The sequence below is a fragment of the Cydia splendana genome, chromosome Z, assembly GCF_910591565.1.
Source record: "Cydia splendana chromosome Z, ilCydSple1.2, whole genome shotgun sequence".
Lineage (NCBI taxonomy): Eukaryota > Metazoa > Arthropoda > Insecta > Lepidoptera > Tortricidae > Cydia > Cydia splendana.
The window spans coordinates 10,027,467-10,315,824 of NC_085987.1; the positions used below are offsets into that span (position 1 = coordinate 10,027,467).

General features: G+C 37.5%; 16 protein-coding genes and 2 long non-coding RNA genes across 32 annotated transcripts; 11 read left to right on the forward strand and 7 right to left on the reverse strand.

Moving 5' to 3' along the window:
* Positions 1-15,491: 15,491 nt before the first annotated feature.
* Positions 15,492-19,738, forward strand: LOC134804330 (uncharacterized). The gene is made up of 2 exons (XM_063777339.1): positions 15,492-16,825; positions 19,403-19,738. The coding sequence occupies exons 1-2, from the start codon at positions 15,517-15,519 to the stop codon at positions 19,687-19,689; spliced, it is 1,596 nt and encodes a 531-aa protein (XP_063633409.1). The 5' UTR covers positions 15,492-15,516; the 3' UTR covers positions 19,690-19,738.
* Positions 19,739-26,721: 6,983 nt separating this feature from the next.
* LOC134804202 (glucose dehydrogenase [FAD, quinone]-like) lies at positions 26,722-37,272 on the forward strand. The gene is made up of 6 exons (XM_063777158.1): positions 26,722-27,647; positions 29,139-29,355; positions 31,661-31,862; positions 34,540-34,751; positions 35,954-36,103; positions 37,023-37,272. Exons 1-6 carry the CDS (start codon positions 26,770-26,772, stop codon positions 37,230-37,232), a joined length of 1,869 nt encoding a protein of 622 aa, XP_063633228.1. The 5' UTR covers positions 26,722-26,769; the 3' UTR covers positions 37,233-37,272.
* Positions 37,273-37,543: 271 nt separating this feature from the next.
* On the reverse strand, positions 37,544-39,301 carry LOC134805324 (large ribosomal subunit protein mL51). The gene is made up of 4 exons (XM_063778644.1): positions 39,145-39,301; positions 38,883-39,002; positions 37,876-38,023; positions 37,544-37,754 (listed from the first exon to the last, which is right to left on the reverse strand). Exons 1-4 carry the CDS (start codon positions 39,204-39,206, stop codon positions 37,611-37,613), a joined length of 474 nt encoding a protein of 157 aa, XP_063634714.1. The 5' UTR covers positions 39,207-39,301; the 3' UTR covers positions 37,544-37,610.
* A 782-nt stretch (positions 39,302-40,083) lies between these two features.
* On the forward strand, positions 40,084-42,646 carry LOC134805141 (zinc finger protein 664-like). Of its 3 annotated transcripts, XM_063778443.1 has the most exons (3): positions 40,084-40,155; positions 41,347-42,185; positions 42,312-42,646. In XM_063778443.1, exons 2-3 carry the CDS (start codon positions 41,352-41,354, stop codon positions 42,501-42,503), a joined length of 1,026 nt encoding a protein of 341 aa, XP_063634513.1. In that variant the 5' UTR covers positions 40,084-40,155; positions 41,347-41,351; the 3' UTR covers positions 42,504-42,646. The 3 variants fall into 3 exon arrangements, with proteins under 3 accessions (XP_063634513.1, XP_063634511.1, XP_063634512.1); XM_063778441.1 differs by having other exon boundaries at positions 41,347-42,646; XM_063778442.1 differs by lacking the exon at positions 40,084-40,155 and adding an exon at positions 41,162-41,181 and having other exon boundaries at positions 41,347-42,646.
* A 7,425-nt stretch (positions 42,647-50,071) lies between these two features.
* On the reverse strand, positions 50,072-53,454 carry LOC134805313 (surfeit locus protein 6 homolog). The gene is made up of 4 exons (XM_063778631.1): positions 53,247-53,454; positions 51,800-52,165; positions 50,927-51,138; positions 50,072-50,276 (listed from the first exon to the last, which is right to left on the reverse strand). The coding sequence occupies exons 1-4, from the start codon at positions 53,359-53,361 to the stop codon at positions 50,106-50,108; spliced, it is 864 nt and encodes a 287-aa protein (XP_063634701.1). The 5' UTR covers positions 53,362-53,454; the 3' UTR covers positions 50,072-50,105.
* Positions 53,455-64,722: 11,268 nt separating this feature from the next.
* On the forward strand, positions 64,723-66,366 carry LOC134804226 (zinc finger protein 271-like). The gene is made up of 3 exons (XM_063777194.1): positions 64,723-65,199; positions 65,800-65,876; positions 66,036-66,366. The coding sequence occupies exons 1-3, from the start codon at positions 64,819-64,821 to the stop codon at positions 66,349-66,351; spliced, it is 774 nt and encodes a 257-aa protein (XP_063633264.1). The 5' UTR covers positions 64,723-64,818; the 3' UTR covers positions 66,352-66,366.
* Positions 66,367-67,158: 792 nt separating this feature from the next.
* Positions 67,159-91,570, reverse strand: LOC134804231 (high affinity copper uptake protein 1). Of its 3 annotated transcripts, none has more exons than XM_063777199.1 (7): positions 91,360-91,570; positions 90,272-90,358; positions 89,840-89,938; positions 78,956-79,068; positions 78,747-78,869; positions 70,270-70,299; positions 67,159-68,658 (listed from the first exon to the last, which is right to left on the reverse strand). In XM_063777199.1, exons 2-7 carry the CDS (start codon positions 90,347-90,349, stop codon positions 68,457-68,459), a joined length of 645 nt encoding a protein of 214 aa, XP_063633269.1. In that variant the 5' UTR covers positions 90,350-90,358; positions 91,360-91,570; the 3' UTR covers positions 67,159-68,456. The 3 variants fall into 3 exon arrangements, with proteins under 3 accessions (XP_063633269.1, XP_063633270.1, XP_063633271.1); XM_063777200.1 differs by lacking the exon at positions 91,360-91,570 and adding an exon at positions 91,000-91,166; XM_063777201.1 differs by lacking the exon at positions 90,272-90,358 and having other exon boundaries at positions 91,360-91,569.
* Positions 91,571-93,039: 1,469 nt separating this feature from the next.
* On the forward strand, positions 93,040-136,635 carry LOC134804188 (bromodomain-containing protein 3-like). 8 transcript variants are annotated; one of them, XM_063777122.1, is made up of 22 exons: positions 93,040-93,511; positions 105,461-105,582; positions 106,659-106,715; positions 106,803-106,955; positions 107,058-107,114; positions 107,241-107,411; positions 107,491-107,685; positions 107,771-108,040; positions 109,011-109,109; positions 110,201-110,350; positions 113,086-113,265; positions 113,350-113,597; positions 113,822-114,156; positions 114,278-114,514; positions 115,715-115,885; positions 117,625-117,747; positions 119,033-119,164; positions 127,614-127,675; positions 129,046-130,125; positions 130,371-130,513; positions 133,899-134,085; positions 134,598-136,635. In XM_063777122.1, the coding sequence occupies exons 4-22, from the start codon at positions 106,911-106,913 to the stop codon at positions 134,661-134,663; spliced, it is 3,951 nt and encodes a 1,316-aa protein (XP_063633192.1). In that variant the 5' UTR covers positions 93,040-93,511; positions 105,461-105,582; positions 106,659-106,715; positions 106,803-106,910; the 3' UTR covers positions 134,664-136,635. The 8 variants fall into 8 exon arrangements, with proteins under 8 accessions (XP_063633192.1, XP_063633198.1, XP_063633196.1 ...); XM_063777128.1 differs by lacking the exon at positions 106,803-106,955 and having other exon boundaries at positions 107,054-107,114; XM_063777126.1 differs by lacking the exon at positions 105,461-105,582 and having other exon boundaries at positions 107,054-107,114.
* Positions 136,636-156,436: 19,801 nt separating this feature from the next.
* On the reverse strand, positions 156,437-167,888 carry LOC134804195 (uncharacterized). Of its 2 annotated transcripts, none has more exons than XM_063777140.1 (11): positions 167,558-167,888; positions 163,835-164,047; positions 162,561-162,854; positions 161,632-161,777; positions 160,968-161,063; positions 160,133-160,215; positions 159,852-160,047; positions 159,595-159,762; positions 159,413-159,534; positions 158,424-159,333; positions 156,437-157,714 (listed from the first exon to the last, which is right to left on the reverse strand). In XM_063777140.1, exons 1-11 carry the CDS (start codon positions 167,571-167,573, stop codon positions 157,343-157,345), a joined length of 2,616 nt encoding a protein of 871 aa, XP_063633210.1. In that variant the 5' UTR covers positions 167,574-167,888; the 3' UTR covers positions 156,437-157,342. The 2 variants fall into 2 exon arrangements, with proteins under 2 accessions (XP_063633210.1, XP_063633211.1); XM_063777141.1 differs by having other exon boundaries at positions 159,413-159,522; positions 167,558-167,882.
* LOC134804224 (1-acyl-sn-glycerol-3-phosphate acyltransferase alpha) lies at positions 167,264-208,193 on the forward strand. 2 transcript variants are annotated; one of them, XM_063777192.1, is made up of 8 exons: positions 167,264-167,392; positions 194,391-194,500; positions 198,218-198,306; positions 199,438-199,574; positions 199,885-200,063; positions 205,540-205,705; positions 206,031-206,218; positions 208,049-208,193. In XM_063777192.1, the coding sequence occupies exons 2-7, from the start codon at positions 194,411-194,413 to the stop codon at positions 206,192-206,194; spliced, it is 825 nt and encodes a 274-aa protein (XP_063633262.1). In that variant the 5' UTR covers positions 167,264-167,392; positions 194,391-194,410; the 3' UTR covers positions 206,195-206,218; positions 208,049-208,193. The 2 variants fall into 2 exon arrangements, with proteins under 2 accessions (XP_063633262.1, XP_063633261.1); XM_063777191.1 differs by lacking the exon at positions 167,264-167,392 and adding an exon at positions 175,866-175,990.
* On the forward strand, positions 168,457-172,743 carry LOC134804324 (leucine-rich repeat-containing protein 57-like). The gene has a single exon (XM_063777333.1). The coding sequence runs from the start codon at positions 168,636-168,638 to the stop codon at positions 169,350-169,352; it is 717 nt and encodes a 238-aa protein (XP_063633403.1). The 5' UTR covers positions 168,457-168,635; the 3' UTR covers positions 169,353-172,743.
* Positions 208,194-211,838: 3,645 nt separating the features above from the next.
* LOC134805228 (uncharacterized protein K02A2.6-like) lies at positions 211,839-212,360 on the forward strand. The gene has a single exon (XM_063778535.1). It carries the CDS (start codon positions 211,839-211,841, stop codon positions 212,358-212,360), a length of 522 nt encoding a protein of 173 aa, XP_063634605.1.
* A 5,374-nt stretch (positions 212,361-217,734) lies between these two features.
* On the reverse strand, positions 217,735-224,810 carry LOC134805249 (1-acyl-sn-glycerol-3-phosphate acyltransferase beta-like). The gene is made up of 5 exons (XM_063778562.1): positions 224,464-224,810; positions 223,129-223,262; positions 221,491-221,672; positions 220,391-220,559; positions 217,735-218,105 (listed from the first exon to the last, which is right to left on the reverse strand). The coding sequence occupies exons 1-5, from the start codon at positions 224,652-224,654 to the stop codon at positions 217,933-217,935; spliced, it is 849 nt and encodes a 282-aa protein (XP_063634632.1). The 5' UTR covers positions 224,655-224,810; the 3' UTR covers positions 217,735-217,932.
* A 10,298-nt stretch (positions 224,811-235,108) lies between these two features.
* On the reverse strand, positions 235,109-248,397 carry LOC134805231 (putative 1-acyl-sn-glycerol-3-phosphate acyltransferase acl-1). The gene is given in 7 exon segments (XM_063778538.1): positions 235,109-235,388; positions 238,925-239,002; positions 239,253-239,429; positions 240,539-240,581; positions 240,584-240,723; positions 247,941-248,074; positions 248,390-248,397. Coding segments are annotated over 7 exon segments (609 nt in total). The 3' UTR covers positions 235,109-235,359.
* A 602-nt stretch (positions 248,398-248,999) lies between these two features.
* Positions 249,000-251,522, forward strand: LOC134805232 (uncharacterized). Its single transcript, XM_063778539.1, has 3 exons — positions 249,000-250,047; positions 250,224-250,872; positions 251,156-251,522. Exons 1-3 carry the CDS (start codon positions 249,000-249,002, stop codon positions 251,520-251,522), a joined length of 2,064 nt encoding a protein of 687 aa, XP_063634609.1.
* Positions 251,523-254,212: 2,690 nt separating this feature from the next.
* Positions 254,213-257,722, reverse strand: LOC134805201 (uncharacterized). 2 transcript variants are annotated; one of them, XR_010146252.1, is made up of 3 exons: positions 257,338-257,722; positions 254,646-254,938; positions 254,213-254,383 (listed from the first exon to the last, which is right to left on the reverse strand). It is a non-coding gene; the product is annotated as an uncharacterized LOC134805201 (long non-coding RNA). The 2 variants fall into 2 exon arrangements; XR_010146251.1 differs by lacking the exon at positions 257,338-257,722 and adding an exon at positions 255,539-255,751.
* A 4,158-nt stretch (positions 257,723-261,880) lies between these two features.
* On the forward strand, positions 261,881-266,548 carry LOC134805332 (1-acyl-sn-glycerol-3-phosphate acyltransferase alpha-like). The gene is made up of 5 exons (XM_063778661.1): positions 261,881-262,253; positions 263,858-263,991; positions 264,640-264,821; positions 265,359-265,527; positions 266,117-266,548. Exons 1-5 carry the CDS (start codon positions 262,063-262,065, stop codon positions 266,287-266,289), a joined length of 849 nt encoding a protein of 282 aa, XP_063634731.1. The 5' UTR covers positions 261,881-262,062; the 3' UTR covers positions 266,290-266,548.
* A 2,707-nt stretch (positions 266,549-269,255) lies between these two features.
* LOC134804589 (uncharacterized) lies at positions 269,256-270,548 on the forward strand. Its single transcript, XR_010146149.1, has 2 exons — positions 269,256-269,619; positions 270,160-270,548. It is a non-coding gene; the product is annotated as an uncharacterized LOC134804589 (long non-coding RNA).
* Positions 270,549-288,358: the final 17,810 nt, after the last annotated feature.

Below are 288,358 nucleotides of genomic sequence, written 5' to 3' on the forward strand. Positions count from 1 at the left end.
TTGCTCGCTTTAGTGCGGCTTCATATTTCATATCACATTCCGATACTAAGTACCATCGTCCTAAGTACAACGACATAGGACTACCAACTTTTTCGACCTGAGTTTGTGTTGGTTGTAATACTAGTATATATGTCTATTTTTAGTGAAATCTCATTTTCCCTGGTTAGAACTAGTTTTCCGTAAAGCCTCGGTGAAAACGCGTTTTTATGTATTCAACCGGACCGGGATAAATGCATCACTTGGGTTAAATGCGACTATTAAAGATATCTTCTAAACGGAACATTTTTAAACTATTGCAACCCTCTATGTTCGAAGTATGGTCTCCGAACTTATAATGTAGACGGCTATAATAGGTATATTATGTTGCGTTTGAAGATATCCGAAATAGACGCATTTACACCAAGTGACGCATTTATCCCGGTTGACTTACGACTGTACGTTTCCAGTGCATTCGGATTATTCAGAACTAAACCCACAATCAATATAATATTATTAATATAACTTCAAAGCTATAAATAAATTATAAGAAATGAAATCCAAATTTTCATACATATTACCAAAAACATCTGTTCCCGAAATAAACCACCGGTTCATTGCTATTGCTAACGAGTCTCTAAATACTAAACCTAAAATATAATAAATTATCTTTATCTGTCAGTAACGAAATACTATAATTCATTTTAGTCCCTAAATATCCTTAGTTCTTATTTACGTTTTATACTAACTTCTGCCCCCGACTTCGTCCGCGTAGAATGATGATGAACATGACCCAGTTGGACGGGTGCAATTTGGTTTGACTTTTAAAGCGCGCGAGGACAAATGAAACTTACTATAAGTCGATATCGGTAAAAATACCGACGAAACGACGAAAGAAGTTCCGTTACGTAATTTTAATTATTGTCAGAATGACTAACATTCTTAATTAATATTAGTTACTTCATGGATAAGTCACATTTGTTATTATGATTTAGAAATTGCTTGCTATCGATATCGAGAACACTAGAGTCGTAACCAGAGCCCGGAATTCTCGTAGCATTTTTGAGCTTATTTTAATTTCTATTTATAATTTCCTAAAAGTTGGTATCCAAAGGTTATCGCGAAGACATCGCTCATTCGCGATAAGACTGCATGTTGTTTACTTCTACTCGTAATCATATTTTTTTTACATATTGTATTCTGTATTTATCGATATAATAGGTATGTATAATCGGAAGTCGATAAACGAGAAGTCCCTATGACAGCTCAAAAATGCTACGAGAATTCCGGGCTCTCGTAACACTTGAATTAATCACTTGCACTAGTACGTTTTTGCCCCCGAATCATCGGGCTATCATGGTCCTTCCTCACGACTCAAACTAACTTCATATTCAATATCTTCTAAATCGGTTCCCAATCCCAAGTGTCAGCGTATTAATCACAAAGTGCAAGATTCCCATACAAATAGCGATAGCAAACTATTTGGCAACGAGAATCCTCACAAACACTCGACAACAAGTACGCGAGTAGGTATAATTAAATAAATTACTTTATAGTAAATATAATATACCCATATACTAGAAATTTAGCAACCTCACTTGCTACTTCGTCCGCGAGAGTGTAATAAATCATGCCTAACTCTTCTTTTAGTTCAGCTTCAGTTCAGTTGGACAAGTCTCTTATTGCTTTAGCTTTTCCAGATTTTTCAGCGACATTATAATTAAAATTTCTATTTTATTTTCTGCCTACTAAATACGAACTACTTTTTAAATAATAGGTACATGCTTAGTATTTCGAGATACCTAATATCTAATAAATTCAAGAAAAACTTCATTAAATATATTTTCAAAGACGATTTTGTAGACATCAATTTAAAGCAAGAACGATCGGTTGTGTTCCTATTCGCTTACTAAACACACAAAATTAGGGACAGAGTTTTATTTTAATAAAATAAGCACACAATATTATACTTAACCTCAAGCTGTTAGAGTCTGAACTAAAACAGCCGAACAAAATATGCATTAATTTGTAGGTATAAGTACACTAGTTTCATACTGAAAAATCTTAGAGGTACAGTATTTTAATTCATTTATACAAAAAAAAAAAACAACTTTCGTATTCGCTAGATCCTGGACTGACAGTTAAACATTCCCGGTAGACGAGCGTATTCTTTAAGAATTGTAGGAATAAGTAAGTGCAGAAGGAATCGAGTTGCATGGACGTTTTGCCACTGAATTAGCCAGGTACTCACTACCGAGTCACCGAACGCGAGGTACATGGATTATAAATTCCATATTTCATTAATGTACATAGTACAACGTACTCCGATACCCGCCGAAATTAGAATGGAAACGTATGTTACGCCATGAGGGTAAATTCAGCAAGCCGCTGATTGCCTGCCTTATTTATGTATTCGTGAGTGTATGGTTAATAAATAGGTACATGAGAAGATACCGAGGGCACGCCGCACAAGTTTAGTTCAGGTATGGAATTTACAAATTCACCATGCACATCCATTACGTACTTACGTAATCTAATTTAAAAATGTGTTTTATAATTTACATAGGAGGTAGGTACTTACTACAATTTTTTTTTTATCAGATTTTTTCGATAAAGTAAGTTTTTATCTAGTAAGTACACATACAATTATGATCTTCCAGGTTCCAGGTTATTCCTTTAATATTTCTAGTCCAGTAATGCCTATTTTTTTTTCCTAGCTTAACCCAAAACCGTTCAACGCTGACAGTTGATAAAAAAAGAAAACGATTTCCACGGCCATATTTTACATGTACGTCAGACCAAGCCTCCATCAATACTTACCATACTTACAATTACCATACTTACTTAACTAATAATAATAAACTGAACTCGTACACAGTGAACAATGTGAGCATTCGTATTCGTATAAGTATAGCTACGGTGTGCTGTGGTGTGACACCATAATATTTACACGTATTGATTTTGCATGGCTGCACCTCTAATGGTGGTAAACACGTTTATACACCTTTCTATGTAACTTTACCTGAATGGAGCAAAGTAACAAGTAAAAGTTTTAAAACTCTATACTCGCTACGCTACGGTTTAATTAAAACCAAAATATTATTTTGCTAATCCGCGAAAAGATAACGTGCTAGTCAATCAGTGCTAACCCGTTATGCTTACTTGCGTATTTTTACATGCAATTAATATTCCCACCCTCCCACCGCAAAAATAAATACGCAAATAAATATAACAAACCACCACCAAAAGAATAAACCTCGACACGTGTTTCGCCTCTCTACGAGGCATCCTCAGGAGTTGTTGACGGTCTGACGCCCGGCAACGGAATGACCTGTCTAGAATGGTCGGCCATATTTATACCTTGACCACTCCCCCTACCGTGCAAGTGTGAGTGAGATGGAAAAATTCGTAATAACGGCGATGACGCAACATTCAATTGTTCGTTAAGAATCATGCCCCTATTGTTGTACCTAATTATTTCCAGTTGTTCCAGAACACCCAAACGCAATCCCTTTTCGCAAACATGTAAAATATCAAAAGAATGATTCTCAGATAAAGTGTGACCTGTATCTAATAAGTGCTTTGCAAAATTGGACTTCTCTGGATGGTTATGTCTATATGACGCAACATGCTCTTTATACCTAGTAGTGAAACTACGGCCCGTTTGCCCCACATACACTTTATTGCAATCGTCACAGGTAAGCTTATAAACTCCAGACTTTTTCCCATTCTCGATCTTATCTTTGCCATTACAAAGCTTTGAGTGCAAAGTATTATTTGTCTTAAAGGCCACAGGAATGTCGTTAGACTTCAAAATTTTGTAAATTGCATCAGACAACTTGCCAACATAAGTTATGCTCGCTTTATATTTTTTAATCGGTTCAGAGGATCGTGCCGCATACAACATAGTGTTGACCATACTATTCCGCTTTTTCCTGATGATACCATCCACAACAGACTTATCGTAACCATTCGAAACTGCTAAGTGATAAATATTATTTAATTCAATCTGATAGTGTTCATCAGAAACAGGCACAGTCAACATTCTATGCACATAACAATGAAAAGCAGCCAACTTATGCTGCCACGGATGCGTGGAAGAAGCCGGGATAACTGTATCGGTATGTGTAGGCTTACGGTAAATTTTGAACTGATGCCTGTTGTTTACTTTAGTGATTGTTAAATCTAGAAAATTCAATGAGTTGTCTTGCTCTAGTTCCTTTTTAAACTTAATTTTTGGATGCTTACCATTAATTTCAGCAATAAATGCATCCAGCAGGCCCATACTACCCGTCCAACAAATAATCAAATCATCCACGTATCTAAAATAGTATAATATATTATTGTTGCCCACAATATGCTGGTTCTCAAAATGGTCCATAAAAATATCAGCCATTAAAGGACTTAGTGGTGAACCCATAGCCAAACCATCACTTTGCAAATAATACTGTCCCCCAAATCTGAAATAATTTTGTTTCATACAAATCGCTGTTAGATCTATCAATTCATCTACTTCCCCTGGATGTAAACGTTGCCTTTCAAAAAGACCCTTAATAATCTCCAAAGTCTCTCCATATGGCACATTTGTAAACAAACTGTCTACATCCAATGAAAGAAGAACAGCATTATCTGGTATGTTAATGTCCTGGATCTTTTCTATTAACTGCAAGCTATTTTTCAAGCAATATTTCGGCTGGAACTGGGACTTGTCTCTTATAATGGAATTCAACCTTTTTGCCAGATTATAAGTTGGCGCACCCAAATATGAGACCACTGGACGAACTGGGATATTATCCTTATGAATTTTGGGAAGTCCATAAAGAATAGGAGCTCGTGGATTCATAGGCACAACCATACTCTTCTGATGTTCGGTTTCAAAAACAAACGAAGAATTCTTAACTGCTTGTCTAAGATCTTTCTGGAACCCTGGAGTTGGGTCTCTTTGCAATCTCGAAAATCCGTCACCTTGAATAAGGTCTAGTACTTTCTGATTATACTGTCCCTTCTCCATAATCACAATGCAGTTGCCTTTATCTGCCTTTGAAACCACCAAATCACTGTCTTGCACTTTCTGTTGTATAGATCTTAGCAGCAAAACATCAGAATCAACACACGCACTCTGTGCTGGACTAGTACTCTTGATAACATTAGCCACCATGGTCTTTGTATCTACATCACCACGGCCCCGCACTATTGCAACCTCAGAATCCACTGCCAAATTTTCTAATGTTCTATGAGTAATTTTTGTCTGGAAATTATACTTCAAACCTTTATCTAAAAGCCCAATTTCATTTTCTGAGAACTCCACATTAGTTAAATTCTTGACTCGAGGATGGAAAACATGGTGAGTTGTTACTTGCACATCCCTTCTCCTTAAAAATGAACCAGAACTCGACTCTGTTAACCTATGCAATTTGTTAAGCTGGGTAGTATACATCTGGTGTGCAAGTTCAGAAGCAAAGTATCTCGCCTTCTGGTCCAGAATATCGAATTCGAGATTATGCAACTTAAATGAAAGTTCTGAATATAACACCTTAAGATGCAATTTCAAATTATCCCTTACTGAAAACCAGTGGCGAGATTCTTCGTTCAACCATATTTTCTGAGCCCTATTAATAGCTAATTTAGCAGCCCTGGAAGTACTACTACAGCGGAAATGGATGTAATTAGGAACAACATTCAAACGCTTGCACTGTTGGTTAAACCAAACATACTGGACAGCTGCACGATGTTGTTTGGTTAGTTTGACATAAAGTCGTGCCTGTTCGGCCACGCAAGCCGTTTTCAAATAGTGAATAGAATCAGGCGTTACTTTGCGGAAATCCATACTAATTAAAACCAAAATATTATTTTGCTAATCCGCGAAAAGATAACGTGCTAGTCAATCAGTGCTAACCCGTTATGCTTACTTGCGTATTTTTACATGCAATTAATATTCCCACCCTCCCACCGCAAAAATAAATACGCAAATAAATATAACAAACCACCACCAAAAGAATAAACCTCGACACGTGTTTCGCCTCTCTACGAGGCATCCTCAGGAGTTGTTGACGGTCTGACGCCCGGCAACGGAATGACCTGTCTAGAATGGTCGGCCATATTTATACCTTGACCACTCCCCCTACCGTGCAAGTGTGAGTGAGATGGAAAAATTCGTAATAACGGCGATGACGCAACATTCAATTGTTCGTTAAGAATCATGCCCCTATTGTTGTACCTAATTATTTCCAGTTGTTCCAGAACACCCAAACGCAATCCCTTTTCGCAAACATGTAAAATATCAAAAGAATGATTCTCAGATAAAGTGTGACCTGTATCTAATAAGTGCTTTGCAAAATTGGACTTCTCTGGATGGTTATGTCTATATGACGCAACATGCTCTTTATACCTAGTAGTGAAACTACGGCCCGTTTGCCCCACATACACTTTATTGCAATCGTCACAGGTAAGCTTATAAACTCCAGACTTTTTCCCATTCTCGATCTTATCTTTGCCATTACAAAGCTTTGAGTGCAAAGTATTATTTGTCTTAAAGGCCACAGGAATGTCGTTAGACTTCAAAATTTTGTAAATTGCATCAGACAACTTGCCAACATAAGTTATGCTCGCTTTATATTTTTTAATCGGTTCAGAGGATCGTGCCGCATACAACATAGTGTTGACCATACTATTCCGCTTTTTCCTGATGATACCATCCACAACAGACTTATCGTAACCATTCGAAACTGCTAAGTGATAAATATTATTTAATTCAATCTGATAGTGTTCATCAGAAAGAGGCACAGTCAACATTCTATGCACATAACAATGAAAAGCAGCCAACTTATGCTGCCACGGATGCGTGGAAGAAGCCGGGATAACTGTATCGGTATGTGTAGGCTTACGGTAAATTTTGAACTGATGCCTGTTGTTTACTTTAGTGATTGTTAAATCTAGAAAATTCAATGAGTTGTCTTGCTCTAGTTCCTTTTTAAACTTAATTTTTGGATGCTTACCATTAATTTCAGCAATAAATGCATCCAGCAGGCCCATACTACCCGTCCAACAAATAATCAAATCATCCACGTATCTAAAATAGTATAATATATTATTGTTGCCCACAATATGCTGGTTCTCAAAATGGTCCATAAAAATATCAGCCATTAAAGGACTTAGTGGTGAACCCATAGCCAAACCATCACTTTGCAAATAATACTGTCCCCCAAATCTGAAATAATTTTGTTTCATACAAATCGCTGTTAGATCTATCAATTCATCTACTTCCCCTGGATGTAAACGTTGCCTTTCAAAAAGACCCTTAATAATCTCCAAAGTCTCTCCATATGGCACATTTGTAAACAAACTGTCTACATCCAATGAAAGAAGAACAGCATTATCTGGTATGTTAATGTCCTGGATCTTTTCTATTAACTGCAAGCTATTTTTCAAGCAATATTTCGGCTGGAACTGGGACTTGTCTCTTATAATGGAATTCAACCTTTTTGCCAGATTATAAGTTGGCGCACCCAAATATGAGACCACTGGACGAACTGGGATATTATCCTTATGAATTTTGGGAAGTCCATAAAGAATAGGAGCTCGTGGATTCATAGGCACAACCATACTCTTCTGATGTTCGGTTTCAAAAACAAACGAAGAATTCTTAACTGCTTGTCTAAGATCTTTCTGGAACCCTGGAGTTGGGTCTCTTTGCAATCTCGAAAATCCGTCACCTTGAATAAGGTCTAGTACTTTCTGATTATACTGTCCCTTCTCCATAATCACAATGCAGTTGCCTTTATCTGCCTTTGAAACCACCAAATCACTGTCTTGCACTTTCTGTTGTATAGATCTTAGCAGCAAAACATCAGAATCAACACACGCACTCTGTGCTGGACTAGTACTCTTGATAACATTAGCCACCATGGTCTTTGTATCTACATCACCACGGCCCCGCACTATTGCAACCTCAGAATCCACTGCCAAATTTTCTAATGTTCTATGAGTAATTTTTGTCTGGAAATTATACTTCAAACCTTTATCTAAAAGCCCAATTTCATTTTCTGAGAACTCCACATTAGTTAAATTCTTGACTCGAGGATGGAAAACATGGTGAGTTGTTACTTGCACATCCCTTCTCCTTAAAAATGAACCAGAACTCGACTCTGTTAACCTATGCAATTTGTTAAGCTGGGTAGTATACATCTGGTGTGCAAGTTCAGAAGCAAAGTATCTCGCCTTCTGGTCCAGAATATCGAATTCGAGATTATGCAACTTAAATGAAAGTTCTGAATATAACACCTTAAGATGCAATTTCAAATTATCCCTTACTGAAAACCAGTGGCGAGATTCTTCGTTCAACCATATTTTCTGAGCCCTATTAATAGCTAATTTAGCAGCCCTGGAAGTACTACTACAGCGGAAATGGATGTAATTAGGAACAACATTCAAACGCTTGCACTGTTGGTTAAACCAAACATTCTGGACAGCTGCACGATGTTGTTTGGTTAGTTTGACATAAAGTCGTGCCTGTTCGGCCACGCAAGCCGTTTTCAAATAGTGAATAGAATCAGGCGTTACTTTGCGGAAATCCATACTAATTAAAACCAAAATATTATTTTGCTAATCCGCGAAAAGATAACGTGCTAGTCAATCAGTGCTAACCCGTTATGCTTACTTGCGTATTTTTACATGCAATTAATATTCCCACCCTCCCACCGCAAAAATAAATACGCAAATAAATATAACAAACCACCACCAAAAGAATAAACCTCGACACGTGTTTCGCCTCTCTACGAGGCATCCTCAGGAGTTGTTGACGGTCTGACGCCCGGCAACGGAATGACCTGTCTAGAATGGTCGGCCATATTTATACCTTGACCACTCCCCCTACCGTGCAAGTGTGAGTGAGATGGAAAAATTCGTAATAACGGCGATGACGCAACATTCAATTGTTCGTTAAGAATCATGCCCCTATTGTTGTACCTAATTATTTCCAGTTGTTCCAGAACACCCAAACGCAATCCCTTTTCGCAAACATGTAAAATATCAAAAGAATGATTCTCAGATAAAGTGTGACCTGTATCTAATAAGTGCTTTGCAAAATTGGACTTCTCTGGATGGTTATGTCTATATGACGCAACATGCTCTTTATACCTAGTAGTGAAACTACGGCCCGTTTGCCCCACATACACTTTATTGCAATCGTCACAGGTAAGCTTATAAACTCCAGACTTTTTCCCATTCTCGATCTTATCTTTGCCATTACAAAGCTTTGAGTGCAAAGTATTATTTGTCTTAAAGGCCACAGGAATGTCGTTAGACTTCAAAATTTTGTAAATTGCATCAGACAACTTGCCAACATAAGTTATGCTCGCTTTATATTTTTTAATCGGTTCAGAGGATCGTGCCGCATACAACATAGTGTTGACCATACTATTCCGCTTTTTCCTGATGATACCATCCACAACAGACTTATCGTAACCATTCGAAACTGCTAAGTGATAAATATTATTTAATTCAATCTGATAGTGTTCATCAGAAAGAGGCACAGTCAACATTCTATGCACATAACAATGAAAAGCAGCCAACTTATGCTGCCACGGATGCGTGGAAGAAGCCGGGATAACTGTATCGGTATGTGTAGGCTTACGGTAAATTTTGAACTGATGCCTGTTGTTTACTTTAGTGATTGTTAAATCTAGAAAATTCAATGAGTTGTCTTGCTCTAGTTCCTTTTTAAACTTAATTTTTGGATGCTTACCATTAATTTCAGCAATAAATGCATCCAGCAGGCCCATACTACCCGTCCAACAAATAATCAAATCATCCACGTATCTAAAATAGTATAATATATTATTGTTGCCCACAATATGCTGGTTCTCAAAATGGTCCATAAAAATATCAGCCATTAAAGGACTTAGTGGTGAACCCATAGCCAAACCATCACTTTGCAAATAATACTGTCCCCCAAATCTGAAATAATTTTGTTTCATACAAATCGCTGTTAGATCTATCAATTCATCTACTTCCCCTGGATGTAAACGTTGCCTTTCAAAAAGACCCTTAATAATCTCCAAAGTCTCTCCATATGGCACATTTGTAAACAAACTGTCTACATCCAATGAAAGAAGAACAGCATTATCTGGTATGTTAATGTCCTGGATCTTTTCTATTAACTGCAAGCTATTTTTCAAGCAATATTTCGGCTGGAACTGGGACTTGTCTCTTATAATGGAATTCAACCTTTTTGCCAGATTATAAGTTGGCGCACCCAAATATGAGACCACTGGACGAACTGGGATATTATCCTTATGAATTTTGGGAAGTCCATAAAGAATAGGAGCTCGTGGATTCATAGGCACAACCATACTCTTCTGATGTTCGGTTTCAAAAACAAACGAAGAATTCTTAACTGCTTGTCTAAGATCTTTCTGGAACCCTGGAGTTGGGTCTCTTTGCAATCTCGAAAATCCGTCACCTTGAATAAGGTCTAGTACTTTCTGATTATACTGTCCCTTCTCCATAATCACAATGCAGTTGCCTTTATCTGCCTTTGAAACCACCAAATCACTGTCTTGCACTTTCTGTTGTATAGATCTTAGCAGCAAAACATCAGAATCAACACACGCACTCTGTGCTGGACTAGTACTCTTGATAACATTAGCCACCATGGTCTTTGTATCTACATCACCACGGCCCCGCACTATTGCAACCTCAGAATCCACTGCCAAATTTTCTAATGTTCTATGAGTAATTTTTGTCTGGAAATTATACTTCAAACCTTTATCTAAAAGCCCAATTTCATTTTCTGAGAACTCCACATTAGTTAAATTCTTGACTCGAGGATGGAAAACATGGTGAGTTGTTACTTGCACATCCCTTCTCCTTAAAAATGAACCAGAACTCGACTCTGTTAACCTATGCAATTTGTTAAGCTGGGTAGTATACATCTGGTGTGCAAGTTCAGAAGCAAAGTATCTCGCCTTCTGGTCCAGAATATCGAATTCGAGATTATGCAACTTAAATGAAAGTTCTGAATATAACACCTTAAGATGCAATTTCAAATTATCCCTTACTGAAAACCAGTGGCGAGATTCTTCGTTCAACCATATTTTCTGAGCCCTATTAATAGCTAATTTAGCAGCCCTGGAAGTACTACTACAGCGGAAATGGATGTAATTAGGAACAACATTCAAACGCTTGCACTGTTGGTTAAACCAAACATTCTGGACAGCTGCACGATGTTGTTTGGTTAGTTTGACATAAAGTCGTGCCTGTTCGGCCACGCAAGCCGTTTTCAAATAGTGAATAGAATCAGGCGTTACTTTGCGGAAATCCATACTAATTAAAACCAAAATATTATTTTGCTAATCCGCGAAAAGATAACGTGCTAGTCAATCAGTGCTAACCCGTTATACTTACTTGCGTATTTTTACATGCAATTAATATTCCCACCCTCCCACCGCAAAAATAAATACGCAAATAAATATAACAAACCACCACCAAAAGAATAAACCTCGACACGTGTTTCGCCTCTCTACGAGGCATCCTCAGGAGTTGTTGACGGTCTGACGCCCGGCAACGGAATGACCTGTCTAGAATGGTCGGCCATATTTATACCTTGACCACTCCCCCTACCGTGCAAGTGTGAGTGAGATGGAAAAATTCGTAATAACGGCGATGACGCAACATTCAATTGTTCGTTAAGAATCATGCCCCTATTGTTGTACCTAATTATTTCCAGTTGTTCCAGAACACCCAAACGCAATCCCTTTTCGCAAACATGTAAAATATCAAAAGAATGATTCTCAGATAAAGTGTGACCTGTATCTAATAAGTGCTTTGCAAAATTGGACTTCTCTGGATGGTTATGTCTATATGACGCAACATGCTCTTTATACCTAGTAGTGAAACTACGGCCCGTTTGCCCCACATACACTTTATTGCAATCGTCACAGGTAAGCTTATAAACTCCAGACTTTTTCCCATTCTCGATCTTATCTTTGCCATTACAAAGCTTTGAGTGCAAAGTATTATTTGTCTTAAAGGCCACAGGAATGTCGTTAGACTTCAAAATTTTGTAAATTGCATCAGACAACTTGCCAACATAAGTTATGCTCGCTTTATATTTTTTAATCGGTTCAGAGGATCGTGCCGCATACAACATAGTGTTGACCATACTATTCCGCTTTTTCCTGATGATACCATCCACAACAGACTTATCGTAACCATTCGAAACTGCTAAGTGATAAATATTATTTAATTCAATCTGATAGTGTTCATCAGAAAGAGGCACAGTCAACATTCTATGCACATAACAAAGAAAAGCAGCCAACTTATGCTGCCACGGATGCGTGGAAGAAGCCGGGATAACTGTATCGGTATGTGTAGGCTTACGGTAAATTTTGAACTGATGCCTGTTGTTTACTTTAGTGATTGTTAAATCTAGAAAATTCAATGAGTTGTCTTGCTCTAGTTCCTTTTTAAACTTAATTTTTGGATGCTTACCATTAATTTCAGCAATAAATGCATCCAGCAGGCCCATACTACCCGTCCAACAAATAATCAAATCATCCACGTATCTAAAATAGTATAATATATTATTGTTGCCCACAATATGCTGGTTCTCAAAATGGTCCATAAAAATATCAGCCATTAAAGGACTTAGTGGTGAACCCATAGCCAAACCATCACTTTGCAAATAATACTGTCCCCCAAATCTGAAATAATTTTGTTTCATACAAATCGCTGTTAGATCTATCAATTCATCTACTTCCCCTGGATGTAAACGTTGCCTTTCAAAAAGACCCTTAATAATCTCCAAAGTCTCTCCATATGGCACATTTGTAAACAAACTGTCTACATCCAATGAAAGAAGAACAGCATTATCTGGTATGTTAATGTCCTGGATCTTTTCTATTAACTGCAAGCTATTTTTCAAGCAATATTTCGGCTGGAACTGGGACTTGTCTCTTATAATGGAATTCAACCTTTTTGCCAGATTATAAGTTGGCGCACCCAAATATGAGACCACTGGACGAACTGGGATATTATCCTTATGAATTTTGGGAAGTCCATAAAGAATAGGAGCTCGTGGATTCATAGGCACAACCATACTCTTCTGATGTTCGGTTTCAAAAACAAACGAAGAATTCTTAACTGCTTGTCTAAGATCTTTCTGGAACCCTGGAGTTGGGTCTCTTTGCAATCTCGAAAATCCGTCACCTTGAATAAGGTCTAGTACTTTCTGATTATACTGTCCCTTCTCCATAATCACAATGCAGTTGCCTTTATCTGCCTTTGAAACCACCAAATCACTGTCTTGCACTTTCTGTTGTATAGATCTTAGCAGCAAAACATCAGAATCAACACACGCACTCTGTGCTGGACTAGTACTCTTGATAACATTAGCCACCATGGTCTTTGTATCTACATCACCACGGCCCCGCACTATTGCAACCTCAGAATCCACTGCCAAATTTTCTAATGTTCTATGAGTAATTTTTGTCTGGAAATTATACTTCAAACCTTTATCTAAAAGCCCAATTTCATTTTCTGAGAACTCCACATTAGTTAAATTCTTGACTCGAGGATGGAAAACATGGTGAGTTGTTACTTGCACATCCCTTCTCCTTAAAAATGAACCAGAACTCGACTCGGGTTTCTTTTGGTGGTGGTTTGTTATATTTATTTGCGTATTTATTTTTGCGGTGGGAGGGTGGGAATATTAATTGCATGTAAAAATACGCAAGTAAGCATAACGGGTTAGCACTGATTGACTAGCACGTTATCTTTTCGCGGATTAGCAAAATAATATTTTGGTTTTAATTAGTATGGATTTCCGCAAAGTAACGCCTGATTCTATTCACTACGCTACGGTTTGTTTTTATGAATTGGTTAAAAATGCAGCCGCGTCATTGAAGCGACGCGATTGTCACCTCAATAATCATAAATCATAATCTTTCGTTCGATGCTGCGGTAAAAGATACAAGTACGTAATATCAAGTAATAGGTATGTAGAATAAAAACACATACCGTAAAATGGGGTCAGTAGATGCAAAACTGACATTCAAACCTTGATAACATTTTATTTTTACATGTGCAAACTGAATGGTGTATATAATAAGTGTTCCGGACGTTTGTATTTTAAGTTTTTATTTTATTTTGGGTAGTTCCATTTCATAACTTTGACGATAAACAGGAAATCCCACCTCACCCCGTAGTCCCTCGTATTTGGGGTGAGTTGGGTTTTCATACAAAGGTGATTTTGGAAGATTCTTGGATCGATTTTTTTTTATTATGAGTATTACTATAGCTCCATTTTAAATTGGAATACATTATTTTTGTAGCAGTAGCCTTAAAATTCCATCTCACCCCCCTTTCATCCCTTCTCTCCCCATTCATAACCCATCGCTCCCCGCGAACCCTACTCACCCCATTTTACGGTACACATACTTTGCTAACTAATATCATAAATTCATAACCCATTATTTGGATTTTAGGTACTTACTTAGTTAAAAAGTATGTTGCTATACTTCTCTATCTCGATTTTAGCGACGAGGATGAAGAGTCAATGTCAAACTATGCGTGTAGGTACTATTAGTATGTATATCCTAAATACGCTATATGAACGTACATTTTTTTCATTAAAGTACATACACATACGTACATGGCAGGTCGGGTGTAAATTCTAGTTGACGTTGTAATGTTATTTGGTACGTACCTACATACCAAAGTATTGTACATGTAACCAGTAGGTATCTCCGGTCCTGCTCACGTAACTACTATTAAGCACAAGAACAAAGGACCGTGCCATAGGCCGACGTAATATCAGTTCGCCCTGCTCGCGAGACTTGCGAAGCCGAAAGCACGTGATATATGATAATGATGGCACGTCGCTATCTGATTTGCGCTAGGTATATGTATGTATAAAGAGGTGTTTGAAGTTAATGCCGCCCCTGCTCGTGTTTCAATGCAATTTAATGTACCTTTTGTGACTGGGCTGTATTTATAACTTAATTGAGAATATTGGAGCACTTTATTAAACATATCGTGAATGTACACCAGCACACCAGCAGCCCAAAAACATGTCTTTTTTATTAATTTTGTATCAAGCAGAAACGTCTGCGAACGATGCTATTAAGATTAGAAACAAATTAGAAGTGGAAAAATTCAATGTCTTGGGTGGGACTTCAACCCACGACCACCGGATCGCTAGCCCGGTGCCCTTCCGTCTGAGCTACCGAGACCTTGCCCAATACAGCGAATATTTCCACCATATATGAACCTTAGGGAGGCCGTAGCTGTGGGTAGATCTGATATTTGTAATATACGCATGTGGGTAAGAGTAAATAAAGTACGAGTCAGTCTCAGCCCGAACTTGGTGTTTGATTTACATCTTTAACATGGCGCAGTCGAAATAAAAGAACCTAAATAGAAAAGTGTTTAAAGTAATTGTGTTTTACGGTTTACGTAGTTAACTTTACGTATACGTGCTGTAGAAGATAGGTACGATTTGGTGACAATTTGTGAAAATACATACTTGTGTGAACTTTCATTATGGACTCGATTTTGCCACCGCCGCCGCCATTTTCGTTCGTCAATAGTTTAGAAAATGTTACTACGGGAAATTTGTCAAAAGAGTGGGAAAAATGGAAGAACGCATTTCTCATTTATTATGAAGCGTGTGAGCTGACGAAGAAAGACAAGAAAGTGCAATTAAGCATCCTTTTACATGTCATCGGCGAGCAGTGCCGAGAAGTGTACGAGCAATTTGATAAATCAACAATAACGACATCAACGGAATTATTGGCTAAGTTTGACTCATTTTTCCTGCCTAAAAAGAATCTAACTATTGAACGGCACAGATTTTTTACTCGCGATCAAAAGGAAGGCGAGTCTATCGAACAATACTCGTTCGAGTTAAAAAAATTGGCAAGTTCGTGTGAATTTAAAGACCTAATGGAGACTTTAATTCGGGACAGACTTATTTGTGGAATAAAGGACCAAGCGATTCGAGAAAGACTACTACGGGAACCAGATTTAACTTTGAAAAAATCATTAGATATTTGTAATGTTGCGCAAATTTCGAAGGTACAAGCCGGAGCCATAAAAAAAGAATCTGTGGAGCATCACGCCTATGCGGTACAACGAGATTATTTTGGGCATCACGGAGTAGTGCAGGAAACGGCTTGTGAAGACAATAGTGATATTAGTGATGTAAATCGGGTAATGTGGGTATCTCGGCGAGGAGCGTCCGCGCATCGAGGAGCAACGCGCGCGTGGCCCCGCGGTAGCAGGCAGCTATCGCGTCCTCGTGCGCCCCCCGCTCACCCGCCCGCGCCCGCGCCAGTGCAGCGCTGGGGTCCACCGATGCAACGAAATCAGCTGACGCACAAACATGGTCGTGGTAGTGAGCGTAGTGCATGGTGTTCAATGTGTGGGTATGAACATGGGAACTCTAGATGTCCTGCTGCAGGAAAGAGGTGTTTGAACTGCAACAGATTTGATCACTTTTCCCGGATGTGCACAGTTTACGAGATTCAAGCGGATGACTCAACCGATCAGGTACGAGTAATATATTATCTTTCTGATTCTCAAAATGATTGGTCTGTCGATTTGACGATTAATGATAGTAAGTTGAAGTTTAAATTGGACACTGGGGCCGACGTGAACATCATCCCGCGTACCTGTTTGCGAGATTTAGGCATAGCTGAGCGAGAGTTAGGAATGTCTTTAGTCCGATTAAAGGGTTATTCTGGTACGGGCATAAAAATTGTAGGTCAGTGTCATTTAAAGGTGCAGCATAAAGATCGTAGCTATATTGTAGATTTTATAATAGCCGATGTAGATTCGCCACCTGTTTTAGGTCGTGACTCTTGTCGCGAGTTAAATTTAGTAAAATTAGTATTGGAGGTGAAAGGTGATGAGAAAAGTAATTTAAATCATAGTATTTTTACGGAGTACAGAGACGTTTTTGAGGGGGTAGGTTGCATGCCAGGCCATTATAAAATTGAGCTCAACGAAAACGTCAGGCCAGTGGTGCATGCACCTAGGAAGCTTCCAGTGGCCTTGAAAGATTCGGTAAAGTGTAAATTAGACGAAATGATTAAAGACGGAATTATTGCAAAGGTTGAGGGCCCGACAGACTGGGTCAACAGCATGACAGTCGCTAGAAAGGCCAACGGGGACATTAGGATTTGTTTGGATCCACGTGATTTAAATTTAGCAATCAAGCGCGAGCATTTTAAACTGCCTACTTTGGACGAAATTACAGCTAACCTAGGTGGATCCAAGTATTTTAGTACTTTGGATGCCAAACAGGGTTTCTGGCAACTAAAATTACATGCTGATAGTACAGACCTTTGTACATTTAATACTAGTTTCGGTAGGTATAAATTCTTGCGTCTTCCTTTCGGAATTTCATCTGCATCGGAGGTGTTCCATAAAAAAATGTATGAGCACTTCGACGACATTCCAGGTGTATGTTTATTTGTTGACGATTTACTTATTTACGGCAGCACTAAGGAGGAACACGACCGTAGATTGAAAATGGTATTGGACAGATGCAGAGAAATAAATTTAAAACTGAATTTAAATAAATGTAAAATTGGATTATCGGAAATTAAATATTTAGGTCACAAGATCACTCCTCACGGCATTTACCCTGACGATGCGCACACGTCCGCGATAAGGAATATGCCACGTCCATTGAACGTAAAGGACTTAGAACGTTTTCTAGGTATGATTAATTATGTTGGTAATTTTATACCTAATTTATCAGATAGGAATCATGTTTTGAGACAACTTCTTAAGAAAGAAGTGGAATGGCACTGGAATGATGAGCATGAAAGGTCATTCAATAGTCTTAAAGAATGCTTGACAAGTGTTCCTATATTACAATATTACAGTTTGGACACCCCCGTCGTGATATCAGTAGATGCTTGTAAAAACGGTCTAGGATGTTGCCTTATGCAAAATAATCTACCCGTGTGTTACGCGTCACGTGCTATGACTAAAGCTGAGCAATCATATGCTCAAATTGAAAAAGAGCTTTTGGCTTGCGTGTACGCATGCGAAAAGTTTTATACGTACATATACGGTCGAAGCGATATTACAATAGAAACTGACCACAAACCACTTGTCAGTATTATTAGCAAGCCAATAGCATCGGCTCCGGCACGTCTACAGAGAATGCTATTGCGTTTACAACCGTATACCTTTGAATTAATTTACAAGCCGGGTAAATATTTGTTTATAGCCGATACGCTGTCGCGCGCTGTTGAACCGTCCAGTGCGCCGATAATAGAACCGCGTGATTACCTAGATGCCCGAGCGCAAGTTTGTGCTGTGGCAGTTAGTAACCCGCTTGTAGACACACATTTTATGCATATTCAGAAGTTAACACAAGAGGATACGGAATTACAATTGTTGGCAAAGTATATAAAAAATGGGTGGCCAAATAACAAACAAGAAGTATGTAATGAAGTTAGGCCCTACTGGGGATATCGGGATGAATTAACTGAGGCTTACGGTATGCTATGGAAGGGTGATAGAATAATTATTCCCTCCGGCATGCGTAGTGAATTGTTAAGGCGGGTGCACATTGGTCACCTTGGCCTCGAAAAATGTAAATTGAGAATTCGTGAAATAATGTTTTGGCCAAATATAAATTCACAGTTAGAAGACTTAATCAATACTTGCCAACCCTGTTTACTATTTAAAAATGAAAATAGAAAGGAGACACTTATTTCGCATGAGGTTCCTAGCAGAGCATGGTCCAAAATAGGTGCCGATATTTTTCACTGGAATGATAAAAAGTATCTTATAGTCGTCGACTACTACAGCAAGTATGTAGAAGTTGTAGAATTAAAGTCTTTGATATCTGACAATGTAATCCAGCATATGAAAATGATTTTCAGCCGCCAAGGTATCCCAGATATAGTTATGTCTGATAATGGCCCTGAATTCAGTTCCCAAAACTTCAAGTTATTTGCTCAATCATGGAAATTCCAGCATGTCACTTCTTCGCCCCATTACGCCCAGTCAAATGGCCAAGTGGAGCGAACTATACAAACGGTTAAGAAGATTTTCAAGAAAACGCAGGTTGAGGGTACCGAGTTTAGGTTAGCTTTGCTGGAATACTTGAATACCCCTATAAGTAGTACACTCGCTTCTCCTTCCGAATTGCTTAATAGCCGCAAATTGAGAAGTATAGTTCCTTGCCCACCGAAACTTCTTAAACCAAAAATTCCAAAGCATGTTAGATCCGAGCTTCAACTACGGCAAAGTAAGCAAAAGGACTATTATGATAAAGGTGCTCGCGATTTAACTCCTTTTGTACCAGGTCAGAAAGTAAAAGTTAGGGTTAATAAAAAGTGGGTCAACGGTATTGTTCAATCGATTCGTGGAATACGATCGTATGCAATACAAATAATAGGAGGAGGCATTTTAATAAGAAACCGACGTCACCTAATATGCGATTCTGATAATCGTTCGGATTCCGAATCTGAAAGCCCTGTGTGCCTCCTGCCTTATGACGACTTAGACATTCCAACTGATAACGCCGCGATGACGTCACCCTCGAATGCTTCACTTATGCAGCGGTCGGACAACTGCACTGCAAGCGATTCTCGCCCGGCCCCAGCGTCTAATGATAATAATGCAAACAATAATCTGTATATTACTCGTTCCGGCAGGACGGTCATTCCACCTGATCGATGGGGCTACTAAACGTGCTGAGTGATGACACATCAAGTCGTGGTAAAACGAAATGTATTAATATTTATAACATTATATATTTATAAACAAAAACACCTGTATAAAAATGTCACTAAGATGTATAATGTGCAATGCCTATGTTTTTTTTTTTTTCTCACGTTCAAAAATGTTACCCGTAACCCGTAAATGGAAATATCTGTTATCATAATAAATCCATGATAAATTGTCATTCGTAGGTACCTATTAATAACAGGTAATTATTATAAATTGTATGTATACAAGTGTTTAAATTAATAGTATTAAAATATGATAATGCATGTTAATTTATAAATTATGGTGTAATTAAATGAAAATAAAACATAAGGTACCTAATACCTATAAATAAAACAGGATGTTAATTACATTGCAGTAATAAGTAGGTACTTAAATGTAAATTGTAGGTGTAAATTGTTAAATATATAAAAAACAAATAAAAGTATTTTTTGTATAGGAATTTATTCCAAATGCAGTTATTCTATAAGCTTCTACAGGTTTAAATCAACATTAATCATTATATTGTTTAAAATACATTGAATATAATTCCACTTTTGATTATAAAAAATAGTAATAATTCGATGTTTTCAGTTAGGTATGTATTTTTTTTTTTTTACATTCATATCTTTCTTTATTGTTTGTAAAGAATAGATGTTGAAAATGCATGTGCAAGGTGTAAAAATAACTAATAATGGCTAATTTATTGTACTTTGTCAACCTATATTTTTTATTACTTTTTTTTTTGTTTCTTTAGAAAAGGATAATGTAGTAGCTTAATTTAATTGTAAACAATTACTGTAAAAAGGAGGTTGTGGGTAGATCTGATATTTGTAATATACGCATGTGGGTAAGAGTAAATAAAGTACGAGTCAGTCTCAGCCCGAACTTGGTGTTTGATTTACATCTTTAACAGTAGCGACATCTACCGTAACAGTGCTAACGGGACAACATAAACCTAATTCTACCATTTTGTAATAACAAAATATATAAATTTCCGTAGTTTTTTTAAAGGCGCTCTAGATAGCGCTTCACTATAGACAGTGGTAATTGACAACAAGTAGTGTACGACATTGGTTTGATTAGGACGATTACGCCAACAGATTTCATAACTTGCTTATTTTGGAAAACATTTACACATACAATACAAAGTCATTTTTATAGATACAGATAACCGCATCATTGTTCTCGTAAAAATCCAGCACTTTTTATGAATCGATGTTAATTGATTAATGATTTTACGAAATTAAGCCTCAATTGCAAAATATTTATCAAACTGTAAAATCTGATTTTGGGTATACAAGTATGGTTGACTGGTAGACTTCGCTATTTTTTACGCGATTTGGATTTTTTTTTAAAGTAGGTATGCAGTCTTGTTTTTGACACACCCCAGTTCTGATAATGGGATCCATGAGGAATTGAGGGGATTCAAATCTGATAGGCATACATAATGTAGTATTTTTTGTATTTTCATCATCATCGCTTTGCTTCAAAAAAGTACCACTTAATACAACTTTGAGAACAAATCAAATTATTTTATCAGGGGCATGGCCATATAATAATAATAATAATTCAGCCTATATACGTCCCATGGCCATAATACAAACGTAATTACGTTCTCATTGTAAAACGACTAGCTATGAGATATAGATTCCTCTGAAACTTTGTATTTGTACAATATGATAAGGTATATCTTATGCCTGTAAGTTTAGGTATGTAGCTTCAGATACCGTAACTATATCATTTAAAAAAATACAGCGAATTTAAGTTTTTCATACAAAACTTGTTTTTACTCTAGGTAGGTATTTCGTTTGTTTTATAAGCTGGAGCTACTCGTACAACTATAAACTTATTACTGGCATAGATATACCTTATGTAATTGTATGTACAAAGTTTCATTACAATCCAACACGAAGTTTTAAAATAAGAACGAAACTCCGTTTGTGTGGGAAGGTGAACTGGATACATTTCTTTAAACGTGCACCACACTTTAGCGAAGTGGTTTCTGAATAAATGCTTATGAATGACATGGCGAAACTCTAAAAGGTTGATTATGGACCCTAAATACACGGCGATTATTTTACGATTTACACGTAGCTTTTGTACTTCTGTCTTTAGCTGAATCGAATGGTTGTCCTTTCTGCTAATGCACAAAATTGACATTCCTAACGCTCACATTACCACTCTCGTCATTAAGACCAATATAAGTAAGCCATCGTGGTTTGTAACTTATAACTAGAGTTTTGTACATATACTGGTTAATCTCAGGCGAGAGTTCTGTCAGCTATGAAAATAAGAGCCCAGGCCTCGCCTCGGTAGCTGGGTCACAACAACGTGTTAATTGTTCGTATACATGCCACACCATTTACGAGGTGACGCATGCAGCATAAACATTGTATCGGCAAACATGTAGGGTACACGTGGACAATAGTTTCAATAGGTAGGTGCCAATCGAATCTAAATTATATTGCGGTTGACATAAAAGTATTTAGCAATACCAGTAATATAGATCTACCACTTATCTTAGGCGTTGGGTAAAGAAGTTGCGCGGTCAAGCCTTCAATCTCTTCAAACTCTGTAGTTTCTGAGTTAAGTCAATTTACGCGTATCTTCGTAATTAACTTCAAAATGATTTATCTTAAGATTGTAATAAATGGAATACTCACGACGAGCTCCTTCATTCGAAGATATTACACGATTCCACTACTTATGCTTTTTTTTTAATTTACCTATATGGAATACTCACGACGAGCTCCTTCATTCGAAGATATTACACGATTCCACTACTTATGCTTTTTTTTTAATTTACCGCCCTAAAGTGGTCCCATGTTAAAAAAGATTAAATAAACGCAAATTACACATTTTAATGAGAGACAAATGCCATAAAAACTTTACATGGAAAATAGACTCTCATGCGCGTTAAAACTTACAATTTGCTTACAACTATTATAATCTTCCAGATATTGCGAAAGAATAGGTATCCCACAATGAGGTAGCTACTCAAATAAGAGTACCTACACCGAACGTTCTTGACGTAGGAGTAAATCAATATACTACGGTCTACATATACAAGGGAATCAAACCCCTCGGGGCTCTCAAAGATTAGGTCGTTACAGAAACGACACATGCAAATATGTTCAGCTAATTGACCTCTCATCTGTTCCACGGGAAAATTTAATATGTTACACAGACACTCGTACTCATTTAAGTTCACAAATATAACAAATACCATGTTTGAAAAATAACTAAAATCGGCTCACATGATTTTCGGAATAAAAACTCATTGTCTCAGACTTAACCCTACACTCCTTCCTTACTCCGTACAGCCATGTGCACCTTCTATATTAGACACAAACCAAATGGATGAGACGCTCGGATTGGGATCGCGGATATCTGATGCAAATATGTTCAGCTAATTGACCTCTCATCTGTTCCACGGGAAAATTTAATATGTTACACAGACACTCGTACTCATTTAAGTTCACAAATATAACAAATACCATGTTTGAAAAATAACTAAAATCGGCTCACATGATTTTCGGAATAAAAACTCATTGTCTCAGACTTACCCTACACTCCTTCCTTACTCCCTACAGCCATGTGCACCTTCTATATTAGACACAAACCAAATGGATGAGACGCTCGGATTGGGATCGCGGATATCTGATGCAAATATGTTCAGCTAATTGACCTCTCATCTGTTCCACGGGAAAATTTAATATGTTACACAGACACTCGTACTCATTTAAGTTCACAAATATAACAAATACCATGTTTGAAAAATAACTAAAATCGGCTGTCATGATTTTCGGAATAAAAACTCATTGTCTCAGACTTAACCCTACACTCCTTCCTTACTCCCTACAGCCATGTGCACCTGCTATATTAGACACAAACCAAATGGATGAGACGCTCGGATTGGGATCGCGGATATCATGTTTTTTTAATTTTAATTAGTTGTACGTTAAAAAAAAGAAATAAGTAATCACTAAATTCCCTCAAAAATAAATTTGCGCATTTTTAGGAGCAATATTCATATCTTTTGGCTTTTGTTTATAAATTGTAACAAATTTTTAAAGTGCGTTTTAGACCTATGTTCGTTTTTTATCTATCGAACGAATGTCTTAAAAATCAGCAGTCGAATCAGTGAAATCTCTAGAGCAAATCCTTAATATTGCTAATTATTTTTTTAGCAACCGTATTGTTATATAAAAGAGTGATACGATTTTTCAAAAACTCCGCTCTCTGAACCTACGGCACCTTAAAATACCACCCAGCATTTTGTATAGGCATTCACTTTTAAACACGTATCATTAGATGTAGTGGTTTACGAACTTATAAATCCTGTTAACGTATAACCACCCTAAGTTTCAACAGGATTCGGGGTAGTAATGGATTCCAAAATAAACAAGCAATGCAAACAGATGCGCGAAACGTTCCTAACAGTGAGAACCATTTCGTAACATTGCGACTCCGACTCTACAATGGCGCGCTTTGTCCGACACCCAGACCTTGATTGATATCAATTTAATCTCATTTTTAACAAAATGTTGCAATTGAAGTTCAAGCAAAGTCAAGCCCATTTAATATGAGGGTCAAAATGAAATTTTGGGGAGTAACAAATTATGCATTTATACTGAATGAAAGCCTATTATTTTTCAATTAAGAGTGAAGAATACTACGTACTCGTCCATACAAAAAATGTTTTTCCACCTCTAAATATTTTCTATTCTGCATGATTTTTTAGTACGTTATTGACACAATGATATTTTTTCCTTATTTTTTCAAGATTTGCAATAATATATGTATTTTTTAAGCGAAACCTATAAACCTAGAATAGGTTGGTACAATTATTATGCTGAAGCGATCGACATCAAAATCAAAGTGATTTGTTAAGATGTTAGTGGAAACCGTTTTCTCCAGAAATGGAAATTTCATCAAAAAATAAATAAGATCGCAAAGTTATTTTTCCCTCTTAATCTTTTTAATACCGTTTTCCATTAGTTTAATTCAAATCCGTTGTTAAAGCACTTATTACCCGTTAAAGTGAGGGACGATGAAATAGCCATTTTATTAGCGTCGACTGCTTCTTCCGGCACCGGCGTCGAAAAACGCTGACCATAAACCTATTAGGTAAGTAACCTTTAATTTTAGGGGAAAAAGGAAAAAATATTGGAGCCCAGTTGAAGCACAACTTTTAACTTTTTCATTTTGTCGATAGGTTTAATTCTGAAAACCATATGTTTAAAAGTATACTCAACAGCTTTTTTAAAGTAGGTATATTTTAGCTAGTGTTTTCAAATAAAGATAATTTAATCATATAAACCTAAATATAAGATCAAACTAATAGGTAAGTATTATTAAATTCCAGTACGGCTACCACCAGTTTTGACATTGACATATTAGCTCGCGTCTACGTAAATTACTTTCTATACGTCTCATATACGTCATGCATAGAAAGTAAGAAAGTAACTAAGTTACTTAGACGTGAGTGAATATGTCAATGTCCAAACTGGTGGTAGTTGTACCTTCGTTGGGCTGCAATACCCAGAAGGTTTGGGACACTTAAAAGTCAAATTTAGGAGCAGAGAAGGAGAGTACCTAAAAATGCGACTAAAATCTGGGCAAGTGCGAGTCGGACTCGCGCACGAAGGGTTCCGTACCTTAATGCAAAATAAAGCAAAAAAAAAAACGGTCACCCATCCAAGTACTGACCCCGCCCGACGTTGCTTAACTTCGGTCAAAAATCACGTTTGTTGTATGGGGGCCCCACTTAAATCTTTATTTTATTCTGTTTTTAGTATTTGTTGTTATAGCGGCAACAGAAATACATCATCTGTGAAAATTTCAACTGTCTAGCTATCACGGTTCGTGAGATACAGCCTGGTGACAGACGGACGGACAGACGGACGGACGGACGGACAGCGGAGTCTTAGTAATAGGGTCCCGTTTTACCCTTTGGGTACGGAACCCTAAAAATTACCGCGTACCTAGTTTAATTTAAGCAAGTAAGCAAGTTTACTACGTACCAAGCTTAAGGGCAACTTATCGCAGCTAATGACGAGACATGGTTCCCTGATTAGTATCGAGCAAGCGCGTTAAATGTTATTTATATTCTCAGTACATATAGAGACAAGAAGCCAGCGGAATCGAGAAACAGCGACCTTGAAATACCGAGATTACAATGCCTTTTGTGTCTGCCTATAAATGTAGTCATCAATACGATTATCTCGGTTATGTCTTTTAGATAATAAGGTCTTTGTTATATTTCAGAGCTACGTCTTCCCGCAGGTTCGCTTGTACTAATAAAAATATCTGAACCACTACCACCAGTTTTGACATTGACAGATACGCTCGCGTCTAAGTAACTTACTTTCTATGCATCTCGCTCGTACTCGCATATTAGTGCAAGCGAGATGTATAGAAAGTAATTTACGTAGACGCGAGCGTATCTGTCAATGTCAAAACTGGTGGTAGCCGTACTGAACACGCACTCTAGCCTCTAACGCCTTAACAATAGAGGCGTATTCAGATATTTGTGAGCAGTTAAGTATCATTCAGTAGAAAATATAACTAAGCTATTGTAACATAAAATCGAGACAAGAGCAAAATAAAACAGGTGGTACCTTCGCGTTACTCATGGTCTTATTTATTTTTATACCTAGTTGATTGTTTATCATTTTAGACATAGGTTGTTGACATAGATTGCTCGAAGGTATACAAAGGCAAAAGGATAAGAAAAAGAAGGATGAAGATCAGAAAACGGAGGATTTAGAACAGTCATGAAGAAAATGTCTATAGTCTGTGCGGAAAGAGAAGAGTCGTGGAATGTATTGGGCCCCATACATTCCACGACTCTTCTCTTTTCGCACAGACTCTACCTATATTACCTATGCTGATTACAATTGAGATTAATTGATTGAAATTAGAAATTATTGAAAACATAATGCCTAGGGGTCTTTGAATGCCTACGTGGGCTACGTCATATTTTATAATTCCCAATGTTGGTTTTGTTTCAGGACTAGACAAAGAAATGAGATTTAAAAAAGCTTCATACCCAAAATGCGACGAATACTATTTTTCTATTCCATTGTCATAATTAACGCAACGGATATATCGAAAGTGTTTGATTTCTGGACCGATATTTTTAGGCCATTACCCCGTAATCCGAGAGAGGGGTTTCCGCCAGATTATACCCCTCATGACCAAGAAGAGTTCGATTTCATAATTGTTGGAGCCGGCTCGGCGGGGTGCGTCCTAGCAAACAGATTGACCGAAGTAAAAACGTGGAAGGTTTTGTTACTAGAAGCCGGAGGTAACGAAAATTTTTTCTCAGACATCCCTATATTTGCATCGTTCCTATCTTTGACTCCGATGAATTGGGGCTACAACTCTGAGCCTCAAAGAAAAGCTTGCAAAGATCTCCGAGGAAAAGTTTGTTTCTTACCCCGAGGAAAAGTGCTCGGTGGCAGCAGCGTATTAAACTTTCTAATCTATCAACGAGGCCATCCGGATGACTACAATGACTGGGCGCGAATGGGCAATACTGGCTGGAGCTATTACGAACTGCTGCCTTATTTTAAAAAGTCGGAAAATGTTAGAATTCCCGAACTAATGAATTCTTCGTATCACGGCATGGGAGGATATATGGATATTGACTATGCCCCGTATCGGTCTCCCCTTGAGAGTATTTTTAGAAGAGCTGGGGAAGAACTCGGTTATGAATGGAACGATCCAAATGGAGAAAATGTTATAGGGTTCTCTAAGCCCCAAGCCACGATGAGGAAAGGCCGTAGATGCAGCACTTCCAAAGCCTTTCTGGAACCTGTCCGCTTTCGACCGAACTTAAAGGTGTCAAAGTATTCCACAGCAACAAAACTGCTGGTCGATCCTAAAACTAAGATCACTTATGGTGTAGAGTTCTTAAAACGTAACATCAGGTATGTAATTCACTTTTGTTTTCCATACTGGCTAGGTAGGTAGGTAGTTAGTTAGTAATCAAAGATAGAATGAACGAGATATTATTTTAATTGAACTAGTTATCTACATATTAGTACTTAATTTAAGAATAAGCAAGCAGCAAACTGGAAATCGTTTTAATACCTTCATTTGGTCCTAAATTCGTGTAAACCGAGTTTGCGCAATCCCAGGAGGTGTGCATAAATTTTGGGAGCCTTGTGAGATACATTTTTCCTGGGATTGCCAGACCACTCGATGTAGAAGGAACCCACAATCAATTACAATGGCACTACCAGCCAAGTTTTGTGGATCAGACACCGGTGAAAAGGAGTTTCAAATTTTTAACATGATTATACCAAATTTCAACAATTAGGTACAAAATGGCGGGCATATTTTACAAACTTTGACCATGAATTCATATTAAGGTACCTTTCGAATCCTCAGATATCAATTTTCATCATGATTAGAGCAAATTTTCCATCGGACGTAGGTACTTACCGTCTTCGAGCTACAAGCAAAAAAAAAATAAAAAAGAGCAAAAATGTATACACACCGGGGTTGCTCAAACTCGAATCACACCCATTTAGGAGGACCAAATGAAGGTATTAAAACGATTTCCAGCTTGATGAGAATTAAATCTTCCAAATAATGTACCTAATTTGAATAGACTATACTATATCGACACATGAATTCATTGTTTTTATTTAAGTCTATTGCTTTTATTTACTTATGTTTTTAAAAGTGTAAAGTTGTAAACCAATAAACGATCTTCCTACCCATAAAAGTAAACTGTGGATTACCTACCTACGATATGCTTATAATAATGCCTGTAATAATAACTTAATAAGTTTAATAACCAAAAACATAACTTCTTAGGGAAATAATACCGCCAAATAAAAGCAAGCAGGCGGCTTAGCACGGTCGCGTTTTTATCCCTTGTCACCATGCCTGTCACGTTCTAACAAGTATGTAAGTGCGAAAGGGACGCGCATAGTGATAGTCGATAAAAATGGAACCGTGCTGAGCCCGCAGAACGCAGTAAAAGTAAGTAAAGTCATAGATAATATCAGCATATCTTGCGCATGCGCAAGATCCTACTACCCTTTTATATTTATTCTCATAAAAGACAAATAAGTGAAATAAGTCACTTAGACGGGAACAGAGGTATAAAGTAAAAGTAATCCTATTTACGGTTAGCTTATAAATTCGCTCGAGAGGTAGGTACACGCTGACGCAACAATTTTTTTTAAGTTGGGTAGTGGTTTAAAATGTATTGCATAATTATATATTAATAAAGTTAATTTATAAAGATGTGCACCTGCATACGTAAATATTTTCTAATTGTCTTTTAGTATAACCGAAGGAGCATCTTCATAACCATTCTTAAGATATAAATGGAAATGGTCTCGTAACCACTTACTTTTATTGCGTTCGGGTGTATCGTAAAAAATCTTTATTAATTTCCTTTTAAGGTATCGAGTAAGAGCGCGGCACGAAGTAATATTGGCCGCGGGCACTATCGGCTCCGCGCAGCTTCTTATGGTGTCGGGCATCGGTCCACAGCAGCATCTTTTAGAAACAGGAATCACGCCCATAGTGGACCTCCCAGTAGGATACAATCTCCAGGACCACGTCACATTCTCGGGAAACGCATTCATTGTGAATGATTCTCGACTTTGTGTTAACGATGTAAGACCTTTTTTGTGTAGTTTTTACAATTTTAGGGAGAGCCACGGAGAAGCAATTAAGTATAAATTATAATAGTACCTACTTAATAGAAACTAAGATTTTTTACTCACACTGAAAACCTAAACTTGGTCATCACGGTGTCAGTCCGTCTATTAAAAGCAAAGTTTACATATATTTAATTTCACTTCTTAAGGGCTTGTGCACAAATCACGCGAGATTCAATAGGGGGTGGGGGGGTCACGAAGAAAATCACGATAGATCACGTTGGGGGAGGGGGGGTATAAGGAAACCTCACGTGTATTTTTCTACAGTGAACGAAACTAAGAAAATAAAAACCTACCACATGAGTAGATACTTTTTCTCGGTTTCGTTAAACATAAATCTTCAAAATAGCGAGTCTATTTATAGAAAATAGAAAAATAAACAAGATTTTCTATTAATATACAATACTATTTATCTTAAAATGAGGTCGAATGAAAAATTTTCTAAAATATACACGTGAGGGTGTGTGGGGGAGGGGGGTAGACAAAAACCTCACCAAATATCACTAAGGGGGAGGGGGGGTCATAAAGTAGCCGAAAACACCTCGCGTGATTTGTGCACAACCCCTAAGGTTTTACTCAAATGTTGGTAATCAACCCATTAGCGCCTACGCCTACTTTTGGGAACCCACCATTTTACTAATGACGTCAACTTGCGCACACATTTACAGTGTAATATAGACCTTCATGCGTTCCAGTAAGGTTTACGATGGCGCGTTATACTTATCTAATAGGCGCGGCGTTCAAAGAGTTAAAATTATCTAATACTAGCTTTTGCCCGCGACTTCGTCTGCGTGGAATTAGTGACAGCAGCTAAAGTAGGTATAGCGCCTGGATAATGCTAATAGCATTCATTCAATTCGCGCATTGCTTACTTCAATTATTAGGCAATTCATTAACTCTTTCAATTCCACCCCCCTTTGCACTCTCTTCAGGGATGATTTCCGAAATAAAAACTATCCTATGTCCTTTCCCGGAACTCACACAGACACACTTTCGCCTTTATAATATTAGTATGGATTTAGCCTTACAACTTTCCTACGGCGCGATTCGGGAAATGAATTAGAGATTCACTAGATATGAAATAGTAAAGATATGTGACGTTACACGGCAAAATGTACCGTAAGGCGCCGCAATAATATTATTGCGGCGCTATGCGACGTAAGCGCCAGCCGCCATAAGGTACCTTCTGCCGTGGAACGTCACATATCTTTACTATTTCATATCTAGTGAATCTCTAATTCATTTCCCGAATCGCGCCGCTACACTGAAAAAATACTGGAGAGTAGATTACTTTCTGTGAATAAGGGTCGGGTGTACCTACGTGTCCCGATCTTTTCATTAGGGCCATAGCCTTAGTACCTACATGTTTACCCAACATGATTAAATTAGTGTAATGCAATATAAATGTATATCTACTTTAAAAAGATGTTAAACAATTATGTACCTATCTGTTGCCCTTGAACTGAAACACTGTGGAAGAGACACGGGACTCTAAAAATTAAAACTAAAAACCTTCCAAAATATGGTTCATGAAAATCATGAAAAACCTATTGGTATTATTTTGTTTGCTATAATAAGGCCAATTTTTACGTACAGTCAACTGTAAAAATATGGGTGTAACAACTTACTCAAAAATATGTCCCATAGTTCTTAATTCACTGACATAAGAGTTATGGGACATATTTTTGAGATGATTTGTACACCCATATTTTTACAGTTGACTGTACTAAAATTCTGATATTAGCCGTACGAACAATGATCTAATCTGCAGTCGAGACGGTCGAACATACAGCACACGAACACCACAGACGGACATACTATGGACCCTAAGGATACCTCAGGGTGATTGGCGCTTCATAACTATGCTCTATTAAGCAGCGCTTCACGACGTACGTTGCAGTTCTAAGATCCTTCAAAACAGTTCGACAATAAAATAAAAGCTATATTTTTCGACGGCCTTCTTTATAGTCAAGTCGGTAGTGACCCGACCTACGAAGCAGGACGTCCCGGGTTCGAATCCCAGGATTCGATCAGCAGAGCATTTATTTGTGTATTTATCGCAAATATTTGTTTCTGAGCTATGGATGTTTTCTATGTGTAGAGTAAAAGTAGGTATTTAGGTAGGTATAATTATATTTTATACTTATATATCGTCGTCTAGTACCCACAACACAAATCTTATTGAGCTTACTGTGGGACTAAGTCGATCTGTAAAGTTATCCTATAATATTGATTTACCTATTATATTGTACCCCTATTAGCTCACAGCAGCGTCGCCACTGTCAGCAATGGCGTATCTAGCGGGTACGGGGCCTCTAACGCTCCCAGGCGGAGCGGCGGGTTTGGCATTCACCCGGACCAGATTCTCGGAGGACCACGCCGCGACCCGTCCCGACATCGAAGTAGTCATGGGTGCCGGCTCGCTCGCTGGCGATATGCTGGGGGTCTTACGAGGATTGCTTGGTATGAATTTTTTTTTAATGGCGTTATTCAAAAACGCTTGAAAAGTCTTAGAAGCCCTTCGTTTGTCCTTTTCTGTCATTTTGACATTTGTGTTTATTAGAAAGGGACAAAAATCAACAAAATTTTGCTAAGTTTTATGAATAAGGGGGTGATGGTGATTCTTTACAACTTACAAATTACTAGGATTGTTACATTTGTTATGTTATTATACGTACTTACTTTCATACATGTATACATAGTAATTAAAACATATTCCCGTTAAAAAGAGAGATGGGTAAAATAAGTTTTACTGAATGATGGACGATCAGCGGCCAAGCCATCGGCCAGTTAGGCAAACGCATGGACATATATATTACTTCGTAAGGACGCGACATACGGGCACTACGAAACGGGCACTACGAAAGGGGCCAGTTTATGGGTGGGAAAATCGCATTTATAACACCAGCGCGCTCCGTCGCGAGCCGCGCGGCGCAATGTGAAGTTGTCGCGTAATGCATTTTACAATTCAAAAAAATGTCTAGGTGTGTTGTGAAAGGGTGTAAAAACTGTTACAGAAAAATCTAATACATTGATGAAAATTCAGCCGAACGAGACGGCCCGAAAGGGAGAATTCTGCTACCACATTAATTATGAAGAGTGTCTATTTTGTGGGTTATGACGTGCTGGTGAACTAACTTAAGAATTTTCCCTTTAATAATAATATTTTTATGAATGTTGTAATTCAGAAAATATAAAGCGTCTTTGGTTGTTGAATATTTTGAACGTGCTTAATTAAAAAATATAATGTATTTATTTTAACATATTTTATATATTTTAACTCCCACTTATTGCTACTTAATATTATATCCACGTTAATAAACTGGCACGGCGTAATTTGTAATTATGACATTTATATTAATAAAAAGGCGCATGCCTTGTTTAGCTGTCGCAACAATAGCAACATTAATTCAATTGTCACTTCGTCGTTGCCCTAAAGAAAAGGAAGGGACACCGCTCTCCCTCGAGGTATTTTGTTCGGCGTGACGCGAGAGTGCAGTCTACTTTAACATATGTCTCCGACTTGGCTGGTAGTACGCATACTATACAAGAGATGGCGCCTGTGTTGCTTAACGAGAATGTTCAGTCGGATTTGTATGAACGTGCTTATCCCTAGTTGATATCGTTGAGCAAACGACAAATAGCAGTGGGTAAGATCAGCGCTGAATCAAGGCGAGTGACGTTATAAAAGAAAGGCTCTTACTCAGCAATTGATGGATGGGCTGCATAAATAGGACAGATACTAGGTATAGGTACCTACATACTTCTCCAAAATATGGATGCCCGTTTGCCACATCAACAGAATTTGTTGATTCAAAAAAGTGAGTAGGTAATGGGGTTCATGGGTTTTCATTTACGGTACAGTGTTTCAATGTATCTACGGTGTCAGGGCTCATGTTATATATCTTATTACCTTCAATATCTGGGAGACCGACCTTTGCTCGGAAAACATATAAAAACACAAAATTGCGCGTTTTCCCAGAGATAAAACCTACCTAGATCGATTTTTTCGGCCCCGAAAACCCCCATATACCAAATTTCATCGAAATCGTTAGAGCCGTTTCCGAGATCCCCAAAATACATATGTAAATAAATATACAAGAATTGCTCGTTTAAAGGTATAAGATATCATATTACAGGTCGGATTTTTTTAAATGGAGCACTGAGGGCAGCTACATTTTTTCCATAATCGCTAAGTAAATGTCAATAATCGTTAATACAAAAGTTAGGGAAAATCCCCTATATGGACCATTTTGGCATAGCAGCACGGGATATGGTAGCTGCCCTCGGTGCCCCATTAAAAAAAAGGAAGCTGTAGATGGTAGTAACAGAAATGTTACCTTAATCAAACAGATAACTTTTACAACGTAGACAAGCTTGCTACATATGAAAAGCTTACAATGTGTACCTACTTGTTTTATTTAGAATAATATATGTACAACTTTACTAATTAATATCTTTCCCGTCAGTCCCCCGTTTTACGTTTTTCCAATAAGCTTGGGTACCTACAATTTGCATTCTAGCGCCATCTACCGAGCGCTCGCTTAAATAGTGGTGGGTAGTTTCGCTGCAAAGCTATAACCACCATATAAAGCGAAGGAAGCAATATCGTTCGTGAGGTCCTACCGCAAACAAACCACGTTCGACGTGTTGCCTCCCTGTCACATTTACGTACGAATCTATAAGTGCAACAGAGAGGCAACACGTCGAATGTGGTTCGCGGTAGACCTCCGTCGTCCGGTAGGGTTCCGTTCCGTACCCAAAGGGTAAAAACGGGACCTAATTACTAAGACTCCGCTGTCCGTCTGTCCGTCCGTATGTCCGTCTGTCCGTCTGTCCGTGTGTCCGTCCGCCTGTCTGTCACCAAGATGTATCTCAGGAACCGTGATAACTAGGCAGTTGAAATATTCACAGATCATGTATTTCTGTTGCCGCTATAACAACAAATACTAAAAACAGAATAAATAAATATTTAAGTGGGGCTCCCATACAACAAACGTGATTTTTTTGCCGCTTTTTGCGTAATGGTACGGAACCCTTCGTGCGCGAGTCCGACTCGCACTTAGCCGGTTTTTATTTTAATAATAGTCCAATCAACTTTAACTTTTAAACATGCCTATAGCAAAGGTTTTTTAAACAGGAGTTACCGACGAGTGGTTCTGGAAGACGTACGGAAGCATGCCCGTACAGGCGCGACTGCGCTCATTTGCCATGAACCCCGTCCTGATCCGGCCGCGCAGCGTGGGCCGCCTGACGCTGCGCAGCGCCCGCTTCGCCGACCCGCCGCGCATACATCCTAACTATTTCCACCACCCCGACGACATGAACGCGCTGCGCGAAGGCGTGCGATTGGTGAGCTTTTTACTCGTTGGTATTAAATTCGCGAGTTGATTTTAGGTAGGAGGCACCTATACCTACGCTTTGCTCATTATGTCATATTGGATTAGATCAGGAATCAATAGAGTATAATCGCATTTTTTATGTAAATATTTTACAGTAGATAATATAAACATATTAATCATGAAAACTGATTCTAATTTCTAATACCATAAGAAATAAAACGAGACGTTTTATCTTAGATTTCTGTACGCAGTACACCACAGGGTCCAGCGAAAAATAAATAAAAAGGTATTATCAAATTACTTACTTACATACCTGGTTACGTCGTCGGTTCAATGTTCTAGTTTTTTTGCGCAATTGTGAACTAACTCGAGCTAACAATACCTACATCATCTTTATATCTATGAGAGTTGGTATCTCGGTATTGTAATTCACAGACACATACATAACAACAACTTTCTGAAACACTTTTAAATTCCACTATACCACACTTCCCATATAATGTTATAAATATTATTAACAATTATAAAATTACTAAGAGCAAAATGTCCTGATTTTCAAGTTGAACTGAAAAAAACAACTGCTCGCTCATGACATTGGCTGCTGCTCCTATATCTATGGGGTACTTCGTATCCTATTCGTACGTAAAGCCCCCATTCGCACGAGAGCTTTTAAAACGGGCGTTAAAAAAGCGCTTGAATCTGTCCGCACTCTAAATTCGATTTAACGACCAAGGCTTAAAGACGAAAATCCAACAACGCTTGATAAAAAGCGCGACCGCTGTCGTGTGAATACTGTGAATAAATACACATGTATCCATTTGTGACATTCAAACGCTTTTTTAACGCGCGTTGTAAATTCGCCCGTGGGAATGGGGGCAAAGTCTTTGCTGCTAGATTTCCTATAGAAAAACGGCAATAAACAATTATACCTATAGTCTGTCAAACCACTTTGTCAGTAGAAAAAGGCGCGAAATTTTCCACGGGACGATAACCCTTCTCGCCTACATTTTTTAAAGCCGCTTTTTTCTACTGACGGAAATGGCTCGTTGCTCATATAGAGATCTTTGAATGCTTATGAAGCTGAAGCCCCCTAAAACACAGTCGGCAACGAGGCTTCTGACTACTGCGGCCTTGGTATTTTCCAACCGTGTATCATTTTCATTCATTCATTCATTCATTGGGTGGTTGGTAACAAAATTCTTTTTTTTACAGGTACAGAACATAATAAACACAAAAGCCTTCCAGCGGTACGGCACGAGATTACACGACACACCGTTCCCGGGCTGCGAGAATATTATTTTCGACTCCGACGACTACTGGGAATGCGCTATCATGCAAACCTCCATCACTTTAGACCACCAGGTACCCTTCCTTTATTCACAATATTGACATGAAATTAATATGTAGGTACATCATATTATCAATACCTATCATAAAAAGCTTTGAGTTATGAAGAGGTCAAAGTGGTTCTAAATGGTTCATGTAATGCGCAAAAAAAAACAACGGGTTGCACTCCGGGAGTGCCGGCAGATGTGAAAACTCAATGACATTGTAACAGTTTTTCGATCAGTGGCCTATTTTATAAAGCTACAAGTTACAATTTACAAGCGGAAGTCTCTTTCTAACCCTATGTGTTAGAACGAGACGTCCGCTTGTAAATTGTAACTTGTAGCTATATAAAATAGGCCCCTGGTCACGTGTCCGTCTTACGAAGCGTCTTACGTCTTACGCTGTCGCGAGTTTAACATTTTTTCCTCATCACAAAAAGTGCACAGCGCCGCTAAAGAAGTTTTCACTTCAAAAATCTTCAATTTGCCTGTCTAAGAAAATGCGCGACCAAATACGGAATGATGCAAAGTGTCAAAAGAAGGTGGGTATTTGTTAAAAACTCTCAATAAATAAATAAAAATTAAAAAAAACGTCACCGATAATCGCTTGCGATTTTCTATACATTGCGGCATTTAATCGATAGATAGAATGCGTTGCTCCTACTTAGCCGGCAATAATCTAAAATCGCATGCCATTATTGCCATTTGTGGCGAGGTCTGTAGAAGCCTTTAACCTTTTCGACGCTGTGTCAAACACAAAAGCTGTCATTCAGACGCCACGTCAGCACGTCACCCAAGTGTCAAAACTGAAATTGAACTTTATGCATATTCACGTAGATCTATGTTGCTCTGTGGTCTGTGACCGATTAATCTGTCTTTGGCGTTGAACCTGCGGTGCGGATATATCGGTCATTGGCGTCCAAAAGGTTAATAACTCTTACGAATTTTTGCAGGTCGGGACCTGCAAGATGGCTCCGAGTGGTGACCCTACAGGCGTGGTGTCCCCGCGGCTCCGCGTGCGCGGCGTGTCGGGCCTGCGCGTGGCCGACGCGTCCATCATGCCGCGCATCCCCGCGGCGCACACCCACGCCCCCGTCGTCATGATCGCCGAGAAGGCGGCTGATATGATCAAAGAAGATTGGGCATATGTACCCATATATTAACGATGCCAAATATTAGTCACTAGTTAGGTTCTAAAAATAAATATATCTAAGTAAATATCTTATTGTTTCAATTAAACACATCTTTGGACAGTATACGTGCGGCGCACGCTTGCGCTCGTCACCACCACATATAATAAATACATTATACCAGCAACTGCAATATATAACATTTGCCTCATTTAAGCAAGCAGATATGTAAGTGCAAGGAGCATCAATGCTTTTGTTGGTAAAGAATTGTACAAAACTAAAAGAATGATTACACTACCTTCCTATTTGAAAGACCATTTTAAGCAAAACATTAAAAAAGAAAACAAGATCACATACTACATTTATTACAAAACATATATACCCACAGTTATTAGCATAATTTAGATTATTCTAATCTGGGGAATTCCCAGTCTTTGTTTTTCTGTTAAGTTTTCTATACAAGAATGACAGGCGCTTTTCTAGGTCTTTCCATTTCGTTGGACGCATTGCTGGTTTGGCGGTCTTAGCAAACATTTTCCTCTTCCTAAGAATGACCTGAAAACAATATAATTAGCTAATTTAAACTTGTAGCTAGGAAAGTAACATGATAAGCTAGTTTTGCCAGAATAAGCAACCTGAAAGGTTAAATAATATAATATAAATATTACAGACTTACATGGTATTCTTGATGAGCTTGGAAGCCTCTGATCCATGCGGGGAGTGTATACAAGGTCTTCACTGGATGAAGGTCACCTTTTCCCAGTATATCTATGTAGTCATTTTGTCCAAATAGGGCTCTGCGCTCAGTCCAAGCATTTTTAGGTCTGTAAAATAAGACAAAGTATTTCTTGCATAAAATACAGCAACACTGTGTATCTCCTAATGTGACAACACTGTGCAGCTACTGGACAGTGTTGCCACATTAATGAATCGGCTTCCTACCCTCATTTTCGTGGATAAAAATTAAAGTGTCAGATTACTGGTTCCCTGTTGGTCCCTGGTGCCACTATGTTATGTATGTGACAGAGATTCCACTTCATCTGTAGTTTCAAAGTAAATGCCTAAATTATCTATAAAATTGGGAACAGTCATAAGCAAACTATTTGATACTGCCCGCACTGGTGTGTAATGTGTGTGTAATAAAGTTTATTTGTAACTTCTTTTGACATAAATAAATTGAAAAAAGAGAGTAAAGATTGTCATTTTGTATGGGCTTGATTTATTATGATATACATGAAAACAATTGGGGAATATGTGATTACTTTATAATTAGAACAAGATAGTAGGGTTGGATTTTTATTAAGGTGTCTGAATAGTATTTAAGAGCTCTTTCTAAAATTTAGATGTATTAAAAAAATCTAAGTATAATGGCATTTCTACCAGTACAGAACTTTTATCAATGAGGTGGTCTATGTCTTTAGTTGCTTGTAAATTGCATCTAACCATATCCATTTTCTTGTGATAGTATAGAATATACATTTAACAGCATCAAAAATAAATGGACAATTAACTGTGCACCATCAATGTGTACTAAAGTTAAAAAAAAATAATGCCATGATTATGTGGATGGCATTTTTTCTATAGAAAAACTATATGACTATTACTTTTGAAAGAAATCATGCCATGTAATAGCCTCAATTAAACAAGAGATCATTTTTAAAACAATTAAATTAAATAGTTTACCTGTATTCAGGTATGGGCAGGGGTCTTCCATTGGATCTAGGCAAGAGTCCACCAGACCAAAGTTTTTCTTCGTATCCATACCGTCTCACGAGCCGAGTCTTGTCAGCATGATACCTTGTTCTGAAATGAAAAAAAAAATACAGTTATGATTGCCATGATTATAAGATACAATATAGCAAAAAATATTTTTGTAAGTACTAAAAATATTCGATAGGTAGTCCGCATATTGTAGATAATATTGCAGATGTAGTAATAATCTAACCTTATCACGTTTATTGTAGGTCTCCAGAATGATTTCAATATTGTTGAGCCTATCCACTCCATCTGGGTATCACTAAACTAGCGTCGCTAGCTTGTGTGGTATCAAGGTGTTCGAAAAAATCTAATCTTTACATACAACTTTTGGAAAAATTGGTAACGAAACGAAGGCAAAGCGGGCTGGCAGGGCTGGCTCTGGCTGTTCATTTGACAGTATATTTTGACACAAATCAAAATGAGAAGTTGACACATGACAGCATTTAAGGCTATATCACACTGATGTATACACGAACTACTGCTGTAATGTAACAGACGGACGTACAGTACCTCAACCTTAGTACGGTACAGGGCATGTTCGATTGAGTGCAAGGTGGTTTGCTGTACGTTCGTTAAGGACGAAGCTATGAATGAAAGCGAGAAAGATTTAAGCTGACCGGACCAAGGATGCGTACGCCCGTCTGTTATTAGCTCTATTCAAAACATGAATCTAGTATATAACTGGATCTGACATGAAAGGTGGGGGGGAAATGACCGAACAGGATAGTCTTAAGGCCGTAACACACTATCGCACCGCACCAAGGTCATTGTGCGACGCACCCATAAGTAAGAGCGAGAGAGCGATATCTCTTATCGGTGGGTCGCACAATGACCTTGGAGCGGTGCGATAGTGTGTTACGGGCTTTATGTATCTTTCAGTACGAGTTGCAGCGAAAGAGCTATTATTGTTTGTCCTTGTCACAGTCTCAATTTTTATTTGTTCCCCACCGTAAATTTAGTATGGATTATGATGGGCAACAAATAAATTCGACCAATCATAGTGTCGCATTGCGTATGTTTTGCCCCTTACGGAGGCACGCGTATACCACTTCTATAGGATCCTACCTTCTATGATTCAAAACGAACCAAACCTTATCCACAGACAAGATAAACTTCAATCAAAACTCTTACAACCAAACAAAATGGCCGATGTTCATTGAAATAACTTGTTGAAATTTTAAAAGAATTCGCCGTAAACGTATGTATTTCAAAGTTATTACTTAAACACTTTTCATGACCCTTTTGCTATTTATTACAATATATGAATAATAATAAAATTGCCCATGCGAAACCGATTCTAATAAGAATGTCTATCCACAATATAAACTTGCAAGTTTCTTGTTTGTTTGTTCACTAATCCCATTATTACGATGTATAGTTTATTTATAACTGGCAAAATGAAATCTCCTAGACTTTACAAACCAACCCATACAATATAGCATGAATTAAAAAGGCACGGTAAATAAGTTAGGCGCGTAATTGCGTTGTTTACAGACATGGAGACAACATTGAACCTATTCAGATTTCCGGAAGTCCAGATATTTCGGATGTGTCTCATTCTTCTATGGCTTGTGAACCAACAGTTATAGCTAGGAAAAGCGTTGATTCTGTAACTCAATAAGCTGCGTAATTGTGCACTTTTTCGATTCATAGTCGATTACGCAAGGGTGATAAAATTTCCTTGGGCGTGTGCATTGTTTATGTTTCTATCTGTACTGATACTAGGTTTATTTACATACTTTATTAATGCTTAACAATATAACATTCGACAATGCTTAGTTTGTTAAAGAAATGATATGTAAACAATAACATGTTTGTTATTTTAATCTTTGTTTTAAAAGTTATTTTGTTAAAAACAAAATGGCGCGCAATAGACGCTCTCTTTTCCTCGTTTTGTTGTCTCATGCTATAGATAAGGAATGATTTGAATACAAACATTGTAATGTTCTATTGACAAAGTATCATTATTTACATACATATTTTTTCGACTTTTTGCCCTTACTTTTAACTTAAATATTCATAATGAAAGTTTAATAGTAAATTTGCTTGAAATATTGAGGTCAAGGTTTTGTACGGCACAATAGTGTGTACTATTATTTAAATAAAAACATATTTTTGCATCGCACGTCATGATCTTGTACTCAATTTCAATTTATTTATTATTTGTTTTGTAACACAACGCAACACAAACATGCAACAAAACTAATATTTTAATGAAATCTTTGTAACCAAAACGGATTTAATTTATTACAGAAGATTTTTGTCAAGTATCGTAGGAGGTTACAATCCTCAAATTTGATCCACTTATTTATTGCAATAAAGTAGAAATAGTAGATTTATGGATAAACTAAATAAATAGATGTTAAAACTGTTTATTTCTTGATTTCAGTGAAAATGTCTAAAAGGGAACAAAGTGATAGAAGTGAGAGGAAATTGGACTCGAGTGATTATGAAAATCTTATATCACAGCACAGTATATTTGAGCGGACTAAACACCAAGAGTTGCCCAGTTTTCCTGGGTTTTCTAATGCAGAAACTCAAACAAAGCCTGGTGATGTAAAAGGTCAAGGAGTACAGTCAGCTTTAGGCCCATGGCACTATAATCCATGGTGGATGTTGGCAAGCACTTCAAGAACCACTCCATCACATGATGATTTTTCAGAAAATAGTGACCAGGCTAAGGTTAAGCAGGAACCCAGAGGAGCACCATCCCCCGAACGTGATCCTTTAGGGGGTGACCTAGACCACTACAGAAGCACTGTGACACCACCTGTAGGATTAGACTCATTCTGTGATGATTGCTCAGATCCATTTTGTGATTCCAGTGCTGCAATCTGTCGGAAGCTGTTTCATTGTCCACATTGCAGAAAGAGCTACCCTACTATTCTCGAATTTAACACACATCTAACGGGTGTGCATCCTGCACAAAAGCCATTTAGATGCCAAATCTGCTTGGAACCCTTTCACAAGAAATCACATCTAAGAAGACATTTAGATGCTAATCACACTCGCAAAGATGTAAACAAGTGTTCAGTATGTTCAAAGTACATCAAAGATAAGAGTAACCTACGTAAACATATGCAAGTCCATACTGGCAGAGTACCTCAGAAGCAGTTCAAATGCGATCTTTGCAATAACAAACGCTATATGTCATTAGACAGACTCAACAACCATAAAGTTGTTTGCACTGGAGAGAAAGTGCTGAAATATTGCGATATGTGCCCAAAGGTATTTGACAACTCCAGGTCATTAAATAGCCACAAGAAAGTCCATGCCCGAGAACTCAAGTGTGACAACTGTGGAGAACAGCTTCGATCTTTGGAACAATTTACAAACCACAAGATGATTTGTCAGGGATCATCAGAAGCAGGGATCGGTGGAGGACTGAGCGGTGCGCCAAGCTCTGCCAGCTCATCAGGCAACCGCTGCTGCACACAGCCTGGCCTGTGTGAGCATGATAAGCCTGCGTACCTCAACATCCCCGGCTATGCAGCTGGCAGAGTGCTTGATGCAACACTCTCATCATTAAAATCTGAATTGAACTGATTAAGCAGCCTACACACATGTCCATAAAAAGGGTATAACTAATTTCATTTTTTACATGATTACCAAATAGTTGAAATGATGACAGCAAAAAATAATTTTCATGATTGAGAATTACACAAGACTGATGCAAATATCCCGCCTCACGACTTGCTTTATTATTACCATTTAAAGTTTAGAATTTAGTTAGTAGTTTAGTACAGTTAGATTAAGCGGTATAGCTGCATGATCATGTTCTTATGTATGAAATACTGATAAAATATTGAAGTGGAGGAGATGAGATGACTCCTCTTGCTAGCATATTATCAGTTCACATATATTAGAATGTGTTCAAATTGTTATCAGGCTATAATTTTATATCTTAAAATTAGTACACCAATAAGAAAATTGTTCCACGAGAAAGCTTTATTGATAGGGAATCAAACATTCAATATTCACATACTTATGTGAAACAACAAATATATTTTTTATTTGACTTTAACAATGCCTCGACTGATTTAGAGTTAAATTAATGTGCAGTATTAAGTTAATCACTTTTTTATTTTTCTATTTTAAAGATTAACTTTATTATTTGATAACCTTTAGATAATAAGTTTTTGAAATATAGTGGTCTGTGGATGCTTTAGGTCATTTAGGTTAACCTATAAATGTTTTGTAAAACTTGTTTAGGGCTCCATAAGTCGAGTATGAACGCACGCAAACATGCGGCACTAGCTATGGTGTAGCAGTCGTAAACAATTTACGCTTTTGTGTGCAATTAATATTTGATATATGCAATATAATATCTCAAGTACTAAGAATTTCGGATAATTCAATTGACCAAATGTTACAAACGATTGCCTCTAAATGTGTGTTATGGCCCTACATATATACTCCAATCCAAAGACAAAAATAGAAACATTTAAGTTTCAACTATAATACTACTACTGTATTTCTAATTTGAATATTTTCTATTTGAGTATTTACTTTTAAACTTATTTTTGTTTCACAAAAAAATTAGATAAGAAACTGTATAGTGCAATGAACCCTTGGCTAAGCCTTAAGCATATAATGGTTATAAAAATATATATTAATATGTTCTTATTCCAAAATATTAATTTATTTTTAATTGTTACACACTTAATTATTAGTTGCTATGTATACTATACATGTGTCTACATATATAAGTATGTAGTTGGTATGTTCTCTAAATCAGACATTGGCTACTGCTAAGTGCAGTTGGTGTAGATAGCTGCATTTGGCTCTATACGGAACATGTACAACCGTACAGTAAGCGTCATATAGTAGGTAGAATCCAAGGTATTCAAATAGTTCGGTACACCATATAATTTGTATGGTGTACCGAACTATTTAAATACTTTGGATGCTACCTACTATATGATGCTGACTGTACACGCTGCTTGGGCATTTTGTATGTTCATTCAAATATTCATTGTATCAGTTGATACATAAAAATCGTTTTTCTCTATTTTGCGTTGAGCATTAATATTAATACATTTATTAAGTTTGGCTACACTTTATTTTCATATGTATTAAATAATACGAATAAAACTATACTTAATGTACAGCCAGCCTCATATATACATATAGTGTATCTACATTTATATGGTTGAAGAATCTAAACCTTACCTCTTGTTTTTTACGTTCTTGACATCTGTTATTTAAACCTTTCGAATGGGACTGGTATTGACGGCAGATACTTTTTTATTTGGTACTATTTTTGTTACTATATTAGGCCAATCATTAAAACCAAAAATAGCTTTGGAGCAAATTTGGGTTACACGCATTTAGAACCGAATGAAGGTATTAAAACGACTTCCAGCTTGGTGGGAATTAATTCTTCGAAATAATCTAATTTGATTGGCCTATATACATTATGTGTCGAAAATTAGTTGGATTTGCGTTTAAAACTCAACTAATGTCCATTGTAATGTGTACTAAGAATAAAATAGAGTAAACTGGCAGCAGCAGCAGTGACAGCAGCGAATAAATGGTTGTTCAGTTCCTCCCGGGTCACTCTGCAACATTTAATAAAAAAAATATTATGTACGTATTGAGAAAACGAGAAATTAAACAACTTCAAATGAACATACATATTTTTTGTAGTTGTTTTTTCTCGTTTACCTTATGCATAGTAAATGCTGGTCTACCTAAACATAAGTTGTATTAATATTTGATTTTCTTAAGTAGTTTACTGTTTTTCTACACAAATGATGATCATTTTGATAATCTATTTTTATTTGTGACCAAAAATATTACAAGGCTCTTTGTTCGCTGAAAGAGTGAAACAACCAAAATTCTATTAAAAAATACAATAAACTAGTAAAGTTATTGCTATATTTTAATTGCCTGTTGATGTCCGGCTTAAGCCATAAAAGTAACTTATTGTGTCGTAATGTCATCAACATCATAGCCTTAGGTAGGTACCTACAGGCGGGCGTTATAAACGTCTGTAACCTGTAAGAAAGAGGAACCAAGTCTCTCCAACAAATGGGGTTGGAAAGAGACTTCCGGTCGAGGCCTTTTCAAGACGGCCCACGTATTACGAGGCTAAACAATATTTAGTAGGGCTTGGTAAACAAGTAAATCGAGAGTCCCAGTCTTGCTAATTTTTTATAAATATTAATCGAATTTTGATTGTTGACCTTTTAAATAAAAATCTATATTGAGGCTTTTTATAAATATTCGTTTTGTTATCTACTATTTACAATTGTTTAAATTCATATTTAGCTTCCGATGTAATTATGTAGTAATTTAAGTTACAGTTAAGTACCATGTTTCGGTTCTGCCAATAGTTATTTTGGTCTTCTATTTGATAACATAGACTATTAATCTAGAGTTAAAATTATCCCACCATCACTACCTAAATGGTTATGATCAGTTAGTAATACAAAGAAAATGCTAATAATATGTATTATTGTGTATTAAGTGTGTAGCTAATTTGAGTAGTATCTACATGCTTGTTTCTTTCCTTTAATTTTGTAATTGATGAGTGGTTTTTGCAGTTTTTTTTTAATATGGACTCATTGTCACTATAGTATGTCTGTAATACAGTTACAAGAAAATATGGCTACATTACGGTATCGAGAACTATACTCCGATTACTCAAGAGTCAATTATACATATGGTTGGTATAACCATCTATTTTCATAGATTTTAGACCGGTAATGTATCACCATAAACCCTAGACAAAACAAACTCAAAGTATGCAAAACATCAACGGTGTTCCGGAAGGACGTAAAAAGTACAAACGAAGTTACGCCCTCATTTTAAAAAGACCGGAGGGCCTACCGAGAACCACATTTGACGGGTTGCCTCCCTGTCACACTTACGTACGAATTTACAAGTGCGAGAGAGAGGCAACACGTCGAACGTGGTTCGCGGTAGGCCCTCAGCTTAAATTACATGCATGAACATTTACGTAACATAATATCTTGTCTGGTAGGTACAGTCAGCAGCAGAAGTTGCTGAGCGGGCGAGGTGTTCAAAATTATCTTGACACGCTCTTATTCTCTTAACAATAAATTCGCGTCAAGATCATTTTGAACACCGGGCCCGCTTAGCAACTTCTGCTGCTGACTACTAGTTTTTGTTGCTGAAAATTGTTTTACAAAGAATATAAGAGTGAGCAGGAGTTCTGTATGTAAAACATCTACTAGCTCTAATTTTTTGTACAGTCACCATCAAATATATCGGAGCGTCCAAGGTGCTCACAAATATCTGAACACGCTTCTATTGTCGAAGGCGATAGAGTGCGTTTTCAGATATTTTAGCGCACCTCGGCCGCTCCGACATATCTAATTACGACTGTATTACAATTTTAGAGTCTGTTCGGAAAGAGAAGAGTCGTGAAATGTATTGGGCCCCATACATTCCACGACTCTTCTCTTTCCGCACAGACTCTAGCAACGACAACTAGTACCATGCATAAAGTGTCATTCTATGGAACTTGCTAACTATGTAAACAAAAGTCACTAGTAAATTCATCATTCAGAGACAATTTGGCGGTTTCTTTACGTAGTTAGCAAGTTATATAGAATCACACTTTAGATACCTTAGGTAGGGTCATTGCATCAGTTTACCGTCCAGTGCCTGTTTCCGTCCACTTGGCGTAGTTGCTACAAAGAATTGCGTATCATTTGAATATACAGGTATATATTAAAATTATACGCATTTCTTGAATATATGGGCATATATTCAAATTATACGCAATTCTGTAGCAACTACGCCAAGTGGACGGAAATAGGCACTGGACGGTAAACTGACGCAATGTCCCTTTATGTTAATTGAATGTTCATGCTAGTTCAAACAACTGTCGTTTTAAAGCTAGAGCGGAACTTCGATTGTAGTGCGGCGGATAGGTTCGTGTTACTCTTAACCCAACAAGCATTTATTTCATACAGAGAAATTGAGGTTGTTAGAAATAATTTATACAGGTAAAATGTGTTAACCCCCACAGCCAGCAAATATTTGATTAAATGAAATTTAGATCGACCTATCTTGTTAGCCCACTGAAAAGTTCGAAAAAAATATCCAAAATTAAATAAGTATTCCAACTGCGTTAGCGTGCTGCTTGTTCTCTCTTTATTACATCCCAGGTCTTCCATTTTGTGTACAAAATCCTAAATGCGCAACCTTATCATTTATTACTTACTTTTTTAGTAACCACTAAACTCCACTAAGTAATTGCTTTTCAATAAACTTATTTTTATATAGCCCATATTATTGAGACGACAGCGATTCCTGTATGTAAAGAAACTGCCCACTTATAATTTGCACCCAGTGCGCACTTGTATCGGTCTCTTTTTCATCGCGTTGATCGCTTCTTATTTTAAGGTTAATCTTGATATAAAAATAATATACAGGACAGAAATGGCTATCAATAAAAAAACCGGCCAACTGCGAGTCGAACTCGCAAACGAAGGGTTCCGTACCATTATCTATAAAAACGGTCACCCATCCAAGTACTGACCCCGCCCGACGTTGCTTAACTTCGGTCAAAAATCACGTTTGTTGTATGGGAGCCCCACTTAAATCTTTATTTTATTCTGTTTTTAGTATTTATTGTTATAGCGGCAATAGAAATACATCATCTGTGAAAATTTCAACTGTCTAGCTATCACGGTTCGTGAGATACAGCCTGGTGACAGACAGACGGACGGACAGCGGAGACTTAGTAATAGGGCCCCGTTTTACCCTTTGGGTACGGAACCCTAAAAACCGAATTCACGTTTGTATTACTGCTGAATCAACCGGTTAGACATCAACCATAAGAAAACTCAATCAATGTGTTGTATCGGTAGTTATTAGATTGGTGTGGATTTTATTTTAGAGGTAGGATTAAGAAAAAATGTGTTCATATGATTTTAGTATATCATAGAATATTTTTAGTAATGTAATTTTATTTCCACCAGATTTTTTCGAGAGGCGGAAGGTAATTTTGCGGTCAGTTATGTATAGTGTTGTAAATTCTCGAAGTAAATAGTTTTTTTTTTATATTCGACACTATTATCCTATTGGTTGCTTTTAAATTGCTGTGCCGTTGACGGTAAACTAAAATTGACTGCATTAACCTTTTCGACTCCGTGTCAACACACAAAAGCAGTCACTCGGACGTCACGTCACCGAAGTGTCAAAACTGAAATTGAACTTTATGCATATGCACGTAGGTCTATGTTGCTCTGTGGTCTGTGACCGATTAATCGGTCTTTGGCGTTGAACCTGCGGTGCGTATATATCGGTCATTGGCGTCCAAAAGGTTAAACGTGGCATGGCCGTGGACATCCATGATAAAGTGTAAAAGCAACCATTAGGAAAGAACAGGTGACTCTAAAAAGTCTAAAATAATAACAAATCTTCTTAAGCGAGTGGGTTTTATGGTTTTCTTAGAAAACTATATACAGTACTTATTTGGACGGAGGGAGACTTCGTAGAGACTGAGCGGGTCGTTGCTAAAAGTGCTGTCGAACTCGAGCCTGTTACAACACTATTTGTAGATATATATATCTAATATAGCAAATAGCGCATTAGGTATCTCATGGCATTTCCTGTCTACTGGAGTGCTTCGCCATATTATTTACCTACCTACTTTTAGCATTCATGTACCACCGACTAAAACAATCTGTAAGCTTTCTACTCAGCGTCAGCGCTGCTAGGGAGTATATTATTTTGCTTGGCCGTGAGACCTTCATCCGCCCCTCGTGTGAATGGTGCAGACTTCCAATAGGTACATTCTGCTACGCTACGATAAATGATAAGATTTCTAACAACATCAGAGTAATTCCATGTGCATATTTTGAATGTTATAGTACCCCCCCGCTTTATTATTGGTTTTTATCAATAATCTTTACATTTACATAATGTTCTACACACATAATATTCTTTTAATGGTCAGCTAGAATTAAGCTTACGCACTATTATATATTGGTCTAATACAATAACATACGAGAATATATTACGTATACCTTTCACCAATAAACGAAGTTTCCTTACTGTTTCATTGCGTATTATTTTGACAGTATTTCTGCCTACCTCTCCTAAAGCATTGAGTAATATAAGTAAAGAAAGAGTGGTAACTCCATACATCAGTTTTCTTACCAAAACGCGCGTTATTTCGTAGTCGTCATCTAACGTTAAGTAGTGGAACTATCAGTACCGCTACTTGACACCAGATGGCACAAAGTGTCGCTACTGACGAAAGATGTACTGCTAAAACAATTTACAACTAATATTAGAAGCAGAAGGAGTTGAAAATAGAGTTTCGAGTAATCCGGTTATAATTTTAGCTGTAAAATGTTGAGCATTAGTTTTTGTTCGCCGCGACATATACCGTCGACTAGCAGTACTGATATATTCCGCTACTTGACGCTAGATGTCGACTACGAAATAACGCGCGTTTTGGTAAGAAAACTGATGTATGGAGTTACCAGTCTTTCATTACTTACATTACTCTATGCCTAAAGTGCAATAAAAAACCGGGCAAGTGCGAGTCGGACTCGCGCACGAAGGGTTCCTTACCATAATGAAAAAAAAAACGCAAAAAAAAAATAAAAAAAAAACGGTCACCCATCTAAGTACTGACCACGCCCGACGTTGCTTAACTTTGGTCAAAAATCACGTTTGTTGTATGAGAGCCTCATTTAAATCTTTATTTTATTCTGTTTTTAGTATTTGTTGTTATAGCGGCAACATAAATACATCATCTGTGAAAATTTCAACTGTCTAGCTATCACGGTTCGTGAGATACAGCCTGGTGACCGACGGACGGACGGACAGCGAAGTCTTAGTAATAGGGTCCCGTTTTATCTTTTGGGTACGGAACCCTAAAAACTATATTCAAGGTTTGGGCATCTAGCTCTTCGTTTATGCAAGAGTGAAACACCCATAGCCACGTATTGCCAAAACAAGGTTTTTTCAACTCCGTTAATTTTAAGGGTACATTCCTGAGCGTAAACTAGGGTGACTCGGTGGGCAAAGTTATGTTAAAGGGCAAAGATTTATACTTTTACGGTATGTATTGTTATTTATGACACTTGCCATTCTTTGCGTAGGGCTATCGAAAAAAAAAAATGTTTTATCAAACCTAGTATTTACTTATAGTTATTCTTATATTACAACACGCCCTCTCTTAACGGCCTGTTTAATCTTTTTAGACTTCTTTTCTTTCTTTTTCTTAGTAATGTTCTCGGTCCGTTTAGCTTGTCTAGCGTCTTTAGTCTCTTTAACATTTTGAATCCTGTTGTCCCATTGCTTTTTACTGTGCTTCTTCTTTTGCTCCTGTAATAATTGCATATATTTGATTAGAATGATTAGATTTCAGAAGGCCTATTCAAATTTCAAAAATCTTAATTTAATCTGTTATTGAAACTCTTGATCGAGGATATAGGTACATATAACCTAGACAGTACTGTTGTAGGCATGTAAAGTGCTACTTTACCGTACTAGTGCGGTAATTATTTACCACTTTAGTAATTTGCACTTTACATGCCTATATTGAAAATGTCATAAAGGGTCATAAATGTCATGTCATAATGTACTGTAAAACGTTGTACGATACACATTCGCACAAGTATCGCGTTAATTCGCAACTCGGTAACGATTTCTCACTCGCAACGACTCCATTCGGTTGTGTTTTAATTTATCGCCACACGTTGCGAATTTTCTACTATACGTACTTGAATCGTAATGTCAAAATGAGATGCAATCATCTATTTCGACTTGCCTTTTGGTCACACTTTTTTAATGTATTGACCAAACATACAAAAAAACAGACAATTTGAGAACCTCCATGTTCTCAAAGTCTGTTAAAAATGGTGCCTCATATTGCTGTGGAATGATGATGATGACTCTACACAGTTTTTAGAAAGAAATGATGGTTTCATCTATGACTCTAAAATCTAAATGAATTTGTGTAAGAGATGACTTACTCTTTTTTGAATTGATTTCTTTAGCAGATTGGGGTCATCCTTAATTTTTTGGCCTTCAGCTTTTTGCAACATATTTTTCCATGCCATTTTTTCTTTCAATTCCTTCACTTTAGACTTTTCTTCACTTTCTTCTAGTTGTCTGAACTTTTCTTCTTGTTGCTTGAGATTTTCTAAGATTTTCTTAGGATTTTTCTCACCCTTATTTACCCTGTCTGAAAATAATATAGAACATAAATGATTAATATGATTTATATAGCTGATATTTGGTACAAAAATGGAAAACAAGCAAAATATATGAACATGAATAAAGAAGAATTGTATTACACTGATTTAAACTTTCACGATTATGTCGATTATTAACACATTCGACACCGCGTACCCGACTCTCGGGCACTCGTAAACTTTACTCAGATGCCGGACAACCCGCCCAGCGGGTTGTTTTGTACGCAGATATAGACGACCGGTTTCTGGGGTAGTGCGCCGTTTTTTGCCCGGTTGCGAAAGTGTTAAACATTATCAAACTGCAAAAGAATTGTATTGTCCGGCTAAAGGCTAAATAATAACTGTAGGAGGCATTTTCATCTCCATCATTCACAATTTGAGACTATCATTGATTCATGTTGAAATAGTTTGTAGTGGTGTTCAACCACTGAAAAGCCAGACCAGTCGGACTATATATGTATAGGGTTTTTCCATATAAAAGAAATATAGCAACATGACCCAGTCATATCTAATGCAGGCTGTGATAAAACCATGTAAAAACTGCTTATTTCGAAATTCACAGATTAGTTATCTAAGCAGAAATAAAGTTGTGCTCTCAGAGCAAAGTTATTTATTTATTGTCATCACATCCAAATAAATCTAACAACAAACCTTTATGTCCAGTGTTTGCAAAATCAAACTTGGAAAAGACCAGTTTTCCTTCATTGTTAAATATAGGTTTTGGTGCAACAGCAGTTTCCATTTTGTGTTCTTTCTTCGGTAATATAGGTTTGTCTACAGATGGCTTTACTTTAGTTTTATTTATCCTGTCTCTCTTCTTGATTTTTTTATTCAATTTGCTTGCAAGACTTTTCTTGGCCAGTTTGGTTTTCAAGTGGAAGTTGTTTTGTGACTTGATTTTCTCAAGCCTCTCTTCTAACTCTGCAATAGTAGTCACCCGTTTTGGCAGCTTCTTCTCCTCTTGGTTAGCATCACCATTGGTTATTTCAATGTCATCAACATCATCATCAAACTCATCTGAAAAATATAAGAGTAGAATAAATTAAAGTCAAGTCAGCAGTATATTTATGTAGTTAGAAAACAAATAGCATTACAAAAAATAATCAAATTGCGTTCCAAGCAGGTCCATAATAAACTTAACAAGTAAGGTAATTCAATAGCATGTTATTTTTTAATAGGGTGAGCAATGCCAATAATGCACATTTAAATATGGATTTTTTTTTTTTTCAGTTACCAAGATAGGATAGAATAAACATATTATATCACATTAATTATTTGAAACAGCCCAACAGTGTTTGTGGTAATCTGTTAAAACTGTTTAATGTGTAGGTTCAGCATAAGAAGTAACAGTATCGGCTTTACTTCCAAAATAAACTATTGTAATCAATCCTTAGTAACAATAATCGCATAGCAGAAGGTTTAATTAAAGTTTTATTCCTTGATGATAAGTATAGCATTCCTGATGCTAAACAGAATTACAATGTGCAATTATTACTAAAAACATTTAAAATTCAAAACCCTAAGAGAATAACTTTAAGTTTATGGAAAGTAATTTGCTTAAAAAATGTCTATACTTATTTAACACGACAAAATGATACAGCATCAATTATTGCATCCAGCCTTGTTGTGGTAAGTCCTTAACTGAACTAACACTAGTAGATAGGTAGTAGGCAATCATAATTTTCCATTATTATTCATATGAAATACTGTAATCAAGCTGTGAAAACGGATAACAATTAGGTACCAATGGATAGAGTATAATTAACTACAACAATTACTTGGCTTTCTTTGATTGGTTAGTGTACAGTCAACTGTAAAAATATTGGTGTAGACAACTTACTCAAAAATATGTCCCATAGTTCTTAAATCACTGACATAAGAGTTATGGGACATATTTTTGAGTATGATTTGTACACCCATATTTTTACAGTTGACTGTACAATGTATTAGTGTTTAATGTTATCAAATTAAATATTTCTGAAGTGCAGTTATAGCATAGCAACGGAATTTAAAGTCAAATTTACAAAATACATACATAGTCATAAATATAATTCATTTCGCAATACAGTTGCTATAATATAACGTTGTCTTTACTTACCTTTTGTTTGCTGCGGTATGGACAAAACTGAAAATATATTTTGTAGGAATATAAATTCCTTATTCAATTCCACTTTCAGCTGCTTAGACTTAATAGGCTTCTTTTGGATGGACATCGTTATATTTCTGTAAGTATTATGTCAAGTTATTATTTGAACTAACTTTGAAACCACAAGTTATTTCTAAATACACACAAAGAATACAGTAATTATATTCTACCTCTTTCAGTAGTACATTCAGCACAATAAAATTAGGTTTATAACAATTTTAATGTTATTTAAATAGTACCACGCGCGAATCCCACTAACCAACAAATGTATCCAAAAACGTGAGCATGGGCATCGGACAAGTGACAGTGACAATACTGACATGACAATACTTAAGGGCCTACCACAAAAACCGAAAATTTGTTATCTGCCTCTTTTTTCTTATCGCTCTTGGCTATTCGAGTGACAGAGAGGAAAATATAGAATTTCTTTTATCGTTTTTCGCGGTAGGGCCTCAGACTTAATAGTGATAACACACTGTCGCACCGCACCGCGACCTTGGTGCGTCGTACCCATAAGTGAGAGCGAAAAAGAGATATCTGTTTCTCGCTCTCACTTATGCGGTGCGATAGTGTGTTACCACTATAAGGCCAGTCCAGAAGGGATGATATCGACTAATTTGATCAGAAAAGGAATTGGCGTCAATTTTCAATATAATCACTAATTTTAGAATTATGGTAAAATTTGAGCGGTCTCAATGAAAAAAATGCCCCCAAACGCGAATCTTCTGGGTGCGTGCGGCGCACCAAGGTTGTAGTGCGGTACGGTCGTCTGTTGTGGCTTTAAAGCCAATCGATTGACGCCATTTTTTTCTGATCAAATCATAGAGGTACAATAATTTGTGTAAGTGTGTAAGCTGCATAGCACCGTTTGACAGCTGTCATTTTCAAATTATGACAGTGGACGGCAATGTAGCCAGTCGATGAAATAACAAAAATGCGGAAGCAGTGCTTTAAAAAGACACCGATTTTTTAAGATTTTCATGGAAAAAGGTGCATTATACTTAGTGTCCGACCGAAGGTTCGGTTTCGGTTTCGGTTTCGGCCAGTTTCGGCCAAAAAATCATGTTTCGGCTGTAGTTTCGGTTTCGGCCAAAAAACGGCCGAAACTTTCGGCTGGGCCGAAACTTACGAAATAGTACTTCGTACGATGAAACTATGAAACTAAACTATGTGACAAAGACCAAAAGTTGGGGAATAAGTAGGACAACAATATTAATATGTACCTACATAGGTATACTGATTCGTGTATAGGTACCTACAGAAATTAATTGGTTCATTATAAAACACAATTCCACTAATGAGGGCGCCACTAGACGGTTGACGCAGTATTAAGAGGCTGTTAATACTTATAACGCGCACACTGTCTAATTGTATCGGAGTAAATGAGATAGTACTGTCGCATGTTACTGGGCCTGGGCAAAGGAATAATAAGAAAACTCATCATCTTCCTCGCGTAATCCCGGAATTTTTGCCACGGGTCAAGGGAGCCTGGGGTCCAATTGACAACTAATCCCAAGAATTGGCGTAGGCACTAGTTTTTACGAAAGTGACTGCCATCATACTGACCTTCGAACCCAGAGAGGAAACTAGGACTTATCGGGACTAGTCCGGCTTCCTCACGATGTTTTTCCTTCACCGAAAAGCAAATAGTAAATATCAAATGATATTTCGTATATAAGTTCCGAAAAACTCATTGCTCATACGAGCCGGGGTATGTACCTGCGATAGGGTTGCCAGATGGTCGGGATTTGGCGGGATTTTCCCGTTTTTTACCATGTGTTCCCGATTCCCGACAAAGTGTAAACAGTCCCGAAAAACAGCTTCACGTTTTGAAACAATAATTTCAAGCTCCGAACTGTCGTCGAGCGAGCGAGCTGACGTAGTGCCAATAATGTAAAATATCGTTGTTTTTAATACAATTACTTTAATTTGAATGTTTTTTTTTTCCCGACTTATGTCCCAAAATCCCGAAAAATTTCTATTGTTTCCCGATAATAGCGCCTTTCGATCTGGCAACCCTAACCTGCGACCTTCGGATTGAAAGTTGCACGCTCTTATCGCTACGCCACCAGCGCTCAAGGAAATATCTCGCTTTTTGATACAATGGACATTGGCTGGAGTCTGTGCTCAACTACTTATCCTGAAGCCTGAAGCACGGCTTTGACTTCGCATGAAAGTTGGCCTCACTGGGGCACTTCGGACGTGTAGGTGCAGGTGAAAATCGGTACCCGGCCTTGCGATATTGTCAACAAAAAATTCGCGCTCGCTGCGCTCGCGTTTTTGGTTTACCCTGTATCTACATGTTGGCTGGACTGGTGAATGAATAGAGTTAGACCAAGAAAATTCTGCAATTATTTTGATAGAACACGCAGTGCAACTAGTGCAAATGTTATTTATACGTCATAATTTCATAAAGTTTTGACGTTTAAAATAACACTTGCACTGCGTGTGTTACCAAAATCGTTGCAGAATTATCTTGGTCTAACTCTAGTAATTTTCTTAAGAAACTTTCTAAAAAAACTGCTTAAGTAACATCAATTTCAAGGACATTGGGTGTTGACAGCCCCATAATATGTGTGAAAAAGCGGGATTATGATATTTTTTCAACGATTTTAACAAGTCTACAAAAGGTTCGGTTTCGGATTCAGTTTCGGCCGAAACTAGAGCCAAAGCCGAACATTCGGTTTCGGTTTCGGCAAAAAAACATGTTTCGGTCGGACACTAATTATACTACATCACGCCCTCCACCTACCTCTAAAAAAGCGGAACTACATTAATTTAAATTGAATCTTAAAGGATTCCATTGCAAAAATTCGTTGAAAAACACGGAAATATGGGACACTTGGCAACACTGGCGCACGTGTGCGGCAGTCTGTAAGCTAGGATCGCACCGTTTTGACGGTTCGGTGCGATAGTGTGGAAGCCCACGCCAGTACGAGCTATTCCTAGAACTGCACCAAGGTCGCGGTCCGGTGCGATAGTCTGTTACTACTTTTATATGCTCTGAAGAGTATATCAGCCGGTTAAGGCTCCGGCAGACATAGGCGTTTTGCGAGCGTGGCGTGAGCGGGGCGCGATGAAAGCGGCGCGCGCGACGCTGGCGGGCCGCTCGCGTCCCGCCCGCATCGCGCTCTGCGGACGCCGGCGGAACGCGCGCGTCGCGCCAACATCACGCTCGCGGCCCGCCAGCACCGCGCTCACAACCCGCCCACACCGATCTTTCTAAAGCCCCCTCCACACTCGTACGCGACGCAGACAGCGAAATCGACTCCACACTCGCGTTCGCGGCTTCGCCCGCGATTCACGCACATAGTCTGGAGTGGGCATAATAGACAGTTTAGACTCTCGGGCGAGCCACGAGACGAGCCGCGAGCCGCGCCACGAGACGCGAGTGTGAACGGTAGGCTCGTGACTCGTCTCGCGGCTCGGCTCGCGCTCGCCTGGCTCGCGTGGAGGAGCGGTTTTTTGGCCACGAGCAAAGAATATAATACTCACTAAGGCCCCATTCGCACGACAGCTTAAAAAGCGTTGCGTTAAAACCCGACGTTGGCGCTTTTTTACCGTTTCCAATATTTGTGTTCATATGAACGCTTAAAAATCACTTGTGAGTCGTAATGCCACGTACGCATCTCAGCAAAGCCATACTTTATTTGCTATTACGACGTATTATTTGAATATAGCTTGAATATTTCAGGAATTTGTAAGCATAAGTTGACATTTTTAAGGTGAAACTAATAATAATCTTGACGATTGACACCAAAAATTGACACTTGACAGCCAACTGACAGCAGCGCCGGCGCTTTTTTAACGCTTGTGAGAACAGATACACGGAGTTCCGTATGCTCTATTCAATTTGACGCCAACGCTCAACGCCGAAAATCGAACAGTGCTCGATAAAAAAGCGCCGCGCTTAAAAACCGCCTTCGTGTGAATACATACATGGTTATCCATTGGTGTCATTCAAACGCTTTTTTAACGCGCGTTGAAAAAGCTGCCGTGCGAACGGGGCCTAAGGCCCCATTCGCACGACAGCTTAAAAAGCGTTGCGTTAAAACCCGACGTTGGCGCTTTTTTACCGTTTCCAATATTTGTGTTCATATGAACGCTTAAAAATCACTTGTGAGTCGTACTGCCACGTACGCATCTCAGAAAAGCCATACTTTTTTGCTATTACTACTAATATAGCTTGAATATTTCAGGAATTTGTAAGCATAAGTTGACATTTTTAAGGTGAAACTAATAATAATCTTGACGATTGACACCAAAAATTGACACTTGACAGCCAACTGACAGCAGCGCCGGCGCTTTTTCAACGCTTGTGAGAACAGATACACGGATTTCCGTATGGTCTACTCAGTTTGACGCCAACGCTCAACGCCGAAAATCGAACAGTGCTCGATAAAAAAGCGCCGCGCTTAAAAACCGCCTTCGTGTGAATACATACATGGTTATCCATTTGTGTCATTCAAACGCTTTTTTAACGCGCGTTGAAAAAGCTGCCGTGCGAACGGGGCCTAACGAGTCAAAGGGGCTCGCGCGGGACGCGCGCTTGCGTTCACACTCGCGTTCGACTTGTCATTCGATTATAAACCTTATGCAGTGCCGTTAGTGTTTAAAATATATTAGATCGACGAGCTTACGGGCCATGAGACGAGCCTCGAGCCGAGCCACGCGGCGAGAGTGTAATCATTAGCTCGACGGGCTCATGCCCTCAAGGCCACTCGAGGCGAGCCAAGAGACGCGCCGCGAGACGAGCCGCGAGCCGAGAGTCTAAACCGGTTATAAAGAAGCAATTATTGCCACAAATAGTTTTTTTAATCTAATCTAACACCTTCTGTACGTAGTTTACTGCATTACTGCAGGAAATATCAAACAGGTCATTTTATAGAAGAAAAAAAACATTTCTAACCGCCTTCAAAAAAAAAGGTTCTCAGTTTGACCCGTATGTATGTATTTCGCGATTATCTCGCGTTTGGCTGAACCGATTTTGATGCGGTTTCCAGAAAAGTGTTTGTTACATTCTGGAGAAGGTTTTAGTATACATAAATCTGAGCTGATGCTGAACCCTGGCTGTACCTAGTGGAAGTCAGGTTTGGTGCAACATAGGCCCACGCTATTTTGGTCACCCGTCACATCTTGATAAGCACTTGGGAGAGCAGTACCCAAGACCAAGATAGAGCTGATGCTGAAACCTGGCTGTACCTAGTGGAACTCAGGTTTGGTGCAACATTGGCCCACGCTATTTTGGTCATCCGTCACATCTTGATGAGCACTTGGGAGAGCAGTACCCAAGATAGAGCTGATGCTGAACCCTGGCTGTACCTAGTGGAACTCAGGTTTGGTGCAACATAGGCCCACGCTATTTTGGTCATCCGTCACATCTTGATGAGCACTTGGGAAAGCAGTACCCAAGATAGAGCTGATGCTGAACCCTGGCTGTACCTAGTGGAACTCAGGTTTGGTGCAACATAGGCTCACGCTATTTTAGACATCCGTTACATCTTGATGAGCACTTGGGAGAGCAGTACCCAAGATAGAGCTGATGCTGAACCCTGGCTGTACCTAGTGGAACTCAGGTTTGGTGCAACATAGGCCCACGCTATTTTGGTCATCCGTCACATCTTGATGAGCACTTGGGAAAGCAGTACCCAAGATAGAGCCGATGCTGAACCCTGGCTGTACCTAGTGGAACTAAGGTTTCGTGCAACATAGGCCCTCGCTATTTTGGTCATCCGTCACATCTTGATGAGCACTTTAGGAGAGCAGTACCCAAGATAGAGCTGATGCTGAACCTTGGCTGTACCTAGTGGAACTAAGGTTTGGTGCAACATAGCCCCACGCTATTTTGGCCATCCGTTACATCTTGATGACCACCTAGTGCAGCGGTCGGCAACCTTTTAGCAGCCAAGGGCCACATGGCAGTTAACGAAATCTAATCTTTATCAGACATTGTCATTTGTCAATATTACATACGAAATAGCCAGGGAGGCTCGCGGGCCGCTGGTTGCCGACCGCTGACCTAGTGGAACTCTGCAACAGGCACACGACGACAAGTCAGTTAACCAAAAAAAAGTGTGCCTATGTTGCACCAAACCTGAGTTCCACAAGGTACAGCCAGGGTTCAGCATCAGCTCTATCTTGGCTACTGCTCTCCCAAGCGCTCATCAAGATATGACGGATGATCAAAATAGCGTGGGCCTATGTTGCACCAAACCTGAGTTCCACTAGGTACAGCCAGGGTTCAGTATCAGCTCTATCTTGGGTACTGCTCTCCCAAGTGCTCATCAAGATGTGACGGATGACCAAAATAGCGTGGGCCTATGTTGCACCAAACCTGAGTTCCACTAGCTACAGCCAGGGTTCAGCATCAGCTCTATCTTGGGTACTGCTCTCCCAAGTGCTCATCAAGATGTGACGGATGACCAAAATAGCGTGGGCCTATGTTGCACCTAACCTGAGTTCCACTGGGTACAGCCAGGGTTCAGCATCAGCTCTATCTTGGGTACTGCTTTCCCAAGTGCTCATCAAGATGTGACGGATGACCAAAATAGCGTGGGCCTATGTTGCACCAAACCTGAGTTCCACTAGGTACAGCCAGGCTTCAGCATCAGCTCTATCTTGGGTACTGCTCTCCCAAGTGCTCATCAAGATGTGACGGATGACCAAAATAGCGTGGGCCTATGTTGCACCAAACCTGAGTTCCACTAGGTACAGCCAGGGTTCAGCATCAACTCAGATTTATGTATACTAAAACCTTCTCCAAAATGTAACAAACACTTTTCTGAAAACCTAATAATAAAAAACACATTGATAATAAAAGAAAAATAGAACTTTATGGTAATTTACTGACGGCACATCACTAGTTTCTTTACATTTCACGACTCTTCTCTTTTCGCACAGTTGGCCTACCACCATGAACACCGAGGTTCGCAAATTGCGGGCATCTTTCTCTTTTACTCCTATAAAGGAGTAATTACAGAGACAGAGAAAGATGCTCGTCAAACGATGCAAACTTCGGTGTCTATGCTCCAGTGACAAGCGCCTAGTTAAAAACTATAGCAAACGGGCGTAGCGGTCCCACGCGACCCTGTGGGAGTGGCGGATTTGCCCTAAGGCCGAGTAGGCCCGGGCCTAGGGCGGCCAGATATTTTAAGCGGCAGTCTATATGATGGGTGCTGAGAAAGGGGCGGCTAGTGCTTGCTATGAAGGGCCTGGGACCTAACGCGGCAAAGACTGTAAAAAGTTCTCAGGACAGTGGGGGTGTCCTGAGAGCCTACCCCGAGCCGCTTTCGACGTGTTGCCTCTTTTGTAGCACTTTCGTACGTAAGTGTGACAGAGGGGCGACACGTCGAACGCGGTTCGCGGTAGACCCTCTGGTTCTGTCAGCATATCTGTCTCTCTATCTCTCTCACTCATACCTGTATTCTTGACAGACGTTACGGCGGACCACCTTCCTGAGGATCGACCATGTTCGTGGTCCAGCATCTACGCCTATAGAGTCTGTGCGGAAAGAGAAGAGTCGTGGGATTTGAGGGCGCGCCAGTGCTATTTTATGGTTTTTGCTATGCTGACAACACTGGTCACGTGATTATAGTACGACACTAAAGGTCATGATACTTGAATCCCTTTTGTTCCGGTTTTTTACCACGGCTTACTAAACGGACCCTGGTGGTGGTGTCGGCTCGTCAACTCAACCCTCTGATTTAGCGCAGGCACTAGTTTTCTTTTTAAAACACACTCTTGTTTTTATGTCTCAGATACTAAAAAGTGACAGTGCGATTGACAAAACTGCTAAAACTAGTTAAGAATCTGCCCAATACAACTGTAATTTTAGTACCAAACAAGATAGAGTCTCATTTATGTACTGCCTAATCTGTGCAGTCCAACTGCTATTTTAATACAAAACCGGGTAGATCGGGTAGAAATTGGGTAATAGAACTGTAATTTTACTATCTGGGATATATTTCGCCCATTGTAAACTTGACTTGTAATGTATGTGTACATTATTGATAATAAATATGAATATGAATAAAAATAGTGCATAAGTAGGTAGGCCTTATTGGGATATGTCCGGTTCTCTTATCTCACGATATTTTACTTCGCCGAAAAGTCACTGCTAAATATGAAATATAATTTCGTAACTAACAGAACCTAGTAAACGAACTTACAAATAAAGAAATATTTTATAAGAAAAAGTTTTATTCTTTGTAATCGAAGTCTGAATTAAAATATTCGATGTCAGTTATGTTTGAGCTAGCTTCAGAACAACCAGGGACACTCATAGAACTATCTTCATCTGAACTGGATGTGCTTGAATCCGGCACGTAGATTACGAATTCTTGCATATCACCTACTTAACGGTGTTTTATCGTAGGTAGGTAGGTAGGATTACACAACCCTGAAAAAAAATACATATAAATATGCATAAAATGGCAAGTATCAAGACAATTTGTCAGTTATGACCTGCATATTTATGAAAATTAATATATTTTGAATGAATATACTTACTGATTATGTACTGGAGACAAGTTACTTAGGGGGCTTATTAAATAGGTAATTATTTAATATTAAATACAACATCAATACCCGTGAATAGCGGAAACACGTTCCGCGACTTTTTGTAAGTCGATAGTCGGCTTTTAGCCGTTTTCTTCCCGGTGACTAAACCGAACAATGTTAAATATAATTTTCCTTGTGGTTTAATGTACGGTTTTATCGTGTTTTGAAAATATTTTATACGTAAAACTTGCGGTTTTTGTTAATAAAATATACAATGACAGAAGTTTGTTTACTTTTTACAAGACAGGTGTCAAAGGTTTGATTGCCATATAAAATTTAAAATGTTAGTTCCCGTTTCTGCCACGACTCTTCTCTTTTCGCACAGACTTCTAGCCCGCTGTCTACGAAAATCGACTCCACACTCGCGTTCGCGGCTTCGCCCGCGATTCACGCGCATAGTCTGGAGGGGGCTTTAAGGTAGCTAACACACTACCGCACCGCACCAAGGTCATTGTGGAACGCACCCATAAGTAAGAGGGAGAAAGCGATATCTCTTATGGGTGCGTCCCACAATGACCTTGGTGCGGTGCGATAGTGTGTTAAAGCGTTAATAACAGTTTTGATAGCCGGCTTAGACTCTCGGCTCGCGGCTCGTCTCGCGGCGCGTCTCGTGGCTCGCCTCGAGTGGCCTTGAGCGCATGAGCCCGTTGAGCTAATGATCCCCTGCTACACGGCAGCCGACAAGCCTACTAACCGTCTGACCTTGGTCTGTCCTTGGTGTGTGGGTCCGTCTGAGTTGTCTGGCTAGACGGTGGCAAACCACAGTGTGTTCAGAACTCGCGGACGGACAACACGTATTGCAAGCGCACAAAATGGCCCCTAACCTTTCAGAAAGTTGGCGTGGCATTAGTACCTACTCAGTGGCGTATGGCCCTAAGGGCGGCGTATGCCACCCCTGGCGGATTGCATTTTGTTTTTCTTCCTTCACTTCTGGGGCGGCAAAACTTATTGGCCGGGGCGCCAAATTTCATATTAACCTACCTACTCATACTAGTGCAATGACAAAAAAATAAGTTTTTGGCAAAAAAATCATATTTGGTACAAGCTTTTATCGCTGACTGTACTTTTCTTTCCAGAGGCATCTAATACTCGTCGAGACAATTCTAAAAACCCCAAACACAATTAGGTCGCGTTGTTCTATCACAGGGTTCCTATGGCCACCTCCTGTCTCCGTCATCAGATCAGCTCTATGGTACCATAATAATGCATTGTCACCCGACTTATATATGTATGCAAATTTTCAGCTCCATCGGAAACTAGAAAGTGGGTCTAATTTAACTTGCAAGATTTGACCCGTAAAAACATGTTTACATACTTACATTAGGTATATTGCAAGTTAATAAAAAATTTGTAAAAAAAGAAAAGGGTATATGAATGAAACGCTGGCTCAAAAAACGGCATTTGTTGAGTCATTTCAACTTAATGAATTCGCTGGACTACGCTACGGGGACATACATAACTTTCTGAGAATGAAGAGGAAAGTATTTGATGAATTATTAGAAATGCTACTGAGTACCCATGGCATGGCTATTAAAGTGGTAACACACTATCGCACCGCACCAAGGTCATTGTGAAACGCACCGATAAGTAAGAGGGAGAAAGAGATATCGCTGTCTCCCTCTTACTTATGGGTGCGTCCCACAATGACCTTGGTGCGGTGCGATAGTGTGTTAGCTACTTTAACCACACGAGCGCACACGGCGCGTCCTTCAAGCGAAATGGCCTAGTGCGGTCGGCGTCGGGCGGCTACACGGTTCCGAACCGACCGCTCAGACCGCGGTCGCTGGCGCTCGCTCGCATGCCAAGGGCGTCCGGAGATCAAACGAAATTTTGTTGGTAACAACTGTCTACACGGTCCGGGACAGTAGGGCTACCGCCAATACCGAAAATCGTCAATTGCGGGCATTTTTCTCTGTCACTCTAATTACGCCTTCATTGGAGTAAAAGAGTAAGATCGCCGCAATTTGCGAATTTCGGTTTTCGCGGTAGCCCCTCAGACCAAGGCCACGCGGTTTGGGGGCTTGTCGGCTGCCGTGTAGCAGGGGCTTTACACTCTCGCCTCGAGGCTCGGCTCGAGGCTCGTCTCATGGCGCGTAAGCTCGTCGAGCTAATATATTTTAAACACACACGGCACGGCATAAAGTTTATAATCGAATGACAAATCGAACGCGAGTGTGAACGCAAGCGCGCGTCCCGCGCGAGCCCCTTTGACTCGTGCCCAAAAAACCGCTCCTCCACGCGAGCCAGAGGGGCTACCGCGAAAACCGAAATTCGCAAATTGCGGGGATCTTACTCTTTTACTCCAATGAAGGCGTAATTAGAGTGACAGAGAAAAATGCCCGCAATTGACGATTTTCGGTATTGGCGATAGCCCTACAGGTGAGCGCGAGCCGAGCCGCGAGACGAGTCACGAGCCTACCGTTCACACTCGCGTCTCGTGGCGCGGCTCGCGGCTCGTCTCGTGGCTCGCGCGAGAGTCTAAACCGAGTATTAGAACAACTAAATTAAGTACCTAAGGTCGTGTGAAGCGTTGTACAGAAGAGAAATAAAAACTATATCCATCCCTTTTTAGGCCATAATACTAGTACAGCGAAAAGACAGTATGATTCTTTATAACTGATATACTCCGAGGATATAACTATGCATGAATAAGAAAAGATCCTGGGCAAACTATATATTCAATGTTATCCTAATATCCCACATACATATGACTTATGGTCACCCTAATTAGAAAGAGATGCAACGGCCCACCTTGACTTCTCATGTGGACACACTTTTTGGCTAATGTACACTATCCGGTTTACTCTCTAGGTCCGTGATGTAAACACATTAACACAATGTTCTCATATTTATTCCTTCATTCAAGCCGCACAAAAATGTTATTGATGCAATATCTTTCTTGCGTTTACGTTTACATAGGAGCATCACTAGTTATATAAAGTAGCAATAGAACACAAGTCTCAAAATGGAAGAAAGTAATCCTTTGGAACCGACTCCAGTTACTCTATCGAAGAAGGGTCTTCGAAGTAATGCAAGGGGTAGGCCGACATCGGACAAAACTATAAAGTTTACTCCACAGCCGAAATCTATAATATCGCGGTTATTGAGACGAGTAAGGAAACAGAATTGTGATAAAATTATCAAAAGAAACCACTCTGGCATTCACGTTTCTAAGATTAACTTAAGTACGGAAGATGTTGTTAATTCTAAAACGGAGACAGTCCTGGAAGAACCCCAGTTATCAAACACTTATCAGAGTATTCAAGGATCTTACGCTGTTGATGGGGATGATAATCGTGATAATTATAAGAATAGTTTAAATGCTGGAGAACAAAACGATGTTCAGGTAACTGATATGTTTCCTACATAGATATGTATTTTTTACTGTAGCCTTTTACAGTCAGCTCAGGGTAAGATTGGCAGTTGTGGAAATGCAACATGTTGTTCAATATGTGCAACAAATAATCAATGTGGCCGGCTGGTGGAAGGTGCACCCTTAATCTTTTGGACGCCAATGACCGATATATCCGCACCGCAGGTTCAACGCCAAAGACTGATTAATCGGTGACAGACCACAGAGCAACATAGACGTATGTGCATATGCATAAAGTTCAATTTCAATTTTGACACTTCGGTGACGTGGCATCCGGGTGACTGCTTTTGTGTTTGACACAGCATCGAAAAGGTTAAGATAAATATGATTGAAAAATATAAATCTAGGAGTTTTATCTCTGTGAAAATAAAATGCCCTTGTTTACTGGTGATTAAACCATTTTCAAATTATATTGTTGAGCAGCTGGGATTACTTTCGATGGAGTGGGGAGAGTAGTCAGGCGTCTACATGCTTGTTGCTGGTGAAAATGAGACTCATCACTCACGAGTAGTTAGAATTAGTGGATATAATGTATTATTTGTATGGAAAATCATTCATTTGTATTGTTTACAGAATAATACAACACTTTGGGATAAGAAGTGTGAAGAACCAACACCACTTGACATCACTTGTTATGTATGCTCACATAGGTAAGTTTATGCAATACAATTTCTTGTTAATATAATACATAACTCAATAAAGCTGTCAATAAAAATTGACCTAAGTAGATAATTTATTTATACTCAGTATTTTTGAGAACATTGTCGTCCTTTGTATGCTGTTTTTAAGACATATTTTTTTTATTTCAGAAGCAGCGGCCAACAAGCACACAGAAAGCATTTAAGCATTCACAGAAATCAGCCCTACACCTGCAACTTTCCCGATTGCAAGTACACCTGCAAGTTGTCCTGTAATCTCATCAAGCACAAAAGGATACACACATCAGAAAAACCATTTCTTTGTGATCAGTGCACATTCAGATCAAACTTTGCCAATTCACTGAAAGTGCACAGAAGAATTCACACATCAGAAAGACCATATGGCTGCCAGCTCTGTAGTTACCGGTGCAACAGTAGTTCTAATCTCAAGAAGCACTGTCGTCACAGACATCGCAACATTTCTTAGGAGAAATTTTTTTTTCAACTAACTGTTGTATGCAAAGTGAAATCATAATATCATGAAGATGATCAATAATAATAAGACACAATCACTAATTGTAAAAGAAACTACAGTAGAATCCGCATATAATGAGATCGAAGGGAAGTGACAAACACGTCATACTAAGCGGATGTCATATAAAGCATAGTTGATTAACTTCTTATTTTTGATAATTTTTGCAAATTAGTCTCAAATTCCTTTATGTGAGAGATGAGTTTTATTAGGTTGTACCAATTATCAACTTGTCACTGAGAATCAAAACTAAAACAACTTATATGCCACGAACCCACCAAACATCCTCGCAGGGAAAGACGTGGGGACGGGACATCATTTCACGAAAATAAGATTTATAGGTCATAGTAAGCGGTTTGTCACTATAAGCGAAGTCATCTTATCTGACTGTGTCACAAAGAATTTTATATGAAAACCAAACTTCGCACAGTAATTAGGTCATAGTAAGCAGTTGGTCAGTATAAGCGGAGTCATAATAAACAGATTCCACTGTAGATTAAGCTGGAGTGGAAGTTCCTAGTCTTGATATTGATAATTATTTCTTAAATTCTAAACACTCAAAGCATTGTAATGGTAAGCAAACATGTATAATATGTCATCCTACTCATCCTGTAGTTCTGTATGGAATTCTAGCCTATTATGTGCTCAGCACTACAGTAGGATATAAAGATAATAATAATTGTTATATGTAATATCTACCACTGTATTGCATAGGTATATATAAAATACAATTATTTTATTCCCTGAAAAATAAAAGACAAGTTTTTCCAGATCAAAGCATTTATATTGATATCATTATTCTAAATATACAATATTCTATAAAGGTATAACTGGTACTAAAATAAACATCAAAATCGTCGCCCAAAAAGTACTTAAACAACATGTGTCCTCTTAAAACGTGAATTATTTTACACACGATATTTATATATTTATTTGAACTACGCAACAAAAAAGCGAGGATATTATTTAACATATTTTAATACTATTTTGTATTGTAGTAGTCACAGGCTTGATGTGCTGTAGGTACCTGGGGGTGCTTTACCGGTGAACAAGTCAAGGCGCAGCGGCAAATTTCCAATAAACAAATTACATTAGCATGAAATTTAACGCTGTGCCTCGCGTCTCCTTGCCGGTGCTAAATCACCATAACCACTGGAGTAAAAACCGCGTTCTAAAACCATGCTGTGAACACTACTGCCGCACGCGCAGCCAGAGAAGCGTAAGCCGCGCGTTTGAAGTAATGTATTTCACAGTACGGAAAATATCTCTCTGTTTCTTTTCTATACTCCGGTGTCATTACACAGAATGACACAAAAGACGTATGCAAAATGATCATCTCCAATTCAGCTAATGACGAACAATATAATGCTTTATCCCGGGCGTCTAAAGTACGTAATTTACAAATACTTGCAAGGAATTTTGGTGGCGCGTCATTGAGTACGAGATGCAAAAAAATGTTGCAAATAAATGATTTTTACACTAGGTGTTTTATTTGGTAAATATAATAATTACTAAAATTGTATCGCATAAATACAGTTTTCTTACCGCCAAAATAAATACCTTAAATTAATGCATAGTGTAAATACTAAGTAACTAGCAAATAAATAACTTTTACGTATCTCTACTCTACGTGTTCTTGTGCATATAACATATCACACCATCACCAATTTAAATACCTTGGTATTTAACTTGGTATTTTCTCTTAGCTAAGGAATTTATTTTGACAATAAGAGGAATGTAATTCAAGGAATAATTTTACAGAATAGCTTAGCCATATCTATTCTGTAATAACAACGACATTAAATAATGATTCATCCCTAAACACGTATTGAGTGTCAACATAATTAGGCCAAGCTAAATTTTTCAAGTCGCTTTAAAAAATAACACATTAAATTTTAACTTATAAATTACACTTTAGGTACAATAGGTATGTATAATCTAAACAGCGGCCGTTTATGCTTAAAAATAAACAATGCTTTATATTGTTCGTCCATAGCCAATCCGGATCTCATTCAGTATAACGTGTTTTGCGTCACCCGACCTCGTTATTTGAGTTTGTGTCAGTGACAGTGTTCGGTGAAGTCTACGACGACGGACTCGCGCCAGCCGAAGAGGAAGTACCCCGTGGCCGAGCCTAGCACGACGGCCACGCATAGCCACGTGTTGTACGTCATGAACACGAGCATGAGCATGTAGCTGATGAACACCTGGAGACCGTGGAGCACGGTTTGGTAGGCGTGCGCGCCGCTTAGCATCGTCGGTCTGTAAACAAAACAACAACTCTTATCAGGCCACTTAATTGTGTTGCAATTTTACGGATAATTGTAGCCGCACTTTTATAGTATGTCATCAAAACTCGCGTTCTACACCTATAACTAAGTGAGAGCGGGACGCATTGCAGGTTGCAGGATATACCATAAAAGTGCAATCATACTGTCTGTACAGGACCGTTAATAACAGTTTTAAACTCGATCAGTCTAGTAGTTTTGGAGCAAATTGGCTGTGACAGATGAGACACACGAGTGATCCTTTAAGCTATAAGGGTTCCATTTTGTATGTAGGTAGGTACTCTCATTTGAAACGAGCACTAGCAAAACTAACTTAAACTGTATCGGGTAATTCCGAAAATCTGCCATTATTCCATTACATTAGAGTCCATTTTCTAAATTACACGAATAGAACATAAGTCTACTAACTAACTTTATAAGAAAAAATAATATATTTTAAGTATTACTCTGTATTCGACGCTCAACTTCTGCTCACGAATCTACACTAAGCAGGTACATGCAATTAAAACTATAACATTAGGCCTGTTCGCTTGTCGGCATATCAATCTAACAAAAATAACGGGCTCAGAGGAGTCAGAGATAATATCTCAGTTGTATAGCCTGCAGGCGAGCGATCGATCACTGCTTTTGATTTGGTACGACAGACTGACCCAACTCCACCTACTATACACGGGATTAACGTACTTATTAACTACACTTTCACATATAATATATGCTAGAATGGTGGAAAAAATATGTGCCATGGGACATTTTTAATTACCTATATAATTGTTCCTACGTCCAGCACGTTAGGTCAGCAGATTAAAACTTGTCATTTTATCTTCATGTCAGTTAGGTATTTACTAAACTATATAATGTGGGTGAATATACCCAATACTATAGTTTTTTTAGCATTAGAAAAAAGGTAAACAATCTTGACGTATTTTTATTTAAAAACAGTTTTGAAAAATATAAGTCACGGCAAATATGTAACACTTATGAATCATCACAAGTAATCGTTACTGATTTTAAAAAGCTTTTTTTACTTAAAAAAACATGTCTAATAAAAACGAACTTTAGTGTCGAAAAGACTTAAGCCGATTTGGTCGATTTTAATCTATTTCTTTTATTTTAAGGATCTAGGGATTCTAGGGTACAGTCACCTGCAATAATATGTTAATCTCCGAAGGCCGCAAAAATATGTGACACGCTCTTATTTCGTTACAAATAAGATCGTGTCAGATATTTTTGCGGCCTTCGTTGTGTTACATATTATTGCAGGTGACTGTACTTAGCATAATAAACTGCCGCTTGTTTTAACAAATAATTGCGAACCAATTGATTAAATTGTGATATTTTAAGGTTAATGATATTCTAACCTGATAAGGGTCAAGTCTATCCAACGTCAGTTTACTCTAGCCAGCTAATTAAAAATGTACGTACAGTCAACAGCAAAGGTTTTCCAACCTTCAAAATGATCTACAGACGCTCTTATTCTCACAATATTAAAGTTTTGTTCAGATAATTTTGAAAACTTCGCCCGCATAGCTACATCTGCTGCTAACTGTACGTAGCTATGAATGACTTAATAAATAAGGTTACTTACACATTCCTTTCCAGAGCATGCGGCACCGGCCTTAAAAGAAAGAAAAAAGTGTTATATAACATTGATTTTTTACTACCAATAGGCATATTTCCGAGCTGTTTGGTTATGAAAGTGGGAAATTACATCGTCAAGAATCAAAGTTTACATTCACATACAAGACAAAAGAGATTATATAAAGTAAACAGTGGACGTGAAACGAATCACGTTTGCAAAGAACAGTCGATATCGGATATCTACTAAAATGAATTATGTGACCAATCGTGGGCATGTCATGAATATTTCATAATAAATTACGAAATTAATGAAAACCCTTCTTTAAAAGAGATTGTAATAGTTTTGTTTTGTTCTTTTCTTTGTTTTAATTTATCGTCCGGGAGATCGGGATGTGGACGGAAAAAATGTGGATGAAGAGCGATCGCTAAGACCCTAAAGCCCCCTCCTCACTCGTGCGCGAATCGCGGGCGAAGCCGCGAACGCGAGTGTGGCGTCGATTTTCGCAGACACGCGCATAGTCTGGAGGGGGCTTAAGATGCTGTTGGTCATCTGCGACTCAAAGAGGATAAAGGCCTGTGCGCGTTGTAATATACAGATCCCAATGAGAGACGGCACACCGCTTGCGTGAAGTGTGCGGCTCCAACATTTTAGCGCACGCGCACGTGCACGTCGCGCACACGCAGTCGGTGTGCTCTGGCCTCAAGGCCGAGATAATGATCGCACTTGTCTACCTGACAGAATGATAGTGACAGCATCAGTCTCTTTCAAGCACGCGATGTTAAAATGTGACTTTCACTTTATCATGTCGTGTGTGTCCCCTTCCGTCATACGCCCTCTGTGACCAAAGGTCCTACCGAGAAAATAGAAAATCGAAATTTAGTTATCTGCCTCTCTATCGCTCGAATTTTCAAGAGTGATAGAGAGGCAAAACGAAATTTCAATTTTCCCGTAGGCCCTCGGTATCGATAATTTAATTTCGCGCGATTATACGTCAATGTTTAGGATTTACCACAGCGGTCGGCAACCTTTTTTTGCGTAGTTTTAGTAGCGTAGTTAACGATGAGTAAGTTGACGCGGGCCGCACTTTGTTAATATTTATGACTTTATCAGACATTGTCGTTTCTCAATATTACATAGCCAGAGTAGGGTTGCCAACTTTTTTTTGGTGGAATATAGTATTTTCCAGAATAAGGCATCAAAAATATAGTACATTTCAAAAAAATATAGTACTTTTAGATAAAATACTAAACATGAGTGTAATATACGTTTAATCGGAAATATAGTATTTTAGCGTACTATATATTTTTCCAAAAGTATATAGTACAGAGAGCCAAAATATAGTACAATACTATATAATATAGTACGGTTGGCAACCCTAAGCCAGAGAGGCTCGCAGGCCGCAAGTGACAGTTTCACGAGCCGCATGCGGCCCGCGGGCCGCAGGTTGCCGACCGCCGATTTACCATATAAGTATGAACTGCCGACAGAAGGATCCGTTTAAAATTGTTTTGCTATGGTCTAACGGTCCAGTCATGGGCGCATGTAATTTAACTGCCATTTGAGATCGATAGGTAGGTATGCCAATTGCGCTGGGTCGAGGTAATGAGTTACAAGTAGGTATATGAAGTACCATATAATTAACTTACCTAATTAAAATTAAACACACATTTAAGTAGGTAACACTGATGAAGTCATGACGTCATGAGTGAATAACTGGCAATTTTTTTTAAACCTCTGGGACTCTTGATCGTTGGAAAAAGTAGGTACCTACTTAGGGGCTGTCCATAAATTACGTCATCGATTTTTGGCGATTTTTGACCCCCCCCCCCCTATAATCATCCAAAAATCATGCTTCAAATGACCCCTTTTCCTCCTACTTCATGCTACCGTCATCCGATGTCCAGACCCCCCCCCCCCTAATTTGAAATGACGTAATTTATGAATAGCCCCTTACCTATATTAAATGGTACTCTTGGATTCGTTAAAATTTTATGTCACTTCGACATTAATAGGCAAGAAGACGAAGGGTTATTTACACCCTCACATTTTTATGTCGAGTCACCATAACTTCAATACTACTAAGTTAATTTTGACGAATAATTAACCAACCTCCAAAAAGGAAGAGGATACGAGTACGAAAACCAAGTCGGTTATTTTCATTTGTGAAACGCTTTAGAATCTTTAGATCAACTTGAATGGTCCATAATTCCTACTAATAATATAAATGCGATATCAACTCTGTAATGTCTGTCTGTTACCTCTTCACGCTTAGCCACTGGACCGATTTGGATGAAATTTTGTATGGGGACAAGTTTGAGGCCCAACGAAGGAAATAGGATAGTTTTTAACAATCATCATCGCCATCATAATCATCATTCCACGCAGACGGAGTCGCGAGCAGAAGCTAGTAATTTATAAGTACATGTGCAATTTTAGATCAAAGCTCTATACATTACATACAATGACAAATTGACATACAATGTGACCATACCTTGCATATGTCAACAATATTGATTACTTATTGTTAATTAAAACCGATGTGCAGGATCGATATAACTCAGTATTTTTTGTATAGCATAGAATTGTTTTATGTATTTAAGGACCTGTAATTAGTCGTAAGTTAATTGATTCCATTGTGTTACGATAATTACCATGTAATTTTATTTAATAATATCCAGAAAGGAAAAGGGGGACTACTTTTGTATATAGTTATCTACGTTCGTTCACTTTCCTCTTAAAAGGCGTTGTTTACGAATGGCTGCTAACTGGATATCAGCAAGATAAGATATCAATTAGTTGGATATATGTAATTAATAGGTATATCAGGTAAATGTTGGGTACGTTAAACTCTGATATACAGATGCAATTGATTCACAGGAGTTAGCGCCGAATGATCGACAGATTAATTAACCTTTTCGCCACGCTGTCATCATTGTCATCAACGCCATGTAAAAAATCGCACGCAGACAACCCGAATAACATATCAAGACGTGGCGTGTGGGACACGAAATGTATTGACTTTATATCAAGTCAATGGCAGCGAATGGCTCCTCTACACGATGACCCATCATAGTGGCCCACTATGATGGGCCAACGTGTAGTGAGGGTAGTGGTGTAGGATGGCTTACGGTGCGGCGAATAGCGATGGGATGGCCGCTGTGTCGGTTTTTCGTCCGCACATCAAAGGTAGTGGGCCAGCGATGGCGGTACGCATCTACACGTGGCCCAATCCACAGTGCGTGCTCGAACGCGGTCGAGAGTGGACGTTTGTGCTCAGTATCAATTTACGATTTTTTTTATTAAAACTGAATCAGTAATTGTATGTTGAAGGCCCAATATTGTTAAAAAGAAAAAAAACCTATAGCTGGCTGGAACAGGTATGTGAGCGAGGGTCATAGGACAGCCCGTTTAAAGTTTCAGGTTTGGTTGTTGTACTCTAAACCGTAAGTAGGAAAAGTGTTTGAGGAAGTGCGTGAGAGTAAAAGAATCTTTAGATCTCGCTTAAACTTGTGTCAAAAGAATGAAGAACAAATTAAGTTGGATATTATATGCGAGCACCACTCTAAGCGAGATAAGAGTTTATGGAAGTCCACTAACAGACTCAATCCCAAACCGGGCCTTCCAGTGAGCTTCGGGGGTATCAGTGACGGTTAAATATCAGAATACCGAAAATCGATTTACCTAATGTTGAATCACCTATGCTCTTTTCACCTATTTAAAAAAATACATAATGATCAATTAACCTAAGCTTATAACACCTAATGAACGAATTACCTAATGCACGTTTCATCTAAAATTGGTTTACCTAAGCTCAGAATACCTATGATCGATTTACCTAAACTTGAAACACCTAATGCTCGAAATACCTAAAACCGATTTACCTAATACACAAAATACCTACAGCTAATATACGAAACACCTAATGTTGATATATCTAATGCACGAATTACCTAAAGCTGATATGCCTATTGCACGAAACGTCTAAGGCTGATATACCTAATGCACAAATAACCTAAAGTCGGTATAGCTAATGATCGAATTAGCTAAAGTTAATATACCTAATGGACGAAATGCCTAAATTCGATACACCTAATGAACGAAATACCTGAAGTCTATGTACTTAATCAACGAGATACCTAAAATCAAAATTAAAAATATAATTATTGTTTAGTAGAATATTATTGGGACATACAATATTTGGTATAAGTACATTTTTTAGCCAAATCATTCAATTGACTTACCTACTATTTTTTATTATAATATAAAGTCTAGTCATTTGACAGAGTCGAGATTAACTGAGATTTGACAGAGTGTTAGGTTAACTGCGACCAAACAGTGCCAAAACCGACTTTCATTTCATCGTCATGATGTTAACTTATAAAAATAAAGATTTTTATGTTTTGTATTAGACTTACAAAATCATTCTACTACCTAAAAGGTAGCGTTTTAAAAAGTGTATTTTTAAGTTGTTATCCAAACAAACAGTTTCTACTGTAAAGTTGAGTAATCATACGATTTATTGGCTTAGTTTGCCACTTAATCATTCGGCAAAATGATATGAATTTTGTGCTAAGTATATCGACTTTAGGTATTCCGTGCATTAGGTAATTCGTTCAGCAGGTATATCAACTTTACGTATTTCGTTCGATAGGTTTAACGGTTTTAGGTATTTCGTCCATTAGGTAAATCAACTTTAGGTACATCGTTCATTAGGTATATCAGCTTTAGGTGTATCGTCCATTAGGTATATCAGTCATAGGTGCTTCGTGCATTAGGTATAATTTAGGTGAAACGTGCATTCGGTATGTCGGCTTTAGGTGAAGCGTGCATTAGGTAAAACGTGCATTATGTATATCGTGCATTAGGTGTTTCGTCCATTAGGCTATTTGAGCGTAGGTATTATAAACTTAAGTCAGTCAATGTTTAGGTAAAATGATCGCTAGGTAATTTAAAAATAGGTGAATCAAGCATAGGTGATTCTACATTAGGTTAATCAGTTTTCGGTATTCTGATATATAACCCTGCCGCGATACTGTAGTGCATCAGGGATGTTTACCGAGGCGCGGGTTGAGTGTTTATATTATACGCGAGTATGCGCAAGCGATGTACATCCCTGGTGCGCCGGACCCGCGCCAGTACCAACAGTATTCTTCAAAAATGATCTCGGAACGTGTAGATGTAGACTGTGTGTATCTCAACCACGGCTGTGCTATACATATACACCTAAACCAAAATGTAAAATACGTACACTGATACCTGATAACTTGTGAGGCGAACTACCTAGAATAGCGCAGAAATTGAAATTGATCGAAGTGACATTTTATCAATATTTTGACATTTTTTATTAATTAACATTATTAACTTTAATTTGTAATTTAATGCCCTAATATTTATTTTCATTTAATCAAGTCGTTATTATTATATTATATTTTGATTTAATTTCATTTCTTTTTAATTTCTATTAATTAATTTATCTCTGATTATAACATTTGTAACAAAATGACATTGTATAGTATATAGAGCAAAATACTAACAATATTTTATAAGTCATAGTCGTAAGTAGGTACTAACAAAAATGATCTGTTGGTCCTTAAATAAATGATAGATATATTATAGTATATGTATATAGTATATTTGTATAGGTAATTAATATGTTATTCGTAATTTATTGATTGTTTTTGCTGTTGTAATTGTAGCACCGCTCACAATCTCTCTGCTTAGGCTTAAGGTTGACTGGTAGAGAATGCCTTATGGCATTAAGTCCGCCTTTTGTACTATAAGGTTTTTCTTTTGTGCAATAAAGATTAAATAAATAAATGAAAAAAAAATACGAGTATGTGGCCTCATTATGGAAGCAATGAAGGAATAGGAAATTTATGCAGACAGTACATTTACAATTTAAATGAATAAATATAACAATACATACCAACAGTTACATAAATGGATATTAGATACATATATCTAACTATACATAGCAAGTACCTACATTACACAATTTGCACAGCCATGTTGGTAAGCTAGTAACAAAATTAAATAAAAATTATAATATGCTCTAAAATAATTTAAGCAAATTAAGGTAACATGAGATTAAAAAAGAAATTTAATAAATTCTTTAAAAAAAATCTAACATTAAATTTTTTTCGGGAAGTAGGTATCATCTAAAGCTCCTGCAGCTTCTACGCCATTTTTTTTAAATTACTTGAAGTAAATATTGGTACGTGGCGTATAGATAAATTGCTGCAACGGCTAATGTTTCCACGTCCATCTTGGAAACCGGATAGATCACAACTGAATGTTGCCATCGTGGCGTTGTGTTTCGACCATCGCATGGCCACCTCGCTGGCCCAGCGCTGGCGCAGCGCTGGGACATCGTGCAGAGGAGCCAGAAATTATAAATTATAATTAATAATCACGGAATCGAAAAGGTAAACGCTTGCGGTGATTCTGATTACCTACTGTCCCTAGTCCCTACTGAGTGCTCAATACGCAGAAGGCAGTCTTTGATTCCGGTTGTTGTCTAAATGTCTACTGCTACAACAGATATACCTAAACCCAAAACGGCTGTCGACCTTAAGGGGCTTACAGATTACCAGTTCGCCGGACGACACCAGCCTGGCAGTTGTTCGGAACTGTCACCTTTTGCGATTAACTGACAGGCTGATATCGTCGCGCGTCTACCGTCCAGAAGCACTTATTAGGGGAATTGTGTTTATCAAAACTATGTGACAATAACCAAAAACTGGGGAATCTGTAGGACTACAATATGAATATACTGATATATACAGAAATTAATTGGTTTATTAGAAAATACAATTCCCCTAATGAGGGCGCCACTGGACGGTCGACGCAGTCTTAAGACTAGGTAACCGAGTCGAGCCCGGAATACGTTATCTTTCTTACCATATCACCCATTTAAATAAATTAACAGCCACTTCGATAGCTGCAGTAGGAATTACTTCAATAGACTATGTAATTAGTAATTGCAGACAGCAACAGATATCTAATGAATACCTAGAACTTTTTCTAGCAATAACGAGGGATCGACAAAATGAAATATCGACATAATGGCAGGTAAGCTCGTCTCTATAGAAAATACTAAGTAAAACTGATAAAGATGACAGTTCCGCGAAATACAGGACACGTAGCCTATCTTCTTTAATCGATTAGCCATTTTTATGAGTATAGGTATATACCTATAGTCATAAAAATGGCTAATCGATTAAAGAAGATGGGCATATGCCCATTTGCATTTGAAATGTATTTATTTGACAGAATATGGTACATTTGATGTGATCTTAAATTAGAATTAATGCAAGTTCTACCATATTCTACCGTGAATTCGGTGTACAAATATTTTTACTTATATCTATTTCTTACATCTATATCTTTGGTTTACACAATATATTAAAATATAACTATAGGTACAATCAAATTTGAGTTATATTCTTGTAACATTTTGGTGAGTTAAAGCTCATATAATTTTCTTTTATAAGTATGTATCTTTTACTTGCTTTGCTTATCGATAACAGGGTTATCGATGTTTCATTTTGTCAATCCCTCGTATTTTCTATAAAATCTTTTAGGTATATAATGACTAATTGTTACTAAAGCCTATGCAAATACAGCGACACAGTATATTGACTCCACGATATAAACCGGTTTATGATTATTTAAGAAAGTTAAAGGCAATTTATACGAAACGGAATTGGATATGCCGCGTGACAGCGATAATTAAAAACCGGCCAAGTGCGAGTTGGACTCGCGCACGAAGGGTTCCGTACCTTTATGCAAAAACGACAAAGTTTTTAGTATTTTGTTGTTATAGCGGCAACAAAAATACCTCGTCTGTGAAAATTTCAACTGTCTAGCTATCACGATTCATGAGTTAGAGCCTGGTGACAGACAGACAGACGGACGGATAGCGGAGTCTTAGTAATAGGGTCCCGTTTTTACCCTTTGGGTACGGAACCCTAAAAATGAGTTAGCTTTAAAGCAGCGGTCGGCATCCAGCGGCCTCTCACTTGCGGCCCGCGAGCCTCCCTGGCTATTTTGTATGTAATATTGACAAATGACAATGTCTGATTAAAGTCATAAATATTAACAAGTGCGGCCCGCGTCCACTTCTTTAACTGCTATGTGGCCCTTGGCTGCTAAAAGGTTGCCGACCGCTGCTTTAAAGGAATAAAACAAAAATGTTACTAATTGTGGCTCGTAGTTTTATGAATATGGAGTATTTATACTATTTATTACGGCTTTATAACATCAGGCCTGGGGACCCATTGTACAGTCAGATATGATACTGAATACATCGATACGGTATACAGACAAATCGATAGTCGAATCGATATTTCCAGATGTGTCTGAAAATACTGACCACGGCAGATTTCGAACAAAGTGTAAAGTCACGCGAGTAGCAGCGAGATAAGGAAGGTAGACGTAGTAGTAGTTACGAAAGTACGGATAACATAATGTCTATACTCAACTGTATAACTTGAGGATCATCAGGGCTGCATATGTTTTGGACACCCTTGTCAGGTGGCGCCACCGCGCAGTACTGTAGACCCGCATACGTTTTCCACAGCAGGTGTTTTCTGTAATATTTAAGCCTGAAACAAAACAAGTTCATTATGCAACCACCAAGCATGATAAGATAATTTCAATTGAAGTTAATTATAAAATTTATATAAATTACCCTTCGTATAGCAAAGCCATTATAAATATTGCTATGAATGAGCCAATGAACGGTCCGACCTCTTTTACGTCCCACCAAGAGAAGAGGATTGTCTCCACATATCCGCCATGGAACTAGAAAAGAAATGTTTACGTTCGTACGTTGGTAAAGTCAGAGTCGAAGTGTTGCAAGACTTGCAAGAACGTCAAGTTCACACGGTCGATTCCCTTCAAGACTTCAGGGCACTATAAGGCATTAGAGCTGTGACCTGGCGTGTACAGTCACCTGCAATAATATGTTACACAATGAAGGCCGCAAAAATATCTGACACCATCTTATTTGTAGAGCCATAAGAGCGTGTCACATATTTTTGCGGCTTTCGAAGAGGAACATATTATTGCAGGTGACTGTACTACTTGCAACTGTTAACGCCTGATTTCATCCATAGCCATTCCTTGGAAACAGGTCAGGTATTCTGAAGTTATGTTATGAAATACAGGAGAGCCTCGCTAATCCGGTGTTCGCTATAATCCAGACGTTTTCGGCGCGGGCGCACTGCCTTAACAAGGGCAGACTTTGACTTACACGAAACTAAGAGCGCCTTCGAAATGAAGAGCGAAAATGTCAAGCAGAAGAGTATATAAACTGATTAACATATGTACTGTTAAGTAAATTATTTCATTAGTTTCAATAAAGTTATATGTTAGTATTAATACATACATAAAGCATTCATTTATTTACTTACTAATGTTTTTTATACCATAAAAATGATAATCCGAAAACCTCTTTAATCCGGATAACAGCCGGTTTTTTGCCCGCCCGGATTAGCGAAGTCCTATTATTGTACTAGTGGATCTTATGGGTTTGCAACAAGGTTGACAAATCGCTGCCCCAATATTACAGGGTTCTATATATCGTCGTTGCGTTTACCAAATCTTATATGTGCGAGATCTTAATCAAATGAATTAACACCTTATAGTTAGGGAGGCGAATAGGGGAATTTTCGGCAATACTCGAGCGTGGCAGTTTAAGATATGAGAGATACCTTAGACCTAATAGAACAACCTTGTAAAGTATTTAGCTCTATATGTAGTGACGCGCGCCTAGGATAGACGATCAGATTAGTAAAAAAAAATGGATAGTCTGAAATACTCGAGCGCCTCAGATTAAGATATTGGGGGTTGATTTTAGTGTTCAAAGACTAAATTTAACTAATCTGACGATAAGTCCTTGACGCCGCCGAGTTATAGGGTCGCGAACTTGTAAAAAAAAAACGTTAATCCGGCATTCTCGAGCGCGATTTTTTTATTTTTTATTTTGAAGAATATAATCTAAAACTTACTAAAAATACAAAATCTGCCGGTTTCCGCATGACCGGAAGTGTGGAGGAGCCATTTCGTCTTCCTAAGAACGCGTTGCGGCATATAAGTCGCGAACGATACATTTTACAAAAAAAAAGTTTAAATAAACAACAAAGGTAATTTTATTGTCATTCTTAAATTCCCCGTTTTATCAAGGAGAAAGAAAGGAAAAAAAAGAAACCAAAAAACCTTTTTCGGTCAGATTAAGAGAACCCACCAACATTTTTGTCAGATTAAAAAAATATGCTTTCAGGATACCGAGATAAACCTCCCCTATGAAAATCTGACGCGCTCGAGTATTTCAAAAAAACTTTTTTTTTTTGCATTTTCAAAAATTCATCGTAACTTATCGTCACGCCGAAATCGTCAGTTTTTTTAAAGGAAGCTTCCTTGGGGCCTACTTAACACCCCTTCCGAAAATCTGACGCGCTCGAGTAAATTTTTTTTTTTTGCATTTTTGACTACTTTATATGCCTACCCCCACCACGCAAACCGGCAGATTAGTATACCGTTGTTATCAGAGGCACTCGGGGCATACGTAGTATGAATATCTGACGCGCTCGAGAATGCCCAAGTAACTGTTTTTTTTAACATTTTTGAAAAACCGTACACGCCAAACCCACCGCTATAATGGTTTTTGCCATACGAGCTTTTCTTTTCGAAATTATTTTATCTTTCGATTTTGATAGGTCTCGACGGCGCCGTTGAATTACGCCATTTAGCTACCTCGCCTCCCTAACTATTATGTATTTTGTTGCTAGGTAACTATTTGTCAATCAAAAATCGAACACATATCAGCTTTGAAAAGCGCAACGACGATATGTTACATTTTCAAGGTAGTTGAAAATCGACTTAATGTCACTATGACAATGTTCAAATTTCAGTTCGATAAAAGTGAAACATAGAAAGAACCCTGTAATATTGGGGCAGCGACATTGTGAGTTAACATTGCGGACGATGGTATTCCGATAATACCAACACCACAAGCATTAGGTAATGCATGTTAGTCTTATTCAAGCGTAAGAGGAAAGGTGACGAAGTCATGTGACCGTTTCTCTATACAAACGTAATCCCTATTTTCCTCTCTAGAAAGAAAATATTTTTACGCAATTTTTATGTATATAAACACAGGCACAGGGGCACAGCTTTGCCCCATCGTTATTTTTATTTTTTAATTATAACAAGAGTTGGAGGCTTTAAAAATGTGTACTGAATTAGTTTTTCGCTCCTAGCTTTTATAATAATCAAATAATCTAAAAAAGAAAACGAAGGAGCAGAGGCTATGGTTAATAATAATATACAAAAAAATACATATATATATACAATAAATTGTATAATAATACTGTCCATAATATCAATATCTAGGGAGGAAAATGGGGACTACTTTTGTATGGAGAAGCAGTCGTGGTCGTCCACTACCGTCTTACAGCAGGGTAGGATCGAAAAATATAGAGAGGGCAAGTTTTTGCTCAGTTACGACAGAGCCCAGAATTTTGTAGCCTATTTGTCGGCAACAATCACGAGTCATTGTTCCGAGTTACTAACTGTTTACCTTTGGTAGTACATTGTTTAGTAACTATTCGGTAAATAGGTCATTGTTTAGCGTAAAGAATGAGTTCTCAATGGACAAATGGTAATGAGGTTTCCCTCAAAGCATTAGACTTACAGTCAACTACAAGGTGACATAACTTATACTTATATCACTACACAACTCTGAGCTTGAAGGAACTATGAATATACAAAACAATATTTCATAGAAAAAATTTAGTAACATTCACAGTTTATTTTAATCTATATATATAAACGTGAAAGACCTGACTGACTGACTTAAATCAACGCACAGCCCAAACCGCTGGGACTAGAAAGTCCAAATTTGGCAACTAGATTCTTTATAAGGTCTAGGGGTCCACAAAGAAAGGATTCTTCAAAATTCATCCCCTAAAGGAGTGAAATGGGGGTCCAAAGTTTGTATGGGGAAACAAGATTAGTTAGACTATTTTATTCCAAATTTCACAAGATTATTCCTAAAGATAAATGAGTACACACCTGTTTCAGGTTTTTTGAAAATTGAACCCCTAAGAGGGGGAAAAGTCACCAATAGGGTTGATATCTCAAAATATCAGTATGGGTATCGTTTTCATAGTATTTTGTGACGCTAATAACAAAACCGGCCAAGTGCGAGTCGGACTCGCGTTCCAAGGGTTCCGTATATTACACAATTTTTAACAATCAGTGCCGGATTAAGATATGTTGATGCCCTAAGGATTTCTAGGTGCCCCCTCTCCCTCGGGTCATCAAGATTACATTGATTTTTTGGTAAATTGAGAGAAGTTCATTGCCGCGTTACAGCTGAGAATGGAAATCAGTCACATCATTTTATCACGAAAATTGACAGTGCCGCAGCAGTAATGTTGCAACAGAGTACCTAATGCTGTTGCAGTCGCCACCCGAATGTCACCTTTATCATAGCTTAGAAAGTAATAGAAACGCGAGAGAAGCGAGCGCGGAAATTTTTCGATATAAAAACGCAATATGCTAGACAGTTGTAAATTTTTACTTTTAGTATGGAAATCAGTCACATCATTTTATCACGGAAGTTGACAGTACTGCAGCAGTAACGGTGCAACAGAGTAATGTTGCTGCAGTCGCCATCCGAATGTCACCTTTATCATACCTTATAAAGTTATTGAAAACGCGAGCGAAGCGAGCGCGAAAATTTTTCGATATACAAACGCAATTTTACTTTTAGTCCTAACCAGGCGCGAATCCAGGATTTCATACAGAGAAGGGATGGGACAGTTTTCTATCAGCCTAGCTTCGCATAGGGCTCGATATTCCTTAGGCTTCGATATTCGAGGTTGTTTTCATGCATAAAATAAGCAAGAAAGTAGAGCTTGGAATTGAATTGGCGAAGTGTGAGAAAGGCAGTAGGCCTAGCTGCGAAAGAGAAAAGCTTGGATTTGGATCTACGCCCAAGTGTAATTAAGGCAGAAGGCCTCGCATAAGACCTAACGCCGAACCGCAAAAGAGTGGGTTGAAATCGAATCTATGCATGTAATCACGACTCTTCTACTGCTACCGATTGTTTCCCAAAGAATTACGCGCCATTATTTTTGCAAATTAGCTTTTGGACAGCTAAAAAAAAGCGTGTGGTAAAAACGATGTGTCTGTCCCTAATTTTAAAATTTGTTCACCTTTTTCAACCTGGCATTTTGGTGCCCCTCCTGAACGTGCGCGAAGCACGTGCTTGTTTTGCTTATTGGTTACAAAGTCTTTATTAATTCAACCATTAAAGTCGACGAGTACAAAAAACTTTAAGCTAGCTCTCAATTTAACATTTTTTTTTTTTTAAATTTTTAATTTGACCTTACAATTACTCGTAAGTAGGTAAGACCGTTAAATATTTAAAATGATTATCTTATCAGAAAATTATCACCAATTACTCTAAGAAAACTACTACTCTAACTAATCCGGCACTGTTAACAATGTATTTTTTATGTGAAACGTGAATGAAATCTCTTTAAAACATCCGTAGGGGTCGGATTAAAAACTGTAATTAAGTCCGACTCACGCTTGACTGTACATTTCTAATAGGTTTTCCTGTCATCTATAGGTATAGACCTATTTTATGTATTTTTTTCAAAATTTTAGACCTAGTAGTTTCGGAGATAAGGGGGGGGGAATGGTCATTTTTTGCCTATTTTCTTCAATAACTTCTAAACTGTTGATTCGAAAATTATAAAAAAAAAAATATTTGAAATCCTTACAATAAGCTCTTTCATTTGATATGTAACATGATATAGTTTGAAAAAAATTTTTTTTCATTTTTTCATTTACCCCCCAAAAGTGGCCCCCATGTTTAAAATTCATTTGTTTACGTTACATGTCCGTATTCGGGTCACAAACTTACATATGTGTACCAAATTTCAACTTGATTGGTTCAGTAGTTCCGGAGAAAATCGGCTGTGACAGACGGACAGACAGACAGACAGACAGACAGACAGACAGACAGACAGACAGACGCACGAGTGATCCTATAAGGGTTCCGTTTTTTCCTTTTGAGGTACGGAACCCTAAAAATTGCATCAAAATTAAAATTAACGTAGCCGAAGTGAACAATCATCCCCCTGGTGGGTGGTGCAATGGGGTTGAAATTTCAAAATATCAATATGGGTATTATTTCCATGGTTTTGTGGGACGCTATTTACAAAAATGGGATCAAAATTAAAATATAACGTAGCCGACGTGTACTATGGCCCCTGGTGGGGAATGCTAATTACGAAGATATATAAATGCAAGTGTCCTGACTGACTGATTCATCAACGCAGAGCCGAAACTACAAAAGATAGAAAGTTGAAATTTGCACACTAGATTACATTTATAAAGTGTGTGTGTGTGTAGTGTGTGTAGAGATAAGAAGCAATTTTGAGAAATTCAACCCCTAAGGGGGTTAAAAAGCGGATGAAAGTTTGTATGGGGTTCAAGTTTTATTTTAAGCTAGGAATTTAAAACTTCGGAAAAAGATATATTATTAAAATACAAGAAAACTAATTTCAGCGTTTTAGAAAATTCATCCCCCATGTGGTGAAAAAGGGGTTGAAAGTTTGTATGGATACAAAAAATTTTTCGAACGCGGGAGTCGTGGGACTTGAATCTTTGTATTTGGGGATATTATTAAAAGACAGGAAAAATGATTTCAGCGTTTTGTAAAATTCATCCCCTAACAGGGTTAAAAAGCGGTTGAAAGTTTGAATCCATTACAAATGCTTTGAAACTTCTTAGAAAGGCATAATAGCTGATTACAAAAAAAACGATTGCAACGTTTTTGGAAATTCAACCCCTAAGGGAGTTAAAAAGGGGATGAAAGTTCGTCTTGGGGTGCAAATTTAATGTTAGGCTAGGAACTTGAAACTTTGCAAAAAGGTATTAAATTAAAAGGCAAGAAAAATAATTTCAGCGTTTTTGAAAATTCATCCTCTGAGGTGGTGAAAAAGGGGTTGAAAGTTTGTATGGATATCAAATTTTTATTCCAACGCGGGACTTGAATCTTTGTATTTGGGTATATTATTAAAAGATAGGAATAATGATTTCAGCGTTTTGTAAAATTCATCCCCTAACAGGGTTAAAAAGTGGTTGAAAGTTTGAATCCATTACAAATGCTTTGAAACTTCTTAGAAAGGCGTAATAGTTGATTAGGGGCTGTCCATAAATTACGTCATCGATTTTTGACCCCCCCCCCCTATAATCATCCAAAAATCATGCTTCAAATGACCCCATTTCCTCCTACTTCATGCTACCGTCATCCGATGTCCAGACCCCCCCCCCCCCCTAATTTGAAATGACGTAATTTATGAATAGCCCCTTACAAAAAAAAAGTAATTGCAACGTTTTTGGAAATTCTGCCCCTAAGGGTGTTAAAAGAGGGATGAAAGTTCGTCTTGGGGTACAAAATTTATTTTAAGCTAGGAACTTGAAACTTTGCAAAAAGGTATTAAATTACAAGAAAACTAATTTCAGCGTTTTTGAAAATTTATTCCCTAACGTGGTGCAAAACGAGTTGAAAGTTTGTATAAATATCAAACAATTTTTTTTCAAGCTTTCAAGCTAGGAACTTCAAACTTGGTAAAAGGGCATTAACATTATATTAAAAATTTGTATTATAAAGTTTGCATCTATGAAAATTATAGGTACTCAAGATGTAAAATGTTCAAGATAAGAGTCCACGCTAGATATGAGCGCCGATAGGCATTTAGCCGGCGGCGGCGCGCCGGTCAAAATCGGTCGGCGGCGGCGGCGAATCGGCGGCGTGGCCTTGAAACACGTTTGATTAATGAAAAAAGAAATCAAAACAAAATTTTACCGAAAATACATGTTTTTTCTGTAAGAAAGTTATAAAATAAGTGCATTTTTCAATTTCAAGCAAAATTTATTGAATAAAGGTACGATTTTTAGGGTTCCGTACCCAAAGGGTAAAACGGGACCCTATTACTAAGACTCCGCGGTCCGTCCGTCCGTCCGTCTGTCACCAGGCTGTATCTCACGAACCTAGACAGTTGAAATTTTCACAGATGATGTATTTCTGTTGCCGCTATAACAACAAATACTAAAAAGTACGGAACCCTCGGTGGGCGAGTCCGACTCACACTTGTCCGGTTTTTTTAATATAGTATAAACGATAGCGCGCATCATCAGAGGCGGTCTTAATCTTGGCGAGGCCCTGGCCGGAAGATCTTTCCGTGGCCCTTATCTTTTGTACTAAGTAAAAAGTAGCGGATTGACTGTATCATGGAAACGTCTGGTCGACAGTCCAAAGAGCCGAAGTGAGGAAAATCAAACTCCGTCATGAACCAATATCGACCCAACAAACCGATTAATGTCAAAAAGGCCGAGCTCCACCTAACACCGAAGACCTGATTCCGACGCCTTCCCATGAGAGGCTAGATGCTGAGTTCCAGGTAAGCTTACAGCTTAGAATCGAACTCCAAGTGTGAGCTTGGCTGAAGGCCGAATGCGCGGAGCGCCGACTACGGCGCGCTTCTTTGCGAGGCCGAAGGACAAGCTGCAAGAGAGCAAAGCTGGAATTGAACTATTGGTCCAGTGTAAGCAAGTCCGAAGGCCGATAAAGACCGAGGCCATAGTGTTAAAGACCTGGAGCTTTCCTGCAGGTGCATTTGTACGAGGCCAAAGGCTGTGCTGCAGTGGAGCTAAGATCGGAGAAGAACCAATGACCAAGCATTTTAAAAGCGAGGCCTAAAGTTAGGCTCCAAACAGGGTCGAAAACTTGGAGGTTCAGATAGCGGCTTACTTCTATGCGAGCGATGCGAGGCCAAAGATTGGGCTGCGAGGGAGCAACGCTTGAAATTTGAACAATGGCCAAGCTTGAATGAGACCCGATTCCGTTTCCGATGCCTTCCGTGCGAAGCCAACGGCCACCTTTGGGCGTGAAAACACTTAATATCTGAAATTAACCCCCTTTTACACCTTTTTAAGACATTCAACCATGTTTGCAATGGTTAAATTAGCGGTGAATGACGGATGAGCTAGCCAGCTGGCAAAATTAGTCATTTCGTTGCCCTAACACTAGTAGCGCGGTTACCAAACAGAAAAGTTTGAATTTACCATCGATATCTTTGAATTATATGGACCTAAAATACCTTTTAATGTCTATAAGCTATTCAGACTGGCCCCGTTAAAGATCTAAACTAGATAAAATATATATTATCTGATTCTGAAAATAGTAGTATCTAACAAGGTCACGCCGATGCCACGCCGATAGCGCAGCGTCGGCGGCGGCGGCGCGAAAATTTTGTCGGCGGCGGCGGCGCGCCGGCGCGGCGCTCATATCTAGTCCACGCGGACGAACGCGCGGGCAACAGCTAGTCTTATATGTATGTAATTGTTGTATAATACATTTAATTTAGTCAGAAGCAACCTTGAGTATTGCTCTCAAGCATGGATACCTTATTACGAGGTGCATAAGCATCAAATTGAGATGGTACAAAGATGCTCTTTAACACATTTAGGATTTTGCTCTTCAAAAGGCTTACATCATAATTATAAAAACCGGCCAAGTGCGAGTCGGACTCGCGTTCCAAGGGTTCCGTATATTACACAATTTTTAACAATCAGTGCCGGATTAAGATATGTTGATGCCCTAAGGATTTCTAGGTGCCCCCTCTCCCTCGGGTCATCAAGATTACATTGATTTTTTGGTAAATTGAGAGAAGTTCATTGCCGCGTTACAGCTGAGAATGGAAATCAGTCACATCATTTTATCACGAAAATTGACAGTGCCGCAGCAGTAATGTTGCAACAGAGTACCTAATGCTGTTGCAGTCGCCACCCGAATGTCACCTTTATCATAGCTTAGAAAGTAATAGAAACGCGAGAGAAGCGAGCGCGGAAATTTTTCGATATAAAAACGCAATATGCTAGACAGTTGTAAATTTTTACTTTTAGTATGGAAATCAGTCACATCATTTTATCACGGAAGTTGACAGTACTGCAGCAGTAACGGTGCAACAGAGTAATGTTGCTGCAGTCGCCATCCGAATGTCACCTTTATCATACCTTATAAAGTTATTGAAAACGCGAGCGAAGCGAGCGCGAAAATTTTTCGATATACAAACGCAATTTTACTTTTAGTCCTAACCAGGCGCGAATCCAGGATTTCATACAGAGAAGGGATGGGACAGTTTTCTATCAGCCTAGCTTCGCATAGGGCTCGATATTCCTTAGGCTTCGATATTCGAGGTTGTTTTCATGCATAAAATAAGCAAGAAAGTAGAGCTTGGAATTGAATTGGCGAAGTGTGAGAAAGGCAGTAGGCCTAGCTGCGAAAGAGAAAAGCTTGGATTTGGATCTACGCCCAAGTGTAATTAAGGCAGAAGGCCTCGCATAAGACCTAACGCCGAACCGCAAAAGAGTGGGTTGAAATCGAATCTATGCATGTAATCACGACTCTTCTACTGCTACCGATTGTTTCCCAAAGAATTACGCGCCATTATTTTTGCAAATTAGCTTTTGGACAGCTAAAAAAAAGCGTGTGGTAAAAACGATGTGTCTGTCCCTAATTTTAAAATTTGTTCACCTTTTTCAACCTGGCATTTTGGTGCCCCTCCTGAACGTGCGCGAAGCACGTGCTTGTTTTGCTTATTGGTTACAAAGTCTTTATTAATTCAACCATTAAAGTCGACGAGTACAAAAAACTTTAAGCTAGCTCTCAATTTAACATTTTTTTTTTTTTAAATTTTTAATTTGACCTTACAATTACTCGTAAGTAGGTAAGACCGTTAAATATTTAAAATGATTATCTTATCAGAAAATTATCACCAATTACTCTAAGAAAACTACTACTCTAACTAATCCGGCACTGTTAACAATGTATTTTTTATGTGAAACGTGAATGAAATCTCTTTAAAACATCCGTAGGGGTCGGATTAAAAACTGTAATTAAGTCCGACTCACGCTTGACTGTACATTTCTAATAGGTTTTCCTGTCATCTATAGGTATAGACCTATTTTATGTATTTTTTTCAAAATTTTAGACCTAGTAGTTTCGGAGATAAGGGGGGGGGAATGGTCATTTTTTGCCTATTTTCTTCAATAACTTCTAAACTGTTGATTCGAAAATTATAAAAAAAAAAATATTTGAAATCCTTACAATAAGCTCTTTCATTTGATATGTAACATGATATAGTTTGAAAAAAAATTTTTTTCATTTTTTCATTTACCCCCCAAAAGTGGCCCCCATGTTTAAAATTCATTTGTTTACGTTACATGTCCGTATTCGGGTCACAAACTTACATATGTGTACCAAATTTCAACTTGATTGGTTCAGTAGTTCCGGAGAAAATCGGCTGTGACAGACGGACAGACAGACAGACAGACAGACAGACAGACAGACAGACAGACAGACGCACGAGTGATCCTATAAGGGTTCCGTTTTTTCCTTTTGAGGTACGGAACCCTAAAAACGACTGAAATTCTTCCGATTTATTTCACTAAGTAACAGGAGAAAAGTACTAGATTTGGTGATACTTACAGTCATAGCCATCATTGAGCCATGGGAAGCATGATCATGACTTTTATTATCTCCGCTGCCTTGTCTTAAGGTTGAATTTATACCTTCATTCATTATTGTCTGTAATTAAGAAAAAACTTGGTATCATTAAATAAACATGGTAAGAATTATTTTTACGAACACTCAGAATCATGATTATCGATTAGCATCTATCCAACGTAAATCTTTGCCATTTTATTGAAACTACAAAAAGTATTCACCATATTACGCTGGCTGGACAATCAGGATCAGGATCCTTAGTTTGAGTATATGTATAAGTCATCTCAATTGTATGTAATTATAAGTTATTTATTTTTATTATTAAAGACTTGTTAGATTATTTACATTATGTGTGGTCTGGTCAATTTAGCAGAAACTATATATTTAGGATGAATATAAGCTTTATCCACTCACATAATCTGCTTGATTCATGTCATGGTGTTCCATGTGCTCATGACCCGAGTGATGGTGCTCGTGCTGGCTGTGAGCCATGGTAAAGGTCTGAAATACGGTCTCATGAAAACTAGATGCGATATTTAATGTCTGCAAAACATATGAGCTGAACCATTGCACACATAACAGCTCAATTGTTATTACAAACATAGAAGTTTGATAACTTCATTGCTTCAAAACTGTTATTAAATAAAATGAAGAGTTTATAAATCAAACTGTATTGTTGAAATTTTTGAATAGGTCTATATCTTTTTTGCATGGCTTAGTCATGCAAAACAGATAAACATTAATTAGTTATTTGATATTTATTACCCATGCATTAATAAAGGGTTATTTAATATTGACACCTGTAACATCCAGATTAAGAATTTTACTACCACTAAGTAACACTGCAAAGTATAAGCTCTGTGTAATATTTATAGTGCAATAATGCTTTTGACAGATTGATACAAATTCTAATTTACATATGTAGGTATATTATTTAATTTATTTCACAACTGGAATACTATAACCTCTACTATTTGTAAATAATTGATTTAATAATATTTTGTTCTCAGTTCACACCAATAGCAGGTTAGCATTGATAACAATTTCAAAGTACAATTATACTATCCTATTCAAAACTTTATCAAATAAACTATTGTTAGCCAAATTGAGTTATTTATATACAACATATAAATTATACTTACTCTAATTTGTAGTAAATAAACAGCACAATAAAACAAAAATTAATTCATGAAACTGTAACTAAAAGTCTATTGAAATGTAAGGCACATGAAAGCAAACGACCGGCGAGCGCAATGGTAATACGCGAACTACATGAGTACTTTCACTTACATGATCTAACTAACCAGTCAAGTACCTCTTACTATAGAGCTGTTGTCTGGTATGCATTACACAATTGCAGTAGGTAGTACATTCAAGTACGAACACTAAACCAACACGTCCCTAATGATTATTGTATAAATTATTATTATGGTCTAATTATATAGTCAATTAGCCCTAATAATGATGAATCCTGAGCATTATAACACAACTTATAAACTTACCTTATAAAATGTTAGGAGGACGTGAACGACCAAATAAAATTAATAATTGGCAGAATGTTAGACTCTGCAGACATAAAATGTTATCAGTATAGTTATAGTATAGTAAATATAAATTTATATAATCGCATCGAGGCCACTGTTTTAACTTAACACAGTCGATCTTTCGTTCCCGATTCCTTTCACCACTAAAGCATTCATAATTCGTCGGGTGGCGTTGACGTTTAACATGGATGACAGTTGACAGAAGGCATAATAATGGGCTCTACAGATTTTTCGTACCCTACTTATAGTCTGTTAAGCCATTTCTGACAATAGAAAAAAGCATTTAAAAATGTAGGCACGAAAGGGTATCGTCCAAAGAATATAATACTCACTAGGTATCGTCCTTAGAGCATTTAGTAACTGGAGACGCCTTGGCTGTCATTTTCTGTACAAAACAGTCTGCTGATTTTTGCGGGAGAGGGGCCCGTCAAATGTGACTAGAGTCAGTCCATGAAAAGTCTGCAGCGGATTTGATAGCCCACGCAGTGCACGTGTTATTTTAAACGTCAAACTTCTATGAAATTATGACACTTGTATTGCGTGGGCTATCAAATCCGCTGCAGACTTTTGTTGGTCTATCTATATTTGTACATGATTCCCTATTAATTAGTATCAAATATAGAGCAAATCGCGGCGCGACGCCGCGAACGCGAGTGTGAGCGAGGGGGCTAAGCTCTGATAGGCGATTTACATTCGCGGCTCGTAGCTCGGTTCGCGGCGCGACTCGTGGCTCGCCTCGAGCGCGTAAGCGCGTCGAGCTAATGATTACACTCGCGTCTCGTGGCTCGGCTCGCGGCTCGACTCGTGGCTCGCACGAGAATATATAGATGGTCAAGCAAATCTTGTCAGTAGAAAAAGGCGCGAAATTCAAATTTTCTATGAGACGATATCCCTTCGCGCCTACATTTTTCAAATTTGCCGCCTTTTTCTACTGACAAGATCTGCTTGACCAAGTATAAATCACCTATTAAATAAAAGGCCGCTCGCCGAGCTTAAAAGTGGTAACACACTGTCGCACCGCACCGAGGTCATTGTGCGACGCACCCATAAGTAAGAGCGAGAAAGCGATATGCGGTGCGGTAGTGTGTTAAGGCTATTAAAGTGTAATAGGCGTTTACATTCGCGGCTCGTGGCTCGGCTCGTGGCTAGTCTCGTGTCTCGTATAGCCTCCTCCACACTCGTGCGCGAATCGTGGCTTCGCCCGCGAATCACGCGCATAGTCTGGAGGGGGCTTATAGCCATAACACACTATCGCACCGCACCAAGGTCATTGTGCGACGCACCGATAAGTAAGAGCGAGAAAGAGATATCGCTTTCTCCCTCTTACTTATGGGTGCGTCCCACAATGACCTTGGTGCGGTGCGGTAGTGTGTTGCGGCCATTAGGATGGTATTCCACCTTCCAATATTTGATCAAATTTGTATTTGCATCTCACATTTTACTTAATAAGAGAGTGAGGCGTAATGCACAATTGATTAAATATTGGACAGGTGGATTCCAGGTGGAACGCATTTTTTTACCTCAAAGTGGAAATTCAAACTCCACCGATCAATAAACTTGGAATGTTGCCCACGCTATAGAACCTGTGTAATAGACTATAGAGTTAAGCGTATGTTTATGGTAAACTATTGTCTGTGGTTTCAGTCTCCGTCGGAGTCTTCGCGTTTAAACTGTCCTACTAGTCTTGTGTGAAATAAATCTCACAATAGCTATGATAGCATTTGTCATCAGTACATGAAATAATGAAATACATGCGTTTTTCCCATATTTCTATGACGATTTTACAATATTTTCTTTTCCAGAGCTAATTATGTGCCATATGAAGTTTATGACTAAAGACGCTCGTCACTCTTGTTTGGCCGCCATGTCTGATATTCCTCTGAAGCTTAGCTTATTGAGTTCGTGTGTTGTGCTATATCTTGTTGGGAATAAAAGACAGTGAATTTCGTTGTGATTAAGCAGCAGATATATAGGAATATCGTAAAACTATATACTCGGAATGTGTGTGGAGTGTGTCTGGAATTAGAGCAAATCGATATAATTTGCTTTTGCAGAAGTCTTCAACATCGTATTTTTAGTTCATCCGCCATATTGGCGTTAATATCTCTTCGTAAGTCTTTTTTGATAATTTTTTAGCTTTATTCCTAGAATAGAATTGTAATATTATGCTAAATCTGTTTACCTATTGTTGGGACTTTCTCACACATAAATGTAGAGTGCATGGTGCAGGTATTAAGCATTATTTCGTCATTTTATCCATGGCCTCTTTCGAGGAAATTTCACCCGTTTTTACACAAGCTTGAAGAAATTTGTGGGGCATCATAACAGACTCTTTCTAGTTGCCGTTTAACGTTATTTAATTTGAGAATGTTAAGCTTTATTTAATTGTTGTTAAATGCTGATAGAATGTTAAACGATTATTAGTACTTACATTCTTTCCATTTCTACTAATTTGCTCTATTCTCGAACAAATTACCAATCTTAAAGCTCGAATTTGGTTAATTACGTTATAATTTTGTGAACTGTGTAATAAGTTTTTAGGGTTCCGTACCTCAAAAGGAAAAAACGGAACCCTTATAGGATCACTCGTGCGTCTGTCTGTCTGTCTGTCTGTCTGTCTGTCTGTCTGTCTGTCTGTCCGTCTGTCACAGCCGATTTTCTCCGGAACTACTGAACCAATCAAGTTGAAATTTGGTACACATATGTAAGTTTGTGACCCGAATACGGACATGTAACGTAAACAAATGAATTTTAAACATGGGGGCCACTTTTGGGGGGTAAATGAAAAAATGAAAAAAATTTTTTTTCAAACTATATCATGTTACATATCAAATGAAAGAGCTTATTGTAAGGATTTCAAATATTTTTTTTTTTATAATTTTCGAATCAACAGTTTAGAAGTTATTGAAGAAAATAGGCAAAAAATGACCATTCCCCCCCCCTTATCTCCGAAACTACTAGGTCTAAAATTTTGAAAAAAATACATAAAATAGGTCTATACCTATAGATGACAGGAAAACCTATTAGAAATGTACAGTCAAGCGTGAGTCGGACTTAATTACAGTTTTTAATCCGACCCCTACGGATGTTTTAAAGAGATTTCATTCACGTTTCACATAAAAAATACATTGTTAACAGTGCCGGATTAGTTAGAGTAGTAGTTTTCTTAGAGTAATTGGTGATAATTTTCTGATAAGATAATCATTTTAAATATTTAACGGTCTTACCTACTTACGAGTAATTGTAAGGTCAAATTAAAAATTTTAAAAAAAAAAAATGTTAAATTGAGAGCTAGCTTAAAGTTTTTTGTACTCGTCGACTTTAATGGTTGAATTAATAAAGACTTTGTAACCAATAAGCAAAACAAGCACGTGCTTCGCGCACGTTCAGGAGGGGCACCAAAATGCCAGGTTGAAAAAGGTGAACAAATTTTAAAATTAGGGACAGACACATCGTTTTTACCACACGCTTTTTTTTAGCTGTCCAAAAGCTAATTTGCAAAAATAATGGCGCGTAATTCTTTGGGAAACAATCGGTAGCAGTAGAAGAGTCGTGATTACATGCATAGATTCGATTTCAACCCACTCTTTTGCGGTTCGGCGTTAGGTCTTATGCGAGGCCTTCTGCCTTAATTACACTTGGGCGTAGATCCAAATCCAAGCTTTTCTCTTTCGCAGCTAGGCCTACTGCCTTTCTCACACTTCGCCAATTCAATTCCAAGCTCTACTTTCTTGCTTATTTTATGCATGAAAACAACCTCGAATATCGAAGCCTAAGGAATATCGAGCCCTATGCGAAGCTAGGCTGATAGAAAACTGTCCCATCCCTTCTCTGTATGAAATCCTGGATTCGCGCCTGGTTAGGACTAAAAGTAAAATTGCGTTTGTATATCGAAAAATTTTCGCGCTCGCTTCGCTCGCGTTTTCAATAACTTTATAAGGTATGATAAAGGTGACATTCGGATGGCGACTGCAGCAACATTACTCTGTTGCACCGTTACTGCTGCAGTACTGTCAACTTCCGTGATAAAATGATGTGACTGATTTCCATACTAAAAGTAAAAATTTACAACTGTCTAGCATATTGCGTTTTTATATCGAAAAATTTCCGCGCTCGCTTCTCTCGCGTTTCTATTACTTTCTAAGCTATGATAAAGGTGACATTCGGGTGGCGACTGCAACAGCATTAGGTACTCTGTTGCAACATTACTGCTGCGGCACTGTCAATTTTCGTGATAAAATGATGTGACTGATTTCCATTCTCAGCTGTAACGCGGCAATGAACTTCTCTCAATTTACCAAAAAATCAATGTAATCTTGATGACCCGAGGGAGAGGGGGCACCTAGAAATCCTTAGGGCATCAACATATCTTAATCCGGCACTGATTGTTAAAAATTGTGTAATATACGGAACCCTTGGAACGCGAGTCCGACTCGCACTTGGCCGGTTTTTTTCCGTTATGTTTTCTCTCCAATCAATTTGGTTCAGCCATTTAAAAAGTGGGGCTGAAGAATGTTCTAGATCCTCTCTCTATGCATTTATTCTTGTTTCAAGTCATATTACGCGTTTGCTTTGCTAAATATCTCAGTTACTGAAGTTATGACACAAAACTCTTTGTGGTCATTTTATTCTAACTTGGGACACTGCTTTCCCCCAAGCCAAGCCTATGGTCTATTCTGATCTTGTCAGTATGAAAATAGCTTAGAAGGATATTACTACATCGCTTTAATGTTAGGTTAGGTTAGGATGTGTGGTGTGGATTTTGTAGCATAACTTAGTAGTAGCATGGCTTATTTTGCATGATGTGTGATAGTCAAGATACTAAAATTTTCACACATGCCATGTCGCAAAAATAACCACTTAAATATCTCTTCAGTGTTGATACAACTCCTGTTGGCGGGAGATTTTGTAATATACTTTGCGGGTTTGTTTTTTGAATCACTATGAAAATGGCGGTAAAATATTGGATAATTAGAATGAAGACTGTAATTATTAAAATGCTTTAACATAACAATCACTTAATTTTTATATGCTAATAAGGAGACCACTTGGTCAAAGGAAATAAATTCTAAAAGACATTTTTCTAAACTATATTTTTAAAAAACTTCCCAACAAGTACATCTTTGAAATGAAAACAGACAAGATCATAAATTCTTCTATTGTTTACTTGTAACAGACAACTTAAGGATATTTCAGATATTACTGGCCAATGACATTCAGGTTAATAGATGTTGAAGCCCCATTTAGATGGTACTAGAACTTGTATGTAATTTTGGTATTACATTGTGGTATTTGGTTGAATGACTTATTGTACTCTGTAGTTAGCAATGTATCGAATATTGCATGCAAGTTCTTGAACCATTTAAAAGGGGCATGCACTTTTTAGGATTTTTAGGATAGTGTGATTTAACCCCATTCTCCTAGTAAAAGCCCTACACTAGCAAAGTATGAGATTAGATAAACTTATAACACACAAAATCTGCAATTTACTTATCGGAAGTTAAGTAAAGTGTTTGGTTTTCATCATAAACCTCCAAAATTACTGGTCCTTTGAATTCGAACAACTGCCAAAGAAACATTATTGGATTTAGAAGTGTGTTGTGAATGAAGATCATAAAATAATATTTTCAAAGATCGATATGATAATTTTGTAGGAGATTTGGAGCTAAAACCTGACTATGGTAAAGGATATAGTATGTGGGTTGCGTTTCACCTTTTGTCTGGTAAAGGGTTAAGACAGTAATTAATTAAGCAAGCTCTTGGTACCATTCGACATCATGCTACAATTAAATTAGTCTTATTGTATTAATCAATCAATCACATATTTATATTATGCTCTATGAGTATCTAGGAGCTCTCAATAATTAATGTAACCTTTAAATAATTGTAATACTCAATTGTTCCCTAACTCTTTTTTTTAAAGTTATGTCAATATTAGAAGATGCATGTCAATTTTGAAATATACTTTACTAGTTCAAATGTAATAGTATAATATTAGGTACACTCTGTTAAAAACAATTGACTAATAATTTCATCAAAACTAATAGGCTTCTTTCCTGTAGAAGATTAAAACTATATCACCTCATTCATGAAATTAAATTTGCGAAAATACACCAAAAAACAAAACAGCCAACGTGTCGAACCACGTTATAATACTTTAGGTATTCCGTGCATTAGGTATATCGACATTAACTTTACATATTTCTTTCGATAGGTTGAACGGTTTTAGGTATTTCGTCCGTTAGGTAAATAAACTTTAGGAACATCGTTCATTAGGTATATCAGCTTTAGGTGTATCGTCCATTAGGTATATCAGCCATAGGTGCTTCGTGCATTAGGTCTAATAGCTTTAGGTGAAACGTGCATTCGGTATGTCGGCTTTAGGTGAAGCGTGCATTAGGTAAAACGTGCATTATGTATATCGTGCATTAGGTGTTTCGTCCATTAGGTTATTTGAGCGTAGGTATTATAAACTTAAGTCAGGCTATGTTTAGGTAAAATGATCGATAGGTAATTTAAAAATAGGTGAATCAAGCATAGGTGATTCTACATTAGCTAAAACAGTTTTCGGTATTCTGATATGTAACCCGTATAATAGAGGGTTACATAAAGTACATATACAAAAAAACATACGCCCAGGGCGTAATATCACGCCACTAACCGTCTTTTTAATAAGACCAGAAGTTTAAAAAAATCTCAATAAGGGCTCAAGCGATCATGTTTCAACCTATTTTATGTTCTTTCAATAATTTACAATCTGCAAAAACGTACATTATAGACTTATAGAGGAAGTAGATGTGTTATGATGTCACAGGTCAGGTTTCGCATACTAACTTCATAACTAATTATTTAGCTTTTTCATACAGTGTCGATTTGACTGTTTAGGTTAGGACAATCTTAATTCTAAGCCTAACTCTTGTTTTTATATCACAGATACTATAATGACAGTTTGATTACGTACTATATGTTGTATTTTTAGCATAACAAAAGACTACAAGATCTTTGTGTCTTTTTATTATTGAAAAACACTTAAAAAATATAGTAACTATTACTTATGAATCCAAAATAATGTAAAACAACATATAATTATTGCCATGACTTATTTTTCAAAAGAGTTTTTCAATAAAGAGACATCAAAATCTAAAAAATTTTATAACCTACGTCCAATCAGGCAATCAGTGATTTTAATACAAAACTAGACAGATGCAATTGAACTGTCATTTCAGTATTTGGGATAAACAATTGGTGGTTACATACTCTATGCTGTTACCACCAATATATAACTGGTAACAAGTGGAAATAAAACATTTTGGTACTAGGTACATAAATGAATTATGACAGGTCATTCACTTGTATGATACTGCTTACTTGCATACCTACAAAAGTAAAAAAAATTGACTAGTTTATGAGAGTTATATGAGTCTACCAGTTTCACTTGTCATTAAACACAGTAGCACTTTTTACAAGCTTTTATTTAGTTTCACCTGACCGTTGTCTGTCTGTCTGTCTGTCTGTCTCTGTGTAATCAAATCTTGCAAGTTAAATTTGATCCACTTCCCGGTTTCCGATTGAGCTGAAATTTTGCATACTTACGTAAGTCGGGTGACAATGCAATATTATGGTGTCATCGAGCTGATCTGATGATGGAGACCGGAGGTGGCCATAGGAACTCTGTGATAAAACTACGAAACCTAATTGTGTTTGGGGTTTTTAGAATTGTCTCGATGAGTATTAGTTGCCTCTGGAAAAAAAAGTACAGTCGGCGATAAAAGCTTGTACCAAAAATGAAATTTTTGCCAAAAACTTATTACACTTTAACAGAAAAACGTTTAAGAATGCTACTACTTAGGGCATACTGAAAATTACTGGACTGGCCACTTAGAAAAAATAAGTCTTCTCATATATCAGAATCCAAAAACTTTCAGTATGGCCCACGTATAAACACACATGGGAATCTGACAAATATGGTGGAAACATAACCCTTTGCCATTTAGTGTAGTAAATGAAGCAAGTTGTTGTATGGAGACCCATGCATTAATTTCTCAGTCTATGAAATTTAGCTTGGTTATTGTATAGTATGAGCCGAGACTACCATTATAAATATCCAAAAAAAAAAACACTCCTAAGTTAGGTAAAAACACAAATCTGATTATATATTGAACCGAGTAATTCCTCAGTCCAAATTTTTTTTACAAAATAAGTTATTTGTATCAGTATGTGATACTAGAAAAAAATCTAAAAGTTTTGTCAAACATGAGAATATTTTTTTATGATACTCCCTTTTTTTGACGCTCATTTTCATCGGAAAATTGCTCTGTCATTTTTTTCTTCTTATATGATCTTAGAATATAATTTGGCGCAATGGGTAAAAAAATCCAAAAAATATGCGTATCGAAATGTATGTATTATAGAACTATTAAAAACTGAGAGTGGAAAATTTTTAGATTTTCATTTTGTAGGTATAAAACGGCAATAAAATGGCATTCCAGTGAAAAAATTAGACTGAGCAATTTTCCGGTCCAAGAGACGCCAAAAAATTTTATTTTATTAATACTGGTATTTTTGCTGGGATATTTTTTTGATATTTCATATATTGTTGCAATACGTTACATGAATATGTCTGGTGAAGAAAGTTTGAACGGAGCATTTTTCCGTAAAAAGATATTAACGATTTAAGACTTTAGGTATTTACTTTAATTCTATTATTATTATTCTTTGGAAATTTATACAATACTTTTTATTTATTGATAATTTATCATACTGTAAAGTTTTTTCTGGCTGAGGAATTACTGCGGGGTCCACTACCTTTATTTACTACACTAATTGCAGTCTGTGCTTGTAAGTGAAAAAGTGGAAACATCTCTTTGTAGTTGACTGTTCATAATAATAACTTAATTACATTAACTGTAAGGTAAGGTAAACGTACTGCTGCTCTACACGGTCCCAGTACATGTCATCTTGAAACTTAAGTAATTGCCAATAGAGGTGACAGCTAGGTGTCATCTATTGGGCATTAGCATGTCGAGCACTAGTAAGTAAGTAAATACACTTTATTGCACCATAAAGAAAAAATACAATAACGGATTTACAGTGTAAATAAAGGTAGCAACAGGCGGTCTTATCGCTGTAAGCGATCTCTTCCAGACAACCTTGGGGTAGCAGGATATAAAGAATAGAAAACTTACCCTTACTTAACTTACTTACTTACTAGTATTACCTTACAAAATAAAACTTACCACTCAACATAATATATTTTCCAATATGATCCCTTACAGAATAAAAAAAAAATCACTTGGCCCTAATAACAAACTGAAGAACTACCTATACACCGTGTTTTTTTTAACTCCGTTTATTTCAAGGGTGCATTCCTGAGCTTAAACTAAGTCACTTAAAAAATATTTTTTTGAAAATTAGTCATGCCATTTAGTTTCCTTAAATGTACCTACTTAAATACCCCGTAGTTAGATTTAGACCAAGAAAAATCTGCAACAATTTTGATATCACATGCAGTGCAAGTTTTATTTGAAATGGCAAATTTCTATAAATTATGACGTATAAATAACACTTGCACTGCCTGTGCTATTGAAATCGTTACAGACTTGTCTTGGTCTAACTACTCTAAGTTGAAATAAAAAATCGGGCATGTGCGAGTCGGACTCGCGCACGAAGGGTTCCGTACCATATAAAAAAAAAACAAAAAAAAAGCAAAAAAAAAACGGTCACCCATCCAAGTACTGACCACTCCCGACGTTGCTTAACTTTGGTCAAAAATCACGTTTGTTGTATGGGAGCCCCATTTAAATCTTTATTTTATTCTGTTTTTAGTATTTGTTGTTATAGCGGCAACAGAAATACATCATCTGTGAAAATTTCAACTGTCTAGCTATCACGGTTCGTGAGATACAGCCTGGTGACAGACGGACGGACGGACGGACGGACGGACAGCGAAGTCTTAGTAATAGGGTCCCGTTTTACCCTTTGGGTACGGAACCCTAAAAAACACGGTGTATTATAATCAGTCCCATATATGGTCAATACGTGTAAGTGTGGCTGCGGGGTAAATGTGCCACAGCCACACAACTGTATTGACCTTACTTGTATACATATTATTAGACGAACCCCTTTAATTATCATGGCGCCGAGAATTCACAATTCTCGTCTCACTTACTGTTACTTTCCGATTCGCCGGATTCTTGTTTCGTCGGATTCCTCTTTCGACGGATTTTCTTTACATTCCGTCACACAGGCGCGTTTTCCGGGCGGGGCGTGAGCGTGGCGTGAGCGTTTTATATGTAATGTGTTGGCATTCTGAAACATGTATTTAGACACTTAATATACCTCCCTGCTTTCGTATCCAGATTCATAAAATATAAATGAGAAGGCATAAGTAGATGCTTTGCAAATAAAAGTAACTTAAAATCGTAAGTATAAGATCGTTAACTCAAACGTCATTAGTCGTTACTGTGTAATTCTGATACCTACGAGGCGACAATGCAATGTTATGATAGCTTTGATTACTTCGTATCATATGCGGTAATCACACTTATGCGGGTCCGCACGCCGCTTCGGTGTGTAAGCGAGTCAGCGCTATGTACGTATAATAGCGGTTTCCCGCTCTCACACCGAAACGACGTGAGGATGTACATCCAATGTGAAGACCGCCATAGAGACCGAAAATTAAAATTACCATAATAAATAAAACAACTCTACCTTATTGTTTTGGCCTTATGCCTCTTGTTAGAATCGTCTAGATGAGTAGGTTGATGATGATGATTGTCTCAAAAATATAGACACTAAAGAGCAAATGTCCCGTGTATATATTTTACTGACAGATAGCAATGTCTATAGGTACAGCAAAATTGTGGTAGTTTGATCTTCTAAAAAAAATTCGATGGCAAATTAAGTTGGACAGTTGCTTTCTATTTTCTAACTCCTCTACGTCAGGGGTTCCCAAACTGTACGCCGCGGCGCCCTGGTGCGCCGTATACAGTAAAGAGGTGCGCCGTGAGGCAATCCTCACCATGTTACCTATCTAATTCGAAAACCCTAACTAGATTAGGGCGCCGAGATTTTAAACTTGCAAGTGCGCCGCGGACTAATAAAGATTGGGAACCCCTGCTCTAGGTAGTAACTGACGTCTATGTTGTTGGCGCCACTGTCGCAACGGAACTGTCGATAAGGTGCATTATTGATTGACCTCACCCCCACCGGTGTTTTATCAACTATAGTCGGCGTAAGTTAACAAGTAAATTTTGACTTTTATGTATTGACCCTTATATTTACGAAGTTAGAAGCCTACCGTTTAACTGATTCGGTGCGGATGGGATGACAGGCATTTCATCAATGTTTTTAACGTGTGGCGTATGACACGAGAGGAGTGTCATGAAATAATTGTTCGCCGCCACAGCCAAATGTTTTCGAAAATGGAAGACGCAACGAATCGGTTAACTCAGCGGTCGGCAACCAGCGGCCCGCGAGCCTCCCTGGCTATTTTGTATGTAATATTGACAAATGACAATGTCTGATAAAGTCATAAATATTAACAAAGTGCGGCCCGCGTCCACTTCGTTAACTGCTATGTGGCCCTTGGCTGCTAAAAGGTTGCCGACCGCTGGGTTAACTGATAGCCTTAGTGTCATATTATTATAACGGTCAAAATTTACTTTTTGCCTTCCTCCGACTATACCTATAGTTCGTTTTTTTTTAGCATTAGAAAGAACTCCACAGAAGCAAGCGTGCAGTTTTTATAAGGCTCTTTAATTGTTAATAATTATTGAATTATCTAATGTAGCATGGTCAATACTCAATACACATAATTTACTTCAAATTATTACCGCTAAAAGTGCCGGATTTGGAACCACAAGCTTACTTCTGCGAAGTTCTTTCTAATGCTAAAAAAACGAACTATAGTATGCACTTCAAAAGTCAAAAATGACGCGGACATGTGTAATGCGTTGAGATTATGACGTCATGACTGCTCATGGCGAAGATATCTAAAAACCGGGCAAGTGCGAGCCGGACTCGCGCACGAAGGGTTCCGTACCATAATGCAAAAAAAAAACGGCCAAGTGCGAGTCGGACTCGCAAACGAAGGGTTCCGTACCATTATCTTTAAAAACGGTCACCCATCCAAGTACTGACCCCGCCCGACGTTGCTTAACTTCGGTCAAAAATCACGTTTGTTGTATGGGAGCCCCACTTAAATCTTTATTTTATTCTGTTTTTAGTATTTGTTGTTATAGCGGCAACATAATACATCATCTGTGAAAATTTCAACTGTCTAGCTATCACGGTTCGTGAGATACAGCCTGGTGACAGACAGACGGACGGACGGACGGACAGCGGAGTCTTAGTAATAGGGTCCCGTTTAACCCTTTGGGTACGGAACCCTAAAAACAAAGAGGCAGATAGGGCAGTTTTGTGAATAACGCTTATTTGTAGGCTTAAAGACTCGAGCCCTCAAGACTCGTAAGTCTTGAAGACTCGACTATATTTGGGAATTGTATTTATTTATTTTACGTGTATGGATGTAAGAAAATCGTCTTTGCCGCATTTGAGGCGTTAAGCCTCGAGAGTCTTAAGGGTTCGAGTCTTTAAGCCTTGAAATGAGCGGAATTCACAACACTAAAATGGGTGATGGCACGTTTTATGAAATCTTTACGATGTTAACCTATCTGTAGGGTTACTTGTGTTTATTCCACGCACTTATATCTTTTAGGGGCAGGAACAGTTTCGCGGCTAAATTGAACAGTTGGAATCACAGCACAGCTTAATTTTATGATAGGGACTGGTCTTATGAGTCGGATTTATGAATTTGATGTCAATACATTTGTATGGGCCATTTTCTTTATTTTTTGGTTGCACACTTATCTAGTCTGCTTTACTATTATGTTATATTAATAATCATGTTAAGATTCATCACTTCTGGTTAAATTCGCTCGTAGTTCAGTCTATATGAATGAAGTATGGCTTCACATTTTCATATGACCTTTAAAAAATGTTTAGATTAGAAGTTTCCTACAGCATGGTGGTGAGTTCAACCAATGGATTACTCATACTTTCGATCTCTTTGTCTTGCATGAAAGGGCTGGTAGTTAAAACTTAGGTAAAGCCCCTTTTGCATCTGTTTGTGTACAGTTAATTAATAGAAAAGTAATAGGTAATTGACTTGACAGTGATAACTATTTATGTTTAATCTTCTTGAAATTGCAATTTTAAATTAACAGGATTATTAGAACTAAACTTCTTAGCTAAGTGAAAATTTTACATTTCCTATATAAATATTCAACACATTATTATTGGTTGTCAATAAATGTATTTTTCTAATTGTGTCTTCAGGTCACTAACATATTATTGACAACACACAAGACCATACGTACAAGGTCATAACATAAATAGTGCGGATCCGTTTAAGGTTAATTGCATATTTGGTATCGTGTTCTGATTATGAAAAAGTATAAAAAATAATTTTTACTCGAAAATTTTTTGGTCTTTGTATTGAAGATTGGCAGACTTGGACGAATTATCCATAAAAAAAAAGCTTTCTCGCTTCAATTTTTTTTTCTTTTTACCTATACTTAATCAGAACTCGATACCGAATATGCCCCTAAACGGATCCCCACTATTTTTGTTACATCCTGTATTATTTAACATTTGGGGTATTACAATACACCACTTACTTAAGATTGTCATTTAGTAAATGAAGAATGAAGAGTCAGGTTAAGTCCAGGAACACTGGTTACTCAACTTGTTCTAATTAAAGTGGAAAGTTTTTTATTAGCTCGTATTAGTATTTCCTTTTGATTAGCTTTGAGGTAAATTTCACTTGATCTCTCACTCTCGTTTCTTTCTTAAGACTACTTTGTCTGACACTAGTTAAAATTTATTCATTCAAAAATGAAAATAGTTTATTGGGTATTTAAATACATACTTAAGTATTTAAAAATATTCTTTCTATCTGGAAAATATCCAGATAGTTGAGAGCTCTAACGTGAATACACTAAATGAAATCAACAGCATTTGAAGAACTGCTTTACTTAAGTTTTAAGTTTTTTAATAGGTAATGTCTAAGCCATGAACAAGAAAAGAAATCACTCTGATCACTAAGATGTCAAGAAAATGGAGTATAAAATATGGAAAAGACATTTTCAGATTGAGCTGACACCATTTAAATATAATACTGTTAAGTATCTTCTCTTATTGGCCTCCTATATATGAGACACTTGGTAGTGTTTTAGACCATGGTAGTACTACTAGGAAATGGGGCTAGCAAAAGTGCCAGTACAACTCTTATAGCTGTAACACACTACCGCACCGCACCGCGACTTGGTGCGGTGCGGTAGTGTGTTACGGCTTTTATAACAAACAATAATACTTTTACAGCTTTTGCTAGTAAGTAATAAGAAATAGTTTGAAGATGTTTATAGTTACATAAAAGAAATTAGTGTCTGAGATTTCCGAACCAAATTATGAATTTAACCTTTAATATAATACACATAAAACGTTTCGTAAAATAACCGGTAATAACTCTAATTTATGAACATATGCATGCAATATCCTGCCAATATCATCTAAAATGTAATGTCCCACCATGTATGCATTTTGATGATTTAAAATATGTATGTTAATTAATAACTATAATAAACTAGTTATGGCTGAATTAAAACAATTATGCTTATGCATATTTTTGTATTAACTCATTCCCTGATCGCCATACAAGCAAAATTTGACTTAGAAGTTAAATATTTGATACATGGATTCCAAGGTTTTTCAGTAATGGACCTTTTTTGGGTATCTTGTCATGTTCAGGTACAATGTTTGAGGAAATGAGTTGAACTGGCCTTAGTTAACCCTTATACCATTAGACATTCTTCTCTAGTCATTCGATTTCGAACCGTAATTCTTATTTTAGAGACGCGTTTTTGTTTTATAAGTATGATAGCAAGTACGATGTCGCTATGGACTTAAGGGTTAAGTGGTCTAAGAATTTGATCACAAGGCTTGTTAACCCTTTCAATAGTTTCAATGCCAAGGAAGCTTAAGTTGCCGAGTGTTAAGAATTATAATAGTTGTCATGTAATGCTGTTAATGTAACCATGTACTCAAGTGATAAGTAGTTAATTTTTACTAGCATTTAGAAAACCAGTGAAAGGGTTAATAAATTGTAAAGACAACATCTTTAAAAATCATTGTTTTATTTAAATCATACCTTTTCCATAAATCGCAAAATATTAATTTTTAACTGTTTATTGTTACAGATTTGGAGAAATCTTAGTCTTGGAGGAACATCAGCAGGCACTACTCTTTTGTGCCAGGTACGAGTAATATTGATTTGTTTACTTGTAAAAGAAGACTACTTTCAAATTGTAATATTACATGTTGTATTAATGGTTTGTTTTCAGGTATGATTTAATTTTATTGATTAATGGGATGACCTGCCTCCTGGTGCTGTAGCACCACATTTAATTTATTTTGATAGAATGGTTTTACGTTACTGGAGGAAATAGCTAATGCCTCTAAGTCAGAGATTGGAGGAGCCTCTAGTTGCAATTGAGGTGAGAGTTTTTGTTGTTGGTGCATATAAATTAATTCAACCATATTATAACATGTAAACTCTTAATATAAAGATTTACAGCAATTGTAATTTTGGCAGGTAGATAGCAGATTCCAGCACAATGCAGCAGGCTGTAGATCCACTAGCGACGACGAGCACTGTAAGAAAAATCTTTAATATGCTTACACTTTTTTGATATATGAAGAATATATTATAAATAGTTTGATGATATGAATAAAAGTATTAAATGTACAGACAATGTGATAACTTGGTAACATTGTTACAGCCGACTGCGGAACCAATCAATGGCGCTCCGCCTGACGAGCCTGCGCGCAGGCAGGGACGGATAACTAACCAACTACAATTCCTGCAGAAAAATGTTATGAAGGCAGTATGGAAACATCAATTTGCCTGGCCTTTTCATCAGCCGGTGGATGCCAAGGAATTAAATCTGCCAGTAAGCCCGCGAGATTTCCATATTCGACATGATTTTGTAATGTTAACAAGAAAAAATATTTAACATCCTCCATTTTCAGGATTACCACAAAATCATAAAGAAGCCTATGGACTTGGGCACCATCAAAAAGCGGCTCGAGTCAAATTATTACTATTCTGCTCAAGAATGCATCCAAGACTTCAATACCATGTTCACCAACTGCTATGTCTACAACAAACCTGGCGAGGATGTGGTGGTCATGGCGCAAACTCTAGAGAAACTTTTTCTGAATCGAGTAAGCTGTAATACTAAATCGATGTTAATTGATAGGATAGATATTCGCCATAGACGACGTGTTAACGACTATTATTGTTATACAGATAGCTCAAATGGATAAAGAGGAAAAGGAAATAGAAGTACCTTCGAAAGGTGGGAAAGGCGGCGTGAAGAAGCGAACGACCGGTGGGAGCACCGGCGTCAGTGCGAGCGCGAGCAGCGGCGGCGGGGCGCGCGGGGCCGCCGTGAAGACCATGCCGGCGCCGCCGCACCCCGCGCTCGTGGGCTCCACCAACACCACCACCACGCCCGCGCTCACGCTCGCCACGCCCTCCGTCACGCCGCCCGCCACGCACACCGGTCTCCCGCAACAGGTGCGTGCGTCTCTATAGCGATACACCAATATTGTACTTATAGTCTCTTGATTTTACTCTGATATTGACTACATCTTTAATTAATTCTGACGATTAGGGCTGATTTAGACGGCACGCGAACTCGCATGCGATTTTAGTTACATTGCGGACTGTTGGTTACGTCCAATTCAACCGACCGATCAAAACCCGCAATGTAATGAAACTCGCATGCGACTTCTCGCATCGTCTAAATGAGTCCTTAGTGAGATTCTATCTGTTTATATCATTTACTTTGTCCGTTTTTGGACATATGCCTCCTCCAATTCGCCCAAATCCGCCCAAGACTTGTCTTGGAACCGGTTGTGGCCCGCGTGTCACCTTAAGTCGTTCATCTTTCTGGTAGGCGACCCCTGCCCCTGTGATCTTCCCTGGGTCTCCACTCTAAGGTTTTTCTGGTCCATCTTTCGGCATCCATACGTGCGACATACACTGCCCGTCTCCGTTTTCTGTGTTCTATGGTTGTTACTAAATCTGCCACCTTCGTCTTCCGTCTAATCCACTCGTTCCGCTTACGGTCCAGTAGCGTAATGCCAAGCTCTCTCCATGGCTCTTTGAGCAAATCTTAGTTTTTCAACGGACTTATTCGTTGTGTAAGTGAGAGTGTGGCGGTTTCGGTGGGGGCAGCGGCGGCAGTGCGAGTACTGCGAGTGGCGGTGGTTGATTAGTGAGATTACGGAGTGGTTTTTTAGTAAGAAGGCAGTTTAATTTTGACTAAATCTAGTTATAGTATATTCGTTTTATTTTACAATAGAAATCACTCATAAGCAGCCGATGCTGTACCGTAATAACCGCAATATCGTCTCACCAATTGTCTAAATACCTATAAAAGAAGACTTCCATTTGCTATCTAAATATTGCTCTTACATACCTTGGCAAGGCATATCCCTGAAACATAAACAAGTTGTTTAATAATGACAACTCTTCCGTTCAGGTGGCCACTCAACAGTCAAGTTTCCACGTAGCGCAGGCTGCTGCCACGCCCGTCTCGACTATATCGTCGGTTGCCCTCTCGCAGACTCAACCGGCTAAGGTATGTATATTGTGTTATATTATATTTTAAATTAAATTCATTCTATTTTAAAATAAAGGGGCACTAGACATCACATTTTGTAGCAATTTCGGTCCAGCGTACTTGAATTTCAGCTGGAATTGGATGTACAGATACTTATAGCGCAACAATGCTGCACCGAAATTGCTACAAATATTACGATATCTGATTGTGTAGGGCAGCGGTCGGCAACAAGCGGCCCGCGGGCCGCATGCGGCCCGCGATCCTCTCACTTGCGGCCCGCGAGCCCCCCTGGCTATTTTGTATGAAATATTGTCAAACAACAATGTCTGATAAAGTCACACATATCAACAAAAGTGCGGCCCGCGTCAACTTCCTTAACAACTATGTGGCCCTTGGTTGCTAAAAGGTTGTAGGGTATTTGACTGTATATTTTAAATTAAAATCATTCTATTTTAAAATAAAGGGTCACTAGACATCGTACATTTTGTAGCAATTTCGATCCAGCGTACTTGAATTTCAGCTGGAATTGGATGTACAGATACTTATAGCGCAACAATGCTGCACCGAAATTGCTACAAATATTACGATATCTGATTGTGTAGGGTATTTGACTGTATATTTTAAATTAAAATCATTCTATTTTAAAATAAAGGGTCACTAGACTTCGTACATTTTGTAGCAATTTCGGTCCAGCGTACATGAATTTCAGCTGGAATTGGATGTACAGATACTTATAGCGCAACAATGCTGCACCGAAATTGCTACAAATATTACGATATCTGATTGTGTAGAGACTGTAGAGTATTTGACTGTATGTACAAAAAAATATTTTACACCATGCATGAAATAAAGCAGCAGAAGATTAATAAAAAAACTTAGATGCAGTTATTTTTAGACACAATTTTAGAGACGTCACATGCTAGTGTCTCATATAGATTTAATAGTAGCAAAGTCGTTTTGACAGTTCGAATGAATAAACTGATGATTAGTAGTCAAATACCCTATAGTAAAACAACCGTGTGAAATTCAGTCACGAATAGAAATACTGTCGAAAAATTTATGTTGCTAAAATTTATTTTATTTACATAAATATAAACTGACTTCATCAGGTTAAAAAAGGCGTTAAGAGAAAGGCTGACACCACTACACCTATGGGCAGTTCCTTTGAAGGAGGATACACTACTCCAACCATAGATCAGCAAAGTGGTGCTAAACCTGCCAAAATATCCACCAGAAGAGAGAGTGGACGCCAGAAAAAGGTACATGTTTATTAAAAACCCGTAGTTTGGCAGAGTAATGTGGCTTTTAAATGAATGAGTCATGCATGTAGACATTTGTTTATAACAACAGTGGAGCTAGCACAACTGACCGCGCGACTCCTTGTCAGGTGAGACGTACTACCAGCCTGTACTATTTTGCGTAGTACGAGAGAGCGGTGGTGACGTGCGACACGGCAGTCAGTTGTACTAGCACCGCATATTAAATTTGTTAATTTGACGTTTCCAAATCTCGTCTATTTCTAAATGATATATACGTATATTATTTCTTGTTTATACTTGACAGTCCCGCATAATTATCCTAAGGTGGCTTCGTGAGATATAGACGAGAAATGGATTACTCTGCAAAAACGGAAGTCAATTGTGATAGTCATTGTATGTAGCTTATTTAAGGATCATGCATGAGATTTATTTATATTTACAACCTAGACGTACTACTGCTGTGCGATGTGGAATTGAATAACCTGTGTAAAGATTGTTTTGTATGCTATTATTTTCATACTTACAAAATATTACTTGAACTACATTTGACTTTGACATTGCTAAGCGAAATGAATTTGCATATTTTTTACATGTATTTTATACATTGTGAAATGCAGTTTAAATCACTGTTAATTCGGATAACACCTAATTAAATGGTAAAAAAAATATTTTTTCATTGTGATATCAGATCAAAATGTAATGAGCTGCCATGCGGTTAATTTGAACCCTATATTTTGATTTAAGGTATACAATAAAATGTGCTATGCTAATTTTAGTAAAACTGCGAATTTATTTTATTTATATACCAATTAAAACAAATCCAAAGTCTAGATTATATTACATGAGAAACTAAATATATAAATTTACCTGTAATATGCATAAATTTGCATTTTATTTACCATAAATCTGAACCTACGAAAATGTACGCGTTCTAGTTTCTTGCGATGCATTATTAATTTTACTCAAATCGGTTTATTGGCAAACTAGATGCTTAAAATATTATACTAAAATAAATATATTATTGGGTCGCATTGATGTATACGCGTAGTTTCTCGCTTGGCGTTAATTGGTGTGGCACCTTCACAATACTTAGCGGTTTATAGGCATCCTATGCAGAAGCGAACTACATATAGCACGCAGCCGTATTTGTCCGCCCGCACAAAGTTCTGCGCTACGCTTAGACTTTAACCTGACCTAAATCGTCACTGCATGGAATTAACACGTCGCAGAACTTGCAGACTATCGTTTACTTGTTATTGGTTAACAATTGCGCTATTAATAGTCGGATGCTGTATATGTAATTAGATCTATGAATACATACGCTTAGTGTGTTTATAATTACGAGAGACCAAAATGACTTACAAGAGGCCATAATTGGCCAAGCATTCTTCTGTTATACAATATTGTTGTTTCGCGGGCATATGCCTAAATTTAAGGGAGTAAGCACTGTAAGCTGTGGACAAGCTTCTACCCACAACTTCGTCTGTGTGCGATGATAATTATTGATAAAAACTATCCTATGTCCTTCCTCGGGCCTCAAACTATCTCCATACCAAATTTCATGTAAATCGGTTCAGCGGTTTAACAAAGAGGGTAACAGACAGAATTACTTTCGCATTTACAATATTAGTAGGGATTATACGCACAATAAGCGGTCTTTGCTAGTGATCCAAAGGACTCGAGCCTTTTAGCTCTTTTTTTAGGGCTCGCCTCATTTCTTGACGCCTAAAAGGCTAAAAGCCTATTTAGCTCTTTAGCCCCCGAGCCTAGTTCTATTTAAGATCCTAGACTCTTGGGGCTAATAACCGTATTAAGGCTTGGGGCTAAAGAGCTAAATAGGCTTTTTTTAGGGGCTACGTTTTTACGTTAAATTTTGTCGATGAGCGTTGATTACCATAGTTCGTTTGTTTTTAGCATTAGAAAGAACTTGAGAAGGTAAGCGATCTTGACATGTCTTTTAATTGAAAAACGCTTTTTAAAAATCAATAACTATTATTTATGAAAGCAGAAGAATATAAATGATCGTATTAGATTCATAATTGTTACATATTTGCCGTGACTTATTTTTAAAATGTGTTTTTCAATTAAAAGACACATCAAGATTGTTTACCTTATTTCTAATGCTAAAAAAAATGAACTATAGGGTAAAGCTAGCACTCCTGCAATCTAAATCACATTTCAAGGTAATAGTTGTAACAACAACTAAATAACTGCGTTGCAATGCGCGGAGTTCATATTTTGCCTAAGTCTAAAAAAAGACTACAATAAAATATACTTTAAGGCACTATTTGTAAACTCGGCATATAACTCAGATATTGATAGGTATTTTAACCAGTCACTTAATTCAGCCTCTGAAAATCATAAACACACTATTATTGGGTCTCTGAGTTGATACTACTGCACTTCAATGCACTGCGTATACCTCATTAAATACTTATACTTAAAGCATGGTTTTACGTATATTAGTAATTTAATTTTCTCAAACATGCGTAGAAATATTGTCATCACCTCGTCATAAGCATAATAGGCTGCGAAACATTGGTGTTTTAAGTTATTATCGGTTTTAGGTTGTATATCCACGCATTTTATGAGAAAGTCCCAGATAGGAACTACCGGCCTTGTGAATATAATTTTTTTATGACACTCTGCTGGCAATTCCCTGTTTCCCGGTGTTTGTAGTAATTACACTATTTGAGTAGAATATTCCCCGTGTTAACAAAGTTGGTTTTGCGCAGGCTGGCAGGACAGGCGAAGACTCATTCAAGATGGGCGCGCTATCGCCCGGCGTCGGCGGGCCGGGCGCCTCGCACCACGCCGCTCTGACCCCGCAACTCGCAAAGGGCAAGGAAAAACTATCTGATGCTCTCAAAAGTTGCAATGAAATTTTAAAAGAGCTCTTCTCTAAAAAGCATTCGGTAAGTTTCTGATTATGATTATACCTGCATGTTCTTCGCCTCCGTAAAGCACAGCCTCGACTAAATGGGAACATTTGTTTACAGGGCTATGCCTGGCCATTTTACAAACCTGTGGATGCCGAATTACTTGGACTCCATGACTATTTTGATATAATTAAGAAGCCTATGGATCTCGGGACCGTGAAACAGAAGATGGACAACAGAGCGTATAAAACTGCTGCAGAATTTGCAGCTGACGTCCGTTTAATATTCACAAATTGCTACAAGTACAACCCCCCAGACCACGATGTTGTGGCGATGGCAAGAAAACTACAAGATGTCTTTGAAATGAGGTAAGCGTCTGCCAAACTATGTTTCTGGAGAGATACTTGTTTGCAAGATCCTATCCATATAGGTGACCCACTCGTGTAAGAAAATAAAAGCATCAGAATATGTGATGTTGCGTTGGCAGTTTAACACTTGACATTATTGTGTTTTTATAGTTGTCAAGCAGTCTTTTGCCTACAAAGTCTTTGTTTGTATCGATCACAAGATAAACCTAGAACTTTTTTTACAGATATGCTAAAATTCCTGATGAGCCCATACATGTTGGAGTTCCTCACATGGATAAAGGAAGCTCTGCATCCAGTTCAGAGTCGGGTTCGGAATCAGACTCCGATTCAGATGACTCTGAAGAAGAAAGAAATAATAAAGTAAAGCTCCTAGAGAAAGAGTTGCTCGCATTGCAGGAGAAAATGAGAAAGTTAGTGGAAGAGTCCAATACCAAGAAAAAAGCGAAAAAGAAGGTTAAAGATAAATCATCAAAGAAGCAAATGGTCAACAGTGCAATGCCGAAGGCGAATGCAGTGGCGGGCTATGGCGCCAAGGCTAACAATATTGCAGAGAATATAGGTAAAACATTGTTTGACTATGCTTGTGTGAATACAAAATTATATTTCTTGGAACACTTTAAAACGCTAAGTAACAATATGTCATCCGTAGTTGCCCTAGAATACAGTGTATAGGAAAGCAGTTGGTGTAACAGGTACAGGGAGCGCACGCGGCAAAGGCGGTAGCAAGCGCGGAGGCGGCGGCGGCGGCAAGGGCGGCTCTCGGGCGTCCGCGCCGGGCAAGAAGAAGAACTCTGCGCCCAGCACGGCGCCCGCGGCGCACGCGCCGCCGCACGCCGACACCGACGACGAGGACGTCGCCAAGCCCATGTCCTACGATGAGAAGCGGCAGCTGTCGCTCGATATCAACAAGCTGCCCGGTAAGACGTCCGTCCTCTATACGATTACAGCTATTTGTACACATTTTTAGGGTTTCGTACAGTCACATAGAAACCCTTATAGTTTCGCCATGTCTCTCTGTCTGTCTGTCTGTCCGAGGCTTTGCTCCGTGAACGTTAGTGCTAGAAAGCAGGGATGTTGCGAATATCCGCATCCGCGGAACTTCCGCATTATTTTCAACATCCGCATCCGCATAAAATCGATGCGGAGCTTATGCGGATGCGGATGTGGAACAATTCGGTACAGGAACGTCTTAGCGGCGGCTAGGTAATTTCGTCAATACCTATAACGAAATCGTCTAGATCCAGAAAAGCCGGCCAAGTTACTGTTTATTAAATATAACAAACCTATATTCTTGCTCAAATATTAAACGTTTCGTTTTTTTTAAATAAAAATTACTAAAAATGTAATATTTGACGTTTTTTAAGTACCTAATCTTGACATTCGCATCCGCGGATGCGAGCCTTTAAATATCCGCACCAGCGAATGTTAATAGATCTGCATCCGCAATATCCCTGCTAGAAAGCTGCAATTTGGCATGGATACATAAATCATATATTGCGACAGAACGGTAAAATAAAAAGTATAAAAAATAATTTTTTTAGGGTACTTCCCATACAAACAGTTTTTTTTTTTTTTTTGTCCCAATAGTGTGGGGTATCATTGGATAGGTTATTCAAAACGAATATGGGTCTTCTAAAACTATTTTTTGAGTTAATATTTTCGGAAATATGCGCTCCGAAAGAAAAAAAATATGTCTACCCCCCTTTAACTTTTGAACCACGGGTCCAAAAAATATGAAAAAAAAAATACCTGAAACGAGAGCTTAATAAAAACTTTCAATGAAAACTATAGCGAACATGATCGGTTTAGTCGCTGTGAGTTATTGCAAAAAATCTTCTTTTTTAGTAAAAAAACGTAAGTACAAAGCGCTGCAAAGTTACTCTCTTATGATACTTACTAAATGCCCCGTTTGGCCTATTTTGACAGAATGGTAACTATGAAACCCTACACTGAGCATTTCCCGACATGCTCTTGGCCGATTATTTTTGTTGGGTTATTTTAATGGTACTGCTCTTTGTTTACGCCACATCACACCGTTTTTAAAAGCTCCCGAAACAAAAGTACATACTATTAATTACTGTATGAACATTATTGATATAGGTATTACGTTTTCACAGGCGATAAACTGGGCAAGGTGGTGCACATAATACAGAGCCGGGAACCGTCGTTACGTGACTCTAACCCAGACGAGATCGAGATAGATTTCGAGACCCTCAAGCCATCTACCCTCCGAGAGCTCGAAAATTATGTAGCCTCTTGTCTTCGAAAAAAGACACGTAAGCCGCATTGTGAGTCAAGCCGACATTGTTTACCTATGTCAATTAATATACCTTATACCATTCCATGTCGTATTACTGTTGTTGTATTTCAGTGTTTTCTGTCTAAATGTTGTTTTTATTTTTCAACTTCTACATTTTTATCTAGTTGTTTCTATAGGAAAATAATGTTGGTGTGACATTTTTTTATTTAATTCTTTTCATTTAGTTGTAGTTCATAGTTGATTAATTTTTAATTACTGATTGCTAACCACGTTTTTAGCGTTTCTTAGTAACTTTATTTAACATCTCTTGCTAATAAAATAGTATTTTATGATTACAACTGGTCCAAATGGCAATATAATTTAAAAAATAACATACATAGTATAAACGTGTTTTATTTTGTGTAACAGTACAGTTTTTATTAGCAATGGATCTTACCGCATGATATAGTAATTACATTTGTTTATTAACTTAATAATTCCTCTAAACTTTTTAACATTCTATCTATTCTCACAATAGGAGGTTGCACTCACTTGTCCTGCGCTTGGAAGATGCATATCTGTCATACAGTCACAGAATGCAAAAATGTGTCACGCCTGCTCCCGAAACTTAAGAACATAAGTCGTGGTTTTGATTTGTGGCGGTAGAAACCGGTCTCCACTTAGTTTTGGTCTATGACAATAAATTTGGCGTTAAATTACATCTTTATCCTTAACATTCGGGAACAGAATAGACAAATTAGAATACACATTTATTTACGACATTGCCCATCGAGATACTGAGTACTCCCGTGCTTCCGCACTTGCGAGACTAATGTTATGACAAGGTACAGTCGACTTCAAAGATATGTTTACACTTCTGCACCTTACTTCTTTATAATAAGGCGAAAAATGTAAACATATCTTTGACGTCGACTGTACACAGCACAGTCAGCATCAATTAGATAAAGACGGTCAAAGTGGCCAAATATAACGGATCACACCTTGTTACTAAAGTCTATTTTTTCTTTCCATAGACTAAAATGACATTTCATGTGTTGCTAGTTTTTTACGTCTTATAAATAGTGATGTGCTACAACCGGTACTAACCGAAAATAAACTATTGGGAGGTACTTATATTTGTTGATGATGAAGTGTCTGTAACACAATGACTGGATAATCCGTGACGTGCTAAAAGGGGACACTAGGTGAGGTATTAAAAGGATGAAATAGTGTAGGTAAAAATGCCATCATTTTGAAGTATTTAGAAATTTTGTATCTAGGTCTATACACAATATTTCTAATATTTTAAAGCGATTTGGCGTTGCGTCAGGTCGGCGATAAGTCAATGTCATTTTTTTAATGTTTGATTAGATTAGTAGTGAGTAGATTTTATTTATTGTTTATTTCCTATCATGTAGCGAGTAGCATTTATTGTTTATTTTGAATCTAAAATTAATTTAATATTTATCGGTTATTCACAACCCGAAATCAAAGATCAGCACTGTTTGTTTTAAGCTGGTCACATTATTTCTACGTTTGACATTTGTGGTTGTCATTTTAGTCTACGGAAAGAAAAAATAGACTTTACAGAAATCAGGAAGTATTCCGATATAATTGGCCACTTTGGCCGTCACTATATGTGTGATGCTGAGTGTACAGCTCCACATAACATCATTATAGTTATCTTCATGCAATTTAAAATGTTAGATTCCTGGTACCAAGTAAATAGTAACTATAGTAAGGCGTTCATATAACTATGAAGATAAAATAAAGAACATCTTTTTTCAGATCGTAAAGTCTCCGGTAAATCTAAAGATGAACAAATGGCGGAAAAGAAACAAGAGTTAGAAAAACGACTGCAAGATGTGTCTGGACAATTAGGAACAACTAAGAAGCAACAAGTGAAAAAAGGTAGGAGTTCTAATTAGCTATAGAAAACATTTTTTGCTGGTTGATTATTATTAATAATCAACTTTTAAAAAACGCACACCACACAGAACATATTTCGTCCTTTTTGTCTTAAATATCCATTTAAGGTTTACTACTTATCGGTTTGCACCCAAAATAAAATATCTGACAACATAAGCAGCCCTGCCAACACTGCTAGTACTGGATTGTCAGTGTCACCACTTTAGCTTTACAATAAGATGAGTGTAAGCTTTAGAAACAATAGTTATTTGTACAACAAGAGATCAAAGTTTGATATTTCTTCGAGTGCTTATTTTGAGTCCCGTGCGAGCGAAAGATTCTATAATAAATTGACGAGCGTAGCGAGTGAATCTAATTTAGAATCTTGAGCGTAGTAGGGACTCAAAAGCGCACGAGATGTAAATAACTTTAATCTCGTGTAGTACACAACATTTTTCACCTGGGCAGTGAGAACATACCTATTAGACAACTTGAAGAATGTAATCCTTCTTCATTCATCACTTAATACCTGCACTCATGTTTTCTTAAGATATATAAACAATTAAGTTTAATTACCGCAATCGAACACAAAAACAAAACGTAATAATACATTTCAGTAATATAATTATGGAAATAACGAACATCAACTGACACTTCAATCGACAACTCTTTTTTTGTAAAAAAAAAACTTTGTAAGATACGGTCCGAATTGCGGATACGTACTATTTGTCAACAATTGTAGAAATTCTTAAAAGTAAAATAGTTAATTTTGCGTGATAATCTGTGTATTTTTTGAGTTCATTATTTTAATTGTACAATAACATACCTAAAATATAGTATTTTATCAGTTTTTATCAAATCATAAACATTATTTTTATTAATTAATTATTAAGAATTCATACTCGTACGTGGCTTGGAACGATGCGGTCTGAAGTTTTCGGGGGTCTATTATAAACCCTCAATATACCGTTGAATGTTGTTTCAACTTTTTTTTGTCTGTTACTTTTTGCTAACAGTCTGAAAGGGACAGAGATAATAGAACCCATGTATTTCGAACTTGTATTAGACCCCGCATGTTGAAATGACATTTGACTATAAATGTCACTTGAATGTCATTTTGTCTCACTCAGTGAGCAAAATCGCATTTTGCTCACTGTTTTTAAGAAGCAAAGTACCCTTGTTCAAGCTGCTGAATACATATTACTAAACATACTGGATTTGTATCGAATTTGTCCCAAATTGTTATGTCTACGGTGTTAATGTGTACATTTGTCTGGTTCGCATTCAGAAGGCTCAAAGGAAGCACTAGCTGGCGGCGGCGGCGGCGGCGGTATGTCCTCCTCGTCCAGTTCGTCCGACTCGTCCAACTCGTCGTCCAGCACCGACACCAGCTCCTCCGACACCAGCGACAGCGAAGCAGGTTAGATTTCGTGGCGGCGCCGCGCCCACACTTCCCCGTTGACCCGGTATACCAGTTCTAGAGGTAGTCGCTCCGACTTACTAACTCATCAAACAGTATACGAAACGTTCGTGGAGGATCTCGTCAAATTGCGCAAGTTATATGGTTAATACATGTGCTTGCAGGGTGTAGTATTTACATACTTTCAACTTTTTATTTATAATCATGGCGACATCATCTTGGCCCTTAAATCTCATGTTCATCCGATATCACAAAATTATTTTATTTATTTTAAAAATTAAGTCATGTTATAATTTTGTTTTGACTAATAACGCTAATTTTGTTTATGGAACTGGGATGTATTGGGTCAAAGGAATAACCGCAGTGCACGGCGTCGATTATAAAACTAAACGCATGCGACACGCGCCGAATGAAGCAGTCGCCGCGCCCCTCTGCGCTTGGTGGCGATGGCGATGGCGTCGGCACTAGCAACACAGCTGCACAGTACGTTTACGTACGACGCACGTGGTCTTCGGCGCGTGTCACATCGTTGCGGCATTCGATTAATTATTAATTCACTGTCCGACTTCGACGTTCACGACGGTCGTCGTCTATGATAAAACTCATAAGATTTTATCAATGCAATAGAGTGGTACTATTTCGTACCGCATGATGTAAATTACAGTTTTATTGTTAGATTGTAATGATACTTGCATTTAATTAAGAAAAATATTTCAATACGTAAGGATTCTTCGTAATGCTCGACATCTTTAATGCCTAACATTAAATTTTGTTTACACAACATTTCTGTGACATGGTTTTTACCTATGCCAGTATTCTGTAGTGCGAACGACTGTTGTAGTCTATCCAAAATAGATTTTTTAAATGAGAGATGTGGCAGTTATTATCCAATATGTTTTCTAGTCTCTGTATTGATGTCAGTGACAGAATGAATGCCATGGAGACAACTGTGTCGCCCATAGTCTGAATGAGATACATTACACGCTTGTCATTCATTATATTCAAATATAATATATAATATAAACATATAAGGACTAGTATAAAATGGCGCGCACCGGTCGCCCCGCGGCGCGGCACCGATATCTGATATCGTATAGTATGAGACGGGTGCCGTATATCGTCTGCCAGGAGGTCGTGCACGTGCTGCCAGATGTACTAGTCTTTAGGGCGCTTTATTATTTCACTCTTTAAGAAAGGCCTTTACATTTTATAAGTTTTATTTATTTAAGATTTCACAGTAAGATTATCTCGTAATTTATTATGGTCTACCTTTTTGTGGCAATCGTTATTTTTTTTACCCGATTGACGAAGAAAGGAGGGTATGTTTTTTATCAAATAGTGTTTGTGTGTGGTTCAGTTGAAAGATTAATTATGCGTCCATTTAGTTGAATGACTGATTTGAATGAATGAGGTCAATTTGTCTGATTCTGCGTCTGATGTTGAATTTTCATAATGGCTTGCAACTGACTTTTGGGATGCATGCCATTTGGTTGGAATGTGTGAATGAATTTACTCAAACCCTAATGGAGTATGTGCGGCCAAAATAAATTTGAACAAATGATATTCATACTTACTGCAAGGCGAGGCGAATAAGTCATATCGCCAGTGTTGAATATACGAGTGATGTGGTTAGGTCTATGGCAATATTTGTCGTGGATCCATGGATCGATTGCCCTTTAATAAATCTGTCGTAAATTTGTGGGAAAAGAGTGAGTGTGAGTACTGAAAGTGTCGTAAATAACTTTGTTTACTGTGATAACGTAGAGGGGATACCACCTAAAGTTTTGATTCAATGTGAATAATCAATCCGAAGTCTGCCCTGTAAAAGAACAAAACAGTTGTTATGAGGAGGAGAAGCCAGCTTTGGTGTTCGCTCGTACCTTGTCACGTGCCGGTAAGAAACGATTTTTCTTTGGTTGGCTTTCATAAACCAATAGGAAATACCTTTTCACATTAATATTTTTAACTATGTCATGTCCTCAAATGCGGCGTTCTTTCATTTGCATCCTTAAAATATCGATCTCTCGTTATTATAAATTCTTATTGGAAACTTCAGATCTCATGGTACTAATTGCTTTCGAGTGTGAAATTTAAATGAATAGCGACGCGCTCTATCTTAGGAGGGATACTTAAGCAATAATAGTCGTTGGAGGGAATAGTGATCTAGTTGATAGCGCGCGGGTACCTCCACACACGCGCGAGCGCGAGCCCGCGAGCGAAGAGGAGCGACCCGGCGCGGCGCGCGGCGCGGCGGCCCCGCAGCTACGTAGCCAATGCAAACAATTGTGTAAGGACGGATACCAAGCAGCTAGCAAGCAAACAGACAAACAGTACAAACACACCCTGCCATCACTTGCCTTGCCTTGCCCTGCCTTGTTGAATTTATATGTTTATGGACGACGAGGATCCAACTTTGTGACATGTTCTAGTTAAAAATTTTATCACTGAAAAGGTATGTTTTATTGGTTTAGTGCTTGATACATACATTTGATGCTTGCTCTCTTATACATTCTGAATTGGCGAGTGAGCTTCGTTGACTATCTTCAAAGTAGAACGACTAGCACCGAAAGCTGGCCTCTTTCCTTCACAAATTGTTTGCATACATGTTAACTATTGGATATCATAGATTTAGCCGTATGATTATTTATGTATTGATTACATGTCGACTATAATAAAATGTTACAAACAGACTTGATAAAATAAATAAAATATGTATATTTCTTCAGACGGCTGGACTCCTGAACTCTAAATATGCATTGTTGTGAATAAAACAGACTTAAGTTGGTTATTTATTGTAATTTCTATAACTTTGATACAGCGACGAAGCATACAACTTTAATACAGATTATTTTAGTATGATTTGGAACTAGTTTAATTTTGTAGTTGTGATTACAGTATAATATATGTGTAGTAGAGTTTTTGAAAATACAGTCGATAACTTACGAAACATACTATTTATAGGTACCTATAGCATAATGTTAATGTTAATGATTCTGAGTTACTTTAAATTTGTCTTTTAGATTGTCAAGCAGTATTCGAAATAACACTGGAACTATGTAATTATGAATTATTTGTGTTGTAACAGAAAGATTGTTTATATATACCTATATGGCCTAAAAGTTGATAATTTTAAATTATTATAGAAAAAATAGAAACATCACGAAACAAGAAACAGAGCAATTATTCTGCTGGTGATTGTATTTATGTGTGTTAACACTGTTGTTTCACATCTGCTAGGGGTCGAAGGAACCAAGGCGGCCGGCCGCGTAGGATCGAGGCGCGGGCGCACGTTTTCATGGGACACCAAAATGATATGACGTAAATTGGATGAGTGGTTTGCGCACATTTCTGGACATTATCACTGCCAAACTAGTCCAATTTAGGTAGCTAATTATTTAGACGTTGAATCATGTGTGCTTGTACACTACTGTGTATTGTATTGATCTGGTTCTCTCGCATCGCGCGCGCCTTGGTTACTTGCCCCGCTTTTGTATTTTTATATCAAACTAGTTAAATTGTTCGACTGTATTGGATTTAAGCTATCAATTTTTATTAAGCAATCGCTTATCGAAACACGGCAGATTCTTTTACATTCCCGATGAGTTTTAAAATGTAAAATCTGTAAATGCTTTGTGCATTTTTGTAAGAATTTTTAGGGGCAAGTACAATTTGCTGATTGCTTTGAGATCCTACTGTAAGTTAGATGATAGTGATATTTTTCTTTTAAAGTTCCTTCTTTGCCGAATCGGCAGTGGGAGGGCCTGAACAAATTTTAGCGCATTGTATGGTTTAGTATTTGCCATTAAATTATGATGACTTGATGACTGTAAAGTGTGCTACATTTATAAATGTTGACGGCAATGAGTGCTGCAATAGGTTCTCGAGTCGAGAGGGCCAGGATTGTTTTAAGACAGTGATATGGTTTTCAGTAAGTGGTACAATTAGTTACTTGAACGCAACATGTAGATGTAACATTGATGTAGAAACTCGGCAGTGTGCTTACTGGACCACTGTGTTAAATTTTATATAAGGTTTTTATTTATCCATCGAAATGACCCTAAAATTCACTAGACACTAAGAATGAGTGGAAAAAACATTGTATATATTTCAATATATATAACTAAAATATAAGTAAATCTTTTAAGTAATTTATGATGCATTTTATTTTTATAATCCTGAGATCTGAAGTTAAACCAATCAGTAATAAAACATTTTGAAGCATGTCGATTATACAACGACGTTTACTCGGGTATTTTATTAAATTGGTACATAACGTCGCGAGGACATGACGTGACGGTACGGTAGGTACAAGTCAAAGGAAGGCCCGTTCATACAGGTAATGCCGAGCTAACATGCGCACCAACGAACTGGCCCACTTCTTAGTGCCCGTTAAACCCGTCTTTACGAAGTATATAATATATATGTCAATCGTATATGTAACAAGTTTCCAGGCAGGGGGGGTCAGTTATCTCTGCAGCTTACAATACATATCTACTCTACGGATTGTTTATTTAGACTCCGTTGACTTACAATAAATAATGTTAATTTCTCAAAAATACATTGTTTTAATGTGACAGTGAAAATTTTGCATAACGTTCGGTCTGAGACAATATTAATTTCTCCATTCACTTTCATGTTTTTCAATTAATAATTTATATAATCGACGGATATCATTATCTTTGTAAATATCATTGTAGGTAATGTGACTAATGTATTACCGATTGTACGTTAATTGCCTCGAACTTTTTGGACTGTTTTACGCGTTTACAATACAGTAGGCCAAGCACATGATTGGCGCGACAGTATCTCGCCGCGAGATAGACTACCCGTCTTTTTCTAAATGTATAAATCTCGCGGCGAGATAAATCATGTGCTAGCCCGGCAGTACTTATTAAGATGTATCCGGGTAGTTCCCAATACGTATGAATGCCGGGCAATTCCCGAAATCGACTCTAATTATGAAATGTTTGGTGATCTTCGGCATTACCCGACATCGTCAAGTATTTACCAGAATACATGGTACTATAAATACACTACACCTAGTGAAAAGACAAAGTACATACAAAACGGCTCGAACATGTAAAATGTATGTTAAGTTGTTGACTCATAGGCAACAATGTGGTTAGACACTACACAAAATCGTCGAAAAATTATACTACTAAAAACTATAGGTACTGCGTTATACTTACACATGCAGATGTAGACACAAGTAACGTAGATTTTTTTTAAGAAAGTAACATCAGAAGGCGATCTACAGCTGGCTTCTTTACTCCTACTCGTAAACGTGGAATACCTTATTTTTAAGATTTTAAACTTCAAGGTTTACTAACCATACATTACATACCTACAGTGGGGAAAAATCAAACACTATAAGAGATGACTAAAGGACCATGCGTCAAAATAGTCCAAAAACCCTACAGAGCTGAGAAATATCTTATTTAAAAAATATTTTTACAAATTTTATTCTTACACATGCAGATGTAGACACAAGTAACGTAGATTTTTTTTAAGAAAGTAACATCAGAAGGCGATCTACAGCTGGCTTCTTTACTCCTACTCGTAAACGTGGAATACCTTATTTTTAAGATTTTAAACTTCAAGGTTTACTAACCATACATTACATACCTACAGTGGGGAAAAATCAAACACTATAAGAGATGACTAAAGGACCATGCGTCAAAATAGTCCAAAAACCCTACAGAGCTGAGAAATATCTTATTTAAAAAATTTTTTTACAAATGTTATTTTATTATAATATATGATGGACACCAAGTTGAATACCATTGCAGAACTGAAATATTTAGGTGAAAGTAATGTAATCCTCAAGGCTGCTGTTCCATCCGCTTGGCGAGCGCAGCGTATGGGATGACCGCTTGGACTAACCGATATGGTCGCGTTTCCCGATTATAGGTAAGGTCACTGTGGGCAAGACCGGCATACTTTTTTTTTTCACTTTGGAGTGATTTAGTTCCGTTAATTATCACCTATGTTACCGCTGGTAATCGCATACGATGAAGAATTTAATAATTAATAGTTTAGCTTTAGCAAAGACATATATATGTAACTTCGTATAAGATGAATAAAGTCTAAGGAAAAAACGTGCCTCGGAAATCAAGAAAAAGTCATTCTCGGATAGATGGCGCACGCACCTTTAGCCTATGCTCGGCTAGATGGCGTGACGACACCGTTTCATATTTAACAATTTTAACACATAGATATCAGTGAATGAACTAGGGTCAAAATGATATAAAAATAATAAAATCATTTATCCATATATATACATTTTTTTGATAATTATATACGTTTTCATTTTGAGTTTTAGTCGTGTGTCGATAGATGGCAGTAAATTTACCGTGACTACAAAATTTACTATGACAGGACCCCTCTACACTATCTATTCTCTTTGGCTTTAGTGACATATCATTTCAAACACAAATTAAGCAAAAACAATAGTATTTTTTAAAATTCGGCGAGTAGACGGACTTCCCGTGCAGTTTAAGGGAAGTCCGTCTAGTTATGATATCAGCCAATCTATGGGTGTGTATATGTTCGTAGTCGAATTCCTAAAAAGAGCGAATCAAGACAATGAAAAGTGTACTTTAAACTTGTTAATATACGGTTCAGATTCGAAATAAACACTATTTTTCTAATACAAAGGCAAGTCTATATTACGAAAATGAGGCGGTAAACCTTTTTTGGCAAATAATTACACGAAATTATTTTTTTGATTTCCGAAATAAAAGATCAATAGTAATTTTAAAATGACTTTTAATCGTTTCTTTCAATTTACTGAGATCTAAATTTAATAAAGTAACATCATGCGCAAAGTCAGGAGGATTTGTTGATACCTTATCAAATCGTTATAATATTAAAGTCGCAAAAACAGTTGGTAATCTCTGATTTAACGAAAGTCGCCATATGACGGACTTGCCTTGTACCTACATAATAGACGGACTTTCCAACTTAGTCAAATTTTAATGTGATAAATGGTGGAACGTATATTTACAAAACTAAGCCAATTTCTGATATTTTAAACATAATAAAAACAGCCGGTTCTTATGCTACCTACGTAGTTACTTTCTGATACACAATCCTTTCAAAAACTATTTTTAATAAAAAAGTTTCGAACGGCTGTCGCACTATGACTTCGAGTTCAAAACACGAAATTACTTATTTAATGTTTAGACGGATTGCTCTGATGTTGGTTGTCACAGCGCCATCTGTTTTACAGTGACGGAACTAGCGCGAACAACTGGTTAATCGACTGGACTCCAAAGCGGCATACGCCTTCAAATTCAAAAGTTATAACGTGTTGACGGACTTGCCCACAGTGACCTTACTCTGTTCTTAGATCTCCGGTTCATACTACGCTGGACAGTGATGCGCGAAACTCGATCCGCCCACACTAGCGCTATATTTTATTTTACTCTGCCTGCTTATCATTTGCGGGTGAAAGCTTAATACCCACCCACTTTCTTTCGCCTAATTAGTAATTCTAATATTTTTACAACAAAGTGTAACAACAAGTTACAACCACCTAATAATCAGGCGGAGCATAATTATTGAATATCTTGCCAAAGCGCGGGCGGATCGAGACATCCAGCGTAACATGAGCGAGCCGACTATAAACTGAGTATAATATCGGAAACCGCGCCTATACTGGGTCCTTCAAGTGGTCTGTACATAAAAATACCTATTTAATGACCTAACTCTCAACTCCGTTGGTTTTAGGGCGTTTTCACATTGTCCGATCCGATATCGGATGTAGGATCCTACATCCCCGTAGTCAGGCCTGGGGGCGCGCCCGGGCGCCGTCTAGATATCTATAAACATTATGCCTACGTACATACGCACACAAACAAATATTATCGGTCCGACAGCTGACGGGGGGCTCCGACATGGCTAAATTTATCGGAAGCGCCTTTCGGATGTCGGAAGGCGCGTATGACAAAAACAGCTGCAGGAGAGTGCCATTGGCATTAAGTCCGCCTTTTTTGCGTTATTTGTCGTTTTTTATTAATAATGATTTATTAAATGCATATATAAATACAGGGAAACACAAAAGTATTTCTTACATTTTACTTCCTTCCGACAGGCGACATCCGATATCGGATCGGACAATGTGATAACGCGCTCTTATGGTTCAGGTTCCATACAAAGTTGCCCATACCATTGCTAAGCCTACAGAACCCGGCTATGCGTTGGATTAGAGTAAGTATTAGTAGATATAGGTGAGCTTGTTGGGGCGTGGTAACCATCTAAACAGGCTATCAAGAATTTACGTTTCTGCCTTTAGATAAACAAAATGGATGATCATGTTCATAAATCATGAGAAACCTGTTTGTACTATAGGGTCTGTTTGTCAGCTTAGCGATGTCATAGATTAGTAGTACATAATATGTTGCTGAACATGTGTTGATTAGGTCGAATTGCTTGCCATACATTTCAGGTGCCGGCACAAAACTGCCCAAGAAGAAGACGAAGAAGCAACCTCATCCTGCGCTACCTGCGGTGAGTATCATTTTCATCTAAGAGCTAACCTTATAATCGAATTGATCGATACGTCCGCACTGAGCTAAATAACGGCCCACAAACGCTAAATGTAAGAAAAACATCAATGAGTATGCGCCAGCATACAATGCCATAGAGCATGTACAGTATACAACGCCAGCATGCTGCACCAGCATACAATTACTGGGGATCGAACCAGGGACCCTCCCTACTTCAAAGCAAATGTTTGCAAACTTCGCCATGATAGCCCTTAGCTAAGCAGACGAAATTTGACTAGTTATTCACAAGTAAAAACTAAATACCGCCTAAACCAGCGATACATATTTTCTGCATTTTTTTTTTTCATTCATTCCGTATACATACATGTCTCAAAAAGAAAAATCTTATGCTAGTGCATGTCATAAAAAATATTTGTTTAATTTTGAAGTTCAGATGTCAATAGAGTTCAATGTTATAACTGCCATATATTATGATTTCGTATGAACTAGAGTTAAATAAGTAGAAACTTTGGAAACTTCAAATATCTCGAGCGCTGCAAAAGTTTTTATTTAGCGGCCACACCTTTGTTTACATTAATTCCATGAAAATCAGAACCAGACCTAAACTATGCTCCGATGCGGTGCGTTTGCAATGCTAACAACTCCTCTGACGCTGGAGGCTGCATATAGAGTTAGGTACATTCTATACATATGTTGCTATAGCTATCCTCTACAATCACGCTGTACAGTCGCCAACAGATATATCGAAGCGGCGAGGTGGTCAAAAATATCACCCATTCTAACGCCTTGACAATAGAGGCGTGTTCAGATATTTGTGATCTCCTTGGCCGTTCCGATATATCTGATGGCGGGGCAACTGGAGATCGAGGGGCATCAAATTCAAGAACCAACTATTGAGGTGAGACATTGCGGAGATTGTATCATGTTGCCAGATCTGCGCGTCGGCGGATTACTAATAGATTCATATTGAATTGACTATAGCTACTTGGCCAATACTTTGCATTGCACTAATAGTACCTGACCACTTTGCTTGTTCCTACGTCTCCGCTCTGTGTCAGAAGTAGTTGGTATAAACTGGTGGTAGTGACTGTGTTGTAGAACTCTTTATTCTTCCTTAAAATAAAATTCAAAGAGATCTTAAATCGTCTGATCGTAATACCCAATAAGGAATAAATTATGTAACTACATGTTTATTGAGTTTCTTGTGACAGAAACTCTGCAATGAATCTTGGTGTTTGTCAGCAGTAATATCGCAACTATCCTTTTTGTTCTTGGCTTGACAAACACCAAGGTCACTGTTAGATGTCAGTTTCGCTACTTGTTATATAAAATCATAGTATACTTTGTTATAGTCAGCTTGGAAATCCGCAGAAAATCGTTCCACCAGTGCCGACGGCCGGTAGTTGTTTGCCCGGGGCGGCGGCAGGCGCGGGCGCGGGCGACCCCGAGGTCAAGCCCCTCGTGGAAGTGAAGCCTCCCGCGGAGGTGAAGCTGGCCCCCGTCGCGGATGCCAAGGAACCGCCCGTGGCACCCAGCGCGCGCGCCGTCCCGCCCGCCGCCGCGCCGCCCGCCGCCCCTGACTCCTCTCACTCCTCCCACTCGTCACATGCGCCACAGTCGTCGCACACGTCGCACTCATCGCACCCGTCACACGCGGCGCCCGCGCGCGATAATGTCGACCCGAAACCGCCCGTCAAAGCCGAGCCCCGCAACGGACTCGACAAAGCAGACTCCTCGCACTACATTGATCCAATAGAGCGCACCCTCGCCAATCTCGAGCGCACCCTCAAGGCCGAAGTTCCCATGGACGTCAGCGTCAGCGCTTCCGAAACATCCATGCGTCTCGAGAACTTCGCCATGCCCAAACCGCAGATGTTGGGCGATTCGACGCACCAAAATTTAATGGCGCACCTCGGTGGACTTGCCGAAATGCCCCACGTTCCCGACCAGATCAAGTCGGAAATGTATCCACCGCACAACGGATTCATCGATAAGTGCATGCAACAAGAGCGCGAGATGGTCCGGGGCGACGTGAACACGGGCATGGGCGGGATGACGGGGCTGCCGCCGGTGCCGTCCATCTTCGACCCAGCGCCGGCCGCACCGCTGTCGGTGATCGCGCAAGCGCACCACGCGGCGCCCGGCGCGCCACTCGCCGCGCCCGTCAAGATGGACGATGTCAAGCCGCTGCTCACGCCCAAACCCATCGAGGATCTCATCGGGGTCCCGCCCATGATCCCTAATAACATGGATAGAAACAAATATGAAATGGATAAGAAAATGGAGGAATCTAAAAACAACTTTGCTCAAGCTTTTAAGTTAAAACAGGAGCAAAACCTGAAGAATGCGAGTTCGTGGTCTTCCTTGGCCCAAGCTGGAAGCCCGCAGAGCGTTCCTAATGTGAGCTCTAACAACCAAATAAAGCAGAAGCCCGTTATGGATACTTTTCAAGTAAGTGTTGGCTTATGTAGCGTAAGGTCACGTCGGCACTTAGGCGTCTTGTGCGGTAAGCCTAACAGTATCAAACAATCAAGAATCTTAGGATTCCTGTCATAATGCGACTAGTTTTTGAGGTGCCGAACAAGCCAAGTGGTGCCGAACAAGCCGAGTGCTGTCGAGGCCTAAAAATCTTGGAATGTTAATAGTCTGATCTGAGTTAATATAAAAATCCACATAATTGGTTTTTTCATTGATAGGAATTCAAGAAGCAAGCCAGGGAGAAAATTAATCGGCAGAGAGCTCTGATTGAGCAGCAGGAGCTCCGGAGAAAGGAGCAGGCGGAGCGAGAGAGACAGCGCCAGGAAACGGAACGGAGACATCCCGATGACGACAAGATGAGGTAACCTGGCAATATCCAAAACTCACCAGCAGTTTCTATCTTTATTTTTTAATAAACAATAACCCCCTTATTCAGATACGCGCTACAATTCTAACCGGTCACGGATATACCAAATTCTATCTAAAACGTTTTCACAAAATTGACAATGACGCGTGTCCCTGTGACGACGTCACACAACAAACAATTGATCACCTTATTAAAACTTGCCCAAGGTTCCTTTACGCAAGAACGATCCACGATACCATATGCACCAAGTACAACATAGACCCACTGAATATAAACAAACTTACGGAATAAGAAGAAGCCCTCAACTCTTTTTTAAGGTATACTAAATACATCATAGATAATTTAAAATCATTTAATAAATAATACAAACTTAAAGGCAATCGGCCGCCCGTACTCCTAGCGAGGACCGATTGACCCTCACCAAAAAGCATTACAAAAAAAAAAGCCTCATTTAGCTAATAATAGTTTGTCTGTCATTTTGACTTATGTATTTGTAAGAGAGGGATAAAGCATAATTTAACTAAATCAGGCCCGTAAAGTTCTATGAATAAGGGCGTAAGACAATAGTTATTTGTTTTACAAGGGGGCAAAGTTGTTGTTTAACCGTTCCCGCTAATATTGATACCCGAGCATGCGAAAGATTCCAAAGTTAATCTAGAGCGTTGCGAGGGTTTCAAGGCACGAAAGTTAAACAAATTTTACCACCGAGTGAAATAAAAAATTTCACCATACCAATGAGAGGAAAATACTAACCGTAAAATATCAAACAAAATCAATTCCAAATGAACGTTATTAAATATTTATCATTCAAAATCGTAATTTAAAAGTCAATTCTACTAGCCAAAATAAGGAAACAACTCATCATTTGCATCAGATTACTTTGCCTCACATGTGGATAAAATGGATCTTTCTTATCTGTTTTTAAACAATCAAGAGATCTTTTACCAGCTGGTGTGGTGATAAGTCATTTTTAGTGCTCCATACATAACTTTGTTACGGAGCTCCTATCCATCGGTCTTGAAAATGGCTAAATGATTTTTTTAATTTGAGACCATTTCAAGCCACGATAATAATTTAATTTTGGACAAAGTCGTGTAAGATGAATAAAGTCTAAGGAAAAAACGTGCCTCAGAAATCAAGAAAAAGTCATTCTCGGATAGATGGCGCACACACCTTTGGCCTATGCTCGGCTAGATGGCGTGACGACACCGTTTCATATTTAACAATTTTTACACATAGATATCAGTGAATGAACATAGGTCAAAATGATATAAAAATAATAAAATCAAGTATCCATATATATACATTTTTTTGATAATTTTATACGTTTTCATTTTGGGGTTTTAGTCGTGTGTCGATAGATGGCAGTAAATTTACTGTGACTACAAAATTTACTATGACAGGACCCCTCTATACTATCTATTCTCTTTGATTTTGGATAAAGGCTAAAAGATAGATATATATTTAGTTCTTTGCTACCTTAGATGGTAGGATCCTATAGATGTGCTATACGCGTGAGTCCATGAGGGACAGAACATAATAGGGTATTTGACTGTATTTAAAATAATAGTTATTTGTTTTACAAGGGGGCAAAGTTGTTGTTTAACCGCTCGTGCTAATATTGATACCCGAGCAAGCGAAAGATTCCAAAATTGAACCACGAGCGTAGCGAGTGGTTCAAAAAATGGAATCTTGAGCGTTGCGAGGGTTTCAAAGCACGAGGGTTAAACAAAATTTGCCCCCGAGTGAAACACAAAATTTTTCACCACACCAACCCGAAGCAATTTTTAAATGAAAATATCAAACAAAATCAAACCAAATCAAATTCAAATGAATGTTATTAAATATTTATCATCCAAAATCATCATTTAAAAGTCAATTCTACCATTCTACCAGCAAACATAAGAAAACAACTCAAAATTTGCATTTGATTACTTTGCCTCACATGTGAATTACTGATAGCAAAGTGCAACTTTGCTATCCGTTTTTGAAGTGCAAAGTAAGCCTTTCCGAGCTGGTGTGGTGAAAATTATTTTTCACCTCAGCAGCTCGAACAGGGGTACTTTGCTTCTTAAAAACAGTGAGCAAAATGCGATTTTGCTCACTAAGTCATTTTGTCTCACTCAGTGAGCAAAATCGCATTTTGCTCACTGAGTAAGACAAAATTAGTGAGCAAAATCGCACTTTGCTCACTGAGTGAGACAAAATGTCATTCAAGTGACCTTTATAGTCAAATGTCATTTCAACATGCGGGGTCTAATACAAGTTCGATATACTTGGGTTCTATTATCTCTGTCCCTCTAGGTATGTTCTCACTGCTTAGGGTGAAAAATTTTGTGTACTACACGAGATCAAAGTTATTTACATCTCGTGCGCTTTTGAATCCCTTACTACGCTCAAGATTCTAAAATAGATTCACTCGCTACGCTCGTGAATCTATTATAGAATCTTTCGCTTGCACGGGACTCAAAATAAGCACTCGAAGAAATATCAAACTTTGATCTCTTGTTGTACAAATAACTATTACACAATGCATGATATAAAGCACCAGAAGATGAATAGAGAAACGTAGACAGCAGTTATTTTTAGACACAATTTCTATTTTAAACCCCGTATAAAACTATAAAGAGTAGGTAATTTGATTGTGACGTCACATGCTAGTGTTTCATATAAATTCCATTCCAAATTCCTTCCATTAGCTTATAGATGGTCAAGCAAATCTTGTCAGTAGAAAAAGGCGCGAAATTCAAATTTTCTATGAGACGATATACCTTCCCGCCTACATTTTTTAAAATTTGCCGCCTTTTTCTACTGACAAGATCTGCTTGACCAACTTTAGTTCTTTGCTACCTTAGATGGTAGGATCCTGTAGACGTGCTATACGTGTGCGTCCGTGAGGGACAGAACATAATAGGGTATTTGACTGTATTTAAAATAAATTATTTTACACAATGCATGATATAAAGCACCAGAAGATGAATAGAGAAACGTAGACGGCAGTTACTTTTAGACACAATTTCTATTTTAAACCCCGTATAAAACTATAAAGAGTAGGTAATTTGATTGTGACGTCACATGCTAGTGTTTCATATAAATTCCATTCCAAATTCCTTCCATCTCAAAATGCAGCGTTTCGGCAAAAAAGCTCCATAATCAGTAAGACTAAGTAGCAAAATCGTTTTGACAGTTCGAAAAAAGAAACTGATTTGACTAGTAGTCAAATACCCTATACGCAATGCGGCAAAATAATTACTCATACATTTACAACATATCAAAAAGATTTTACTTTTAGATATGGTACAACGTTTTCTTGTTCATTCTATCCATTTAACCTAAGAATGTTATGTCCTAAGTTTAATTAAGTAATAAATGTCTTCAGGGCACTTGGCGGAGTCCGCAAAACAGAGACGGGTGACGTGGCGTCGCCGAGCGTGTCGCCGGTGGCGCGCGCGTCGCCGCCCGCCGCGGCTGCCGGCGGCGCCGCAGCCTCCGCGGGCGATAAGCCCGCCGCCTCCGAGCGCGAGCGCCTCCGCCAGCGCGAACAAGAGAGACGTCGTCGGGAAGCGGTCAGTATACTCATGACATGACTCCTACACCACAGCCTGTCGCAAAACTCGTCATACTGACACAGCCGGTTGTCATTCCTTTAGATATTCAGTTCCTGGGAAGCATTTTTATTTAAGTTTTATAATAAACTAGTTTTAATTACTAGGTAGTTCATTGTACATATATTTAATTTAATTGTTATTGTATACTTATTATAACTAAACTATCTTCTTGTTAAGTACTTACTAAATCGTTTACTCACCATTTGTTGGTTTAGATTTAGAAATTAATTTACATAATGGCAGTTATTTGTGTTATTTCTTCAATATCAGAATATTACTTTATTCTGATAAATAAATAATATTAAAAATTTGGTGGCAGGCTAAAATAATATCACAAACAAGATAACTTTCCTAAAAAGTTCAGTCAATTCATGTTTGGCAGGTTTTTTTCACACTTGATATTTACAAAGGATATGATATATTTTATTTACTTGTATTACCAGAAAATGTAACAATTTTTGTTGTTCCAGATGGCTGGTCAAATTGACATGAACATGCAGAGCGACCTAATGGCTGCATTTGAAGAATCTTTGTAATAATAGTTAGTTGGCCCTAGTTCTACAAAGCAAAATCGTTACGTATACAGTCGACGTCAAAGATATATTTACACATTTGCACCTTGCTCCTTTGTAATAAGGCGAAAAATGAAAACATATATTTGACGTCGACTATACACAACGTTAATGTACTAACCGCTACCGTACGACCCTTAAACGATTCTTCTTGCTGTTGTGGTTGCTGACATTTTGATCGCTATACATAACTTTGTAAATATAATTAATTACGTATAGGGACGCAAAATCAATTGCCAACCCCTGTCAGTCAATTCAATGTTCGATGCTGACAATATTACCCGTACTTGTAAAACGATTTTGATTTATAGAATCGTACCGTCGAGTGCGCCCGTACTGACAATTTTTAATCATAATCAGTGTGTGCGGTGAAATGTGACTCCAAGTGAAATAGTGATTTGTGCGTGGAACCATTGACTAACATGTGTATAAGAGCTGTGAATAGGATACTTATATTAAATTAAACTGTTGTACCATCAATTTAGATTTCGTGTTCGCGAGTTAAGGGCCTCTCTTAGGAGGTTGCATTTTAAAATTATGTGTAATATATAAGTTAATTGTAAGTTCTTAAAATTAACTCTCTTTACATTTATAAGCCAATTGTTACGGGGTTCGGGTTAAGGGTTGAAATGAAAAGCAGTTGTCTTCCTGGAAGTCTGTTTATGAAGATGTGTGATGTGCGCGATACAGATGTATCTCCACCACATTTGCTGAGGCAGTGTGAGGAGCAGCTCGCTATCCGTCCACTCCACTGCGCAGCTCGGACCACTAGTCACTTTCTCTAGTCACTTCCTTTTCATCGTCTGTCCTTCATTCTTAGGACCACAACACCTACCCTACCTAAAGTAATCAATGCTTGCCGCTTACATACCTTATATTATATGATGATTGATGAGATAAATATGTATAGGAATAAAAGGAAATATTTATTTGTATATAATATGTATATAAAACCTGCTGTTGCCGCCCGGTCATAGATTGACGTAATCAAATTAACAGTGGTAATGGGTATTTTTATTTCTTTATTTTAACAAATACTGTGACGATAGAAAATGTGTATCATACATAAATCCTAAATGCCAGAATCGAATTGACGAGTAGCCACGGAACGGACCAAATTAGAGGTATAAGCGGCATAGTTTTAGCGAAGTAATTTAGTGTGATAAAGTGACTAGTAGTGCTAGGCTGGGATAAGACCGTGTTATCCGAGAATGAACCTTGTGGCCTACAGTGTACACAATCTTGAAAAGTCGGGATACCCAAAAACGGTTCTTCATTTCAAACCAGAACCGGAGGTTCGGGACACTTCCATAATTAAAGATTTGTAGTTGATACTAATATAGTAGTATTTCAGTGAAATCAAAGTAATGATGTAAGCAGTCAATGGAACTATGCAATGTGTTATCTTGTACGTGTTTATTTATTGCATGTGTTGACATGTTGGTGTAAGTATTGTGCCGCTAACTGCATGATGTGGTTACCGCTTCAATGAAATACCTAAACTTAAATCAATTTATTGCTTTCAATCAACATGTAATGAATAAAATTAGTTTATTTTGTGTATTTATTAGTAAATTACATTTTCTGTTACATATTCGGTATTCAATAAAATATTTCTTAGTGTTGGTAGATTTTTATCAGTCTGTCATTGTTTGAAATCAGATCAAATGTCATACATTTGATTTGTGAAATATATTTATTTTACATTGAGAATTGCCTTTTTATGTTTGTAGATAGACTCTACATTAGACTTTTTGTACTAAGTAATATCCTAAATAAATATTCTACGTACCTACTCATAAATAAATAAGGTATCAGGAGTAAACATGATAATAAATACCAACCCAAAACGCATTGTATATTGATAAGCAATTTAGTTTGTCGTTTACTCATATCAATTGTAGATATGAACTAAAATATACATTCCATATTGTAACTTGTTGTTTAAATTGTCACCTCCGTGGTGCAGCTCTGATCATCGGCTGGTATGGGAATACCTAGCACGTTGGGGAACACGTGACTGAGGATTCCAATCAATCCTGGTATGATCCTAATGGGCAAACTCTACACCACACGAGTAAAGCTAATACGATGTAATTTCTGTTTCGGGTCTTCAGGTCCAATCTTGCTTTATTTCTTCCTACTCTAGCAACTAGGGCAAGTTATAAATTATTTTTTTAATATATAGGCACATATTCAAATTATACGCAATTCTGTAGCAACTACGCCAAGTGGACGGAAACGGGCACTGGACGGTAAACTGACGCAATGACCCTACACCTAAACCATCCATTGGCCTAGGGTTTTATAAGGTGTTAGTGATAATCGGTTTTTTGCATGAACAGACCATTTCAATTCAACTGGTCGCGCAGGTGCGGCACATATAGGTACTCTGTCAAGCCATTTCCGTCAGTAGAAAAGAGCAGCATATTTTTAAAATGTAAGCGCGAACGGCTATTATCGTCCCATAGAAAACTTGAATTTCGCGCCTTTTTCTACTGAGAAATTTCTTGACCGGCTATATTAAAGCTATAACAGACTACCGCACTGTGACCTTGGTGCGGTGCGGTAGTCTGTTACGGCTATTATACTGAAATACACCCAACCTGTCAGTAGAAAAAGGCACGAAATTAAAATTTTCTACTACAAAAAAAAAGTGAAAGACGTAATAGGCGGCAAATGGAATGGAGATACATGAACCTTTTATTATATCAAGACCGTGCACTGAAGATTTTTGACAAACCATATTGGACCTGTATTTAGCTACTGGTAGCCCCCATTCCCACGAGCGCTTTTACAACGCGCGTTAATAAAGCGTTTGAATGACACAAATGGATACATGTGTATTTATTCACACGCCTTGGTCGTTAAATCGAATTTAGGATGAGCATAGTTTTCTTTGTTCTTATTTACTGACAAATTTGTTTGACCAACTATAGTTATAAACCTGTTTAATACAACGAGATAGGTAACCAGCGAGAGGATAGTCGAACGGAGTGTGCCCTTTTCCATGCCACCCGCAATTTACATTCGACCTTGGAGCGGTTCTAGGAATCAGGCTGACGCAACTAGGAACAAAAAAACCGGGCAAGTGCGAGTCGGACTCGCGCACGAAAGGTTCCGTACCATAATGCAAAAAAAAAAAAAAAAAAAAAAAAAAAAAAAAAACGGTCACCCATCCAAGTACTGACCACTCCCGACGTTGCTTAACTTTGGTCAAAAATCACGTTTGTTGTATGGGAGCCCCATTTAAATCTTTATTTTATTCTGTTTTTAGTATTTGTTGTTATAGCGGCAACAGAAATACATCATCTGTGAAAATTTCAACTGTCTAGCTATCACGGTTCGTGAGATACAGCCTGGTGACAGACGGACGGACGGACGGACGGACGGACGGACGGACAGCGAAGTCTTAGTAATAGGGTCCCGTTTTACCCTTTGGGTACGGAACCCTAAAAAGGTTTTGTATGGACTATAGTGACCTAGCTATAGCCAAAAAAACAAAATAAAACGTCAGTGCTATTTATCTGTCATGTCAACTGTCAGCCACATTGCTTTGTTGCTTGTCATGGCGGTTCGTAGGTTGTACCACAGAATAATTAATAGTACTACCGTACAGAAAGGAAACTTCCTACAAAAACGAAGTTTGACAGCGGTTCAGGGTCGAATCATGATGGCCCTTTCTAATATATGGCACTATCCCTTTCGGCTATTTAGGGTTGTCAAAAATCAAGTGAATATCTTATCTGTGGTCGTGCACGCAAAAGGAAGTCAAGTGGTGCCAACCCTAATAATTGCTCGGAGCAATGCTGGGCTGTAACCGCGAAAATCGAAGTTCGCAAATTGCGGGCATTTTTCTCTGTCACTCTTAGAGATGGGTCGCGGGTATTTACCCAATTTACCCACCCAGGTAAATACCCGGTAAATACCCATCTACCCGGTATTTACCCGTATCTACCCAAATGGACGGGTAGATTCATTTCTTGTTGCACATGTCGATTTGTGTTAAAGTGGAGATATAAACCGAGTTAATGGCTGTAATTATTGTGTGTCATTTAAAATGAAATCGTTAAGTTGCAGTTGCAGTTGTAACTAATTAAGTTTTAGTACAGTTTTGATAAATATTAAAAAAAGGCTATCATAAGAGTATTTTTTTTTAGACTTGAGTAAATTATCGTACTTATATGTTGTTAATACACATTCCAACTTCGGTCAGCGGGGGGTGTGGTTGGGGGGAGGGGGGCAAAAGTGAACTTTTTCATACTTCTTGGAATTTGTCATTAATATCGAAAAGTATTGTATGTACAAACTAAAGTAGACATAATTTTCTACAAAAAAGGTTATATACATTTTTGTCCTAAAACTAACTGTGTTTGACTTATAAGCTTCACAAATTGGGATATTGCACAATTTTTTTTTATTATCATTCATAAGTATTCTTTATTTTCATCTTTCTAATGTATATTAAAAGCATTTTAAAACATTTCCGGAAGCCAGGGAATGATTTTACACAATTTTCATAATTGGACTGATATGTTAAAATCGAACTTCACCTCATAGCAACCTTTTCGTAATTAGTTTGAACATACATTTTATGTAACATTATAAAAAAATACTTAAATTAATCTTATTTATACTCACATACCATTAAACACATCAAATTTAGAAGAAAAACGAAAATACCCGCGTATTTACCCGCGGGTAGGTAAATATCGGGTATTTACCGGGTAAATACCCGCTCTCGGGTATTTACCCGGGTAGTTACCCATCTCTAGTCACTCTTATTACGCCTTCATTGGAGTAAAAGAGAAAGATCCCCGCAATTTGCGAATATCGGTTTTCGCGGTAGCCCCTCTGAGCCGAGCGGAGCCGAGTTTGACCGAAGTCAGGAGTTTCGCACCCCTGGTTGTACTAACGTATTTCTTGCAATTTCTTTTTTAAAAGCCTTCGTTATTTTCCAAAACAGTCAAACGTGATAAGAACATACAGTGAGTCTATAGATTTTGTTTAAATGCCACCGAAAACTAAGTTGTTTTAGTGCGAAATATGTGGAAATTGATACACTCGCGAAAATCGCAAAAAAGGAATTTTATGGCGAAATTTCCATTAGATGAAGACCGGTAAGTCTATCCGGTAGTCGGGTAGTCGATACTTTTAGCCTTATTTTGGTGTAGCAGGCTATAAACACATCGAAAATTAGATATTTCATATCCACTTTCATTGTGAACTAGAGATGTACTACAAGTATCGATACAAAGTATCGATATCGACTGCAGCCTAATTTTTAGGGTTCCGTACCCAAAGGGTAAAACGGGACCCTATAACTAAGACTTCGTTGTCCGTCCGTCCGTCCGTCCGTCTGTCACCAGGCTGTATCTCACGAACCGTGATAGCTAGACAGTTGAAATTTTCACAGATGATGTATTTCTGTTGCCGCTATAACAACAAATACTAAAAACAGAATAAAATAAAGAAGAAATGGGGCTCCCATACAACAAACGTGATTTTTGACCAAAGTTAAGCAACGTCGGGAGTGGTCAGTATTTGGATGGGTGACCGTTTTTTTTTTGCTTTTTTTTTGTTTTTTTTTTTTTTTTTGCATTATGGTACGGAACCCTTCGTGCGCGAGTCCGACTCGCACTTGCCCGGTTTTTTTATTAATGTAAATAGTAAATAAAATAAAATGAGTGAATTTCCTGTTAACTTGCATACAACATGACTATAATTATTTCTCCGAATATTTTTAGTGGAAAATTATCTATCCTCTGTGTATTAATGGAATGGACATTATATTGTATATTTTTGGAATCTAGTAACAGGGGATATTACTGCAATATTCTGCCGCCAGAGTGCAGCACTACCGACTCTAGAAAATTCATAGACTAAGGCACCGTACCCATGGCAGCTTTTTCAACGCGCGTTAAAAAAGCGGTTGAATCTGTCCACACTCTAAATTTGATTTAAAGACCAAGGCTTAAAGTCGAAAATCCAACAACGCTTGATAAAAAGCGCCACCGCTGTCGTGTGAATAAATACACATGTATCCATTTGTGTCAGTCAAGCGCTTTTTTAACGCGCGTTGAAAAAGCTCCCGTGCGAATGTGGGCTAACTTATACATACTCTGCCTTAACACATTCACTGCCCCCAACGCACATGTGCGTTCACCGTCATACAAGTTTGTTCCTAGGCCACGCCCCCTGGCAGTGAATGCGTTATACTGTTTTTTGACAACTTTTCACAGACTATAAATTATGACATTGATGCATCAAGGCGGTTTGTTAACAAGGGCCTACCGGTAAACGCGAAAATCGAAATTTAGTTATCTGCCTCTTTATCGCTCGAATATGCAAGAGTGATAGAGAGGTTAGATAACGAAATTTCGATTTTCTTGTTTCCCGGTAGACCCCCAGATTGTGACAGATAGTGGTAGTGGCGCTACCTACGCAGAGTTTTGCGTAATAGGTATTCCCTATTATTTAAGATTTTAACCTAAAATATAAGAAAATGTATGTGTGTCTGTTTTAATTATTAAATGTTTTCAGATGCAGGCAGTGGGTCAAATAAGTTGTAAAGGAAGACTTAATTTTATTATTCAAGAATATAATATATAAAAAAAAAAAAACATTTAATCAGGTGAACACACATTTTCCTCTGTTACCTGCGGACCGTCGAACCGTCGGTCGGGATGTATTTTAAATTAATTATATTAAATTATTAAAAAAAATCATTTTCCATATTTTTATTTTAACAAATAAAAGTCGTGTTCACATTTAAGTCCAACCATGTATTAGTCCCACAATGACCTTGGTGCGGTGCGATAGTGTGTTAGCTACTAAAGGTAGGATCGTATAGAAGTGATATACGCGTGCCTCCGTGAGGGACAAAACATACGCAAATGCGACACTGTGATTGGTCGAATTTATTTGTTGCCCACCATTATCCATACTAAAACTAGTGGCTCTGTGAGCTGTAGACCTCGCGAGCAGAGCTTGAAATAACATGGTGCTAAGAGCTTTAAATACACCGTGTTTTTTTTGATTTCCGTTAATTTCAAGGGTGCATTCCTGAGCTTAAATCAAGTAACTTTCTCAAAGACACCGATGTTCTAATTAAGTCCATTTCGGAGATAATCCATAATTTATTTTTTTACTATAAGGCCTCTACAAGCGTGTACACTTGCCTTAGGGCCGGCTTACATATTGATTAGTGTTTAGAATGAGTTCATACATTTGCTACTAAACTTAAGTACAATCTCGGTCGATTGATGTACGAAATGACATTGATATGTCACAGATTTCAATTGTTTGGTTGAGTTAAATGTAATGCCCGTGTTACAACAACGCTATATGCTACATTTAATTACTTTTTAAACAAAAAAAAAACAAAAAAGAAAACAAAAAAAAAATTTTTTTTTGAAAATTAACTATGCCATTTAGTTCTTTTAAACGTACTTAACTATACCCCGAAGTTAACGGAATTCAATAAAAACACGGTGTATAGTAAATTAAAGAAAAACAATACGAAATTTATGTGTAAAAAAATACAAAAAGTTATAATATCCCAGCATACAATTACTGGGGATCGAACCCAGACCCTCTGCGCAAACAGAAAAAGCGAACGTTTACAAACTGAGCCAAATAGTTCTTAGGTGGGTTGACGAAATTTAGCTACTCCTTCTCAAATTAAAATTAGTTAAAATTAAATATCTAAATACCGCCTAAACCAGCGATAATTTTTTTCTGCATTTTTTGCTATTAACTCTGTAAACATGTTTCAAAAAGAAAAAAGTCTTATGATATCGATACGACTATTTGTTTAGGCGCCAGGTATCACGACTCCGCCATTTTTAAAAATTTCCAAAAACCGGATTGACAAAAAAATTTTATTTAGTCATAAAATTCGGTCACAAAATTTCACGAGAATCGGTTAAGAATTGCGACCTGTAGAGGAGAACATCCGGACATACGAAAGCAAAATGCCCGAGTCAAAACGTAGACCTTCGCTTCGCTTCGGTCAAAAATGGTGGGGAACAAAAAATATGTGAGACTGTGATAATAGCGCTTTCTCAAAGAATAATAGCGCTTTCTCTGCTACTCCTACTGAAAGATACGTAAAGGCCCCAGTACACAGTGGTGAAGGATGGGCCATGCCACGGCCTGGCCATTGTGTACAGGGGGCTATGGTATGCAATGGCGGACGACTGCCGTCAGTTGTGGTGAGCAATCGGGGAGTTGTCGGTTTTTTGGCACACTTCAAAGGAATCGTGGCGTACCGTGGCCTGTGGTGTTCACACAGTCGCCATTGTTTGTTTAGTTTCTTGAATTTTTGACCGCTTGATTAAATGTTAATAGCCCAAAATGTCATTATTGTGGAGCAATGAAGAGACTTATCAGTTTATTATAGATTTATATCAATTAGAGCCTGCAATTTTTTTTTTTATTTTTTTTTTTTGATGCATCATTGTGTGAACACCTACGTGATATAGGCCTACTGTTGTGCATTGCGAAGCATGGCTTCTCATGGACCATCCTTGACCACTGTGTACTGGAGCCTTAAGACTATCCCGTTCTGTCAGTTATGCCCACCACTTATGCCCAATCAATCCAGTTTAATACTAGATTCATGGATGCAGCTTACACACTAGGGAAATTGGTGCGGAGCGCACCAGTATTATTATTCCACTGTCATAGTTTGAAAATGACAGCTGTAAAACGGTGCGATGCAGCTTACACACTAGGGAAATTGGTGCGGAGCGCACCAGTATTATTATTACTTGTCAGTTGGTGCGACGTGCATGCCCATCGCACCACTATAGCCAACACACTACCGCACCGCACCAAGGTCATTGTGGGACGCACCCATAAGTAAAGCCCACTGACTTAATATTAAGCCCCCCATTCACACTCCTACCTTGTAGTCCGCCTCGTAGTCCGCCTCGTTGGGTAGGATTGTGTATGGGGGTTGCGGACTACAAGCCGTCCTACCGTTTAGCCGTTTGTAGGACGGCTCGTAGTCCGCAATCCCCATACACAATCCTACCCAACGAGGCGGACTACAAGGTAGGAGTGTGAATGGGGGGCTTTAGAAATAGACACACAGAGCGGAACAAACATGTCAACAAAATGTGGGTCAGAATGACATTAGCGGCAAATTTGCATTGATGATGAAAACGCTTACGTAAATTTTGAGTCAAGATAAATGTTTTGTACGGAAAAGAACTTACTGTCGTAAGCATTAAGTGTCAAATTTGTAAACATTAGTACCAACACTGTTAAAACTTTAAGTCCGATGGCACTAAACGTAACGTCACCATTGTATTTACGTCATGATTGTCAAACGAGAATAATGAACGAATGGAGTCCCTTTGATACATTTTAATAGGTATTACTGTACAGAAAAACCAAAGTAATAAATGAAACAAATTTAATTTGATCGGGAGTTCAAATAAAATTAATTCATGGTAACAACCCGTGTAAGTTATCATAAAACAAATTTATTTTTAATAAGTAAGTATACGTCTTTAAATACTATTTTCCTTGAAATAAATTCAACTTATTAAATAACTGTGTATTTTAGATCTACATAATACTCTTCGCACTTTCGTTCTTTGCAATATAGTGCACGGGGACATTTAGGTCGCTACTGGTACTGATTGGTTACGGTCTTTATCAAAAAAATCCTGTGGTTGTCACTGTGTTCAGACAGGTTTAGCATTTACAGTTAGTCGATGGAAGCCCTTATTGGTCGTGTGTATGTCGGAAACAGGGAAATGGGCCGAATTGACAAGTGCCGTTTTGCCTTATTTAAAACTGCATCACCCCTATCTCTTGCTATAATAGCAGTCCATGCACTGTGCACGTCGCATAAGTTTTCTTGGAAATCTTGAATTTAAACATAATATCCGTACACGGCGGGAAGAAGTTGATAACTCAAGATATTCTAGTGAAGAATAATGAACTTAAAATTAAATTACATAAGGTTCAAATTTCTTCAATTTTTCCCCGCGACATATCAACTTCTTCCCGCCGTGTACGGATATTATATCTTACGAATTCCATAAAAATAAAAAAGTTATGACCTCACATCGACTTATTAGATTTTTGTTCCTTGACATCCCTTCTTTGGTACTAACAAAATAATTTATTCGAAACCATGAAATTACCACTAGCAGGAGATCTAAGGTCCACCACCTTGCATTTTGGAGACAAAGCAAACCGCTTGGAACAGGTGTTCCTGGGGGTGATCTGAGCTGATTAAGGCCGGTTGCCAAGAGGTTCCCCCCAGCAGGTGGGCAGGGGAGAGGGGGTAAAAGTGCCTCCGGCGCGCCTCACTCTAAGCTCTATAACTGCATACATCTCGCAACTATATCAAGTTTGGTGTCTTTTTCGTGTAATTCGAGGATGAAGAATTCATTTCTGTGACTAAATTTTCACTCACCCATACAAAAAATTCGAGAAATTCAAAATACAAAAAAACCTTTTAATTTTTTTTTTCGTAAATTCTCTAAAAAATTTAAACTATGAGGATTTGCTCTAGAAAAAAAATACCTGTGAATAGCCCAGTTATCCTACTATACAGAATAGTAAACTTGTCAAACATTTTTTTTCATAACTCTGTTAAAAAAAATGTTTTGTGTCGCGCGGCGTACCTGCATTGTAAGAGCGGTATGCAGCGTTTAGGATTTTTAAGTATGTTTAGATGATTTCTGATAAGGTAGCACTGGTGGCCTAGCGGTAAGAGCGTGCGACTTTCAATCTGGAGGTCGCGGGTTCGAACCCCGGCTCGTACCAATGAGTTTTTCGGAACTCATGTACGAAATATCATTTGATATTTACCAGTCGCTTTTCGGTGAAGGAAAACATCGTGAGGAAACCGGACTAATCCCAATAAGGCCTAGTTTATCCTCTGGGTTGGAAGGTCAGATGGCAGTCGCTTTCGTAAAGACTAGTGCCTACGCCAATTCTTGGGATTAGTTGCCAAGCGGACCCCAGGCTCCCATGAGCCGTGGCAAAATGCCGGGACAACGCGAGGAAGATGATGATGAGATGATTTCTGATAAGTTGTTATTCTTCTGGTTGTAGATTACATTAATAAATTACCTCTGGACGTGATATATATACAAATATAAATTAAATATATAAATAAAGATGTTGGGAAAACTTTCGCCAACAGAGTTAAGTATTATGAATGTGATAAAATTAACATTATTATTTGTATGTCTTTTCCATATTTCGGGACCATGGGGTCCCGGACCTTTGGGAGGCGTACGTGGGGACGAAGCCAACAGCGCAGAGGCCCTTTAAGGCACGTTAATCTAAAAGCAAGGGATCCATGTGGTGGATACTATCCCCGAACGCACAATGTGATACAGACCGGAGAAGGTCCCCGCCAGGTGCAAAGACTATTGCAGTGCCGCACTTTTGTGCTGCGATGGGAACTAAGGTCATGGGCTATAGATTTGAAAGTTGGATGGACTGGATAATGGGCTATGGGAGAGACTAGCGGACACCTGCCGCGACAATCAGTCTCAAAATTGTAAATGACAGGTGGTGACTCGCCAACTCATTGAGTGGGCCCCGCAATGGCCGCACGCACAGTGCGACAACAGGGCAACACTTTGGAGTGGCTGTGAGGTTGTCGAGAGGTGAGTCTGCGGTAGCCAGATCCCGGTAATCTGTTCAGCAGGCCGCCGGCGTTATGACATTTTACACTTCCAACCTGGAGCATAGGTCCCGCTCTTGCGACTCTATTCTGGCCGGCCAATCAAGGCAAGCACAGAGGCAAGGGCCAGATGACAGGGTCCTCTGGAATAGGGGTCCGCGGAGTCGTCACTCACCGTCAGCTCGCCACAAGCTGCCCCCGCGGGACATTATTATTATTATTGTGGTGTTGTGGGCCTTTGAGTGTCGCATTGACCAGCATTGATATATTGTGACGGCCCTTTAAGTTCATTACTAATGCCCGTTGCATCCAGAAAGTTCCAGATTCTTTGGGCCGTAATGTTTTGTACCTCATAGGGTTGCACTACGTGTCGCCCTAGGTAGGTACTTCTTTTTGACATTAGTAGTCCACAAGAACAGAGAATGTGCATTGCAGTCTCCTCTGACTCCTGACAGAACCTGCATGTCGCATCTTGTTTCTTGCCAATTTGAAACATATGTTTGTTCAACTTGCAGTGTCCAGTCAGTATTCTGGTCACCGCGCAGGTTTTGTGCCTTTTGAGTCTTAAAAGCTCCTTAGCAGTTTTGCTGTTGAGCCCTTTGATCAGAGCTTTCGAGTGTTCTTGTCCTTTAACGAACTTCCACCAATCGATTGCTTTCGTTTTTTCTAAGTTGCTGAGCAGAGAATATGCATCCCGTTTTGTGCTTCCACAGAAGGGTTCTGGGCCGACCAGGGGTGTGTCTGCGCCTTTTCTAGCAAGTTCGTCCGCTTCTTCGTTTCCGTTAATGTCGGAGTGCCCTGGTACCCATCTAAGTGTAACTTTGTTGGAGTAAGCCAGTGCATTTAGGTTTGTTTTACAGTTCTGGACTAGTTTTGAGTTTGACTCAAGGGATTCTAGTGCCAGCGGAGCAGCCTGGCTGTCTGAGTTGATGTAGATAAGCTGGTATCTTTCTATCCAGGTTGATCTCCGCACATTTGTTGATGGCGAAGACTTCTGCCTGTAAGATTGAGGCCAGTGTGCCCATGCTGATGCTAGCTCTGAGCTTAGATCTCTCACCATAGATCCCACATCCTACATCATTGCCTTTCTTGGAAGCATCTGTATACCAGATGTGGCTTCCCTCTTCGACGTACATTTGGTTGTTGATCCATTTGTCTCTAGGAGGTATTTCTACTGTGTACAGTTTGGTGAGATGACATTCGGTGTGCGTGTCATCAGTGGGCATGCTAAGGGCTCTATTCGCAAAAACCCAGTCCTTTAGATTGGTTAATGCCTGAGACTGGTTAATGCATTTTGGCCTGTTTAGCGTACATATTCTGTAGACGCACTGCTTGGCCTCCTTTTGCACCTGCAAGTGGAGTGGTATGATGTCCAGCAGTGCATCTAGGGCCGCTCCCGGTGTCGAGGAGTAGGCGCCTGTTACTGTTAGAGTGTCTATTGCTGTCTTTTGGCTGGTTTTGTTACACCAGACTGCGGAGGTGTAGGTGACAATTGGCCTCACTACCGCTGTGTATAACCACATAGCAAAATTGCTAAATGCAAATGGATCTTAAGCCCCATCTTGCTTCTGCCATTCGACAGCATGACCAGATGGCCATTTTTGCTTTTTGTATAATGTTTCTCAGATGAGGGTTCCAAGTTAACTTTTGGTCAAAGGTGACTCCTAGATACTTGACCTCTGCCGAGAACGGTATTATTTGTCCATTAAGTCTTGGTTTTGTGAGTTTATCGAGCTTCCGTTTCCTTGTGAATGGTTAAATGGCTATTACAGTCTTGCTCGGATTAATGGACAAGTCATTTTCTCTACACCATTTGAATATTGTGTTTAGAGCTTGTCGTGTATAGCTAGTTTTTAATCATACATGTTTAGTTTTAATCGTTCTTATATTATGTTAATCTACTTTTTTGGGTTTATTTTATTATGTAACTTGTGTCCATTTTTTATTGATTTTATTATGTTATGTGTATAATTTTAAGTGTAAATTGTTCCCCAATAAATTGCATACCCTTTTCCCTTAATTACGAACAATATGTAATAGACTAAGCTTATTGGATGAATAAAACAATTTCTCACTCTGCACGTAACACCCACGCCTTGAGTAGGCGTGGCCTAGAGTACCCACGGTGGGGATCGCGCCGAGCGCGCCTATATATACGCGCCCACCCTGGGTGCTTGTCACTCACTCATCAATAGCCACAGAGGCACCAGCCTCCCAACACTCTCCAAGTTTTCTTAAACATACATATGTGTTTTTATTAAACTCCAACTACACTCCCGGTAATGGTGGTAGCGGTATCAAGAAGGTAATCTGCAGCAGCCAGCCAGCGCGTTCCAGCCGTCGTGTACGAGTTCCTGACTTCGGAATCTGCGAGCCCCACAGTAACTACGCTCGACAGAGCTCCTTGCATTAGGTTGGATATTGTGTTGAGGCAAGGGCCTTTGACGATGACTACAAGGTCGTCGGCATATCCTTGTGTATCAAAGTCTTGGCCTGACATGATTGCAAGAAGTTGTTCCACTGTTAGGGTCCATAATAGTGGGGATAAAACGCCTCCTTGTAGGCACCCTTTAGTGGTATAAAATTCATGCTCTATATATAGTATTGATGGTCAGAGTGGCTACTCTGTTCGAGAGCATGCTATGTACCCATCTGGTGGTTTCGTTTACTCCCTTTGATTTCATACCATTGAGTATGGTCTCTGTGGGCGTATTGTCGAAAGCACCTTCAACATCAAGGAACGCACATAGAGCGGTTTGCTTTTCCTCTAGGGTTTTCTGCACCTTGTCAACCTGGTTGAAAATTATTTCGGCGACACGGCGGTTTTCAGTTGTGTCGCATGTTCCGGTGTAGGATTTGGTCTATGTTTGGGGACAGATTATAGCCCCTCAGCAACAGCCACCATGCCCTGCTGACTGGGGCTGGTCCAAACAACATGGTTATTGGGAGCCCATATGGACAAGCCTACCTGCGGCGGCTGCTGCTTGTTTAGAGCTTATTCGTTGCCGCTGCAAAACAAAATGCGCAGGGAGGTGCAACTGCGTTAAAAAAAAAACCTAAAATGCACAGTCTCATGGGCATGTAATGGCAATTACGAACAATATATATCTTATTTTAACCCGCATTTTTTGTCAAACATCTCCTATGTTAATTTTATCACATTTATAATACTTAACTCTATTAGCGAAAGTTTTCCCAACATCTTTATTTATATATTAAATTTATATTTGTATATATATCACGTCCAGAAGTAATTTATTAATGTAATCTACCACCAGAAGAATAACAACTTATCAGAAATCATCTAAACATACTTAAAAATCCTAAACGTTGCATACCACTCTTACAATGCAGGTACGCCGCGCGACACAAAACATTTTTTTTAACAGCGTTATGAAAAAAAATGTTTGACAAGTTTACTGTTCTGTATAGTAGGAGAACTGGGCTATTCACAGGTATTTTTTTTCTAGAGCAAATCCTCATAGTATACATTTTATAGAGAATTTTCGAAAAAAAAATCTAGTTTTTTTTTTAATTTTGAATTTTTCGAATTTTTTGTATGGGTGAGTGAAAATTTAGTCACAGAAATGAATTCTTCATCCTCGAATTATACGAAAATGATACCAAACTTGATATAGTTGCGAGATGTATGCAGATATAAAGCTTAGAGTGAGGAGCGCCGGAGGCACTTTTACCCCCCCTCCCCTGCCCACCTACTGGGGGGAACCTCTTGGCAACCGGGCTAAATCAGCTCAGGTCACCCCCAGGAACACCTGTTCCAAGCGGTTTGCTTTGTCTCCAAAATGCAAGGTCCCCTTAGAAAACGGGACCTTAGATCTCCTGCTACACCAGATTACATAAATTATGTAATGCTATCCAAAGAACTAGCCGAAAGAAATACATTCTATGCTTTTTCCTTGATTTATCATTGTTATTTTTGCATTTTTTTACTACCATTTTACGACATCGTTGACAACTTCACATTTGAGCGGTCCATACAAGACTAAAGGAAAAAGTAACGTGTGATCTGTTTTAACGTTACTTTTGCGGCTGATTGGGTATCCAGTTCTTATTCTATATCAATGGTGGTCGGCTTAAAACATAATTTTTTTTAGATAGTTCGCAGGGAACGGCCCGCTATCTCGCTATCCCTTATAGAGGGTTTTGTAAGCCCCCATTCGCACGACAGCTTTTTCATCTCGCGTTAAAAAAGCGCTTGAATCTGTCCGCACTCTAAATTCGATTTAACGACCAAGGTTTAAAGTCGAAAATCCAACAACGCTTGATAAAAAGCGCCACCGCTGTCGTGTGAATACATACATGGTTATCCATTTGTGTCATTCAAACGCTTTTTTAACGCGCGTTGAAAAAGCTGCCGTGCGTACGGGGCCTAAGGGTTTTGCATAAGGCTTAACTCACTATAGTAGTATACCCTATAATGGACACGGAACCAGTAATGGGACAAAAAAACACAATTCCTCTAAAATAAGTATATAAAAGTAGTTTATAAACACTGGATATATTTTTATCATAAATAAGAGTCCTAGAGCTGATTATGTTTGAATTTTTATTAAATTCGGTTATTTTTTAAGAAATGTGCGTCAACCCAAAAGTTGTCGTGCCACTGAAAAAAAATATCACTAAAAATTCTTAACAACTTCGCTAAGAGAGGTGAGTTAATTTATTAAATTTTAATTAATTAATACTTGATGAAAACTAGAATGTGTTTTGTTAATTGCATTTACCATGAGATAAGGTATACAACACACTATGTTGTGACTCCACAGATGTAAAAAAAATAGTGGTATTTGGCCCAATCCCATTATAGGAGCTGTAAAACTGCATACCTCCTATGATGGGACAATTGACATAATGATGCTTGCCATGCCATAATTTCATGTTTTAAACAATACAGAAGTAAAATGTAGTTACGAAATATGTCAACCAGGAGGTATTCTCGGACTTAGGACAAATTAATATCGTTTTTCCAAACTTTTATTTAACTTGCCTTGTTAGTTAGTGTGGGTCAAATCTTGGTAGCTGAATTTGACCCACTTTTCGATTTCCGATTCAGTTGAAATTTTGTGTAAGTTCGTAATTAAGTATGCAAATCGGATGATAATGCAATATTATGATAACATGGACTTGATCTGATGATGTAGACAGGAGGTGGCCATGGGAACTTTATCGCAATAAACCCTAACTAATTGTGTTTGGGTATATTAGAATTGTCTCGATGAATCTAATACAATAATAATTGGCTGTGGAAAGAAAAATACATTCAGCGATAAAAGCTTATACCAAAAATTGATTTTTTTGCCATAACTTATTCCCCATTTCAAAATTTTATACTGATAGAGCAATGTCCATTATAGGGGGCCCATTACTAGATCCACGTCCATTACCGGGGGCCCATTACTGGAGCTTTGGTGTCCATGACTGGAGAAAAAAAGCATAGTTTTAATTTGTTAATTATGTGGAAACTCATTGCAGTATCTTTGATAAAACACGCCTAAAACATGAAAGGCGGATAGGAGTTTCATCTTTTAACACGCTAAGCGGAAGACCATTTACATGTACAAGGGAAATATCATAAATACTCCAAATTTCCTCTTAAATGTCCCATGACTGGTGCTGTTACTATATACCCTTTGCCAGACGAAACCCTTTCATTTTGCTTTTAAAGCCCTTATATAAAGCTAACGCATTTGAGTAATCGGTAGCCCAATACCCTTACAAAACCCTTATCATCCCCTTACCAACACCTTGCATATCGCTTATAAGGGTTAGCCTTATAAAGGGTTTCCCTTTAAGCATATAAGGGTGCTAATTTAAATCGTCTACCTTGTTCATAAAGCACACATTACTTCGAATCCGAGCGATCGCCGGCGGGGTGACTACAGTGAATGGGTGACTAGCGTAGATATTACTTATATACTAATCATGTCTCTTTCACGCAAGGCTGAACTACGACATTACTAAAGGGAAAGCTTTATAAAAAGCGCTTAATGATAAGAGTAACTCTTATTAAGGGATTGCAAGGCATATAGGTAAGCTTTTTGGAGTAGTCAAATGGCTTGCAGTTCAAACTGGAAAGTCTTTCAATGTGTTAGCCGTGTTTAAGGGACGCCAATTGAAAGGCTTTTATCGCGGAAAAGTTTGTCCGGTCCTTGGCTTCGCTCTACATGTTGTGTGTTAATCATTTGCAATTTGAAGGGTTCCCTCGATTTTCTTGTTCCTTTATCAAATCGCTTTATAGAGTTTAGAGTCAGAGCGGAAAGATAAAAGTCGTGGAATGTATGGGGCCCAATACATTCCACGACTCTTCTCTTTCCGAACAGTCTTTTTTTAATTTACACTCTTCTCTTGAGTAATACCAAGCATTCGTGGCCGTTATTGAATCACTAGCTTTTGCCCGCGACTTCGTCAGCGTGGAATTATTAATTTAGGTAGGTAGCTATTATTTTATTCAATCTGCGTTTTGTTGATTCCCCATACAAACTTCAACCCCCCTTTTCACCCCCTTAAAGGGTGATTTCTTGAATGAAAACTGCCCTTTGTCCTTCCCCGGGACTCAAACTAACTCTATACCAAATTTCAACTAAATCGTGCACCAGCTCCGGTGCTACACCGCGCGGGCGGGGCAGTTCCTATTGACAAAGTTTGTTGTGCAGTTGTTGTTAAGTCCCCATACAAAAATTCACCCCTTTAAGGGATGATTTCTGAGATAAAAACTATCCTATCTCCTTCCTCGGGACTCAAACAATCTCTATACCAAATTTGATCTAAATCGGTTCAGCGGTTCAAGCGTGAAGAGGTACCTAACAGACAGACAGACAGACAGACTTCCTTTTATAGATAATATTAAATAGTATGCATTTAGTTTATTTCAGCGCCACCTAGCGTCGAGTAGAATAAGAACGTCTTAGTTTCATATGTAGGTATATTATACTTACACTAGATGGCGTGGACAATTATAGTGGTAACAGACTGTCGCACCGCACCAAGGTCATAGTGCGACGCACCCATAAGTAAGAGCGAGAAAGCGTTATCTCTTTCTCGCTCTTATTTATCGATGCGTCGCACAATGACCTTGGTGCGGTGCGATAGTGTCTTACGGCCTTTAAGCCCCCCATTCACACTCCTACCTTGTAGTCCGCCTCGTTGGGTAGGATTGTGCCTCGTCCTACCGTTTAGCCGTTTGTAGGACGGCTCGTAGTCCGCAACCCCCATACACAATCCTACCCAACGAGGCGGACTACAAGGTAGGAGGAGGGCTTTAGAGGCAACTCCGGGTTTAGCCGTTTGTAGGACGGCTCGAATGGGGTGTGAATGGGGGGCTTTATAAGCACTAGTCCCACCATAGAAATAAAAGGCTGGAGTCCACTAGACTCGCCGAAGCGAATCGAATCTCAATAATTCGCCTCCTTTATTTTCTATGCAACTGCGTCCCTTGGATCGTCCATCGTCAATCTCGGAGTAATTGTTAATTACTCCGAGTCGTCAATGGACGCAGTTGCATAGAAAATATAGGAGGCGAATTATTGCGATTCGATTCGATTCGCCTCGGCGATTCTAGTGGACTCCAGCCCAAAGAATATAATACTCACTCCAGCCTAAGTACGGCTACATACGTAACGATTAAACTGTGCAGTCCGATTTGCGCAGTTTTATCTGCCGTGTGTATGACAAATCGTTGTCGATTATCGTAACGATTTGTCATACACACGGTAGATAAAACTGCGCAAAGGGGGGATGGTAATTATTAGCTATTTACTTAAATTAATACTTACTTAACTATTTATTTTATAATTACAAAAAAAATATGTTTGAGATTCTCAAAATGAGCTCTTTCATTTGATATGTAACAAGATATAGTTTGAAAAACATTATTTTTTAATTTTCCTCCATGTTTAAAATTCATTTGTTTACTTAAAAATGTCAGTCTTTGGGTCACGAATTTATATATGTGTACCAAATTTCAGCTTAATTGGTCCAGTACTTTTGAAGAAAATGGGTTATGACAGACGGACAGACAGACAGACGCACGAGTGAACCTATAAGGGTTCCGTTTTGAGTCATACTTTTCAAATTATAAACGAAAAAATAAAAACAAGGAACCTTAGAATCTATCTTTTTAAATATTGATCCCTGCGAAAAGTGCTGAATCTTTTTTTTTGAAAATTTTGTGTAGATTATTAACGCTCAACAACATTTTTTTAAATTGGCCGCCATTTACGAGTTATTTACGAAAAGCTAAAAAAAGGGAGCTTGGAAGTGTTTATAATTAACTTTCCCGCGTTAATATCTCTTTGAATATTGATCCTAGCTAAAAATTTTATTCTACAGAATCTTTCTTGTAGGCAATTTTATGCAGATTACTTATGTATAGAACATTTTTTACCATGCGCCACCGTTTAAGAGTTATTTACGAAAAACTAAAAAAAGGGACGTTTAATATCAAATATCTCACTTCCTGTCAAGAATTCGATCGAGCAACCGGCAAATTCGGATTCAGCGGGGTCTAATTAGGTTAAAAAACCCGGTTGCAAAAAGTAATATGATTAGCCAGAGGAAATCGATTTTTACAAAAATATGACCAAATATTTTTTTTTTTTACAAAATGTATTTTGTTGTGTAAAACTATATTAATAGTTTAGTTTCGTTTTCAATGTAGGAAATAATTTTCAACGCTGAAAAAAAATTCAGTTATTCAGCCACCACTTTGTTTTTTATTTTTATTTTGGAAAATCAACCTCACAACCTGTTTTAGCGTGTAATTTCCTGTAATTTGATACCACACACCTTCGAGCAACACGGAAGGGAGGCGGCATTCGCACTATTTCCCCTCTGCCGAGGTACAAGATTAGCGCGTCAATCTAATCTAGCGCGGGTAATAAAACTAGTTGCACTTGGATTTTTCACTAGACCGAGTCCAGACGCGCGCGTGAACATTGCTGCACAAAAATGCCTGTTTTCTCGGTTTTTTGTTATAAAAAGAGGTCGGGGACATCAAATTTACAAAAAGAAAGTGTTACATTTCACATGTAATTTTGTTTTTTTACATATTATACGTTTAATTACATTCAAACACAATTATTATATTTTAGTCTCATGTAATTGTTGGATTTATCGATTTTGCTCACTCAGTACAAATTGCGGATCGGTCGAGCAACAAATCCGACTTCTCATCTCTCAGAATACAATAACATACTTCAACGAAAATGTGTTAGTGTGCGTGTTGTGACACTTGTCACTCGTCCGTACACAAAAAGAGATCGAGGTTTGCAAGATTTGTCTTTGACGTGTGTCATTTTCTATGTATTTGTGTCGTCATTACACATTGGATTTTGTATGTAAGTGTGTGAGAAGTGCGACTGTGTGCACTTTTCCCCCCGCGAAAAATGGCAGAAAGATTTGTACGGTGAGATATCGCTTGGGCCCCTCCCTTCCGATGTGTCGGAAGCCGGTGTTGCTCGAAGCCACACACGATTCTTAATATATTTTTTTATTTTTTAAATTTCAATAAATACGTTTTGTTCGCATATATTTTGATATATTTTTAGTATGTCAAAAAGATACACACAAAGTACTAAAAACATCAAACCCCGTCTTTGTGGGAATTATTTTGACTCCTCTAGTATCTCCATACAAAATAATACCGCTAAATATGTATGTCGTAGTATTTTGTATGCAGACGGCACCGCTAACCTAGGATACCAGAGCATTACTCTTGGTGAATGGTACTGCAGCGAACGTGCTCTAAATTGGATTGTATGTACCTATACCATCATAACACAGACGTGAGTATCAAGATTCAATTCAAATTAGGTGGTATCAATCAAGACATAATATAAGATAGTTTTGTCAATCATTACCATTATCATCATTCCACGAGCCTTTTCGAGTGTGTGTGGTGAAAATACTATTACTTATTATGTGCCGATACTTGCACTTGTACAGAGCATAATGAAATGATTATAGACCATAGTCCGGTTAATCCCAGTGTCATCATTTGTGGCAATATGTTTCGCTGGACCTGTTGTGGTATCATAATAAATAAAATAACCGTTATAGATTGGAATAATAATATATCACATTCCTTTATCTTACTGTACAACTAAATTAGGCTACAAACAAGCACTTAAATAATAGTACAATATGTAATGAACCTATAAGGAGCTGTTGACATGATTAGTCACGAATGGATCAACAATTAAATATCAGTTCAATCAAACAAAGAATTCATACTTACTAAAACATACATAAAAATAACCACAACACGGCTAAATAAAACAAACGTCTTCATTCCGATTCATTACCTCGGTGGAATTATGGGAACTGTAAAGTTTTCATGAAGCAAATTTATTATGTGATGATGTGATAAACGCGACAGTTTCTGTAGCGAATCGATATGTTAACTATTAAGATTTAATGTCCTGTAAGTACCTATGTATAGGTAGGTTGATAATAAAATTAATAAATGTGGCGGGATTGATTATAAGAATAACAATTATACTTGGAAATATTTAACCGGTTTGCTTTGGTTCTCTTTCCTTATAAACTACAAATATGTTTAAATAAGCATCTCTAGCATAGTATAACAGTACATTTTACTAGCTGTGACGCATAATGTGAACAGCACCCGATATGATAATTCATGTACATATAGTATTACAAACTATTACCGCGAGTCGATTGGGTGCGCTCGAGCGCTGTTTACATCTAGAAACGGAAATGGCAAATGGAGAACTATTTATTACACTTGTGATTTTGTTTAGCAAACCAACATGATTCATATGTTCACACGGCATCTCAGTCGGCTATAATAGTGATGCACTTTAGAATATATTTATTACGCTAGTTCTCGATATTTGAAGTAATTTCTACATATTTAGCCGTCACCAAATTGTTGGTGATCCATTTGCCACTGAAGTTCGGCTCAGTTCGTGTTCCGTCGGCTTGCGTCGCTAGAGCGCGCCTACGAAGCGTCCCACTCGATGAGGTATGCGGGCGGCGCGGCGGCGGACATCCTGCGCGCCAGCACGCGGAAGCGCTGGCCCGCGCGGAAGTACGACTGTACGCTGGACTTGAGCGCGGACAGCTCCTGCGCCTGTGTGTGCGCCGCGCCCGCCGCCTGCACCTTGTGCGGACTCAGCTGCAAACTTTTGACACTATTATGCACAGCGTTGGTGTTTGTGCAGCGCCGTGCATTTTCATAATAATTCTTTTCCTGCCGCTGTCTCAGTCTTCTTCCGTGAAACTTAACGCTAGCGTGCGCCGGCGGCGTCGGCTCGCCGCTCTCGTTCTGAACAGTCTTGGGATCGTCGGGCAGTGGGCATGACTTATTCATCTGAAATGTAAAAATGAAATACTTAAAGCTATGTGTATATCATCTTATAGCACAGACTCTGTGTTCATTTTGTCTGTTATAATCTGATTAGCCATCACCTTCGGCCCGGAAGACATAATAAGTATCAAACCCAATCAAATAAGAAGTTTCATCTCAGATTGAAAGACAATAAGCTAATACACCTTCATAAAGGTGTTCTAAAATCGTCTTAAATTACAGAAAATCTTGTGTCTGGGTCCGAGTCGGAAGTTATTCAAGATCAAAGATAACAAAAATAGTTGTTTCACTAAAAAGGTTTATATGGCTCCAATAGATATAAAATATAAGCTCAACCGTTTTTAAGATAGAGGGCGAAGAACGCCGCAGCTGGTCAGCCATACAGACTGTACTATACTTTTAACAGTCTACAACGATACGATTATAACAAAGTCAAGATCTCCATCATCAGGCCAACTCCATGTGATCATAATATTTCATTATCACTGGCTTTTCATAAGTATGTAAGTTTCAGATAAACCAGATACCAACAAGTGGTTGAAAAGTGGTTAGAAAATTTAAAACCTAGTTATAGTTGTTACATTCTAACACGGCAAGTTAAATAAAAGCTTGTAAAAAGGAGTCAATGCACAACTCATTTTAGGGTTCCGTCCCTCAAAAGGAAAAAAAACGGAACCCTTATATTATAGGATCACATAATGGAGGGACTTACCTGACTTTGCAGATATTTCCTCGGCCGCCTGTATTTTCTACGCTTCACCTCACCATTCGGGCCTATTACTATATCTTTTTCGCTAAGTTTTCTTTTCAACGGCCTCCCTACAGGGCCCGTCATTGGATTCAACTGAACCGGCAGTGAAAACCGGGCATGGAAGTGGTTCTGTCTTCCGTTTTGTTTATTGTGTGCATTCATAGAAGAGGTAAAGGGCGTTTTGGAAGTGTTCTGCATCAGGAACGGGTTATTTTTCCCCTGGAAGTCTTTCAGCGGCGGGATGATGGCGTCCAGCGTGCCCCTGCTCGAGGTCTCGTCGCCCGAGGACTCCATGTCGTGGTTGAAGTTGCTGTAGGGAGGCATCTTATCCATGTGCTGCAGGGACATGATTTTGGAATGTTCGATTATGTTCTTAGTGGATAACTTGGACACTTCTAGGTTCATAGTTGCTATTCTGGTGTTATTAGAGTTTATTGTTACGTTAGAAACAGATTTGCTTTCATTGACTTCACTCATTATATCTTTGGGTATTTTATTTAACTTAACCGAGCAAGGAACTAGCGACGTGTTAAGTGATGGCACGGGAGGGTCGTCGCAAGCCGGCTTGACTATCTCGTCATCATTCTCCGCGGCTTCGACTTTCGGGAACTTCTCTGTGGATATTTCATCTTTGGCATCGGATTGTCTAGCTGTACTAACTGGAGATGGGGACTGTTCGTCGTTTTCAATCTGTTTGATTGATTCATAGGAACTTGTGGAGTCGTTTTCAGAGTTTGAATTAGAATTAAGATTCTCGTGAAACCGCTTGCCCATCATCAGATTTAGCCAATGTCCGTCGACGGGCACGATCATTTGCTGGTGATTATTTTTATAGGAACTTTTCTCACTGTTACTACTAGACGGTTGCGTGCTGAAACAGAACAAAGAAGTGAGTTGGATGTATGGAGAAGCGAGTGTTGAATTGTTACAATCATACCGAGGGTCTCTACCTGTCGTCGGCGTGAGGCACAGTGGGCGAGGGCGGGGACCGCGGGAGGAACCGGAGGCGCGGCGCGTACTCTTTCACTATCTCGTCAGACAGCGGCTCCCCTTTCTTAACCTGCAAACAGGCCTTAGCATTTAGTTGGTGACGTAGTGTGGAGGGTTTATCGCACCAGTAGTGGGCACAGACCTGCTCGAGCGCGAATAGCTGGAAGGGCTGCGGCGGCGGCCGCCGGTCCCGCAGGCCCCAGATCGTGGCTCGTTTCTTCATCTCTCGCCCACACTTGAATTTCTTACGTGACGACGTTAACGCAGTTAGAATTTTCTCGCGCCGCTCATTAACCGGTGTTCTCCACATCTGAAGCGGATACAAAATAATAAATATAAACCCGGATGGGTCAATTGATTATACAAATTTCATAGTTAAGTGTATTCATAGCAACATACTTTCTCCGGTAACTGCAACGCATGCCAGTTGTCCATGATGTAAGGCATGATAACAGTGTCCAGATCGAAGTAATTGGGAGCATTGTAGGCAGTAAGATTGTACAGAGCCAGGTGGGCCAAGTCCAACCAACAAAGCTCCAATCTCCGCAGGTACTCCACGCCTCCGTTGCAGTTAGCACAAGCGAATATGTAAAGTCTGAAAATGTACATTTCATTATAGATCGACCGATATAACCAGGTTGGTAGTTTAATAAATTCCGATTTACACATAGATAACTTACTTATCACCAGCGTATAATGGATACTGCAAACTCGACACGCATCTTTGGTGAAACCAACGAGAACAGCGGCAACAAAACAACATCTGAAACGAGATATCCGTATGGACATTTTTTTATTACATTTTTTCATGTAATTGCGTCGAAATATCGGGAGCTCGAAAACAATACAAAACGGTCCATATCTCGGTCGATTTAAGTCTATGATCAGGTTAACAATCATAACATAACGCAAATGTGTTATGCCCAAGAAAAAATACACAGGCAGTCAAAGTTGATCTTTGATTGTATCTATACGAGTATAAGTATACTAATTGTGATGACAACTACAAAGATTTTAACTTGGAAATAACACAAACAAAGATATTTGAATATTAGAATATATTCATGGCTCCAACACATATGGTAATCAAAATCACAACATACTGATTCCAAAGGGTGATTGATTGTATGGAGATACTATAACTACATTTGTACAAGTAGCTACAGTCTTAACTGTCCATCGGTGGAATTTATACCTTTTGTAATAAGTTTTATCAATGGACAGTTAACAGTGTGGGCGATGGTACAGTCAGCGTCAAATATACTGTAGCAGACAAAGCAGCCAAATAGTTCGTCACGCCGTACTAAATATATGGCGTAACGAACTATTTGACCACTTTTGGAGCTATAATATATTTGATGTTGACTGTACAGTAAAACCAGATTCATAAGACTTTGAACTGGCCAAGCAATAAAACTGATTATTTAATAATATACATTTAGGTCCCAATGGAAAATGGCATGAAAGAATTTAAATGACTAATTTACTGTATTTGCAAAATTTGTAATAAATCACCTGCGCAAGCCAGTCACTTTTTTCCTCACAGTAGCAATGCACTTCACTCTGATCCTTGCCTGCTTCCGAAGCAGTCGACGAAGTTGTGGAGGCGGTCTGAAACCATTTGAAAGTCAATAAACAACAATAAATTATACATGAAACTTTTCTGAATAAAGTATTTCTCTCTAGACGTGCCAGTACAGTTAAGTTCCGGGAGTTAATTTACATACAACATTAATATTAACACATTCTACTGTCCAACGCAACGGAATTCTACTTGAGTCATCAATCTGCGATATGGATAAGTGATCGAAACACATTAAAAACATGAGAGTTTAAGCAAAAGTGTCATTAAAACAATACGAGGGAAAACATCTCTGTAAAAAAAGATTATTGACCCAGTTTTTATGGTCTTATCAACTGTGGGTTATTTGTAGTGCAGGGCTTCTGTCTCTTTACGCAATAACTAAATATAAATACAATTTGTTAGAAATAATGTTTTAACCTGCTTATTCAATTGGAACTACAACAAAAAGGCATTATTCGCGACTTTCACTGAACTCAAAAAACCAAAACATTAGCATCACTAAATTTGTCAGTGCTCGGAATATGATTGCAAATTGGATTGAAGACTTAGATATACATACGGACATCGTAGATTAAATCGTGGTTTTAAACATACATCACACGGTGGTGTCAGTTCTTGCTGCTGTCTCCGCTGTTGTCCTCCTTTAAATCTAAGCAAGTCGGAGCGTTTCAGAGCTCGGTTCTCGGCGGCAGCTACCCTGTATCTTTGGTCCACGCATCTCTTGCAGTGCCAAGACGCACCTGACGAACAGATATATATTATATGTATACATTTACATGTAAGTCATCGCCTACACTGTTAACTATACATTGGTAGACCTTATGCCTTCTGTAATAATATTAATAGATTACCAAAATACTGCTTTAAACTGAAATAGAGTTAGACTGAGGTAAGACTGCAACGATTTTAATAGCACACGCTGTGCAAGTGTTATGTATACGTCATAATTTCATACAAGTTTGATGTTAAAAATAACACTTGCACTGCATGTACTATCAAAATCGTTGCATACTTATATCAGTCTGACTCTACAAGTCTACATACATGTGTGCAAAAGGTTGAACTATGGTTTAATAAGCGCCGGGAATGTTATTAATTGGTTTCTACAGAAAAAAAATGTCTCTAGGTAAGGAAAAGGTCTACTTTGAGCATTTCTATTTATAAATTTCTAAGTCTCGGCAAAAACGTCGAGCAAATCTGTATGTGGAGAAAGTTGAGACTTGATTTTCTCCCTTGGTAAAAAATATATATTTTCATAAATATTCCTTCCATTTTAAGGGTTCTGTACCCAAAGGGTAAAAACGGGACCCAATTACTAAGACTCCACTGTCCGTCTGTCTGTCTGTCACCAGGCTGTATCTCATGATAGCTACAGTTGAAATTTTCACAGATGATATAGGTATATCTGTTGCCGCTATAACAACAAATACTAAAAAGTACAGAACCCTCGGTGGGCGAGTCCGACTCGCACTTATCCGGTTTTCTTTATGAAATATAGAGATGCAATGATATGTAGGTGTTACCGTTAATCCAAGCGTCAACCGGCGGCGTGTGGCACTTGGCATGGTAGCCACGACCGCACATGTCGCACGCGATTATTGCGTTGGCGGCGGGACTGGCGGCCGGGCCCTCGCGCCGCTTGCACACCACGCACATGATGCGCCCGTCGTCCGCCGGCGGCGCGCTCAGCAGCTTGAGCGACGACACCGGCGCCCACGCGCGCGTGTTGTCACCGAACTTGACCAGGCACCGCGCCACCCCCGTTCCCACTTCGCACGAGTCATTGTCGTTGCTTGTGCTGAGCTCGACAATAGTACCTAAACGAACGTACGAGATTATTATTATTATTGAAAACGCAAGGCTGGCAATTTCGGCAGATACATAAGCAAGTTTGCAGAAAGTAATGTAGAAACTACTCGTTTCCATTAACTAACTTAACACATTCACTGCCCCCGACGCACATGTGCGTTCTAGGCTTGTATCGGTCATGAACGAAGAACTGTTAGGATTGAAATCCCATAAAGGACCGAAAGGAACTAAATCTTTTTGCACGCTCTTATTCGGTCTTTAGGTCCTTTAGGTCAGTGGGATTGGTGAGCGCTTGACATGAGTGGAACAGAAAATAGACTGAACGAAATGGTTCACAATGACGCTGGCACGAGTGTGAACGAGATAAAAGAGTGACAAAGAGCCCTAAACCTGAAAATTATGAAGGAAAATCAAATTTATTATGTCAAGATTTTAATGTTTAAACGTGATTATAGTATCGTATAACTTGAATCGTAATTCAGTTGCCAAAGATTTAAAAAAATTACTGTAAAATCGATTCATATTCATTCCAGCTCTCAACGACCGAACTGAACTAAAGGAACTAAAAGACCGAACTAGTTCGTTTGACCGATTGACCGAGAGCGGAGCGCTCTCTGTAGTGACCGAGCAGGCACAAGCCTAGTGCGTTCACCGTCATACAAGTTTGTTCCTAGGCCACGCCCCCTGGCAGTGAATGCGTTAAGCACACCGCTTACGCAACATACGAAGTAGGTGTTGGATCTTTTAAGCTGTTCTCCGCGAACTCAGCTTTAATCACGCGGCAAAAGAGACTTTTTCCTTATTTATCCCTATTTGAAATCCCAGAGACTAAGCTTTTTGACTGAACCATACTTTTTCCACTCAGCCGGTACAACACCCTCTTTGCAAATTGATTTTAGCTCCACCCTCTCTTTTGTTGTTTTCCAGCTATGTGGCATTGATATCACTTGTTTCATATTCCGGAAATATTATAATGATCTTGACATACCTAAATAATATCTTCCGTCTTTATTCGGCACAAGGACGTCATCCCCACAATGGAAAGGGTTGGCATTACTTTTCTCCGTGTTGGTGGTAGAGTCTGGCATGGCATCCTGGGTTTCTTCTTCTTTTTTCTCATTCTTTTTGTTAGTACATGGCGAAATCGTTTTGTCAAAATCGCTCAGGAGTGCGTCGATCAGTGACAGTTGTGTTGAGACCTCTACAAGTATAAGAAAAATCTAATATCATTAAGAAATTGTAGCTGTAGAGTTAGACCAAGATAAGTCTGCAAGGATTTTGATAGCACATGCAGTGAAAGTTTCAAACTTCTATGAAATTATGACGTATAAATAACGTGTGCTCTCAAAATCATTGCAGACTTGTCTTGGTCTAACTCTATCACTCTTTTATGCCTGAAGTCACATAAAAGGTTTCTGATATTTTTAGATGTCTATTGAATTCACAATGCCTGAAGGCACATAATAGGTTTCTGATATTTTTAGATGTCCATTGAATTCACAATAATGCCGGTGCCACACTAACGCGAAACGCCGTTGATTATCGCGATAATCCCAGTGTGGCCGTGTGGAAAGTGTCAATTATCGCGATAATCAACGGCGTTTCCCGTTAGTGTGGCCCCGGCATAAATAAATAAATTATCACTACACCTTATAAAACAAAGTTCCCTGCCGCGTCTGTCTGTATGTTCGCGATAAACTCAAAAACAACTGAAAGGATTTTCATGCGCTTTTCACCTATCAATAGTGTGATTCTTGAGGAATGTTTAGGTGTATAATTTGTTAAGGTTATGTGTAAGCACAGTGACGCCAGGGCGGGTCGCTTGTTCAAAAAAATTAATTTTATACTTTAACTTATTCCGAAATCTCTACAAGTCTACATGTTGAATTACTAAATGGTCATGACTTGTATTATGGTTAGAGATGCAATGGATCGTTGTTTGGCCGGATACCGGATATACGGCCTGACCATCCGCCGAATATTCGGTATCCGGCCGCCGAATATTCGGCCGGCGGAACTATACCTTCATTTCGGTTTTTCAGGTGCGCATTGTGCAGGTTTGACCTGTTTCCTAGTGAACGTTCGCGCGGACTCATTTATAGGTTCGAAATGAGTGCGCGTGTAAGTCAGTTGAATGTTTAAATCATTTTAAAATAATAAACGAGTACGATTATGACCGTGACTGTTTCTTAAATCCAAATTGTTTACTCCGAAATCAAGCAATGTTACTATTCGGTATCTGGCCGAATAGTAGGTCACTATCCAGTATCCGGCCGATATTAAAATAATGGCCAGGTGGGCTGGGTATTAAAATAATGGCCGGATAGGAACCGAATATCCGGTGCATCTCTAATTATGAATCTGAAAATATTGATCCAGACAAAGTGTCAAATATATGTATACACTACCTTAATGGGCAATAAGGTTGTGTATACATATTTTTATTTTATTTTTGGCACTTTGTCTGATGGCCATTAATTAACTGCAACATTGATAACAGGCTGTGGTGAATACTACCCGGGACAAAGATTTCTACTTACTTGTTACATATCCATGGAGAAAGCATATGCAAAAATATAGTTTTAGCATGGAGAGTCACTAATACTGTACAGCATGTATTTGCAGTAAATTATGGAATATGTCATATGTGATTCTAAACATATTCAATATAATATTAGGGTTGTTCAAGAGTTTCCAATTGCCCTGAGGGTATTTATGCCATCCAAATATGAATGCCATTGTAAAACATGGAGCATTGTCAATGTGCTGTGGGGAAATGCATATTACACTATTGATTATAAGGTAATTAACCTTTTAACCGCTGACTGGCAACCACGAGACGGTAACAGAAAAAGAGGTAGACCAATTAAAAGGTGGATGGATGACATCAAGTCTATAGGGGGCACCACCTGGACCAGGAAAGCCATTTATACAAAGGAATGGAAACAGCTGGGAGAGGCCTAGGTGTCAGAAGACACGCTGAACACTAATCCATCCGGACAATATGGTGTGTTAGTATTTTAGTAAAATTTGTTTATAAATGTAATGTAATACTGTTTTAGTTTCGGCAATAAAGGCTATTATGATTATGAACCTTTTAACCGCCATATTCTGATCTAAAAGACATACAATATCCAGTCTGATAAATAAGACAAAACTTCCTGTGATTTTGTACCAGCGGCGACATGAGCATGCTCGATGAAAAATTCTAAGTGGTTAAAAGGTTAAGATACAGAATATAATAATTTTTTATAATCATAAAAGGTTCGGATTTTAGTTGTTTTATACAAATTACAAAGCACAGGATATTGTTGTAAGGGACTAAACTAAACCAATGTTTGTTACATTGTTTTATAAATAATTATAACATTGTTAAAAAGAAACTACCTATTAAATTCAATAATTAATAGATAAATAAATGTATAATTTATTACATGAAAATTCTTTACGTTGCACTAATACACCATGTAAGTTTTCAAGGGATCAGTGCAAATTATATTCCATCAAAAGTACCATTACACCTCAGTGTCATTGTCATTACAGTATAGGTTACTAGTAGCTAACCTACATTATATTACAGTTAATTTATTTTTAATTTTGGCCCCAAGTGCCACCAACCTGAAGGCCTGTCTCCATATTGCGCGGCAAACTATCGAACATTGGCTCGCGAGGCAGCCGCGCGCAATGGATACCGGGTTTGCTCGCGAGCCAACGCGATCTGATTGAGTGACTTAGGAGACAGGCCTTCATGTAAGTGGACATACAAGTTTTCAATAGTTTCAAGTTTACTGCAAACTCAATGAGACCCAATTTTTTAATGAAGCTCATATTAACTCTACAAAATAAGGAAACTGATGATAGGAAATATGTGAGGTAAACACATCATACACAAATTTTCCTTGTACTAATTAAATTAAGTAATGTTTATAAAAATATATAATGGACTAAATTGTGAATATTTTTAATTTTCTGAAGAATATGTAGTCTCCTTGAAATGAAAAGTGATGAAAAGCTAACTATGACAGGTTATATGCAAGCCTCAGCCTGACCACCAGTCAGTGGTAGTAGTTAGAATCAGAGCCAATTTTCCCTTTCCTAGACAAATACAAGATATTTACCACCTTACCCTGCTTGAGATAGCAATGCATATCACAGTACAATAGTAAAATTATCAGCAAAATTGAATTAAGTAAATAAAATCCACATTAGAACTTTTACAAGGATAACATGTATCTTATGTCACTTTTGACAAGCAAAAATTTGGAAATATGTATAATCTCATCTCAGTATCCATAGATTTTGAAAAGAAAAAGTGCCACTTTTATGTTGGAGGTAACAGTTTCTTACCTGTGATCTCTTTGATAGTATGGAAGATGACAAGTTACAAAAAGAATGCCTTTGTTGTCCGCCGTAATGTATACATATACAAACAATGCATTTTTTTGAAAAATTCGTGTAATGGGAATGTAAAGAGATTTTCATTTCAAAATTTTGCTTGTTGTAATGTGAACCACGCGCGCCAGGATTGGGATTGACGTTGGTTAAGGTATGTCTGCGGTATAATTATCACATATTAGAATTGCGCCAATTTGTAGAATAGACGAAAGTAGCTATAAGATATTCAGGGACAGTTGGGCGAACGAGTCCTTTACAGAGAATCTAGAATCTAATGATTGCCTAAATATTTTGATGTTAAAACAGAGGAACTCACCTGCGTTGATGTCCATTTCAATCACTAATTTACTTTAAGTAAAACCCGTTATCCAAACCCTTATTTCTCAAATATATGAACAAACATGAAAAGCATTGGCGCTGTTGCGGCCATTATTAAAGTCAAACGTTTCACCGATTTCCCGCGGTAACGAATTCTATCTAAATTATGCTATGAAAACTTAACTGAAAATATATTTGTTTAGTAGATAACGAACACTTTACTAATTGATCACTTAATCATACATGTTAAAGTATTTTAAAATGCATAAAATTGTATAAAATAACCCTCCAATTCTTAATGTTCGGTCCATAATCCATAGACAATTTGGTTGGCTACGCATACCACAGTAGGCATTCTGGTCAAAGACAAATATTTAGGGTTGCCAGATTATTTCACACAGTTCCGTTCGTGATTTTGTGGATTGTTGGGGAACAACAAATAAAGGGCTTATAATATTTTTACACTTATCCTGCCATCGAGCCTTAAAGCCGTAACAGACTATACATATGTATCGATAGTGTGTAAGGTGGTCGCCGTTGTGCGGTAAGGACTCAGTTATAAGTTAGAGCAAAAAGAGATATTTTGACCGCACCAAGATCGCGGCGCAGTGCGATAGTCTGTTACGGCTTTTACGGACTTAGCGGACCGGGGGGCCTACCGCGAATCACGTTCAACGTGACACTTAAGGCCGTAACACACTATCGCACCGCATCGCGACCTTGGTGCGTCGCACCCATAAGTTAGCCACCCATAAGAGCGAGGAAGAGATATCTGTTTCTTTAGGTACAAATTTACAAGTGCGACAGAGAGGTAACACTCGGACGTGGTTCGCGGTAGGCCCTCTTCCGGACTTCATGTTCCATGTTCACTTCACTGTGGAACTGACACTACTGACAGTGACAGTTACCGTTATCATTGTTATCTCAGACGTCATTCTAGGAGCACGGAAAAAGTAAAAACATTTTGTATTCATAGTTTTCTAATACTTATTGGGACCTCCAGTTATTCTACATTATAAATTAGTGAAAGTAGTCATAAGTGTATACAATATCAAATGCATTAACAAGGCTATACGATGGGGAACTCTGGCTTAAAGCAACATTACGATATTGCATCCAAAACGGGTGTTTTGCAAATATCGGACCATAAATTAAAAGATATACCCGTAGAAGTACTCAGTTTGAGCGATATTTTGAGGAACTTAGATTTATCCAAAAATAAATTGGTACATTTGCCTGATGATATAAGCAAGCTGAAGAATTTAAAACAACTCAATGTCGAGTCCAACAAATTAGAAACATTGCCCAAATCGATAGCGAATCTGAAAAAAATTGAGTTATTCAACGCTTCTAATAATGTGTTATTGGAATTGCCATCGTCCTTCTCGAACTTAAGTAATTTGAAGCAAATCTACCTGAACAATAACAATTTCAAGCAGTTTCCAATACAACTGCTGGGGCTGAAGAATTTGGATGTGGTCGAGCTATCTCACAACAAGATTACAGGGATACCTAGTGGCATGTCTCAATTATACGCAGCTGAACTGAACTTGAGTCAAAATGAGATATCTTTCATCAGTGAAGACCTCCACCAGGCACCAAGGTTAAAAATCTTGAGATTGGAAGAGAATTGCTTGAGCCTTGAAGCAATCAGGCCAAGTTTGCTGCGGGACTCTAAGATCCACACTGTCAACTTAGACGGCAACCTTTTTGAGTCTAAGCAGCTGGCTTCTATGGAAGGCTACAATGAATACATCGAAAGATACACTGCAATGAAGAAAAAAATGTTTTAAATATCTTAAAGTGTTTTCAGGTAGTATCTTTGATTTAATGTTAGTTAATGCTAAACAGCACAGATTTTTTTAATTTTTCACTTTACACAACCTGAATTCAATTACATTGATGTGCTATTGTCGTCACTCCTCAGATTATAGTGTCTTTTGGCATTTAGTTCTATAAAGAAAATAGAGTCACACAAATCCGTCTCCAAAAAGCCGCCCGCCAAGATTCATGTTATTTGGTGTATGGACCAAATAACATGAATCTTGGCATGAACATTAAGTAATATTGATACTGAAGAGCACTTTTGTACTAATAACAACGAAAAAAATTGCTGTAATTAGTACCATTGTGCATGAATATAGTCTTTTTACTGACCAAATTATTGAAGTAAGGTGACTGTGGGCAAGACCGGCATACTTTTTTTTTTCACTTTGGAGTGATCTAGTTCCGTTAATTATTCACCTATGTTACCGCTTGTAATCGCATACAATGAAGAATTTAATAATTAATAGTTTAGCTTTAGTAACAGATCATTTCAAACACAAATTAAGCAAAAACAATAGTATTTTTTTAAATTCGGCGAGTAGACGGACTTCCCGTGCAGTTTAAGGGAAGTCCGTCTAGTTATGATATCAGCCAATCTATAGGTGCGTATATGTTCGTAGTTAAATGGCTAAAAAGAACAAATCAAGACAATAAAAAGTGTACTTTAAACTTGTTAATATAGGGTTTAGATTCGAAATAAACACCATTTTTCTAATACAAAGGCAAGTCTTGCAATTATACTACGATAATGGGGTGGTAAACCTTTTTTGGCAAATAATTACACGTAAGGTGTATTCGGGTAATACCGAATGTCGGATAATTCCGAAATTAAGATGAAAATCACCCTTAATTCCATCATAATAAAAGTCTCTTTTCGGAATTATCCGACAGTTTTCGACATGCGGAATTACCCGAGTAAACCTTAATTATTTTTTTGATTTCCGAAATAAAACATCAATAGTAATTTTAAAATGAATTTTAATCGTTTCTTTTAATTTACTGAGATCAAAATTTAATAAAGTAACATCATGAGCAAAGTCAGCAGGATTTGTTGATACCTTATCAAATCATTATAATATTAAAGTGGCAAAAACAGTTGGTAATCCTTTATAAATGATTTAACGAAAGTCCGACGGACTTGCCTTGTACATAATAGACGGACTTTCCAACTTAGTCAAATTTTAATGTGATAAATGGTGGAACCTATAATTACAAAACTAAGCCACTTTCTGATATTTTAAACATAGAATAAAGACAGCTGGTTCTTATATGCTACCTGCGTAGTTACTTTCTGATGCACAATCTTTTCAAAAACTATTTAACAATTTTTTTTCGAATGGCTGTCGCACTATGACTTCGAGTTCAAAACACGAAATGACTTGTTTAGGCGGATTGCTCTAAGGTTGGCTGTCACAGCGCCATCTATTTTACAGTGACGGAACTAGCGCGAACAACTGGTTAATCGACTCTACTCCAAAGCGGCATACGCCTTCAAATTCAAAAGTTATAACTTGTAGACGGACTTGCCTTGTAGACGGACTTGCCCACAGTGACCTTAATTAGTTTTATTTATTATATTATATTATTTATTCCTTAAATTAGCACTAACAGACAGGCTATACATGTTAATTGTACAGGAGGGTATAAACATATGGTACTGATATTTAGAGCTGTGGTAACATAATGGAACTTGGAGTTGTGATAGACTCCAAGTAACGGCTGCTAATCTAAAGAAATTGTGATTCTGTGCTGTAAAACATATCCAGTTTGCTGTCGCTGCGTAGTATTAGTGTGAACTAGGGTATTGATATATATATACAATATTTATATATATATATATACAGGGTGGAAAGGCACGACGATCCTTCCCGGAAGTATTAGGTCGTTTAAGTGATACAGAGACTATTGGTAATGGTAAGAATCGTTTATTGAGTAAAAAATAAAAATTGCAAAAATACTACTTTTTAACTGTGGTGATAACCCTATAGCATGTGCACATGACGGCTAGATTAAGGATCTCCGTCGGGAAAGCTCGGGACTTTACACTTTTTTCCGATCGTTGACAGTATCGCAATGATGTATGAATGACGCATAAATGTCAAATAAATCAAATGCATGCAAAAATATTACAAACAATTTTATTACTTTCTTAGATAATTACTTTTTTCCAATATTTAATACTATCTTCTTTTCACATACTGTGTTCAAATGTACCTCCTTGTATTACAACGCCGCCGCAGCCCGTACCCGAGTATGTCGATGCACATGCGATATAGTGTATGCTCTTCGTCATTTATCCTCCGCAGAAAGCACCAATTAGCCTTTGTCTCATTTCGTCCGCAGTTTCACATTCCGTTTGGTTTGGTACACCATATCTTTTACACAGCCCCACAAATTTAAATAGCCACGAGCATCTAACATTTTTATTTGAAGAATATGACATTCAATAAGTATAGTTCAATGAAAATTTAATTTCAAACATCAGACGTCTTGTCTATTTCCTACCACGCAAGAAGGTTTGTTAGTTTGGTATTGAAGAAGTATTTATTCTTGATTTATTCTTAGTATTTAATTTTTGCAAGTTCATTTGGTGCAACTAACACAACCTACTTGTTATTTTTAATTATTTTAGATAGTTTCCAATTATTCGAAAATAATTTTGTGAAACATGTTAAGAAACTAAAACCTTTTTATCAGTCAAGGAAACCAGAGTTATTTATAAGACGATTGCGTACTTTTGAGTGGTTGTCAATGTCACCATTTGAACTGTCGTTGTAAACAATGTTGTGGTTAGTATTATTAATATTAAGGAATAACATAACTATTTCATTCAAGTATTGAACAAGTGGAACCACTAAGAAAGCGAAAATCCTGCAATGATTCTTACCGTGCTGTAAGCAGACCTAAAAATGGTTAGATGGCAACAAATTAGCATAATTTCCTGTCGAATACTGATTGTTTACAAGTAAGTTCATTGACCCTGTCACCTGTTAGGGTTAGAACAAAGTAGTTTTTTGCGTGGATGTTTAAAAGGTCATAATTTAGAAACGGTTGCCCATATTAACATAGTTTCTATGGAGAAAATATAGAGCTTAGGCTAAACTATCTCCCATTTCCGGAAAGGATCGTCGTGCCTTTCCACCCTGTATATATATATATGTCTGGTACAAATTTTTGTTGCTAAAAATTGTTTGTGTAAATATTTTTTTTTCTTTGTATGGTGGCGGTGGCGGCTAAGTTTGTGTGACATTATTTAGTGATGTTTATCACTATGTAACACTTGTAACAGTGATCTACACATAATAGTTAATTATAGAGTAATTTATTTATTGTATTAAATGTGATGTTTCAAGTGGACATTGGTTTTTTTTAGTGCAATAAGATAATAGATGTTCAGTTTTGGGTTAGCTGTTTGTGTGGTTTTATATGAAACCACGATGCAAGTGAAACATTTATTCGGATTGTAGGCATTTAACTGAAAATTTTCAGAACATTATTTTATGTAGGGTATTTATGTAAGCTGTAACTGGTTTATGTAAGCTCTCCGATTACGCATAGGTTTTAAGGATCTCACGGTCACGTTACACTCACTGTCAAGTTTTTGAGATGTCTACACGCTTGCGAGTACAGTAGCCAACCGTTGGGATTTGTTTGACGGAACGGTGACGACGTCCGTGACGTTCGAAAACAAAAAGTACGGTGAATGGTGAATATGACTATTCACCATTCACCGTAGAATTTGACAGATATAGATAGTTTGACGTATTAAACCTCAGCGTATTTAAGGTTAATAAGGTCTACTGTTATAAAAAATTGTATGAAATTACAAGTGAATATTAGCCTTCGTGAATTAAGTATTGTAACCTTAGTCCGATAATGAAGTTTATTTTAAAGACTACATATGTACTCTGAGTCTCCTTCTTCCTCGCGTTATCCCGGCATTTTGCCACGGCTCATGGGAGCCTGGGGTCCGCTTGACAACTAATTCCATGATTTGACGTAGGCACTAGTTTTTACGAAAGCGACTGCCATCTGACCTTCCAACCCAGAGGGGAAACTAGGCCTTATTGGGATTAGTTTGGTTTCCTCACGATGTTTTCTGATTAAAATGTAGAACTATATTTTAACGAATGATCGGGTGACATAATATAATATGACATAAACTATAAAACAACTTACATATTCTACCTTAAGGCAGGTCACCGTTAGGTACGACGACGAGCGAAGCGAGGAGGAGTGTTAGGTAGAACTGCGACCCTACAGCGCGCGAGCCGAGCGAGCGAAGCGAGCGTGCCGCGGCAGCGGCCGGCGAAGCGCCAGAACCGACTTATTTTATAATAGTACACATTTTATTACCCTCTCGATCATGAGAGGAGGCCTGTGCCCAGCAGTGGGGCGTGTATAGGCTGAATTATAATTATTATTTTGTCTGTCTCTTACAAATTCTCTGGACCATGAGGTCCCGGACATTTGGAAGGCGTGCGTGGTTTTTATGGAAAAAGAACGTTATGAGCATTAAATAGTATACAAAGTGATCATTATACTGATTGCCTGTTATGCAAATACATTACTATGCAACTGAATTATTATTATTTCTGAAATTATGCAATTTGTTCTTATTCATTTTGTTTTTATTGTAAATAATCATTTCTGCATTTCAAAATTATGCAATTCGATTTATGCAAAATGAAAATTCGAAAATAGTTGTTATTAAAAACATTACACACCCGATATTTCGTACATAAGTTCCGAAAACTCATTGGTACGAGCCGGGGTTTGAACCCGCGACCTCCGGATTGAAAGTCGCACGCACTTACCGCTAGGCCACCAGCCCTTTTTAACTCGGCGACTATGAACTCTGAGTACTAGAAAGAAAGTAGAATTTTACTAATGCTGTAATTTTGTAATGAGACATGCTAAAGACAGACCAAAAAATTGACGCTATAGAATAAAAGTTTCATAATTATGTACTCAGTTATAAGTTTATACCTTATCTTACTTATTTACTTGAAGTTTAAAATTAAAGCAGAGACGCTTTCCATATATATTGTCGTACATTGACCCGCCTGTTGCTATCTCTTATTGCACGCGCATAATTATATTGCTGTCCCGTCCTTGGTCCCGGTTGTTAATGTCACTGTGCGAGCTTGACAGCAACAGGTGGTTTAATGTCCAACAAGTTTAACTGATTTGTAAGACCGAAGTGATCCCATAAGTGTACCGTGAACAAAGTTTTGTACGGTACCTACCTTCGAGCAACACCGGCTTCCGACATGTACCTACACTAAAAAAAAATCTATATGGAAAACGTCTCTCATTTAGTGACATTGCTAAAATGGTTGCATTAATTAATATGTACAATATTAAACTTCAACTGATAAAAAATTTCAAATAAAATATCACAAATTAGCCTGATCATAGCTGGCCTTGATAAAACATAATGGATGTGACCTCGCTATTGGAAGCAACTTAATTGTACTAAGTAGTTAATTTCATCAGCATACCTAACTAATTATGGTGTATATGTACCTATACGTCTACTGTTTAGTTTAGATATATCCATGTCCGTGACTATCGCTATAACTATATGTTTTTTTTTAGTATAATCATCAGACATCAAACTCATCCAACAAAGATCAATAATAGGTAAATATAGTCTAAACGCAATTTGTCAGTCAGTTCTTTTGGGTGCTAGTAGACAGACCGACAGTATGATTATCTCTGCTGTCTATGTTTGAGATCTATGCCACACTATAGCAAATAGTTTGAGTGAATGCTTATGTTACGGCAAATTTATAAACTGAAAAACTAAGAAAAATGCCTACAGTTCTTTTTACTGGCTTAGTGACAAATTTTATACTAGGGCAGAAAATTATGACCTAATACGACAATACCTTTTATAACGAACTTAATTATTGCTAAATCAAATAGATAGTGTGTTGCAATCGACTAATCTGTTTTCCTTGAGTAACGTCCATACATCAGCATTAAAGTTTTATCGGTTGGTAATACTATTGATAAACGCATTTTTTGTGTTAATTCATTGGCGGGTGTTTAATTCCTTACCTTACCTATTTATGCATAGTTAGACATGAGGGTATTAATTCAGAAAAATATGTCAGGGTTCGATTGCTGCTGTCGACTGTCCAATCCTCGATATCGACATGCAACCGCGGTGTCAACTGGCCAAGTGGGATCACTGGGATCTGACTGAAAGTTTAAAAATTTCTGATACCTACTTAAAGAGAATGACAGCGCCTAAAACGTAAGGACGCCGATTCAGATGTACTACTTGTTATGGTTTCGAGCTTGTTTTGATACGACCGTCTTAGTGAATGGTGCGCATCTCATACATAACTTTCAAGGTTGTATAAAACAAGTTCAAAACCGTAACATATTGTTGAATCAGAACAGGCTCCCCGATAGCTAGTGATTAGGTATGAGATCTACGAGCGACCACAATCAGTCACTTAAGTCAGTCGGTCGCTGACTGTTGTTTTTAGTACACGCGATAGGTTGGGCCGTCGCGACAAATGCGCATACACTCGTCACGTACTTAGTTTATTAATTGTTTTTGACAGAAAAAGGATCTCAGTTCGTACAGGTTAGTCATTTTAATGTATCCATTTCATACGATCATAATGTTATGCCATTCTTGTTTTATTTAACATCGGCATCACTATTGCTTTTTGCGAGTCATAGAATTTTGTACTTAGGTAATTATTGTTTAACTACTTATAACACGGACGGTGATAAAAACAATATAAAATTAAAGAGTTAGGTATTTTACATAAATTAAATAGTTATTGCATAAACAATAATCTTGGACAAAAATTATAAATAGTTACATTGGTTAGTAAGTAATAGGTATATCTTCCCTATAAAAAGAAATAGTTAACCTATAAACGTGAATTGATCATTTGATGCCGGGCCTTATCAATGTTTCATTTATTTACCTCGCTAATTTTAGATCCGAACGACGTAAAAGTGACTTAAGATCAATCATCCTAAGTAATAGGTATCTACTTGACTATAGCGCCTCTGTAAGTTATTTTCATTTAACAATGTTTACATATGAGGGTAGGTAAGTATAGTATAGACCTTAGAGAGGAATCACATATATGGGTAAAAAAAAAATACGGAGATAAGAATTCAGTATTAAAAACAAAAATTAAATACCCATATGCATTTCCATGACTGTCAGAAGTAATGTACCTTAGCTATAAAATAAAAGTAAGTACTTACCTACTGTGCCATGCGATTATACCCGGTGAAAATGACCAAGGAACAACTTCAACGCACTGAAAATCTGCATATCCAACCATGCACACATCCACCGAATCCCTGGACCTACGAATATGCATCATAGGTACAAAATTTTTGTGCGAGAGTAACGCACTGCAATTCAAATTAATAGAATATTCAATTCAATTATTCATTAAAAATTAAAACGTAAGTCCAAATTATTTATCTCAACCCACGAAACATAGGAAGTCTACTAATTAAAGGTGATTGTTAGGTTCAATTGTTCAGTTAATGGTGTCACGAAAAATTTTCGACTGTTTTAATAATAAACAGTAGAAAAGTATAAAACCTGCCTAGCGTACTCATTTCAAATTCTTTATACTTACCACTAATATTAAATGTATTAGATTTCTAAATACTACAGCTACTTAATATATATATATAATATAATGTAGACGAGTGTAGGTGTTTATGAGCGCAGTAGGTACCTACTGTACCTACCTATTTGTACATTTTGTACCGTGATAATAAACCTGCTTCTTATTCTATTCTAATTGCATTTAACACCTGTATTTTAAGTGGATATATTCAAATGGTTGTTTGTTCCTATTCGATATCTATTAGCGTTCTTTCTCAACATGATTATATTATGGTATAGGAACATATATGTAGCTAAATGTAGCTTGATTTAAAAAAAAATATTGACAACTTAATAACTAGGTAACGAAACATTTTAGCATTAAATTATACAGGTTAAAATAATACCTCTTCGCGAATTATTGCGATTCAGCAAAAACGCGGCGTATGTAGTGCATCAGGTAATAACAGGACTGTGGAGCCCGCGCCCGGCTGGCAGCTACAATGTAGTATGAATATTAAATATTACAGCTCACAATATTTTTGCCATGCTGTGCGTCGTGATAGCTTTTAGTTCGGTCAGCACGAACAACGCACACATTCAATATGAGGTCAGTTCAATATCATTTTATCTTTGCACTCACGCTGAGTCACGTGTAAGGTTCAGGGATCAGTAGTGAGTCGATAAGTTACATATTGAATACATTATCTACATGCTCTTCGCATGCTCATGATGCGAACATCGCAAACTCACGGATCATCTTCATGTAACTAAGTGGATAATATTGCAATTCTCCAATGTAAACAAATTACTTATCTACGATGAATACGCCGTCATTTGCTTCAATATAATCAAGTAAACAAGGTGCATTGGGGTAACTTCGAAAGCGGGTTAATTTTGAAAATGGCAAATATTTAAAAACCAGAAGCACTGTGTGCTTTAGCAACACTACTGCAACGCTTACTAAGTCATCTTGCGTAGGTACTGTTACTACAGTAGAAAGTGCTTCTAGTTTAGTGATATTTGCCATTTTCTAAATTACCCCGCTTTCGAAGTAATCCCAATGCACCTTAATAATATTTCTTAGACACTAAATGGTTCTGTTGTACCTAGTCATAAATATGAAACAGATACGGTAAGTAATATCACTGAGTGAAACAATGAACAAACTATTTTTTAACTCAAGGCCTATAGTGTTAAACTACACTAAGTAATATTAATAATCATCGATCTGAAAACTATTAACAAGTTGGAATTATTTGCAGATATCAATAAATAATTTATTTGATAATATTAATACGTAGGTACATACAAAACTTATGAACTAAAATCAATAAATTAATTAGGTGATAATTTTTAAATTAAAATACTCATTGATGAGTTCTCATAAAAATACTATGATTTCTCCGAAGTCAGCCTTAACAGAAACATAACCAGTTTTTTTTTCAATATTTTTTAGTATCAGGACCTCCTCCTTTTTGGAAGTCAGTTAAAATGTAGCTTACGTTAAGTACTTACTCGGACTCGGTAATAAGATCGATTTGATTGGCAAGATCTTCAAAATCTGTGTAATAGTTTCGAGTCGACACACGTATAATAAAAAGGCAAACATAACATACATTATACAGATATATAGATGGTCAAGCAAATCTTGTCAGTAGAAAAAGGCGCGAAATGCAAATTTTCTATGAGTCGATATCCCTTCGCGCCTACATTTTTCAAATTTGCCGCCTGTTTCTACTGACAAGATCTGCTTGACCAACTATATATACCTATCTTATCTGTTTACATAAACTGCTTATAATATTCATAACCATTTCTTTCTTTAACCGGGTGTCAGAATCGCTGCCCCAGTATTACAGGGTTCTATGTTTCACTTTTATCGAACTGAAATTTGAACATTGTCGTAGTGACATTAAGTCGAATTTCAACTATCTTTAAAATGTAACATAGAACCCTGTAATATTGGGGCAGCGAGATGTCATTAACCGCGGATAACAATCCTGTCAAGTTAAATAATATTGCTTTTCAAAACTAGTCTTACCAATTATGGAGCTTTTTTGCCGAAACGCTGCATTTTGAAATGGAAGCATGCCACTTTTCACGATGATAGTGGAGACCAAATAAAACGATTTTTTCGAAGCACCCGTAATTTCGTCCTTTAGGAGCCGAGAAAAAGCGAGGTCTCTTAAAACAGGAAAAAAAATCTACAAGTTTCACGGATCATCCGACTAAGATAAATGTGGTGTCAATCGAAAGAAAATAACTTTGCTTGATGTAAAAAAATAAACACAAAATTATATTAAAGAAATATAGTGTTAGTGTAAAATTATGAAAAAAAAACCTTTGACGATTTATTTTTCAAATAGTGTCTTCCACGTTGAAAAATGTCTGCAAATAAGTACTTAATAATAAATTCAAACATATTTCTTATCAGAAACTGAAAACCGCATCAAAATCGGTTAAGTAGTTTATAAGATTCATGTTCCAGAAATTGGCCTAGTTTTATTGACATGACGATTTATAACTACTTTTAAGTACTGTATTAAGTTCTAACTATGTTGTGCTTTTCTTATTAATATAAAACACACCTTTATCTATGTATTATATAAACATTTATACATATATCTTCAAATTCATTAAACTAATTATGAGGCATTGTGTTTAAACGTAGGGCTAGTACTTTAATCCCTACCGAATATTGGGCAAATCAGAGTTGTAAAGTTAGTAGGTACGTTAATGTACGTATAATAACTTATATAATTTTATAAAATATTAAGTTTTCAATATAAAGTATATTTATCTGTAAAAAAGTTCTACACTTTATTCTCTTTTTTTATTTCATCCTGCAAAAAAAAAATGGTTTTAATAATTTCACACTAATATTGTTTGAAAAGATTTTGCATTTATTTTTTTTACGTTAAAAAAAAGTGATTTTCTTTCAAATGATATATTTTTTTCAATATTTGTTGTTCCCTGAAACATGTGGATATTTTTTCTTTTTCCTAATGGACCTCGCTAAATCTCGGCTCCTAAGGGGTGAATTTTTGGGTGCTTCGGAAAAAATCGCTTGCTTTGGTGTCTACTATCACCATGCAAAGCAGCTTGCTTCCATCTTAAAGTGCAGCTTTGTTTTCATAATACGTATGACTAAACCTAACAATACAAACTAGAGAATAGTTATAGATGGTTAAGCAAATCTTGTCAGTAGAAAAAGGCGCGAAATTCAAATTTTCTATGGGACGATATCATTTCGCGCCTACATTTTTCAAATTTGCCGCCTTTTTCTACTGACAAGATCTGCTTGACCCATACGTACCAAATTTGTGTTGTCTATTCCCGGAAGTTTTTGAAATACTCGTATAGGTATGCGCACAATTTTGATACATGACAAGATTGACAAGGTAAACCCTGCCCCACCATGTATAACAGCCGTATGTTACATTCAAAAACTGTTTTATTTTTAATGTTAATTTCGCGTGTAAAGTACAAATTTAAACTGGTGTTCCAATGTCTAATTTGATTGTTATGTTATGCGTCATATATGTTATGTTCAAGGACGCCAACTGTAAAAAGTGTAAAAACCACCATTTATAACAATAATAACACAAAAAAGAAATTTCAAAAACAAGACAAACATTGCATAATATAAGTAGTTATGTTTATTAGCATTGTACATTAGAGGAAAGTAAGTATATATATGTTATGTTTGTTTATGTGTTTATTGTCTTCAAGCTTCTTGCTTACATTAGAATGAATCATATTAAATAAATTAGAACTATCAACGTATGTTTTTCTTTGAAATCTTTGATTGCAGTTTCAGATCCTATTAATAATTATCACTACCAATTCTAACACAAAACTGGCTCTTGCTACCTTACCTAGATTGAGGACGGTTGCGGATCTGCAGTCTACTGAGGTGTAGGTAAGGTCAATGTGGCTAATTCCGTCATAGGAAATATTCCGTCCGCGAGCGTATAGTTCTTTTCACATCACCTATTCGGAAAAGGACTTTTTCTTCCCCGCTAGGAGGGATCAAAGTGGCACTTTTCCTCCCTGCTAGGGGCGATCAAACTGGCACTTTTCTGTTCTACGACACTGTTTTTGTTATTTTTTGCATTCTTTTTTTAGCTTGAATAATATTTTGAAACATAATAATTTGTGTCAACACTAAGATTTTTTTATTTTCCTCATAGTTGATGTTAAAAGCAGTATGTGTGACACGGTATCAAAATTATTTCGTATTGGGCGTTAACACTTGAATCCCTCATTACGCTCAGGATTCAATGTACGCCCTTGACGGAAATATATAATTTTGATCCCTTGTAACACAAACTTCTATTGATTTTCTTCAAAATTATCGCAGGAAAAAAAAATTGCTTTTGATTGCTCAAACTAAAGGCTGGCGTCCACTAGACTCGCCGAGGCGAATCGAATCGAATCGCAATAATTCGCCTCCTATATTTTTACACAAGAATCGGCGCGCCGCGGCTCTTCGTCAATGGACGCAGTTGCATAGAAAATATATAGTAGGAGATCCCACATATATGGTCGACCTTCACCAATCTGTCTGACGGATGAAACTATGAAAATATGAAAGAAAATATGTTCCAGAACATAAATAAATAGGGTTGCCTAAAGAAATATGGTCAAGGCTATTATTAATAAATTAAAAAAAAAAATTTTTTGTTTCGGCAAATTTCACCGATTTGTCTGACGAACGAAATAAGTTTCAATGGAAAGTATACAACTTGTACAACATAAATCAACTAGGTTGCCTATCTTTTTCCGGTCTTTATTATGTGGTTGCCGTGTTTAAAGAGGTGATTTTATATCGATAATTGCACTCATCTGTCTGACGCTTGAATTATACATCAAAATGATGGTAATTTTATTGCAAATACAATGGTATAGGGTTGCCTTCGAAAATCCGGTCACAAATAAGGGTTGCCAGGCTTTTAATAAAATAAGAAGGGAACACTTTTAACGATAACTCATAATTTTGTGATTTTTTAAATAATTTTTGGACTGATGGTTCAAAAGTTAGAAGGAAAACCTTTTTTTTTCTTTCTAAACGATTATTTCCGAAATGATTCACTTTATCAAGAAATCTTGTTTAAAGACCCCTATTTATCTTGAAAGGCCTATCCAACGACACCCCACACTATAAGGTTGAAACGATAAAAAAAATTTCACACACATTTTGTTTCTTTCAAAGCGATTATTTCCGAAAAAATTCAGTTTATCAAAAAAGTTCTGCTAAAACCCCTATTCATTTTGAAAGACCTTTCCAACAACATCCCACACCATAGGGTTGACACGAAAAAAAAATCCTCACGTAATAGTGACCGGAAAAAGATAGGCAACCTAGTTGATTTATGTTGTACAAGTTGTATACTTTCCATTGAAACTTATTTCGTTCGTCAGACAAATCGGTGAAATTTGGCGACAAATTTTTTTTGAAAAATAGCCTTGACCATATTTCTTTAGGCAACCCTATTTATTTATGTTATGGAACATATTTTCTTTCATATTTTCATAGTTTCATCCGTCAGACAGATTGGTGAAGGTCGACCATATGTGGGATCTCCTACTAATAGGAGGCGAATTATTGCGATTCGATTCGATTCGCCTCGGCGAGTCTAGTGGACGCCAGCCTTAAAAGCAAGCGCTGCTTTGTCGACGAAATTATCAATGTAGTTCGTTGTTCGAGAATAACGCTAGTGGACGGAATGGCCACATTGATCTCACCATATAATGTTAAAATAAGGACGCTAAGTACGAAGAATTTCGTACATTAACCTGCCTGTTCCTATTGCTGTCGCACGCGTATAATTATAAATTGCTGTCACGCTCGCACAGTACATTGACCCCCGGCATCATGGTTAGTACAACAATATAATTACGCGTGTTCGATAGAGATAGAACTAGGCGGGTCAATGTACGACATTCTTCGTGCTTACCGTCCTTACTTTAATTACGGGGGCATGATCTCGAATGATAAAAGGGGTTTGTTTATATTTCTAATACATACCTTTAAACGAGCAATTCTTGTTTATGTATATATATGTCGCAGACGGATCGTATAATCCGCCGTATTACATTACGGCTAGCCGTTTTCAAAAACAGGGGCGATTTGAAATGCGGCGGTTCAACAATTAGCCGGATTGAATGCGGCTGAATGAGAATCCGCCGGAATGTATTCGGCGCCATACGTTCTTCAACACGGCTAGCCGTAATGTAATACAGCGAGTCATTAGCCGCCGCTTTGACAGTTTTTAGTTCCCATTTTTAACACTCGTGGCGCTGCCCGACATAACAACAACAAAGTATGATAAACACTGGGGTGTCCATTTAATCTGTAGTTCGTCCGACTGTTTCTTTTCAAAAAACATTTCCTTCGCAACTTAACTAGAGGGAGCCCCGAGCGGGGCTCCTATTTCTGAGCGGTTTGCCCTTCGGGCATCTAAAGCTACCTAAAGGGGCCCACAGATTAACAGTCCGCCGGACGGTATCGACCTGTCAGTTGTTCGGAACTGTCAAAATTTTGTTCTAACTGACAGGCCGATACCGTCCGGCGGACTGTTAATCAGTGGGCCCCTTAACGAACCTAACCTACCTTCCTATTGAATTAGTGAGACATCCGTGAAAACATTACACTTTGGGAAAAAAGCTTAGGTAGGTAAGTAGGTTAGGTTCGTTAGTAGCTTCAGATACCCGAAGGGCAAACCGTCCAGAAATAGGAGCCCCGCTTTGCGGGGCTCCGTCTATTTAAGTTGCGAAGGAAATGTTTTGGAAAAGAAACACATGTAGTGCGGTGGGACCATGGTAAAAATAAATTAAATTGCAAACATTGTCAAACTCCGGTTACGTAGGCGACCGAAAGAACTGGTCACTCTACAATCTAAATAGTAGTACGATGCGGCTAAACGTTAGCCGCCTTATTGAAGAACGTATCGCAGTGACAATCCGGCTAATCGTCGAACCGCCGCATTTCAAAACGCCCCTGTTTTTGAAAACGGCTAGCCGTAATGTAATACGGCGGATTATACGATCTGACTACGACATATTATATATATATCAAGGATCTCGGAAACGGCTCTAACGATTTCAATGAAATTTGCTATATGGAGGTTTTCGGGGGCGATAAATTGATCTAGCTAGGTCTTATCTATGGGAAAACACGCTTATTTGAGTTTTTATATGTTTTGCTCGGTCTCCCAGATATTATAAACTTTATTGAACAAAAGAAAATCTTACAGGACAAAAAGGCGAACAATGCCATAAGGCATTCTCTACTAATCAACCTTAAGGCAAAGCAGAGAGATTTTGTTCGGGTGCTTATTCAAAACAACAACAAAAAAATACGAACAACGAACGAAACTGGTCCAAGAAAACTGAAAACCCAGAGTTAGGCATAGATGTAATGTAAGTAAATTGAGGTAGATATGGTACCAGGTAGTGATTGCAATCCGGATTATTCGAAGTTCAAAAATCCGGATTTCGGAGCGTTTGAAAATCCGTTTTAAAATTCGGATTTTGAAAAGAAAAAACCGGTTTTTCGGATTTTTTCCCACCAGTACTAATTTGCTCAAAATTAATGCTAATGCGAAATAAAAAGCGGTGCACATGAAGCGGTAACGCGGGAGAGCTATTGCCAGCCGGGCATTGCGCATTCGCTCGCACCTGTATGCTTGCCCCGCGTCCGCTTTTTTTATTGGCGTAGCAGCCCAAGTAACAAAATTTGGTACTATAAAAGTCCTGAGAACGTTTTGGAGCGTGCTAATTAGTGTTCATGATTAGCACTATAATGGTGTTGTAAACGTTTACAAAACCCCAGATAGGCCCTAGTTTTATCACTGATTTATTCTATAAACATTACATAAAGGCTCTCACGGTGATAAATCAGCTCTATGGTTGAAATGTAAAAGTGACGAGAAACGCTCTTTAGTACTAAAATAGTGCTGTCTGCAACGTTTATGTCGCAATTTGGAATTATAAAAGTAACCAATGAGACATGTTTATAGTGCTATTTTGCACCGTAAACGATTCCAGTGATCTTTTTTATCATACTTGCGTCGTGGGTGCCTAAAATATTAAATAAGTTCATTCGCCATTGTTTCTTAAAGTGACATTTGTATTTAGGTAATAAAAAGGATGTACTAAAAAGCATTTGTGGTACGTTACTATGCCGGTACATTGTACATGCGAAAATAATTGTATCGATAGAATCATTATGCTGCTTTCAAATTTGACAATGCGCTCTCATAATTTTCATGTTTTAATTAAATTTAAATTAATAAAATAAGGACTTGTTCCAACTGTGGCTGCTATAGTACACATAGGCTCCAGCCGTGCCGCTAATGTGCTATTACGGCAGAAAACAGCAGCCATTTTTTAAGTTACGATTTAAGTTATTTAGCAACGTACCAGGTTACTTTTATGGTACTATATAGCACTATAGAAAAACTTTCATGACTTTTAGAGAACTCTTCTAGCCTTATAGCGATGTTAAGCGAGCTTTTAAAAAGCTAAAACGTTACGTAATGGTCGTGCAAAGTCCTTTTATAGTGCAGATTGATCCTCTAATAGTGTTTACGATACTGCTACAATACTAGTACTATAAAAGTTACTTTGACGCATTATTAGTGCAAAATAGGTACATAAAAGCATCAGTAAAGTCGCCTATAGTATTAAATAGTACCATAATCGCTTTTTGCATATCTATTACAGTGCAGTTCTTAAAGATTCTTTTGTATGATCCTATAAGCGTTCTAAGAGCTAAATTATAGTACTTAAAAGGTCTTTAATCTTATAGAAACAAAACGCTTTGTTAAAAGCCTTTATAGTACAAGCAGTCACAATGGTTACCATTATAGGCCTACTATATCACTGTTTGGTGATAAAATGCCTTAGTTATAGAACCTTTTGTTACTTGGGAGTGTACGTATGTATTTTGTTTTTATTGTTTTTTAAAGATTTTGTTATTGGCGTAGCAGTGTACGCATTCTGTTTTTTATTTTTATTAAAAACAACTTAATTTGATTGTTTGTTTCACTTTGCCTTTATGCCACATATTTCTTTCTTAAAATCCGGATTGAATCCGAACTTCGGATTTCGGTCAAACCAAAATCCGAAAATCCGGATTTGAAAAATGTTCACGGATTTGCAATCGCTAGTACCAGGCGCACGATCGTGAGCTGGCTATTTTGACGTTAAGCCCCCTCCAGACTATGCGCGTGAATCGCGGGCGAAGCCGCGAACGCGAGTGTGGAGTCGATTTCGCAGGTCTGCGTTCAGGACTCCACACTCGCGTTAGCGGCCCCGCGCCGCGATTCGCGCACGACTGTGGAGGAGGCTTTACGTATACATTTGATCTGCCCCTCCCCCGCAAAAAACGGCAGACTATTTTGTACCGAAAATTATAGACATGGCGTCTCCGTGTGGTTATATCCTCTAAGATCGTGAGCCGTTAAATATAGGTTACGGAACCTATATTTAGTTAGTCGTATGGGTGACGCCAACCTGTCAAGTCGTCAAAATCGTTGGATCAGATTTTAGTTTTGTCAACTATGAACGTCACACGTCTACATAAATATAAAAAGGTCATTGGAGTTAGGCAAAATATTATGCGGATACGATACTACATATACGATTCGCCTTATTCACATGTTCAAAGTTCAGTATGACCATCTTAATCACTTATGTCATTCCGGATCATGAGTTCGCATATCTTTGGTGATAAGTGATAATTAGCTGATACAGAAATAGTACTTTTACCCCCTTCATATTAATAAAATTTAAGCTGGATGTGCTCGTACTCTGATACAAGTTTCTTGACTTATTTTCTCGTATTATTTATTTGATATGATTATATCGTATCGATTATCTGCACTTAAATCGTCCCTAATGCTTGTAGGTGTATCAATGAGTTTTTCGGAACTTATGTACGAAATATCATTTGATATTTAATTTACCAGTCTCTTTTCGGTGAAGGAAAACATTATTTTGAGGAAACCGAACTAATCCCAATAAGGCCTAGTTTCCCATCTGGGTTGAAAGATCAGATGGCAGTCGCTTTCGTAAAAACTAGTGCCCACGCCAATTCTTAGGATTAGTTGTCAAGTGGACCCCAGGCTCCCATTAGTCGTGGTAAAATGCCGGGGTAACGCGAGGAAGATAATGATTTCGACTGAATATGTTCTGTCACAGCTCAGAATTAAAAACCATTCAATTTTTTTTTAATTTGTATAGCTAGCTTTACATATATATTTACTACTTAGGTCTCTTTATTGACCGAAGCGAAGCGAAGGTCTACGTTTTGACTCGGGCATTTTGCTTTCGTATGTCCGGATGTTCTCCTCTACAGGTCGCAATTCTTAACCGATTCTCGTGAAATTTTGTGACCGAATTTTATGACTAAATAAAATTTTTTTGTCAATCCGGTTTTTGGAAATTTTTAAAAATGGCGGTGTCGTGATACCTGGCGCCTAAACAAATAGTCGTATCGATATCATAAGATTTTTTTCTTTTTGAAACATGTTTACAGAGTTAATAGCAAAAAATGCAGAAAAAAATTATCGCTGGTTTAGGCGGTATTTAGATATTTAATTTTAACTAATTTTAATTTGAGAAGGAGTAGCTAAATTTCGTCAACCCATCTAAGAACTATTTGGCTCAGTTTGTAAACGTTCGCTTTTTCTGTTTGCACAGAGGGTCTGGGTTCGATCCCCAGTAATTGTATGCTGGGATATTATAACTTTTTGTATTTTTTTACACATAAATTTTTTATTGTTTTTCTTTAATTTACTATACATATTTAAAGCTCTTAGCACCATGTTATTTCAAGCTCTGCTCGCGAGGTCTACAGCTCACAGAGCCACTAGTATACCTCTATAAGAATTATTAATTTCAGATTATCACGTATTTACCCTACAAAACGTACCGTACTCATAACGAGCATCTTCTTCTTCTTCTTCTTCCTCAGCGAGTATGCGCCCACTGTTGGGCATACGCCTCTCCAAAACTCCTCCGAGCATCTATATGTCGTAGGCCGATTGTACGATCAGGCAGATCGTAATGTTCCTGTGTAATGTTTTGACGATAGTCACATCAAACCAATATATAGGTAGGATAGGTTCGTTAGGTTGCTTCAGATGCCCGAAGGGCAAACTGCCCAGAAATAGGAGCCCCGCGTAGCGGAGCTCCGTCGACTCAGGGAACGAGACAAAGATTTTCACGCTTCACGATATGCCTAGGAATTTCACGATATGCCTGATCTTATGATGCCCGCCGACGTATATACTGTCACAAAACTCTCTTTATATGTAGGTTTTCTAGTGCCCTAATCTAGGTTGGACCTAGGTAGATAATGATATGAGACAGAAATGGATCCATTAGCATATGGAGATGTCAAAATTCAAGATTTTGTCACTGATTGTACACTTTATCCAAACTCTAAACGCTAATCATTATCTATTAATTAAAAATTGGAGCAGACAATTAAGACAATTGTCGCTTGGCAGCACGGAATCAGTAGCTGCCCTCAGAGCCCCATTTAAAAAATCCATCACGGGATATTTTTTTTAAATGGGGCAAGAAACATACGGATGTTTCTTGGCTCAAGCTACCATAAAAACTAGCATAGCATTCAATATCTAATACATTCAATATTCTTATCAGTTTTTTCAAACGCTGACTTCATTCGTAGTACTTACAAACTAGCAAATATTAAAACTTACTAAACTACTACACTAACCCCACTAATAAATACTCACTCACTAATAAATACTATTATGTAGTATACGAGTGTATAGTATACTTTAGTATAGTATTAGTGAGTAGTATCAGAGTACCAGTTACCTCTAGCTATTAGGCGTCTAGGGCTGGGATCGAATTTGCATTTCCGCTAGACTCTAAGTATTATCTTGCAGTTATTAGGTACATATTCTTGTTCAATGAAATAATGTTGACTTTATTTAGGTACTAGGAGAAACGTAACAAACATTCATCATTATTCAGATTAAAGCAGATAGAGAGCGATATGATCAAATAAATAAGCTAATAACAGCACACGAACTATGGACCCAATTGAGAAATAAGTACTATGATGATCACAATAATACAATAGAAAATTACCTATTCGTATTGGTACCAATTTCCTGTAAAACATAATTATTTACTGGAGATCGTCATACAGTTTGTTTAAACTAAATGGGGCATTGTGGGGAAAATCAAATATTATGAGAGATACCTGAATTTATATTTCGGAATATCAAGTGATGCCGATTTTGGAGATATGTATAAAGTAAGATGGGGTAAGACTAACACTGGGACAAGACAAACACTTGTAGGGAATCCTCATATACTGTTTGTTTTGCCCCCAGCCAAAATAAACTATGTCTTATCCCACATGACCTTACGATACGCTAGACATTACGCTGGCTCAATATTACAAAATTCTATGTTACATTTTCAAAATAAGTAAGTAGTTGAAATTCGACTTAATGTCACTATGAGAATGTTCAAATTCCATCGATTAATTAAACTCTTAAAAGTTTGATTTTACAACCAGGAAGTCCTGTCAGGTCCTTTTACACCTGTAACTCGTCTGAAACGTGACGTAGAGAACAATCGGCATCACAGCAACGGCTTACGTGACTTTGATGCCTTTTCAATAGTTTCAATGTACTCTGTGACCACTTGGAGTACAAAGTACAAAATCCTCTGTGACCCATCCATTTGGTCCATTCAACCTGCGCGCGATCGATGCTAATACCAGTAATACCATTACCTATTATAGAGTCTGTTCGGAAAGAGATGAGTCGTGGAATGTATTGGGTCCCATACATTCCACGACTCTTCTCTTTCCGCACAAACTCTAGCTGCGAAATGCGAATGCTTCAGATTGCCATCGTCCCCACTTCCCCACCGACATTGGGTAAATCTTAGTGCAACTTTACACAAGGTCCACCCATTAATCCCTCCTTCCTAAGTGGGTTAAAAAAGAGATTAAAGGTTAAAGTTGATTTTTAAGCCTTTGTCTGTTGCGTGCGTCAATGTTATTAAGTACCTATATTTAAATATTTGTTTTTTTTAAAGATTTTTACAAATACAAGAAAACTGATACTGTTGTAAGGTACCTTAAGTTTAACGTAAAACCCTATGATTAATTCGATTTTTTATGACATTGCTGATTACTAATTTTCAAATAAATGTTGTGTCATAACAGACATGCTAGTGGCCTTCACCTTAATTTGCAAGGATACTCGCAAACCTACAGTAGGAATAAAGGCAGAAGCTGCATACAAATGATACATGTCCACACCACACCTGCGTAACCGATTCCTTGCACGTATAATACGCAACAAGCTAACAAGTTGAATGTAACTGTTAAATTTTGATTTATTTGCACGTAATAGGAAGGTACCTAAACACATCTTACTAATATTGATTAAGTATCAGTTGTTTTCCAGGACCTTTAGGTACTTGTTAAAATTGTTGAACGCAGTCCTGGCTCCAATTTCACCACGGTGACAGGTGCGACAATTGTAAAACATCACTGTTGCTGACGTCACAGGCATCCATGGGCTACGGTTACCGCTTACCATCGGGCGGGCCGTATTCCTGTTTGCCACCATCATTGTTTTATTTAAAAAAACTTTATTATATCGGAAAAAAACAGATATTTCTCTTGCTAAGTTTATGACAATTGTCACAAGAAACACTACAATTGTCACGAAATTTCGACATATACTTAACTCATTACCTGTCAAAAATTACCTACAATTCTTCTAAATCTTGACAATTGTCAGAAACTTCGCAAAAGAAATATCTGTTTTTTCGATATAATAAAGTTTTTTAAAATAATACAATGATGGTGGCAAACAGGAATACGGCCCGCCCGATGGTAAGTGGTAACCGTAGCCCATGGATGCCTGTGACGTCAGCAACAGTGATTTTACAATTGTCGCACCTGTCACCGTGGTGAAATTGGGGCCTGGTTAAACTTCCACCCCTCATTACACCCCCAAATAGGATAATTCCCTATGCATGTAAACCAAGGTTATAAACTATAGGTATGTTACATTAAGTGTGCCATTTTTAACCTGCACACAAATCCGGTTGCTGTTTTTCGAACTTCGTGTGTTTATCATTATCATATTTATCGATTTATATGATTATCTTATTTATCGATTTATCGATATGTGAATTAAGTTGGTGTGTGGTAATTTGGTAAGTAATTGGTTGTGGACACATATGAACTTTCAGTTAATGAAGTGTGGGAGGTGAATGTAAAAAAAAACGTAATATTACATTACCTATTTCATTACATAACTAATTTAGAACATAAATTAGGTTAATAATATTAAACAGTTAAGTATATGTATTACATATCCCGCGGTTACAAACTGGGCTTTGTCTGAATGTCAGAGTCCAATAAGTAATTTACTGCTGAAACATATTTTTTTTCCTGTTTTATAAGTTGCGCAAAGTTACGAAACAAGCTTAAAGAGATTAGCTGAATCTAACAATCAGCACTCCTTATCATGCACATAAATGATCGTCGCGAACTTTAATCCGGATTCATCGAACGATAACCATAACAACTACATAAATTAAGGACTCTCGTTAACTTAACTAGGTATGTTCGAGTAAGTTAGGTAATACATAAGTAGGTAGGTATTTATTATCCAAAAGAGTACAGGACCTACCTATGGTCCGAAATATAGAACAATATTTTTTTTAAACCTTGTATAATAAATAATTCTTGTGTAATAGTGAAGCCGAAAGGAACGATTGCGATTTTTTACGTAGGCGGCTCATTGTTTATCTAAGAAGCGGGTTGAAAGTTATACGTTTCGATATTAGGGAGTTTTACTTTCCAAATACATAAAAAAAACTTTTCGAAAATCGCTAGCCCGAGAGTGTACATAGGTACCGGCGTTTAGTAGCAAATGTAGGTATGAACTCTTAATAAACACAAATCAATATGTAATGTAATCAGGCCCTAAGGCAAGTGTAATAAGAACCTTATTATATAAAAATACATTATTTATTATCTTAAAAATGGAGTTGGTAACAATACCGGTGTCATTGAGAAATTAAATTAATCTAAGCTCAGGAATTCAGTAATGCACCCTTGAAATTAACGGAGTTAAAATAAAAAAAACCGGCCAAGTGCGAGTCGGACTCGCGCACGAAGGGTTCCGTACCATTACGCAAAAAAACGGCAAAAAATCACGCTTGTTGTATGGGAGCCCCACTTAAATATTTATTTTATTTTGTTTTTAGTATTTGTTGTCATAGCGGCAACAGAAATACATCTGTGTAAATTTCAACTGTCACGCGCGGTTCATGAGTTACAGCCTGGTGACAGACGGACAGCTCAGTCTTAGTAATAGGGTCCCGTTTTTACCCTTTGGGTACGGCACCCTAAAAATAAAAACCGGCCAAGTGCGAGTCGGACTCGCGTTCCAAGGGTTCCGTATATTACACAATTTTTAACAATCAGTGCCGGATTAAGATATGTTGATGCCCTAAGGATTTCTAGGTGCCCCCTCTCCCTCGGGTCATCAAGATTACATTGATTTTTTGGTAAATTGAGAGAAGTTCATTGCCGCGTTACAGCTGAGAATGGAAATCAGTCACATCATTTTATCACGAAAATTGACAGTGCCGCAGCAGTAATGTTGCAACAGAGTACCTAATGCTGTTGCAGTCGCCACCCGAATGTCACCTTTATCATAGCTTAGAAAGTAATAGAAACGCGAGAGAAGCGAGCGCGGAAATTTTTCGATATAAAAACGCAATATGCTAGACAGTTGTAAATTTTTACTTTTAGTATGGAAATCAGTCACATCATTTTATCACGGAAGTTGACAGTACTGCAGCAGTAACGGTGCAACAGAGTAATGTTGCTGCAGTCGCCATCCGAATGTCACCTTTATCATACCTTATAAAGTTATTGAAAACGCGAGCGAAGCGAGCGCGAAAATTTTTCGATATACAAACGCAATTTTACTTTTAGTCCTAACCAGGCGCGAATCCAGGATTTCATACAGAGAAGGGATGGGACAGTTTTCTATCAGCCTAGCTTCGCATAGGGCTCGATATTCCTTAGGCTTCGATATTCGAGGTTGTTTTCATGCATAAAATAAGCAAGAAAGTAGAGCTTGGAATTGAATTGGCGAAGTGTGAGAAAGGCAGTAGGCCTAGCTGCGAAAGAGAAAAGCTTGGATTTGGATCTACGCCCAAGTGTAATTAAGGCAGAAGGCCTCGCATAAGACCTAACGCCGAACCGCAAAAGAGTGGGTTGAAATCGAATCTATGCATGTAATCACGACTCTTCTACTGCTACCGATTGTTTCCCAAAGAATTACGCGCCATTATTTTTGCAAATTAGCTTTTGGACAGCTAAAAAAAAGCGTGTGGTAAAAACGATGTGTCTGTCCCTAATTTTAAAATTTGTTCACCTTTTTCAACCTGGCATTTTGGTGCCCCTCCTGAACGTGCGCGAAGCACGTGCTTGTTTTGCTTATTGGTTACAAAGTCTTTATTAATTCAACCATTAAAGTCGACGAGTACAAAAAACTTTAAGCTAGCTCTCAATTTAACATTTTTTTTTTTTTAAATTTTTAATTTGACCTTACAATTACTCGTAAGTAGGTAAGACCGTTAAATATTTAAAATGATTATCTTATCAGAAAATTATCACCAATTACTCTAAGAAAACTACTACTCTAACTAATCCGGCACTGTTAACAATGTATTTTTTATGTGAAACGTGAATGAAATCTCTTTAAAACATCCGTAGGGGTCGGATTAAAAACTGTAATTAAGTCCGACTCACGCTTGACTGTACATTTCTAATAGGTTTTCCTGTCATCTATAGGTATAGACCTATTTTATGTATTTTTTTCAAAATTTTAGACCTAGTAGTTTCGGAGATAAGGGGGGGGGAATGGTCATTTTTTGCCTATTTTCTTCAATAACTTCTAAACTGTTGATTCGAAAATTATAAAAAAAAAAATATTTGAAATCCTTACAATAAGCTCTTTCATTTGATATGTAACATGATATAGTTTGAAAAAAATTTTTTTTCATTTTTTCATTTACCCCCCAAAAGTGGCCCCCATGTTTAAAATTCATTTGTTTACGTTACATGTCCGTATTCGGGTCACAAACTTACATATGTGTACCAAATTTCAACTTGATTGGTTCAGTAGTTCCGGAGAAAATCGGCTGTGACAGACGGACAGACAGACAGACAGACAGACAGACAGACAGACAGACAGACAGACGCACGAGTGATCCTATAAGGGTTCCGTTTTTTCCTTTTGAGGTACGGAACCCTAAAAATGTAGGAGATTATACGGTACACTGTCTTGTTTTGTTTCAGAGCTACGCACCAGCGTCAAGATGTCGGCATTCAACGTTGTGCTGGGTTGCGTGATGGCGCTGTTGATAATCTTGTTTACAACCAGCGCTATCGCCCGATATTATATTAAGGTACCTACTTAATGCTTCATTTAATTGCCCTAAGGGTCACTTGCACCATCCCACTAACCCGGGGCTAAGCAGTTAAACCGTTAACCCAGTGTCAAATTGTACTGGTAACCATGGTAACTCTAGGTTTAACGGAGCTAAGTAGGGACTATATTAACACAAGGACATTTTCGGCAAAATGTGCCAGTACCGTCAGCAACATATCGTCGATCGGTAAGGTCAGTTAGGGCATGTGCCTCGATGGGGTAACTGCAGTTGCACGACGTATTCAAGTAAAGCGTACAAGAAACGGTGGAGACACACTACCCTTACGCCATACCATACATATGTAACTTCGTATAAGATGAATAAAGTCTAAGGATAAAACGTGCCTCGGAAATCAAGAAAAAGTCATTCTCGGATGGATGGCGCACACACCTTTGGCCTATGCTCGGCTAGATGGCGTGACGAAACCGTTTCATATTTAACAATTTTAACACATAGATATCAGTGAATGAACATGGGTCAAAATGAATTTTATACGTTTTCATTTTGAGTTTTAGTCGTGTGTCGATAGATGGCAGTAAATTTACTGTGACTACAAAATTTACTATGACAGGACCCCTCTATAAGTACTATCTATTCTCTTTGGCCATACTTACATACCTACTTCTACTGACATTGCGATTACAATACGCAGTTGCCTTATGGGAACACAATATGACCACATGTCTCAACATATTAATAATTTAATATTCGTTTAAGTACCTATATAGGGGAGGGGGGCCCAAAGCGAGCATATTGCTCAAAGCGAGCATATTGCTCAAAGCGAGCACTGGTGCTCACATTGAAAATATAACAGCAATAGCGGTGTGACTGCGTGGAGAGATCCGCCCCGCCATGCTCTGTCTGCCACAATTGGCCACCGCCACTGTTAGTGACCGTGCGCGTCATAGTGACCAAAATTACGATTTGATAAGTTCAGATATGAAAAATACAAGGTATGTATCGAGTGTTTTGTGGATTTGTGAGATCGTTGTTGAAAAACGTTAATTTTGACAGTTATTTAGCTATTTGTTTAGGTAAAATATTCATGAATGTGCGCGAAATATTTGAACGTTAGGTTTGAGTACAATGTGGGTTTGGTCGAAAAGGCAAAGCGGGCAGGGCAAAGTGAGCATGTGCCCACATGCTGCAAGTTGTAGGCACTTGAAAACTGCACAACTTATATTGGTATTGAATCATTTGACTGTGACTCATGTCAAGAGATATAAGATAAAATAAATGTTTGTTTGATGAAAAGTTTATGTTTTTAAGAAGAAGAAGAATTTTTGTCAAGGCTGTGACAATTTAAAGTACCTATGTTGTATGTTTGGTAAGACGTACCATTTATTGTTAAATTTCTTACGTTTTGACTCTGATTAAAGTATATATCAAATCATTAGAGTTTTATTGATGTGATCGACGTAGTTTCTGTCCTTATCTCCAAATAAATATTGAATGGGTATTGCATGAATTAAGTGTGCTCATTTTGCCCCCTTTGTGCTCGCTTTGCCCAAAACCTGTGCTCGCTTTAGGCCCCGCCTCGGGCAAAGCGAGCAATAGTAAAGTTTTCGTAATTCGTTATTTTTATTAGTTTTCCTAAACTTTGCAGTATATTGAAGTATGTATAATTAAACTACGATAAATTCAGCTTTAAACAGCATTCAAAGTTAAGTCTTCTTCTTCCTCACGTTATCCCGGCATTTTGCCACGGCTCATGGGAGCCTGGGGTCCGCTTGACAACTAATCCCATGATTTGACGTAGGCACTAGTTTTTACGAAAGCGACTGCCATCTGACCTTCCAACCCAGAGGGAAAACTAGGCCTTATTGGGATTAGTCCGGTTTCCTCACGATGTTTTCCTTCACCGAAAAGCGACTGGCACATATCAAATGACATTTCGTACATAACTTCCGAAAAACTCATTGGTACGAGCCGGGGTTCGAACCCGCGACCTCCGGATTGAAAGACGCACGCTCTTACCGCTAGGCCACCAGCGCTTCAGCATTCAAAGTTAAGTGTTACTGATATTTTCTTCATACTTTTTTCGCAGTTCCTTTTAAGGTGCTCGCTTTGGGCCCCCCTCCCCTATTTGTGCCATTTTCTACCAAAGGTTACTTGTTGTCGGTTATTAATAAGGCGCTATTTCCATTCAGCTTCAATTTGAAATCAACCTTGTCGACAACCGACAATGTAGTACCTTTTGGTTGAAACGTCACATTTATGTACAAGTACGGCATTAAGTTGGAAAGGATGTTTTATTTAGCTACAGATAAAGTGTGAAGAAACTTATAGTTGAGTACTAAAAACCCGTATCTAATGTATGTATTTAGCTGGCTCATGGCTGGTACACACGCGTTAATCTGCGAAGTGCTTTGTTTCCTGCAGGCGTGTCCGGCGCTTGCTTCATGTTTGCTCTACACTTATTAGCATGACTCATTATAATCATTTAATTATTAGGGATCGGACGTTTGGAGGTATTGAAAATACAGATATTAGTTAGTATTTATTTCTTGTAATTTAATAACTGTATAATTGGTAGGTACCAAGCTACTCAAAAAATAGTTTTAAAATTGAAAACTGGACAAAACAACAAACTTAATTGAATATATATTTAATATTAATATTTTTTTTTTAATATTAAAACCAGTCGAAATAAAAATTACAAAAGCAAGTGACCAAAAATATCTTGAAAATAATTTATGCCGTATTTGCATTTATTTTGGCACTATGACCTTGACTGTAGGTAACAGTTTTTTTTCCATGGAAGGACGTAACTCATACCAGACATTTTCTTTGTTTTTAATTTTTTTTTACGTTATGGCCCCATATGTAATATTTGAGTGTGACCATAAAAAGACGAAAAACAGAATGCTGCCGAGGCATATTTGCGTTAAGTAAATATTTAAGTTTAAGTAAATATTGTCTTACTTTAAAAGGTGTTTAAAATTTCTAAAGGAAATATTTACTTAAACTTATACATATACAAATATTTAGACTTTGAAGTGATTGAAAATGATAAGTTGATAACATCTCCGCCGGTTGTTCCCATCGCATACTGAGTTCAGGCAGGCGTTCCCTTTACTTAAATGTGATCTCTAATTAATTACGCATATTGAATATGTATCTCGAGTCCTTTGTTTATACCTTCTTCCGCAATAGAAATCCAAAGTTTTTGAAACAGCAAAGTGCCACACATTTTTAGTTTAATGGTTTAAGAACTCTTAAGTGTTAATTAGGGTTCCGTACCCAAAGGGTAAAACGGGACCCTATTACTAAGACTCCGCTGTCCGTGCGTCCGTCCGTCTGTCACCAGGCTGTATCTCGTGATCTGTGATAGCTAGACAGCTGAAATTTTCACAGATGATGTATTTCTGTTGCCGCTATAACAACAAATACTAAAAACAGAATAAAATAAAGATTTAAGTAGGGCTCCCATACAACAAACGTGATTTTTGACCGAAGTTAAGCAACGTCGGGCGGGGTCAGTACTTGGATGGGTGACCGTTTTTATAGATAATGGTACGGAACCCTTCGTGTGCGAGTCCGACTCGCACTTAGCCGGTTTTTTTTGGGCGACAAGAGCCGTAATTGTATCTCTCAAGAGCTGTCTACTACTCGGGAGCGGTGGTTTGCCGAGTTAGCTTAGATAGGTACCTAACAAACTTTAATTTTAAGTTTTTTTATTTTTATTTGCAGTTTGTACTATTTGTGGTCGCTGCGGTTATTTTTTCGACAGCTCCACTACCTCTGATGTTGTTTAGACCGTTCAACCCGAAGAATGCTTTGTAAGTAACAAGCAACAGTAGGGAGAGTGGGGTTAAACGTGCCGATTTTCATAAAATACAAATTTAATGACGACCGGTCTGGCCTAGTGGATAGTGACCCTGCGATAGTGTGGTTCGAATCCCAGTAAGGGCATTTATTTGTGTGATGAACACTAATATTTGTTCCTGAGTCATGGGTGTTTTCTATGTATATAAGTATGTATTTATCTATATAAGTATGTATATTGTCGCCTAGCACCCATAGTACAAGCTTTGCTTAGTTTGGGGCTACGTTGATCTGTGTAAGATGTCCCCTAATATTTACAATATTTATTTATTTAATATTTAATCTATGAAAACAGTATGAATAAGGTATGTTGCTTGCGCTATATTAAATAATGATTATTTGCGTTTCTGAATAGTGATATTCTTTTGTGCATCGTTAAACTGTTTTTTTACCAGAATTTTTTTCATGAGATAGGTCGGAACGGAACAACTAACCCCGCTATGGGGCTGGTTGTTCCGTTGCTTAAAATTCTAACTTATTCGTCAAATATTGTAATCTCGGTTCACACACGCTATAATAGTACTTTGCAGTTCGTCGAAATATGTGATTATTTTTTGTGTAATATCAACAGTTAGTAAAAAAATCCAAAGCAAAAATGGGATTTTCCGTGGGGTTAGTTGTGCCCTCGTTTTTTATTTATTTTCCATAACTACTATTCTACTGTAATGGAAGGAACGAAAACGGCTCCTGCAATCGCATAGTGGTCTGACTTTTCGCGACAAACATCATACGAATCACTCCATGGTTTACTTGCGTTCCTATTCCCATCGGAACAACTTACCCCCGGCACGTTTAATCCCGCTCTCCCCTACCTACATAAAACACACACAATCATTGCGAACATGGTAGTTGTATTAGATAGTTGTGATACTACAAGTATTATTAATCAGTTGTAATACTTATAACACACAGTATTTATTATATATTTTTTTAATAAACAATCCTACATTGACTTATAAACTGATTTTTTCTTCTATATTATTCTAAATTACAGGTTGTGATGAGGGATTTCGTTTGCTTCTAAAAGATCTCATTTTTATCAACCCTCTAAGCTTGTTTCTAGATCCCTAACTTTTGTTTGCCAGAATTCCAGCAGCTCTTCTAAGATGGACGGCAAGGTTACTTCTTGGCATCCGATTCGAAGTGCGAGGCCTAGAGAACATTGACAACTCGAGGGGCACGGTGGTCCTCCTTAATCACCAGAGCTGCCTCGACCTTTACGGTGAGCACAATTTACTGAGAACAGATATCACTAATTAAAACTTTGGATGGTTCTCGCCGGCAGGCGGCGATGTTTTCGTACGAAATCAGACGCAACGTTTATGCATGCGTTATAGCGTTATGCGTTAAGTAGCTGCTAATTAGCTAACAAGTCTAGACACACGTAGATTTATTACTATCTCACAGCCGACAGGAAGTTTGCCAGGAAGAGAAACATTCCCTATTCCTAACAAACATGTTAGAGTTCTCCTTCCCTTTCGCGAGTCTGAGCTTTAACCATTTTTTTAAACTTACGTTTACTGTCTTTAAAGTGCTGGCGGTCCTGTGGCCGCTGATGGCACGCTGCACGGTCATCTCCAAGCGCACCATGCAGTACTTGGTGCCGTTTGGAACCGCTGCTTGGATGTGGGGCACGGTATTCATCGATCGGGGCTCTCGCTCGGCTCACGACGCCCTTAATGTGCAAGCAACGGCTGTCAAGGAACAGAAGGTAAGGCTATATTATAATACAACAAACTCCATACAGAAATTAACTTAAGCCATGAATGAAAAAAAAAATGAAATAAAAAGTAAGTATCTAAAGTCATAAAATATTAAGTACTTATTTATTGTTCTGGTGGCCTCAAGATACTGATTTATAGTGTATGATATTTTTTATAACAAAATGTGTTCATAATATAGTTTGTCAAAGGACTGTCTCATTTCAAACATAGACAGAGATAATCATATTATCTTTGTCTTACACTAGTGCTAGCACCCAAAAGAAAAGGATGAGTATAGTTTTTTTGTTCTTATTTACTGACAAATTTGGTTTGACCAACTATAGTATACCTATGTAATTAGGTACTATTATCGCGCGGCCGTCCGCGATCGCGATCCAATGCCATTGTTATCTTGCACGTCCATAGCGAGGTGTAAACATAATGTAAAGCGCTGAAAGTGATTTCGGCTCCCCACAACTGTATAGGCATAATTAGTTTAGATTTTATTAAAAAATATTAAGTGGTACAGTGGTAGAATAATAATTTACTTAATCGCTTTACGTTTTTGTACTGAGACTGGTATCTATACCACAGAATAAGTCTATACTATGTAAATGCTATAGATTGTGCTAGGACAGGACTTTGAACTCATGTGTTTATTTGTGGCTTTTCATTAGATAAGGGTCCTTATGATTCAAGTGCAATAAGGTCCTTTCCATCTGAAATTCTAACAGTAATTCTGATAAAAAGGTCCTTATTGCACATGAAGCATAAGGACCCTTCTTTAATGGAAAGCCTGGAAAGCCTAACATATAAGTACAAAATTACTAATTCTAGAGGGAAATGAGTCGAGTAGATAGCTATATATTTGGCTTTTGAACTCTGATATCTGATCTGCTCTGCATAAACAATGAAAATAATTATCTTACTGACACAGCGAGTTTGCGCTTCTATATAGATACAAATAGTAGGTATTTTATTTGCTATGCCATTGTGTTGTTGTTCTGTTCATGACGTTTAATGACTAAGTATGTCCTCATTTGCGTTTTCCGGGTTGTATCCCGAGCCCGAGGTCCGCTTCTGGCAACGTATGTACCTATTCCCAATAGGCGCAAGCACTGCATTGTACGCAAGCAACTGTTAAGTAGGAGACCTTACAATCCAGAGAGAAAACTCGACGTAATTGGGATTAGTCCGGTTGTGAAGTCAGAACAGACAGTTACTCCATGGACTTGACGCTACTAGGGTTAGAGTTACGGCTCGGCCACGACATCGAGCGACTTGCGACGGCGGCAGCGATAACCATAGGTTGGAGCGTGACACAGCGATCGGACCTTTCGCTCCAACCTATGGTTATCGCTGCCGCCGTCGCAAGTCGCTCGTTGTCGTGGCCGAGCCGTTAGAGTTCGAACCCCCGAGCTACAGTTTGGAAGCCGAGCGGCACGCCTCGCCTATTCGCTTTGTAGTTTATTCTGAGAATTCTGATAAAAATGTGGTATGTAGAATAATACCACAGTTTTTTTAATTATTGGCAGTACAGTCACCAGCAATAATATGTTACACAACGAAGGCCGCAAAAATATCTGCCACGGTCTTATTCGTAGTACAATAAGAGCGCGTCATATATTTTTGCGGCCTTCATTGTGTAACATATTAATGTATAATTAAATACAAAATATTTTAAGTGAATAATGGATGAGTTTTTTTTTTCTTTTCGATTATAAATTAATCGTTGCAGATGCAACTGTTAAAATATTACCTACCGTACCTACCGTACGTAAATATAATTATATTAATTATACCTACCTAACATTTACGTTCATTTATTTACTAGATCTTCTGTGGCAATTGCAATTAAAGATTTGTTCCAGCGTTGGTAACTTGATAAGAAAATCGTGTACCTACCTATTTCCTTATAATCATTGCCCAGTTAAGTTTATATCTAGGAGTGACTATTGTGTGCATTTATTGGCAAAGCCCAATCGAATTGTTTTCTTAGCTGCAAGCGAAATCCTATGTTTTTATTTAAGTATGTTTTATTGATATAAGTAGGTAATATATTAGCTGAGATATTTCTGTGCAACACCTATTATGTTATTCTTATCAATAGTGAAACAATTTTTACAGTAGGTACAGGGGCGTATTTTGAAATTTGGCGCCCCGGGCCAATACGTTTCGCCGCCCCAGAAGTCAAGGAAGAAAAACAAAATGCATTCCGCCAGGGGCGGCATGTGCCGCCCCTGGGGTTGGCATATGCCGCCCCGGGCCAAGTCCCGGATGGCCCTAGGGTAAATACGCCCCTGAGTAGGTAGCTAGTTATGTTATTTTTATGTATAGGTAAATTTCACTGCCAGCGACTAGGGTTACTTGCGATATGTAAAATGGAACATATCTTGACAAAAGTCCATCACCCTAATAAAATCCTGACATTTTCTGGACGGCACTTTCTCCGAAAATTACAACATGATCACATGAAGTTAGGAGATTGTATGCAGTAGCATTTGTAGGTACCATAGTGGAATATATTGACCATGATTAACCGTTACCATTACCACGATAAAGTCTAAAATAAAAAATCCCTGAGCCTCGCAAATTAAGTATTTATATATTATATATATCGTTGTCTGAGTACCCACAACACAAGCCTTCTTGAGCTTACCGTGGGGCTTAGTCAATTTGTGTAAGAATGTCCATATAATATTTATTTATTTATTTATATTTAATTCCCCCTGCAATCCTAACAAAGGACCAAAAATCTAAGATTTTTTTTCAGAAGGGTTTCTGTTCATAGGCGTTTTTATACTTCAAAGCGAAAGAACCTCGTTATCGACAGTTATCAGTATCACTATTGTCCACTATAAGTTCTTTACATACCTATAGTAGCATACCTATAATGGACACGGAACCAGTAATGGGACAAAAAAACACAATTCCTCTAAAATAAGTATATAAAAGTAGTTTATAAACACTGGATATATTTTTATCATAAATAAGAGTCCTAGAGCTGATTATGTTTGAATTTTTATTAAATTCGGTTATTTTTTAAGAAATGTGCGTCAACCCAAAAGTTGTCGTGCCACTGAAAAAAAATATCACTAAAAATTCTTAACAACTTCGCTAATGCCGGCTACATACGTAACGATAAATCGTTGCGATAAAACTGTGCAGTCCGACTGTGCAGATAAATCGAACCGTGTGTATGACAAATCGTTACGATAATGGACAACGATTTGTCATACACACGGCAGATAAAACTGCGCAGTTCGGACTGCACAGTTTAATCGTTACGATTTATCGTTACGTATGTAGCCGGCATAAGAGAGGTGAGTTAATTTATTAAATTTTATACCATGAGATAAGGTATACAACACACTATGTTGTGACTCCACAGATGTAAAAAAATTGTGGTATTTGGCCCAATCCCATTATAGGAGCTGTAAAACTGCATACCTCCTATGATGGGACAATTGACATAATGATGCTTGCCATGCCATAATTTCATGTTTTAAACAATACAGAAGTAAAATGTAGTTACGAAATATGTCAACCACGGGCTCAGCACGGTTCCATTTTTATCGACTATCACTATGCGCGTCCCTTTCGCACTTACACACTTGTTAGAACGTGACAGGCATGGTGACAAGGGATAAAAACGCGACCGTGCTAAGCCGCCAGGAGGTATTCTCGGACTTGGATAGGATAAATTAATATCGTTTTTCCAAACTTGTATTTAACTTGCCTTGTTAGTTAGTGTGGGTCAAATCTTGGTAGCTGAATTTGACCCACTTTTCGATTTCCGATTCAGTTGAAATTTTGTGTAAGTACGTAATTAAGTATGCAAATCGGATGATAATGCAATATTATGATAACATGGACTTGATCTGATGATGGAGACAGGAGGTGGCCATGGGAACTTTATCGCAATAAATCGTAACTAATTGTGTTTGGGTATATTAGAATTGTCTCGATGAATCTAATACAATAATAATTGGCTGTGGAAAGAAAAATACATTCAGCGATAAAAGCTTATACCAAAAATTGATTTTTTTGCCATAACTTATTCCCCATTTCAATATTTTATACTGATAGAGCAATGTCCATTATAGGGGGCCCATTACTGGATCCACGTCCATTACCGGGGGCCCATTACTGGAGCTTTGGTGTTCATGACTGGAGAAAAAAGCATAGTTTTAATTTGTTAATTATGTGGAAACTCATTGCAGTATCTTTGATACAACACGCCTAAAACATGAAAGGCGGATAGGACTTTCATCTTTTAACACGCTAAGCGGAAGACCAATCACATGTACAAGGGAAATATCATAAATACTCCAAATTTCCTCTTAAATGTCCCATGACTGGTGCTGTTACTATAGTAACTACTTATTTGGTTTCACAATTTACAATTTGGATCACAAAAGCCATAATAAATATTATTCCAGCCAGCTGGCTATTTCCGTCAATAAGGGGAACGACTATACCTTAGTTATCAGTAAAACTGTGACCTCTGTTTACGATATATAGGTAGGTAGTTGTTAGGAATCTCGGGGCATATGCGGATTGTTAATATTGTTATCCTACTCGTGACGCACCGGCCGCGTCAGTAAGTATTATGTAAATCTATAATAAATCTTTAGACTGCATTAAAGATGAATAGGTACCTAAACTCAAGTATATTGATGCTTACATCGGGCCAGTATGTACCTAAGTATGTAATCAGTGCGACATATAGGCACTTTTGTAACACAGCAAAAGTACATAAGTCCTCTGGTGGTTTTGAACAATAGGAGAACATATTCAGAGGTGAAAATAATCTATCTATCTAATCTAATACCTTTAAACGAGCAATTCTTGTATTTATTTATATATACATTAGGTATATATATTTCGGGGATCTCGGAAACGGCTCTAACGATTTCGATGAAATTTGCTATATGCATGGGGGTTTTCGGGGGCGATAAATCGATCTAGCTAGGTCTTATCTCTGGGAAAACGCGAATTTTTGAGTTTTTATATGTTATCCGAGCAAAGCTCGGTTTCCCAGATATTTAGTAATTATGTGACGTTTAGGCGTCGCATGTTTGTACAGTCAGCGTCGTATAATAAATAGGTAACATGCAAATTATTCTACCTACTATATGACGCTGACTGTACTAATTCGACCGTGTTTTCCGATGTTTGTAAAAAAATTGTATTTGAAGCGAAGTACGCTGACATTCGACTGTCATTTTTGAACTGCCAGTCCGGATAAGGGTTAAAGTGTCGTGCTTTTACTCCTTACGCTTCATGATACCATATCGCTGCCGCTGCCCCAATATTACAGGGTTCTATGTTTCACTTTATCGAACTGAAATTTGTACATTGTCATAGTGACATTGAGTCGAATTTCAACTATCTTGAAAATGTAACATAAAATAGAACCCTGTAATATTGGGCCAGCGTTTTGAAAACACAGTAACGAATAACTAACCTATAAATTTGCAGCGTAAACTGCTCCTGTTCCCCGAGGGCACACGGCACAGCGGTGATAAGCTGCTGCCATTCCGCAAGGGCGCCTTCCACGTAGCCATGGACGCCGGAGCTCCCATACAGCCGGTGGTCGCCTCCAAGTACCACTTCCTGGACGACAAGCGACACAAGTTTGGATCAGGTACTATTTACATTACTCGCATCTCGAAGGGGTGGCCTACCGACTCGCATGAACTAAAACTTTTTGCTCCTGATGATGAGCTACTTAAAAGTTAGTAAGAACGACTCCATGGACCGCGCCAATTAGGCATCACGGCGTACTAGTAAGTAGCGTATCAATGCATCTACCATTATTATGCATTTTTTTTATTTAATTAAGAAATCTCCATAAGCAGAGCGCTCTAATGGCGCGCGATAGTTCTCGTTTTGTTTCGTCGACCAGTGCCAATAATTGGCTTGTATATCTTACTTACCTAATATACAAATAAACATTTCATTTGTTACAGGAGACGTTATCGTCACAATATTGCCGATGGTTGAAACGAGCGGCATGACCAAAGAGGACCTCTCTTTGTTAATAGAAAAGACGCAAGTTGAAATGCAGGATACCTTTACGCGGACGTCGGCAGAGACGCTAGCTCGGCACGCGTCAAAGCAACACGCTGATTAAAAACATGGGGGTTTTCTTATTTAGGTAGTTATTAAAGTTTTTAAGACGTAGTGTTTTAATATCTAACCGAATTTAAAATGTTTTTAAAAAGGTATTTTATAAGGTACAACCTCGTAAGACCCCACCATACAAAGTTTCCAATTTTTATTTTAACCTTGTTCTAGGTATTAACTAAATTGGAACGAATTTCGTTTGTTTTATAAAGCTATGAAACAAAAGAAATGCTACTTTAATTGGTTTAGGAAAGGTTCTAATTTAGTTGAAACGGAGTATACATTGTACCTAATGCACAATGGGGGCCAATTTTTGAATTTCGACCGCTCAATTTCGTGTAGTTCGTTCAATAATATCTCCACTACTAGGCATTTAAATTCTACTAATAGAATTGAAAACGAGTGGTCAATACCACTCGATTCCAAATTTCTATAGCTCGTATTTAAAAAATTTGCATTTCGCCGTTTTCCACCGATTTTAGAGTGACGAAATCGAGCGATCGAAATTCAAAAATCGCCCCCCTGGGCCTTTATACGAGGTTAACTAGATTTTAAAGGCAGGGCCTGATTCGGTTGAATGTTAATTTTAGTTTGTTAGGTACCTGCGAATTCAAAAAAGTGGAATCTTGAACATTGCAAGGGTTAAACACAGCACAAAATTTTTCACCACACCGACGCCAGGAAAATACAAACTAAAACATTATAAACAGATTACACATCAATTCGAAATGAAGGCTATTCTATATTTATCGATCAAAATATTTAAGTACCTACCTACTTAAAAGTCAATTCCACAAGCCAATATGAGGAAACATTAAAAAAATTGCATCTGTTTTGCCAGTCGTGTGGATAAAATGCAACTTACTCATTCGTTCTTGAAGAATAAAGTGAGCCTTTATGAGCTGGTGTGGTGAATATTATTACTTATTAGTATTAGTACATAGTTTAAACTTTAAAAGTATGTAGGTATATACTTTTAGATTTGTTCCATGGGATTCATAGAGAGCTGAACTCGAACTCAAATCATATGCGCATAAAAATATAGGTATATACCTACCTACATGGAACTTTTTTATTTTTTTTATGTAGGTACAAATAAATCGACACAGTTGCGAATTACCTACTTTCCGCAATTGTATCGTAAATAACTATTTCAATGGCAAGTCATTTGCGTTTGGTGATTAATTTGCTGTGATAAGATTGCAAATGCCAAGCTCATAAAACTGCTTGAGATTAAGAGAACAGATTATGAAAACTACAAAATGATTAACGAACGAAACTCCGTGATGCAACAATGTATTCCAGTCGTCGATTTTTTTCTAACGCTCCATTTTGTACAATTTAAATGACGTGTAGTGTGAATAGTATATTGAATTGAGAGGTATAGCCTCCTACTACTTCCAGAGTATAATTTGAGACAGAGGTCATTTGCTATCTCAGACCTCCAAAAAAATTCGCGCGCCCGCAACGGTCAAGATATCACTTTTTGAAATTTGGAGGATTTCGCTTTCTCGGGTATCAATTTTAACACGAGGGGCTCGGGTAGACTGAGCCGAATCGGAACAAGATGAAAAACTGGTTATTGTTACAATATTGCATTGATATGAGCGCACTGAAATTGCACCTTTGGTCTCTTCTCTTAGCCTGCAACGCCAGTCATAAGCCATAGGTATTTTAAATATATAGCAACCAATTTTTAGTGGGATCCGATTAGCCTCGGTCTATCCTAAACAACAATTATGCTCCCTTGTAAAAGAAATGCCTACCTATTTCAAGGCGGCAGTAGTTGCAAAGATTTAGGCTTCTTGGCGACCAAGGCGTGAATAAAATTTTAATACGTGACAAACGTTTTCTTTTTCAGGTACCTAAGACTTGTACAAGAGCACCAAAGCTGTGATAGCATGAACATTTTATCTTCAGGTCATGATAGGGTTATACAATAGGGTAAATTTAAGTATTGTGATAACTAAACTTATTAAATTATTTGAAAAAAAAAAGAGTTTTACAATTAGAAATGAAAGTTCCTTTTTGTACATCATAAAGTTATTTTATTAAAAGATTTCACTTTACGAAAATATGTGACTTTATACATTTTATTTGGTTCAAATACAGATACAAGTACAGTTGCTCAGGCTGTGGTAACATAATTTGAATCACATAGCATTAATGGTATCAACACAAAATAAGGAATTGATAAAATATATTTTAAATATTCTATATTAAAGGCGGACTTATAAACAATATCAGGACTATATTTCCATTTTTTCATAATGACAAGTCAACCTATGGCAAGCTATGCGACAGAACGAGAAAACAATACCGCTTGCTCCCTCTAATGCAGGGCTCTCCAAACCCCGGCCCGCGACGCGTTCCAATCCGGTCCAGAGGCGCATTATGGCCCTCAGGTAAAAAAGTTTGGAGAGCCCTGCTCTAATGCATCACTGTCTCCCTAAAGATTGGCCTACTTTTGCCCAGTATGTGTACGAGCATTTAGGTTTCTATCTTTGTAAGACCCACCATATAAAGTTTCCCAATTTTTTATTTGAACCTTATTCTATACGGAAATTGGAACGAATTTCGTTTGTTTTAAACACCAATGAAACAAAAGAAATCCTACTTTATTTGGTTCTTGAAAGGTTCAAATTAGATTGCAACGAATATGTACATTCTAATGTACATTTAGTCTCAGGAGGCTATAGATAGGCAGTGTCCAACGTAGGTATATTATATACGTTAGGTACGAGTATTGTCCAACAATCCTGAATTTGTCAAACAAATTATGTTACCATAAATTGAGTTAAGACAAGACTATAACGTTATCACATTGAGATAGACATTAAAAACTACATGGCGATTATTATTATAATACCTGCAATAAGACAATGCAAGGATCCTAAACTATTCGATAGTAATACTTCATTGTGAGAGTAGAATACAATTTATTAAGTTTGTGAATTCCATTGATCAATGGAACCACTGTGAGAAATATCTTATTTGATGCATTATTATTACTACTTTTGTTGCAGACTTCACAGAAGAGCATAAAAATACTAAATTCAAATTCGTGATAATATAGTGTCAATGAATTTGAATTGTCCACCAGCCCGCGTTACCTGTAAAGAGTTTAATCTTGATCGTGTTCATGTATGCCTTAATACAGGAACTAAAGTTAATTGTATCATTCTCGGAACTTACTTACAACGGCAGGTGGTTATACTTTATACTTTCGTATATTACCATATCTTATACATTTAAACGAGCAATTCTTGTATGTATATATATATTTATTTATACATAAGTATATATTTCGCGGATCTCGGAAACGGCTCTAACGATTTAGATGAAATTTTTCTATATAGAGGTTTTCGGGGCCGATAAATCGATCTAGCTAGGTGTTATCTCTGGGAAAATGCGCATTTTTGAGTTTTTATATGTTTTCTGAGCAAAGCTCGGTCTCCCAGATATTTTAATTAACACATTCAGTGCCAGCGCGCCGCTAAGCGAGTTCTCTGTCCGTAGGTGTTTTTCGCTAAGCTATAAACCACCTAATCGGCTACGAACGTAGGTTATTTTGACGCATGCAAAATATACATGATATGTTATTTAGGAACTGTAACGCAACTCCTCACTCAGTGGGTAAAATACTTGGTTCGATAGTATTTTTTGATCATCATCATATATATATCATTAAACATTAGGTAAGTACATCAAAATCAGCAATATGTTAAACATTCCTTCGTTGTTCATCTTCGTATTTAATGTACGATCCCCAACAACCGGGCCCGGTAGAAGCGCGGCTTGGCGTATATTAATAGCCGGGTCCACACAGTGCAAGCATACGCGCGGTGCAATTTCATCGCGCACAAAACGGTCAGTGTAGACGTGCCTCGGCCGAGGCGGCGCGCGCGAGTCGATTCTTCACGGACGCGGCTTGTAATATTATGCGTAGTGTTATACCTATTTTGTGTTATCTATGAGACCTCTATGGCCATAGAAGAAATAGTCTTGCACTCATGTCAATGTCATTCAATAAAATAACGTAAACATTTACATATGTTATTATTAATATAAATAGGCAATGAATACATAAAACTGGCTACGATGACGGAGGAATTAGAACGCTTTACGCGCCTGCGGGCATCGGTACGTGGTCAACTTACAAAATTAGACCAGCAACTACAACAATTACACATTACAATGGACTTCGAAATATGTCAACGGCTTACAACAAGCTTACAAGCCTTGAAAATTACGAGAAAAAGTTTGACAACATCCAGAATGAAATAGAGTCACGAACAGAAAATATAGAAACCGAAATCGAGCAACGCCACGCGACATAGGAAAGTATTTTACAATTAAAATTGAAGTTACACAGCTTACGCCCTACCCCCGCTGTCGATGCATCCTCAACTTACGTATCGGTATCGCAGCACGCTCGGAGTCTTGAAGGCACACGCGATAATACGCCCGCGGCTATACACCGACCCAAGATCACATCTCAACCATACCATGATCGCGAGGACTTCAAAAATTTCATACGAAGATTGGAAACATACATGAAATTAAATATCTGTGAAGATTCAAGAACCCGTACGTTAATGCTTTTAAGCTCTATACCACCAGACCTACACCAAAAAGCCTACGACTTAAGTGCACCCGACGATCCGTGTGAAATGGATTTCAATCATGTTGTCATAATATTGAAGGAATATGTAGATCCATTATGCCCATAGATTTATTACGCGAGTACAAGATTCACATGAATCAGTCATGCTTTATACGTCTGAATTGAAACGATTGTGCCAAGACTGCGAGTTTTCGTGTATTCACTGTAAGAAATCAATCTGCGATCAATTTCTTACTCTACAATTTATATGAGGTTTACGCGATAACGACATAAGAACAAAACTCTTACAGGAAGTAAAGATAACAAGTTTCACAGACGTAGTAAAAACTGCAACTACACTCGAACTGGCAAAATCGGACAGTAGTTACATGTCACCTGCACACTGCTCTACGCAAGAACCTCAAGCTCAACACTTAATTAAAACTGGATACAATAGTTTTAAACGTAAACTGGATAACAAACCTCTTTCGATTAAAGATTTAAAGGGGAAATGTTTCCGTTGCGGAAGTCAAGAACATCAACCAAATACGTGTCGAAGCATAAATGATACATGTACCAAGTGCAAACGTAAAGGCCATCTTGCTCGAGTTTGTTTACGATCTACACAAGCTAGCAAACAAATAGAACATGAACTTACGGAAAACCACGACGCGGATAGCTCGTCTGAAACAGTTGATGACAACACACCTTGGGATATGAACTTGATACAATCGTGTCGTACAGACAAGTTCATGACAAACGTGTCTCTCAACAACAGGGACACCGTCATGGAAATAGATACAGGTGCGGCCCTGTCATGTCTTACAAGGATTTTCAGAAATTAAATACTGGGTGTAAAATATACAAAACTAAAATTACAATGAGAACATATACGAAGGAAGTCTTTGCACCATTTGGCGTAGCTTATGTCACATGCAAATACGAGTACAAGGATAAAATTTTTGAGGGCAAACTTTATATTATGAAGAAAGACTTGGACGCTATATTTGGTCGAACATGGATACGCGCAATAAATCTATTAGACATGGACAATACCAATCAAGTCAACTTAGAAACACATCCAGAGATCGAAAAACTTATGTCTGAATTTTCCAATATATTTGATGGTACCCTAGGTTGTATACCTAACTACAAAGGTCGTTTCACCTTGAATGAAAACTCAACGCCCATCTTCGTCAAACCTAGACGCATTCCATATGCGCTAAAGGATAAGGTAGATGACGAAATAGAACGATTATGTAAACAAGGAGTTATTACAAAGATTGACAACTCAGAATGGGGAACACCACCGATTGTCAAACCTAACGGTAGCATACGCTTATGCGCAGATTATAAGGTCACCCTGAATAAAGCCATTAAAGATGAGTACCTCATCCCTATCATAGAAGACATCCTGGTAGAGATGAATGGAGGAGAGTTGTTCTGTACATTAGACCTTAGTCAAGCCTATTTACACATGATGATGGACGAAGAAAGTGCCATGATGCAGACCCTCAGCACACACAAGGGAACTTTTAAAGTAAACAGAAGTTCGGGGTCAAAATAGCCCCAAATTTATGGCAAAAGTTCATGGATCGACTACTACAAGGGATCACTGGCGTTAAATGCTTTTTTGATGACATCATCATCCAGGGAGCTTCAGAAAAACAACTGCTGGCTAGACTACGACAAGTATTAGAAAAACTAAAAGAAAATAACTTGAAACTTAATAAAGAAAAATGCCATTTTATGAAGGCGAGCATCGAATATTCAGGGCATATTATAGATAAAAATGGTTTACACAAAAATAAAAACAAAGTAAAGGCTATTACAGATACTAAACCACCCAGTAACATAAACGAATTAAGGACTTTTCTTGGCATGGCTAATTATTACAACAAATTCATACCGAACTTAGCTTCAATATCTATGCCTTTGAATAACCTGCTTAAGAAAAACGCACACTTCGCGTGGATACGCCAATGTGACCAAAGTTTCAATAAGATTAAACAAGAAATACTCAGCGACAGGGTTTTGACCCACTTCAATCCAGGACACCCACTGGTTTTAGCTACAGATGCATCACCTACGGGACTGGGAGCTGTTCTTTCGCACCGCTTACCGGATGGTTCTGATAGACCTATAGCATTCGCATCCCGCTCATTAACAAGTAGCGAGAAAAAGTACAGCCAAATAGACAAGGAAGCTACATCGCTATTCTGGGGCCTTAAAAAGTTCTTCCATTATTGCTACGGACGAAAATTCATACTTGTGACTGATCACAAGCCACTAACTACTATTTTTCATCCACACAAGACCTTGCCGGCAATGAGCACAATGAGGCTTTTCTACTACGCACATTTTCTATCCGGCTTCAATTACACAATCGAGTACCGGACTTCCAAAGATAACAACATTGCTGACTATTAGTCAAGATTCCCAGTATATACAATAGCTCCAAATATAATTGATGTACATACCGCATTTCAACTAAATCAAATAAACACAATCACGCTTGACCGTGTGAAAATAGCTGAAGAAACCTTAAAGGATACCGAATACAGCATTCTGCTACAAGCGTTGATGGCGGGTACAACTGTTCGCAGATATGGCTACAATGATAACGAACTAACTATTCAAGATGGATGTCTCTTAAAGGGAGCGCGAGTCATGATACCTGTAGCGCTCAGAAAATGGGTATTAGACGAGTTACACTCAGGACACCTCGGTATGGTGAGGATGAAATTACTAGCACGAGGCTACGTCTATTGGAAAAATATGGACAAGGATTTAGAAGATATGGTAAGAAACTGTCGTGAGTGTCGGCTACACCAAAACGAGCTTCCACCGGTTACATTACACCACTGGGAGCCTCCGACAGGCCCGTGGCAGCGACTCCATATTGACTTCGCGGGACCTATGGAAGGGACAGTCATTGTTTATAGTCGATGCTTACACCAAATGGGTTGAAATCTTGCCAACCAAAACGACAACCAGTTCTTGGTGTATCAGAAAATTACATGAGATTTTTATTACCTTTGGGTTCCCCTTAACACTTGTTTCTGACAATGGACGTCAGTTTATTTCAACAGAGTTCAAAAACACCTTAAGGAAAAAGGAGTAGTACATAAAACATCTGCACCGTACCATCCAGCCACTAACGGGCAAGCCGAGAAATATGTTCAGACCGTAAAAAAGACTCTAAATTGCAAGAACGCTGAACCAGGTAATCTGTATGATAAAATCCTAGCAGTAAAGGACGAGTACTACAACCGGCAAGAGCCCATATGAACTTATGTTTAGCAGAACAATAAGAAACATGTTGCACGTGCAGTTCAAGACCAGGGGGGAAGATGTGGGGGCGAGGCCCGAAACGTCCGAAGAGAACCGCCCCGTCCGGTCATTTACCGTCGGCCAGAGAGTTCAAGCAAGAGATTATACTAACGGACGTAATAAATGGCAATTTGGAACTGTAACTAAAACTCTAGGCCGGCTCCATTACGAGATTAGGACGGATTCTGGAGATATTTGGAGGAGGCACATAGACCAGATGTTGGGCACCGTAATACCAATTCAAGATGCAGAAGACCGATTCTAGAGATTTGCGACGGAGGTGTTATACCTATTTTGTGTTATCTATGAGACCTCTATGGCCATAGAAGAAATAGTCTTGACACTCATGTCAATGTCATTCAATAAAATAACGTAAACATTTACATATGTTATTATAAATATAAATAATGAATACATAAAACGTAGGATTCGATTTGGCTCGACCCGGTGAGTGGGACTGGTGCATAAACAATCATCAACAAACATCCATAGCATAGCATAGAAAATGTAATTGGTAATAATAATACGGGCCTATATAAACACCGAGGTTCATCTATTTTATCTCAATTACGAACTGGAGATCATTCGTTACACGTATTAATACTTAATGAGCTGACCTGCAGGCCAATTAAACCGATTTAAAGATCAATTGGTTAAACATCTCATACACGTGGCACAAGTCTCGCCCATAATATACATATATATAAGTAAGTAATTAGACATGACTTAGGGCGGTTACCGGTTATCTTAAGTTCTACTGTTGGATAATACACAATAAATAACAGATGATGTCTCCAGCTTTATCTTAAATAAGAAAAATAGGCGTGCCGTGTTATTGAAATTTCCGTTAGCCTCGTTAGGCATACGTTCATGGACAATCCACCGAGTATTATTACATATTTAGGGTTTAAATGAGTTTAGTTACAAATGCATAATAGTAATTAGGTAATATCAAATAAAATGGCACGATTTAAGTCTGGATATGACCAACATAAGTGCTAGCATTCGATGAGTTACAACTTAGTAATAGGTAAGTAAATGGTGTGCTACTCTGCAGCGGCGCCACCATAATGATACCATTGAATTGTGTATATGGTGAAATGATGTACCTAAAAGGTACATCATGCACCTATAATGTTTATGGCTGTACCTGTGATAGGAAACGAAATACCTAATCGGCATTGAAAGTGGCGCCGCTGAGGAGTGGCGGCGCCACACAGTACTCATAGATAGAAATGATATTAGCTATTTTTCTTATGTAAATTGATGTACTAATGCTGTTTATTACGTACCTATTGAAAAAAAGTTTTTTTTTGCATTGATTAGTTATTTTATTTACATTTTAATTCCGCGTTCCGCCTAAACGGTATGAGTTGTAAGAGCGGCGCGCGGGTGAGTGAGATGGAGATAGAAATTCTTCGCGGAATTAAAATGTAATAAAATCACTAATCAACGCAAAAAAAAAATTTTTTTCAATAGGTACAGTCGAGTGCATAAATATGTATACATTTCTTCACCTTAACCCATAATGCAATAAGGTGAAAAATTTACATATATTTATGCACTCGACTGTACGTAATGCGCCACTTTCAATGCCGATTATTTCGTTTCCTATCTCAGGTACAGCCATAAACAATATAGGTACATGATGTACCTTTTAGGTACAACATTTCACCATATAATTAATTGGTATTCATTATGGTGGCGCCGCTGCAGAGTAGCACACAGTAAATGTAGTAATATAAAACTCGAGATAAAATTCTAAAGCTTAATTAAATGTAACTTGAATCGTTTTAAACTAGTAAAACTACTTTATTTGCTTATTTTCGAAGAAAGTTTCATTATATATAAAAATACATCAAGTATGTACCTAACAGTAATACTACGAACAATGTTACTGACCATAAAATTGGTTAGGTTAAATATAAATTACGAAAATAGGTATTTTGGACACTTTGAACTTTGTAAATACCTACAAACAGATTTAAAAAGACTAACATCAAAATATAGTCACAGTTATAGATGTTAATAATACAAGTATAAAATGCTTTCACTTTTGATGTTAGTTAAAGCTGTCTTTTATATGTGGTGGCCAGATATTAGAATCGAGATAATTTCACGATGTGGCAATCATTTCATTAAAATATGTTCGGTTGGCCACATCATGAAAATTTAACCTAACCATAATTATAATGATTCATTATTAATGAAATTATCAATTCTAAAATGGAATTTCATGATAAAAATCTATGATCTGGCCACATTTATTACAAACTGATCATGCGCGTACGACATACGAGGATACGACATTGCACAGTATGGCGGCGTGCACATAACGCCACGGCTGAAGCGCACATATACATGTCAAGTGCGGCGGGATTAACATAGTTCACTCTAATATAAAGTAAAATAAAGCATACTGTAAACCATTAAACTAGGTAATTAAGATGACTCCACAAAATAAAACTACTATCCCTTTGAGAGTGGTGTTCCATGTCCAAGATTTTTGTCCACTGTTTTGCTTAAAAAATTTTAGACGCATGCACATTGGTTAAAGATCTTGGACAAGTGGAATACAACCCTATGACAGAAAAGAGTTGACTTCAAAAAACCATAAAGAACAGTAAAATTACTGTTATTACTAAACTAATGGCCGGTTCCATTGAACCATTTGGTGATTTGCCATAAAATACGATGAAGAAGCTTTATAGCCAAATATGGTTACAATTTATCTTTTGACTAGAAAATAAAATCAAACACAGCCAATTCTCAAATGTGCTAATGCGCTGACGTTCTTGAATTATACTTAATTTATTTAGTAGGTACTTACTTATTAGTTCCGTACTGGAAATTCGAGACCATGGTAAATGTATACAAGCAATACACTTCTTTGGCTTTACGTTCATGGTCGAGCTAGCTCATTAGAAAACAAAGACAGATCTCTAACATCTGTTAATTGTACATACAGGTTAAATTTGTAATACTGTTAAATACTAAAGTAAGACACTTAACACAATCAATTCAGAAGCAAGATCAGAGTATTATTTTAAATTAAAGGGGTTAAAGCGTGTATACACATACGTGATTCAGTCCCGTTAGCCCTTTGAACGCTAAAGACGTCCACAGACGCGCACGCTTACCTCTTTAATATCACCCTCCATAGAGTGATATATGTATAAAATAGTTGTGGCGTTCAAAGAGTTAAAGTAATGAGCGAAAATCGTAAATAACTAAAACATATGTACAATATTCGAAGGTTATTCCATCAAATATTACTAAACAGTCAAGGTCGAACGTGAAGTGTGAGCTAGGTCCACTGAGTTATCCATAGATATCCGAATACAAGGGATATGTTCGTTTGGTGGTATATATAGTTCTTGAAGAACATTTTTAGAAACACGACTGTTACTAATTATGTCTAAGTCGTTACGTGTAGAGTACAGTCAGCAGCAGAAGTTGCTAAGCGGGCGAGGTGTTCAAAAGAACCTTGACACGCTCTTATTCTCTTAACAATAAAGTCGCGTCAAGATCATTTTGAACACCTCGCCCGCTTAGCAACTTCTGCTGCTGACTGTACACGCTCTGTAGGTAGTGTGACAATATTGTCACATTTTTTTGTTCGACCGCTTAAAGCTAATAATAGAAGTAGTAAATTTACCAATGCGTACGTAGTTGAAAAATCACGTATACGCTATACATAAAAGTGGCAATAGCGTATTAAGGATATTGCAGTGGCAGTGCTTGCGTTCAGATATCTACGAATCAAACATAGTCATATAATACTGGTCATCATTTGGTGGTCGCCTTCAATTTTGAGTATAGAGCGGGTAGTCGGGCGGCAGAGCGCTTAACACCTCCTTGGAGAGTTCCTTATATGTGGCCTCCATGACGCCGCGCACTCGCTCGATTAGCTCCGGCACGTCGTCCATGGTCAGCCCGGCCGTGGGCACCGCTTCCAGGCACTGTATTATGACGTGACCTGGAACGTGATCATTTAATTACTACATGTCATTAATACAAATCGAGGCAAGCCGGATTTAGTATGCAGTGGGACTATTGTTGCAGGAGCTAAACGGTTATCATTATCACACTGATGCGGATCTGCACTGCGTTCCGGTGTGTAAATAAGACAGCGCTGCGCTATGTAGTGATATCTCGTTCGTACATTGGAGCGGCGTGCGAATCCGCGTCCAATGTGAAGACCGCCGTATATTATTGGTGCACTATAAAGGCATTCTGTTCCCTCTAGAGTCCATAAAACAATACATAAATCAAGCCAATCTTTTGCCTTTCAGGGGGACAATTGTCTGTTTTGCTCACGAAAGATAACGAGTATAGTGGATGATAGCTTCTCCATACATACGTAGTCCGCCATTTCCTCTCTGGTTATTGAGATTAAGGAGAATATTTTTACTCAATTTAATGTAAGTATATTAACCATAGCTGTGCCCCTGCGTTGGAGTTTTGAGTGAGGAGCGAAAATAACTTTTTTTGAAAGCTCCATACAATTGTTTGGGAGATGCTAACACTAAAAATTATATAATCGATAAAAATCCAGCGTAGAGCTGTGATTAATATTGTATGGGGCAAAGAACGCGCGCGATCCTCCTTTCCTTTTAAGGATATTAGAGTAAAATTTCTACTTGTGACCCATACCCATATCGGCCAAAACCGCCCCTTATACAGTTTAAACCAGTATCAAAATTTGGTGTTTTCACCAACTGACTGTCGCCAACAACGCCACTGTCCGTTAGCTATTTTATTTATTTTCAGTATTTTTTTACGGAATAAAATCTTTAAAGCTATGTTATGACATCAAAATAACAATCGCGCAAGCCCAGTCGTTTAAATTTAATGATAATAATGATGTCACCCGTGTCACATAAATATGACTTGTATTACAGCCTGTTACCACGAATTAAGGATGTTATGCAAAACGATGTAGTGTTCAAAAATCACGACAATAGTGTGTCATTCAAGGCACGGGTTTATAAGTGTGTGCACTTTCAGTTAAACTATAATACTAAAGCAAAAAATGTTTGATAACATTCCTCATTGGATCAGTCTGTTAACGTTTGTTGAAATTCAGATCGTAAACAAAAACTATTATGACACTTTTATTACTCGTAACATAATGATATTAATTACCTAAGGAATTTATTAGCAAAAACCTCATCATTATTTTATTGTGATACTCAACAGAGGTTCAATGTCATAAATAAAATATTGGATAGTGTTCTCACATTTCTTCTAAATAGGCTTCACTATTATGGCCCTACAATAATGTCATACATTAGCTTAGCAATGAAACGAGACCTCGACAATAACACGTGTTCGCAAGCGGCGGGCAAATATACATTCAATACAATAGCGGTCCATATACTCGTATCGCAGTCTCGAGGGAATACCTACTAACTAGGTGCACATGACGTCCACACATAGATAAATACGGCAGTGGAGCGTCGAGTAGATTAATCCAGAATACGGTATTCGTCATTTTCGTCACATGTTTATTTTATAATACCTATGTTTGTATAGAAAATAGTGAAAATATTATAAAGTATAGGTATACGGCTGTAACTTACGAATTTAAAGTAGGTCTAAACCTACTTCAGTACCTGTATGGTAAGTATGTAAGTAGAAACTATATAAGTACCTTAAATAAAATGAAATCTAAATTTCCTCACAGTTTAAGGCAATATTTCACGGATAAAAGGAAATAAACTTTCTTGATATTTCCACACATAGGGAAGTATACGCTGTCTGTAGGTATACGCTGACTGTACATATTATGTACCTACTTAGTCGTAAAAGCAGCATTGTAATTAAGAGTTTTACGAACACGCCGCCAAAAAGCCACGACTACCTATTCATATAGCAACGAAAACCCATGAAATGTTATTGCAAAATATTGTATTAAAATGAGAGCCTAACTTCGATTGTATGATGGCGGCTAGGTTCGTGACTCTTATAAAACTTAAAAAAAAAAAACAGCTAATAGGTCTTCAAAGTTACCAACCCTCCATTTAAAAACCACTATTTACGCTATATTTTGAGGCCACATATGCCAGCTTGATTAGTTTACAAGGCCAATGTGGAGAAGACCGGCATATAAAATAATGTTGTGGAATTATATACGTACGTCGGTCAAACAGTCAGAAAGACTGAAAACACAAGAGTTTGTAGACAGAGACGACCAAATAATGTAGACGGTCTTATCCACATGTACCGTATTATAACAGGATACTGTTTGGGATGTTTTACCTTTGTTGAAAATATACTTCGGCCTGTTGATAAAATAGTATGGCGAGAATATGACGGGGATGATGGGCACTTGCGCAGCCACGGCTATATTAAACGCTCCCTTCTTGAACGGCAGCAAGCTAGTGAAGTCCTTATTCCTGGTGCCTTCGGGAAACAGCCATATTTTCGTCTACAAATCAAAGAATTCAAAATTAAAGATAGAGCCGTCAGAATATATGACACGAATCGTATTCTTGCTAGTAAAACAAACGCCACATATAGAACTCGTACGTACAATGCGAGCGCGATCAGGGAATATAGGTAGGTACACATGTTCGTTACCAAGCAGAACCGCTACTCTTGTGAAACAAAATGTTACCGATTTATCTTCTACGATCCATATAACCGCAGAGCTGTTGTGGTTTTTATTGTAAATAAGCAAAACATTATATAACAAAGAAAACAACATTTTAATTCATAATAAGTACCTACCTAGGTCATTATGCAGTTCCTAATACGCGATTGCTGGACTAGACTATCCCCTTTCACACAAAATAGGCGCTTGTTTATCCTATATTCACGCGCAGCCTTGAGGGCGGACGGTCTTTCGCCTACGGCGAAACCGAATTGGTGCCACAAAATTTATCTTGACACCAATGAACTGGCCCACTTCGTAGTGCTCCTAAGGCCAGTCTTTACGAAGTAGGTAGGTATATTGTAAGTCAATGCTACAAATAGAAACAAGTGACACGCGGCGATGTCATTTGCGATTCGAATGGCGTGTTTTGCTGATGACTACAGTCAATCAATGTAGGTATGTAGATTGAAGGACAGAATAATTAATGCCTCTGTAACACTACACTGTTGCGAATATTAACGTGTCTGGGAAGGATGGATATAGGTACCTACATATTTTTTTGACACCTTTTTAAATAATTTATTATTATTTTAATACTATAGTACTGCATATATAACTCCCTCCTTTTTGAAGTCGGTTAAAGATGGTAATAATCCGCTTCCTAGAAAAACCGAGTTATTGATTGAGGTCTGATTTTGAACAAACATTTTCAATTTGGTCTAAAGTCACTATATTCTTATATTTTATGAACCTATATGCTCACCTTATTTTTGATCATAATATCAGATGTCACTTGGAGTGTTTTGTAGGCATCTTTTGGGTTGTTCCTGTCGATAAACACCACCCCGCACAGATATGCTGCCAAGCCAAAGGGCCATACATAAAATAACTCTTTACGGGCCACTGCTGCCACTTTGTCCGCTACATGCCAAATGTTGAACATGCCTGGAACGTTTAGCCAGAACACGTTAATATATGTAGGTAGTTGTAACTTTAGGGCACAATAAAATTAGGTACACTTACTACAATTATGGTTAGCAAAAAGATGAGTTATAAGAAGTTTACCTTCTGTCTTGCAAGACAGACCAAGCGTCATATGGTTAGGTACTCGTATGAGTAGACATAATTTAATAATTAATTTTATTAAATATGTCTCATTATACTTGACTATATGTTTTTATTTTATGACTGTTTAAAATATTGTAAATTACTATTTTTTTAATGTACAGGGATCAAAGAACTATTAAAGGATTTATTAAGGGGCCCACTGATTAACAGTCCGCCGGATGGTATCGGCCTGTCAGTTAGAACAAAATTATGACAGTTCCGAACAACTGACAGGCCGATACCGTCCGGCGGACTGTTAATCAGTGGGCCCCTTTAAAAATGACATGTTTACATTCAGAGAGAAGCATTGTAAGTTAAGACTCAACTGCCAGAAGGTGAACTTCTGTATTGATAGAGTTTTAGCTTGCAAGGTTCAGATAAGTTTTCATTGAATAGTTGAGACAGAAACAATTATTTGTCATAAATGTAAGATTTAAGCATTTATTACTAGTTGTATTCATCAAGGTTATCCTTACAGGACTAAACTCAATAGGCAATAGCATAATTTTACTACAGAATTCACAGACCGGCTTCATGGTACAATCAAGTAGGCTGGTGAGATAGGAAGACAGAAGTTAAGTGGTCCTTAACTATAAAAAGGACATCTTTTTTTTCTTTTTTAAGGGTATCTTTAGGTATTTAAAAAAGAGTAAACAAAATCTACCCTTACATGGCTTCTTAAGCCAGTTGCGGGTAGATGAAAACATTACATGATCAAATAATGTAGGTTAAAGTCAGGTCGTTCAGTGACAGATCCAGGTGGTTTTGTATTAGGTTGGTTAATCAATAAATGTTATAACTACCCGAAAATGTACAATTTATTTGTTTACTTTCTTTTAAATACCTAAAGATACAGACTATATATACATCAACCTTATAAACTCAGAATGATTTTTTAGACAAGTAGCTTCCCCATAGCTTCAGCCCAAAATAGATACAGGGTTTTTCTGAAACTAGTGGTTCCAATTTTGGAGCAAATCAGGGCAAAAAATTGAGTGTGTTCCTTATTAAATTGCTGTCACAAAAATTAAGTCAGTGCACATCAGAAAGTTTCCACAATAGCAAAATTTCCATCGAAATATTCTCATATTTTTGTATGGGGATTGACTTATTTCCGTTCCCAAAATAAAAGTTTGTCAGTGTGCCTTTCAACTCAATCGGATACCAGGAAGTGGGTTAAATTTAACAGACCAATTAACACCAGGGCAAGTGACAATAAATGAATGTGTATACAAAATGCTTCTAAATAATGTACAGAGACAAAATGAGTAATAAATAATGTATCAGGGTTTACCTAGGACATCAATAGTTGACTGATGGTTGGACACTATCACCGCTCCACGATCCTCTGCCAAGACTTTCCCATTTCTTAGGTGCCACTTAATTTCAATTACTTTTGTTATGTGTTTAATAATTGCAACAGAAAATCTAAAACATTAGTAAGTTGTTAGGTGGAAAAGGGGTATGAGGAAGTGGAAAGTTTGGAATAATTTCAAAAATGAAATAATGCTGGAAATATAATTATTTTAATCATCATCTATTTGTCAACTTTTGCAGTGAACTCTTCTTTCCTTAAATTATACCCATATTTTAGGAAAACGATATGTATTAATAAAAAGTATAATTTCCAGCATCAGCATCAGGGTTTTTGGTGCGGGAATGTTTAACACTAGCCAAAAAATAGGTAAAAACTGTAAAAACCAACACTATTTTAACATTTATAAGAATATTTGGAGCTTACTACCTATTTTTAATTCATAGTTTGGTAATTATTTTACAATAAATAAAGTTAAAAATACACGAAATCACACCTGCACCTAAACCCCCGATGTATGATCATAAAATTACCATGTACCTAATAATATTTTATATTAATGCTCATAATTCTTTTTATTAGTTTGACCAGACCTTATGTATGTTCAATGGTTAATAGGATCAAGCCAGCACCATTTTAATTAAATTTAATCTGGTAATTCAAAAAGAAATCAATAGTCTGGTTAAAATGAATTACCTATGTGACATAATTAGAACTTTAATATAGCACAAGAATTAGTCTATGTAACCTTTTAAGTGGCAGGTAAAAGGTAAAGGCTGCTTGAAAGTACTATCCCAAGCACTTAATCTAACTGTTAGCCATACAATAGGTTAAACAACATGGAATATCAACAAAATCATCCTCCAGGCACTGTCCCGGTATTTTGCCACGACTCACTTAGCAAAACTAGAGGTTTGTTAGACCGATATTAAATTTTGTATTAAATCAAAACTTGCCACTTAGGATAGTAGTGTAAATGGGTAAATGATGAAAACAAAGTAACCAATTTATTCCCAAATAAGAACCTGAGCTTTCATATTCTGTTCATTCTTTGTTCTCATATTTTATAAATTAAGCTTGTTTGAATTATTTCAAAGAACTGATTTGCAAATATGATTTTATATCATGTGTTTGAAATTGCAAAATATGATTAACATTTTTTCCATTTAGTACTGGGAGTTTCTTTACTGGAACTCATGCATATTATACAATTCAATGCTAGCTTTGATTACTGTTTCTCTAATGAATGCACTATTTAAGTTTGTATTCACTGCAGTTTTCGTAACAAGAATATACATACAAGATCATACTCACAAGATATTTTTCACGTTCTTCGGGTCTAACATGAAGAATGGCATCAACATCAACGATATGGTAGAGGTCCATACGTAGTAAATAAGAAATTTCAATTTGAACTTCACGAAATTAGGAGTCTCAGAAAGCAATTCTTTAAGGACATAAGCCACCGTAGTTATTATAAATAAATAAATCGCTATATCCCACATGTTGAGATCTTTCTTTCCTGTTTTTGAACTCTAGGTACAGTGTTATCCAAAATTAGTTTACTGTGATAATATAAATGTATGATTAATGCCCATGAATTTAATTTCACTGCGTGTACCGATATCAATACAACAAAAGCAGGCAGGCGGTATCTTGACTTTACCGAGTCAACTGCAACTCTATCAAGTCTCAAACCACAGAATAGACAGAAAAAACGCGCTTGTGTCCATTGACGTGTCGCGTGGTGTGGCCTAGTCCATACAAAGCGAGGGCCTCTCTCTATCGCACGTGGTCGGTTTGAGCGAAAGATATGTAGATAACCAGATTTCGATTTTCGAGTTTTTCGACGCTTACGGTAAAGTCCCTTTTACACTGTCTGTAACGAGGCTTCCAGCCTTCCAATCACTGCGACTCTGGCAGTTTCCGAACGTGTAGTAGGTGGTTTGCAACGGCAACGAAATTGTATTGCACCCCAACCAAAGGGCGATTGTGCACTACAATGAATTTTCCCGTCCGGCAGTCCGAGTTTTTACGGTCCGATATGGCACGCCATTAAATCGCTCCTTGAGAAACATAACGTCATTATCCAAAAAATGGGGTTTTTGAGTTAATAACGCCATCTAGCTCGTATGATCGTAACGCACGCAATACGAAGACACCTATCGCCCTAGCTCTATTAGAACCGCCAGAGGGCGCTAATGTCGTTATGGCGAATAGAGGGAATAGGTGCCTGTCTCATAGGAACAATGTCATTCAAGGGAAATAAATTGTATTTTATTGCTTAGTGACGGTTTTCTATGAGATTTAATGGTAAGTACGTCAATTTACATAAGAAATAGTGTATCTATACGTACTATGTCACTTTAAACTTATAATATGGTATCAAAATCAAAACTCAATTTAAAGCAATATCGTACTTTTCCCTTTAAGGACACTTGTACTTTTGAATTTAATAGAATAGAATAACGTCTTGAAATAAGTAAAGTGACATTATACCTATAATGACGGTTTTGCTTAAAACTTAAAGCCATAATGCTGACTAAAAATAAAAACGTACTGTTCTTTTACTTTAAGTGACATTGTGATTTTAAGAAGCTGACAGAAGTTTTAGCAGGTCCATCGTCATTATCTGTGTAGTGTCAATATGCTAGCTTAGTTTACTATAGCGACAGTTGGCATGCTTAAGTGAAAAATGTCGTTTTAAGCTTAAAGCCACTACAACTGGTACAGAACGCTTATAACGGTGTGGTTAATGAATGTCACTCGTTGTTTAATGTCACTGTGTTGTATTTTTTCTATAAGGTTCATAATAGAGTTGTATTATGGGTACCTACTAGACGACTATTTATAATTAGATAGATATAGCCACATTACGAGCCCTATTGATCTAACTGTGGAACTAGGTTGGTATGTGTAAGATTCCCATATTTATTAATTATAATATAATATTATTTCTGTGTTGTGTGATACTTTTTCATTCATCAAAATTAGCAAGTTATTTTTGTGATGTCTGTTATGTTCCAATTTTATTTCTGACAAGGTGACACAAAAGACACATTAGTTATTATTATCACTAGGTAGGTACTTACCTATTAATTACCCATAAAACTATTGTTCTCTTACAGTAGAAAATGTCTCAATGTGTCTTGAATGACAAAAAAGTTAAAGCTATTTTAATAAAGTTAATACTACCTACTGTTTTAGTTGAAACTGTTAATAAAGTTAATACTTATGATGTTGAAGAATTCGTACCTCCTTCAGAAGAGCTAGTTCTAATAACGTAATGTGTCGCTTGTGAGTTTTTTGTTGTTTTTCCGGGTTGGTTTAATTTTGCTACTGGCTGTTTCTAAAGTATTTATAATGTTGTTATTTTGAATTTGAACTTCTGAATGTGTATTTGTGGTATCTCTTCTTGTAAGGTGTCAAAATTACTTCGTAATTCTAAGTTAAACTGATCGTGGTTACAAATAAGAGTGTGTTTCTGTTTAGGTGTTTTGCCTATTTATGAATTAATGGTGGATTTAAGTCTTAAACTTTATTTTTGCTCTCACGGGTCTGTGATCGGACCTAAATTTAAACCTATTGATGTACCTAATACCTACATAAATAAATATCTAATTAAACTTTTGTCAGATGAAAATATTATTATATAAGTAGTTAATTTCGTGTGTGATATTGCGCCAGGTGAAGTCCAGGTCCAGCGACTTTGAAGTTTTTTTTGAGAAAGAAGGAATTACTTATCTACGTTCATGTTTCGACCAAAGGTAAATGGAATAGACCTAGAACTACGGTCGTTTCTGCTGCCAAGGCCATATGTGGTCCAACTATGTATGTGTGCTTGATCTGACTTCACCAAGGACAATGGTCCATGTTTCCTGCTTTTCATCAGTAGATTTAATTAGAGGGTCATAATCTCGTAATACTCTTCAATCTTATCATCGCAATGTGTAGATGTTGATGCGTAGGCTTTGATTGCGGTTAAGGTAGGTATATAGCTTTGGGATTTGGGATATGCTTAACGTCAACACAGCCACCTTGTCGGAGTAATTTGATAATCCGACAATGTTGTCCTGCCACTTCTTTTTGACGACAAAGCGTGTGGGTATCTTCCGCCGGGTAGTTTCAAAGTAGCGCCAATAACAGAAAAGCTAACGGAAACACGTCTGAGGTGGTACGGTCATGTACAGAGGCGTCCTGTAGACTACATGGTTAAGGTAGCGCTCGATATTTCAACGACGAAGCGAGGACGTCGAAGACCACCTGCCACCTGGCTGACGACGGTTCAGCGAAACCTGAAAGACGTTTTTTTCATGCCACTGCGCCGCACCTGCGAGTAAAAAGACGGACAAGTGCACAAGCCAATCATCCGTTTTTTTCATGCCATATCGGACCATGAAAACTCGGACTGCCGGACAGTAAAATTACTTGTAGTGCACAATCGCCCAAAGGCGGCTATCACCAAACAGTGGCGTAACACGTGCCCCGGGCGCCGTCCAAGGGGGGCGCCAAAATGGGCAAAATACTACCTCTCCGCCTTGCCAAAAGGCAGCAGGGAAACTTTTGTCAGTCGTATTTACCACCACTGTGAAGTGTGAAATGCGGATGGTATTCTGGCCCACAGCGCAAAAGAGAAAGCCGATCTTTTAGGTACTCTTTTTGGCCTCGAACTCGACCTTGAAAGACGACGGTAGAGCCCTGTGCCCACCATCCCGCAGTGCGAATACTCTATGCCAGAAACTTCTATCAAGCAGAGGGATATTCGGCGGGAGTTGCTATGCTTTCGTTTTATAAGGCGAGCGGGCCGAGTGCTTCAGAGTTGTGTCCCGTGGTAGCGCGTCTTTTCCGTTAGGGGTCTCCTGTCGAAGTTACCATCTTATGGACTGTCCAAGAGACTACCTATGCAAATGGATCGCTAGCCCTTTGTCCGGCAAGCGCATATGAGCCGTAGTAGACGGAACCTGGCCGCGTAGCCAAGATGCCAATCGCTTACGCTCTGTAGCGATCGAAACGCAACTGTCACTGTCACACTAATAAGGAAGAGTGATAGAGAGACATAATGCTTTTCGTTGTCGAAGTGATAGCGATTGTAACCTTGGCTAGGCCGGCTGCTCCAATAGCTGCTGCTGCTGCTGCATATCTGTGACATGTTGTCTATCGACGACATTCATCGATATGCGGAAGACAGTACTATACAGGGATGGCTAAAAAATAACTACATTCCCGTTGCCAGGGAGGTTTTGGGTTTATACTGAGCAACTTTTACTACGGGACCAACCCCGAAATCGCGAAAAAAAAGTTTACCCTCCCATAGAAAATGTATGAAACAGCCAAATTTTTTTTCGCGACTTAGGGGTTGGACTCATAGTAAAAGTTGCTCAGTATAATCCCAAAACCTCCCTGGCAACGGAAATGCAGTTATTTTTTAGCCACCCTGTATACAGGCTGGTCCAAACCTTGACGCCCAAAAAATTTTTTTTGAATCCTCGTCGTGGGTTATAAGAATATACCTCATGTACGTGTATGGTTAGCCGATTTTTCGTAGCTTTCGAGACTTTTAACTTTTGTTAAGAAATTCCGGGGTGAAGCTTTGCTTTGCTTTTATGCCTTCTAATAATTGTTCGTGGTATTTGCACTGATAACATGAAATAGCGATGGGGAAATGACCCCATAAAATTACTTTATTATTAATTTGGAAGCTTTCCACCTCAGTTCCTTTGACCGGCGTCTCTGACAAATTATAACTATTAAGTATCACTTTTTTGACCTTTTAAAAAAGTAGGGTCTAGCAGTTTCTAAAATAACCAAAAGTCCTTGAAATCGCTTGTATTTTTAATTTATTTAGGTAAGGACACAATGACCTTGGTGCGGTGCGATAGTGTGTTAGCACTTTTATACTAGATTCATCATAGATTTAATATATAGAGATCCCGTCTCAGCGAGCTGTCACTGTTGCCACTTTTGTTTAGTGTACGATTAACAATGAGGCCCACCTTGCTGTCACCATGTCGATAAAGTCATATCGATAAACTATCGACATTTCTTGCAATTTTAATTTTACTTCAAAGGTTTAACGATACCTAAAATGAACAAAAACGCTTTTATTCTTTATTGTGGTTATCAGATCACAATTTTATCGTCACGCCCCAGCAGGGAACCAAGGGAAAGTTCAGATATTTAATTAAAATACATAAATACCTACTAAAATATGTGTTCCGCAATAATTGAATTATACTTGGTCAAACAGATCTTGTCAGTAGAAAAAGGCGGCAAATTTGAAAAATGTAGGCGCGAAGGGATATCGTCCCATAGAAAATTTGAATTTCGCGCCTTTTTTTACTGACAAGATTTGCTTGACCAACTATATTTTATTACATTATAATATATTCATTCTCCATTAGCATTTCAATTATGTTCATGTTTAACGAAGATATTGAAGCTTCAATTAATCGCTATTTCGTTCCGCTGTGTAGCGTTTATCGATATATAACATGATTAAAATCGACTTTTCACATCCCTAAAAGAGCACACATATACGCTTTTACGCACACATACACAGCCTGGGCGCATCAAAAAAGGCAACATTTGATTTGAAGTCCATCTTGTCAACAGTATGGTTGTCCTTTTTTGACAAACGGCATTTTTAAAAGAGCGAGGAGAGAGAAATGATACTAGTTGCTGCGCCGTGAAAGAGAACAGAAAACGTTGGGCCCTTGAGATTCGTGCCATCTATGTTTTACGTGCACGACCACAGATAAGATAAAGACTTGAATTTTGACAACCCTAAATAGCCGAAAGGGATAGTGCCATACATTAGAAAGGGATAGCATGATTCGTCCCTGAATCGCTGTCAAACTTCGGTTTTGTAGGAAGTGTCCTCTCTGTACGGTAGTACTATTAGTTATTCTGTGGCCCGATCGGTGTTGCTATATACCTACGTCAAATATTTTTTTTGGGTTGGACTATTTCTGAACGCAGCCTGGTGGATTTGTTATGATAAGGCTCTGATAAGGCGCCAAACTTCAAAAACGTTTATCTTTGTCCAGATAGAATGAATAGAATCTAATCTAGTATTGTATCGACCCCAGAATTTTAAACAACTACCTATTCCAGTGGTGGGCAAACTTTCCTCATGAGGGGCCAAAACTTGAAGGAATTTTAGAGGAGGGCCAGATTTACAGCAAAAATGCATTTTTATTATATCGCTGTTCATAAAGCCCCCCATTCACACTCCTACCTTGTAGTCCGACTCGTAGTCCACCTCGTTGGGTAGGATTGTGTATGGGGGTTGCGGACTACGAGCCGTCCTACAAACCCAAGTAGGATGCCACTTGGGTCCTACAAATCCTACAAGCCCCGCCCACCGCTGTAGTCCGCCGCGTAGGATTGTGTGTGGCTTGTCGTCCTACGTTGCGGACTACCGTGTTTGACGTATGACAACAGTGCGCGCCATTTTTTTGAAATTTATAAAGGAAATCGCTGTTTTTGGGACCAGAAATCACCCAATCACTCCAACAAACAATGGAGGAATAGGCATTGCAACAATTATTACCAATACTTAAGAAATATGACGCTCTCTGACGAATTTTTAGCAGTTTCTTTTCCCACACTCTTTTTTATTTTAACCCAATAATAAGAAAATACATAGCAGAAGAGCTATTTTTTTTTAATTGCACGTAACATTTTCAAGAGTAAGTAGACCGACACTTGTGAGAAACGAAGCAGTACTGGTGATGGACGGCAAAACAGGACCGTGTGTGAGCTATTTCTTGCTCCGTAGTCCTGCGAGGCGGACTACAACGTAGGATGGTGTGTGAGCTATATCCTACGCCGTAGTCCTGCGAGGCGGACTACAAGGTAGGTGTGTGAATGAGGGGCTTAAGCCCCCATTCCCACGGGCGCTTTTACAACGCGCGTTAAAAAAGCGTTTGAATGACAGTCTGTGCGGAAAAAGAAGAGTCGTGGAGCCCAATACATTCCACGACTCTTCTCTTTCCGCACAGACTCTACATGTGTATTTATTCACACGACAGCAGTGGCGCTTTTTATCAAGCGTTGTCGGATTTTCGACTTTAAGCCTTGGTCGTTAAATCGAATTTAGAGTGCGGACAGATTCAAGCGCTTTTTTAACGCGCGCTGAAAAAGCTCTCGTGCGTATGAATGAATGATGCAAATAAACATTTGCATTAAACAAGCGTGTATATACATAGATGTTCAATATTCATTCCAGGACGATTCTTGTTTTGCCATGACTGGCGTACAAATATTACTACAACTTACTAACTAGCTAAACTAACTATGTACAAATAAAGCTAACTAAACTTACACTACGATTATTCATGCAGTTCTATACGTCATAAACCATTTTAAATACATTGTGATATGTGATAACATTAAATTAATAATTAACGTTAAATTACAATTTACAATTGATTATATTATTATATTCAGCTACAGAATAATAACAATTCTCAATTAAATGTTTAAACAATATTTTTTTAAATGTATGTAGGTGCAATTCTTTAAATTCATCAGAAAGGATATTAAATAATTTGATAGCCATACAGTAGACGTTTTTTCTAGATAACGCTAGTTTAGTTATAGGTAAAAGCAATTTATTTCTATGCGTCCCTCTCATGGAGTTGGTTGTGTAATTTTCACACATTGTGACATAATATGCTTTTTAACAAAAATACACATTTCGAAAATATAGAGTGACGGAAGAGGCAGTATATGTTTGGATTGGAACAAAGGTTTACAGGGTGCTAAAAAGTCAGCTCCACATAGATTTCGGATACATTCCTTTTGTAATTTAAATATAATATTGCATCTACTGAGTTATGGGGGCTTACAGTCATATATTATACACATTTTTTCGAAGGACCGGCGGCGGGCCGCATAAAATCCTTTCGCGGGCCAGACCTGGCCCGCGGGCCTTACTTTGCCCACCACTGACCTAGTCATTATAGTTGAGTGACTTACATCGTATTTTATACTATACCTTCATATGTATTTTACTACAACATAAGTATGTACATAAAAGCGCTTCCCTTCACGTTTATTTTTCATAATTTCTGTTGAATACTAAACTTTCCTAAGAAACACAGACAAAGTCTTACACGGCCGGAGTTAGGTATAAGTCTTATACCTAACTTCAGTCCGGCCACGCTAACTTTGCACAGACTTGGCAATAACAATACATGCATATTCCATGACCGCCTTGATGTAGGACTTAGGATGGACTTTGGCATGACAACCTCTCAAAAACGCTAATGTGTGGTGGCCCTTAGCGTGATCCAACTCTATACTCAGATACCTTCATCGAGCAATTTTATTTTCTAAGAAAATAAAAGTATTAGGTATTACTGATGTCACACCTGTCGCGTCGTTATTCTCTTTGCATTTGAGTTCGTTGGTAGATTTGTAGAATTTGATTTGGTATTTTATTTTTGTGCCGATTAGTGTCTAGTGAGCAGTGAGGTCGCTGGTACCTAGTGAGTGATTGTGGACATTTTCGAAGATGCCATACCTATCTGACTAAGAGCTACAACGCGTAGGTAAGTATCTTTTCTCAAAAATGGACGGCAAAGTCGACTTTGCCGTTTAAAAAATAGGTTGCGAAGCGCGTAGTTTATGGTCAGTCAAAAATTAAAAAGTTAAAAACATTGCAGTCTCGATTTTGGGACTGCAATGTTGCATACAAATTCCATTATTTGTCGAGTTCCAAACTTTTTAAAAGTTGAAATGGCCATATCAAATGAAGGCACAGGCCCATTAAACAGCCAAACAGATGATTAGTACCGCGACTATTTAGCTGTCTCAAATAGGTTGGCGTATTTTCGGCAGAAAAATACACTTCTATTTTTTTATTAAAAAAATAAAAAGGCGGCAAAGCTAATTTTTTCAATTGTTTCTACTTTTTCTGTGAAAATATATACTTAAGAAAGTTGTTTTTGTAAAATATTTTTATGATATTTATATTTCTTGCACCATTTTTGAGAAAAGCACTATATATGACTCGGCTGGAAGGCTACTTGCTGGCTTCGGATTCAGTTAAACGGACTCCCAAGGTCGTCCGTTTAAAACGAATCCTCAGCCTGCAAGTAGCTACTTCCGAGCCTCGACAATAATGTACTATTACAATGTTACAAGTACATATAACGCATAGAGTCTGTGCGGAAAGAGAAGAGTCGTAGAATGTATGGGCTCCTTTACATTCCACGAATCTTCTCTTTCCGTACAGACTAATCGAATTAGAATTACTGAGTCTTCCAATCCCAAGGATCAGGTCCAGGATATTTTCTTTGGTACCTATTTATATTTTATAAACTACTTGCGTGCGTGTATTTTATGAGCTCATCGCGTTATCGTAGGTATAATTGTGTTTTTTGACTTTTTTGTGACTTTGAGTTACTCTCATTTACGTGTCTCCGTGTTTTCTCAATCACATTTTCAGGCGTCTAAATAAAAAATAAATCAATCTGATGTGCTGTCATATCACTTCCCTAATTCTGGATATCATTAGGGACCCATCAAGGCCTTACAACAATAAATAATAAAAATAAAATAGTTAATATGGAAAATATAGTAGGAGTAGGTAGGACCCATTGCACATCAAAAAACTTATTGCATTTTTTTTATTGCCTCATAGGCGTTATATATGACATTAAAGCTCTCCAAAGGGCCTCTACGTGTTGGATCTATATCCCCACGCAAGCCTATCTAAAAACCAGGATTTATCGCCCGTGAAATCCTAAATGGAGTTTCAAATAATAAAACTATAGGTACTTACTGCATATTATGTGTTGTAGGTACATACATATATTTACTATTTCAATTAGAACGTGCAGAAAAATATTCGTGTTGTCTTATCATATCTTCGCGGATCCGGTCCAAATGACAGAGCCGAGGGTAAAGCTTCTATGATTGCGGATCAGTCTGCCACCGATAGTAATCTGGATGCCGTAGCAACTACGTAGATAATAGGAATGACGAGATAGGGCTTGCCTGCTCTGCCTTGCTAGTAGACGTATGTAGGCGCTACTTAGCAAAAACAACAAGAACGTCACAATTAAAAGATAATTATTATACTAGCTATGTTATTGATCGAGCGAGCTAGAAGCGTGAGCGAAGCGTCTGTTTTTGATCTTGGATATAAATGCCTTCGCAGGTCTGTCCGGTTGTCCGGCTGTTCTCCTTCCTCTACATGTCGCATTTCCTAACCGATTCTTGGAAATTTTAGTAAGCAAATTTGATAAGTACCTACCTAGATTCTATGTGTAGGTATGTTTTTTGACAACTATATTTTTAAAATGTCGGATGTCGGATATATTATGTACTTATGGGGGTTTGAGAGGTATCCAGCTCACAGATTCACTAATGTTGTTGTCATACATAACGTATAGGTATAGGTACATATATTGTTGTCATACATAACGTATAGGTATAGGTACATATATTGTTGTCATACATAACGTATAGGTACAGGTACATATACTTATAGGTATGTAAAACTGATTTCGAGCCAAATCAGATAGGTATGCCCATGACAGGACTGTCTTGTTCCATGCGGGCACATGTGCTGCTGCCACCGATGTGCCGAGAGATGGTTTGTTGCCCCATATGCAGAGGCAATATAGAAAGGAAAATCAAAGTCATGGTTGCAACATCACATTAATATAAAAGTTTGGCATTAATAAACAGACTGATCTGACTGCCGGCGCGGCGGCTGCGGGATATCAAATTTTCGATTTTCCATGTTCACGGTAGTTAGACCCTCTCTTGTCTCTAGTTTCCTCGCTTTAAGCGAACCTTGCATGAGATGCGCTAATTAGGGTCGCCATCTGAAGCAAACATGTACTACATGTGCACCAAGTGTGCACTCGCAGTGCATTCGCTGGATCACAATCGTTAAGGAGTCCGAATTGGGCGACCCTTGATTGAGAAATTGTACTCGTAGTTACTTAATTAGTTCATACTTTTTAATTTTCTATAATCCTTGATTTTGTGGAACTATAAAATAATAGATAATACATTCGATCTAGGAATATTTAAACCGAACTGTGGTGTCTAAGGGTCGGCTGCACAAAACCGTTTGTTACCGTCAAAACGTTCGCAAAATTTTAATTGTACTTATGGGAAATTTCATAGTTGACTGCTGATCGCCATTGATCACTCAGCCGATTGTGGTTGGTTCAACTGGCCCCTAGCTCAGGGGTGGTTGGTCAGTGACGCCCGTCCTGAAAAGAAACGAGTTAATTTTCTTAGATTGATCTATTTTATAGCTGGCAACGCTATTTTTTTAAACTTTGTTTTTATTTTAATTTTTATTACACAAATTGACTAAGTCCCACGGTAAGCTCAATAAGGCTTGTGTTGTGGGTACTTAGACAACGATATTATAGATGGTCAAGCAGATCTTGTCAGTAGAAAAAGGCGGCAAATTTGAAAAATGTAGGCGCGAAGGGATATCGTCTCATAGAAAATTTGAATTTCGCGCCTTTTTCTACTGACAAGATTTGCTTGACCCAGTATATATAATATATATTAAATTCAAAGCCCGGACGACGGGAGCAAAAATGCACTTTTCACTAGTGCTTCATTAAATATCTACTATTCTATCGACATCCATACGAACAATTTTTGAATTAGAAATTTATTGATCATACATAATTATCCTACATGACTGTCAGGTTGTTACACAATATTACGGACGTAACCACTCTGGGCAGAGTGGCAAAACATAGAGAGGACTTTCGCATGGTGATCGCTGACATCCGTTAGGATATGGTACGTTGGAGAAGAAGAAGAAACATGATATCTGAAATGATGAATAAAATGCATTGTTTTCATATCCTTTAATTTATTTTAGTAAGTTTTCGAAATGACCACCTTTTTTTTTCAATACTGAGTACACATTTTTTTAAATGTATGAATGCAGATTTTCTTGTTAGGTACTAAAATCGATGACATGGTTCCTAAGAAGAGATCGTCGTATGTATTTTATGTTTCAGATTTTCCCATACTGACCGATCTAAATGGGCCACCCTGTATAATAAGCTTACCTGATGTAATATTGTGTAACAACCTGACATGTAAGATAAGTTTGATCAATAAATTTCGGATTCAAAAATTGTTCGTATGGATGTCGATAGAATAGTCGATATTTAATTAAGCACTAGTGAAAAGTGCATTTTGCTCCCGTCGTCCGGGCCCTTGTATATTATACCTTTACATATGTATTTATAAATACTTGAATACATAGAAAACACCCATGACTCAGGAACAAATATCTGTCTTAATCACACAAATAAATGCCCTTACCGGGATTCGAACCCAGGATCATCGGCTTCACAGGCAGGGTCATTACCCACTAGGCCAGACCGGTCGTCATCAATATTTAATTGCTTGTTGATACCTACTATCAAATGCAAAACGGAACCTTTTGTATATTTAAGGAGGTACTTGTACTAGTATTTAGCACACCTTAATTTAATCACAGGGTCGGTTGCACCAAACCGTCTGTCACCGTTTTAAAGTTTCATAATTCTGCTTGACGTTCATGCATTGACGCATGACGTTCTGCATGACGTTCATCAGTCTGTTAATTATGGTTGGTGCAACTGGCCCTTAATATTCACACGCATGTCATGTCACGCACTAAATATAAATATATAAATACACGGTGTAACATGAGGAAACCGAATAATTTTAACCACGCATTTCTGAGGTCAAAAGAAGGAAAAAATGTAATATGAGTTTAGGTCCATTTCGCCAAAAAAAATTTTTCTTTTGTTTTATTTTTTCAATTTTTTGAATGTATTTGTACATAAAAAATAAATGTTATTGGTAAACTTGTCACTTAAAATTGATTTTTGTACATGTTTTTTTCGTAAAACCTACTTTTTGCAAAGTGTTATTTGTCACTTTTTGGCATCTATCAATAAGGATATTTAGACCACGTCCCATATCAGCAACATCACCATCAAAAAGCCCTTTTACACTATGTAAACAATAAAAACTTGTATTTTTTTAAATTAATAATATCTCTGAAACTAGGCGAATTTCAAAAAAGTTTATAGGACATTTTTGTCTCTAAATATGATCAGGAATACGCTGTTAAAATTATTCGGTTTCCTCATGTTACACCGTGTATAAACAAGTTGCATGTCAGTAATTTGATAAAATTACCAATTTCCTAATATTGCGTGATAAATGCCGATAAGTCTCAATCATAATTAAAATTAACTCATCAGAATCGAAAGGTCTCAGCATCATAATCATCATAGTATCTAAGAGGAACATCATACACATCACATCTCACTCACAGTTTCTATGGAAAATAGAACTTAATATTAAAAAATAGCCACGGAGACACCGCTAAACAACACTGGACCATGAAGAGATCGTTGGGACCATCAGGATAAAATAGGCTTTGATTATAGATTTGAGTTTTTGAATTTGCAAACACGTTAAACAGCCTAACAAATTTACCTGGCGCGGCGAATGATGATCCCTATGACAGTTCAATTTTTGTGATATACTAGCAGATGGTAATTGAGTTTGGGACTAAAACTAGTTTATATGTATATTAAAGTTTTATTTAGGTAACAAGATACAAATGCAGCCAAGCCTTCAACCGGTCCGTAGCTGACCATAATAAGTATCTTCTTACCAATCACCTTACGGCGCAATTCGGGAAATGAATTAGATATAGTAAAGATATGTGAAATCCCACGGGTAAAGGTACCTTATGGCGGTTGGCGCTTACGCTATTATTAACGCCGCTTCAATATTATTGCTGCGCTATGGGCCGTAAGCGCCGGCCGCCGTAAGGTACCTTTTTCTGTGGAACGTCACATATCTTCACTATTTCATATCTAGTGAATCTCTAATTCATTTTCCGACTCGCGGCGCCAGCCGCCATAAGGTACCTTTTGTAGGGGAACGTCACATATCTTCACTATTACATATCTAGTGAATCTCTAATTCATTTCCCGAACGAGCGTCAGTTTAACTACCGTTTAGGTAGGTATAGTACAAACTAATTGCGTTATAACGATATCACTATCCGGTTCATTCAATATTTTGCTCTATCTCAACAACTTAATAATTTTTTCTCAAACATGGACGGCAAAGTCGACTTTGCCGTTTAAAAAATAGGTTGCGAAGCGCGTAGTTTATGGTCAGTCAAAAATTAAAAAGTTAAAAACATTGCAGTCTCGATTTTGGGACTGCAATGTTGCATACAAATTCCATTATTTGTCGAGTTCCAAACTTTTTAAAAGTTGAAATGGCCATATCAAATGAAGGCACAGGCCCATTAAACAGCCAAACAGATGATTAGTACCGCGACTATTTAGCTGTCTCAAATAGGTTGGCGTATTTTCGGCAGAAAAATACACTTCTATTTTTTTATTAAAAAAATAAAAAGGCGGCAAAGCTAATTTTTTCAATTGTTTCTACTTTTTTCTGTGAAAATATATACGTAAGAAAGTTGCTTTTGTAAAATATTTCTATGATATTTATATTTGTTGCACCATTTTTGAGAAAAGCACTATATATGACTCGGCTGGAAGGCTACTTGCTGGCTTCGGATTCAATTAAACGGACTCCCAAGGTCGTCCGTTTAAAACGAATCCTCAGCCTGCAAGTAGCTACTTCCGAGCCTCGACAATAATGTACTATTATTTCACTAAATCTCTGTAGTACACCACATCCTTCAATTAATATACCAAGTAAATACACAACTGAGTTAATGATCTAATAAGCTCACCCAAATCAGTACGTGCCTCTAACTTCAATGAACGCGGGTTAAGGCGTTGAGTGTTCAATTGTCCTCTAAGACCCATTCCTGCAATTTGGACAGTCAATAGTCTTATTATTATTATTAGAGGCAATTTCGACTGCGGGATAATTTCATCGAATCGAAATATTTTCCATGTTTTACATTATTAACTAGAGTCGCACACAAAACACACAAGACATCATTTTCGCTATCTGGACATATATGTCACTCTAGGTAATAATATAAAACATGGAAGATATTTCGATTAGTTGAAATTATCCCGCAGTCGAAATTGTCCCCCTGCACCTTACTATACCTTTTTGAAATAGATATTCATTCCTATTTATGAAATAGTACGGAGAGGGAGAGAACACAACAGGAATAATAGGAACTTGTGTAGATATCGCCATTGTAAATGCACCTTTCTTAAATGGTAGCATTTTAGTATAGTCTTTGTTTCTGGTACCTTCCGGGAAGAGCCAATTTTTTTTCTAAAAAGTTAAAGTGTTTAGAAACTTAATGGTGTATATGTCGTAGGCCAACCGTAAGATCAGGCAGATCGTAATGTTCCTGTGTAATGTTTTGACGATAGTCACATTAAACCAATACATAGGTAGGATAGGTTCGTTAGGTTGCTTCAGATGCCCGAAGGGCAAACTGCCCAGAAATAGGAGCCCCGCGTAGCGGGGCTCCGTCGACTCAGGGAACGAGTCAAAGATTTTCACGTTTCACGATATGCCTAGGAATTTCACGATATGCCTGATCTTACGATCGGCCGCCGACATATATATAATATTATAAGTTTACATAATTCGCTTCTCTAACAAATGTCAAAAGTACTTATACGAGCCCCGATGCAAATTAGTTCGTCTAGTTCCGCACCACAATTTTGTATATTCTAATAAATTTTACACATGAACATAAAATTACCTAGTAATGGGAACCATAATATTGTGTAATCTAGTTTATTACATGAGACTATTATTGCGGAAAAAATGTACTTTTCAAAAACGTTCTCCAAATCATATTGTCCTCTCCTACACAGCACTGTTAAAGCTGTGATGACAGACGATTTTCTTGAAAATCAAAGAAGCGATTTAGAAAAAAATCTTCCTTAATAAAATCTAGTACTTCGCACTTTCCCTTGTTAAGTCTTGTAGGTAACTAGAGGTAAAGATAAGTTCTGACTTAAAAAGTAGGGGTTACAAAGATATAATTCCATTCACGATTTGAGATTCATCCTGTGTCGAATCCGTCTAAGTTTATTTTGCATAAAAGCAGCATATAGAAGAGGTTATTAATAGAAATAAATTGCAATACTTACATAATTCGTTACTTAGTGACAGACTCAATTTTGATACACTCTAGTTGGTTTAATTCTAAACAATACGGGATATGGGAAAGTAAACAGCTGTTCGATTTACAAATGCTGGTAGGTTAATTTACGGTCAGAAAAAGTATGTTTACCTTCTGATTCACGCCTGAAACACAGGGAATCCTAGTTCAGCCACATGTAAACTATCACTATTTTTAAGTCTTTGTTTTATATGAATGTAACCATGAAATACGTGTTTTTTTGAATAAATTATGTTTAAGTATGTTTATGATTCACCATAACGTCGGACGTGACCTTCAGTTGTTCATATCATATGATTTTTTGGCGTTACTGCGGTCTATGAAGACCACCACTGCAAGGTATGCCGCTAATCCAAACGGCCACACATAAAATATTTCTTTTTTGGCTATAGCTGTCATTTTACCCACTACCTCCCACACATTGAATAAGCCTGTAACAATTTTATTAACAAAAACAGTATTACCTATTAGTAAATAGCTAGTAGCTGGGGATAAATGGGAATCAGATGGTACGGACGGGATGGGGTCAGTTGAAACCAAAAATTTTAAGGCTAAATGTACGAGGGGCAAACGGAAAGTTTTTAGAATAGAGATAACTGTAGTACCGTTAAACGTGTCAACATTACCTTCTGTAAGCAGCAGCTTTACCATAAATATATCCATTTATATGTATATAAAATCTTAATGGGTAATGTTACTTGAGGTTAGGTAAAGTTGCCACTGTCAACACTGTGTCATCTCGAACTGTAGCTAGGGTTGTCACAAATACAAATTAAAAAAATTAAATGTAACGTTTATTGTGCTTTGAACGTATAATACGTATGTAACGTTTAAGGTTAAAATTGTACTGAAACGTCAGCTGTCATACGCTTCGATTACTGTTCTGGCGGGCTTCAAAATATCTCCATGCCAAAATTGAAGAGATAACAGACAAACAGAGAGCCCGAGTTACATTCGCATTTATAATATTAGTAGGAAGGGATTCATAATGTATCCATTGAAATTAAAGTTTTTTCTGCATAATTCATAATATTTTATGCAAGTTTTTTTAAACTGGTGTCATAGCAGAATCAGCTTATATGTAACATTTTGTTAGACTATTTTTACTAACGGTACAACTGTGATGTAACATGCTTCTCTATGATCATCTGTTAGTGAACTACAAAAGAGAAGATTCGGTATATTTATGTGGCACATCAATTTCGTGTTGTATACTCGTATAACCTTACGTACTTATTTGAAATTATTAATTCATATAAATGAGGGACTATTTACTTAAGTACTTAAAAATGTCAATATAGACCAGTCAAATTAGATTTATTCCAGGAATTAATTCCCAGCAGCATCCACCTTCATTTGGTTCTAAATTAGTGTAATCCGAGTTTGCTCCATTCCAGGAGTCGTGGATTTTTTTTGCGATTTTTAGGGTTCCGTAGCCAAATGGCAAAAAACGGAACCCTTATGGATTTGTCATGTCTGTCTGTCTGGCTGTCCGTCCGTATGTCACACCCAAAATTTTCCGAAACTATAAGAACTATATTGTTGAAACTTGGTAAGTAGATGTATTCTGTGAACCGCATTAAGATTTTCACACAAAAATAGAAAAAAAAACGATACATTTTGGGGGTTTGGGGATACTTAGAACTGACGAAACTCAAAATTTTTTTTTTCTTCAAGCCCATACGTGTGGGGTATAGGGATAGGTCTTCAAAAATGATATTGAGGTTTCTAATATCATTTTTTTCTAAACTGAATAGTTTGCGCTGTTGTAACTTCTAAAATAAGATAATGATAAAACAAAAAAAAATATGATTTATTATTTTTTATTATTTATTACCATGCAAACTTCCACCGAAAATTGGTTTGAACGAGATCTAGTAAGTAGTTTTTTTTAATACGTCATAAATCGTAAACCGCAATCAAGCAGATCTTGTCAGTAGAAAAAGGCGGCAAATTTGAAAAATGTAGGCGCGAAGGGATATCGTCTCATAGAAAATTAGAATTTCGCGCCTTTTTATACTGACAAGATTTGCTTGACCATCTACCGGTACCTATATCAGCCATATTCGAACTTTAAGATACATCAAATAATATATATGGAAACGATATAGATTGGATATGTCAGTGTCAAACAAGTGTCAAAAGTGACGTTTTTGTTTGAAGAAACCTCTCTTTTGACCACTTTTGACACTTGTTTGACACTGACATATCCGATACATATCGTTTCCATATCTATTATTTGACGTATCTTAAAGTTCGAATATGGCTGCAAGTTACTTGCTGATACGGAACCCTTCATGGGCGAGTCCGACTCACACTTGGCCGCTTTTTTAGTTTTTTGCTTGTAGTTTAAAAACGATACGTTCGACGGAAAATTTGCTCTAATCATGATAAAAATTGACATCTTAATATTACCTTAATATTAATTCGTCGTCAAACATTGTTAAAAATTGCCGGCAATTTGAATATCTTTTTTTTGATAAAATCATGTTAAAATCCGATTTTTTCCACAACAACCTTGCTGGTAGTGACATCGATTTTGACGGTGGGTCCTTCTGCATCGACTGGTTTTGTCAATGCAAGGTAAAATGTATCTCCCAAGGCTCCCAAAATTTATCCATACCTTCTGGGAGGGTGCAAACTCGGATTATACGTATTTAGGACCAAATTAAGGTATTAAAATGATTTTCGGTTTGCTGGGAATTCGGGTTAAAGATATTTATTATTCTCAAAAGAAAATTAACATTTCACTTAATGAGACTTAAAAACTATTTACATACATGCCATGCAATTGCGCCCGTGAGCAGTGAATTTATACTTAAACTATTTATATTATTTACAAATATCGCAATAACAAAATTCACAGAGACAATAGTGGGTTATGATTGCACTCGTAATAAATAAGTTTTTGGCAAAAATTTCATTTTTGGTACAAGCTTTTATCGCTGACTGTACTTCTTACGACAGACAACTAATACTCATCGAGACAATTCTAAAAACCCCTAACACAATTAGGTTGCGTTGTTTCATCACAGAGTTCCTATGGCCACCTCCTGTCTCCATCATCAGATCAGCTCGATGGTACCATAATATTGCATTGTCATCCGATTTATACATGCATGCAAAATTTCAGCTCAATGGGAAACCGGGAAGTGGATCAAATTTAACTTGCAAGATTTGATTACAGACAGACAGACAACGGTCAGGTGAAACTAAATAAAAGCTTGTAATAGAGGGACGGGTAGAATACAATATGCGCACGCACACTGCACTTAGCGCTCGACTATTGCTAAGCGCCAGGCCAGGCGGATTCAGGTGGCGGGAATATTAGTGATAACATGGACCTTTAACTTGTTTTTAAAAATGTTAAATGATTCAACCTCTTTAATATTTTTTGGCAAACTGTTATATAACCGTGCTTAGAAGTATTTGTAACGGTGCGTGTAACGAAACGTTACACTATCAACCTTCATACTATTTCTGGCACCATACAAATGGGTCAAACAGATCACTGTGTTATGTCTTTCCTGTAGACATACACAAGAGTTAAGGGCTATAAAGGTTAATTTTCTTATTTAACCCTTATCCACGTGAAAAGGTCCTCCTTTTATTTAGAGAACTATGATAAAATCATTGCTTACATGCCCACAAGCTGTTAACTATTGCCCACAGGAGAGAAAACTAGTGTGTTATCGCGAACAGTACATTTTTCTCTCCTGTGGGCAATAGTTAACAGCTTGTGGGCATGTAAGCAATGATTTTATCATAGTTCTCTAAATAAAAGGAGGACCTTTTCACGTGGATAAGGGTTAAATAAGAAAATTAACCTTTATAGCCCTTAACTCTTGTGTATGTCTACAGGAAAGACATAACACAGTGATCTGTTTGACCCAAATTCTAAATTCCCTTTTCAAATTCAAATCCTACTCCAAATTCCATTCAATGATTTTATTTTCAGTTCGATCATATACTCCGATCGATCAACATCTAAATTTATTCTAACATACTGTACTTCAGTTTCTAAACACGTCCTAAAGTGTTAAAACTGTGATTTTAATAGTGAAACGAATACATAAATGATCTGTTAACACGTAACCTGTATTGTTACAGGTGCCTTTTTATTTAAATACTAAATACCCATCATCGCCCTGGTACCTGCATTTGATTACCTACCATCATCCCCCTGAGGCTCCTTCATCTGCCCCCTCACAGTATTTATGGTCAATAGGTTGCATTGAAACCATCTGTGTAGATTATCAAGATTTCTTGTGCTGTTTCAATAATGTTTTGAATCGGACGCCCAAAGTAAAAAATGCAGGTGTCATCTATCAGCATATAAAGAAATTTCACCATGTAGGGTTAGTTCGCTAATAGAGTTTACGTAGATCAAAAATAGGAGTGGTACGAGTATGGAACCTTGTGGTACTCCATAATTTAGAGGTTGTGGTGTACTCTGACTTTTGTTAATTTTGACTATTTGAAAGCGGTTGGTTAAATAAGAATCGAAGATTTTATACGCCTTACCGGTTATTCCTATGTTGGCGAGCTTGCTTAAAAGGATAGTGTGACTAACAGTGTGTTACCTTTCTAAGGTCAATGAACACTCCAAGAGCAATGTTTTTAGCGTCAAGATTTGTTTTGATTTTCGTAATTAAATCAATAGTTGCCGAAAGTGTATTCGATTGCTTGCGAAACCCATATTCGCGAATACGTGCAAATAGAAAATTTATGTTATTTAAATATCCATACAAACGGTCATATATAATCTTTTCAAAAATTTTGGATATAACGGGTAAGACTGAGATTGGTCTGTAGTTGTTTGGGTCTGTTTTTTTTCCTGACTTAATGATTGGACAGACCTTGGCTATTTTCAAATCGTCAGGGAAAGTGCCTTCTTCAAGATTGTTATTAATGCAGTTCGTTAGATTTTTAAGGATTAACTTTTTGATACATTTAAGGGCTTTCGTACTTATTTTGTCTATGCCAACGCTGGTGTTTGAGTCTAAATTATCAATTATTTTCGAGACTTCATCCTCACTGCATGGTGTGATAGAACAAAGCTTGATGCAGATGCACGTCCAAGAGTATATATTTTATTGTTATGAAATTGACTGGGAATTTAATTCGCTAAGTGAGATCCTATACTAGAAAAATATTTGTTAAAGTAGCGACACACATCATTTTCATTAGTAATTGGACCAGTCTCAGTTAAAAGTTTTGGAGCACCACGGTCATAGTCTGTTCGATGTACGGAAAACGGATTTAGATACGTAATGATGTCTAGAAAAACGTAGTCGAAGCGTGTAGTAGCACACAAAAAATTACAAAAGTTATTAACAAAAAAAAGGGAGGGAGAAAAAAGTAGATATGTTTTATTTCCCAAATATCTCAAAAAGTATTAATATTTAAGAAACAAAAATTAATATTATAAAAGAGGAGGATCAACATCAAAAGCAATACGATGATCAAGACATTTTTTTTAAATAAACCGCGCAGTTATTGGATCAATAGGAACATTATTGACAATATTAATAAAAGAAATGACATCTGGCGGCCATCAAAGGAAAACCCGACAGATAAAGCGATAGAAGAGTGTTTCAAACGGAAAACAAACGAAGTACATCAACTTATAGCTAAAACAAAAAACAAATACTATTTTGATCAATTTGAAAAATGTAAAGGTGATCCAAAGAAAACATGGGCCTTAATAAACAATTTATCTCAAAACCAAATACAAACTGATAGTCTGTTCGAGGTACGGAAAACGGTGAAAAATATAGATAATACTCCTAAAAATACGTGTGATACCTCATTAGATTCGTAATGATGTCTAGAAAAATTTATTCGAAACGTGTATTAGCACACAAAAAATTACAAAAGTTATTAACAAAAAAAGGGAGAAAAAAGTAGATTTGTCTTATTTCCCAAATATCTCAAAAAGTATTAATATTTAAGAAACCAAAATTAATATGATAAAAGAGGAGCATATTTCCAATCAAACATTCCATACTTGCAGAACTGTATTTCCACTATTTATACTTCTTTTTCAACGCTGAACACAGCCCTCCGCGCCTCATATTCGGGAAACGCGCGCGGCGTGAAAAAAGCGATTACGTAACATTAAATATAATTTTAAAGGTATTAAATGTTCAATAAAAAAAAAAAAATATGGTGTATTTAAAATATGTCAACAAATGTAATACTTGTATAAATTTATCTTAAAGTTATTTTTTCAACAACTTAGGCAATTGTTAATGAACAAAATTTTCTCGAAATTCCTTCTTCATTGAAAACGAATAAAAAATGTATAAATAACTATTGTAAAATTTTGTCGCTTTCTAGAGCCCTTCTCATATACATGCTTAATAAGATCACGCTATAAAAGTTCTGAAAAAATTAATAGTTTGGTTATAATATCGTTTTATATTTTACAATTTTACCTTGATTTTTCGTTCTACGTCAATTTTCTATGTTATTCTAAAACTTATTTTAAGCAAACTATTAACTTTATTAAAATTTTTATAATGTGATCTTATTAAGCATATATATGAAAAGGGCTCTAGAAACCGACAAAAATGTACAATAGTTATTTATACATTTTATTTTCGTTTTCAATAAAGAAGGAATTTCGAGAAAATTTTGTTAACAATTGCATAACTCATTGAAAAAATAACTTTAAGATAAATTTATACAAGTAGTACATTTGTTAACATGTTTTAAATACACCATATTTTGAATTTATTTTTCAATCAATATTTAATGTCTTTAAAATCATATTTAATGTTACGTAATGGCTTTTTCACGCCGCGCGCGTTTCTCGAAAATGCGGCGCGGAGGGCTGTGTTCAGCGTTGAAAAAAAAAGTATAAATAATGGAAATACAGTTCTGCAAGTATGGAATGTTTGATTGGAAATATGCTCCTCTTTTATCATATTAATTTTGGTTTCTTAAATATTAATACTTTTTGAGATATTTGGGAAATAAGACAAATCTACTTTTTTCTCCCTTTTTTTGTTAATAACTTTTGTAATTTTTTGTGTGCTAATACACGTTTCGAATAAATTTTTCTAGACATCATTACGAATCTAATGAGGTATCACACGTATTTTTAGGAGTATTATCTATATTTTTCACCGTTTTCCGTACCTCGAACAGACTATCAGTTTGTATTTGGTTTTGAGATAAATTGTTTATTAAGGCCCATGTTTTCTTTGGATCACCTTTACATTTTTCAAATTGATCAAAATAGTATTTGTTTTTTGTTTTAGCTATAAGTTGATGTACTTCGTTTGTTTTCCGTTTGAAACACTCTTCTATCGCTTTATCTGTCGGGTTTTCCTTTGATGGCCGCCAGATGTCATTTCTTTTATTAATATTGTCAATAATGTTCCTATTGATCCAATAACTGCGCGGTTTATTTAAAAAAAATGTCTTGATTATCGTATTGCTTTTGATGTTACGTTAATTAATTCCACAAAACGGTTCTTTATTTGGATCTAATTTGACTGGCCTAAATATGGATCAACACAATCAAAATAGGTACATTACAAAATGAATAATAAACCGCTTGCCATTTTTTACATGCAAAACCAGGAAAAAATCTAATTATTTAAGGGTTTCAATGTATAGTATGTATGTATATTTTTACCAAGGATGTCAAAGGCAGACTGATGATTAGAAACGATCACAGCTCCGCGGTCTTCGGTTAGGATCTCTCCGTTCCGGAGTTCCCACTTTATGTCTAATACCTTCGTTATATGCTTTAGTATATTGGCGGATAACCTGAAACGTTATTGTTTAATGACCTATGTAAATTTAGAGCCTTTAACCCAATATCTTATTACTAATTAAAATAATTATTGTGTTTTGCTGGTGACATATGGAATGTTATCAAAAGCGTAGATATCGGTTTATCACCAGCATTTGCATATAGACGACCGGTCTGGCCTAGTGGGTAGTGACCCTGCCTGCGAAGCCGATGGTCCTGGGTTCGAATCCTGGTAAGGGCATTTATTTGTGTGATGAACACAGATATTTGTTCCTGAGTCATGGTTGTTTTCCCCTATATTTATATTTATTTATTTTATTTATAGGTACAAAGACATGGCCTGATTCTAATATTAATAAACGTCAAAAATTTGATCTCGATACAATATGCATCGGATCTGTGCCAAAAGTGACTTTTCTGGAATACAATGAGTGGTGCAAATTATTATGTGTGTTTGTTACTCACTTTGCATTTCTGACATTTTTCGGGCTCAACAAGAAATACGGCCAAATTACACTTGTCAGTAGATAACTTATTAAAAGGCGGAACCACAATCAACCTTGCTATGTCAGTCTTTATCTATAAAATTATACCTACATTATCGATTCGAATATAAGCTAGACGTAAGCATGTTTTAGTACCTATATAAAAAAAGTATATTTTTTATTATAATTCATGTAGGATAAAGATAAGGGTAGGTTTTATCAGGATCTCCGTCATACCCTCACTAAAATACCATCAAGTGACAAGATCATACTTCTAGGGGATTTTACTGCTCGAGTCGGCGCAGAGTCTGAGGTTTGGAAAGGTATCCTCGGTCGTCACGGTGTCAGAAAGTGCAATGCTAATGGCTTGGACCTTTTGACGCTGTGTGCAGAGTTTGACCTGTGTATTACAAACACTTACTTTAGGCTGGCCGAAAAGTACAAGACCTCGTGGATGCATCCAAGATCCAAGCACTGGCATCTCTTGGACTATGTCATAGTGCGCAAAAGGGACATCCAAGATGTTCTTATTACGAGAGCTATAAGAGGTGCCGAGGGCTGGACCGACCACCGCCTGATTCGGTCAAAACTAAAAATTACTTTAAAAGCACCACGCAGAGCATGCCTCAAGACTCCTAGTAGACTCGACACCAACAAACTTGTTCATGACAGGCAACTGGGAAAATACATTGATGTAGCCTTTGGTAGTCAATCATCGTCAGCTGAGCCAGAGTCAGTAGACGTACAGTGGCGGGCCTTTGCCACAAAGCTGTACGAAATCTCCTCCGAGACGATTGGAAAACCGCCCAAACAACATAAGGACTGGTTCGATAACTCTGACCCTGAAATTATGTGTCTTGTGGAACAATATAGGCTTGCACTCAAATCTACAACAAATACACAGGTTATAAGGGCTGCTCAACGACTTTTAAAAGCGAAACTGCGCGAGCAAAAAGATAAATGGTGGAATGAGCAAGCGAATGAATTGCAACACCTTGCTGATACAAATCAAACGGGCAGGTTCTTTCAGGGTATTCAAGCGGTTTTCGGCCCGAAATGTAGGAAAATAGCACCTATTTATTCGCGTGACAAGGAAAGACGTCTCACAGACAAGCATGAGGTGCTAGCTCGTTGGGCAGAACACTTTAAAGACGTCTTAAACCCTGTCACCCAAAGCGTTGATTTAGCCTACATACGTACCTTGAAGAACCAGTCTTTATCAGATAACCTTGCTCTACCTCCGGATTACAACGAGTACGTTGCGGCAGTGAGGAAACTTAAAAATAATAAGACACCAGGATCAGACAGCCTTCCCGCAGAGATCTTTAAGTACACCGGACCAAACGTTAATAACAGGTTGTTTGAACTGATACTGAGGATTTGGGAATCAGAAACTGTTCCTCAAGATTGGAGAGATGCCTCTATTTGTAAACTGTACAAGGGAAAGGGTCAGATTTCTGACTGCGGTTCTTATAGAGGCATCTCCCTTCTATCCACTGCCGGTAAAATCTTAGCGCATATACTTAACACCCGCCTAGGTGCCTAGCAGAACAGCTCTTGCCGGAGAGCCAGTGCGGTTTTCGACCTTATAGGGGCACTATTGATGCTATATTTGTTCTAAAACAAATCCAAGAAAAAAGCTTAGAACAAAATTGTCCCCTATATATGTGCTTTGTAGACCTTGAAAAGGCTTTCGACCGCGTGCCGCGCGAGGCTCTCTGGCTTGTTTTGCAAAAAACTGGGTGTCCCGAAAAGTTCGTTAAATTAGTCAAACAGTTTCATGAAAATATGATGGCTACAGTTCGACATGAAAGCGAGTTTTCGGAACATTTTCCAGTCACCAGCGGAGTCAAACAGGGTTGTGTGATGGCTCCAACTCTTTTTGCGTTGTATTTCTCCACAGTGCTTGAGGACTCACTTCTTGCGTGCTCTGGACAAATACAACTTAGCGTTCGTTCTGGCAAAAGTGTATTCGACTTGTCTCTATTTAAGTCTAAAACGAAAACCACAAAGCTCTCCGTTCTCGAGATTCTCTATGCCGACGACGTTTGCTTGATGGCCGATAGCATGGAAGCGCTTCAGTCCTACATGGATGCTCTGCAAAGGTCGTGCCTTAGATTTGGCTTAGTAATAAGCATATCCAAGACTCAAGTGCTTAAACAACCAGCTCGTAATTGTGAAGCGGACACTTCCAACCTAACTATAGAAGGGAAACCCCTAACCGAAGTGTCCTCTTTCAAGTATCTTGGGAGCCAGATCAGAAAGGATAACAGACTAGCCTCCGAGATCCCATCTAGGATTGCTAAGGCTGCGTCCACTTGCGGTCGGTTAACGCATCGTGTCTGGGGATCGCATGATCTAAAGCTGCAGACGAAGTTGTCGGTGTACAGTCATCTGCAATTATATGTTACACAACGAAGGCCGCCAAAATATCTGACACGATCTTATTTGTAGTGTCATAAGAGCGTGTCACATTCTGCGTATAAAATGGCAAGATCGCGTTCCCAACACTGAAGTACTTCGTCGTTGCAAGATGCCTGGCATGGAGGCACTCTTGATGAAGGGTCAGCTAAGATGGTGTGGGCATGTTTGGCGTATGTGTGATTGCAGACTACCGAAAGCCGTTTTCTACTCCCAGCTATCTGCTGGTAAACGGAAGCAGGGTGGGCAGCACCTACGTTACAAGGATGTGCTTAAGCGCCACCTAACTGCCTGCGGTATACCACCTGACAAATGGGAGGAGCTTGCTTCTCAGCGGCCAGAATGGCGTTCTCGCGTTAAGATGAGCGTAAAGAACTTTGAAGACGCTCGTCTCACTGATCTTGATGCGAAACGTCAGATATGTAAATCCCGGCCGAAACCCTCCTATAATTATACTTACAATAATTCTGGTCAACTTTACTGCCCCACCTGCGACAGAGGTTTTAAAAGTAAGTTCGGCTTTGCCAGCCATATCAGAGCTCACGCTCGTAATTAGCTAGGGTCGCCGTTGCCGATTACGGCATAGATAACTATATTACATATACAGTGAAACCTGGATAACTGGGACTTCAAGGGTCCTGCGTGAAATTTGTCTCACTTAAAGAGTTATCCCACTTACCCACTGTCTCAGATAGCCAGGTATAAATAAATATGTGTCTCATTTACAAAGGGTACCACTAATAGAGGTGAGAACAACCTATGTTCTCACCTCTATTAGTGGTACCCTCTAAATGAATGAGATCTACCTTATCTATCTAAGTAAATGAGATCTACCTCATCATTTCAGTTATATAGAGGTGCAAATTATTAAATAAAGTACCGTATTTTGTAAACATTATGCATGAGTTCGAGACTGCTTCCGAATATTGTGACTGAATTATATATTTATTATGAATGACAATTCAAAAAATAGAAGCTGCTATATTAAATTCGATACCTAACATACTTCATTGCGTGTCTTTTCACATTCGTAAACGGGGTAACAGTAGGTTTTTAGTAAAATAATAATCAAGATAAGTACAAGTATAATTAAGGTAAGTACAAGTGCGGAAATTTATTTGCAATACTTCGAGTTAAAGAGGTTATAAATTGACGTTATCTCAGATACAGAGGTATAAAATTCAAAGAAAACAACTTAGCAAAAATGTTCATTATTATTTAAAAAAATAGACTCCGTTAAAGAGATAATACAATCTCTGTCTCAATTATAGAGGTAAATATGACTGTAAAATCGAAAGCACTAATCCCAGTTACAGAGGTTTGTTTTTTCTCACTAACAGAGGTAATTCAGTGCTAAAGTGTCGGGACCGCACCATGAGTCCCAGCTATGGAGGTTTCTCACTTATCCAGGTTCCACTTAACCAAGTTTCACTGTATATTATCTTAAGCTAATTATCAGTGCAATTTATTGAAATATTGAATTATTATGCAGATCAAATTTAATAGCTACAGTCAGCAGCAGAAGTTGCTAAGCGGGCAGGGTGTTCAAAATTATCTTGACACGACTTTATTATTAAGAGAATAAGAGCGTGTCAAGATAATTTTGAACACCTCGCCCGCTTAGCAACTTCTGCTGCTGACTGTACTTACTAATAATTTCACAAAAGGAACGTCAAACAAAAAAAAATGTATAAAAAATACTAGTCTACAATGTTTCTAGAATAAAATGTTAATGTCAAATAAATAAATAAAATCACAACAATAGAAGAACATACATTGGAATATCCATTTCCTCATCATTAATCATAATCAAATATACCTAATCAATAATTAATCATTTCGAATCAAAATTAATCCCACGTTGTTATCTTTATTTGGATCCAGCAACATTAAATCTACTTAAATACACAATACAGTCCGTAGCGGCCCCCTTTTTTTAAATACCTGTCGTTAAATTTAAATAATCACGATTATTTAGCAGTGGCGCTAGTGTGCACGTTGATGGGCTCTTAAACGCAAAAGACAGGCTGATATCGTCCGGCGGACTGGAAATCAGTGGGCCCCTAGGAACATTACGATCTGCCTGAACTTACGATCGGCCGCCGACATATTTTATAACTTGACTGTACCTCGTATGTTATCTACGTCTAATGACTGGAAGATTTTGATAAATTGATACGTAGGTAGACCTACTGAGCAAACTCGCACATACACTAAAATTGTAACTTCTCGAGTTGTAATATGGATTTACGAGTAAGGTACTAGAGCAGTGGTTCCCGAAGTTGACTGGGCTCTGACCCACCTAACAAATACTGCCAAATTCGGGACCCACCTCTTGGCCGTCTTAAAAAGGGGGCACAAAATGTTATTGGTAACGCACAGATTCCCTAGTAGGTAGTTTCAGGGCACACTCAATATTCACTCGCGGCCCACGAATGGGTCGCGACTCGCGACCATGCATAGTTTGGGAAGTGCTCTACTTGAGGATAATATAATAAGGCCTACTTAACTATAAATCGCTTTATAGTTATCGCAATTTATTAAATATAGATTTTTATAACCCCAGCCAAAGTAGCTTCTTGTAAATTTAGACCATGAAACAACTAAGGGTGGTATTCCAGCTATCCAATTTCTTTGTCCAATGTGTATTGTGTCTCACATATTGCTTTAATGAGAGAGTGAGACGCACTGACATCGGACAAAGAAATTGGACAGGTGGAATACCAACCTTAAATACAATATGTGTTCATGCGTCGTTAGAATTTTGAATTATAATGGAATACAAGAAGGTTCCAAATTCAAAACTGCAATAATGACAAGGGGGACTCAGGAGGAATGAGATCGTAACTTCGATTGTATGGGAACGGCTTTTTGGCGGCGGGCATTGACGTATAATATCTAAGGACGGGCGTTACGGGCACTAAAAATGGTACTAGTTCAGCGGTGTTACTCACGAATTCCCGCCAATCGTGCAGTCTAACGCAACTAGTTGCGACCAATAGCGCGCGTGATGCGAACTCATCAACCAATCGCCCGCGTGACGCGAACTCATCAACCAATCGCGTTGTAGCAGTGTCACACCGCTGTACTGGTCCTCATGCCTCATTATTATTGCCCGTAAAGCCAGTCCCTAGATGTCTATGTCAATGGCGGCGGGTTCGTGTGACTGTTAATCTAATTTTATACACCAGCATTTATTTATAAAGGATAAGTAAATTAAATTGGATAGGTACAACAAACTGCTAATGTTGTTAGAGCAACGCAAATTATATATTTATAATTTTCATTTCCATCCTTCGGACTCGTAGCAACATACTTTATCACGGGTGTTGCAGCCTCCGCTGAAGTACATTTTTCTCTCTGATGTACATTCCGCTCTGGAAACACAAATGCCACCCTTTTCTTTGCACGATATAGCTGGAAAATATAATTAGGTAATAGTTAATCATGTTAATCACTAGTAGCTCTATCAGCTGTAGACCTCGCGAGCATAACTTAAAAGTGAATAAATGAAAGGCACAGACATTTTGTAAAAAATCCAAAAACTGAATCGACAAAATGATATATTTAAACATCGAAAAGAACCTGCTCACAAAATTTCATGAGAATCGGCTGGGATTTAAATGAATAGATATCTCTATTCAAAAAATAATGTCCTGTCAAAAAATATTATACGTACTACTTGAAAAGTCCATGAACACTTCTCTCGCTCGGTCGGATAATTTAGTATTAACGTAATGTCTAAAGAGTTCGGGATATCTCATAGTGTAATTTTTGGTGTAATTACTCAATGATAATACGTTACATGCCAAAAAACAACAAGCACAAGTCAAGTAGGCCAATATGTTTGACATTTTCCTCAGTTATGATGAATAATTGGGAATACGAGATGAAAAATTAAGCACGCCATTAATTTTTACACCGCGAATTAATTAATCTTTGCGGATTAATCTGCATTTGTGTTACGTAACGCTGAAAGATAAGAAAGTAAACATTTAGTTGGGTGGGTAAATTGGAGATAGAAAAATTAACAGATCAGCACATTTCCTTTCATGTCGTTTCCTGTGACTGTGTTTTACGAGTTAGGAAACTTACGCGTAAAACATTTATGTTTACACGAGCGTTCACTTTCACCTGTTTTACTTCATCTCTTTATATACCTTAACACCGTAGCTTATTTATTTTAATTATTTAAGGTTCACCAACAATTGTTGACATCGATACATTTAAAACGTACAAGCTAATAAATGGGTCAAACAGATCACTGTGTTATGTCTTTCCTGTAGACATACACAAGAGTTAAGGGCTATAAAGGTTAATTTTCTTATTTAACCCTTATCCACGTGAAAAGGTCCTCCTTTTATTTAGAGAACTATGATAAAATCATTACTTACATGCCCACAAGCTGTTAACTATTACCCACAGAAGAGAAAACTAGCGTGTTCGCGCGAACTGTACATTTTTCTCTTTACCTTTATAGCCCTTAACTCTTGTGTATGTCTACAGGAAAGACATAACACAGTGATCTGTTTGACCCAAATACATGTAGGAAATGCTGTCACAATCACTTACATTACAGGCTTGTACATGTTCATCTAGAACTCACGAATCCGTGCTGAAGGTCAGTCAAACAATAAGTACACTCTTTTTTTTGGGCAGTCGTGTAAATAGGTTTAAAATGTCTTTGTATGTTAAAGGGTAGACAAGGAATTCTAAGACTTTGGTATAACACGAGAGGATCGATGTTGGTCTATACTTTGAAACTATGCTATCGTCGGAATGTGTCGATCCTCGAAGCTGTAGGAAAGACGTTGTACAGACAGGCTACCCTACTCGATGAAATCTACCAATTCCATTTACTGTTGTTTTTGCGCGCAGCAAAAAGGCACATTTACAAGTTATGAGGGAACAGATGAACATAAATATATATTCATACATACATACCGGCCTAAATCATTAACCCTCCAGTAATAAAAAGACTGTATATGTACATTGTATTTGTGTTGATGGGTTATAACTTATAATAATATAAACACACAAGATAAAGAAACAAATACACGCAATTAGGAAATTATGACCGATTGGCCAAACAACAAAGACCCACCTATTATCTACATTTTAACAAGCTATTATGAACTTTGGGCTGATATAATTATTTATCAAAAAACTTTGTGTATTATTGGGTCATTAACCAATACAACTTATCAATGCAAATTGCCGATTTGGAAGATGACTTATAAACAGTGACTGTGTCACATTGGTGTCACAGAATGGCAACGCATCACTCTGCCCCGAATTTTAACTACGCATTGAGGTCATATAAGTCATAATCATAAGGAGTAATAAAATGTAATATGAACCTAGGTCGAATTATGCATCTTATTTTTTTTAATTCTTCCATGCCTAGTAAATATATGTATAGGGTTTGACTATCCAGTAAGAACGTGCCTTAGGCCGAGCTAGCAACGCTTGTTATAACTAGCTCTTTTTCAACCGCCTTCAAAATTTTCAAAAGCAGGATGTTCTCAATTCGGTTGATTGTTTTTTTTAATGTTTGCTACTTCAGAACCTCGTCATTTCTCAGCCGATTTCAAAAATATTTTTTTTTATTAAAAATACGCAAATCCAGTTCTGATGATGGATCATGGATCCCATGAGGAATCGAGGGAATTCCTCAAACCTTAAGGGGCCCACAGATTAACAGTCCGCCGGACGGTATCGGCCTGTCAGTTGTTCGGAACTGTCAAAATTTTGTTCTAACTGACAGGCCGATACCGTCCGGCGGACTGTTAATCAGTGGGCCCCTTTATAGGCATTTATATAGTATTTTTTTATATTTTCATCAACAAATCAAGCATATTTGTCACCATTCAAAAAAGTGACATTTGATGAAGTGGAACTACAGATGATAACAGAACTCAGAACAGAACTCTTCAACGTCGCATACAAAATTGAAATTGACAATATTTCAAGTAACCGGTTCACTGCAATGTTTATACAACAGTGTCACAAACGGACGCCCCCAACGCCCGCTGGTTTTACCGGTGCAATCAGTCAACGCAGGGTAACTAGCAACCCCACGCATCCGATTGCTCATGGTGGATCTCTATTACCCGAAAGGTGGGTTGGTGGTTCAGGATCCTCTGCCTCTGGTTTGTGCAGAGTGGAGCCGCGAGAGCTGGGTTCTCGAGGAAAGATGTGCAAACGTACGTAGCGAGTTGATTATATGTTTATTATGTTTAAAGTCCAGTGATACCAGCTGTCTACCTTCAGCCCTCACACCGGTGTTGCCCTTGAGCCATCCTAATAGATGTCACTTTTGTGGGGGTCCATCTTGTGGTTTGGACACCGTCTGCCGGTGATAAACTTACATTAACTCTCACACCCTGTCATAGTCTACACCATGGCGGGTGCTGTCTCTGCGTGCGTCCCGTCCCATAACACGGGCATTGCAAGGGCAGCATTCGCTCGGTGTACCTCTTACGTCTCATTAGCTTCGGCTCCGCTCACGCCTCCCTATTGTCCGGAACACCGTTGTTCCGTAATGGGTAAAGACATATTTTATATATTTTTTATAAAACAAGCGGAACTGAATAATATACCTAAATACATCATATATTAGTCTACTCGAAAACTGAAAACGGTGAAAAATAAAGATACTACTCCTAAAAATACTTGTGATATCTCGTTGGATAAATAACTTTGGAGACGTGAAACAATAACTTAAAGATACATTTCTAACATTAGTACACTCTTTGACATGTTTAAATGAGGAGGCAAACTGTCACTGTTGCTGTCTGTGCTGTCACTGTCAAATCACATACATTTTTTCAAATAAATTGTATACATCCTACCTTTTCTCCAAAATACTGCAATATTGTGCAACAAATTGTGGAAATATAGGATCTCCCTTTTTTCCTAAGGACCCGATATGCATAAATCGGCGAGAAAAAGCTTTGAGTATCAAAAACTAAGGCAAATAACAAAGACCGTTTGTATAGGCTGCATTTTAAGGAAGATAAATATTTTGGAAAGAGTAAATACACAGGTGAGCTAAGTTTTAATGAAGTAGTACATAATTTAGGGCATAATGGCTTGGCCACACATGCTATACTCCATACGCATCCCGACTTTGTGTACCTATCTGATGTGTCGTAGGGCGGGCGTATATGAAACGCCTTCTTGTACATCCAGGTGATCCAGGTGTATACCTTTGGTGTATATCAAAGCTTTGTTTTCGATCGAACACTTGTAATATAAGAGGAAAAACTGCACGTGAGCCTTCGAAAATTTGAATAAACGGTAAAATACACAAGATAACATCAAATATATTAAGTGAATATCTTTGTATCAAATCAGCCTTTTTTCTACCAACTGTAGCGTTTCTTCTTCGAAGCTCGGTTTGTAGTTTCCGTACAGTCTTATATGAATACATTTTTCTTGATAAATTGCAAGTATTAGTAAAAAATTCGCAACCATACGCTTGTCACAAATCGTAAACAATGACAGATTACAGAGGCGACATCTGTCCTAACCTTTCAGTGTGCCTCCTCATTACTTACACCATATTTTTTTTCAAATTTTAAATTAATATTTAAAATAGCATTTAATGTTATGTACTCGGTTTTCACGCCGGCGCGTATCCCGAAAATGAGGCGTGGCGTGGAGGACAGTGTCTGTGTCAACGTTGAATAAAAAGTATAAAATAATGGAGATATTATAGTTCTGCAAATAGGGACCTATTTACTGGAAATTTCCTCTTCTTTGATCATATTTTGGTGTATATCAAAGCTTTGTTTTCGATCGAACACTTGTAATATAAGAGGAAAAACTGCACGTGAGCCTTCGAAAATTTGAATAAACGGTAAAATACACAAGATAACATCAAATATATTAAGTGAATATCTTTGTATCAAATCAGCCTTTTTTCTACCAACTGTAGCGTTTCTTCTTCGAAGCTCGGTTTGTAGTTTCCGTACAGTCTTATATGAATACATTTTTCTTGATAAATTGCAAGTATTAGTAAAAAATTCGCAACCATACGCTTGTCACAAATCGTAAACAATGACAGATTACAGAGGCGACATCTGTCCTAACCTTTCAGTGTGCCTCCTCATTACTTACACCATATTTTTTTTCAAATTTTAAATTAATATTTAAAATAGCATTTAATGTTATGTACTCGGTTTTCACGCCGGCGCGTATCCCGAAAATGAGGCGTGGCGTGGAGGACAGTGTCTGTGTCAACGTTGAATAAAAAGTATAAAATAATGGAGATATTATAGTTCTGCAAATAGGGACCTATTTACTGGAAATTTCCTCTTCTTTGATCATATTTTTTTTAGATTTATTAAATATTAATACTTGTTGAGATATTGGCAGCAAAAGAAATATCTTCTTTTTCCGCCTTTTTTTGTCTATAAATTTTGAATTATTTTGTGTGCTTCGAATACATTTTTCCATAAGTACATCATTCCAAATCCAATGAGGTTACACACGTATTTTTAGGAGTAGTATCTCTATTTTTCATCGTGGTCAGTTTGTCGAGTAGACTATATTACTAACATAAGACTACAGATTTTTTTACTTTTACAAATAAAAGATAAGTGGTACCATTATAACTGCGTATCTTATTCTCATTCACTGCGTATTTTAACAGTAGTTTTAACTTCTTAAAGACTAAACAGTTTAATGTTAAATCAACAAAAACATAGTTCAATCGTATAAATTTACACGAGTAATTCAAACTAGTTACTCAGTGTTAATTAAGAATTGACTTTATCTAGGTATATTAACTATTGATATCAGTTCGATTACGTACCGGTACTTTATACATATATAAACTGATAAGGCCTACCCGATAACACTGATGTCAATCGATGTAAATACTAATCAAGTATAATCCTAATATTATTATCTAGAATTTAATAATTTTAACAAAAATGGCAAAAAAATTAGTTTTGGTCCCGTGTGGTTTTTTTAGATAATGTGGTTATGGAGAATAACCGGACAAGCACCCGTACACAAGGAGATCAAGACGCGGAAATGGCATTGGGTTGGGCATATCCTCAGGAAACCTGACACCCATCTATCCAAAGTGGCCCTGCCCTGGAAGATACCCGGCAAACGGAAACATGGTCGCCCTAAATCTACTTGGCGCCGTTCTGTGGAGCAAGAGCTGAGTGTATTGGGGATGGGGTGGGAGGAGGCTACCCAAGCTGCCCAGGACCGGAGTCAGTGGAAGAAAATGTTTCGAGCCCTACACCCCAGCAGGGGGTAACAGGATGGAAAGAAGAAGAAGAAGTTATTGGTTTTTAAATAATTTTATTATGTAATTAGTCAAAATTAATTAACATGTCGTCAACGTACTATGATAAACGTTATCTTAGTTCAATGTCAATGCCACTCTGAGATACTGATGATTTTATGACGCCAACACAGCGTCAAAGTTTTAACTACATAGCTTCAAAACAATACAAATAATAAGGTCCATCTTCAAGATGCAACCTCGTGCCTGGGCGCATTCACTAGATACATTAGACTGGTAGAGTCCATACTTGAAGTCGCGCTAGATATATCGCGCGCGATAACGCAACTCATGCTAGCAGGTCAGATAGTAGTAGTAGCAATTTATCCATATCTTTCCAGCCATGTTTGTAGTCGTAGCATACTGGGTACCTATACTGTTTTTTTTAATTTAGCACAACTTCATTACCTTCTTACTATAATGCAAGAAAGCAAACGTGATAAATGAAATTGTTTGTTTTAATCTCATAATAGTTAGAGTATTTTAGCGCACGTCAAATAGGTACTTACCTTATAAAAAACTGTATGAATATACAAGACAATGATCGAAGATAGGAGATAGGAGTTGTAGATCGTCTTGGTTTCAGTATGGATCAACTTGATCCCCATGCCATGTATATACTTACGCTTGGCAAAAATTGATGGTATAAGAGAAAATGGCCAAGTATTCGTCTACACGAACATCGCCAATGCATACATTAGTCAGCCATGTCAGAATTAAGAATCCGTTAAGCTCCACAATCAGACAGGTATTAATTTATTGTGTTGTATTTAAATTATAAGGCTCATCCGGTTTTGACCTAGCCCTAAGTAAGCTCCTAGTCAATTAGTTTGCATGTTAGTTTCTCATGTAATTGTACGCTTTAACCTTAAATTGTTTATTTATTTATTTAAATTTTATTGCACAATAAATGGAGAGTACAAATGGCGGACTTAATGCCAGAAGGCATTCTCTACCAGTATGTAAGTTACTAACACATATTGTGGGTTATATTACTTATATTAGTTATATTATACCTGAAATAAATGATTTTTTAATTTAATTTAACTAAGCAAGGTGAATGATTATTAATTATTATAACCTCGACTGATTTTATATTGTCATTTTCTAATTACTAAAACATCGTCGGATGAGAATACGTTTGTGCCATACGCTACTTACTTTGGTTTACAGGAGAGCGAAAAGAAGCAAAAACATTTTTTTTTCTAAACGTTTTACATTTAGGAAATATTGAACTTATTTATCATTTAGGCACATATGTTTACTATATATGTTTATATTGAAAATATATAGTGGTAATCATAAAATAAAAGCATTTTTAATATTGATGAGTAAATGTTAAACGTACAATGTATATATGATATGACACAAACGTATTGGATATGTCACACTTTTGTGATAATTTTCTGTTAACAGAGTGTAATTATCCTATAGCAAAATACGGATATGGCACTAACATTTTTCAATAATAGTTTTAATGTCAATAATAGCATATTTTTTGTTATTTTAGGAATTGGATATGGATTGCCAAAAATGGATTTGGCACAAACGTATTTTCAGCCGACGACATGCTTACGTCTAGTTTTTATTAGATTCGATATGTAGGTATAATTTTATAGATAAAGACTAGCATAGCAAGGTTGATTGTGGTTCCGCCTTTGACAACTACATATCTTGATCTTATGTTATTTCGTAGTTGTGTGGAAATATAAATAAAAACAGATAATATTATCCTCATTACTAAACAGCGCGGTAAGCTAATAGTGCGTGTGTTGAGTGGTCTGGCACAATGTGGGACAAAATTGTGTTATTTGTTACAATATGTTTAGTAACTTTTTTTGTGAGAAAAATAATTTCAGCAAAACCGAATAAAATTCAGTTTTATTCCTATTTTGCTTTTTTCTACGTAACAAGTTCTCTCCTGGCATGTGTAATTTGGCCGTACTTCTTATTGAGCCCGAAAAATGTGAGAAATGCTAAGTGAGTAAACAAGCATAAACTTCGTTAAAAAGAGAGTTATAACTACTATTGAACATAGTAGTTATAAATATTTTTTTAAATTATAATTATAAATAAAGGTTAAATTATAATTATTATAATAAACTATTTGAATGTATCGATTACTTTGTAACTTATTTGCTGATTATTATAAGCTATTATAAACTGATTTGGCCCGATAGCCACGAGATCGAACCAAAACGAGGGGGGTCGGCTCCCCAGGTCCAATCTATGTTATATTTCTTCCTGCTCTTAGCAACTAGGGCAAGTTATATATAATTTTCATATAATTTAGGGAAGTAATCATTATATTATATTATAACTTATAATTATAGTCTGTCTGGTTGTCTTGTATAGTAAAATACGCTATTCAATTTTATTCACTACAGTTTAATTTCGTGTCCGCGATTGTTTCCTGAGGATCTATATTTATACAATACCACCATCGTTATAACAATAATTTAGTGATTAGTGATAATATTGTATGTTTTAAATTAATTTGCAATTCAATCGATAAACGTTTCAAATTATTTGTTGCCGAACCCAAATTCTCACGAGCCGTGGCAAAAAAACCGGGCGGCCGGGATTTTAAATATCACACACGAAATAAAGTAAACTATTCGACAAAGAATACTGTACCCATGAGCCTCTACCATCAGTTTTAACATTGACATAACGCTCACGTCTACGTAATTTACTTTCTGTACATCTCGCTTGCACTATTGCTCGCATATGCGAGTACGAGCGAGATGCATAGAAAGTAAGTTACGTAAACGTGAGCGTTATGTCAATGTCAAAACTGGTGGTAGCCGTACTAGTGTATATTTCATTCGATAGCGTGAAATGACGTACGCGTCCGCGTTAAGTCTCATTTTGTACGGGATTTTGAGTTTCCAAAACATCCCACTTGGCGCGCATTTCAAAATCCCGTACAAAATGAGACTTAACGCGGACGCAAACGCGTACTACACTTCACGCTAAGGGGTATCTAATGATGGAAACTGTCATTTTAAGTACTGATATTATAATCTAGATAAGTACGTTAATTTTGACTTGCCCCATCAGCGGTAAGGCAAGTCAAATGTTACGTTTTATGAGCCACACTACGTTTTTATATGGTTCCGTACCCAAAGGGTAAAAACGGGACCCTATTACTACCTAAGACTCCGCTGTCCGTCTGTCTGTCACCAACCTGTATCTCATGATCCGTGATAGCTAGGCAGTTAATATTTTCACAGATGATGTATTTCTGTTGCCGCTATAACAAAAAATACTAAAAACAGAATATAATAAATATTTGAGTGAGGCTCACATAAAAACACGATTTTTTTGCCGTCTTTTGCGTAATGGTACGGAACCCTTAGTACGTGAGTCCGACTCGCACTTGGCCGGTTTTGTATTTAATACTTAGCGCTTGATAATCTAGTTTCCGAATAATTTAAAAGCCAGCACTATCATATTATGATATTCCGTTGTCCATACTATAGACTCTATCGTATAAGTAGGCAAATTCTGGTGATAAACCAAACTACATTTATACATATAGGTACAAGTATATACGTATCTAATAAATAATTACTTTTCAGGGTATCCGCCAATATACTAAAGCATGTGACTAAGGTATTAGACATAAAGTGGGAGCTCCGAAACGGAGAGATCCTAACCGAAGACCGCGGAGCTGTGATAGTTTCTAATCATCAGTCTGCTTTTGACATCCTTGGTAAGAATATAATATACGAGTACCATTGAAACCCTTGAAGAGTAAGATTTTTTCCTGTTTTTGCATGTCAACAAAGCACTGTGTTCCAGGATCGCCGGGCATTTTTTATGGCTTTGCATCTGCAAAGCCATACGTCACGTCACGTCGATCTCGACGTGGTTTGATATTCTTATTAAAAGCCTAGTATATATCCCTTCTCACTTTTTTTTATAGATAGAGACAAACATATTATAAGTAGTTGGTATTTTTCCTGTTGATACTGAAATGGAAAAATACTAATTTTCGCTGCTTGTGGATTTATTAAAGATGTCTCCCTTATCATTCTTACATTACGCTTCTTTTTAGGTTTTTAACGAGCGTTAATAGTTAATACAGTCAATGCAATTGCCGGCAAACCTGGGCACAACTGTACGGCTACCACCAGTTTTGACATTGACATAACGCTCACGTTTAAGTAACTTACTTTCTATGCATCTCGCTCGTACTCGCATATGCGAGCAATAGTGGAAGCGAGATGTACAGAAAGTAAATTACGTAGACGTGAGCGTTATGTCAATGTTAAAACTGATGGTAGAGGCTCTGAAATATGATGTGAACGACTTTTAAAATTATTTAAAGTATTAGTACTGTTTTTGATAATTGTTACAGGCTTATTCAATGTGTGGGAGGTAGTGGGTAAAATGACAGCTATAGCCAAAAAAGAAATATTTTATGTGTGGCCGTTTGGATTAGCGGCATACCTTGCAGGGGTGGTCTTCATAGACCGCAGTAACGCCAAAAAATCATATGAACAACTGATGGTCACGTCCGACGTTATGGTGAATCAGAAGGTAAACAGACTTTTTCTGACCGTAAATTAAGACCTAGTTACTTATATTTGAAATTCTTACAGCAGATTACTTTCCTGTAGGTATTGTTTAGAATTAAACCTAACCAGTGATATTCAACGTGTCAAGAGTCTGTCACTATCGTCTTTTGCAATTTATTTATATCACAACTATGCTGTGACTTTTATGCCAAATAAAATTAGACAGATTCGACAAAGAATGAAACTCAAATCTTGAATGGAAGTTATACCTAGTTATTGTAAACCCTAGTTTATTTTTGTCAGTTTATGCACATATTTTGTTTTTACAATAAATGAATGTATGGATATATCAACCTACATCACTGCAAACCCTGCAAACTGTTTACAACCCGTGACGTCACAAACGGACGCCATTACACTAACGAGTATTTAATTTACCGCGCGAGGTTTAAAGTAGTTATAGAAAATTCAATTATTTATGTTTTTTATTTTTGTATAACTGTGTAAACTTATTATATTCCATTAAGTAAGTAATTAAAAACTTTAATATTACCTATAGGTAAAAATTTGGCTCTTCCCGGAAGGTACCAGAAACAAAGACTACACTAAAATGCTACCATTTAAGAAAGGTGCATTTACAATGGCGATATCTACACAAGTTCCTATTATTCCTGTTGTGTTCTCTCCGTACTATTTCATAAATAGAAAGAAATATCTATTTCAAAAAGGTATAGTATTGACTTAATTTTGATTCAGGCATAATTTGTTAACAAACCAGGATAAATTTATTAATTTGGTCAACCAATCGTCATTTACAGGCCAATTCGAACGTATACTTACATCAGAATGATATTTTAATCATGTTTATACCGGGTGTGGCCTGTAACACGAGCAAATAATTAAAACATAGATTGTACTCCTCCACTTTTGTTCAACAACTTTTAAAAAATATGAAGTATTTAGACTCCCTATTTTTCATACAAAATAAATATTATCTTCAATGGACGCCATCGCCACGCCATATCATTGTGATTGACGTTGCTTGTCACGTCTTAAACCTAACAAAATTCGCAGTACATTGCGTCTTAGAATAAACTTTAAAGTGTATTAAAAATCTAACCACAAGTTATTTTTAAAAGTCACTGAACTAATGTTGGTCAGTATGAGGAGTTCAGCCTACAGTTTAATTTTTTGCTTATATTACAGGCCACACCCGGTATACGAGTACGAGTATGAATATTGTCAAATACTAACTCAAATCTATTATTTAAAATATGTGATAAATTTATATTTACTTAATAGTTTTTATTGTTTTAGGTCACATAGTCATGCAATGTCTACAGCCTGTTGCAACAAAGGGCATGACTTTAGACGACCTGCCCAAATTAATGGAGGAAGTGCGGAGTTCCATGGAGGCCACTTATGACCAGCTCGCTATTGAGGTGTTGGGCAATTTGCCGAAGAAATACCAGCACACATCCGTGGGATAACAATGGCTTAAGCAGACGTAATTCCACGTTCACTTCAGGCCTATTATAATATATGGTATGGTAGCACAAGACTATTGACTGCCCAAATTGCAGGAATGGGTCTTAGAGGACAATTGAACGCTAATCGCTTTAACCCGCGTTCAGAACAGAAATGTATTGATATTAGAGGCACGTACTGATTTGTGAGAGCTATTTATTGGATCATAAACTGACTTGTGTACTATTGGTATATTATTTGAAGGAGGTGGTGTAGTACGGAGATTTATTTTTGAGTGATTCTCAAGAAAGTGGTATCGACAGGTTAAAGTTAATGAAATTTTTTTTTGTATTTTTTTTAGTTTTAAGAATGAAAAATATGTTTTACTACTTCAAGTACCCCAAATTTTCAAAAGGGAACGGAAAATGAAGAAGTTATTTTCAACACTTACAATAACCTACATTGAACACAGGTTAAAGTTAAGCAGGTTACAGTGAAAAATACATCCATTTTTATTTTTTCCCTTGAACGGATAATAATACGAATGTCTCACTTTTAGCAGAGATGAATAAACCTTCATACAATATTAAAATGATATTATTACATTAAGTAGGCCCCATACCAAATTCTTAAAATAATCGAGACAAGTTAAAGTTAACATTCCGTTACAAAACCCCAGATGTCTGCCTTTAACCACTTGTCTCTACGAATCTACGACACTTGGGTCATGATGGTACCCTACGGTGGTTAGCTTGATACTTACCTAATATTTTGCCATAGTTATGATCTAAATAAATTTTTCTGTGTATGACTCAGATGCAATACCGCGCATGTACAGGTTGGTACAGGTTAACAGTGAAAATATCCTTGGACTAACTTCGTGCGTGAATATTGTTGTAAAAAATATATATATAAGGCCTGTGCAAAGTACATTTTAGAAGGTATTGTTTATGTTATTAAGTTATTATATAGCATGATATTTTATTTACCTACATAAATTGATGCTTATAAAATCTAAAGAACTAAAACTGGAAGAGCGATGCTTTTGCTGCAAGACAGGTTACAGTGAAAAGTGCTACTCTTTATTTTTTATAAATATAAGTATTAAATTTAAATAAAAATAATGACTTGGCCTCGATAAACATTGTTTTAGTTTATCCAGATACATTTTTGTTTCATATGAAAAAGAGCAAATAAAGATACATTCAATTCAAAAACTCGATGACAGGTTAAGAAGCCACTATTTTGAGTATCACTCTTTTATATTAAGAAAAATATGAATGTCGAGAGAGTGTAAAATATTGAACCCCCGGATGGTAATAACGTTGTAGTAATTAGTTTTTAATCTAGGTTGGCAGGCCTATGCGGTTAAACAGCAGTTTATCTGAGGTGATCGGTAAGAAGTTATGTATGATGGTCAGAACCCGCTAGTGTAAATTTTATATTCGATAGCGTGGCGAGCGTTCGCGTTTGCGTTATGTCAATGGGATTTAGAACAGCGCGCCGAGCGGGACATAGAGAAATTTACCCTAGGGGTACAGCTGCGGACCGGTTGAAGGCTCGGCTGTATGAAGCCAATTTGTATGTTTTTACGTTAATAAAAATGTAATATATAAACTAGTTTTAGTCCTAAAACTCATCTACCTTCCGACCTTCCACTAGTATATCATCACGCAATTTCTTTACCGATCGCTTGAGATAAACGCAACGATTTATTTTAAATGGTTTGGAAAACCCATAAAAAATTAAATGCATTATTTACTTAATTTAATATATTTAAATATAGTCATATACTAAAAAATAAGTAGTTTGGTATTAATGAAGCACCTCCCTAAGATAAGTAGCTAATAATAATTAACATGCAAATTGTGAGTTGTTTCCTCAATTTAGCTGGTGGAATTGACTTTGAAGTGATTATTTTGAATGATAAATATTGAATAGGGTCACCCACCGAGTGAAACAGAAAATTTTCTCACCACACCAACGCGAGGAAAATACTAACTGTATTTATTTATTTATTTATTTAAACTTTATTGCACAAACACAGTAAAAATGTACAAATGGCGCACTTAATGCCTAAAGGCATTCTCTACCAGTCAACCATTGGGTCCAACAGAGACAAGTGTTGGTGCAGGAGATACATAATTTATAAAGAGAAATGTAACCGAGAAGTCAAATATTATATATAAACATAATAAGATAAACCTACAAAATTATGATAAAATACTAATACTTATATGATATACAAAGATAAAGTAATAAATATTACTATAAAAGATGGAGAACATTATTTAAATTTTTCTGTCAGAAGATGCTTGCGGAGTAGGCGTTTAAAGGCAAGTTTGCTTGGGGCTTGTCGAATAGAGAGAGAGAGGGAGTTCCAGAGACGGATTGCCTCAACGGCGAAAGAGTTGGACATAAAACCAGTACGGTGAGAAGGAATCGAAAGTTTGAGAGAACGGGAGGAACGAAGTTCACATCCTGGACGGGGGGTGATGAAAGTGAATTTACATTTAAGATATCTAGGAGAGGCAGGCTCGAAGAAGATGGAGAATAAAATACACAGGATTCTAAGGGACCTACGACGATGGATGGAGAGCCAATTAAGCTGACGGCGATAAAAAGAAACATGGTCGTATTTGCGCAGGCCGAAAATGAAACGTATGCCATTATTAATGAGACGGTATAGCTTATTGAGGTACTCCTGAGAGATATTAGTCATGTAATACATTACAAATCAAATCCAAATGAACGCTAGGGCTATAGTTATCGGCCAGTATATAGTAATCCTATAGGTCACTCCTTACAAATCAGAAAGAAACAAGCCAATTGAAATCTAAACTTATAAGAGTGGTTAATTACATGATACATGTACTGGCCAATAACTATAGCAGTCACCCTAGCGTTCATTTGGATTTGATTTGTAATGTATTACACTTAGTATTTTCCTCGCGTTGCACGGTGGGCTGAAAATCGGCCTCCATAGAAATAGAATCCGAAGTCTAAAATTTGAACTTTTTTTACTGGAATAGCTTTTGTTAGGTTTTATTATGTCCCAAAATTAATCTTAGCTAATTTGGTTGGAAAAATAATTAATTATAATTTTATTTCAAAATCTTTGTATGGCGCGTATCAGAAAAATCGAGTTTTCTCCGAAAATAAAAAGTTAATCGTAATATCCTGACAGATGATTTTAAAACTAATTATTCTTGATTTTTCCACATAATTAGAATTTTCCTACGGGGTGCACTTTTTTTTTTTAAATCGATATAATACGGATATACTCGTTATTTTGACTACAAAAAATGAATTTGAGTTTGATCGAACCAATAACTTACGCGTAGTGAATTTTTGTTCTAAGCAAATGTATGGAGCGTACGAGTAAAACGGTTTTTTTTTTCAAAAATTAAAGGTATACCGTAATATCCTTGCAGATGATTTAAGTACCAATTATGAAGGATATTTTGACATAACGCGAACTTTTCTACCGTATGCATTTATTTAATAAAAAATAAAAAACTTATTTTTTCATGCTGAAATCCAAGTTCGTAATAAGACTGTCCATGGTTTATGGTCGTATAAGTTAGCGGTTAAGAAGCTCAAGATGAACTAAAATATAAAATGTACCCCTTACCTATTTATTGCAAGTACTAATGAACACCACCATTCTATATCATTGTTATTGTAATTAGTTTTACGTCGAATTATAAGCATAATGATTAAAACCTTAATGATTAAACTGCATTCATAGTATCTACTAACGATTGTAACCGGACCTCATTAATGATCATTAATTTTAGACTCATCAGTTGTCAATGTGTCATTTGTTAAATACTGTTTCATTAAGTACAAAGATAATGTAATAAAGAGGATACATGGGTAATAATGTAAAGGATGTAATGGTTTTATTTTCAATTTTCTACTTGTAACTCTTGTATGTTTATTATTTATTTGATTAAAACAATGAGAAAAAGCTATTTCAGCATGAAAAAATAAGTTCTTTATTATTTATTAAATAAGTGCATACGGTAGAAAAGTTCGCGTTATGTCAAAATATCCTTCATAATTGGTACTTAAATCATCTGCAAGGATATTACGGTATACCTTTAATTTTTGAAAAAAAAAATAATCCGTTTTACTCGTACGCTCCATACATTTGCTTAGAACAAAAATTCACTACGCGTAAGTTATTGGTTGGATCAAACTCAAATTCATTTTTTGTAGTCAAAATAACGAGTATAACCGTATTAAAATAAAAAAAAATAAAAAAAATATATCGATTTTTAAATAAAAAAGTGCACCCCGTAGGAAAATTCTAATTATGTGAAAAAATCAAGAATAATTGGTTTAAAATCATCTGTCAGGATATGACGGTTAACTTAATTATTTTCGGAGAAAACTCGATTTTTCTGATACGCGCCATACAAAGATTTTGAAATAAAATTATAATTAATTATTTTTCCAACCAAATTAGCTAAGATTAATTTTGGGACATAATAAAACCTAACAAAAGCTATTCCAGTAAAAAAAAGTTCAAATTTAAGACTTCGGTTTCTATTTCTATGGAGGCCGATTTTCAGCCCACCGTGCGTTGGTGTGGTGAGAAAATTTTCTGTTTCACTCGGTGGAAAAGTTTGTTTAACCCTCGTGCCTTGAAACCCTCGCAACGTTCAAGATTATATTTTCGAATCAGTCGCTACACTGGTGGTTCAATTTTGGAATCTTTCGCTTGCTCGGGTATCAATATTAGCACGAGGGTTTAAACAATAACTTTGCTCCCTTGTAAAACAAATAACTATTAACTGCCCTTTACTACAAGCACGACTATTGTACGTTACGGCAGAGTCCAGTAACGGAAAAGACTGATAACCCTCATACAATGCTGCGAGAATAGTCATTGTTGTAGATATATATTATGTTTACATTTTAGTTATTTACGTGTGAAAACTGTTACCTTAAATACTGCTATTTATAGATATTTATTTCATTTTAACTAACAGTAGGTACACTATCCTAGCGGAATAGTCAGTCAGTCACTTATCCGGCAGGACAACAAAAACAACAACAACAACAACAACAACAACAACAGGTACACTATTAGTACAGTATATAGTAGTTATCACACATAAAATTATGTCTGCGCTTGTAACTTATTCGTCACAACAAAAGATTGTCTTGAATATTGACTAGTCCGGGTTACTGCTCCACAACCGACAACCAGTTGTTTGAATGAATGTTTCTTGGTAACGTACGAGTATTGTTAGCTTTCCTTTTATTTAAGTTTTATTTCAAATTCGCTATATTAATCAATGTAAATGAATATGTGTAGTGCTATTACGAAATTACGTGTTTAATAACATTCTTATGGTGATTTGTTTTGTGTTAAGTGGATATTTTTACGTTTTTTTTATTATTTGTTGATTTTAGACATGCCATGAATATTCGGTAACCATTCGGTATTCGGCCTATTCGGCCACTTTGCCGAGTGTTCGGTATCCGGCCGAATATTGCGTAATAGGTAATGTTTTACTGTTACCGAATATCTATTACACCTATAGTTCGTTTTTTTAGCATTAAAAAGAACTTGCAAGAAGGTAAGCGATCTTAACATGTCTTTTAATTGAAAAACGCTTTTTAAAAATCAAAAACGATTACTTATGAAAGAAGAAGAATATAAATGATCGTATTAGATTCATAATTGTTACATATTTGCCGTAACTTATTTTTAAAATGTGTTTTTCAATTAAAAGACACATCAAGATTGTTTACCTTATTTCTAATGCTAAAAAAACGAACTATACTTATGAAGAAACATTGCATAATTAAATGTTTTCGAAAATCATTATATGTAGGTACTACATATTATTTAAAATTAAGAATGTATTTATGGGAAGATGTTTGGGTTACATATCAGAATACCGAAAATTTATTTACCTATTGTTGAATCACCTATGCTCGATTCACCTATTTTTAAATTACCTAACGATCATTTTACCTAAACATTGACTGACCTAAGTTTATAATACCTAAACTCAATTAACCTAATGGACGAAACACCTGATGAACGTTTTACCTAATGCACATTTTACCTAACGTACGTTTTACCTAAAGCTATTATACCTAATGCATGAAACACCTAAAGCTGACATACCTAATGGACGATCCACCTAAAGCTGATACACCTAATGAACGATATACCTAAAGTTGATTTACCTAATGGATAAAATACCTAAAACTATTATACCTAACGAACGAAATACGTAAAGTCGATATACCTAAAGGACGGAATACCTAAAATCGATATACCTAATGCATGTTAGGTATACCGAAAGTCGATATACCTAATGGACGATATGCCTAAAGTTGATTTACCTATTGAACGAAATACCTACCTAATATACCTAACGCACGTAATACCTTAAGTCGATATACCTAATGCACGAAATACCTAAGGCTGGTATATGTTTTAACGAACGAAATACCTATAGCTAATTTAATCTAAGATAATCCCTAACTACCTTCAAAAAGGTAGGCTACCTAAATTACATTCCAAAATTTGGGCCATAATAAACTCGAATATCTTCAATCAGGTGTAACTATTATTGAATGCCAGAGTTTTAAGGAAAATGTTTTAATAAAGTGATGGAAAAACTCAGACAACATCAGCAAAAAGAAAATTGGTATTAACAGTTTATTTCTTTATTAAGGGTTTGAACTTGTGGCCATAAATGTTGTAGTTAGATGTAGATGTAGATGTAGTGTAGGGACGCCCGGCCGGAAGCAGGCGGGCTGTCGATCGCTTGTCGCGTTCATTCAGCCCAGTTCCCTGGAGTTGGAGCTGCAGGTTACTGTCCCGGCGGCATTCCCACACTATTCTCCTCAAGTCTTCTTGTTTTCCTGCAGAACAGAAGGACATCTTTGAGTTCGACGTCCTTTAGTTCGTTTTTTTTTAGTGTGTCTCTACCGAATGTATTATATCGCGGTGCCGCGTACATAGTACATTCTGCTAGTAAGTGTAAGCTAGTCTCCTCCTTACCACAATGTGGACAGGAGGCGTCTCTACTAATTTCCGTTATCTTAAGGTGTTTGTTGAGAGTATTGTGACCTGTAATGATACCTGTCAATAGTCTCAGACTGCTCTTACCTAGTTTCAGAAGATACCTGGTTCTCCTGTGGTCTATACCTTTGATCATCATCTTCGACTGTCTGCATCCAGTCTCTTCTTCCCATTCTCTCTGTGCTTCCATTTTTTTTACCTTCTCTATGACTCCCTTCGTGACATCCGCTGACATAGGCAGAGCCGGTTCCGGACCTATGTATTCCGTCTCCGCCCCTATCCTCGCCAGCTCGTCTGCTTTCTCGTTTCCCGTTACTCCCTGGTGTCCTGGTACCCATGCCACTGTGACACTTCTTTGCTTGCTTATCAAGTTGAGCTCCTCTCGACATTCTCTCACGAGAGAGGAGGTAACTGATATTTTCTTTAGTGCCTTTAGTGCTGCCCGGCTGTCTGTGTATATTACGACAGCGCCCTCTTGTTTTACACTCTTCTTGATTATGCTTGCGCAGCGCGTTATAGCACATACCTCGGCTTGGAACACGCTAGCATATCTACCCAGTGGTACTGATACTTTCTCTCCCAATTTGGGGATCACTATGCCCGCTCCTGCTAGTTTCGTCGAGCTTCTTCTTGAGCCATCCGTGAAGCAGATGGTCGTCGGGTGTCCGACTTCCACCTTCCAGTTGTCTCTGTCTCCTATATGTAATCTATATTTCTTGTCGAATATCTCCTGCCTCTTTATAAGGTCATTATTGGCCATCAACATTTCAAGTTTTGATAGTGCCTCTCTTTGTATCAGCGCGTGTCTCTTGTCCACGCAGCTTCCTCTCCATTCCTTGCATTCTTTCATTCTGTACCACTGTTCGGTGGCTCTTGTCTCTACCTCAATCCAATTTTGTAGTTAGGGTGATTCCAGGGTAGTAGGCCATAGTTTTTTTAGAACACGATAAAAAAATAAGTTTACATGTAATTAAAATAAATCTTTTTAATACAGTGGCTCAAGAAGTGCTAGTTTACGTAGCTGTTTAGCGTGCGGAAAGTTGGTTTTCGCGAACTAGTGCTTTTCAGTTTCCCATTTTTTTTTAATTTATACTTGTTCCAATTCATGACTACTTATTGATGAGTGTTAATATTAGTTTCCTTTAAACGTCGTAATCAACATAAAAACCTACTGTTAATGTAAGAAAATATACATATTTCATATTTTATTACTTACCTCTTCATCATTATAACACGTTTATTTTTTAATATTGAATATTGAAAAACCGTTCTTAATAAGATGTCTGAATGGAACGGAATAGCTGTCGAAACGCCTGTAAAGAAGAGGCGTTTTTTCTTACTGCATGTTTTAAGTTTCACATTCTAATTTATTTTTGACTGCGCATAAACATTATATGATTTAAACTATTTTTTGCTTTTTGTTTTATAGTTTTTAATTTTAATCTGAATTCAATCAATAAATGTATAGATTTTATCATTTTTAATTTAATAATTTTATTATAGGTATCTATTAATTACGTATAATATTATTTTGATTTTTATTATTAATGCTATATTTACTTATATTATCTGCAATAAATGATTTTTTATAACGACTTTAGGTATTTCGTTCATTAGATACAGTCAACAGTAAAAATATGAGTGTAGCCAACTTATTCAAAAATATGTCCCATAGTTCTTAATTCGCTGACATAAGAGCTATGGGACATATTTTTGAAATGATTTGTGCACCCATATTCTTACAGTTGACTGTACCTAATAGGTATATCAACTTTATGTGTTACGTGCATTATAGGTACATATATTAACTTTAGGTATTTCGTTCAATAGATAAATCAACTTTAGGGATATCGTACATTAGGTATATCGACTTTCGGTATTACGTGGATTAGGTATATCGACTTTAGGTATTCCGTTCTTTATGTATATCGACTTTAGGTATTTCGTTCGTTAGGTATAACAGTTTTAGGTATTTTATCCATTAGGTAAATCAACTTTAGGTATATCGTTCATTAGGTATATGAACTTTAGGTGGATCGTCCATTAGGTATGTCAGCTTTAGGTGTTTCATGTATTAAGTAAATCGGTTTTAGGTATTTCAAGCATTAGGTGTATCAAGTTTAGGTAGATCGACCATAGGTATTCTGAGCTTAGGTAAAACAATTATAGGTGAAACGTGCATTAGACAATTCGTTCATTAGGTGTTATGAGCGTAGGTTAATAAACCATTAGGATTTAAAAAAAATAGGTCAATCGAGCATAGGTGATTCGACATTAGGTAAATCAACTTTCGGTATTCTGATATGTAACCGATGTTTGAAATAAAGATTTTTGTTTGTATTTTTTTGGCTCCATATTATGTTATTTACTAAAATACGTATTATATGCTAGGTACTTAACGAGCAACAAAAATTCAAGTAGTCTTACACCATGTTTTACCGAATATCTTCGTAGTTAGTACATCATGTGTTACCGAATATTTGGCGCTTACGCCTAGAATGTGGCGAATATTCGGTATTCAAAACCACTATTCGTGACATATCTCTAGTGATGTATTCTACTGTGAGGCATATACATATATGTCGCAGTACGATAGATAAAGCCGTTATATAGTTATAACACTAGGGATATAACTATAATACGTCTTTAGTTTAGTGATATAGTTATAGTTATATTATATTTTGACGACCGGTCTGGCCTAGTGGGTAGTGACCCTGCCTATGAAGCCGATGGTCCCAGGTTCGAATCCTGGTAAGGGCATTTATTTGTATGATGATACAGATATTTGTTCCTGAGTCATGGTTTTTTTCTATGTATTTAAGTATTTATATACATATTATATATATCGTTGTCTGAGTACCCACAACACAAGCCTTCTTGAGCTTACCGTGGGGTTAGTCAATTTGTGTAAAACATGTCCTTATAATATTTATTATTTATTTATTATTATTTATTTATATTACTGGATTAAATTTAGTGAAATAATTGTAGGTAGGAGTGCGGCGGTGCGGTGGAGGTATAGTTATATCCCTAGGGATATAGTTATATGCCTTACAGTACGTATTATAATCATATTCCTAGTAAGATAGTAATTGTAGGTAGGAGTGTTGAGAGTTTAGTTATACTCTTGTATGTAATCTTAGTTTTAAGTTTATCACGAATAAAATGCTTGATTCTGATTCTGATTCTGATTCTAAGTGCGGCGGTGCGGCGGAGGTCTAGTTATATCCCTAGGGATATAGTTATATGTATGCCGTATAGTACGTATTATAAATTATAATTTCTACAAGAAGTACATTTGTTGACATGTTTTAAATACACCATATTATTTTAAATTTTTCATTGAATATTTAATACCTTTAAAAGTATATTTAATGTTACGTAACCGCTTTTTCACGCCGCGCGCATTTCCCGAGAATGGAGCGGCGGAGGCACATTTTTGCCGACTAGTCGCCGACTAATCGCCGACTACAAATGTGGCCGGATAGTCGGCTTTCCCGACTAGTCGACGACTAGTCGGTAATACTGAACATAATCCAGTAATGTAACTACAATCACTAAACTAAAGACGTATTATAGTTATATTCCTAGTAAGATAGTAATGAATCGCTTTCGTATAACTATGTTACGACATATAATTATATCCCTAGGGTTGTAACTATATAACGGCTTTATCTATCATACTGCAACATATATATCTGGGGGCACGGCAGTGCCCCCGCCAAGTCGAGCAAAACAAAGAGGCACGGCCGTACCATCCTTTTCTCGAAGCGATTCAGGCCATTTTCGACGTCCTGTAATTTTGTGTTGGCTAAAGCTAAAACCCTGAATTTTCAGTGACATATAGGGCTTAACATGCTTTACATATAATCTCAAAAACATTCAATTAGAACTTGTAGTTTAAGAATTATTGTACGTCAAAGTTCCTTAATTTCGACACTGACACACTCACTCACTCGCTCACTCACCGATCATCATAATTCTAAGGTACTTCTAGCATACCCACAAGCTTCAAATTTTATACATAGGTAGTTTTCAGCGTATCAAGCCATAGAAAACCTAAAAATATTGCAATATCAGTCACGTTTTAAAGATTTAAGAACTGCATAAGTACGTTTGTTGTCGCATATAAATATATGCCATTACAAAGTTACTGTTGCAGTTCCTGCAAATAGTAGGTCAAGTAAAGTATGAGTATGGCCAAGTCATTATACGTATTAAAAATTAAAGATATCTAATTGATACGGTTTTAACACCACAGCACTGACTAAAATAACCGACTTGGTTTCACATTACATCTCAAAACTATTTTGTAGTAGAAGAATTGCGTTGCGAGACTTGCATCTTTTTACATTGTAATGTTTTTGACGGTATATTTATATACGAATAATAGTCGCTTTTACTAAAACTTATTCCTTAGGTAATCTATTGTACAGTTAGGTCGTGTTGTATCCTGCTTACCAATAAAGCCGCAAGTGTTACGCCGGTTATACGGCCATCTAATTAAATTCCACGGTGTAGTTATACCAAAATTCTGTCACTGTTATTGACTAACGTAACGTTTAAATTGGCAATGACATTGTAATTAGCTGCTGTTGAGAACTGAATGATTGCCTTGCCGTGGCAAAGAGTCTGGCCGCAATCCTATAGTGAAACTGTCCCTGGCTGAAGTGTATACCTTTCTTAGGTGCGTTTATTTGTCTTGTTATAAGATATCGTTTTACCAAATTCCAAGCCGAGAATCCCCTTGGCTTGACTAAATTTTTTTTTAATATTTTTTAATTTTTTGTAAGTAGCTAAACTAGTAGTTCGATTTCTTTAAAATTTTGATGTTACATGCACCTAATAGTAATTAAATTTCCAGAAGGCTTTTAAGTTGGCAGGGTAATCGGAAACACTAATTCGGTATGTGCAATATTCTCCGTTTATCCAATAAACGAGATCGAAGAGTAGGTATACCTACCATTGAAATCCATTCTATTGCGGTAACAACAATGTTGGTTAGAGTTACAAAATCGAAGAGAGGAAGGGAAGTTTCGTTTCGATTTCATTAAACGAGGAAGCCCGGACTGTAAAAGATATCTAAGTATTGCAAACAGCCGTACAGATAATATTTATGGCGTTGTTTTGATAGCGGAGGAGTAAATGTGTTATTTTTCTTTTGCGCCCTTCTGAAATGGAAGTTTGTTTGGACACTCTACTCAACCCCAATGGAATAACTAAATTTTGTAAAATATATTAGGTGGTATGCTATGTAGATAGGATGAAACTAGTTTTAACTGGGTAAAACACATTTTCACGGTGGCATGTATATTTACTTATGAATATAAGTATACGTATAAGATATTCCTATAAATGTACCGTAGGTAATAAGTATGCATAGTAAGTTAGGCAGGCATGTTCCTGTCCTGTGAGGTAATGTACTGGGTGAGTGATGGATGTCGCATACACGAGTAGGTAAGTGTCACTCGTCGTGATAGAATATCTGAGCACTTGGCTTGCCGCGGAGTGTACATTACACGTATAAGTAATAACGATATAATTTTGCAAATATTTGCATAATGTATTTTCTTATGAGGGTACGTTTTATATAAAAATATCGAGGCAGCTGTAATGTTACAGAGAATACACGGTGTAACATGAGGAAACCGAATAATTTTAACAGCGTATTCCTGATCATATTTAGAGACAAAAATGTCCTATAAACTTTTTTGAAATTCGCCTAGTTTCACAGATAATATTAATTTAAAAAAATACAAGTTTTTATTGTTACATAGTGTAAAAGGCATTTTTGATGGTGATGTTGCTGCTATGGGACGTGGTCTAAATATCCTTATTGATAGATGTCAAAAAGTGACAAGTAACACTTTGCAAAAAGTAGGTTTTAGGAAAAAACATGTAAAAATCAATTTTAAGAGACAAATTTACCAATAACATTTATTTTTTATGTACAAATACATTAAAAAAATTGAAAAAACAAAAGAAAAAAAATTTTTTTTTGGCGAAATTGACCTAAACTCATATTACATTTTTTCCTTCTTTTGACCTCAGAAATGCGTGGTTAAAATTATTCGGTTTCCTCATGTTACACCGTGTATATATTTTCGGTTTGATGCAACATAATATGGTAAACAAATATCTACAGAAAGTTAAATCGCCAGAGAGATTAGTTTGTTGGGGTTTATTGTGAAATAAACTCTCATGCAAGAATTCTATAAATTCTTTATACCCATATGTATAATTTTATAAGTCACTCGCAAATACATAAATAAATAAATAAATATTGGGGACATCTTACACAGATCAAGCTAGCCCCAAACTAAGCAAAGCTTGTACTATGGGTGCTAGGCGACGATATACATACTTATATAGATAAATACATACTTATATACATAGAAAACACCCATGACTCAGGAACATATTACGTAACATTTGCTCAACTGAGAATTCAATTTTCAAAGTATAACTCCCGTAATGACAAACGCCGAGTTTTTTGGGCATGTTTATTTGGGTCAAATCCTTATAACGATATGTGATAAAGTTTTGGTCACTGACTCAACCCTCGATGTAACTTTGGCAAATATTGACGCTATCTAAAGGTCCCGAAACTACATCATCATCAGTCAAGTTTTGCTGCCATAGGGACCTTTACATCTTGTTAGCTACATTTGCTTTATTCATAATACGCAACAAAAGGGAAAATTCTTAAAAACAGGCAATTAACCTAACCTAACCTAACCTACTTTTTTAGCAACAGTTGATTTTTGTATAGGATATTAGTATTACTCTTCGAGCAACACCGGCTTCCGACACATGTATTACTATATTAGATAGTGACAAAGTCCTGTTCATTATTTATAACAATGGGATACTATAATTTTTAAGAAAAGAAAAACCGACTTCTATGGGGCCCGGTGAAAATTATTGTAGATGGTGCGCTATGTAGAAAAGGAGGTAAAACTTTTCCAGTAGCATTTCGTTTCTGTAAGGCTCGCAGTTCTAACCTAACCTAACCCACTTATGTTCGGTTCTGTGAGGATCGCAGTTCAAACCTAACCGAACCCACTTAACGGCGCATGCGGTGCGGTGTACGGGGGTTTGAGCGGGAGGGGTTTGGCATCATCATACTTTATTCATACTTTATACCTATATTTTATGGTAGGCATATGGTAGGTAATCATAGTGGTTTATTTAGTTTAGGTATCATAGTGGTTTTCCGGGTCAAGGTCCGGGTCTGAGTCCGAGTTCGGGTCCGAGTCCGGGTCCGAGTCCGGGTCCGAGTCCGGGTCCGAGTCCGGGTCCGAGTCCGGGTCCGAGTCCGGGTCCGAGTCCGGGTCCGAGTCCGGGTCCGAGTCCGGGTCCGAGTCCGGGTCCGAGTCCGGGTCCGAGTCCGGGTCCGAGTCCGGGTCCGAGTCCGGGTCCGAGTCCGGGTCCGAGTCCGGGTCCGAGTCCGGGTCCGAGTCCGGGTCCGAGTCCGGGTCCGAGTCCGGGTCCGAGTCCGGGTCCGAGTCCGGGTCCGAGTCCGGGTCCGAGTCCGGGTCCGAGTCCGGGTCCGAGTCCAGGTCCGAGTCCGAGTCCTAGTCCAGGTCCTGGTCCGGGTCCGAACCGGATCCGGGTACGAGTCCGGATCCGGGTACGAGTCCGGATCTGGATCCGAGTCCGGGTCCCAGTCCAAGTTAAAATCGAAATTCGAAATCACCAAACGTGTACTATGCGTCGTTGAAGAGTTCTGTTCTGATCATCATGACATGGACTACTGTTTGACATGACAAAAGCTTATGAAAAAGTCAAGTTTAACATACTCCTTGACAAATTATACGGTATCGGAGTGCGCGGAATAACACACAAATGGTTCCAATCTTATTTAAATAATAGAAAGCAATGCGTTGATATTGAGTATACGAACGAAACCTCGAGAGAAATTAGCATCGTTAGATCTGATGTCCAGCCCGTGTTAGACTCAATCCCCCAGGGAAGCGTTATGGGGTGCGTCCTTTTTATTATTTACATAAATGACCTCCCTAGATCTTTTTCCGAAACTTGTGTCATGTTTGCAGACGATTTCTCCCTACTACTATCATGTAAAAATAGTTTCAACCTCAATGACAGAATACATCAACTAGTTACAAACATTGTAGGGTGGATGAACGATCACAATTTAGAAATAAATTTTACCAAGACAAAAATAATGCAATTTAGGCCCCGTCAAAAAACCGAATTTGATATGTTTTTTTCCTTCAACGGCATTGAACTAGAATGCGTCCCCACGTTCCCACTTCTCGGCATCACTATCGACACCCATATAAATTGGAAAGATCACGTACAAAAAATAAAAACAAAATATAGCCAATTTAATTATGCACTAGGGCAACTAAAAAGGACCACCGACCTACAGACCACCCTATCGGCATACTACGCCTTCGCGCACGCGTGGCTTAGCTATGGCGTGATCTTATGGGGCAATAGCACTGACGCACCAGATTTATTAATCTTACAAAAAAAATCTATCCGTATTCTTTCAAACACTAAACACCCAGAAAGCTGCAAACCTTATTTTAAAAACCTTGGCATCCTAACCTTACCTTGTATCTACATTTTAGATCATGCAAATTCGTTAAAAATCACCCAGAAATGTTCACTAAAATCGGAGATGTACCTCGTCGTTTTGAATCTCGTTCCAAAAGTAATCTAATACAAATATCATCTAATTTAGCGATACATAAAAATGGACCTTATCCCACGTCAATAAGGATTTTTAACAAATTACCGAATCACATAAAAACTGAACCCGATTATAACAAATTTATACGTATATTAAAGCAATTTCTTGTGGAAAAAAACTATTATACCGTCGCGGAATATCTACAAAATGATGAGTCAAGATATTGAAAATGGTCATAGATATTGTCACCTCTCTTTAATAGCAATATATCTTATATAAAATTATCATAAATCAATGGAAATTATATTATTATCATATTTTTAAATTAATTTAAATTGTAATTGTAATGTCTAACTAATTAGATTTGTATATTAAATGTTATTATGTATTGGTACTTTAGTTCTTAGCTCTTAAGTGTATTGCAATACCCTCACAGGGTTGTGTTGAGTCATGTAATGATTTACACATAAGACCTTTTGTACACACACTAAGCAAGGAATAAATGAAATGAAATGAAATCAGCAGTTCCACTTCATCAAATACGACAGTTTTTAATGTTAATGTTTTATTTTATGATGGAAATACAGAAAATTATATACGTATGCCTTGAAGATTTGAGGAGTTCCCTCGATTCCTCATGGATCCCATGTTCAGAACTTGAGCTTGACATAAATATGGCTTAAAAACCTAACTTGCTTAACAAACATAACGAAGAGGAAAAATCGCCAAACGCGAGCCATGCGTCATGCGTCGTCAAAGAGTTTCGTTCTGGTCATCATCAGCAGTTACACTTCCTCAAATGTCACTTTTTTGAATGTATATGCTTGATTTGTTGATAAAAACACAACAATCACTATATGTATGCCTTTAAGATTTGAGAAGTTCCCTCGATTCCTTATGGATCCCATCATCAGAACTTGAGCTTGACAGAAATGTGGCTTAAAAACTAAACTTGCTTAACAAACATAACGAAGAGGACAAATCGCCAAACGTGAACCATGGGTCGTTTAAGAGTTCTGTTCTGAACATCATCAGCAGTTCCAGTTTCCAGTTCATCAAATGCGTCAGTTTTTAATGAAAATGCTTGATTTTCTGATGAAAATACAAAAATCTCTATACGCATGCCTGTAAGATTTGAGGAGTTCCCTCGATTCCTCATGGATTCCATCATCAGAACTCGAGCTTGACACAAATGTGGCTTACAAACTTAACTTGCTTAACAAACATAACGAAAAGGACAAATTGCCAAAGGTGAACTATGCGTCGTTGAAGAGTTCCATTCTGATCATCATCAGCAGTTCCACTTCATCAAATGTCACGTTTTTGAACGTATATGCTTGATTTGTTGATAAAAACACAAACATCACTGTATGTATGCCTTTAAGATTTGAGGAGTTCCCTCGATTCCTCATGGATCCCATCATCAGAACTGAGTTTTGACAAAAATGGGATCAATCTGAATGCATATACATACAATCAAAAAAAGAATTTTCAAAATCAGTCCAGTAATGACGGAGATATGGAGTTACAAACATAAAAAATAAAAATATAAAAAAAACATACAACCGAATTGATAACCTCCTTCTTTGATATTTGGAAGTCGGTTAAAAATGAGATTTTCCCGCGTAGGTGGTCAGACAGTTCACAAGTGGACTGAATCGAAAACCATTTTGGGGAAAATGCTACCTGTATGGAAGACTACAGTTTTTAGCATGCCTCTGAATCTGTTTTAATTTTTATACATATATAGGTTTCATTAATTCACCGGATACGAAAAATATTGAGCCGTTTGTGGTTACCGGTTGACAACTGTTCAGTTGAGAATTGAGATACTTATTCCAAATTCGTTCGTCATTTGTTCTTTTGGAACGAAATTAACCGGTTAAATTGAAGCAAGATAGTAAGAGTAAGTAAGTATTGCTATCTTTTTCATACGTCCGGACCGCGAGCCACGAACAGATTTCCATGACCAATGGCCTCCCGGGTGATAACTCGTATATTGGTTAACGGCTATGTATGATGATCCCTCATGGACGTCAGCTGGCGCTCCGTTGGTGGGTTGAGGAATGGCAGCCACCGACCACATGTAAAAAAGTAAAATAAATTTTATCATCGCCTCCCGTTTGATACTTTGTCAGAAGATAGTTTAGATGTTATTATAAATAAAAAAAAACTGTGAGCCGGTTGTATAGCAGTGGAAAGACCGTCAGCTACTTGCATTAACATGTAAAAAATAAGCGCTGTACCTTTTTATTATAGTAATAACTAAATCATGAAACTTTGCATGTAGGATTTCATCAGGCATTTCAATAAACGTCATATGGATTTGCGGACATGATCAACTGACGGTCTTTCCACCGCGATACAACCGGCTGACTATTTTTTTAATTCATGATATCATCTAAAGTTTAGATGATATCATGAATTAAAAAAATACCCTAAAATAAACTATCATCTGACAAAGTTCAAGCGGGAGGCGATGACTGACGATATTTGCTCCTGGCCCGCGGTCTAATAGTACTAGCGGTTGACCAAAATCAGCTGCAAATGGTGTTAAAGGTATGAAAATCGGCACGATTAATCTTTAGGCCATTTGAATCAATTTGACCCATAGCACCAAAAAAAACAAACGGAAAGGAGTTATAACGTCATCTTTTTTTGTATGAAAAAAAAAATGTTCAGAAAGCTATAGTGTCTCGTATTAAATGAAAGGGCATTTTGAGCCGGTTCTAAAAATATATTACATTATTATATTTCCGCCACTTGCATTCAATTAAAATAAAAATAATTTTCTAAACATACCAAGTTTGGGCTCCTCCAATTACGAAACCGTTGAATTATTTTTTGTAAAATATACCTCAAGTAATACCCAATATCCTCATATCTAACCCCAAGAAATTAATTTCGTTACCTACTTATGTAATTTATTTTTTTGAAAATTACTAGTAAATGTCTTTCGTGACATACGTTTCTAGTTAGTTTTAGTGATTTTAACATGTAACAACATACATTTCCTTTGATTTCACTTTTCACTGATTTTAGACGAAATGCTTGCAAAAATAAGTTATAATAATTTTCCGATGTACGCTAACCCGGACTTGACCACGAGCCCTAGTTGTTACCAGAGGAAACCACATAGTAACCAATAATCGAATTCAAACCGGGTTCGAGCATGGCTACTGAAGTAGGAGTCGGAATGCGCTGCTTGGAGTCTATTTGTGCATCTCCATGTCAACAAAATCATATTTCTTGTTTAATCTTGCAGCGCATTTGAAATTAACCGGTTAACCTTTCTATTGAACTTCTTTCTTCGAATTGAACTTCATTTGTTTGAAGTGGGCATAAGGTAATATCGTGTTTTGTTTTTAAAGTTATTATACACGGTGTGGCCTGTAACACGAGCAATAGTTATTTGTACAACAAGAGATCAAAGTTTGATATTTCTTCGAGTGCTTATTTTGAGTCCCGTGCAAGCGAAAGATTCTATAATAGATTCACGAGCGTAGCGAGTGAATCTAATTTAGAATCTTGAGCGTAGTAAGGGATTCAAAAGCGCACGAGATGTAAATAACTTTGATCTCGTGTAGTACACAAAATTTTTCACCCTAAGCAGTGAGAACATACCTAGAGGGACAGAGATAATAGAACCCAAGTATATCGAACTTGTATTAGACCCCGCATGTTGAAATGACTATAAAGGTCACTTGAATGTCATTTTGTCTCACTCAGTGAGCAAAATCGCATTTTGCTCACTGAGTGAGACCTTCAGTGAGCAAAATGCGATTTTGCTCACTGAGTGAGACAAAATGACTCAGTGAGCAAAATCGCATTTTGCTCACTGTTTTTAACAAGCAAAGTGCCCTTGTTCGAGCTGCTGAGGTGAAAAGAATTAAAACATAGATTGTACTCCTCAAACGGTGACACTTTTGTTCAACAACTTTTAAAAATTATGAAGTATTTAGACTCCCTATTTTTCATACAAAATATATAAATATTACCTTCAATGGACGCCATCGCCACGCCATATTATTGTGATTGACGTTGCTTGTCACGCCTTAAACATAACAAAATTCGCAATACATTGCGTCTTAGAATAAACTTTAAAGTGTAATAAAAATCAAACCACAAGTTATTTTTAAAAGTCGCTGAACAAATGTTGGTCAGTATGAGGAGTACAGCCTTCAGTTTAATTTATTGCTCATGTTACAGGCCACACCCGGTATAACAAAGTTATATATAAAGTTATTATACCTACATTAAAGCACATTATTACTCGTAATAATCTATGTGGTAAACTAGGGGCTGCGTGTCTGCCGGCTGAATGTTATTCGTTCTTGCGTTAATTGTAATTTATCTTATTTATTTCATATCAAATATTTAGTGGTAATAAAGCTCATTAGTATGATTTATGTATGCAATTTTTTTTTGGGTAATGCACGGAAATATTTTTTATAATATTCTCCTTATTTATTTCTCCTCTTAAGTTAGGTTATTTATAATATTAATATAAAAGTAAAATATAAAAACACTTACAAAACAATAAAAAATACATATAAACACATTTATAATATTTATTCCTGAAAATATCATGGACGGATAGAATAACTAACGAAAGAGTGCTGCAGTTAGTAAATAAAGAGGTCGAGGTTTTAAAGACCCTCAAAAAACGCAAGCTACAGTACCTTGGTCATATCATGCGAAACGAGAAGTATGAACTCCTTCAACTCATTATACAAGGAAAGATCCAAGGGAAAAGATCATCCGGACGAAGACGTAACTCATGGCTCAAAAATCTCCGAACATGGTTCAAACAGAGCACACGCTCATTATTCCGCGCAGCTGTGTCTAAAGTTCGTATAGCCCTCATGATAGCCGACCTCCGGTAGGAGATGGCACTGGAAGAGAAAAAAGAAAAAAATAATAATATTTATTATTAACTATCAGTTTTCAACTTCACCGACGGCATATATTTTGGAGTTGTCCCGAGGTTGTGATCTAAGTTGTGAACTTCCAAAAGCATAAACTTAATAAGAATTAAGTGTGTATACTTATTAGCGCTGAGATGTTTGTTCGCATACAGTTTCTCACGTGTTATGTCTCTTTGAGAAGTTAGAGGACCATGTGCAAACACACCTTTTCAGGCATCACGTCGTATGCTCTACAAGTTAATTCAACTCGCAACAACAATCTTAACTCATAAGTTCCCCGCTCTGGCGAATATGCTTCTTCGCCGTTCCTACTTTAGGGTTGACAGGAAGAGTTACAATTGTACCTACCTACATGCGCAATTGCGCATTCCAATGAAAATCGATTACTTAGGTAATATTTTATTTTCATCTCTGTGGCTATGGTTGCTCGATATTTATTATCTTACTCGTATCTAAGTGGTGCCATAGCCCGAGGGGGGTAAGCGAGATTTTGTAAACGAGGTCTATCTGGGGCTGCCGGGAATTAAAGACTCGAGTTTACAATATTCTTATCCCTGGAGTTACACACAATGTTTTTCATCACACTTCATGCGAAGAAAAATTAAAATTTTAAGCGAAATCATTATTAGATACGGTGACATTTCAAACATTCGTCCGCCATATTGTCATTTCTTGACAGGTTAGCCATCGAGGGCATTGCTGGTCACGCTATCGAATGAAATTTACAATAGGGGTTCTGTTTAGAATGTAAACCGCTACCGTCGACTTGTCGAATAAGTATTAACAATTCCTTATCGTACGTAGGTACATATCGTCGCTATACTTACTCAACCTCATATCTGCAACAATCATTTGATGGAAAACTCGCTTTTCTTTCATTCGGAATACGGGTGTTTTTGTCATCAAATGAGTGTTGCAGATACGAGGTTGAGTAAGTATAGCGGCGATATTCGTTATCGATGCTTGTGTATATGTTAATTCTTAAGTTACTTAAAGCAAATTTGTGTTTGTTTATTCTTGTTCTTGATATGAGATTGTTCGTGTCTTCTTTCCAGTTGCTCTTGTTTTCCTAATACCGAGAAATTCACTTCGACAAAATCGACTTATTTTGGGAGGGACAAACTTTGGGCGTCCGCTAGCTGGCGCGGGTGCACGGAGAGGACGCGCGCACTCGGGTGCTTCATTTATATAATATTTATTACAGTTTCACTACGGGTCTTCTTAAAGATTTTTAGATATTTATTTTTTAATTATCACAACAATTTCTCCACACATAGACTAGTACAGGGAAGACCTGACTTACAGCAGGCACATCGACCTTTACATCAGCTGTGGCAAGAGCACTTTGTAAGCTCCTTTAAGGTGCTGAGGTTTCTTTTTTGGTAGTCCATAAAGGAGTCCAAACACTATCTTTTTCTCTGATCTATCCCCGGTCACCGAAGTCA

What these genes read in the sequence shown, in the direction of transcription:
- LOC134804330 (XM_063777339.1), top strand. Translation starts at nt 15,517, where the DNA reads ATGGACTCGATTTTGCCACCGCCGCCGCCATTTTCGTTCGTCAATAGT. An exon ending in AGATTCGCCACCTGTTTTAG is followed by an intron (nt 16,826 to 19,402) that starts GTCGTGACTCTT and finishes TAATAGGAGGAG; the next exon opens with GCATTTTAATAAGAAACCGA.
- LOC134804188 (XM_063777122.1), top strand. Translation starts at nt 106,911, where the DNA reads ATGCCTCTAAGTCAGAGATTGGAGGAGCCTCTAGTTGCAATTGAG. An exon ending in CCGTTATGGATACTTTTCAA is followed by an intron (nt 130,126 to 130,370) that starts GTAAGTGTTGGC and finishes TTTCATTGATAG; the next exon opens with GAATTCAAGAAGCAAGCCAG. An exon ending in CCCGATGACGACAAGATGAG is followed by an intron (nt 130,514 to 133,898) that starts GTAACCTGGCAA and finishes AAATGTCTTCAG; the next exon opens with GGCACTTGGCGGAGTCCGCA.
- LOC134805232 (XM_063778539.1), top strand. Translation starts at nt 249,000, where the DNA reads ATGCATCCAAGATCCAAGCACTGGCATCTCTTGGACTATGTCATAGTG. An exon ending in CTCCCTTCTATCCACTGCCG is followed by an intron (nt 250,048 to 250,223) that starts GTAAAATCTTAG and finishes TGTGCTTTGTAG; the next exon opens with ACCTTGAAAAGGCTTTCGAC. An exon ending in GCTGCGTCCACTTGCGGTCG is followed by an intron (nt 250,873 to 251,155) that starts GTTAACGCATCG and finishes GTGTGATTGCAG; the next exon opens with ACTACCGAAAGCCGTTTTCT.
- LOC134804224 (XM_063777192.1), top strand. Translation starts at nt 194,411, where the DNA reads ATGTCGGCATTCAACGTTGTGCTGGGTTGCGTGATGGCGCTGTTGATA. An exon ending in TCGCCCGATATTATATTAAG is followed by an intron (nt 194,501 to 198,217) that starts GTACCTACTTAA and finishes TTTTATTTGCAG; the next exon opens with TTTGTACTATTTGTGGTCGC. An exon ending in GCGACACAAGTTTGGATCAG is followed by an intron (nt 205,706 to 206,030) that starts GTACTATTTACA and finishes CATTTGTTACAG; the next exon opens with GAGACGTTATCGTCACAATA.
- LOC134804195 (XM_063777140.1), bottom strand. An exon ending in GGTTGACGCTTGGATTAACG is followed by an intron (nt 161,778 to 162,560) that starts GTAACACCTACA and finishes TCTGTTCGTCAG; the next exon opens with GTGCGTCTTGGCACTGCAAG. An exon ending in AGCTATTCGCGCTCGAGCAG is followed by an intron (nt 159,535 to 159,594) that starts GTCTGTGCCCAC and finishes CTAAATGCTAAG; the next exon opens with GCCTGTTTGCAGGTTAAGAA.
- LOC134804231 (XM_063777199.1), bottom strand. Translation starts at nt 90,349, where the DNA reads ATGGCTCACAGCCAGCACGAGCACCATCACTCGGGTCATGAGCACATG. An exon ending in GCTCAATGATGGCTATGACT is followed by an intron (nt 79,069 to 89,839) that starts GTAAGTATCACC and finishes TTTCTTTTCTAG; the next exon opens with TTCCATGGCGGATATGTGGA. An exon ending in ATGGCTTTGCTATACGAAGG is followed by an intron (nt 78,870 to 78,955) that starts GTAATTTATATA and finishes GTTTTGTTTCAG; the next exon opens with GCTTAAATATTACAGAAAAC.
- LOC134805141 (XM_063778441.1), top strand. Translation starts at nt 41,352, where the DNA reads ATGTCTAAAAGGGAACAAAGTGATAGAAGTGAGAGGAAATTGGACTCG.
- LOC134805313 (XM_063778631.1), bottom strand. Translation starts at nt 53,361, where the DNA reads ATGTCCATCCAAAAGAAGCCTATTAAGTCTAAGCAGCTGAAAGTGGAA. An exon ending in CATACCGCAGCAAACAAAAG is followed by an intron (nt 52,166 to 53,246) that starts GTAAGTAAAGAC and finishes TATATTTTTCAG; the next exon opens with ATGAGTTTGATGATGATGTT. An exon ending in TGCAAACACTGGACATAAAG is followed by an intron (nt 51,139 to 51,799) that starts GTTTGTTGTTAG and finishes TATTATTTTCAG; the next exon opens with ACAGGGTAAATAAGGGTGAG.
- LOC134805324 (XM_063778644.1), bottom strand. Translation starts at nt 39,206, where the DNA reads ATGGAGTGGATAGGCTCAACAATATTGAAATCATTCTGGAGACCTACA. An exon ending in CCTACAATAAACGTGATAAG is followed by an intron (nt 39,003 to 39,144) that starts GTTAGATTATTA and finishes TTTTCATTTCAG; the next exon opens with AACAAGGTATCATGCTGACA. An exon ending in AAGCTCATCAAGAATACCAT is followed by an intron (nt 37,755 to 37,875) that starts GTAAGTCTGTAA and finishes TATTGTTTTCAG; the next exon opens with GTCATTCTTAGGAAGAGGAA.
- LOC134804202 (XM_063777158.1), top strand. Translation starts at nt 26,770, where the DNA reads ATGCGACGAATACTATTTTTCTATTCCATTGTCATAATTAACGCAACG. An exon ending in GGTCTTACGAGGATTGCTTG is followed by an intron (nt 31,863 to 34,539) that starts GTATGAATTTTT and finishes TTTTTTAAACAG; the next exon opens with GAGTTACCGACGAGTGGTTC. An exon ending in TGCGCGAAGGCGTGCGATTG is followed by an intron (nt 34,752 to 35,953) that starts GTGAGCTTTTTA and finishes TTTTTTTTACAG; the next exon opens with GTACAGAACATAATAAACAC.
- LOC134804324 (XM_063777333.1), top strand. Translation starts at nt 168,636, where the DNA reads ATGGGGAACTCTGGCTTAAAGCAACATTACGATATTGCATCCAAAACG.
- LOC134805332 (XM_063778661.1), top strand. Translation starts at nt 262,063, where the DNA reads ATGTGGGACAAAATTGTGTTATTTGTTACAATATGTTTAGTAACTTTT. An exon ending in GTCTGCTTTTGACATCCTTG is followed by an intron (nt 263,992 to 264,639) that starts GTAAGAATATAA and finishes TAATTGTTACAG; the next exon opens with GCTTATTCAATGTGTGGGAG. An exon ending in ACGTTATGGTGAATCAGAAG is followed by an intron (nt 264,822 to 265,358) that starts GTAAACAGACTT and finishes TATTACCTATAG; the next exon opens with GTAAAAATTTGGCTCTTCCC.
- LOC134805249 (XM_063778562.1), bottom strand. Translation starts at nt 224,654, where the DNA reads ATGTGGGATATAGCGATTTATTTATTTATAATAACTACGGTGGCTTAT. An exon ending in GTCAACTATTGATGTCCTAG is followed by an intron (nt 221,673 to 223,128) that starts GTAAACCCTGAT and finishes TAAACGTTCCAG; the next exon opens with GCATGTTCAACATTTGGCAT. An exon ending in ATATTATGATCAAAAATAAG is followed by an intron (nt 220,560 to 221,490) that starts GTGAGCATATAG and finishes TTTGATTTGTAG; the next exon opens with ACGAAAATATGGCTGTTTCC.
- LOC134804226 (XM_063777194.1), top strand. Translation starts at nt 64,819, where the DNA reads ATGGAAGAAAGTAATCCTTTGGAACCGACTCCAGTTACTCTATCGAAG. An exon ending in GAGAACAAAACGATGTTCAG is followed by an intron (nt 65,200 to 65,799) that starts GTAACTGATATG and finishes TATTGTTTACAG; the next exon opens with AATAATACAACACTTTGGGA. An exon ending in TGTTATGTATGCTCACATAG is followed by an intron (nt 65,877 to 66,035) that starts GTAAGTTTATGC and finishes TTTTTATTTCAG; the next exon opens with AAGCAGCGGCCAACAAGCAC.
- LOC134805228 (XM_063778535.1), top strand. Translation starts at nt 211,839, where the DNA reads ATGGACAATACCAATCAAGTCAACTTAGAAACACATCCAGAGATCGAA.